The following is a 281,465-nucleotide window of genomic DNA, read 5'->3' on the forward strand; positions in this document are numbered from 1 at the left end:
GTGTGTGCATGTGTGCGTGCATGGGTGGATCTGTGTGCGTACATGTGTGTGTGTGTGCATGTGTGCGTGCATGGGTGGATCTGTGTGCGTACATGTGTGTGTGTGTGCATGTGTGCGTGGTGCTCTGCAGTCTGCTCTTCCTTAAGGTGAAGGCCCACAGCAGCAGGGAGAAGTTTGCCTTCTGTTCTGTCAAAGGTTGTGAGAGGATCAAGATCACAGCTGTCATCCCGGACAAAAGTCCCCCCAGCAACTGCATGAGTCGGGCTTACCCCAGACACTCCAAGCTGCCCGTGGTGGATGTTCCAATGCCCAAGAAGAAGAGTAACAGCATGGTAAGCTGCAGGCATCTGCCCGTCTGCATCTGCCCATCTGCATCTGTCTGTCTGCGTTTGTCTGTCTACGTCTGTCCGTCTGCATCTGCCCGTCTGCGTTTGTCTGTCTACGTCTGTCCGTCTGCATTTGTCCGTCTGCGTTTGTCTGTCTACGTCTGTCCGTCTGCGTTTGTCTGTCTACGTCTGTCCGTCTGCATCTGTCCGTCTGCGTTTGTCTGTCTACGTTTGTCCGTCTGCATCTGCCCGTCTGCGTTTGTCTGTCTACGTCTGTCCGTCTGCATCTGCCCGTCTGCATCTGTCCGTCTGCGTTTGTCTGTCTACGTCTGTCCGTCTGCATCTGCCCGTATGCGTTTGTCTGTCTACGTCTGTCCGTCTGCATCTGCCCGTCTGCATCTGTCCGTCTGCATCTGTCCGTCTGCGTTTGTCTGTCTACGTCTGTCCGTCTGCATCTGCCCGTCTGCGTTTGTCTGTCTATGTCTGTCCGTCTGCATCTGCCCGTCTGCATCTGTCCGTCTGCGTTTGTCTGTCTACGTCTGTCCGTCTGCATCTGCCCGTCTGCGTTTGTCTGTCTACGTCTGTCCGTCTGCGTTTGTCTGTCTACGTCTGTCCGTCTGCATCTGTCCGTCTGCGTTTGTCTGTCTACGTCTGTCTGTCTGCATCTGTCCGTCTGCGTTTGTCTGTCTACATCTGCCCATCTGCATCTGCCCGTCTGCATCTGTCCGTCTGCGTTTGTCTCTCTACGTCTGTTCGTCTGCATCTGCCCGTCTGCGTTTGTCTGTCTACGTCTGTCCGTCTGCATCTGCCCGTCTGCATCTGTCCGTCTGCGTTTGTCTGTCTACGTCTGTCCGTCTGCATCTGCCTGTCTGCGTTTGTCTGTCTACGTCTGTCTGTCTACGTCTGTCCATCTGCGTTTGTCTGTCTACGTCTGTCCGTCTGCATCTGTCCGTCTGCGTTTGTCTGTCTACGTCTGTCCGTCTGCATCTGTCCGTCTGCGTTTGTCTGTCTACGTCTGTCTGTCTGCATCTTCCCGTCTGCGTTTGTCTGTCTACGTCTGTCCATCTACGTCTGTCCGTCTGCATCTGTCCGTCTGCGTTTGTCTGTCTACGTCTGTCTGTCTGCGTGTCTTCATGGTTTGTCTACGTCTGTTTTCTTAACAGCTATCAGAACACTTCCTGGAGGTCCGGCTGGAGTCCTACACCACTCGGTTCTTCCACATAAAAGAGGATTTCTCCTTTACAGAGGTACAAGAACAGGCAAGATTGGAGGAGGGGTTGCAGTACGAGTTTAACCCCCCAAAGGGTAAGCCCCGAACACAGACAATGTTTGGGGAGTTTGGGGTCAAAGAGATGCTCAAACAGCAGGCCAGGCTAAAACTCCTCTGAACCCTTTTACTGGGCGATCTGGATCCTGGTCTGGATCTTCCGGTTTGTAAAGGTCTTTCTTCTTGCTGTCCTTAGAGAAGCGGATCTGGTTCTCTTTCTGTTGATGCTGAGGCAAAAAATCTCAAACATCACACATGTTCACCTGAGCAGCCACAGCAAACAACGCTCCTCTGATTGGCTGCCTTTGTTGTCAGGTAAGCGGCAGGAAGTTCTACCAGCTAGAAGATGGAATCCAGGTGACAGTGATTGATGGGCACAATGGAAGCGTGGTTGGGAGCCGAGGCTTCAGCACCTCCCTCCTACAGGGCGTGCCTGCCCAGCTGGAGAAGTACATAGACGGGCTAAAAGACCGGTAAGCTGCTAAAAACATCTGTCCACAGCAGTGAGTCGGTACCGATCCAGCACTCAAAACAGTACACAGCACAGATTCTCCCATACAGTAGACAGACACTGTACCACCAGAACACTGAGCTTGTACAGGGAAGTGTGGCCTCTTCTTCTTTGGCTTACTGTCCACGAAAAATGAAAGAAGGACTCGATGGCTCTGAATAAAAAGTAGTTTTCTGGAGAGAGTGTTCTGCATTTTCCTCCATGGTCTGTCTTAAGGGCTTAGCGTTGTGGTTTCATGGAACTGCTGTCAGAGCTTTGGATTATCAGTACGTTTATGGATCGCAGCAGGCGCCATGGGGTTCTCAGAATGCAGCTCTGGACCAGACACGGTGCTCTGTACCCAAGCATAGAAGGGTGCTATCACAACAAACACACCAACCAAACTCTGGGGCCAGATTTGGTTGAAGTGGGGTGTTGAGGGGTCCCTAAACCCTCCATCCTCTCTCTTTTTTCAGCTCCATTGTTCTCATGACATCTAAAGGCCACCTGGGAACCAGAGGGGGCTGGACTAAGGTTCTGGAGAGGCTGGGGGTGAACAAAAGCATCAAGTTAAAAGGTAACCCATAGTTGTGCTTGCAGAACCGTAGAAGAACCTGTTGCTGTGTTATTCTTTTAGCCCTTGTGCTATCTTAGATCACCCCCCCCTTCCATTGACGTGTTCCCCCTACCATGACAAAGGTGGTTAAAGGTGGAAAGATTTCACGTAATCCATGGACACCAGTGAAGATCACAAATCATTGAAGAAAAAAGGTTCAGAGCACTGTCTAGTGGGTCTAGATGACCCCACTCCCAACGTTAAAGTGCCTAGGATAGCACAAGGGTAACGGAAGCGCCGTTTTCGCGGCTGCATCCTCTTTGGGACCCGTTGAATGCTGATGGTTTTGTAGCAGGAGGGGTCCGGTAACACGGGGTTTGGGCTTTCTGCAGACAAGCTGGCTTTGGTTGGCTTCAAGGGCTTGTTCCGGCCTGACTGGGTCCGACTGGAGTTGGACAGTGACCGTGCCAAGATCCATCAGGTCGTACCTTTTCCTGTTGTCCCCAAGATGAAGCTTTGAACGAGGTGTTGGGAGCAATGAGGAGCTACACCCCCACCCCCTCCCCAAAAGTCCTTCAGTAAACTGCAGGAATTTGACCTCCTGGTTCTCCAGGTGGTTGGTCCAGAACCTCATGGTCCCGTGCTTCTGGTGGATGACCTCGTTCCCATCGCACCCACCCCCCTCCTGACGGTCCTTGGAGCTCAGAGGGGATACTTGAAGAAAGGTGGTCGTCTGAGGGGGCGTGACATGCCTCTGATGGTTACCCTGACACCGGGGGGCACCAGGGTTCTGAGTTTCATGAAAAGCTTCATGTTTGGAACCACTCAGGCTGTTTGGACGGGTGTGGTGGGGTTCTGAGGGACAGGGATGTTAATGAGGGGCAGAACCGGTACGGTCACCTCTGTACTCCTCTTCATGGTTGAAGGTTCAGGACAGGACATGGACTGAGCTCCAAACAGAAACATCCAGGCTTCAAGGGACCAGCTGGTAAACCTGTACAGTCTGCTGCAGGGACGGTACCAAAAACATGACAGACTGTTTGCATGAATGTCTTAAGTCACTGAAGTGGATCAGTCTGACTTATTTCAGGCAGGTCCGGTTCGCTCCATGCTGGTGTTAGAACAATCCGAGTTCTGGTTCTTCTATGATTCTGTTCCAGGAAACCCTGTGTTCAGAGTTTTAACGCCATTCAATGCCCCGCCCTCCACAGGAGTGGGAGAGGTCACACCTTAACCTGTCAAGTCAGAACATCAGAACCGCTTTATTCTGAGGGTCTGCATTTACGCTCTGTTATTGTGATGTGTATTCTCCAGAAAACACAATAAACTGTTTGTGATCAAAGCTTCTGATTGGTCTGTTTGCTGGCAGGGGTAGGGTTCAGATTGGAATCAAAGCTTCTGATTGGCCCGGTGACTGATCCAATAATGAGAACACAACTGGAGGTACAAAATGATTTATTTAAGTTTCAGACGGTGAAACAAACTGAACGTCCCTCCTTGGAGAACCAAAAGGTCCATAAAGAACCAGAATGAACCGGGTTCTGCAGAACGCCCCCACCAAATCCTAATTCTACATTTTGGCATAGGAACTGAAAGAGTTGTGGCTCTGAGCACTGATGGGTCCAGCAGAAGGAATCACTGGACCCGGCAGGTGGGGGGGAGCATGACACCTCTTCAGAGCTCCTGCTTGGCCCGGTTGGCGTCCTTCTTGTTGCCTTTTTTCACTTGGTTCTGCTTCACCTGTTCAGGCTGCCCCCCCCCAGCAGCCCTCCCTGGAAACACCTGACCCTCCACTGTGACGTCGGCGCACCGATCCTGGCCCACTAGAAAGTCCTTGACCTCCCAGGCCAGGCTGCCGTCCCTCAACATGAAGATCACCCGGTTGGAGCCGACCACAAACCTGGGGAAGAGACAGAGGGTCAGTTTTCACGGAAGCGGGGTCTTCTGGTGCATTACGCCGCGCCATTGGTCCTCCTTCAAGCTGGATCCTTTGTACTGAATGCAGTGGCGCCCCCTGGCTGCTCAAAGAGGAGGGAGACACACACAGCCTTCACACCATGACCCCCCCTCCCTGAAGGCCTCCCCGTGGGGGCAGAGCCGTCACACCACGACCCCCCCTCCCTGAAAGCCTCCCCCTGCGGGCACAGCCTTCATATAGTTTGCCCCCCTCCCTAAAGGCCTCCCCCTGGGGGCACAGCCTTCATACCATGACCCCCCCTCCCTGAAGCCCCCCCCCTGCGGGCACAGCCTTCATACCATGACCCCCCCTCCCTGAAGGCCTCCCCCTGCAGGCACAGCCTTCATATCATTTGCCCCCCTCCCTAAAGGCCTCCCCCTGGGGGCACAGCCTTCATACCATGACCCCCCCTCCCTGAAGGCCCCCCCCTGCGGGCACAGCCTTCACACCACGACCCCCCCTCCCTGAAGGCCTCCCCCTGCGGGCACAGCCTTCACACCATGACCCCCCTCCCTGAAAGCCTCCCCCTGGGGGCACAGCCTTCATACAATGTGCCCCCCTCCCTGAAGGCCTCCCCCTGCGGGCACAGCCTTCACACCACGACCCCCCCTCCCTGAAGGCCTCCCCCTGCGGGCACAGCCTTCACACCACGACCCCCCCTCCCTGAAGGCCTCCCCCTGGGGGCACAGCCTTCACACCACGACCCCCCCTCCCTGAAGGCCTCCCCTGGGGGCACAGCCTTCATACCACGACCCCCCCTCCCTGAAGGCCTCCCCCTGCGGGCACAGCCTTCACACCACGACCCCCCCTCCCTGAAGGCCTCCCCCTGGGGGCACAGCCTTCACACCATGACCCCCCCTCCCTGAAGGCCTCCCCCTGGGGGCACAGCCTTCATACCATGACCCCCCCCTCCCTGAAGGCCTCCCCCTGGGGGCACAGCCTTCACACCATGACCCCCCCTCCCTGAAGGCCTCCCCCTGGGGGCACAGCCTTCACACCATGACCCCCCCCCTCCCTGAAGGCCTCCCCCTGGGGGCACAGCCTTCATACCATGACCCCCCCTCCCTGAAGGCCTCCCCCTGGGGGCACAGCCTTCATACCATGACCCCCCCCTCCCTGAAGGCCTCCCCCTGGGGGCACAGCCTTCACACCATGACCCCCCCTCCCTGAAGGCCTCCCCCTGGGGGCACAGCCTTCACACCATGACCCCCCCCCTCCCTGAAGGCCTCCCCCTGGGGGCACAGCCTTCATACCATGACCCCCCCTCCCTGAAGGCCTCCCCCTGCAGGCACAGCCTTCGTACCATGACCCCCCCTCCCTGAAGGCCTCCCCCTGCGGGCAACGCCTTCACACCATGACCCCCCCTCCCTGAAGGCCTCCCCCTGCGGGCACAGCCTTCACACCATGACCCCCCCTCCCTGAAGGCCTCCCCCTGGGGGCACAGCCTTCATACCATGACCCCCCCTCCCTGAAGGCCTCCCCCTGGGGGCACAGCCTTCGTACCATGACCCCCCCTCCCTGAAGGCCTCCCCCTGCGGGCACAGCCTTCATACCATGACCCCCCCTCCCTGAAGGCCTCCCCCTGGGGGCACAGCCTTCACACCATGACCCCCCCTCCCTGAAGGCCTCCCCCTGCAGGCACAGCCTTCGTACAATGACCCCCCCTCCCTGAAGGCCTCCCCCTGGGGGCACGGCCTTCACACCATGACCCCCCCTCCCTGAAGGCCTCCCCCTGGGGGCACAGCCTTCGTACAATGACCCCCCCTCCCTGAAGGCCTCCCCCTGGGGGCACGGCCTTCACACCATGACCCCCCCTCCCTGAAGGCCTCCCCCTGGGGGCACAGCCTTCACACCATGACCCCCCCCCTCCCTGAAGGCCTCCCCCTGGGGGCACAGCCTTCACACCATGACCCCCCCTCCCTGAAGGCCTACCTCTGAAGGTCAAAGTTGGCGTTGAACAGGCTGCCCTGCCACAGCCCCGTGATCTCCTCCGTCTCCTTCTCCGTGGGGTCTCCGGACACGGTGGCGAACACCATCAGCGTCCGGCCCTTCTTGGACATCTTCAGGAGCTCCTCCGGCTTGGAGGGGTCCACCTTGGAGAAGTCGACTGGGGGGGGCGGCCGTCTGTGCTCCGGCAGGTCGCCCTCTTCGATGTCATCGTCCTCCTGAAAAACAAGCAGGGGGGAGATGCTGAGAAGCCTAGGGAGGTGGGAGCCACACACGCACAGACACAAGCACCCACGCGCACACGCCTTCCTTTAAACACCCGTGTTGCTGTGTTTATCTTCCGGGTTTGGTCACATGACCGCATTGCGAATCGGTGGAAAGCAGCTCCGGTCTCCCTGCATCCATTCACAGAACACCAGCCGCGTTTTCCGGTGAGCGCGCGCCTCCAGCCGTGACCTCACCTCCCACTGCTCCAATAACCGCGCCATGTCCGCGTCATTGTAGTCCCTGATGTCCTTCTTCTTCGGGTTCTCCCCGCCGCGTGCCGACCAAACACTCAGCAAACACGCGCACAGCACAAGCCGCGAATGCCACCGCCAGCCGCCGGCCGCCATGGTTACAGATGGAACGCTGTGATTGGCTGAAAGTTTACCGTCACGAGACCTACAAAGGAAGAACGGGGGAAGATGCCCCGCTGGGGATTTCAAAATAAAGGCAAAGAAACGAAGGTTTCTGCTGATGAGCCGTTCACACCTGTATGGATTTCTTTCACTCCAGGACACCGGTGGGAAAGAGACTCCGCCTCTAAAAGGCCTGGTAAATCAAAGTGTACCTATATCCTATAATATATATATCCTATAATCCAGCACAGATAAAAAACCTGCAGCAACAAGACAGTTTTTACTTTAAAAAAAACTTATTACAAGAAAAACCCAAGTTTAAGTTGTTTTTTACATGTGTTTCTATGTGAGGTTTAAAGGTGAGGGAGTCATCAATCCAGACACCAAGGTACTCATGAACCACCTCTATGACAATTCCATCCAAGGTGGACACCATTGGAATTGTTTCAGGGACCTTCTTTGAGTTTATGAACAACATTAGCTTAGCCGTGTCAGCATTGAGAACTAATTTTAACTACATAAGTGAGTGCTGTTCTGCAACAAAAGCTTTCTGCAGGGTTTCAATCGCCTGAGCTAGATATGATCCATACCAATAAATAACTGTCATCAGCATAATAATGCAGATTAACATCAGAGACATTTTGACCCCAGTCATTGATGTACAACATAAATAGTCGGGGGCCCAGAACTGAGCCCCGTGGCACCCCCCTGTGGACAGTAACAATTTCAGAACAGAGACCTTCATGTTTGATGCATTGGGTCCTGTTATTCAGGTTATTTGAGAACCACGCAACTGCATCTCTGACAATACAAGGCTGAATAATCTGCTTTTTATGGTCAACGGTCTCAAAAGCTTTGGACAAATCAATAAAAATTGAGACACAGTACAGTTATTTTATCAATTATAGCGGTGCACTGGGCTTTTTTCTAAAACCCGACAGAAATTTAGAGAGAATATTCTTAGAGCAAAGGAACTCTTACAACTGTCACAGCCTGAAGGCAATTCTGGATGAAACACAAATATTTGACATTGGCCTGTAGTTAGTTGTTCCCTTTAATTCCTATTGTGACCGGATCAGAACCCGAATCTGGAATGAGTCCGTTGATCACTCAGACTCGGACCAGTGGACGGACACGTCAAACCTTCACCACAACCGGGCTTTTATTTCGAAAAGACGCAGCTTCCGGCTCCTTTCACAGGCTAAGCTAGCAGCGGAAGCTCCGCCCCGGAGGCGTCTCCTGGCAGCGCGGCGATCCATGAACACCGGTCGGGGACCGTCAGGAGTTCTGGGCCCCCGGAGAACCTAGAACGGATTTTCTGACCGCAGCAGCGCGAGGCCGTAGCTGTGTCCCGGTAAAGGGGGCGGGGCTTAGCGCCAGCGACGTTTTACCGCCTCGCTCTCCGTAACGCTGCCGGTGGCTCGGTGGACCACACCCTCCCCGCTTCCTCATACTCCCACCGCGAACGCGCCGCACCGCTGGAATTTGCGGGAGGAGCGGGATTCCCTCCCCGAACCAGGAGGCGGTTCGAACCGCGTGGAGGTTCTGCATGAATGTGAGAAGCCAGCAGAGCCGGGCGGGTTCCGGTTCCGAACCGAGGCGCGGAGCAGGACGATGCCGGAGCAGTAGCTAGCTTGTCCGTCTGGCGCAGGGCAGCGGGTCCGAGCGGACTGAGGCGGATCTCTGACCTCTGACCTCTGTGGGGTTGAAGAAAGGATGGTGCTGCCCCCCTCCCCGGCTGTCGGTCCTTGTCTGGCCTGGAGGGGAGCTTCAGGAGCCGGACTCCCGCTAGCAGCAGACCTCGTGGGCAGCTTGGCGTGACCCCCGTCCCGCAGGAACAGGTGAGCCGAGGCCACAGGTGTGTGGGTGAGGGGGCGGCCTGACTCTGACCCAGCTCTGTCTGGTTGCAGGTTTGTGGATCCTCGGAGGAGCAGCCGTGACCTGTGACCTCTGCCGGAGCTCCTCCCTCTTCCTTCGCTGACCGCGTAGCGCCTCAGACAAACCTCAGGGCTGTGGGCGTGTCCCGCGTGGCTGCAGGGATGCAGCGTGACTCCTCCCAGCGGCTAACTTCACGTGTGACGCACAGCTGATGATGTCAGACTGAAGGTCATCAGGACCCATGCTGCAGCGCAGGACTTTGAGGAACGTCTGAAACTGAAGCCCCGCCCCCCTCCAGACTCGATGGCGAGCGCGGGCACGCCGGCTGGCGAGGGGTCAGGCGGCTCGCCCGGCAGCAGCCTGCAGCACAGGAAGCGCCTGTCGTCCGTCTGCGACGCGTGTAAGGGGAAGATGCAGCTGGTGGCCGACCTCCTCCTCCTGTCCAGCGAGACGCGGCCGGTCATGGCGTCCGACGGCGTGCCGCTGGCCGACACCTTCGACCAATGCCGGGACACGGTCATCGCCAGGACCAAGGAGCTGTCCATCCTGACCCACGACATCCAGAGCCAGCTGAACATGGGCCGCTTCACGGAGGTGGGGGACCGCCTCCTGGAGATGGCCGACCTGGTGGTGTCTCTGACGGAGTGCTCCGCCCACGCCGCCTACCTGGCGGCTGTGGAGAGCGCCGGCTCCCAGCCCTGTCTGCCCGGTTTGGTGGATCGCTACAAGGTGACGCGATGCCAGCACGAGGTGGAGCGCAGCTGCGGCGTGCTGCGGGTCACCGCCCTGCCGGACCTGACGCCGCCGCTGCTGCTGGAGCTGTCCCAGAACATCTCCGCCAACCTGAAGACGCTGACCGACGCCTCCTCGCTGGCCAGCGAGCGCTCTCGGGACCGCTTCGCCAAGGAGCAGTTCAAGCTGAGCGTGAAGAGCATGAGCATGAGCGGGACCGCCTTTCTGGCGTGCGTGCGCGAGGTGAAGAGCCAGCCCAGCGAGCTGAGCCGCAGCCGCTGCGTGCTCTTCAGCGCCGCTCTGGTGCAGGCCGTCGCCGCCCTGGTGGGCTTCGCCACCGAGCCGCAGTTCTTGGGCCGAGCCGCCAGCCTGTCTGCGGAGGGGAAGGCGGTGCAGACGGCGGTGCTGGGCGGAGCCATGAGCGTAGTTTCCGCCTGCGTGTTGCTCACCCAAGGCCTCAGGGACGTGGCCCAGCACCCCGACAGCAGCGCCAGGATGTCCGAGTACCGCGAGCGCCTGCGCAGCTCGGCCTGCGCCGTGTCCACCGGCTGCACGCTGCTCACGCAGGCGCTAAGGGAGCGCTCCTCCCCCAGGACGCTGCCCCCTGTCGGCGTGCACGTTGGGATGTAGGGCCGGATCAGAACCAGGGTTCAGTTTGGGACCCTTCAGTGTGTGTGGTGTGAGCGCGTGTGTGCCTGCAGATCCCACGCCTGGATCCACGTGTATTTATTAAACCGCTGAACGTCTCTGACACGCCCCCGATCCATGGATGCTGGTGCACGGCCTCCCCAAAGGTCTCAGTCGGACCCCGCTCACAGGGGCGGGGCCTACTGTTCATAGGGGCGGGGTCTACTGCTCTAAGGGGCGGGTCCACTGCTCACAGGACTTCATAAAATTGGATCCAATTGACATTAAAGTCTGCTTTAGTTTGTTCTGGTACTCCGTGTGTTCTTTTTTATACGTCACATGTTATTATATTCATACATTCACATGTTAACATGTTTAGACGTGACATTAGACAGATATGCCTTTATCCTCACTGTCCATTGGACAATGACACGGAAGCCATCACCATCTGCAGTGCCAAGACAAAAGCTAATGAAATAGAAAATAAAAAATATATCAATAGCTACAACAAATGTGTGCAAAATATGAAGTGTGCAAACAGAAAACTGGAGTTGTGTGCAGAGTGATCTGTACATGATGTACAAGCATGAACATGTCAGATGGCAGGTAGGAAAGTGTTGGCAGTTTAACACGGGACAAACACGTGAATAAGCAGATATACATTTATAAACATCTACATTGGAATGTGCTGCTGCACATGTTATCTGTGCATTTAGTTATTGCTTTGGGTTTGAGTCTGTTTTGGTTCTGATGCCTCTGTAGCCCTTCCCAGAGGGCAACAGGTCCGATCCGGAGTGGGAGATGTTCCTGATGATGTTCTGGACCTGCTGAGGCAGCGTGTGGCGTGGATGTCAGTTGGGGTGGGAGGGGCGTCCACTGATCTTTTGACCCGTCTCCACGACTCTCTGCAGTCTCTCCTTATGTGCGGCGGTGCGGCTGCAGAACCAAAGTGTTCTGGCGGGCTTTCCATGGGTGACGGTGGAAGGTCAGCAGCAGGTTGGTTCTGATGTGGTTCTTCCTTTGAAGGTGCAGACGCTGCTGCTGTCCAGAGGTCTGCACAGATGAGGATCGGAGGAACCTGGAGGTCTGGACCCTCTCCATGCTCCCCATTGAGATGGATTAGTAACAGATTCTGGCCTGAGGATGGTTGCTTTAAGGTTCTGAAGCAACCGTGCGGTTCTACTCGCTGAACCAGTCTCCACCTCCTCTGGATCTTGGGGGGATGGAGGGTGTTCTGGTTCTGGTGTCTATTGATCTTCAGCTGAAGTGGTTCTCTAGCTTAGATCCACAGATCAACCCGACGCTCAAAAGACCAGCACAAGAACAAAGACTCAGCTGGTTTCAGACCAGGAACCTTCTTGTGGAGGTTCTGAAATGTTGGTTCTTCTGGGTTGGATTAAAGCTCGTTGTTTTCTGTTCTCATAACGATACGGGTCTGCTCAGTCCAGAAGGTTCTTGAATTGCGTTCTTTTCAAAGTCTTTTCCACAGAAGAAGAGAACGGGTCTGGGTCAGGGTGTCGGGTCTTAGCACAGTAACCCGTTAAGCTGAACTGGGTCCAGCGGTTCCCCCTGCTGCGCTCGGGTCGGTTTACAGGCTGCAGCTGTCTCTGTGGCCGAAACCCGAGAGGAGGAACCTGATCTAAGGGAAGCGGCGCTGAAACATTGTTCCTGTTTGCTTTCAAGAATCCGACTGCTGGATTTGTAATCCAAACCAGAACCAGCGCATCATCCTGAGCTCAGAGGAAAGGCTCCTCTAGGATGATCAGGAAGTTCTGGACCAGAACCAGATCTCTCTGGCCTTTCTGCACCTTAGTTTGTAAGGGTCTCCGACAGGTGTCAGTGTAAGGAGGGCATGTGGGCCATTCCAGAACCGATCACAGCAGAGTGGGAGCAGAACCCAATGCGCCCCACCCCCGCTGGGCGAGCTGAAAACAGGAGGAACCCCGCCCACGCGCTGACCTCCGAGGCGCCAGGGGCCCAGATCTTTTTTTGGACTGTGTCTGCATCCTGCGGACGGAGCGGCTTTTCCTGTCCATGGTCCACTTCCTGTCCCACCCTCCCTGCGATCCGTTGTGCCCCCCTAAAAGACAAACATGAGCCCCCCCCGAGGTCCCCTAAAACAGTGGTCCCCAACCTTTTTAACGCCACGGACCGGTCTTTCAAATGTAGGTGGACAAATATTGTAGCAATATTACACTGAAGGAGGAACAGAGTCATGACCAGACGAACTGAGCTTTTATTTTGACAGGCATGTCATTGTACATCACACAGGTATCATCCTCTCCCCTTGGGGCGGCCGTGGTGCAGCCGCGGTAGGGCGGTCGACCCGTGATCGTAATATTGGAGGTTCGATTCCCGCCTTGCACGCCCATGAGTCAATGTGTCCATGGGCAAGACGCAGAACCCCCACCTTGCCTCTGGTGGTCGGCGGGGGCCAGTGCTCGGCAGCGGAGCCACCACCAGTGTGTGAACGTGTGTGTGACTGTAAAGCGCTTTGGGCCTTCGAAGAAGGTAGAAAAGCGCAATATAAGAATACGCCATTTACGCCATTTATCCTTCCCACACTCATGGTGCTAAAAAGAAGTACTGTCTATTAAATGTAGCTTTCTTTTTTTGGAAGTGGAAGGCTCCTCTTCTTTCTCCTGGATGGGCCTTTTTCCACTCGGCAAAGAAACTTTCCAAAGACGTTTGTTTTTTACTCATTTTGCTAGTACCTGGGTTTTATTTTAGCGGTAACCCATCGGGTGACCGAGAAGAGCGCCTTGGCCTGCGTCAAGGGTAACATAGACCGATGGAACAGAGAATCAGGCAATTTTTCAAAATTTTCAAAATTCCAAAATAAAAGATTCCAAAATAAAAGGAAGTAATGGAAGTTATTTATTCTTTCTGTGTGGCCCGGTACCAAATGACCCGGGGGTTGGGGACCGCTGCCCTAAAACATTTGTTCAGCTATAGGCTGTCCAGACGGGAAGCCCCAATTGCACCTAAAGATGGCCCAGATCCATTTTAGTTCAGTGAATCGGACTGTTCAGAACCAAGGGCCATTGGGAACCGGATCAAAAAAGGGGAATGATTGTTCAAATACATGCAGTAGGAAGAAAAACACTTTGAATCGCTCCAAAGACACAACGGTGTTTCTATCCAAAAGAACAGACTGATGGAGTTTGACCAGCCTCCATGACTCCCTTAATGGCATTCACTCACCTGGTTAACCCTTGTGCTATCTTAGATGACCGCCCCCCCCCCCCCCCCCCCCTTCCATTGAGGTGTTCTCCCTACCATGACAAAGGTGGATAAAGGTGGAAAGATTTCATGTAATCCATGGACACCAGTGAAGATCACAAATCATTGAAGAAAAAAGGTTCAGAGCACTGTCTAGTGGGTCTAGATGACCCACCTCCCAATGGTAAAGTGCCTAGGATAGAACAAGGGTTAAAGTCTGAGTTTTGTCTGTGATGTTCATCAGAACTTCAATTGTCAGAGACGGAACGTTAACCGGATCCATGAAATCACTCTGATTTGCTGTGATACAGCAGGAAACAGTCATTTGTTAAAAACCTCAATACTTCATAACGTAACCCTGGTTTGGATGAAGGGGGTCAAAGGTCACCTGTAGGCCTTTAGATCTTCTCCAGAGCTGTGATGTTTTGCGTCTTTCCACTCCCTCCACAGATTCCCTGACTTTTTAAATTCCATCCTCACCAAATAAAGCAGCTGGTCAACTCCAGGTAAGAAATAAGCTCCACCCCTTTTAAGGCGGTTCATCCAAAGGTCGCATTGCAACAGCTTCCATAACCTTTACTTCTCCAGACCACCTGGTCGTTTCTCCAGACCACCTGGTCGTTTCTCCAAACCACCTGGTCGCTTCTCAAGATCACCTGGTCGTTTCTCCAAACCACCTGGTCGCTTCTCCAAACCACCTGGTCGCTTCTCAAGATCACCTGGTCGTTTCTCCAAACCACCTGGTCGCTTCTCAAGATCACCTGGTCGTTTCTCCAAACCACCTGGTCGTTTCTCCAAACCACCTGGTCGTTTCTCCAGACCACCTGGTCGTTTCTCCAAACCACCTGGTCGTTTCTCCAAACCACCTGGTCGCTTCTCCAAACCACCTGGTCGCTTCTCCAGACCACCTGGTCGTTTCTCCAAACCACCTGGTCGCTTCTCCAAACCACCTGGTCGCTTCTCAAGATCACCTGGTCGTTTCTCCAAACCACCTGGTCGCTTCTCAAGATCACCTGGTCGTTTCTCCAAACCACCTGGTCGTTTCTCAAGACCACCTGGTCGTTTCTCCAGACCACCTGGTCGTTTCTCCAAACCACCTGGTCGCTTCTCCAAACCACCTGGTCGCTTCTCCAGACCACCTGGTCGTTTCTCCAGACCACCTGGTCATTTCTCCAGACCACCTGGTCGTTTCTCCAAACCACCTGGTCGCTTCTCCAAACCTCCTGGTCTATTCTCCAAACCACCTGGTCGCTTTTCCAAACCACCTGGTCGTTTCTCCAGACCACCTGGTCGTTTCTCCAAACCACCTGGTCGTTTCTCAAGACCACCTGGTCGTTTCTCCAGACCACCTGGTCGTTTCTCCAAACCACCTGGTCGCCTCTTAAGATCACCTGGTCATTTCTCCAGACCACCTGGTCATTTCTCCAGACCACCTGGTCGTTTCTCCAAACCACCTGGTCGTTTCTCCAGACCACCTGGTCGCTTCTCAAGATCACCTGGTCGTTTTTCCAGACCACCTGGTCATTTCTCCAAACCACCTGGTCGCTTTTCAAGACCACCTGGTCGCTTCTCCAGACCACCTGGTCGCTTCTCCAGACCACCTGGTCATTTCTCCAGACCACCTGGTCATTTCTCCAGACCACCTGGTCGTTTCTCCAGACCACCTGGTCGTTTCTCCAAACCACCTGGTCGTTTCTCCAAACCACCTGGTCGCTTCTCCAAACCACCTGGTCGCTTCTCAAGATCACCTGGTCGTTTTTCCAGACCACCTGGTCATTTCTCCAGACCACCTGGTCGTTTCTCCAGACCACCTGGTCGTTTCTCCAAACCACCTGGTCGCTTCTCCAAACCACCTGGTCGTTTCTCCAAACCACCTGGTCGTTTCTCAAGATCACCTGGGGCCTCATTTATAAAACTTTGCGTAGGATTTGCGTCAGAAATGGCGTACGGATGAAACATAGGACGTGCGTACGCAAAGAAATATTCGGATTTATAAAACCGTGCGCACGCACATCCTACGCATCTTTCCCTTAATAAATCACAACCGATTCTAAATGCAGCGCAGCTTTTTGCGGCTTCATGACACGCCCATATTTGTCCATAAAAAGTCCGTGAAACGCCCACAAATGAATATTCATTGATTGCGGAACCATGGCAAACACCGAGAGGAAATCAAAAAAACGTAACTTCACTCAATGTGAAGTAGAAGTTATCGTTGGCGAGGTGGAAAAGAGGAGAAAAGTGTTGTTTGGAGGGCACAGTGTGGGCATTACTAATGCCAAAAAGGCACGTGAGCGGCAAACGGTGGCGGACGCCGTAAATGCTGTAGCCTCACAACCATTCGAGGTTGTGAGGCTACAGCGCTCCATCGGGGGGGGGACACCGGAGCGCCAGATGCATGCGCCGGGGGGACCGGAGCGCCAGATGCACCGGGTGACACGCGTGGTTCCTCCGAGTGCTCCTCTGTAACGCCGGGCCCAAAAGCCCGCAGAGGTCCAACAGGACGGCTGGAGGAAGTCAGAACCGGCTCATAAGCCACTCGTCCTCATTTGCCAGCACGTCTTCTTGCTGTCTAAAAATGCGTTCACTCCGAATTCTTCCATTTGCCACATCTTCTAAGAGCGTAAGATCAGCCATTGTGCGTCATTACGCATTGTGATGGGGCATTTTATAAACTACAGATGGATGTCGGTAATAATCCACGTGGAAATGGGAAATTGATCTGCGCAAATGTAATTTCTTGTTGCTTTCTGAATGGTTGAGACATACGCCATACATTGTTTTATCAAAAATAAAACAAACTAAAGGCATATGCATGAATACCATAATTCTGTAGCTTATGAAGAAATGTTTTACTATGAAACAACTTTCCCCAGTGGACAATTAGTACGTCCGTCCGCACGCCCACACCTTTGTCTGCTCCTCCAGACGGACACACTGACGAGAATATCAGTTTTGTACATTATTTCGTTCTGTTAACTATATTATTTATGAGGATGAATTGCACAACATGCCAATATTGCAGAACATATTTCACTTTTCTTTTTCCAAATAAGTGTTCATTTGAATTTCTGTTGTAATTTTCGTTTGATTGTTTTGTTTGTTTCACTGCTGATCGATCAAACGGGTGTTCGTGTAGTTTGTTAATTGTAAGACTTGCTTTGTGAAGTCTTCATGTTATTTCTGAGAGGCAGGATTGAAATTTTCACTTTCACGTGTTTCTTCCATCTGCCGACGGTGTCGCCGTTTCTCATTTCACCCGTTTTTGTGCGTACGCCTGGGTCAGAGCTTGCGTGGAGGACCGCACATTTTCCCGTCAAGTTTGCTTTTTATAAATCTCAACTATTGCGTAGAGAGTGGCGTACGCCTTCTTTTGTGCGTACGCAACGTTTATAAATGAGGCCCCTGGTCGTTTCTCCAAACCACCTGGTCGTTTCTCCAAACCACCTGGTCGCTTCTCCAAACCACCTGATTGTTTCTCCAAACCACCTGGTCGCTTCTCAAGATCACCTGGTCGTTTCTCCAGACCACGTGGTCGTTTCTCCAAACCACCTGGTCGCTTCTCCAAACCACCTGATTGTTTCTCCAAACCACCTGGTCGCTTCTCAAGATCACCTGGTCGTTTCTCCAAACCACCTGGTCGTTTCTCCAAACCACCTGGTCATTTCTCCAGACCACCTGGTCGTTTCTCCAAACCACCTGGTCGTTTCTCCAAACCACCTGGTCGCTTCTCCAAACCACCTGGTCGCTTCTCCAGACCACCTGGTCGTTTCTCCAAACCACCTGGTCGCTTCTCCAAACCACCTGGTCGCTTATCCAGACCACCTGGTCGTTTCTCAAGACCACCTGGTCGTTTCTCCAGACCACCTGGTCGTTTCTCCAAACCACCTGGTCGCTTCTCCAGACCACCTGGTCGTTTCTCCAGACCACCTGGTCGTTTCTCCAGACCACCTGGTCGTTTCTCCAAACCACCTGGTCGCTTCTCCAAACCACCTGGTCGCTTCTCCAAACCACCTGGTCGTTTCTCAAGACCACCTGGTCGTTTCTCCAGACCACCTGGTCGTTTCTCCAAACCACCTGGTCGCTTCTCCAAACCACCTGGTCGTTTCTCCAGACCACCTGGTCGTTTCTCCAGACCACCTGGTCATTTCTCCAGACCACCTGGTCGTTTCTCCAAACCACCTGGTCGCTTCTCCAAACCACCTGGTCGTTTCTCCAAACCACCTGGTCGTTTCTCCAAACCACCTGGTCGTTTCTCCAGACCACCTGATTGTTTCTCCAAACCACCTGGTCGCTTTTCAAGACCACCTGGTCGCTTCTCCAGACCACCTGGTCATTTCTCCAGACCACCTGGTCGTTTCTCCAAACCACCTGGTTGCTTCTCCAAACCACCTGGTCGTTTCTCCAAACCACCTGGTCGTTTCTCCAAACCACCTGGTCGCTTCTCAAGATCACCTGGTCGTTTCTCCAAACCACCTGGTCATTTCTCCAGACCACCTGGTCGTTTCTCCAAACCACCTGGTCTTTTCTCCAAACCACCTGGTCGTTTCTCCAAACCACCTGGTCGTTTCTCCAGACCACCTGGTCGTTTCTCCAAACCACCTGGTCGCTTCTCCAAACCACCTGGTCGCCTCTTAAGATCACCTGGTCATTTCTCCAGACCACCTGGTCATTTCTCCAGACCACCTGGTCGTTTCTCCAAACCACCTGGTCGTTTCTCCAAACCACCTGGTCGTTTCTCCAGACCACCTGGTCGTTTCTCCAAACCACCTGGTCGTTTCTCCAAACCACCTGGTCGTTTCTCCAAACCACCTGGTCGTTTCTCCAAACCACTTGGTCGTTTCTTCAGACCACCTGGTCGTTTCTCCAAACCACCTGGTCGCTTCTCCAAACCACCTGGTCGTTTCTCCAAACCACCTGGTCGTTTCTCCAGACCACCTGGTCGTTTCTCCAAACCACCTGGTCGCTTCTCCAGACCACCTGGTCGTTTCTCCAGACCACCTGGTTGCTTCTCCAGACCACCTGATTGTTTCTCCAAACCACCTGGTCGTTTCTCCAAACCACTTGGCTTTCTTCAAATGCTTCTGTGTTTGTCAGCAAAAGATTTACAGCAAACCCTTGTTTTTCGCGGGGGTTACGTTCCAAAAAGAACCCGTGATAGGCAAAATCCGTGAAGTAGAAACCTTTATTTTTTTAAACAATTATTATACAATTAAATACTCTATTATAGATTGAAAAGAAAGAACAAACCATTTTACAGGCTCAAGCATTTGTTTCACAAATAAAAGTACTTTAGAAACGTTTTTTCAACAAATACCTTCTGTACTGTACTGTCAAATAAAAATTTTAATCATCAATGTGAACAGAAGGCTTCAAATTGCAGAGATTAGCCCCGCCCACCGCGACCCGAGTAATTGGATTAAACAGGAGAAATTTTAAAATGATTATGAAAAAAATCAGACAAATAGTGACTCAGGTGTATTTCACTGCTCTTCAGACTGAGCCGCTGCATCCGGATTCCGCTCTGCAGTGTTTCCTTCTTTTGAAGCCCGCGGTGCAGCTGTGTTTGTTCAGGAGAAGAACATAGTGATAGGCAGTTGTTGTTGCTCTTTTTTTTTTATGTTTTACGTGTGTGTACATATTAAACTGCAACGTTATTGAAGCACAGGTAGAGAAGAAGCGGAGTGACTTTTTATCCAATCAGAAAGCAGAACACAATGCATGATGCTAATCCGTGAAGTAGCGAAACCGTGAAAAGTAAACCGCGTTATAGCGAGGGATCGCTGTACTACAAACGCTAAGCGATTCTTTACATGAATGAGTCTCTTCTCTGAGACGACTGTCGTTTCTGATAGTTCTACCCTACAGAACCGTCCCAAACAAAAGCTTTTCCTCTGTTTTCTAAATGCTTTTTGAACATTCCTGACACCTGGCATGCAGTGGCGGTTTTTGTTGTGGGCGAAGTGGGCGGTGGACCAGGGCAGCACTTTGTAGGGGGCGGCATTTTCCGTGCCCATTGCGTTACACATAATGTGCTGCTAAATTCAAAGAGGCAGCTTTGAACTTTTATTTTGACATGCCTGCATCTGCCGACACTTTACCCTCTTATATTAACACATCAGACTGTTAACAATCTCTTCATCCTATTCCCTCTTCACACTTATGATGCCAAAAAAAAAAAGGATGAAATAACTCAGAGTGAAACAACGTAAAACAGGCACATGAAAAGGAATTGGGCAGAACAAACATCCGTGCTCAACCCAATTTCGACAAAAGCAGGCAATGGGGATTATTTCCCACAATTCCTTGCTCCGACACAGCAGACCCCACGCGCACGTGACCACCGCCCTCTGCTGCAAGACGCTTGCGGCCACACCTCTTTGCGGTAGTCTTTGGAACATAAGTCAAAAAACTCGAGAGGGGGGCGCAACTCGCCGGTGGCTGGCTGAATCACACTAACAGGTGATTGGGAGTCTTTTTCGATCTGACAATCAACTCTGGGCCGCAGCTGCGCCTGTCGTCATGGAGACGGAGCCGCGTGTGTCAGAGGGAAGGGGAGGGGTGGTGGGCGCAGACCATCTTTTATGGATTGAGTTTTTTTGGAGGATTTCTGCTGTTGGTGTTGTACAAAATTAGGGAAATGCCAAATATTTTTGGAGTAATCCCACTGATGAGTTCTAAGATTTAGTTTTTAATGTTTTATAAGACCTAAACATATTAATCACAATAAGTTTTATTTTTTAGATCTAATCCCTCTGTTATGTTTCACAAAAACACACACAGGACGTCTCACATTAAGAAATTATTGCTAAAAATGAAGCAGGAGTCCAGCTCTAAAAAATGCTCTAAAAATGATAAAAGAGCAAAAAAAAATGGAATTTAAGATTTGTAATTTCTTATTTTTATTATTTCCAGGCTTTCTTTGTTTTGTTCTGCAGCATGTTCATATTTGTATAATTTTGACAGAATATATTTCTGTGGAGAGCAAAATATTATAAGTTATTTAAGGTTTAACTTGAGCTACTCTGGATTAATGTTCCTGTTTTCATTCATTTTTATGTTCAAAAAGTTCAGTTTAAAAGGTTTAAAAGTTTAGCTTTAGTGTGTTCAGTAAATGTTTATCTTCTTCGGCCCAAAACCTAAAGCGTGTTTTTAACTTAGGCCCCTGTGTGACTGAGTTTGACCTGTAATACGAGTCTAGAACATTCATGCATTTTTTGTGGCTAAATAGAAGATAGGGAACACATTTTGTATGTGTGCGGGGGGGGGGGGGGGGTGCTGGGGGGGGTTACTCGCCCAGGGAGTAAGTTAGTGTAGAACCGCCACTGCTGGCATGTTCCTCAACATTTCTGCTACAGTTATACCGCCATACAAACCTGGAGATAAACATCCGTTCACAAACTACAGAGCATTTTGACTTCTGCTTCAATTTGTAAAAATCCTGGAAAGAAATCTGAGAAATGACGAAGACTTTCTGGGAAATGATCAGCTGCTAGCAGACAGTCAGTGGCTTTAGGAGTGACAGACATTCAGGCCTCCTTCCTCCTGCTGCCGTGAACTGGGCTGTAAATGTCCTGATGTGACATGTAGTGATCACTTTTATATCATCAAAGCATCCAGATTCTGACCACCGGGTCCTAGCTGTCCATGAGCAAGGCATTGAGGCTTGCTGGAAACATCTGTGATCACAACAGGTCTGGCTGCAGTACCACACCTTTGCCAGCAGAGGGAAGTGCAACAAAGTTGTGGAGATGTGGTCTTAAAGACAAGCACCGGTTTGTGCAGGCATGACCCCCCTCCCTGAGGTGGAAAGTTCAGTCCAGGCGCATGCACGTGTGGAGGAGCGTGCATGTGTGCAGAGCCACAGAGACTCCATTCATCATCTGATGCAGACCTGCTGTGGCAAAAGCAGCTGAAGACTGCCGGCTTTGTGAGACTAGAGGGGTGGGGGTTCCTATCCTGAACCGGAGCGGCTGAGGAGGAAGAACTGTCCTCCCCCCAGTCCGACCTCTGGACCTCCTTTTCTGGGCTGGAGCTGCAGAGCTGGAGTCCACGTGGTGAGTCTGCACCGTAACCTCTGGCGGTCCTGCAGCTTCCTCTCTCTGCCTCAGGCTGATCAGCTCCTCAGAAAGTTTCTGCTGCTCTGGACCATCATCTCCATCATCAAAGCGGAAGAACCTCAAACCTTCAGCTGTTCCCCGCCTCTGTGCTCTGAAAGGAACCGTTCTCTGAGATAGGAAGTTCTCTTTGGCGCCGTTGGAACCACAGCCGTCAGTTTCTGTCCTAAAGGACTGAGAGAAGGATAAGCTCCACCTCCTTTCTACTCTGTCACAGCTGGGACCATCAGGACGATTTCTTTTGCTTTGATAAGTGTCACCTGAGGTCAGACTGAGCCAGAAGATCTGCACAGCAGCCTTCCTCACATCATCTTCATCAAACTCTGTACCACCCAAAGGTCCTGGATGAGCTTATCCTGATGAGTCGACGCGTCCCTCACTGTCCTGACGTGGACCGTGTCCTCCAGGCCTGGTAAAATCCTGATCGTCTTCTGATCTGTTTCCAAAGCGTTCCCAGTCCATTATTTTAGCCAAAATCCAAGAACCTGTGTCGTCTTCTAGGACATATTTCTGCAGAGCGGCGGGAGTTCATCAGAAATTCACCTCAGAGTAGTCCCGCCCCCTTTCTATCATCCCTTTGTGTACAATCTCTCCTGCTAGCTTACAGGCCCTCACAACCCAAGCTAGCATTAGCGGTGCAACAAAAATAGCAGCAAAAATGGCAGCAACAGCAATATCAGATCTATCTATCCATTCAGTTCTGATCCAGATTCCAGCTCAGACCAGGAAAACAGACGTTCATGGATCTACTGGTCTGCAGGTGGATGATCAGAAAGGGGCGGAGCATGGAGACTGTGGCCCCGCCCATTGTAGTTCCTACTTGACAACCATATGTTTTTCAAATGGCTTTTTTTTCCATCTGCTCCTGATTCACAACTTGGAATAAAGAAACACTCAGAAATGTAGTTAATGCTTAGTTTCCTTTGTTTGTGTCCAAAATCATGAGAAAAGTGCCACAAGAACATTTAAGAGTGCACAAGAGTGTCTGTCACTGCCAGGTCCAGGTCCAGGTCCAGGTCCAGGTCCAGGTCCAGGCCTGGGTCCAGGTCCAGGCCCGGGTCCAGGTCCAGGTCCAGGTCCAGGTCCAGGTCCATCCTCTACTGTATCTGCCTCCAAACCTGAGCTCAACCCTCCTGCAGGAGTCGTCTGCATTTCTCCATCAGACACCAAAGCTCCTCCCATTTAAGGAACCACATGTTCACTCGGTTTTTCTTTGAACACTTTGGTTCTGAAAGCTGTTGATGAAGGTTCCTGTTGTGACGGACGGGTGAAAGCTGCAGCTGTGAGGCTGACGTAGACCTGCAGGATTCCTCTGAGCCTGCAGACCACTCCTCAGCTATTCCCCCTTCAGCACAGATAACAGGCTTTTCCCTTTCTGCCCCTGCGTCTTCTGCCCTTTCAGAGCTGGTGTGTGAGCGTTCTCCTCCTCCATCGCTCAGCTCTAACTGGATCTTCTTATTGCCCTCCAGAGCAGCCTTCTCCATTAGGCTGAGGGTCTTCTGGGAAAAGCTGCCCGCTGGCTGAGTGCTCCCACTCCCACTCCCAGATCCTCACAGCAGAGGAGGAGGAGGAGTCAGCACCGCAGACCAGAGGACGGAGAGGAAGTGTGAGGACCAGGAGGCGAACAGGAGCTCCGGGAAACTGGCCATGTTCCCCAGGTACGTTCCACACTCAGCATGGAGCGTTGACATCGGACGGGTGACGGAACGTCTGCCTCTGCAGGTCCTTCATCTTCTGTGGCTCCAAAAGCTATGAAGAGGATCCAGAGGACAGATGTGCAGCCAGGCTGAACGACGTGTGCCGGGTGAAGGGGAAGAGGGGTCAGCAAGGCTGGGGGGGCACACAGCTGCCCCCCACGGAAACTCAAGAAGGCAACGAAGCCAAAAGGACGTGTTCCTCTTGTGCAGAATTCCGGAGGGGCATCAGGATCTCCATCGGCATCAAGGTAAACATCCGGATTGATCGATGATGTTCCTGTTCTTCATGGAACGCCCGTCTGGACGGTGACAGGATCAGCTTGGGGGGCAGATGGTGCTCTGCTGGCTTGTTTCATTGTGATAGGACGGTTGCCATGGAAACCATCACACTCCTCCTTCCACACCAGGCATCACAGCTGAGATCGAGGAAGCCATGGTCTGAAACCACGGACTTCATGTCGGCGTCACGACATTCTAATGAGGAACAAACATTCTCAGGTGAAGCTCAGACCACGTCACCATTTTAACCTCCAGGAGAGCCGGATCTGGAGGATGTGTGTCACCAACGGTTCTGCTGAGGAGGTCCATGGGTCATCTGACGCCAGCATGGAGACGAAGGATGAGAACCTCTACCTGGACCCACAGACCAGACGACAGGAGCAAAGGTGAGAAGCACGTCATCCGACCGTGATGCTTTGGTGGGACACCACCTGAACCAGTCACCTGCTTAAAACCCAACGGGACACCATGATGCGTTCCATCAGAACCAGGACCTCTAGGGGCCTGGCTCAGCACCAGTTCAACTACAAGACTTACAGCAAGTCACCTGCACCCAAAACCCTCCAGAGTCCAGTCTGCTGGCCTGCTGGGATCGGGCGGTTTCATGCAATGAACCTGTTTTCAGAGGGGGTCCAGATCCCGGTGTAGGTACCTCGGACTAATCCTGACATCACATGATGTGATTGGCTGTCCGTTGATCCCATGACGTGTCAGATAGTGATTGGTCTGGACAAATTACTATACCTCCATGGAAGAAAATATTATGAAGTCTGTTGGAAACAAACAGAGCTCCGACATTGAGCGAGATTATCTTCTAAACATACTTTTATTATTGTTATGATCATTATTGAATGCATATTCACTTATAGTATTTTTAATCCGTGTGCCCACTGCTTTATTATTGGCAGAACGGACCTGTGCCGACAACATTTTCAGCCACGGCTGAACTTAAACTGGAATAACAAGCGGATTATGGCAACATGTCGTTATAAAAATTACAAAGAATATCGTCAGACACAATTTATGAGGGAAAATAACTTTAGGTTACAAAAGGGAACTTGAAATGAACATTTGTAGAGCCCGAGCAGATCTCCACGCTACATAGTTTGTCCAAGTGGGGCTACTGTAGTGTGACGTACCTTCAGTCGAAAGGACCCTGAACGGAAGTTCCAGGCCGAACGGTTATGGTACCAACACCGGTCCAGAGGACTCTGGTGCGGATTTGCTATGATCCTAATGTGCAGATTCTCCAAAGTTCTGACGTCAGTTTCACAAAGCAAAAAAAGAGAACAGTAATAAATTAAAGCCGCAAGCGGCGTTGTATGGCCCGCAGACGCAACCCGCCTTCCACGCCCAACTCTACGCAACACCGCCGCCCTCTCCGCCCTCATCGCCCAAAAACTAAAAGCTAGTCAAGGCTGGATTTGCTAATTATGCTAACTATGGTAGCTATGCTAGTGTGGCTAAAAGTGCTAGCATTGCGATCAGCATCTTGAACTAACTCAGAAAAAACATAATTTAAAATGCTAATTAAGCTAACTATGCTAATTATGCTAACATAGCTGAAAGTGCTAGCATAGCGATCAGCATCATCAACTGACTCAGAAAAACACATTACCTAAAATGGTATATATGCTAACTATGCTAGCTACGCTAATGTGGCTAAAAGTGCTAGCATAGCGATCAGCATCATCAACTGACTCAGAAAAACACATTACCTAAAATGCTAATTATGGTAACTATGCTAGTTATGCTAACATAGCTAAAAGTGCTAGCATAGCGATCAGCATCATCAACTGACTCAGAAAAACACATTCCTCCATTGGTGAGAGCTATATGTCATAAGTTGATAAAAAACCCACTTTTTCCAAAATGGCGGCTTTTCTGTTGATTTTATCTCCATAGCAACCATTTTATGTTTTGGTCCCCTCGGGAGGACGAACAGATTGACGTCAGTTTCGGACAAATCGGTAAAAGTAAACTTTTTGTTGTCCTTAGCAACAGTGGTTTTATGCTAACCACGCCCACATTCCTTATATGACCATATCCAGTGTTTTTCAATGTATTCAGTTTCAGGCATTAATGCATGCATTAAATCTTCATTGTATTGTATTGAAATGCATGGGAGTTATAACACTGCGCCACTTTGCTAGCTTGCCACGCGCACGCCATTCAAAATCTACAACTTCTAATTCCAACATTTTTTCCACAGTAGCTTGCCATTGATGCCCAAAAAGTTTCGAGACGATCGATGAAAATTCCAACGACAAGTTTACGTTTGAATCTGGTGGTAAAGGTGTTTTTTATAGAAAATTCAAGATGGCCGCCTTTTCCCGAGGTCAAAGGTCGACGAAACTCCAGAGGCTATTGTAGACTTATGCTATGGACATGCGCGTCAAATTTCGTGTTAAATCGCTCGAAAAAAAGTTTATTTTTCCATATTGTGTAAAAACGCGAAAAACTCAAAATGGCAGATTTTGGCACAAAATGGCCGCCAAACCGTAGGTCGTGTCGCCATCACGTAATGATTTCAAAACTTTGTTTGGATATACCCTACAAAGTTATTTGGGTTTCGTTAGCCGATTCTTAAAAATAAAATCCGAAAAAATGTTTTTTTGCCGAGTCAGCACTTTTTTTTGCGACCGTTTTTTGTTTACCACGGCCACATTCCTTTACCGATTTTGTCGTATGTGACATCGTTTTGTTCAGTGTGGGCCAGGGTATCGCATATTTCAGTTTCAGGCTATTTCGATAAAATATGTGCGAGCTAGCTAAAATGGCGACGGTTGCGAATTCGCCACGCGCACGCGTTTCAAATTCTACAACTTCTAATTCCAACATTTTGTCCACAGTAGCTTGCCATTGATGCCCGAGAAGTTTCAAAAAGATTAATAAAAATCCCTAGGACGAGTTTTCGTTTGTATCCGTTACTAAAAGTGCTTTTTTATGAAAATTCAAGATGGCCGCCCCTTGCCAAGGTCAAAGGTCAACAAAACTTCTTTGGTTATTGTAGAATCGTGTTTGTGGCATGTGTATGCAATTTCGTGAAAATTGCTCCTACAAAAGTGTCGTTTTCCAATATTGTGAAAAAACACGAAAATCGCCATTTCTCTGAGTTCGCCACAGAATGGCCGCCAAGCCGTAGGTCGTGTGGCCATCCCATAATGATTTCATAACTTCTTTGGGATATCTCCAACACGCGTGTTTTGGTTTCGTAACTGTATTTCGAAATATTTTTTTTTGGCCCCATAAGCGATTTTCGGCCCATTCATTTTTTTGACGGGAACGCTCGCCGTGATGTCATCATTGTGGGGGGGGTGATGTTCTCTTTGCCGAAAATTCATTTTCAATTTATCCCAGGTGTGTGCCAATTTTGGTGAGTTTTCGGCTATGTGGCGGGGGTCAAATTTGAGCTCAAAGTGGAAGAAAGAAAGTAGAAGAAAAATAGTGAAACAAAGCAGAAACAATATAGAAGTTTTTGCAGTCAGGTGGCCTATGTATTTCAATGCGGCCTGTCTTTTACTATAGGCTGGGCATGTCTTTTTGGCTTTAAACCTGTCTTTTGAGGGCTTTTTTGGGGCTTTTTTGGGTTTTTGTCGTCATTTTTGCGACTACAATTTTAACGTTTGTGCGGTGGTGTTGTGCGTGTGTGTGTGTATTTTTGTTGCGTTACACAATTGTCGTGTCGTTTTGTGCTTTGGGTGACTTTTGACCCCATTTTTTGGCGTTCTGACGCGTTTTTTTGACGTTTTGGACCTTTTTGAGTGTTCGACCCTCGTACCAGTTACAATATGGTCCTTGCAGTCTATGACTGCTGCGGGCCATAATAATTTCAAATCTGAACCTGGAGAAAAATCCTCAACCAGTTTTTTTCAGTTCTGACTCCAGTCTGACACCCCCCATTAGAATAACGTCATGTGTTCTGATCGAGTTCTGCTGTAGCGCTGGGTTGACCCGTTTCACATTCATAAAATGGAGAGTTTCTGATGCTCCGTCTTTGGTCTCTGATACACCAGGCAGAAATCTTATCCGTGGGTCAGAACCCGTCCAGAACCAGTTCCTCTGTCAAGTCATCGTGTTTGTGGGTTTTTTCTTCATCAGAACCTTCAGCTTGATGGGCCAGCAGCAGCTGGTTCTGTTTGGTGGACATCACAGCTCTTCTGGGATGGACAGCAATGAGTCCTCAAGCGCTCAAACTGAGGTAAGACGAACCTTCAGAACCATTGAGGAGGTGAAAAGACAGGCCTGAAAATGAACCCAACCTTGTAGAAGATTGCTACAAACACAGCGGAGGACGACGGTCCAGAATGGTGTAGACCTTTCAGACACACATCATCAATTCAATTCAATTTGATTTTATTTAAATAGCCCAATATTTACAACAACAGTCGTCTCAATGGACTTCATACCAGTAATTGAATAATAAACATGCCATAATTTATGGGCGGCGTGGTGCAGCGGTAGGGCGGTCGACCCATGATCCTAAGATTGCAGGTTCGATTCCCGCCTTGCACGCCCATGAGTCGAAGTGTCCTTGGGCAAGACACTGAACCCCACCTTGCCTCTGGTGGTAGGCAGGCGCCTGTGTTTGGCAGCGGAGCCGCCACCAGTGTGTGAATGTGTGTGACTGGGTGAATGGGTCTGTGACTGTAAAGCGCTTTGTCCTTGTAGGAAGAAAGGCGCTATATAAGTATACGCCATTTACCATTTACCATAAAAAAAAGATGAAGTCATAGAGTTTAATAGGTAATGGCTAAACTAAACCAAACTGACTAATCTAAACTACCTAAATTCAATTCAATTTTATTTGTATGGCCCAAAATCACAACAACAGTCGTCTCGATGGGCTTCGAAGTAAAACATGAAATCAAAAGGATCATGAATGCAAAGAGTTCAATAGGAAAATACTAAAATGAACTAACAAACTGACTAAGCTATACTGGCATCCCTGCCCTTAGACCCCCCTTCGCGGTAAGGAAAAACTCCCAAAAAAACGGATTCTGGAAAAAACGAAGAAACCTCAGGGGTGCCCACATGAAGGAGGGATCCTCCCCCAGGACGGACAGGCGATTTACCAGAAATCTTAGAGAAGAATTAACTTATCTAAATCTACAACTACATATATAAAAGTCCAGCAGACGAGCTTCATCCAGCCGTGGTTGGGGGGACAGTCAAAGGCGCGAGTCGAGCCGGAGACAGGAACCACAGCCAGGTGTAGGAGCAGGAGCAGAGACGAGGTACTCGGTCAGGTACAGAGCAGAGACGAGCCAGAGATGAGCCAGAGGCAGGATCCACAGCCAGGTGTAGGAGTAGGAGCAAAGGCGAGGTAAACGGTCAGGAACTGGAGCACGGATGAACCAACTGGAGTCTACCTAAACTACCTAAACTAAACTAAACCAAACTGACCAATCTAAACTGACTAGACTAAACTAAACTAAACTGACTAAACTAAAATGACTAAAGTAAACTAAACTGACTAAATCAAACTAAACTGACTAACTTCAACTTAACTTAATTAAACGAAATTGACTAAACTACGCTGACTAAACTAAACTGACTAAACTAAAATAAACTGACTAAATTAAACTAAGTTGACTTAACTAAACTGACTAAACTAAACTGACTAAACTAAACTGACTAAACTAACTAAACTTTACTAAATTAAACTTTACTGACTTAAAATAAATTTAACTGACTAAATTAAACTAAACTGACCAAACTAAACTAAACTTACTAAACTGACCAAAGTAAACTGACTAAACTAAACTGACTAAACTAAACTGACTAAAATAAGCTAAACTTACTAAACTAAACTGAACTAAATAAACTGACTAAACTAAACTGACCAAACTAAACTGACTAAACTCCTTCTCTGTAAGGAAAAACGCCTAAAGAAATCAGATTCCTGGAAAAAAAGCAGAAACCTCAGTGGTGTCCACATGAAGGAGGGATCCTCCCCCAGGACAGACAGACCATGTACCAGAACTCATAGAGAGAATTAGTTTATCTAACTCTACAACTACATGTTTAGAGTCCAGCAGATGAGCTTCATCCAGATGGAGTTGGGGGACGGCTGGGGGTCCATGGTCAGGTGTAGGAGCAGGAGCAGAGACGAGGTACACGGTCAGGAACAGGAGCACGGATGAAACAACTGGAATCTGGAATCACTCCCACTCCCACAAACTGAGTCGGCCTCTCTTCCATGAGCTGGGAGTTTATTCCATAAGACAGGGGCTTGGTGGCTAAACGCTCTACCTCCAACCGTACTTTGACTAATTCTAGGAACCACAAGCAGTCCTGCATTTAGTGAGTGAAGTGTTCTGATTGGTTGGTAAGGGACTATGAGGTCCTTAATATAGGACGGGGCCATTCCATGTAAGGCCTTATAGGTTAACAGGAGGATCTTGAACTTGATTCTGGAATCAACTGGGAGCCAATGGAGCGAAACTAACACAGGAGTGATGTGATCTCTTCTGCTGGTTCCAGCTAACAATCTAGCAGCTGCGTTCTGAACAAGCTGGAGACTTCTTAAGGAACTCTTAGGACACGCTGCTAACAAGGAGTTACAGTAATCCAGCCTCCACGTAACAAATGCATGGATGAGTTTTTCAGCATCACTCTTAGAAAGTAGATTTCTGATCTTAGCAATATTCCACAGGTGAAAAAAGGCAGTTCTGCACGCCTGAGATATGTGAGCCTTAAATGATAAATCCTGGTCAAGTAAAACCCCAAGGTTTCTAACTGTGGAATTAGGGGCTATACTTACACCATCCAGGGAGACTATCTGAGCAGACAGAGCATCTCTGAGGTTTTTAGGTCCAAGTATAATGACCTCAGTTTTTTCTGGGTTCAGGAGGAGGTACTTAATTGTCAGATGTTCCACCAGCAGACCCCGAGCGCCGCTCCCCACTCTACTTCAGCCCGTAAGTCCCGCCCCCTGCCCTCGTTCTGGTTGAAAGCAGGTCAAGCGTGACTGGGTGCTGTGTCAAGACCCAGGTGTCTGTCCGTACTGGATCGGGGATCTGGATAGTCTGGTTCTGAAGACCACAGACCCTGGAAGTGCTGCTTTCTCAGGGAAGAGGAAGTCCCTGTCCCAGCAGCTGGACTGCTATCACCCCCAGTCTCAGGTATTTATGCTTCACCCACACCTTTCACCGCCCCCGCCGGGCTCCAGCTGGACCCCAGCAAAACCAGAAAATTTCTGCATCAGTGGTGTCTGGATGGGGGGCATTGAAGACTATGTTCTTGTGCGGTTCCGTCCAGTCTGTTCACCTACCGCGGCGCTGCTGGAGCTCAGCTCTGCTGCTCAGCTCCTGCCGCCACGTGCACGCCTTCGCCATCTGGACCATCGTTCTGATGAAGAGCCAGGAACAGGTAGGAACCAGAACCTCTGCCCCCCCACCAGGGCAGCGGTCAAGCGGAGAGTACACACATCAAACCCCCGCTGTTAGGCGGCAGAAAGTTTACAGAAATATACTTTAGTCCTGATTTTCTCTGTTTTCGCTGCACTTGATCAGTAAAAACAGAGCAAGCGGTGAGCAGCCACGTCCCACAAACAGCATCAACCATTCTGACCCAAAAGAACTGCTCGGATGCTGTCATCAGCTGACTGGGTCCAACACAAGACTAGTACAGGGGGGCAAAAAAGTATTCAGTCAGCCACCAGTTGTTCAAGTTCTCCCTCTACAAAAGATGAGAAGCCTGTAATTTCCATCATAGGTAAACCAGAACTATGAGACTAAATAAGTAAAAATCCAGAACATCCCATTGTCTGATTGTTAAAGAATTTATTTGTAAATTATGTTGGAAAATACATATTTGGTCAAAAACAAAAGTTCAACTCATAAATTTATAACCCTTTTGTTGGTAATGACAGTATTCAAACATTTTCTGTGAATCTTCTCAAGGTTTTAAACTGTTGCTGGTATTTTGGTCCATTCCTCCATGCAGATCTCCTCTAGAGCAGTGATGTTTTGGCCCATTCCTCCATGCAGATCTCCTCTAGAGCAGTGAGGTTTTGGTCCATTCCTCCATGCAGATCTCCTCTAGAGCAGTGATGTTTTGGTCCATTCCTCCATGCAGATCTCCTCTAGAGCAGTGAGGTTTTGGTCCATTCCTCCATGCAGATCTCCTCTAGAGCAGTGATGTTTTGGTCCATTCCTCCAGGCAGATCTCTTCTAGAGCAGTGATGTTTTGGGGCTGTCGCGGGGTAACACAGACTTTCAACTTCCTCCAAAGATGTTGAGGTGAGATCTGGAGGTGCAGCTATGATGAAAAACACAGGCCTCTCTCATCTTTTTAAGTGGAAGAACTTGGCTGACTGAATACTTTTTTGCTCCACTGTATATACACCTGGGCACAAGGCAGAGCCCGGCCGCGGAGTGGTTTATTTGAAGCCACACAGGTGTCAAAGTCCTGCCTGCCACTGAAACTCCTGTTTAGATAAACACACCTGATCCAGGTAATCAGCAGCAGATGAGGTAAGATTTCTGGAAAACCAGCAGATGGCGCCCCACACAACCAAGAAGACCCACAATGTAGCTGATCACCACAACAATAGAGAGAGTGACGATGACGAAGGTCTGATGACAATGAGCTCCACAACACTTAAAGACACTTCAATCCTCAAAGAAACAAAAAAACAAAAGGGGCTGGCAAGCTCCTCCCACCTCCTGGCCCAACCGTGACCACAGTTTGACTCTGACAGGAGAAACAGGAACTCTGTTATCTGACAAAATAAAAGCGTCCCACTGAGCCAAGGTCCTGACAAAAAAGGTCAATCATAAGTAAGTGACTCAGAACCGAAAAGAACCGCTGTCTTTGGTCAGAGGGGCTGCTGAAATGGATTTAGCTGATCCGGGTCTTGTGGAACCAATTGTGTGACTGGGTTAGCATCTGTAATTCAGAGGGAACTGGTCTTAGTCCAGAACCCAGGAGGTCAACGGGACTGGGGGGGCTCTTCAAGACCCTCTGAGGTCATGGTGAGCCACTCGGTCCTGTTCAGGGTTCTGGACTAGGACCAGTTCCCTCTGAACCACTTACAGCAGTTTTTTCTGTGGTTGTTGGATCAACTCCTCAGGGTCTGGGCTTCAGCATTGTGGGGGGCAGGGACAGCCTGCATGGACCGATGGGCATCTATGTGAAGACCATCTTCCCCGCAGGAGCGGCCGCGGCAGACGGACGGCTGCAGCAGGGTGAGCACGCGTCACACCGGTTCCCGTGAAGGTCGACCATCTGAGGGTGTGAAGATGTCCTCCTCCATCAGTCTGAGCTCCGCCCGTCTGTGTGCAGGAGACCAGATCCTGGAGGTGAACGGAGAAGCTCTGCATGGTCTGACTCACAGTCAAGCTCTGCAGAAGTTCAAAGTAAGACTTCCTTCAGGATTTGGTTGTTCCAGCTGAAGATCTCAGCTGCTCTTGGATCCACACTGACAGGAACACTCTGACTTCAGTCCGGGTCAGCGGTTCTGCTCCCCGGGACATTCTCTTTAGAGCCGAAACAAAGAAGTGTCTGACTAACACAGCTGCACTGTGATGGAGGAAAGTCCATCCCAGAACCACGAGCCCGCCTCGCCCCGCCCCGCCCCGCCCCGCCCCGCCCCGTACGGCTGAATGATGCTCTGTGTTTCTGCAGCAGGTCAGGAAGGGGCTCCTGACTCTGGTGGTGAGGACCACCCTGCGCGGAGGGGGCCCGTGCGGACGGGTGCCGCGGTCCCTGAGCTCGGCTGCGGGCGAGGCCGGAGTCGGTTCCAGATGTGCCGTCGACTGCAGCGGGTCTGGAAGTGGGCCGGGTCTGTCAGTGGAGCCCAGAGACCGGGTCATGATGGATGTGGTCCTGCAGAAAGGTCAGAACCCACAAATCTTTGCAGCAGACTCTCCTTCCTTCCATTCAGGTGTGGAACCCTTCATGAAAGCAGAAAAGTGAGACGGCAGCAGACCCTCTCCATGTAGAACCGTCCAGAACTCTGCTCCAGCTGCCTAAAGCAGACGATCAGCCGGGCTGCAGGCTGACCCTGAGGCTGAACCCAACCCTAACCCACAGCAGGAACCGGCGGCCACAGGGGCATTTGGTCCTCAGGAACCAGGTTCTGAATTTCAGCCACAGCTGCACCTCTGATGGAGTTCTGGAGTTTGGACATGGAGTTCCAGTTCAGAAAAAACGGAAGAAAGAGCAGCTGAAGCAGATCAGAGGGAGGTAGATCCGTCTGAAAGATCCGGTCCAGACCTCCTCCTGGTCCTTCTCACAGCCAGTCCATTTTATTTAGATCTGCAGAACGTCTGCAGAACGTCTGCAGAACATCTGCAGTCGTCTGCTTCTGGATGTTCTCACAAAGGGGGAGGAGCTACAGGCTGAGCCTGTTGTTCTTGTCTCAGAGGCCGGAGTCGGTCTGGGGATCGGACTGTGCTGGCTTCCTTCTGACAGCGGATGTGCTGGGATCTACGTCCACACCCTCTCCCCGGGATCCACGGCGCACATGGACGGCCGGCTGCGGTGAGTCCAGGCCCCCTCAGGTCTGAATGCTGATCGTCCTGGGACCTACCCCGTGTTTGGCCTGAACCCACACGGTTCAGACAAAACCGATCTTCAAAACGATCATCATGAAAGTGTTACAAACAGTCTTTTATTTTGAAAAGCTGAGAGGGCAAATTTCGTCAGCCACATCCATGGTTTGTGGACGGTTTGGTTCAGCAGGCCTGAACTTTAAATGAGGTCAAAGGTCACCACTATAGTGTGCTTCACTTCAGTAAGACAAAGATAGGCTTAAAATTCACTTGGAATCAAGTATAGATATTTAATTATTGGTTGTTATTGACGACATTTCATTGTGTTGTTGTTAAAAACCCGTCTTCATCCGGTTCTGTTTGGACTGAAGGTTCTGTGATAAGAAATGTCCTGACGGTTCCACTCGACTTCCAGGTTTGGAGACGAGATCGTGGAGATCAATGACACTCAGGTGCACAGCACCACGCTGAACGATGTTCACTCGCTTCTGAGCACGTGCAGAGCAGGTCCGGTCCACATCCTCATCAGCCGACACCCAAACCCTGAAGTACGGCGCCGACTCAGAACAGAGCAGCTCGTCCCGAGACGATGAGGATAAAGACGATGTTCCGCCGTGCGCCGCAGGTTTCAGAGCAGCAGTTGAGGAACGCCATCGCTCTGGCCACGGAACCCAGCCAGCTGAGGAGGGGGCGGAGCCACTGGAGCATGGACGGTAACAGCCGCTTACGTCATGTGACCTCAGCTGTTCTTCAAACACGACCTGTTAGAAGTCACGTGAGGAGAGAACATCTTCTGCAGGTCAGGAGGCCCAAAAGACAAACTTCTGTTGGTTCCTCTGAGTTCATGAAAGTCCAAAAGAATCAAAGACCCGCCCCCATCACACACACACACACACACACACACACACCCACACACACACACACACACACACACACACACACACACACACACCCACACACACACACACAGAGGAAATGAGGCTGGTTCTGGTGTCTGCTGCCTGTAAGAACCTCACCAGAACCACATCCTCAATGGTTCTTACTCAAGCCCGGGGGGGCATTTATAGAGCAGCTATTTGGGTATTATTTAGGAGATTTATTTTGAAAGGGTGTTTGTCAGGGTGGGAGGAGTTCTGGAAGATTCTGGACTAAGCTGCTGCAACCCAGACCACAAACTTGATTCTAAGGCCAGAACCCGGACACTCAGAACCTCCATGTTCAAACAGGAACCCAAACATGACCCGCTTCACCTTCTGCTCCAGCAGCTTCACATCTGAACTAGTTCAGTCCATAAAGAGCAAACATGAGGAAAATTCTGGTGAGGTTTGGTTGTTTTGTCGTTAGTGGTTCTGTTCTGCTCCGGTTCTGGCAGGAACCTGCAGGGGCTCCAGTTTCCCCCCCAGTCAGAAGAGGTTGGACCGCTGCCCTGAGAAATGTGTTCAGAAGATCATGACGCGCTCCTGGAGTGACAGCTCCAATGGACACCAGTATGTCTGCCCCCCCCACTACCACAAACGCCAGATGAACCACCCCCCCTCCCCCCCCTCCGTGGACACACCTGAGGTGAGTAAAGTCATACAGGTCAGCAGTGGGGTGAGTCTGACCCACCCGTCAGTCAGCTCAAGTTCTGAGCTGGGAAGAGGCTCAATGCCCCGGTACCGGTGTGTGTGTGTGAATGTGCGTATGTGTTTATGCGTGTGTGTGCATGTGTGTGAATGTGCACATTTGTTTGTGTGTGCCTGTGCATGTGTGTGCATGCGCATGTGTCCTGTGTGTGCGCATGTGTCCTGTGTGTGCGTATGTGCGTATATGCATGTGTGTGCATATGTGCTTGTGTGTGCATTTGTGTTTGTGCGTATGTGTTTGTGCGTATGTGTTTGTGCGTGTGTGTGCATGTGTGTGAATGTGCACATTTGTTTGTGTGCTTGTGCATGAGTGTGCATGCGCATGTGTCCTGTGTGTGTGTATGTGCGTATGTGCATGTGTGTGCATATGTGCTTGTGTGTGCATTTGTGTTTGTGCGTATGTGTTTATGCGTGTTTATGCGTGTGTGCGTGCGTATGTGGGTGTGTGTGTGAATGTGCGCATTTGTTTGTGTGTGCATGTGCATATGTGTGCATGTGTGTGTGTGCGTATCTGTCCTGTGTGTGCGTATGTGCTTGTGTGTGCGTGTGTGTGTTTGTGCAGTCCTCCAGCAGGGTGTGGGTGGAGCAGCGTTGGCGTTCCTGGCAGCAGGACTCCGCCCCTGAGGACGGCTACAGCGGGGACTCCAGCAGCTCCAGCATGGGGGTGGCGCCCCCCTCTGGATGGCAGGTGAACCTGCAGCTGTGCTGTTGGGCCGACGCCCTTCCCTGATCCGGACCTTCTGTTCTGTTTGTGGGTCCGGTTTGGTCGTCATTAAAAAAAAGGAGAGAACATTTGGAGTAAACTGATTTAGAGTTAAAGAGTTTGGACCCCCCCCACTCCTTCCTGCCACCTACTGGAGGGGGGGGGGGGCAGTGTTGCTGAGGAGGAAGTGGGCTCCCCTCCTTAAAAGGAAAACTCTTGAGCTTCAGATACTTCCTCTGAGTGTGGGAGGGGGCATGATTCTGCACCTGCCCCCCCAACTGCCCAAACATCCTTCTCTCAGGTTTACAGCATTGAGGTACCTGCTGCCCCCCCCCTACAGATGTAATGCCAGTTTTGTCCATACATGCAGTGCACGTGCTCTCAGAGTGCCATGCACGTGCAGAAGCAGCGTGCACGTCTGAGGCTGACGTGTCACTTCCTGTTTGTACCAGAAGGAAGCAGGAAGAGCAGAAGCGGCGAAGCGCGGCGCAGAGTCGTCCTCTCATCCAGACGGAGAGTTTTCCTTCCAGCTGCAGCTCACAGGTAAACTCACCTGCTTTGAGGCCACGCCCCCTCTCCATCACATTTCTGTGCTGAACTTCCTGTGGGGGTGGCTGAGGGTCCTCCTTCCTTTTTTGAGGGGCGTGAGGTCTTTGGCCCCCCCGGACTCAGACCACGTTCATGCGAGGCAGCATTTTTGCTTGGGGGGGTGGTGTTCAGCAACCACAAAACTGGAGCCAGGGTTCCTGATCCAGTGCCCCCCCCCACATATGAACCTGTTGGAGCCCCCCCCCGGTCACCCGTCAGTGAGATCTGCTGTGTTTGCTCTGCAGGTCCTTCAGACGCCCTCGGCTCTCAGAAGGCGGCTCTTCAGAGACAAGTCTGTGTGGATGTTCCTCTGCAGAACCTCCTTTCAGACCCCCCCCCAGAAGAACCCTTCCACATCATCTCCCCCTCCAGTCCGCCTGGAAGAGAACGCCTCCACAGCAGCTCTACTGCCATGACGGATAAGGACAACATCCTGGAACCGAACAGCACCCCCACAGAAGATGCCGCCCCAAAAGCCACAGAACCAAAGAAGGGCCCCCCAGTGGCCCCCAAACCTACATGGTTTTCCCAGAGTTTGAAGAAGAGGAGGGATGACCAGGAGAAGCCCCCGTCTGAGCTGAAGTCCTCTGCTGTCTTCAGAAGAAGCTTTGGGGGGCGGTCTGCACCCCCTGCAGCCCACAAGTCCATCAAACAGAAGATCCACTCCTTTGAGACCTTTTCCAGTCCTGAGGGTGGAGAGAAGGGGGCCAACAGGAGGCCCGTAGCCCCCTGCAGCGTCCTTCCTGCAGTGGAGAAGGAGGTCCACTGCACCTCACGCGGAGATCAAGATGTTCGATTCCCAGCAGAGAGGCAGCCAGACGCACAGCCGTCTGTGAGGAAGCACAGCCGCACGGCCGTTTCTGCTGAAGCCTCCTCGCTGCAGAAATATCCTGGAGAAACTGAGTCGGCGGGAACGGGCTCTTCTTCCTGTCAGCCATCTAATGAGGCCCCGCCCCCAGACCCGCCCTCAGTCTGTGCTGATGCCTCTGCAGCAGAAACATGCTGGGATCTTCAGGCTGGAGCTTCACTGAAGCTGACAGAGCAAGTCCCTTCTGACCCCCCCACAGAGAGCCGGGCCCTGACCTCAGAAGTTCCTTCTGACCCCCCCACAGAGAGCCGGGCCGTGAACTCAGAAGTTCCTTCTGACCCCCCCACAGAGAGCCGGGCCGTGACCCCCCAGGATGGAGAAACGTTTGGGAGGATCCTGACCTTCAGTACACAGGTTAGAAAAACTGCAGCCTTCATTTGGATTTTGTGGTGGTGGTGGGGGGGGTTGGTGGTGGTGGAGGGGGGTGCTACAACTACAGAGCTGTAGCCAGGGTTCCTGTTCCTGTGCGCCCCCCCCCCCCCCCCACCACCACACATGAAGCTGTTGGAGCCCCTGGTGATGGGGGTGGTGTGCTGTTTGTGCTGGTGTGTGTGTGTGGGGGGGGGCATCCTCCAAAAGTTCCAGGTGTTTTGTTCCTGAGAAGCCGCATTCATGAAGATCCTGATCTGATGTTCCTCCAGGTTTCTCGGGCCCTCATGGACTCTGCTGGTTCGGCCCACAACTGTCTGTCCTTTGCTGAGGTTGTTGGTTCCCCCCCGGGGTCTGAGCTGGACCCCTCCCCTCTGGGCTTTTCTGTCAGGTGAGAATTCATCTTTTGTGTCTGCGTTCCTCCTCAGAGGAACCTGGTCTGACTTGTGTCTGTCTTTAAAAACCAGCCTGGCCTCTTTGAGGGACCGTGCCATGGAACGAGGGTCAAACCCGGAGCCTCGCCGCTCCACCCGCGCCGATGCTGTCCTGTCAATCATTCCTTCAGAGGACATACAGAAGTGGATCAAAGACATTGAGGTTTTGGATGAAGAGGCCGTAAAGGTGAGGCATTCTGGACTCTCAGAGTCTGAGTCAAAGTCTGATGCTGACCTGCTCTTCTCTCTGCAGCATCTCGTGGACATTCATATGGTGATTATGCTGAAAGACGAGGGGGCGGGGCTTGGCTTCAGCATCGCCGGAGGCTGTGACCTGGAGAGCAAAGCCCTCACAGTAAGCTGGACCGTAAAATCAGGGTCAGACCTCCAGCGTTTAGTCTGAAAACATTGTTAGTGATGAAAGAACGGGAGATGCTACAACAGCTAGCAGGCAGCACGTTGTCCTCATAGGTCTTGGTTCTGACCATCAACTGTACCTGAGAACTGGACTGAGTGGTCCCGCCCCCCTGGGGTTCCAAACAGGAAGTGGCTTCTGACATTCTGGCCCGCGTACCTTTTTAAAAAATATATTTTTTCTGTGGGTCAAGTTATTCAAGTTATAAACTGACCAATCAGATGGGTCAAAAAAGTAGGTGGAGCCTGCTGGACCCCAAATGTTCAAAACATTTGACAGATTTTTGTGTAGCCCGCTTTCAAGTGGAAGGTGTGTGGCCGTCCAATAAGCCCCCTCCTGATTGGAGAGAGTGGTTTCCACGGAAACAACGACTCAGATCAACTGAACTATGTTAGATATGCTAATGTGGCTAAAAGTGCTAGCATGGCCATCAGCATAATGAACTGACTCAGAAAGACACATTGGTTAGGACGCTAATGCTGGTCAGAGCTACATGCTAGAAGATGATAGAAAATCCACTTTTTTCAAAATGGCTGCTTTTCTGTTAATGTTTCTCCATAGCAACCAGTTGATGTTTTGGTCGCCTGGGAATTGGATGGATGTCAGTTTTAGACGAATCGGAAAAAGTTAACTTTTGGATTTCAGTAGCTAACCACGCCCACATTCCTTCTGTGTTTGTATCCAATGTTATATTCATTTGTCCATCTGACCAATCACTGCTCACTGGTGAGGTCTGGTTCCAACAAGGCGGCGTCCGTGTCGTGAAAAATGGCGACTTGTTGACTTCATTCGATTGAATTTGGAAGTAAACGTTTTCTATGGGGGGGGGTCACACTCAGTCAGTCCAGGGCCCATGAACAGTTGATGGTTCAAATCCCAGCGAGTTCTTTCTGAGTGGAGTTTGCATGCTCTCCTGGTTTATGTGTGGGTTTCTTCTAAGCGGCTGTGGGTGGGTGCCAGGGGTCATCCAGTGGGTGGAGGCTCTTGGCTCCTCCATGGGGGGCCCTGGCTCCCTGTGCTGAGGGAGGCTGGAGACGTGGAGTCCAGAACCACGTGTGAGTCAGCCTGCTTCCTTCTCCAGGTCCACAGAGTCTTCCCCAGCGGTCTGGCGGCCCAGGAAGGAACTATCCACGTTGGGGATCAGCTTCTGTCCATCAATGGTCAAGCCCTGCAGGACGTCACACACGCCGCCGCCACTGCTGCTCTGCGTCTGGCCCGCAGCCTGAAGCTGGCTGTTGTTGTCATCTGCAAGAAGGCGCCGGAGGTAGGCGGAGCCTCTGAAGGAGAAGACGCTGCTTCTGCAGGTGAGTCCAGGCTCAAAGACACTCAGCACGAGTGGACACTGCCTGACCTGCATGTCTGCTGTGTCGCAGCAGAAGAGCGGGGGGCGCTGGTGAGCATAGAGCTGGAGAAAGGAGCTGGGGGCGTCGACTTCACTTTGGAGGGCGGGAAAGGTTCCATTCATGGAGACAGACCTCTGCTCATCAACAGGATCTGTGAAGGTGGGTGTACCTGTCGTCCTCCAAGTGGAGCATCCAGTTTCCCTCCTGAGCTGTGACAGTTCATCCGTTCGGCTCCTCCCGTCCACCAAACCCTTTGATTTCATGACAGACTTTCTTTTATACGGTGATTCCGTTCAAAAGGGCTTCACGAAGAAGAAGCTCTGAGAAAAAACATAGAAACTATCATTCCAGTCAAGATGGAAACACGCGGCAAATAATTAAAACAGCCAAACGCACATCCAGGTGTTGAAAGGAAGAAACTTTATTCATACGTCACTTTACGACGCCATCAGGGTATCAAAGTGCTGGCATTTGCATAAAATGACAAAAATCAATCAAATCCATAACGTCAGAAAAAAAACAAATTAAAGCCACGAGCAGTGATGTATGGCCCGCAGGCACGACCCGCCCTCGCCGCCCGACTCTACGCGCCACCGCCGCCCTTGCTGCCGGGTCAAGATGCAACCACCGCTCCCACTTTTGACCCTCGCTGAGCAGCCGCTGTATCGGACTCGCCCTTCTGTTTCTGTCAGGCTGCTAGGAACTGACCGATGAAGATCCCAACCACCAGTTTTCATTTGTTTCTGGTACTAAAGGTGCTTTTTTCTTTTTTTTTGGAAAACTCAAGATGGCTGCCTTTTCCCGAGGTCAAAGGTCAACAAAACTCCAGGGGTCATTGTAGACGTCAGCTAGCATGTGTGTAAAATTTTGGCAAAATCGCTCAACAAAAAGTTCATTTTCCCATTTTTGGAAGAACTTGATCATCGCTAAATATCCGATTTTTGCACAAAATTGCCATCCCATAATGATTTTAAAACTTCTTTTGGTTACATTGGTTTTGTTTGTGAATCCTAAACATTTTAGCTAAAATGTCGTTTTCCTATTTTGTCAAAAGACGTGAAAATCGCCCAGTCTCAAACCAAAAATTGTCTGCCAAGCTGTAGGTCATTTGGGCATCCCATAATAATGGTCCATTCAGTTTTTGGGTGTTTCGCTTGTTGTGATGTCATTGTCTTTGGGGGGGGGGGGGGGGGGTCCTCAGTGTTCACAAATTTTGATGACCCTTCACACGTGTGGCGGGGGTCAAATTTTCCAGAAACCATCAGGTCCTTGCAGTCAGTGATGCCGAGTCAAAACACAGAACACGAAGACCGAGTCCTGTAGACTAGAGAGGGAAGTCAGGAGACACCCCCTCCCTGGAAGGCTAAGGGAGGGGCTTGCACTTTCCACCCCTCCCCCCAGAGGCCTGGGAGCGCTGGCTGACAGGTGGTGTATTTCAGGTGGAGCGGCGGAGCAGAGCGGGCTGCGGCGTGGGGATGAGCTGCTGGTGGTGGGGGGCGTGGACCTGCAGGACATGACCCGCTTTGAGGCTTGGAACACCATCAAGGTTCTGCCGCAGGGCCCGCTCACCGTGCTGATCCGGAGAAGGGAGGCCCCGCCCCAGGACAGCTGAGACCTGGAGGGGAACTGCTGGAATGGCGGACACCGTGCCTACTCAGTCCGGTTCTTCCTGTTCCTTCACAGAACCTCCAAGCTGGACCTTCTGCCGCTCTGAGCTTCTTGTCACAGACCTTCATGGACTCAGGAGCAGGAAATTCTGATGGGTCATCCCGCTCCTCCAGGTTCCTGTGCTGATCTTCTCGGCGGTTCCTCACAGCTGACCTGCAGCTCGGATCACGACTCCATCCTGGTTTCAGGCTAGAGGCGGTTCCGCCGCCGCAGAGCCCGTGTCTGAAGGTCCTGCTTTTTTGTAAATATAGGTTCAGACCTTTTGAAGTCCTATCTGAGTCCAGAAGTTCTGCTACGCTAGACTCCAGGAGGAGGAACAGACCCAGACAGGGGCTGTTCCTCCTGAAGGACTTGGTTCTTCAGGTTGTTCTGTCATCTGTGCGTAAAAACAGGTAAAGTTACCTGAAGCTACCTGTGGGTTTAAGCCCCGCCTCACAGGACTGAAGTCTGAAAACCTTGAGGCTATGAGGAACTTCAGATCCTCTACATCAGGGCTGCTCGTTCCTGGAGATCTCCCACCCGACTGTTTTCCAGAGCTCCAAGCCCTGCTAGCTGCTGATTGGCTCAATCAGATGTCTCCAGATTCTGCCTGAATGAACACACCTGGTCCAGGTAATCAGCAGCAAGCAGTGCAGGGAGAGGCAGGTAGTAGATCTCCAGGACCAGGAATAAGCAGCCCTGCTGTAGCCCTTGTTCTATCCTAGGCCCTGTACCATTGGGAGTTGGGTCATCTAGACCCACTAGACAGTGCTCTGAACCTTTTTTCTTCAATGATTTGTGATCTTCACTGGTGTCCATGGATTACATGAAATCTTTCCACCTTTATCCACCTTTGTCATGGTAGGGAGAACACCTCAATGGAAGGGGGGGGGGGGGGGGGGTCATCTGGACCCCATAGGATAGCACAAGGGTTACATGAAGTCCACCAATATCACATCTTCTTTGAGGTTCTTGGTAGAGAACCTCACCCTTAGATCCATGTGAACGGGTTCCAAAGCAGTCCACCAAGTCCCGCCTCCACCAAGTCCCACCGGTCCTGGTTATTTGTTTTACATTTCATCTTTTATTTGGTTTTTCTTTAAAGTTTTACTGGGAAAGTGTTTGAATCCTAAGAGCTAATCTTCCCTTTTTAACATTTTTGTTCACCTAAGAACATCAGAACTTTGCTGCGGTGGACCAATTACCTCCAGTGTTCTGAACTGAATCACACATTGTTCTAGATCAAATCACATTTATTATCATTCTACCTTATATCTGTACCGCTTGGCTTAACATCCTCTGTCCACTTAGACCATGTCCAATAGAAACCGTGTTCATCCAGTCCTCAGCTGTTGGCGGTTTGAGTCCCTGTACTTTTTCTCTTACAATGTTTTTCCAGCCAGACCTTAGATCCAGTTGGAAACCATCAATAAATCCTGCTGTTCCACTTTGCTTTGGTTTCTTCTCCCATGTGCCTCAGAACGGTTCTTCTGAGGAACAGCTGTTTGTTTCTCTGTAGGGTCTGTGGGATTTTGGCTTCTTGGAGCCACTTCCTGTGTGGAACACCAGGGGGGCGGGGCCACCCAGCCCAGTTGTCAGATGCAGTCGATGGTTCTGATGAAGGTCAGCTGATGTGAAATCTCATTCACAGGAATGACGGTTTTTATTTAACCCTTGTGCTATCCTAGGCACTTTACTTTTTTTCAAACTTTACTTTATTTATCCCTCGATGGGGAAATTCTTTCTCCGCATTTGATCCATCCCCTGGGGGGAGCAGAAGCTGCAGGCTGGCTGCGCTTGGGGGGCGACAGCTAGATCGATCCGCCAACCCTTCGGTTGTTGGACCTGCTCTACCGCCTGAACTAAACATTGGGAGTTGGGTCATCTAGACCCACTAGACAGTGCTCTGAACCTTTGTTCTTCAATGATTTGTGATCTTCACTGGTGTCCATGGATTACATGAAATCTTTCCACCTTTATCCACCTTTGTCATGGTAGGGGGAACACGACAATGGAAGGGGGGGGGGGGTCATCTAAGATAGCACAAGGGGTAAAATCTTTATTGAAATGTATGAGCAGAACAGAGATGAAGAAGACGCAGCACACCTGCTGTACAGTTGAGGAATAGGAGGCTTTGGACTAGTGGCTGACTATTCAAACACACAAAACAACACATGCAAACAACCCTTCCATAAACACAACGACACCCAGACAGAACCAACTGGGGGGTATTCCAGAAAGCAGGTTATGCTAGCTCCCACGGTAAGTTTGAGGCTAAGAAAGTTGATAACCTCAGCTTTTGGTTCCAGAAATGGAGGTATGTTTCAGGGTAGGTCAAGTTACCATGGCAACTCATGCTCTGAACATAACCTGGTCTGGAGCAGGTTTAGTTGAAGGTTAGTTTGTTTTCAGAGAGGTGAAGCAGCATGGCGTGTCCATTTGAAGATGATTTAGTGGATGAAGAAGCTCAGATAATACTTTTTCCACCGTGAGAGGGTGATAAGACCACATATGGATGTTGGAAAGATAAACTTTATACTTTGATATAACTTCATTATTTGCTTCAGTTAAGATAAATGATTTGTTTGGTAGGTCATCTTAAGAATAAGTTTATATAGCACCCCTATGTACTGCTGTAATGACAATGACGGAAAATTCTTTAATCAATTTACGCACTCCGTGCATTTTTTTTCCTGTCTTTTTTATTGTTATAAAAAGGAGAATTTCTGCAGATGGAAAAACATTTAATTGAATTGGAGTAATATGACATTTAGTTAGATAAATGGGTAAATTAGAGTTGTATAAACAATTATTGAGTTTTATAGACGTAAGAAATTAGGTTGATTAAATTTAACTCAATTACTTGTTACCAATAGAAGTAATTCATTTAGGTTGGCAAAATTGGATAAGTTATATATATATATATATATATATATATATATATATATATATATATATATATATGCGTCAGTTGAAAATGGATATAAGATCAGAAACTCGTGTGTGTTTACTTTGTTCTTCTACTACAAGCAGAAACTCTTTCTTTTGCTGATGATGCAGCCGTGTTACTTTTTTGATGGACGTATAATCTTCATACGCCGTCATTTAAATCTCAGACTCCGTCTTACTGAAGTATAGCACCCTCTTTCTTTTTTTCTCCACGTGTTTCCATGGTAACTCCAGAAATCGGCGATCCATTGAGAATGTCTTTATGTACCTGCTGTGCACGTGCGTTAACCCAGGGTTACCAAGTGGAGCTTAATTACACTAACTCATTTTTGGAACCAACATACCCAGAGTAAGCAAGTTCAGGCGGATTTCAGCCAGAGTTCAGGGTTAAAGTCAGGCTAGTTTAAACATGCTTCCTGGAATACCCCCCAGGTCTTCCACCCCCCCTCGTCTGCTCTAAGTGCTGTGTTGTTCATATTGGCCGAGGCTCCGCCCCCTCAGGAGTCAGAGCGCCAGAGCCGCTTTGGTCAGGTTGCCGTAGAAGTCCATCATGCTGGACGGGAAGAAGGAGTCCACCACGGAGCGGGGCAGCAGCCCCCCCAGGTCCGTCTGGAAGAAGCTCAGCACCTGGGTTCTGTTGGGTTCCCTGGAAGACAAGAACCCCAGAGTGTGAGCTGCAGGCGGGGCGCCGCCTGAGGGGGAGTGGGGGCGTGGCTTACCCGGCCACAGGGACACAAAAGCAGCCACAGGGGTGGTTGAATCCTCTAACAAAACCGGGCTGTGGGGGGCAGCTGGGGTGGACCACATTGGTGGCTGGTTGAAGACAAAAGGGAGTCATGAAGGTTTACAGGCCCCTCCCACTCACCTCAGCTCCAGATGGGGTCAGAACAACCCCTCCCATAAAAGGACACGCCCCCTCACCGTTTGAAGAGAAGGTTCCATCCTCGTAGCGCCTCACCGCGATCACGTCCACAAAGTCTCGGGGGGCGATGATGCCCATGGCCGCAGAGGGGGTGACGGTCCTGCAGACGGACACGTCCTGGGGGGAGGAGGAAGGGCGGAGTCACACCGTGAAAACCCAAAAAAGTCCAGATTTAAGAAAACCCAGGCGTTATTGACAACTAAAACCAAAAAGCTGCATTGTTTTCTATTGGACGTGTAACCAAAAAGAAGCTCCGCCTCCTGTGGAAGGCGGCTGAAGGTCTTCAGAAACGGGTCTCCCTGATAAACTCCAGGATGTAGTCGGGCCCACAGAACATCTGCTAGCAGACGCTACGAAATCCAGCAGAACCTGAATCATTCTCACACCGTCAGAAACTTTCCACCTGCAGAACCTAAGAACTTTCTACATGCAGAACCTCAGAACTTTCTACATGCAGAACCTCAGAACTTTCCGCCTGCAGAACCTCAGAACTTTCCGCCTGCAGAACCTCAGAACTTTCTACATGCAGAACCTCAGAACTTTCTACATGCAGAACCTCAGAACTTTCTACATGCAGAACCTCAGAACTTTCCGCCTGCAGAACCTCAGAACTTTCTACATGCAGAACCTCAGAACTTTCTACATGCAGAACCTCAGAACTTTCTACATGCAGAACCTCAGAACTTTCAGCCTGCAGAACCTCAGAACTTTCCGCCTGCAGAACCTCAGAACTTTCCGCCTGCAGAACCACAGAACTTTCTACATGCAGAACCTCAGAACTTTCTACATGAAAAACCTCAAAACTTTCCGCCTGCAAAACCTCAGAACTTTCTACATGCAGAACCTCAGAAGTTTCCGCCTGCAGAACCTCAGAACTTTTCGCCTGCAGAACCTCAGAACTTTCTACATGCAGAACCTCAGAAGTTTCCGCCTGCAGAACCTCAGAACTTTCTACATGCAGAACCTCTGAACCTTCCTCCTGCAGAACTTCAGAACTTTCTACATGCAGAACCTCAGAACTTTTCGCCTGCAGAACCTCAGAACTTTCTACATGCAGAACCTCAGAACCTTCCTCCTGCAGAACTTCAGAACTTTCTACATGCAAAACCTCAGAACTTTCTACATGCAGAACCTCAGAACTTTCCGCCTGCAGAACCTCGGAACTTTCCGCCTGCAGAACCTCAGAACTTTCAGCCTGCAGAACCTCAGAACTTTCTACATGCAGAACTTCAGAAGTTTCCGCCTGCAGAACCTCAGAACTTTCTACATGTACAACCTCAGAAGTTTCATTCTGCAGAACCTCAGAACCTTCCTCCTGCAGAACTTCAGAACTTTCTACATGCAGAACCTCAGAACTTTCTACATGCAGAACCTCAGAAGTTTCCACCTGCAGAACCTCAGAACTTTCCACATGCAGAACCTCAGAACTTTCTACATGCAGAACCTCAGAACTTTCCACCTGCAGAACTTCAGAACGTTGTGCATGCAGAACCTCAGAACTTTCTATATGCAGAACCTTAGAACTTTCTACATGCAGAACCTCAGAACTTTCCACCTGCAGAACTTCAGAACGTTCTGTATGCAGAACCTCAGAACTTTCTACATGCAGAACCTCAGAACCTTCCTCCTGCAGAACTTCAGAACTTTCTACATGCAGAACCTCAGAACTTTCTACATGAAGAACCTCTGAACCTTCCTCCTGCAGAACTTCAGAACTTTCTACATGCAGAACCTCAGAACTTTCCGCCTGCAGAGCCTCAGAACCTTCCGCCTGCAGAACCTCAGAACTTTCAGCCTGCAGAACCTCAGCAGTTTCTACATGCAGAACCTCAGAAGTTTCCGGCTGCAGAACCTCAGAACATTCTGCCTGCAGAACCTCAGAACTTTCCACCTGCAGGACCTCAGAACTTTCCGCCTGCAGAGCCTCAGAACTTTCCACCTGCAGAACCTCAGAACTTTCCGCCTGCAGAACCTCAAAACCTTCCTCCTGCAGAACCTCAGAACTTTCTACATGAAAAACCTCAGAACTTTCCGCCTGCAGAACCTCAGAACTTTCCGCCTGCAGAACCTCAAAACCTTCCTCCTGCAGAACCTCAGAACTTTCTACATGCAGAACCTCAGAACTTTCTACATGCAGAACCTCAAAACCTTCCTCCTGCAGAACTTCAGAACTTTCTACATGCAGAACCTCAGAACTTTCCGCCTGCAGAACCTCAGAACTTTCTACATGCAGAACCTCAGAACTTTCCGCCTCCAGAACCTCAGAACTTTCCGCCTTCAGAACTTCAGAACTTTCCACCTGCAGAACCTCAGAACCTTCCACCTGCAGAACTTCAGAACTTTCTGCATGCAGAACCTCAGAACTTTCTACATGCAGAACCTCCGAACTTTCCACATGCAGAACCTCAGAACTTTCCGCCTCCAGAACCTCAGAACTTTCCGCCTGCAGAACTTCAGAACTTTCTGCATGCAGAACCTCAGAACTTTCTACATGCAGAACCTCAGAACTTTCCGCCTTCAGAACTTCAGAACTTTCTACATGCAGAACCTCAGAACCTTCCACCTGCAGAACTTCAGAACTTTCTGCATGCAGAACCTCAGAACTTTCTACATGCAGAACCTCAGAACTTTCCGCCTGCAGAACCTCAGAACTTTCTACATGCAGAACCTCAGAACCTTCCTCCTGCAGAACTTCAGAACTTTCTACATGCAGAACCTCAGAACTTTCTACATGAAGAACCTCTGAACCTTCCTCCTGCAGAACTTCAGAACTTTCTACATGCAGAACCTCAGAACTTTCCGCCTGCAGAGCCTCAGAACCTTCCGCCTGCAGAACCTCAGAACTTTCAGCCTGCAGAACCTCAGCAGTTTCTACATGCAGAACCTCAGAAGTTTCCGGCTGCAGAACCTCAGAACATTCTGCCTGCAGAACCTCAGAACTTTCCACCTGCAGGACCTCAGAACTTTCCGCCTGCAGAGCCTCAGAACTTTCCACCTGCAGAACCTCAGAACTTTCTGCATGCAGAACCTCAGAACTTTCCACCTGCAGGACCTCAGAACTTTCCGCCTGCAGAGCCTCAGAACTTTCCGCCTGCAAAACCTCAAAACCTTCCTCCTGCAGAACCTCAGAACTTTCTACATGAAAAACCTCAGAACTTTCCGCCTGCAGAACCTCAGAACTTTCCGCCTGCAGAACCTCAGAACTTTCTACATGCAGAACCTCAGAACTTTCTACATGCAGAACCTCAAAACCTTCCTCCTGCAGAACTTCAGAACTTTCTACATGCAGAACCTCAGAACTTTCCGCCTGCAGAACCTCAGAACTTTCTACATGCAGAACCTCAGAACTTTCCGCCTCCAGAACCTCAGAACTTTCCGCCTTCAGAACTTCAGAACGTTCCACCTGCAGAACCTCAGAACCTTCCACCTGCAGAACTTCAGAACTTTCTGCATGCAGAACCTCAGAACTTTCTACATGCAGAACCTCCGAACTTTCCACATGCAGAACCTCAGAACTTTCTACATGCAGAACCTCAGAACTTTCCGCCTGCAGAACTTCAGAACTTTCTGCATGCAGAACCTCAGAACTTTCTACATGCAGAACCTCAGAACTTTCCGCCTGCAGAACTTCAGAACTTTCCACCGGCAGAACCTCAAACCTTCCCACCTACAGAACTTCAGGACTTTCTACATGCAGAACCTCAGAACTTTCTACATGCAGAACCTCAGAACTTTCCACCTGCAGAACTTCAGAACGTTCCGCATGCAGAACCTCAGAACTTTCTATATGCAGAACCTTAGAACTTTCTACATGCAGAACGTCAAAACTTTCCACCTGCAGAACCTCAGAACTTTCTACATGCAGAACCTCAGAACTTTCCGCCTGCAGAACTTCAGAACTTTCCACCTGCAGAACCTCAGAACTTCCCACCTGCAGAACTTCAGAACTTTCTGCATGCAGAACCTCAGAACTTTCTACATGCAGAACCTCCGAACTTTCCACATGCAGAACCTCAGAACTTTCTACATGCAGAACCTCAGAACTTTCCGCCTGCAGAACTTCAGAACTTTCTACATGCAGAACCTCAGAACTTTCCACCTGCAGAACTTCAGAACGTTGTGCATGCAGAACCTCAGAACTTTCTATATGCAGAACCTTAGAACTTTCTACATGCAGAACCTCAGAACTTTCTACATGCAGAACCTCAGAACTTTCCGCCTGCAGAACTTCAGAACGTTCTGCATGCAGAACCTCAGAACTTTCTACATGCAGAACCTCAGAACTTTCCGCCTGAAGAACTTCAGAACTTTCTGCATGCAGAACCTCAGAACTTTCTACCTGCAGAACCTCAGAACTTTCCGCCTGAAGAACTTCAGAACTTTCTGCATGCAGAACCTCAGAACTTTCTACCTGCAGAACCTCAGAACTTTCCGCCTGAAGAACTTCAGAACTTTCTGCATGCAGAACCTCAGAACTTTCCACCTGCAGAACCTCAGAACTTTCCACCTGCAGAACTTCAGAACTTTCTGCATGCAGAACCTCAGAACTTTCTACCTGCAGAACTTTAGAACTTTTTACATGCAGAACCTCAGAACTTTCTACATGCAGAACCTCAGAACTTTCCGCCTGCAGAACTTCAGAACGTTCTGCATGCAAAACCTCAGAACTTTCTACATGCAGAACCTCAGAACTTTCCGCCTGCAGAACTTCAGAACGTTCTGCATGCAGAACCTCAGAACTTTCTACATGCAGAACCTCAGAACCTTCCTCCTGCAGAACCTCAGAACTTTCTACATGCAGAACGTCAAAACTTTCCACCTGCAGAACCTCAGAACTTTTTACATGCAGAACCTCCGAACTTTCCACATGCAGAACCTCAGAACTTTCTACATGCAGAACCTCAGAACTTTCCGCCTGCAGAACTTCAGAACGTTCTACATGCAGAACGTCAAAACTTTCCACCTGCAGAACCTCAGAACTTCCCACCTGCAGAACTTCAGAACTTTCTGCATGCAGAACCTCAGAACTTTCTACATGCAGAACCTCCGAACTTTCCACATGCAGAACCTCAGAACTTTCTACATGCAGAACCTCAGAACTTTCCGCCTGCAGAACTTCAGAACATTCTGCATGCAGAACCTCCGAACTTTCTACATGCAGAACCTCAGAACTTTCCGCCTGCAGAACTTCAGAACTTTCTACATGCAGAACCTCAGAACTTTCCACCTGCAGAACTTCAGAACGTTGTGCATGCAGAACCTCAGAACTTTCTACATGCAGAACCTCAGAACTTTCCGCCTGCAGAACTTCAGAACGTTCTGCATGCAGAACCTCAGAACTTTCTATATGCAGAACCTTAGAACTTTCTACATGCAGAACGTCAAAACTTTCCACCTGCAGAACCTCAGAACTTTTTACATGCAGAACCTCCGAACTTTCCACATGCAGAACCTCAGAACTTTCCGCCTGCAGAACTTCAGAACGTTCTGCATGCAGAACCTCAGAACTTTCCACCTGCAGAACCTCAGAACTTTCCACCTGCAGAACTTCAGAACTTTCTGCATGCAGAACCTCAGAACTTTCTACCTGCAGAACCTCAGAACTTTTTACATGCAGAACCTCAGAACTTTCTACATGCAGAACCTCAGAACTTTCCGCCTGCAGAACTTCAGAACGTTCTGCATGCAAAACCTCAGAACTTTCTACATGCAGAACCTCAGAACTTTCCGCCTGCAGAACTTCAGAACGTTCTGCATGCAGAACCTCAGAACTTTCTACATGCAGAACCTCAGAACCTTCCTCCTGCAGAACCTCAGAACTTTCTACATGCAGAACGTCAAAACTTTCCACCTGCAGAACCTCAGAACTTTTTACATGCAGAACCTCCGAACTTTCCACATGCAGAACCTCAGAACTTTCTACATGCAGAACCTCAGAACTTTCCGCCTGCAGAACTTCAGAACGTTCTACATGCAGAACGTCAAAACTTTCCACCTGCAGAACCTCAGAACTTCCCACCTGCAGAACTTCAGAACTTTCTGCATGCAGAACCTCAGAACTTTCCACCTGCAGAACTTCAGAACGTTCTACATGCAGAACCTCCGAACTTTCCACATGCAGAACCTCAGAACTTTCTACATGCAGAACCTCAGAACTTTCCGCCTGCAGAACTTCAGAACATTCTGCATGCAGAACCTCCGAACTTTCTACATGCAGAACCTCAGAACTTTCCGCCTGCAGAACTTCAGAACTTTCTACATGCAGAACCTCAGAACTTTCCACCTGCAGAACTTCAGAACGTTGTGCATGCAGAACCTCAGAACTTTCTACATGCAGAACCTCAGAACTTTCCGCCTGCAGAACTTCAGAACTTTCTACATGCAGAACCTCAGAACTTTCCACCTGCAGAACTTCAGAACGTTGTGCATGCAGAACCTCAGAACTTTCCACCTGCAGAACTTCAGAACGTTCTACATGCAGAACCTCCGAACTTTCCACATGCAGAACCTCAGAACTTTCTACATGCAGAACCTCAGAACTTTCCGCCTGCAGAACTTCAGAACATTCTGCATGCAGAACCTCCGAACTTTCTACATGCAGAACCTCAGAACTTTCCGCCTGCAGAACTTCAGAACTTTCTACATGCAGAACCTCAGAACTTTCCACCTGCAGAACTTCAGAACGTTGTGCATGCAGAACCTCAGAACTTTCTACATGCAGAACCTCAGAACTTTCCGCCTGCAGAACTTCAGAACGTTCTGCATGCAGAACCTCAGAACTTTCTATATGCAGAACCTTAGAACTTTCTACATGCAGAACGTCAAAACTTTCCACCTGCAGAACCTCAGAACTTTTTACATGCAGAACCTCCGAACTTTCCACATGCAGAACCTCAGAACTTTCCGCCTGCAGAACTTCAGAACGTTCTGCATGCAGAACCTCAGAACTTTCCGCCTGCAGAACTTCAGAACTTCTGCATGCAGAACCTCAGAACTTTCTACATGCAGAACCTCAGAACTTTCCACCTGCAGAACTTCAGAACGTTGTGCATGCAGAACCTCAGAACTTTCTATATGTAGAACCTTAGAACTTTCTACATGCAGAACCTCCGAACTTTCCACATGCAGAACCTCAGAACTTTCTACATGCAGAACCTCAGAACTTTCCGCCTGCAGAACTTCAGAACTTTCTGCATGCAGAACCTCAGAACTTTCTACATGCAGAACCTCAGAACTTTCCGCCTGCAGAACTTCAGAACTTTCCACCGGCAGAACCTCAAACCTTCCCACCTACAGAACTTCAGGACTTTCTACATGCAGAACCTCAGAACTTTCTACATGCAGAACCTCAGAACTTTCCACCTGCAGAACTTCAGAACGTTCTGCATGCAGAACCTCAGAACTTTCTATATGCAGAACCTTAGAACTTTCTACATGCAGAACGTCAAAACTTTCCACCTGCAGAACCTCAGAACTTTCTACATGCAGAACCTCAGAACTTTCCGCCTGCAGAACTTCAGAACTTTCCACCTGCAGAACCTCAGAACTTCCCACCTGCAGAACTTCAGAACTTTCTGCATGCATAACCTCAGAACTTTCTACATGCAGAACCTCCGAACTTTCCACATGCAGAACCTCAGAACTTTCTACATGCAGAACCTCAGAACTTTCCGCCTGCAGAACTTCAGAACTTTCTACATGCAGAACCTCAGAACTTTCCACCTGCAGAACTTCAGAACGTTGTGCATGCAGAACCTCAGAACTTTCTATATGCAGAACCTTAGAACTTTCTACATGCAGAACCTCAGAACTTTCTACATGCAGAACCTCAGAACTTTCCGCCTGCAGAACTTCAGAACGTTCTGCATGCAGAACCTCAGAACTTTCTATATGCAGAACTTCAGAACTTTCTGCATGCAGAACCTCAGAACTTTCTACATGCAGAACCTCAGAACTTTCCGCCTGAAGAACTTCAGAACTTTCTGCATGCAGAACCTCAGAACTTTCTACCTGCAGAACCTCAGAACTTTCCGCCTGAAGAACTTCAGAACTTTCTGCATGCAGAACCTCAGAACTTTCTACCTGCAGAACCTCAGAACTTTCCGCCTGAAGAACTTCAGAACTTTCTGCATGCAGAACCTCAGAACTTTCCACCTGCAGAACCTCAGAACTTTCCACCTGCAGAACTTCAGAACTTTCTGCATGCAGAACCTCAGAACTTTCTACCTGCAGAACCTCAGAACTTTTTACATGCAGAACCTCAGAACTTTCTACATGCAGAACCTCAGAACTTTCCGCCTGCAGAACTTCAGAACGTTCTGCATGCAAAACCTCAGAACTTTCTACATGCAGAACCTCAGAACTTTCCGCCTGCAGAACTTCAGAACGTTCTGCATGCAGAACCTCAGAACTTTCTACATGCAGAACCTCAGAACCTTCCTCCTGCAGAACCTCAGAACTTTCTACATGCAGAACGTCAAAACTTTCCACCTGCAGAACCTCAGAACTTTTTACATGCAGAACCTCCGAACTTTCCACATGCAGAACCTCAGAACTTTCTACATGCAGAACCTCAGAACTTTCCGCCTGCAGAACTTCAGAACGTTCTACATGCAGAACGTCAAAACTTTCCACCTGCAGAACCTCAGAACTTCCCACCTGCAGAACTTCAGAACTTTCTGCATGCAGAACCTCAGAACTTTCTACATGCAGAACCTCCGAACTTTCCACATGCAGAACCTCAGAACTTTCTACATGCAGAACCTCAGAACTTTCCGCCTGCAGAACTTCAGAACATTCTGCATGCAGAACCTCCGAACTTTCTACATGCAGAACCTCAGAACTTTCCGCCTGCAGAACTTCAGAACTTTCTACATGCAGAACCTCAGAACTTTCCACCTGCAGAACTTCAGAACGTTGTGCATGCAGAACCTCAGAACTTTCTACATGCAGAACCTCAGAACTTTCCGCCTGCAGAACTTCAGAACGTTCTGCATGCAGAACCTCAGAACTTTCTATATGCAGAACCTTAGAACTTTCTACATGCAGAACGTCAAAACTTTCCACCTGCAGAACCTCAGAACTTTTTACATGCAGAACCTCCGAACTTTCCACATACAGAACCTCAGAACTTTCCGCCTGCAGAACTTCAGAACGTTCTGCATGCAGAACCTCAGAACTTTCCGCCTGCAGAACTTCAGAACTTCTGCATGCAGAACCTCAGAACTTTCTACATGCAGAACCTCAGAACTTTCCACCTGCAGAACTTCAGAACGTTGTGCATGCAGAACCTCAGAACTTTCTATATGCAGAACCTTAGAACTTTCTACATGCAGAACCTCAGAACTTTCCACCTGCAGAACTTCAGAACGTTCTGTATGCAGAACCTCAGAACTTTCTACATGCAGAACCTCAGAACCTTCCTCCTGCAGAACCTCAGAACTTTCTACATGCAGAACGTCAAAACTTTCCACCTGCAGAACCTCAGAACTTTTTACATGCAGAACCTCAGAACTTTCTACATGCAGAACCTCAGAACTTTCCGCCTGCAGAACTTCAGAACGTTCTGCATGCAGAACCTCAGAACTTTCCGCCTGCAGAACTTCAGAACTTCTACATGCAGAACCTCAGAACTTTCTACATGCATAACCTCAGAACTTTCCGCCTGCAGAACTTCAGAACGTTCTGCATGCAGAACCTCAGAACTTTCTACATGCAGAACCTCAGAACTTTCCGCCTGCAGAACTTCAGAACGTTCTGCATGCAGAACCTCAGAACTTTCTATATGCAGAACCTTAGAACTTTCTACATGCAGAACGTCAAAACTTTCCACCTGCAGAACCTCAGAACTTCCCACCTGCAGAACTTCAGGACTTTCTACATGCAGAACCTCAGAACTTTCTACATGCAGAACCTCAGAACTTTCCACCTGCAGAACTTCAGAACGTTCTGCATGCAGAACCTCAGAACTTTCTATATGCAGAACCTTACAACTTTCTACATGCAGAACGTCAAAACTTTCCACCTGCAGAACCTCAGAACTTTCTACATGCAGAACCTCAGAACTTTCCGCCTGCAGAACTTCAGAACTTTCCACCTGCAGAACCTCAGAACTTCCCACCTGCAGAACTTCAGAACTTTCTGCATGCAGAACCTCAGAACTTTCTACATGCAGAACCTCCGAACTTTCCACATGCAGAACCTCAGAACTTTCTACATGCAGAACCTCAGAACTTTCCGCCTGCAGAACTTCAGAACGTTCTGCATGCAGAACCTCAGAACTTTCTACATGCAGAACCTCAGAACTTTCCGCCTGCAGAACTTCAGAACGTTCTGCATGCAGAACCTCAGAACTTTCTATATGCAGAACCTTAGAACTTTCTACATGCAGAACGTCAAAACTTTCCACCTGCAGAACCTCAGAACTTTTTACATGCAGAACCTCCGAACTTTCCACATGCAGAACCTCAGAACTTTCCGCCTGCAGAACTTCAGAACTTCTGCATGCAGAACCTCAGAACTTTCTACATGCAGAACCTCAGAACTTTCCACCTGCAGAACTTCAGAACGTTGTGCATGCAGAACCTCAGAACTTTCTATATGCAGAACCTTAGAACTTTCTACATGCAGAACCTCAGAACTTTCCACCTGCAGAACTTCAGAACGTTCTGTATGCAGAACCTCAGAACTTTCTACATGCAGAACCTCAGAACCTTCCTCCTGCAGAACCTCAGAACTTTCTACATGCAGAACGTCAAAACTTTCCACCTGCAGAACCTCAGAACTTTTTACATGCAGAACCTCAGAACTTTCTACATGCAGAACCTCAGAACTTTCCGCCTGCAGAACTTCAGAACGTTCTGCATGCAGAACCTCAGAACTTTCCGCCTGCAGAACTTCAGAACTTCTACATGCAGAACCTCAGAACTTTCCGCCTGCAGAACTTCAGAACGTTCTGCATGCAGAACCTCAGAACTTTCCACCTGCAGAACTTCAGAACGTTGTGCATGCAGAACCTCAGAACTTTCTATATGCAGAACCTTAGAACTTTCTACATGCAGAACGTCAAAACTTTCCACCTGCAGAACCTCAGAACTCTTTACATGCAGAACCTCAGAACTTTCTACATGCAGAACCTCAGAACTTTCCGCCTGCAGAACTTCAGAACTTTCCACCTGCAGAACCTCAGAACTTCCCACCTGCAGAACTTCAGAACTTTCTGCATGCAGAACCTCAGAACTTTCTACATGCAGAACCTCAGAACTTTCTACATGCAGAACCTCAGAACTTTCCGCCTGCAGAACTTCAAAACGTTCTGCATGCAAAACCTCAGAACTTTCTACATGCAGAACCTCAGAACTTTCCGCCTGCAGAACTTCAGAACGTTCTGCATGCAGAACCTCAGAACTTTCTATATGCAGAACCTTAGAACTTTCTACATGCAGAACGTCAAAACTTTCCACCTGCAGAACCTCAGAACTTTCTACATGCAGAACCTCAGAACTTTCCGCCTGCAGAACTTCAGAACGTTCTGCATGCAAAACCTCAGAACTTTCTACATGCAGAAACTCAGAACTTTCCGCCTGCAGAACTTCAGAACGTTCTGCATGCAGAACCTCAGAACTTTCTATATGCAGAACCTTAGAACTTTCTACATACAGAACGTCAAAACTTTCCACCTGCAGAACCTCAGAACTTTTTACATGCAGAACCTCCGAACTTTCCACATGCAGAACCTCAGAACTTTCCGCCTGCAGAACTTCAGAACGTTCTGCATGCAGAACCTCAGAACTTTCCACCTGCAGAACTTCAGAACTTCTACATGCAGAACCTCAGAACTTTCCGCCTGCAGAACTTCAGAACGTTCTGCATGCAGAACCTCAGAACTTTCCACCTGCAGAACTTCAGAACGTTGTGCATGCAGAACCTCAGAACTTTCTATATGCAGAACCTTAGAACTTTCTACATGCAGAACGTCAAAACTTTCCACCTGCAGAACCTCAGAACTCTTTACATGCAGAACCTCAGAACTTTCTACATGCAGAACCTCAGAACTTTCCGCCTGCAGAACTTCAGAACTTTCCACCTGCAGAACCTCAGAACTTCCCACCTGCAGAACTTCAGAACTTTCTGCATGCAGAACCTCAGAACTTTCTACATGCAGAACCTCCGAACTTTCCACATGCAGAACCTCAGAACTTTCTACATGCAGAACCTCAGAACTTTCCGCCTGCAGAACTTCAGAACGTTCTGCATGCAGAACCTCAGAACTTTCCGCCTGCAGAACTTCAGAACTTCTGCATGCAGAACCTCAGAACTTTCTACATGCAGAACCTCAGAACTTTCCACCTGCAGAACTTCAGAACGTTGTGCATGCAGAACCTCAGAACTTTCTATATGCAGAACCTTAGAACTTTCTACATGCAGAACGTCAAAACTTTCCACCTGCAGAACCTCAGAACTCTTTACATGCAGAACCTCAGAACTTTCTACATGCAGAACCTCAGAACTTTCCGCCTGCAGAACTTCAGAACTTTCCACCTGCAGAACCTCAGAACTTCCCACCTGCAGAACTTCAGAACTTTCTGCATGCAGAACCTCAGAACTTTCTACATGCAGAACCTCCGAACTTTCCACATGCAGAACCTCAGAACTTTCTACATGCAGAACCTCAGAACTTTCCGCCTGCAGAACTTCAGAACGTTCTGCATGCAGAACCTCAGAACTTTCTACATGCAGAACCTCAGAACTTTCCGCCTGCAGAACTTCAGAACGTTCTGCATGCAGAACCTCAGAACCTTCCTCCTGCAGAACCTCAGAACTTTCTACATGCAGAACGTCAAAACTTTCCACCTGCAGAACCTCAGAACTTTTTACATGCAGAACCTCCGAACTTTCCACATGCAGAACCTCAGAACTTTCCGCCTGCAGAACTTCAGAACGTTCTGCATGCAGAACCTCAGAACTTTCCGCCTGCAGAACTTCAGAACTTCTGCATGCAGAACCTCAGAACTTTCTACATGCAGAACCTCAGAACTTTCCACCTGCAGAACTTCAGAACGTTGTGCATGCAGAACCTCAGAACTTTCTATATGCAGAACCTTAGAACTTTCTACATGCAGAACCTCAGAACTTTCCACCTGCAGAACTTCAGAACGTTCTGTATGCAGAACCTCAGAACTTTCTACATGCGGAACCTCAGAACCTTCCTCCTGCAGAACCTCAGAACTTTCTACATGCAGAACGTCAAAACTTTCCACCTGCAGAACCTCAGAACTTTTTACATGCAGAACCTCAGAACTTTCTACATGCAGAACCTCAGAACTTTCCGCCTGCAGAACTTCAGAACGTTCTGCATGCAGAACCTCAGAACTTTCCGCCTGCAGAACTTCAGAACTTCTACATGCAGAACCTCAGAACTTTCCGCCTGCAGAACTTCAGAACGTTCTGCATGCAGAACCTCAGAACTTTCCGCCTGCAGAACTTCAGAACGTTGTGCATGCAGAACCTCAGAACTTTCTATATGCAGAACCTTAGAACTTTCTACATGCAGAACGTCAAAACTTTCCACCTGCAGAACCTCAGAACTTTTTACATGCAGAACCTCAGAACTTTCTACATGCAGAACCTCAGAACTTTCCGCCTGCAGAACTTCAGAACTTTCCACCTGCAGAACCTCAGAACTTCCCACCTGCAGAACTTCAGAACTTTCTGCATGCAGAACCTCAGAACTTTCTACATGCAGAACCTCCGAACTTTCCACATGCAGAACCTCAGAACTTTCTACATGCAGAACTTCAGAACTTTCCGCCTGCAGAACTTCAGAACGTTCTGCATGCAGAACCTCAGAACTTTCTACATGCAGAACCTCAGAACTTTCCGCCTGCAGAACTTCAGAACGTTCTGCATGCAGAACCTCAGAACTTTCTATATGCAGAACCTTAGAACTTTCTACATGCAGAACGTCAAAACTTTCCACCTGCAGAACCTCAGAACTTTTTACATGCAGAACCTCCGAACTTTCCACATGCAGAACCTCAGAACTTTCCGCCTGCAGAACTTCAGAACGTTCTGCATGCAGAACCTCAGAACTTTCCGCCTGCAGAACTTCAGAACTTCTGCATGCAGAACCTCAGAACTTTCTACATGCAGAACCTCAGAACTTTCCACCTGCAGAACTTCAGAACGTTGTGCATGCAGAACCTCAGAACTTTCTATATGCAGAACCTTAGAACTTTCTACATGCAGAACCTCAGAACTTTCCACCTGCAGAACTTCAGAACGTTCTGTATGCAGAACCTCAGAACTTTCTACATGCAGAACCTCAGAACCTTCCTCCTGCAGAACCTCAGAACTTTCTACATGCAGAACGTCAAAACTTTCCACCTGCAGAACCTCAGAACTTTTTACATGCAGAACCTCAGAACTTTCTACATGCAGAACCTCAGAACTTTCCGCCTGCAGAACTTCAGAACGTTCTGCATGCAGAACCTCAGAACTTTCCGCCTGCAGAACTTCAGAACTTCTACATGCAGAACCTCAGAACTTTCCGCCTGCAGAACTTCAGAACTTCTACATGCAGAACCTCAGAACTTTCCACCTGCAGAACTTCAGAACGTTGTGCATGCAGAACCTCAGAACTTTCTATATGCAGAACCTCAGAACTTTCTACATACAGAACCTCAGAACTTTCTATATGCAGAACCTTAGAACTTTCTACATGCAGAACGTCAAAACTTTCCACCTGCAGAACCTCAGAACTTTTTACATGCAGAACCTCAGAACTTTCTACATGCAGAACCTCAGAACTTTCCGCCTGCAGAACTTCAGAACGTTCTGCATGCAGAACCTCAGAACTTTCCGCCTGCAGAACTTCAGAACTTCTACATGCAGAACCTCAGAACTTTACACCTGCAGAACTTCAGAACGTTGTGCATGCAGAACCTCAGAACTTTATATATATGCAGAACCTTAGAACTTTCTACATGCAGAACGTCAAAACTTTCCACCTGCAGAACTTCAGAACGTTCTGTATGCAGAACCTCAGAACTTTCTACATGCGGAACCTCAGAACCTTCCTCCTGCAGAACCTCAGAACTTTCTACATGCAGAACGTCAAAACTTTCCACCTGCAGAACCTCAGAACTTTTTACATGCAGAACCTCAGAACTTTCTACATGCAGAACCTCAGAACTTTCCGCCTGCAGAACTTCAGAACGTTCTGCATGCAGAACCTCAGAACTTTCCGCCTGCAGAACTTCAGAACTTCTACATGCAGAACCTCAGAACTTTCCGCCTGCAGAACTTCAGAACGTTCTGCATGCAGAACCTCAGAACTTTCCACCTGCAGAACTTCAGAACGTTGTGCATGCAGAACCTCAGAACTTTCTATATGCGGAACCTTAGAACTTTCTACATGCAGAACGTCAAAACTTTCCACCTGCAGAACCTCAGAACTTTTTACATGCAGAACCTCAGAACTTTCTACATGCAGAACCTCAGAACTTTCCGCCTGCAGAACTTCAGAACTTTCCACCTGCAGAACCTCAGAACTTCCCACCTGCAGAACTTCAGAACTTTCTGCATGCAGAACCTCAGAACTTTCTACATGCAGAACCTCCGAACTTTCCACATGCAGAACCTCAGAACTTTCTACATGCAGAACTTCAGAACTTTCCGCCTGCAGAACTTCAGAACGTTCTGCATGCAGAACCTCAGAACTTTCTACATGCAGAACCTCAGAACTTTCCGCCTGCAGAACTTCAGAACGTTCTGCATGCAGAACCTCAGAACTTTCTATATGCAGAACTTCAGAACTTCTGCATGCAGAACCTCAGAACTTTCTACATGCAGAACCTCAGAACTTTCCACCTGCAGAACTTCCGAACTTTCCACATGCAGAACCTCAGAACTTTCCGCCTGCAGAACTTCAGAACGTTCTGCATGCAGAACCTCAGAACTTTCCGCCTGCAGAACTTCAGAACTTCTGCATGCAGAACCTCAGAACTTTCTACATGCAGAACCTCAGAACTTTCCACCTGCAGAACTTCAGAACGTTGTGCATGCAGAACCTCAGAACTTTCTATATGCAGAACCTTAGAACTTTCTACATGCAGAACCTCAGAACTTTCCACCTGCAGAACTTCAGAACGTTCTGTATGCAGAACCTCAGAACTTTCTACATGCAGAACCTCAGAACCTTCCTCCTGCAGAACCTCAGAACTTTCTACATGCAGAACGTCAAAACTTTCCACCTGCAGAACCTCAGAACTTTTTACATGCAGAACCTCAGAACTTTCTACATGCAGAACCTCAGAACTTTCCGCCTGCAGAACTTCAGAACGTTCTGCATGCAGAACCTCAGAACTTTCCGCCTGCAGAACTTCAGAACTTCTACATGCAGAACCTCAGAACTTTCCGCCTGCAGAACTTCAGAACTTCTACATGCAGAACCTCAGAACTTTCCACCTGCAGAACTTCAGAACGTTGTGCATGCAGAACCTCAGAACTTTCTATATGCAGAACCTCAGAACTTTCTACATACAGAACCTCAGAACTTTCTATATGCAGAACCTTAGAACTTTCTACATGCAGAACGTCAAAACTTTCCACCTGCAGAACCTCAGAACTTTTTACATGCAGAACCTCAGAACTTTCTACATGCAGAACCTCAGAACTTTCCGCCTGCAGAACTTCAGAACGTTCTGCATGCAGAACCTCAGAACTTTCCGCCTGCAGAACTTCAGAACTTCTACATGCAGAACCTCAGAACTTTACACCTGCAGAACTTCAGAACGTTGTGCATGCAGAACCTCAGAACTTTCTATATGCAGAACCTTAGAACTTTCTACATGCAGAACGTCAAAACTTTCCACCTGCAGAACCTCAGAACTTTTTACATGCAGAACCTCAGAACTTTCTACATGCAGAACCTCAGAACTTTCCGCCTGCAGAACTTCAGAACGTTCTGCATGCAGAACCTCAGAACTTTCTACATGCAGAACCTCAGAACCTTCCTCCTGCAGAACCTCAGAACTTTCTACATGCAGAACGTCAAAACTTTCCACCTGCAGAACCTCAGAACTTTTTACATGCAGAACCTCCGAACTTTCCACATGCAGAACCTCAGAACTTTCTACATGCAGAACCTCAGAACTTTCTATATGCAGAACCTTAGAACTTTCTACATGCAGAACGTCAAAACTTTCCACCTGCAGAACCTCAGAACTTTTTACATGCAGAACCTCAGAACTTTCTACATGCAGAACCTCAGAACTTTCCGCCTGCAGAACTTCAGAAGCATACCCCAGCAGAACTTTCTTACCTGAGACATCTCCTCCAGCAGCTGGAACTTTTTCACATTGGCGTCCCACTTGACTCTAAGGCCGTCCGGCTCTGGTTTCAGACACTCCCACACTCTGTCAGGACTGGCGCTGATAAGCCCCTCCCCCTTGTAGCTGTGGGTGGGTCACACAGCAGGAAACGGTAAGGAAACCCCAAAGGTACCGGTGTGGTTATGTGAGGCATGAGCAGACATGTCTGACCGTCTGTCTAAGTCTGATCCGTCAGATCGCTGAATTAGAACCTTGTGTTGTGAAGTTCAGCAGAACTTTGACCCGCTTCGCCTTCAGCATTGTGGCTGAAGCTCCGCGCTGCGCACCTGCATCGCCTCACTCGCCACAGAGCCCCAAAATCTGTTTTTAATGGTACTGGTACCAACTCCGCCCAGATCTTCAGTACTCATCTCAGGTTAAAGCTCCACAGTTCCCATCTGTCCAAGGCGGTTCTGGTTGTTGGCTGCAGAGCTGAACCCCTGTGCCGCCAGCTGGCGGTCGGGGTTTTTTAGTGGAAACCAAAAGTATTTTTGTGACTTTGATTTGGTGATTTTTCATCAGCATTTCAGAACTGACAGATTTTCACGAGTGTTTGGATCAAAGCAGTTAAGACTGAAGTTCACCTGTTCAGCCTTCAGGGGGCAGTGGAAAGTCACGACCCTAAGGTTTCAGGAAGCCCAGAGGGGTTTTGGGGGAGCAGAGAAGTCCTCCCAGAATGCTTTGGTCTTCTCTGCTGCACCTCCTGAACTCCGGCCTCACTGCGGAGGACGGACGTTCTGCCCCGATCTAAGGATCAGTCTGACTAAAACCGCTCTTCCTCACATCCAAAGGATCCTGGACCAGGGCCACGTCCCCCAGGGATTATTGGAGCATGGACCCTGATGAAGCATCTAATAGTAATAATTGATACTTTATTTATCCCACAATGGGGAAATTCGGCATTTGACCCATCCCCTGGAGGAGCAGTGAGCTGAACCGCGCTCAGGAGGCAGTAGCGTTAAGGGTCTTGCCTAAGGGCCCTCACTGGGTGATGTTAATTGCTCGCCATTTATATGGTAATTGACCCAGTGCCATTGTTTATTCCCTTCTGGGAATCAAACCCTGGATTCCTGCATGGTGGCCTCTCACCTTACCAACCGAGCTACCCAGCCGAACCTCTTCGTCATCGAGAACTATTGTTACATAATCATATGGGTATGGTTTGAAGAACCCCTCTGATCCTGGTTCTGTGCAGACCCTTCAGGTAGAGCCAAGTCTGGTTCTGTTTCTGGGAGTCCAGGTTAGAGCAGCAGACCAGAACCAGAACTTCACCAGAAATAAAAGTTTCTCACAGTTTTCCTGGGAACTCAGATGAAGGACGCCACGACACCACCACCAGGTTCTGTGGGGAGAGAGCAGAGGATGTGACCAGAGACAACCAGAACATTCACAGCAGTCACAAAAAAAGTCCAGAAGAACCAGAACTTCTGATAGCAGTCTTCCTGAAAGACGGCCCAAACCTAAACGAGGATCAGTCATGGAGTACCACAGGGCTCTGTGATTGGATGTTACCATTACAGCATGTCATGATGTCATAAGAACGTGATGAAGAACCGTGAGAACATCTAGGATGAGGAACGTGATGAAGCACCGTGAGAACATCTAGGAACGTGATGAAGAACCGCAGGTCACGTGAAGCCACAGATGTTCTAGAGACGCGTTCTGGTAGTGTGACTCATCCCCGGTAAACCGGACTTTGATCCAGTAGCCCTGATTCGCCCACGCGTCCGCGAAGCCGCACGTGACTTTTTTCTGTGTGGTCCTCATAACGGACAGCGGCATGCCGGCGAGTTCGCGGTACCGGGAGAGGCACTCACCGACTTCTTACAGACCACCCAGCCGGTCTCGTCGCTGCGGTAGCTGCGCATGCGTACCGCCGCCGCCTCCGCCGTCTGCAGCAGATCCATGAGGTCTCGCGCGTTCGCGGGCACCAGCTGACGTCCCGCTGGCACGAGGCCGGAGCAGATGACAGAGAGAACCGCACGCGCTCAACGACAGGAGGATGACTCGCGTGTACTGATACCGGCATCTGGCACAATGACATGAAGAACCCTGCTTGGTGACGTCACCAAGAGCGCTGTGACGTGTACAGGCAGTCAGACCAGAGCTGGAAAGTCACTTCCGCTTCATTTCCAAAATAAAAGCGCTGCTCTTGTAGAGCTCGCTGATATTTTTTTATGCGGAAATGAAAGATTTAGTAAAGAAAACGTTAAAAAAACGAGGCTTTAGACTTCGATGAGATCCATTAAAATGGTCGGTTTGTTATTAATATTATTATTATTATTCATTTATTTATTTTTTATCTATTTTTGGTTCTCCATTAATTTGTTTTCTTTTTAGGAGGGGGATGGGCGCCCTGGGGGGGGGGGGGGGGGGGGGGGTGCAAGTCCCTTAGGGAAGTCAGGACATGAATGATAGGGCTGGACCTCCTGCCCCTCTGGTGGCCCCCATGGCTGCCGCCTGCTACGGCCAAGCATGCCTGTCCTGTGGCCTGGGGGCCCAGACGCCAGGTTCGCCTATGCCTCTTGGCGACAGGGGCCCCCTCTGCGCCTGGCTGGGTGGGTGGGAGGTCCCCTCCTCCCCCCCTCCCGGGCTGCTTGGGTCTCTTCGCCTGGCGCACTCATGGCCTGGGGGTTCCACCCCCCCTCTCCTGGTCTGGCTGGTCGGGCTGGGGAGGACCTGGCTCCCCTTATGAACACACGGTTCACTTCGGCAGCATGCATGTAGCTCCACCCCCACGTGCACACTGCCACACTGCTCCCTGTCTGCTTCATCCCCCCTCCCAACCCACAGTGTATTGATGGACAGATGTCTTCAGAATTTCACCTTTGATGTAATATTTGTCTTTCCAGCAGATCTGGTAGAATTGTTTCACAGCATGATTGTGCTATCTTAGATCACCCCCCCCCCCCTTCCATTGAGGTGTTCTTCCTACCATGACAAAGGTGGATAAAGGTGGAAAGATTTCATGTAATCCATGGACACCAGTGAAGATCACAAATCATTGAAGAAAAAAGGTTCAGAGCACTGTCTAGTGGGTCTAGATGACCCCACTCCCAATGGTAAAGTGTCTAGGATAGCACAAGGGTTAAGGTAGATTTTCAGATTTTTTTTTTTAACTTGTCCTGTCCAACAGCTGGGCAGACAGATGACAGCTGAAGGCCTATTGTGTTGGACATATTTTACTTTAACAAGAGGGGTTATGAATCTTCAGAGATTTTCAGACAAAAAAAAAGAATAAATCAACAACAAGAGAAATAAAAACAAATGCGTGAAGTCATCTGTTCTTTTTCATACTTGCTGTTTGTAAAACCTCAAACTTTTTTGTGTTTGTTGATGAACACACGGGTTAAAAGAAGCGAACGTTGAACCCGCCAAAGGTTCTGGTTTTTATTCAGGTTTCTAACAGAACCCGTTATCCAGACCCGACAGCTCTGACTACCTCCACCTTCACGAGCACACATGCAGGACTGCTACCAGCAACACACACATGCTTTACAAAGACTCACGATGCAAGTATTTCATGTCAAATGTGCTTCAAATCTGCCAGAAGGTCCACTTGAACAAAATGGAAGCTCCTCCTCCAGACTGCAGCCACGCCCATCTTCTCCTCTGCTGAACAGAAATCCAGCCTGAATTTCCAAATGACATGATTCTCCCTCTTTCAGCAGACGAGTCTGCAGAACGCTGAGCGACCTTCCTGGGCTGTGGTGTAGTGTACATCCGTCTTCTTGGCGCCAGCAGGTGGGTGGAGCTGTTGCCTCTGGCTGAAACTCTGGTACGGTCCGTGTTCTGTCTGCTGCGTTCTGCTCTGTCCTCATTATGGATCGCTCCAAACACAGCAGCAGCTGGGACTGCTCTGGTCTGAGAGGAGGTACATGGATGCCAGCTTTGATCTAAATGTGCTTTATGGTAATTGGCGCTTTCTACCCTCTCTTCCACCCTACATTCACAGACCCATTCACACAGTCACACACACACATTTACTCAGTGATGGGGGCTCCGTGCCAAACACTGGCACCAGCCTCCCACCAGAGGCAAGGTGGGGTTCAGTGTCTTGCCCAAGGACACTTCCACACATGGGCGTGCAAGGCGGGAATTGAACCTGCAATATTACGATCATGGGTCAACCGCCCTACCGCTGCACCACGGCCGCCCATAGCTTGGATTTAACATCATTTTAATTTGTTGCTCTTTCACTCTAATAGTTTAATTTATATATATGTGTGGTCACACAAGGGCTTCAGAAATAAATGGACTCTTTTTGACTTATGAAATGCAAAACCTGACAGTTCACTAAATCCAGAACTCAAATACCAAACAACTTGAAGGTGACTAACGTGACCTAAAGACCCCAGTCATGTCATGTGGAACCCATGAACCAAAGAGCGCATGAACAACTACCACCTGAACACTGTTTTGGTTCTACTTCTGCAGTTCCTCATCCCAGTCTGAAGTTCGGGTTCAGGATCAGCATGAACAGAAGACGGTCAGACGTTGGAGCAGACGAAACTGTTGGATGGGCTGCACTTGAAGCTAGTCTCAGATGTGTGCTTGGTGAGTGCAGAACCGGACCTGAGGTGGTGCTGCTTGCTGTGGATGACCTGCAGGTACTGATCGGAGCTGCTGTTCTGCTGGTCGCTGCTGGAGGCCATAGAGCCAGAGTCAGACTCTGTCTCCTGTTGGGCCTTCGGCTTACGCTTGCTGTTGGACTCTAACATCTTATCTCTGGCTGCAGACAGACAGCGTCCTCCTGGGGAGTAGACGTGATGCCGGGTTCGGACCAAAACGGGCTCGGTTCTGATGCTGCTTCGGGATGAAGAGTGGAGTTCAACATCTCTCCAGTCCACTTTTCCATCCTGGACTTCGTTCTCCTGAGCTGCATACCGGACCTGAAGGCCGTCTTTGTGTCCTTCCAGATGTTTCCGGATGTAGAGTTGGTTCTGCTGCTGGAGGTCGGACAGAGAACGCGGCCGGGCAGCTTTTCCCAGGCACGTCCGGCTCCTTTCCCTCTCACCCTCATACTTGTAGTCCTTAGGGAGATGCTGTGATGTGTGGCATCGATGAGGGTGTGGCAGGTGATGGGCGGGGCAGGGCGTGTAGCGTCGAACATTACGCGGGTACAGCTCCAAGATCTCTGCCGGTTTTTCCACCACATAGTGGCGTGGAATGCGCGTTGCCGAGCGCAGCAGCTTCTTCCGGGGCTCGTGCTCGTTGACAAAAACTAGACGGGTGGTGTGAGTCCGGCAGGCGTCGTAACTCTGCGCCGAAACGATCCCTGCGGTCACCATGGGGCGGAGTGCACGCAACTTCCTCCTGAACAAAGCAGAGAAGACATTCTGTCAGAGCCGCCAGACGGACTCCACGCTGCCGCCAGCTGGACTTACAAATGTCGGCGACATCATTCAGAAAACAACACAGTCGGAGTCAAAGTGAAATCTGAACAACAGTTGCTGAAGGATCCATGAACCCATCCAGAAAGCCAGATTTCAGAGTCTTCTGGACTGTTCATGTCGCTCCAGCACTTTGGATTTGGACCTGTGAAGGTCTGAGGGCTGCAGTCTGCATACAGACCCATGGAGGGAGAGGAAGGTGGGTAACCATGAGTGTCGGGACCCCAGCTGTCTTTGGTTCCTAAGACTGAAGCTACAGAATCAAAGTGACGTTTCTGACCTGTGGATCATCTCAGTGACAACAGAAGAACCGGCTCTGAGGAACCGTGGTGACACCTGCAGTGTTTGAAGGTCAGCACAGGTTCAAAGACTCTGAGACTGTGACGAAGATGAAGGTCAGGCAGACCTGACAGACCTCAAAGGGGGTTAGACAGAAGTTCTTTAAGGTTCTAAAAGTCTTGTCTTGGTTCGGACAAGAACATTGATGAGATCAGTAAGGGAAGGATCTCCATCCAACAAAAGTGACTGTTGAAGGTCCAAGCATCATTTTGAAGCTCTTTGAGTCCGATCTGTCACATGGATCAAGACCATCTAACTATAATCAAAGGTTTTCATAGTTTTTGGATCCACAGAGCCCCTTGTGTATGAAGGGCCAAGGTCTGTGGCTTCGGAGCTCGGCCCATACCTGTTTGGCAGGTGAGGAGGCGGGGGCTTGGATGTGACGGCTGCAGCCGGCGTCCGGCGTGGACCTCCCCTGCTCAGGTCCGTCCGGGACGCGGCCTGCGCGATGGTCTGGATGCTGCTGTCGGCAGCAGACTGGAGGTTCACTTCGCTCCCATCCGATCCAGGAGAACCCAAGTGTGCGGACGCTCCCAGGCTGGTCACGTCGCTCAGCTGCTGATCCGATTTCGGTTCCTCTGTGCTTTCTGGAGCTTGCAGTCTTGCTGGATAGATTACAGAGTCCACGTTCAAATAGGAGAAGCTACACGAGCAGAAAGAAGAACACAGCAGATACCTGCAGCCAGCTGGAAGACCTTCTTCTTGTCCTCCATCCGTTCCTGAGAACATGAAAGGACAGTCCTGCTTTAGTTCAGCCATGATGTACTGACATCTCAACACCCTTCTCGGTTCCCAGAGGGCGGAGCAGGGCAGGCCGCAGCTGGTTGGGGACCAGAACTTGGGGAAATGCTACGTGCTGGCGGCGCTTTGAGAGGCCCATCTGCCGCCAGGAAGAGATGAGTTCTGGAAAACCTTTCTGAAAAAGTGATGCATGTTCTCAAAATGATCCTGATTATTCCCAATCAGGTTAAAGCGCCTGATCAGAAAACTGATGACTCAGCATTCCAGCAGCATGTAACCCTTGTGCTATCCTAGGCACTTTAACATTGGGAGTTGGGTCATCTAGACCCACTAGACAGCGCTCTGAACCTTTTTTCTTCAATGATTTGTGATCTTCACTGGTGTCCATGGATTACATGAAATCTTTCCACCTTTATCCACCTTTGTCATGGTAGGGAGAACACGTCAATGGAAGGGTGGGGTCATAGGATAGCACGAGGGTTAAACGCTGACAGGGACTGGAGGAGATGGACCCAAAATGCAGAAGACCGGGTTTAGTGACGAGAACGTTTAGTAAACAAACATGACAGAACCAAAAGGTGCCAATGCAAAGCAGATGACCAGACAAGCAGACCTTTAAATAGACTGAGGGGACATTAAACCAAAAGAGTGTGTTGGTGTATAATGGTGTGTATTGGTATGTATTGGTGTGTAATGGTGTGTATTGGTGTGTATTGGTGTGTAATGGTGTGTATTGGTGTGTATTGGTGTGTAATGGTGTGTATTGGTGTGTATTGGTGTGTAATGGTGTGTATTGGTGTGTAATGGTGTGTATTGGTGTGTAATGGTGTGTAACGGTGTGTAATGGTTTATATTGGTGTGTATCTGTGCGTATTGGCGTTGATTGGTGCACATTGCTGTGGATCTGTGTGTATTGGTGTGTTTTGGTGTGTGTTGGTGCATAATGGTGTGTATTGGTGTGTATTGGTGTGTAATGGTGTGTATTGGTGTGTAATGGTGTGTAATGGTGTGTATTGGTGTGTAATGGTGTTAAAAGGTGTGTATTGGTGTGTATTGGTGTGTGTTGGTGCATAATGGTGTGTATTGGTGTGTATTGGTGTGTAATGGTGTGTATTGGTGTGTAATGGTGTTAAATGGTGTGTATTGGTGTGTATTGGTATGTATTGGTGTGTAATGGTGTGTATTGGTGTGTATTGGTGTGTAATGGTGTGTATTGGTGTGTAATGGTGTGTATTGGTGTGTAATGGTGTGTAACGGTGTGTAATGGTTTATATTGGTGTGTATCTGTGCTTATTGGCGTTGATTGGTGCACATTGCTGTGGATCTGTGTGTATTGGTGTGTTTTGGTGTGTGTTGGTGCATAATGGTGTGTATTGGTGTGTATTGGTGTGTAATGGTGTGTATTGGTGTGTAATGGTGTTAAATGGTGTGTATTGGTGTGTATTGGTGTGCATTGGTGTGTATGGTGTGTATTGGTGTGTCTTCTTCTTTCTCTTTCGGCTTTTCCCATCAGGGGTCGCCACAGCGAATCATCGTTTTCCACCTCACTCTGTCATGGACATCTTCTACCCTAACATTAGCCAACTTCATGTCCTCTGTTAAGACATCCATATATCTCCTCTTTGGCCGTCCTCTTGCCCTCCGGCCAGGCAGCTCCATCTCCAACATCCTTCTACCAATATATCCACTGTCCCTCCTCTGAACATGTCCAAACCATCTCAGTCTGGCTTCTCTGACTTTGTCGCTAACACAGGCAACATGAGCCGTCCCTCTGATGTACTCGTTCCTTATCCTGTCTAACCTGGTCACTCCTAAGGAGAACCTCAACATCTTCATCTCTGCTACCTCCATATCAGCCTTTTGTCTCTGTCTCACTGCTACCGTCTCTAACCCATAGAGCAGAGCTGGTCTCACCACTGTCTTGTACACCTTTCCTTTGAGTCTTGCTGGCACTCTTCTGTCACACAACACTCCTGACACTTTCCTCCAACCGCTCCAACCTGCCTGCACTCGCCTCTTCACCTCTTTTCCACAATCCCCATCACACTGAACTGTTGACCCCAAGTACTTAAACTCCTGCACCTTCTTCACCTCAGTCCCCTGTAACCTAACGCTTCTACCTTGATCCCTCTCGTTCAGACACATGTATTCTGTCTTACTACGACTGACCTTCATACCTCTTCTTTCCAGAGCAAACCTCCACCTCTCTAGCTGTTCCTCCACCTGCTCTCTACTCTCACTGCAAATTACGATGTCATCCGCAAACATCATTGTCCAGGGAGATTCCTGTCTTACCTCGTCTGTCAGCCTGTCCATCAGCATAGCAAACAAAAAAGGACTCAAAGCTGATCCTTGGTGTAGTCCCACCTCCACCTTGAACTCCTCTGTCTGACCTACAGCACATCTCACCACCGTCATACTTCTCTCATACATGTCCTGAACTACTCTGACATACTTCTCTGCCACTCCAGACGACCTCATACAGTACCACAGCTCCTCCCTCGGCACCCTGTCATACGCCTTCTCTAAATCTACGAACACACAATGCAGCTCCTTCTGACCTTCTCTGTACTTTTCCATCAACATTCTCAAAGCAAAAATGGCATCAGTGGTGCTCTTACGGGGCATGAAACCATACTGCTGCTCACAAATCTCCACCTTCTTCCTAAGCCTGGCTTCCACTACTCTTTCCCACAGCTTCATTGTGTGGCTCATCAACTTTATTCCTCTATAGTTGCTGCAGTTCTGCATGTCACCCTTGTTCTTAAAGATCGGAACCAGAACGCTTCTCCTCCATTCCTCAGGCATCTTCTCACTCTCTAAAATCCTATTGAACAACCTTGTTAGAAATTCCACTGCTGTCTCTCCTAAGCACTTCCATACCTCCACAGGTACGTCATCAGGACCAACGGCCTTTCCGCTCTTCATCCTTTTCAGAGCCTTCCTAACCTCATCCTTTCCAATCTCTGCTACTTCCTGCTCCACAACAACCACATCTTCCTCCCTTCTTTCCCTGTCATTTTCCTCGTTCATCAGCTCCTCAAAATACTCCTTCCATCTTTTCTGTACACTCTCTTGGGTTGTTAGCACCTTTCCATCTCTGTCCTTAATCACCCTTATCTGTTGCACGTCCTTCCCATCACTGTCTCTCTGTCTGGCTAGCCTGTACAAGTCCTTCTCTCCTTCCTTTGTGTCTAACCTGTCATATAGCTCATCGTAAGCTTTCTGTTTGGCCTTTGCCACCTCTCTCTTCACTTTACGCTGCGCTTCCTTGTACTCCTGTCTACCTTCCTCAGTCCTTTCTACATCCCACTTCCTTTTAGCCAACCTCTTCCTCTGGACGCAGTCCTGTACTTCCTCATTCCACCACCAAGTGTCTTTACCGTCTTTCCTCTTTCCAGATGACACACCTAGCACCTTCCTACCTGTTTCCCTGATAATCTCTGCTGTAGTTTCCCAGTCATCTGGAAGTTCATCCTGACCACCCAGGACCTGCCTCAACTTCTGCCTAAATTCCTCACAAGTTTCTTCATTCTGTAGCTTCCACCACTTGGTCTTCTTTTCTGTTTTCCCTCTCTTCTTCTTCCTGACCTCCAGAGTCATCTTACACACCACCATGCGGTGCTGTCTGGCTACACTCTCTCCTACCACCACTTTGCAGTCATTAACCTCTTTCAACTTCGCTCACTTCGCTCGCAAAATGCAGGACTGCTTGTGGTTCCTAGAATTAGTAAAAGTACGGTTGGAGGTAGAGCGTTTAGCCACCAAGCCCCTGTCTTATGGAATAAACTCCCAGCTCATGGAAGAGAGGCCGACTCAGTTTCTACATTCAAAGTTAGACTTAAAACATTCCTCTTTGGACAGGCTTATTTTCAGACTAGTTAGTATTCAGAGATTATTTAACTTAATGTTAATTTGTTTAAATTAAACTTAATAACTTTTTCCTTTAAAAGGCTGCTAGAAGTTGAAGCTGGGGTAACTATGGTACACTGGGGTTCTGTCCTCTTTCCTTTTTTACTTCTACCCTTCCTCTCCTCTATTCTTCATCATAATTTATCATTTAGTTCTCCATGCCTCTGTTTGGTGCAGTGCGATTCATGTATTGTCCCTCTTTTCCTCTCCCCTCCTGGGGAGTGGGAGTGCTTCCAGACTCCAGTTGGCTCATCCGTGCTCCAGTTCCTGACCGTTTACCTCGCCTTTGCTCCTGCTCCTACACCTGGCTGTGGATCCTGCCTCTGGCTCATCTCTGGCTCGTCTCTGCTCTGTACCTGACCGAGTACCTCGTCTCTGCTCCTGCTCCTACACCTGGCTGTGGTTCCTGTCTCCGGCTCGACTCGCGCCCTTGACTGTCCCCACAACCACGGCTGGATGAAGCTCGTCTGCTGGACTTTTATATATATATATATATATATATATATATATATATATATATATATATATATATATATATATATATATATATATATATATATATATATATATATGTAGTTGTAGATTTAGATAAGTTAATTCTTCTCTAAGATTTCTGGTAAATCGCCTGTCCGTCCTGGGGGAGGATCCCTCCTTCATGTGGGCACCCCTGAGGTTTCTTCGTTTTTTTCCGGAATCCGTTTTTTTTCTTAGAGTTTTTTCTTACCGCGAAGGGGGGTCTAAGGGCAGGGATGCCAGTATAGCTTAGTCAGTTTGTTAGTTCATTTTAGTATTTTCCTATTGAACTCTTTGTATTCGTGATCCTTTTGAGTTCATGTTTTACTTCGAAGCCCATCGAGACGACTGTTGTTGTGATTTTGGGCTATACAATTAAAATGGAATTGAATTGAATTGAATTGAATTCAAATGACCTCGTCTACATAGGATGTAGTCCACCTGAGTACTCCTACCTCCACTTCTGTATGTCACTCTATGTTCCTCTCTCTTCTGGAAGTAAGTGTTGACTACAGCCATTTCCATCCTCTTCGCAAAGTCCACCACCATCTGTCCCTCCAGATTCCTTTCCTTCACACCAAACCTGCCCATCACCTCCTCATCACCTCTGTTGCCCTCACCAACATGCCCATTAAAGTCTGCTCCAATAACAACTCTCTCTCCTCTGGGAAAACTCTCTATGACCTCATCCAACTCACTCCAGAATCTCTCCTTCACTTCTAACTCACAGCCAACCTGTGGCGCATACCCACTGACTACATTCACCATCACCCCTTCAGTTTCTAACTTTAGGCTCATCATCCTGTCTGAGACTCTTTTCACCTCTAGAACACTGTTTACAAACTCCCCCTTCAGAATCACTCCTACCCCATTTCTCTTCCTATCAACACCATGATAGAACAGTTTGTATCCTCCTCCAATACTACGTGCCTTGCTGCCCTTCCACCTTGTCTCTTGCACACACAGTACATCTACCTTCCTTCTCTCCATCATGTCTGCCAGCTCTCTGCCTTTCCCTGTCATTGTGCCAACGTTAAGAGTCCCTATTCTCAAACCTATGTTCCTGCCTTTTCCCTTCTTTGGCCACGGACCCTTCTGCCTCCCCTCTTTCTTCCACCAACAGTAGTCAAATTTCCACCAACACCCTGTAGGTTGGCAGCATCGGTGGCGGTCGTTGTTAACCCGGGCCTCGACCGATCCGGTATGTCTAAAGTGTTGTGGATGATTCGCATGGTTATTTTGGCAATTTTTACGCCGGATGCCCTTCCTGACGCAACCCTCTCTATTTATCCGGGCTTGGGACCGGCACAGAAGTAACTGGCTTGCAACCCCTGTGGCTAGATTAAAGCTGAAAACTAACAAACAAAGAAATAAAAAAAAAGATCTTTAGTCTCTAATATATCTAATTATAGGTTTGTACAAATAGAGAACCTCAATCATAACAATCAGATTTGTGTGAAATCAGAAGCTCTAAGTTATAATCTGCTGGAAAAAGAGACTCGAACATCGTGAAACAGATTCCAGGCACTCTCTGGAAAACCTTACCGTTTGCAGCTGCAGTCTCAGCTGGTTGTTGGTGAACTTGAGGGACCTGGCGATGGCCTGCAGGTAGTAGATCAGCATGCTGAAACAGGAAGGTTGGAAGGTCACCATGGAGGTCAAAGTGGTGCTGGCAGTGCAGCGGCGTCAGCAGGCGTGTGGTCTTACAACAGCAGCAGCACCGCTGGCAGAACCACCACAGGGCTGCTGACGTAACTCATCACTTTGCTGAACCACAGGGGGAAGTCGCTGGCCACCGTCTCTGAGATGATGTCATAGATCTTCTCCTGACCACTGAAACATGAAAGTCACAGCTGTCACGCCTTTCTTCTCAACTGTTCAGGCTCTTCAGGCAAACTTGGGGTCTTCTGGCTGAAAAGACTTGGAACCAAGAACCGACTGTAACGAGTGCAGAGAGACCTTCCTCCAGAAGAGGAGATGAAACTTTCCAGTGCATCTGAGTCTTCCTCACAGCATCTCAGAAGCCACCATGCTCCTTCCAACGGCTCACCTGAAGGGTCCGCAGTGCTGAGAGGGTTTGTACCTCGCGATGGCAAAGATGGTGGGCAACATGCACAGGAAGAGCATGAAGAGTAGCATCGCCAAATAGAAGTTGTTGGACCTGAAAGAGTGAAGCAAACATAAACATGCTCCTAACTTCTAGCAAAGACGTCCAGAGCTTAAGAGGAAAATGATCTTCATCCTAAAACACCAGCAGCAATGAAGCTTTGCTTCATTTAAGCTTTAAAACCAGAAATAAGGACACCCTATGATTTCATTGCTGGTTTAAATCATTGACTGTAACTGCGACTGGACTGAGTGTCCCCACCCCACGGTGTTCCAAAGAGGAAGTACCTGCTGGCTTCAAGATCCAAAATCCCATAGACGTCAATAGAAAAATAAACAGTTGCTGCAGAACAGCTAAGTAACAGCTAAGAAAAAGCTGCAAAAGAGCTGTGAAACAGCAAAGGAACAGCTAAGGAACAGCTGAGGTAAAGCTCCATAACCTCTAAAGCGCTTTAGTGACCCCCTCCCCCCACACACACACACACACACACCCCATATGGAAGCTTTCATGAATAAATGCATTAAGTCGTCCTCTTTGCTCTTTCAGCGGAAAATCTGATTTTTATTGACTGTTGAGACAAAAACGAATCTGAGCAGCAGTTTAACAGTCATCGCACAAGCATTCTGCTGTGCACGAGTGTGCACGTGCGTCTTTGTGTGTTTGCATTTGTCTGAGCATCTGGCAGCTGGTGATAAGAGATGATGAAGAGCTGCAGAACCGAGATTCTCTGCAGAAAAGTTCTAGTTCCTGCAGCAGCAGGTTCTCCTGCTCTCTTTGTCTTTTCGGGTTCTGCAAATGTTTTAAGCTACAAACAGCATTTTTGGCTGCTCTTGATTCACAACGATTTGAATAAAGAAATACTCAGAAACACTGTTTTAATCATGCTAAAAACATGGAAGGGTGTCTTCAGGCCTTCCTGAAGGTTGCCCCAGAATTCCAATATCCTAATTCTGTTTTCCTTCCAACTCCAGGATTTCAGCGGGATTCAAACAAGACGCTGATGAAGTTCAAAGGCAAAAAAGGAGGAAATGTCATCCAGGCAGAGAAACTGCTGGTAGACAAAAATGTTGTCTGATCCCAAAAAATGAAAAAGCACATCATCTAATTCATTCAAACAGGTTTTTTCTGACATGTCTGAACTGAACTGTGGCTGGAGAACATTTGGTCTCCATGTTCTTTCTACTCTCCATCTTTAGGTTTTACTGTGCACGTGTTTGTGTATCTGTGTGAGTCTGTGTGTGTGTGTGTGGGTATCGAACCTGGACGCTCTGAACACCTGTTGATGGGGGACGTTGCAGGTGAGGACCGCCCAGCTCCGCAGGTACATCAGACCGATGAGCTTGAGGACGTTAAAGGCGGGAAGGCAGGGGGAGAAGAAAGCCCCCATCCTGAGGAGGAAACGGTGCCGCTCAGACTTTAATCATGTTTATGGCTGCTAGCTGACATTTCTGAGATGAGCTGAACACAGATAAGCACTGGAGCAGGGAGGCATGGGGGGTAAGAGGAGGCGGGGGGCTCACCAGATCATTCCCTGGTTGTAGATCAGGTGAAGGACGTTCTCTGCGATCTTGAATTCTCCGTATTCAGGCTGAGAGGAGAAAGACAACGTTAGAGTCCAGCAGGGCGCAAAGAAGGGGGCAGAAACAGTCCAGCTGAATCAGTGACCCCCCCAGTTATTGATCGTTTCTTTATGTGTGTTCAGCTAGAATATTGTCTGGAATTAGCTCCGCCCACCTAATTGTGGGAAAGCATAATTAAGCAGAGGGAAATAAATCAAAGCTTTGTTGGTTCAAACCGTTGACTGCATCATAGACCTGGACTGAGTGAGTGTGAGCCCCCAGCCCCACCCCCCCAAAGCAAATGGTTCAATTTTGGCTCCAACCAAATGAACTCAGTTCAGTCGCCAGTTTTGTGCAATATGGACGTTGGAGCCAGACATCATCAGTGAGTCTGTCAGATGCATCGTTTCTATGGCAACTACTCTCACCAATCAGGAATGAGCTTTTTTGGAAGGCCACACCCCCTAACTCTTGAAAGTGCACTCAGTTTGTCAATCAAATATTTTGAATGTTGGACGTGGGGGCCAGCAGGCTCCGCCTGCTTTTAATGAGGTCTCTGATTGGTCAGTTTAGAACTTGAATAACTTACGAAAAAAGAAAAACATATCTGAAAAAATGAGGATTATTATCTCGTTGTCAAAAAAAGGTATCAGATCCAGAACGGTTCTTCTGACCAATGGACTGTTTGTCTATAGAATCTGAGGGATTTTGGCTTCTTGGAGCCACATTTTCTGTTTGGAGTCCAGTTCTCATTTGCAGAAAATGGATCCACCCACCTGCTAATACAAACTTCCACATCCTGCATCATTCACTAATGGGTGCTTTGACCCCCCCCCCCCCCCCCCCAGTCAAGTTTCAGCTGCAGCTTCAGCAAGGACGCAGCAGAAACCTGAAGTCAGGGTTGACTCACAAACTTGCTCTCCAGGTCCCAGCAGCAGCAGTCGCTCAGGTATCGAACCACCAACCCCCGGATAAAGTCGATAAGTAAGATGCTGGCCACGGTGAAAATCATGTCAATGATGGACAGCTTCAGCATCTCCTGGAAACACAAACACACACACATGAGCGTGCATGTCTGCACACAAACACTGCCGCTGTAGGTACATCCTGAAAAGCCGTTTAGATGGACTGAACTGTGAACCTGTCTGTGGTTGGTTGGATGGGAGCTGGAACAGAGGGACTCACCTGTCCCACGTAGGTCTCCCAGCACTGGTCCTGCTGAGAACGGTTGGTCTTTTCAAAGGCTGCCATCTGGTTGATGAAGGTTCCCGCGTGGTTCCTGCCACTGACGTTCATCATGGTGGCGACTGTTGCCACGGCGCCGGCGTGATGCGGAGACGCCGGGACCTCTGCCTGTGTGGACACGCTGAGCATCTCATTCTGAGACACGGTGGCCAGGAAGGAAGACGAGTCCGACCAATTAGAGAGGCTTGGCGTGAGCTGGAGACAGAGAATAGGACTGGTCACCCATCGGACCTTTGAAGGTCCCTGCTGTGATGGGCTTAGAACTGCTGAAGAGGACCGGTCCACAGTGGTCCAGAACCCGACCGTGTGTGTGTGAGACTCACTGAGGAACTCATGATGTTGACCTTATCCAGCAGTGCAATGATGAGGCTATAAAGGTTTCCCAGGTAAAGAACCAGAACTCTGCAAACACAAACACACATGCATCATCACTGTGTGCAGATGTGTGTGTGTTTGTGTCTTTGTGTGTGATGAGCTACCTGGCAAGCTGGAACCTTAGCGAGGTTCTTGGATGGTACATCTCCAGTTGAGCCACAAGTTCAAAGGCCGACGGCGCGATCATGGTGATGAGAGAAACCACAACGCTGACCTGCAGAGACCGATGTAGGGACGCTCAGAACCCGATGGAACCCGGAGCTGAGGATCTTCTGGGTAATCTGATGCTGACGATGTGTCAGATCTTCGTCTCTAACCTCATTCTTCTCCCACAACGTCAGCTCCGGCTTCTCCTGTTCCAGTTTCTGGGAACGGTCCACCACAAAGTAGATGATGTAGATGCTGCCAGCGAGGGACAGCAGCACCAGGATGTTGGCTAAGATCCGCAGACTGATGAGCACCGCCCTGAACAAACACCGCTCCACTCAGACGGAGGAACATAACGCAGGAGGAGAGCACCACAACACAGATGGTTCTGCCTTTCAGCAAAGGCAGCTAAACATCCAAATCAGCGTGAAAACGTGTGACCTGCTGATGCAGGTTTGAGGTTAGTCGTGTTGACGGCTTGTGATCAGGGACTCTGGGAAAGCATTTCAGTCTTTAATAGCCTCTACAAAAAAGTGCTTTAGAAATAAAATGAATGAAGTGATAAGTGGGTCAAAGATGCTCCTCCATGTTCCGGCTGGAGCCTTTCAGGCTGAAAATTCTCTTTTCTGAACGTTGATGTGGAGAAAAAAGAAGGCAAACTCACAAACTGGTTTCCCTCTTTTTCTGCTGCTCTTCGACAATGGCCTCCTGTGCAGAAAGACAGTGAACTTTGACACAGTTTGTCATGACTCATCCAAATATGGTTGCTTCTGTGGGCATTTCTGACCCGGATGTTGTTGACGATGGCAGCGCCTTTGCTCTCTGCAGCCTCTGGGTTTCCGATCAGGTAGTCCCAGGCACAAAAGACCCTCCAGCAGAAGGTGAAGTTCTCATCGGACGCACTGGCCAAGCTCAGGCGGGAGTTTCTGGCCATTCTGCAGGACACATAATGACCCACATGGTGAGGACCATGGAGCTCAGCCCTGTGCTGATCCACGTCCATTAAACCTCCCACGTGTCAGCAGGGGGCGCTGTGTAGATCAGTGTTTTTCAACCTTTTTTGAGCTAAGACACACTTTATCCTTGACAAAAATCCTGCGGCACACTGGTTGAAAAACACTGGTGTGGACTGGCTGATTATACATACAATTGATCCATTCCTAAACCTGCTAATTCCTGTTCAGGGTCACAGGGAGGCCGGAGCTTTCCACTACTGGGCAACAGCGGAAGTCATTCTGGACACCTCCAGTCCAGAACAACGCCACACCAACATTCACACCAAGGGACAATTCAGAGTCAAGCATTCACCCGTGAAGAAGGTGTTGGATCCTAGGAAGATTGTGGAGAAAAATAAAGGACCCAACTTGAACCGGATGCTTAAGAGTGCAAACCACTGCACCCCCAGGCAGTCCGTCTAAAGATAAGTCTGTTACATTTAGGGATTTGACCCTTTTCATGAAAACCAACACAACTCGTTGAGCTGAAATATGAGTCAGAATGGGAGTACAGTTAGAAAATAATGTTCACTCATGATGATGTTCCATGACAAGAAGAGACGATTTACTTTCGCAGCAGGATGATGAAACTGTAGGCGAATACAGCCATTCCAACCAGGAAGTAAGCCAAAGGCAGCCTATAGCCGGCACTGCCGATCTTCCTCACCCGTCCATAGTAGCCATAGAAGAGCACAGAATACTGCAGGTAACCCTACAGGAATTAGGTCCAGAGTTAGGCAAGGTCACAACATCTGATGCAGAGGTCAGGCTGCAGCGGCGTCCACTGCAGCGGCGTCCACTGCAGCGGCGTCCACTGCAGCAGCGTCCACTGCAGCAGCGTCGACTGCAACAACGTCCACTGCAGCGGCGTCCACTGCAGCGGCGTCCACTGCAGCAGCGTCCACTGCAACAACGTCCACTGCAGCGGCGTCCACTGCAGCAGCGTCCACTGCAACAACGTCCACTGCAGCGGCGTCCACTGCAGCGGCGTCCACTGCAGCAGCGTCCACTGCAACAACGTCCACTGCAGCGGCGTCCACTGCAGCGGCGTCCACTGCAGCGGCGTCCACTGCAGCAGCGTCCACTGCAGCAGCGTCCACTGCAACAACGTCCACTGCAGCGGCGTCCACTGCAGCAGCGTCCACTGCAACAACGTCCACTGCAGCGGCGTCGACTGCAGCGGCGTCCACTGCAGCGGCGTCCACTGCAGCAGCGTCCACTGCAGCGGCGTCCACTGCAGCGGCGTCCACTGCAACAACGTCCACTGCAGCGGCGTCCACTGCAGCAGCGTCGACTGCAGCGGCGTCCACTGCAGCGGCGTCGACTGCAGCGGCGTCCACTGCAGCGGCGTCCACTGCAGCGGCGTCCACTGCAGCGGCGTCCACTGCAGCGGCGTCCACTGCAGCGGCGTCCACTGCAGCGGCGTCCACTGCAGCGGCGTCCACTGCAGCGGCGTCCACTGCAACGACGTCCACTGCAGCGGCGTCCACTGCAGCGGCGTCGACTGCAGCGGCGTCCACTGCAACGACGTCCACTGCAGCGGCGTCCACTGCAGCGGCGTCCACTGCAACGACGTCCACTGCAGCGGCGTCCACTGCAGCGGCGTCCACTGCAGCGGCGTCCACTGCAGCGGCGTCCACTGCAGCGGCGTCCACTGCAACGACGTCCACTGCAGCGGCGCCCACTGCAGCCTTCGAATGTCTGATTGATTGGATGGTAAAACAAAGGAAGAGGCTCACCCCGAGGGACCAGATGGTGTCCAGGTCCTGGGCAGAGGCCATGTGCTCCTTGGGGATAGTTTTACTTCTGGTGGTTCCAAACGGGGCTCCGGCTAGCAACTGGTGCAAAGGTGAAGACCTACAGGTTAATACCCACACTGGAAAACTCATACCAGCTTCATGCACACAAGCAGTGAGACAAATCAGGTGACATTGTTCATGATGCGTGGATTATTTCAGTGATGAACAAACAGAACTGCAGACTTTCAGTAGCAGATGTGCTGATTCTGAATTTCTATGCCGATGTGAAACATAAACAGCCGTAAAATGTGGTGAAGCAGTCCAAGTATTTATGGTAGATTAGAGCAGGAAGGAGATAAAAGGAGGCTAGAGCCAACAAAGGACGGAGAGAGAGATGAAGGTAATGGAGGAATGAGATTAAACCATGTGGGGTGGGGGGCAGTGTAAGTAATGTGTGGGGAAATTGCCTGTGTCTGTAGGTCAGAGACAATAATAAATCTAACTGCATGTCCCTGCAGTCCTGCTTGGCCTGCAGGGACATGCAAAGAAAGGCTAAGGAGTAGTGACATGCTGGGACACAAGGGGGCGCTGAGCCCCAACGTGAAATCAACTATCTAAATAGCATCTGCGGTTTCAACGAAAACGCTGTCAAGATTCACAAACTTAATTTGTTGCATAAGACGGAAGAAAGCTGATGCTGCCACTCTTCCATCAATCATTTATCAACCCTCCATCAGCCATTTTTCCATTATCCCTCCATCATTCAACCTTCATCTTTCCATCTAAACCCCACTGCTTCCTTGTCTATCTGTCATCTGTCCATCCTCCAGTCTCTAACCATCCCTCGTCCCTTCGTCACCTATCGGTCTTTCTTGCATTTTCCTTCCTCCATACATGCCGTCTCTTTGGCTGAATCCAAATTCCCCCCCCCCCCCCCCCCCTTCTCCCGACCTTTATCCCTCCAAGCAGAGCGATGTGGAAAATAGTGTCTTCTAAGCCGGATGTTGCTGATGATGATGTCATCAACAGCTGCCAGTCATCCACGTTAGCGAGTAGCTGCCAGCGCTCTGAAAACGCACCTGACATCGTTTTGATAACTTTAAAAAGTCACGCTAAAACAAAAAGTCATTACTGACATTTAAACGTAAACTTCTGTGCTTCAGAGCACGCCAATGTAAAGAAATGCGTTTCTCCTCCACGCCAGCGCCACGCGGAACACCCTACAGGCGGAGGGATACCCAGCCTAAAGGCGCTACGGCTCCTCCTTAAAAACACTTTCAGACACCACTACAGCTCCAAATGACCCTACGAGTCAGAGGGTAGGGGCAGAATTTGGATTCAACCTTTATCATCCATCCATTCATAGATGCATATAGATCTCATCCCTCTATCCAGAACTGCAGCTGCTAGTCGTATTTCTGGTTAAATCTAAACTGTCTTTTGTTGCCTTGGGATGGAATAATGATGATGTAATTGTGATCCAGTCAAACACATAGCAGCAAAACAGGCCTGCCAAGGCTCCCTGCCTCACAGAAATGCCATGCTAGTGTGTCTACATACAGATTTTTGATCAGTCTTTTTTCTGTTGAAATTGGAAATATTTCAGTTAAGCCTTGTTCTATCCTTGGCACTTTACCATTGGGAGGTGGGTCATCTAGACCCACTAGACAGTGCGGTGAACCTTTTTTCTTCAATGATTTGTGATCTTCACTGGTGTCCATGGATTACATGAAATCTTTCCACCTTTATCCACCTTTGTCATGGTAGGAGAACACCTCAATGGAAGGGGGGGGGGGGGGTAATCTATGATAGCACAAGGGTTAATAATTGTTTTCAGTTTTTGTCCGCTTTGGACTTTTCAATTTGTTTTTGTATTTATTTGTAGTTGTGCCTGGTCGGCCATTTTAGTTTTGAATTCATTCATTTCTTTCATTGTTTTTCCTCCTCTGATTAATACTAAATTAATTAATGCTAATGCTAAATATCATTAAAAGTGCACTTTATGTTTGAAACATTATTGAAACCTATTTGACTTTGAAATTTGACAGTAGGCTTTTACAAATTCTGTTAGGACCTTATTTGATTATTTTTTTTCTTACAATAATGACATACAGTTGACTACTGTACTTGTAAATAATTTGTTGTAAATAGTATATGTTATCTAATCTATAATTTGTTTGACCTTGTTTAGCTCAGGTTTTTTCCCACCCCCACTTCTATCCCTGATTGGAACCACTTTTGATCTGCACCACACAGCTACGGTGCATGGTGAGCTGCCCAGGAACTGTCAATGAGAACTTGATCAACGGACCTATGAAAAAGGAACTTTGACAAAGACGCCACACCCAAAGGAAAAAGGAACTTTGAAAACCAAAGACTGAAAAATATCCTTGTGGATTCCTGGAGACTCCATTCTCCACTGTCTCAACTCATTGTTTAGTTATTTGTTTTCTTTGTGTTTTAATACAGTCAATTGATTACTTTATTCATGTGTTGCGTTTTCTATTCACACACTCTGGGCTCCATGAGTCAAACATGTCTTCTGTAGGTCAGAGCAAGCGTCTTTTCAGGAATGACAGCAGATCTACTGTGTTTAGATCTATGAACCAATGAGGAATTCATTACAAACAAACACATCTGAGAAACGTTCAGTAAAGTCAAAGAAAGCCTGGCAGAGCCAGAAGACCCCCCCCCCCCCCACCCACTGGGCCCCCAGACCTCTGGCAGCACGACAAAGGCTCCCGTCATGATGGTTAGGACGATGTTGATGCCAAACAACCAGCGCAGAAAGATGAAGTAGGACGCCACGCCTGACCCAAAATGACCTGCACAGATAAAGAGACACCTGAGAGAAGGACCAGCCCCCCCCCCCCCGCACTGATGGACGACTGATAAAAGTTCTAGTAGAGTAAAAGCTGCAGACTTACTCTCAATCTTCTTGATCCTCACTTCCCATGGGATGAAGAGGACCACAACGTTGTAAAGAAGACGGGAAATCTTCTTCAGCAGCTGGGGAAGGGGGGGGACACATTTCAGACAGGCTGAGCTTTGAGCATGCCCCCCCCCCCCCCCCCATGGTACACCTCTGCTTCTCAATGACCTTCACCCGCAAAAACAGCCAGAGCGGCGCAGTAATGCTGCACCCTGATGTTCAGTGCTTTGCTCAAAGACACTTTGATTTATGACTGCAGCCAGGAATTGAACCACTAACCCAGACAGTAGATCTGCCGTCCTCAGCGTTTCTGCTTTGACCATCATGAGGAGAAACTGCTGCTCCAAACAGCCAATCACAGAGCTGCTAGAGGCTGGTGGGGCTTTGGTTCACTGAGTCTTTATTGTTCTGCATTTCCACCCAGCACTGCCCCCCCTCTCCCACCCCCCAAATCTGAACCTCAGAGTCCAATCTGAGCGGATGACGATAAAGAGCTTCAATTAGGCAGAAAGGCTGTAAATTCAGCTGCTGCTCTTCATTCCCCTTCATGGAACCGAGCCGTAAATCCTGCTCTGAAACGGCTGCTGCAGGTCAAAACAGAAATGGGCTAAAACAACGGAATCTGAACAACAACTGAATCAACCCAAGAGTCGCTGGAGTCTGAAACGTTGGAATCAACTACAGCAGAGGAACTCCACCAAAAAGAAAACGGAAACCACAAAGAGCGGTTGGACTGCCTGACCCGGTTCCCTGTGAAACCAGGGCAGCAGATCCTGTCAGCATAAATGCAGATGTGGTCCGGTTCCACGTACATCTGCTCCTGCCGTCTGGTATCCTCTGGTTCTGGTCAGCCGGCCCTCGTACTTCAGAACGATCTCTCTGGCCTGCCTTTAAAACACAAACACACAACAGACGCACAAAGCGAACACAATCATTATTGGATTTCTGTTCGCAAAATACAAAATCAACATTTTCTCTCCAGGTTCACAAGGTTTACCGCCTTGGTGTTTCCTGCAGGTCACCTGCCTGCTCTATACAGGTCTGACCATTTTCTACCGACGTTTTCGGGTGACGTTTAACCGGCAGGTTAACGGGTAAACTGCCACCACTCAGCATAAATCGTCTTCTAGCCCGGCATGAAAGTGTGTCAGATGCAGCTGCACAAATAGTCTGAGCAGATCAGTTAGAACAACATCTGGACTGTCGACTAGTTAACCAAACAACCAACTTAGGAAGTTAAAGACGGATCTCCCTGATCAGACTTGGGGTTCAGAGGTCACCGTCAAACCTCCCAGAATTTCCTGTAGTTTCATAACATGACGACATTACACCAACCCGGTTCCATCCACGTTCTCATGGGTTCCTCAGAAGATCAACCAGCAACCACAAGAACCCCCCCCCGGGTAGACTAGTGTGATGAAGCAGCACTCGTGTTCTCATGGAATTTCATTCACATCCTTTATAAGCTGTGGGGTTTTTTGGGGGGGGGGCTATTTTCTTAAACTGCTACTATAGCTCCAGCTTTAAGTAAAATTATCAGTTCAGACATTTTAACCAGCCTAAAGCCCCCCAACCCCCCACCAGCCTCACAACCTGAGAAAGACTCTGGACTCTGAAAAAACTAAGGTAACAAGAAGACCCAGGGTCCTAAAACTGATCGACATGGAAGAGGGCTTGGGGTAGGGTAGGGGGTGGGAGGGGGGCAGTATGGAGGTGGCAGATGTTTGGTTTTCCACTCGCCGGCGCCGCTGATGACGGCAGTAAAAGTGAGCAGTAATAACAAACGGCCCATAAAAGGAAATTACCTGATGCTCACTCTCAGCACCCCCACCCCACCAGCTGCGCCCCCCCCCCCCTCCCGCTCTGCCCCAACCCTTCAAAGACCCGGGGGGGCTGTTTCTGCAGCTTCACACCTCCAACGTTTTTCAGGCTGTGTCCTGAACACAAACCAGATCAACAGAGTCTGAAACAAGTCATCTAACAACTGAAGGACCAGGACCACCGGGTGATGAACCCCCCCACATGAGAGGCTGCTGCACCATGTTTCAGCGGGTCATCTGGACCCCTGTAGAAACGCCAGAGAATCGGAGAGGAGCGAACAGAGAAGAAGAGGATTACTTCAGGACTTTCAGCTTCCGCCTCATGGGCCAGGGTCGGCTCCGGATGTTGGCGATGATCTCCTTCTGGAACTGGATGTTCTGGAACAGTTCCTCTGGATCGTTGCTGTCCACCCGCTCGTCTTTATCTTCATCGTCTGAGGAGCTTCAGGAGGAGACGAATCAGAAATGGAGCTGAATTGGGACAAAAGAAGCTCTGCAGTAACCAGTCAGCTGGGGGGGGGCAGCGGGGTCCTCTGATGGGACCAGAACACCCTAACCCCTACCCCGCCACAGCGGCACTAAAACACAACCGAAGAACGGACGGGGGCACTCACCCCTGCTGGTGGTCCTGGTAGGAGGAGAAGATCCTCCTGGACGACTTCCTCACACTCCGGTGTCTCCGGGCTGCAGATGAGGACCTGCTGCCGTCCACGGGCGGCGTGACCAAACTCATGCTGACGGGACCGCACCACCTGCTGCCGCTGCTGCCGCCGCTGCTGCTGCTGCTGCTGCTGCTGCTGCTGCTGCCGGGCACAGGCACCCTCATCACCCTGAGGGGGGGGGGGGCTTAAAGGGCCAGACACATGTTCCATTACAAAGTCGTGTGCACTCACACCAACACATTTACCCTCACACATACTCACACACAAATACACAAACACGTGCACGCCTAACCAAGCTTTAAAAAAGACAATGAGTCGTAAGTCGTTTCAGTCATTTTCTGATTCTGCTACATTATTTTATTTTTGTTTCTGTTTTGAAGAGCCTTTCAAGCTATTTTAGACTGTGAGGACAATATGGGGTCCTCAATATGAACATAGAGGTCTGCTGGGTGGTCTTCTAAATGTATGCAGCATGACCCCAAAAAGTAGAACCGGTGGAACCCTGTGGTCTGATCTCCAGTATGGATTTCGGTGGAATGACAAGCTTTATTGCTCGTCTCAAACTCAAACTTTAATCACAAAAGCAATAACTCAAACACAATTTTATACCAAGATGTCAGGAACAAAATCTTCTCTTACCCCTTGTGCTATCTTAGATGACCCCCCCCTTCCATTGAGGTGTTCTCCCTACCATGACAAAGGTGGATAAAGGTGGAAAGATTTCATGTAATCCATGGACACCAGTGAAGATCACAAATCATTGAAGATAAAAGGTTCAGAGCACTGTCTAGTGGGTCTAGATGACCCACCTCCCAATGTTAAAGTGCCTAGGATAGCACAAGGGTTAAAGAATTTTGATTGGAGGCTTCCAGTGCGGAGCCGCAAAGATGGTAGTTTAGAGTCTTCTCTCCTCCGAAATTAGGAATTACACTCGACAAAGTGTGCAGTCTTGCAAAAACTCACAATACCAGTTAAATCAGGAAATATCAAATATCTAGGTATCAATTTTTCCCCCAAACTATCAGAACTGGTGCAGCTAAACCACACCCCATTACTGAAAAACATACAGGACGATCTAACACGCTGGACCAACCTGCCTCTGTCCTTTATGGGCAAGGTAGCCACAGTAAAAATGAAAATCTTACCCAAGGTTAATTATCTCTTCTCAATGATTCCCACACAACCGCCATTAAAATGTTTCAAAACATTAGACTCATCCATATCAAGCTTTCTATGGAACAATAAACCTGCAAGAATCAGTCTAAAAACTTTAAAATCTGCAAAAAGCTGTGGAGGATTAGAATTACCTAACTTCCACAAATACTTTCTTGCAAATAGATTACAATACATCTTAAAATGGTTAAAAAAAATCCAGAAACCAACTCATGGTTAGACTTGGAACAGGCGTTATGTGGAAAGATCAACCTGTCAGATCTTCCATTTATCAGCCAAATAGTTAAAAAACAGGATTGTTTCAAAAGTATTAATATAAATGCCACTTTAACAGCCTGGTGGGAATTTCTCAAAATATCAAAATCATCAATTCAACCGTGCAAAATGACACCCATCTGGAACAACCCAGACATCCTCATAAACAAAAAAATTATCCACTTCCCAGCTTGGCAAGCAGGGGGCATAAAACAACTAGAGCACATAATTATTAATAGAAGATTCATAACTCCCCAGGAACTTCAAGACAAACATGGAATATATAACTTCTTGGAATATCAGCAACTTAAATCAATTATTACTAAAAAGTTTAAATACAGAGACAACGATTTAAAGCTACCAGATGTAGTTACCACTCTGATCAATTTCTCAATGAATAAAACTCTCTCCAAAATATACAAACTTTTATGTAATTTAGATAACAATATTTCACTTCCGACAACAAAATGGGATGCGGATTTGAGCATCAGCACAGATGAAAGCTTTTGGTCAGAACTTTGTCTAAACACCTTTAAACTGACAAAAAGTCCAAATCTGCAGCTAATCCATCTCAAAACTCTACACAGAATTTACTACACTGGACAGAGGATGTTCAAGATGGGTCTCAGTAACTCAGACATTTGTCAGCACTGTGACAGTAATCTACCCGACAATTACATGCATGCACTATGGTTCTGCACGCCTGTCCAGGCTCTCTGGCAGCAGGTATGTGCCGATCTATCAGTCTGGCTTAAGGTTTCAATCACAGCTTCACCGTCACTTTGTGTGCTTGGTGACATGAGTGCCATCGATGTAGAAGGAGGATTAGGCTCTATCATTTTCATAACTCTTTGTATTGCTAAAAAAGCTATTTTAATAAATTGGAAAAGCAAGAAAAATATAAATATAAGTCAACACAGAAATCTGCTGTTTGATCATATCAGCTTGGAAAAAATGTCAGCCCAAAGCTCAAGTAACTTTGAAAGAATTCGGTCTCTCTGGTCTCCCATAGCTAACTCCGTGACTTAGGGGGTTGGGGGGCCTGGTCGTCGTTGCTCCTTGCCCTTCTGCCGTGGGCCGGGGTGGGGGTCGGGGCCTCCGGTGCCTGGCGGGGGGTGGTGGGGGCTCTGTTGGTCGGGGGGTCGGGTCCGGCTCCTGGGTGGGGCGGGCTGGGGTGCTGCGTTGTCCTCTGGGCTTGGGTGTGGGGGTGCGTGGTGGGGGGGTGGGGTGGTGGTCTGGCTTGGCTTGGGGGGGTGGTCCCTTTGCCTGTGCTGGGGGGGTTGGCGGGGGGCCCTGCTCGGGGGGGGGCCCAGCGGCGCCGGATGGGCTGCCCATCTACACCTGGGGCTGGGATCGGCCCTTCCCTGGCTCTGGGGCGGGACGGGACAGCCCTCTTGGGGCCCCCGGTCGCTCTGGGTGTCATCCGCTTCGGCTGCGGGGTCTGGGGTGGGGTGGGGATCTTGTCGGCCCTGTCCTGTGGGGGGGCATTCTGGGGGAGGGGGGGGCACTATTGGTACGGGGCAGGGGGGGTTGATGGGTCGGGGTCTCCGCTGAGGCCATCGGCGGTTTCCCCGGCCGGTTGGCCTCCCCGTCGAGGCCTGACCAGAGCTCTTCTAGGGCCGGCGTTTGGGGGTGGGGGCCTGGGCTTGCTCCGGGGGGGGCGACGCTTTCTGGCTCCTCTCTCTCTGTGTGGGGGTGGTGGTGCTGGGCCTGGGGTGTCGGCGCCTCCGGGGGTGGGGCCCCTGGGTGGCCCTTGCCCCTTTGCTGGGGGGGGGGGGGGCTGGGGGACAGCTGTTTGACCACCGGGGGACAGTCTACCAGCTGTCCCCAACTTACCCCTTTCCTCATATAACCTCATATTAGGGTGAGGGGGTGGGGGGTCTAGCCTGCGATGCGCCTTGGGGGGGGGTACTTGGCAGTGGCCCCCCTCCTATGGTTGCCGTATGGAGTGGGCCCCCCCTCTTTCGGTTTTATTTGCACCTTAGACATGTAGGGTCCTTGGTAGGGGGGGTGCTTGGACATCACTGCCAGCAAGCAGCAGATGTCCTCCTGGCACCCTACCCGCCAATTTTAACCGCACCTTAGACATTTAGGGCCCCTTGGTGTGGAGGGTGAGGGGACATCACTGTGAATAATCAGGAGATGTCCCCTTAGTGCCCTACCTGCCAATTTTAACTGCACCCCCTGTCATGGCTAGCGAGGCTGTGGCAGACCCAGATGCTGGAACCCGGAAGGAATACTCGGCAGGCGAAGAGGATGAGTAGTACTGAATTTAATCTGAGGAATGACAGAGTTCCAGGAGATAACGTTTAGAGGATGGTTGGAGGGTCTTGGCGGCGAACACCGTTCTTCCCGGAGGAAGTCCAGAGGGGTGACGAGGAGGGACCAGAGAAACGGTGAGTCTGTGAGTCCAGAGCGTGACTGATGTGGATGTGATCCTATGCAGGCAGAAACAAGACAGAGTTAGGCGAGGTATACGAAGCATGAACAATAATCGTGAACAGAGCCAGAGGATGCACCGTGGAGTACAACGAACTAGCGTCGAGTACAGGTCCTGGTTCTCCTTATGAGTCCAGCCGCTGATGAGGAAGAGGCGGGACAGCTGGTGTCCGCAGGTGGACCTGATGAGGAGGAGGAGCTGGCTGGGGGTACCGTGACAGTTCCCCCTTCCCCGACGACCGCCTCCAGGCGGAACAGGACGGCGATCAGGATGGGCCCGGAAAAAGTCATCCAAGAGGGTGTGGTCCAAGATGAAGGAGCGAGGGACCCACGACCGCTCCTCCGGGCCGTAACCCTCCCAGTCCACAAGGTACTGGAAACCACGGCCCCGGCGCCGAACATCCAGAACCCGGCTGGCGGTATAGGCAGGACCACCGTCGATGAGCCGGGCGGGAGGTGGGGAAGCGGACGGCGGGCAAAGAGGGCTCTGGTGGACTGGTTTGATTTGTGACACATGAAACGAGGGATGAATTTTGAGGGCGGCGGGCAGTTTCAGGCGGACACAGTTGGGATTGATGATGCGTTCTATGACAAATGGACCGATGAACCGAGGAGCCAACTTACGGGACGTGGCCTGGAGCGGGATGTTTTTAGAGGACAGCCAGACTTGCTGTCCAGGCTCGTAAGGGGGGCTCGGGATCCGGTGACGGTCCGCGATCTGGCGGTTACCCTCCTTAGTCCGGAGAAGGGCGGCGCGAGCCTGGCGCCAAACCTCCTGGCAGCGTTGCAGATGGAGTTGGACGGAGGGCACCGCCAGATCGAGCTCCTGGGATGGGAACAAGGGGGGAGAATAACCCAACGAGGCTTCGAACGGCGACATACCCGTAGCAGTGGAAGGATGATTATTATGGGCATATTCCACCCAGATGAGATAGTCCGACCAGTCCTCCTGGTTTTGAGCCGCAAAACAGCGCAGGGCCGCCTCCAACTCCTGATTAGCCCGTTCGGCCTGGCCATTGGATTGAGGGTGGTAACCAGAAGTTAGGCTGATGGTGGCTCCGAGGGCGGAGCAGAAAGCCTTCCACACCTGCGAAGTGAATTGTGGACCTCGGTCAGAAACAATATCGGAGGGAATGCCATGATGACGGAAAACAACATTAACAAGGGTGTTGGCAGTTTCGGTGGCAGAAGGCAGGTGGGGCAGAGGAATGAACTGAACAGCTTAACGGCTTAAGTCTTTCTTCAGGGGAAAGTTTTGAGTGACCAATTTGCATGGGTTCTTCAGCAGAAGTGAAAGGAGCTTCGGCGCCGGCAGGCAATTGTTGAAGGCGAGGGAGAACCTCCGAGGCGGGTCGACGGTTGGCAAAACTCCGCTCATGATGACGTTCTCGGAGTCGTATGTCAGATCGGAGGGCTGCAGTAACAAGTTCCTCGAAACTGTCCGCTTCCGGTTGAGTACATAAATGATCCTTGATGTTCTCATTTAGGGATTGATAGAATATTCCCTTGAGGGCAATGTCCGGCCAGCCCGATTCGACCGCTAAAATACGGAAGTCTATTAGGTGGTCACTCACCGGTCGGTCACGCTGCTTGAGGCCGAGTAACCGCCGGGTAGCTTCTTCCTGCTTGCGTGGCTGGTCGAAAACGAGCCGGAATTCCCCGATGAAACGTTCAAAGGGCAGATGCGTGAGGGGATTAGCGGCTAAATAAGCCTGAGCCCACTGGAGCGCTCTGCTGCGGAGCGAGTTAACTACCAAAGTAATTTTACGTTGATCAGACTGATAGTACCTGGGGGATTGTTGAAACAGTAGCCGACATTGCAGAAGATAACCGCTGCAAGCCTCCACGTCGCCGTAGTACGGTTCAGGCTGGGACCGGATGTTTTCATCTGGAGAGGCGGAAGTGAGGTCGCCGGAAGCGGGAGACGCAGTGGTAACGGAGCTAGAGGCTTGGTTTGCTATAGCTTGTGTGAGATGATCCATCCGGCGAAATAATTCCTGTTGGGTGGCGGACATCTGAGCGAGGGCATCGGCTTGACGAGAGAGTAACATACCTTGCTGGTGTAAGGCTGCACGGAGTCCATCCGGGTCAGCTGGGTCGAGGTTTGGGCTAGTTCGTTCTGTCATGGCTAGCGAGGCTGTGGCAGACCCAGATGCTGGAACCCGGAAGGAATACTCGGCAGGCGAAGAGGATGAGTAGTACTGAATTTAATCTGAGGAATGACAGAGTTCCAGGAGATAACGTTTAGAGGATGGTTGGAGGGTCTTGGCGGCGAACACCGTTCTTCCCGGAGGAAGTCCAGAGGGGTGACGAGGAGGGACCAGAGAAACGGTGAGTCTGTGAGTCCAGAGCGTGACTGATGTGGATGTGATCCTATGCAGGCAGAAACAAGACAGAGTTAGGCGAGGTATACGAAGCATGAACAATAATCGTGAACAGAGCCAGAGGATGCACCGTGGAGTACAACGAACTAGCGTCGAGTACAGGTCCTGGTTCTCCTTATGAGTCCAGCCGCTGATGAGGAAGAGGCGGGACAGCTGGTGTCCGCAGGTGGACCTGATGAGGAGGAGGAGCTGGCTGGGGGTACCGTGACACCCCCCTTAGTACACACACCCCAAATTATCATTATTTGCAGATGATGTATTAATCAATTTTTTTTCTTTTAAACTTGTTCTGTCCAACAGCTGAGCAAACAGATCAGAGCTGAAGGCTTTTTGTGTTGGACAGGTTTTACTATCACAAAAAGAGGTTATATAGCTTCAAGAAACTAGAGTGTAGATTTGTATAAACCCCTTTTTGTCGTATTATTTTGTATTTATTTGTTACATTTAGTGTGTGGGGAGGGAGAGGGGAAGAATGTGAGGGGAGGGTGGAAGAAAGTAAAAGGAAGAAAGGTGAAAAGGTGGGGGATACAAGCACTGATTTGACTAAGTTATTATTTTAAGCTGTAACAATTATACCAGATCTGCTGGAAAGACGAATGTTACATCAAAGGTGAAAATCTGACACTAAGATGAGCGAAAAAAATCTGTCCATCAATACACTGTGGGTCAGGAGGAGGGATGAAGCAGACAGGGAGCAGTGTGCACGTGCACGTGCACGTGGGGGTGGAGATACATGCATGCTGCCGACGTGAACCGTGTGTTCATAAAGGGAGCCAGATCCTACCCAGCCAGACCAGGAGAGGGGAGGAAAGCCCCCCAGGCCAGAAGCCCCCCCAGATGTATTAATCTATTTAACACAACCCCTGAAGTCTTTACCAATATTAATGTCATCCCTAAAAGAATTTGGACAATTATCAGGCTACAGATTAAATGTCCAAAAAAACCAGATCTTAACTCTCAATTTTAATCCACCGAAACAGCTTTTGAATAAATATGACCTGATATGTACTACAAATACAATGAAGTACCTAGGAATTAACCTCACCCAAGATATTACTAAATTATTTGATGCAAATTATGCCCCTCTAAACTTAAAAATAAAATCAGACATTTCCAGATGGACTCATCTACCATTCCTTAACTTATCTTCAAGGATAGACACAATTAAAATGGTTATCCTGCCTCGCTTAATGTGTCTTTTCCAGATGCTACCAATTGAAATAAAAGATCAGCAATTCATTGAATGGGACAAGAGGATTTCACGTTACATTTGGAAGGGTAAGAGACCCAGAATACGATACAAAGTAATGCAACTGTCTAAGGACAAAGGGGGTATGGCACTACCAACCCTCAGGGATTATTATTATGCGGCTCAAATAAGACCACTTGTAGGTCTCTGCGATCCGCAATTTAGGGCAAGGTGGAAGGAAATAGAAGAGGGAGAACACACAGAACCTCCCATCCAAACCAAGATAGCAGATAGTAAACCGACAAATAACTCTGACGAAAACCCATGGCTAAAAATATCACTAAAAATATGGCGGAAAATAGCTAAAAACTGTAGTTTGGAGGGAGCAGAAAAGGTGCTGCGATGGGGAGCATACGACACAGATTTTATACCTAACAGGACAGACTCAAGATTTAAAATATGGAGAACAACAGGAGTCACAGCATACTGCAACCTAATAAAAAAGGGGGCAGTAAAAAGTTTTGAAATGTGTAAAAAAGAATACAGTTTGGAGAACAGGGATTTTTTTAGGTACTTACAGATACGACATAGACTGAATGGGATCTTGGCTGAGGGATCAGGAAAATTAGACAATGACATACTGAAAGTGTTTATAACAGCCTATACTTCTGGGAGCGGACGAAGAATAATATCCAAACTGTACAAGGGTCTACAGGACTCCCGACACACAAACACTCATTATGTTAAGAGTAAATGGGAACGAGAAGGAAGATTGCACATCACTGAGGAAGAATGGGAAAATATCTGTAAATCCCAATGGAGAACCACTCATTCACATAGTTGGAGGGAATTTGGATGGAAAAGCATCATCAGATTCTTCATCACCCCCACACAAAAGATGCATCAAGGTGTTGGTACAAGCTGTTGGAGGTTATGTGGCTCATCTGAAGCCAACCACTACCATATATTCTGGGATTGTCCTGTACTCATATCCTTTTGGCAAGAAATCCATAAATGTTTGGAGACGACATTTCAAGAAACTTTTCCCTTTAATGCCTCAGCTCTATACCTGGGAACAGTAACACAACACATGCAGTCTGCAGCAGACCAATATTTAATGAGAATATTGAGGTGGGAGGGAAGAAGGCCTTGACAAGAAAGTGGTTACAACCTGATGCTCCAACAGTAGATGATTGGTATAAAACAATACATGATATTTATGTTATGGAAAGACTGACTTTTGCAATAAAGATGCAAACAGATAAAGGTTTGAGATGGTGGGCAAAATGGGTCAAATATATTGGACCTCTTAGACCTGACCTACTTTAATTCTAACAAAAAAAAAATACTTCTCTTTTACAAGATAACAGATAATGTGGGTTTATTTTATTGATTCATCCCTTTTGGATAAGAGTGTGATTGACAGCAGCTCTGTTTTTGTTTTGTTCATACAAAAAAGAGTACAAAATGATCAAAAACACGCATTCTGATTTACTGACTGAAAATATATTTGAGGTAAAATGATGTGTAACTTGGAAACAATGTAACAATGATGTAAAAGTTGATATTCCCTGTCAAAAAATATATATATAAAAAAAAAAAAAAGAATTTTGATTGGTCAAACATTTTCATGTAACAACACTGACAAATGTTGTGACCTTCTTCAATCTTTGGTTACAAATAGTTAACCCTGTTTTAAACAAGGGAAATGACACAAAAAACAAACACATTTGTTAGTGAATGTAAACTCATGATATGTCGAGATGAACTCCTTCAAAATGTCATAAATCTAACATTTCCACTGATAAGTTCAATGTTACTTCAGCTAGAAATAGGTTGTACAGACCCTACAAAAGGCAAAGACAAACGTTTTTATAGTGACAGATGAAAATATATACATATATATTGTATTATAAAATATATATATATATTTCTTTATATATATATTTTATATTATATTATATATAAATTATATATACACATGTGTGTGTGTGTGTGTGTGTGTGTGTGTGTGTGTGTGTGTCGTTGGTGTCATTTTCACCATTATCTACTTTGCAATGATTCTGCACAGGAGCTGAGTGCAGGTTCAGGGATGTTTACAGGAAACGGTTACTTTCTGTAAAACATGAAACAGAAAATATCTGCTAAATGTTATCAGAAACCTATACTTCTATTAATGCAAACGCAACGCCTCAACTTACACAAACACACAAGACCCACTAACTATAGGTCTTTACTAAAAGTTGGTTGGTAACAGTTTTAAATTCAAGTCAAATCAATCTTTATTTATAGCTGTTTTTGTACGTAGTAGCACAAAGTATTGAACACCAAGAGTAAACCTATAAAAATGGTAATGTTTCCACGTTTCTGCATTAGATCTAGATGTTGTCTGTAAGCCTTACAACACACAGAAACTTCTCTGTGGTTGTTCTGATCATATTTCTTGTGGTGACCTGCATAACTCTATTACCAGAGATGGATGATCCTTAAGGAGACAACTAAATACAAGTTTGCTATAGAAACATGCCCAAACAAAAGAGAACAGTTCAGTTCTGGAATAAGCAGAAACAGCTGGTAAAGACAAGTTACTAAAGGTTAATGTTTCTCTTAAAAACATCTACGTCCCAGGATCATTGGAAACAGTAATAAAACGGGTTGACATGTGTGTGTGGACAGGCCCCACCCCTTTTGAATCACCTCTTCACCTGACAGTAATGATGATAAACTTCTAGCAACACACACACTTCTTATTCATCCTTCAACTTCCTTAAAGAGAAAAGATATCAATGTATCAGAAACAGAATCGTGTTGTTTTCCTCTTATGGCACCAAGAACAGAGTGGGTTCTGGAGATTGACTTGGTGGAACTTTGGTCAGGTTTTTTTTTTTGGCTCTACATTTCTGCAATAGTCTTTTGAGGACATACCATCTCTTTCCACCAGGGTTCCTACTTCCACAGTTTAGTTGACTGTGGTAACTGCACTGCAAACATCCAGCTGTGCGAGCGTTCTAGTTGTTCATTGTTTTTCATTTCAATTCAGCCTTATTGTTGTTGGGTTTCTAAACACAGTACATGCTAATCAAAATCAAAATCCTTCAGACACAAGTCCACCTGTACGTCTGAAATATAATCTGGGAGAAGAAATTGATTGATGTGCTCAAGTCTGGACATCCATGTGTTTGAGACGTTTTCACTCCACTAAGACCGGCCCCTACATAACTGCAAATAGAATGTTGATAAGTTCTGCATGCGTTAAGGTCCTAGGAACGATTCACACTGTACTATTCAATTTTGCACTGCTGGTACTCCAAAAGGAATGAAAATTTATAGAAATAGATTGCTTAGAACTGTGCACTGGTATGGCCAAGGTTTGGTTAAATGTGAAGTCTGGGAGAACAACTGTTAAAACAAAGGTTGGATCCTTCTTGCGCGCACAAAAAAAATCCGATACTCGATGAATCTCCAAGCCCAGGTAGTCCTTTTGAATTTATGCAGTTCATCTGTTACAGTGGCTCGTGGAAGAAGACCCAGAAGCTGGAAGGACTTGTGAAAATCCAGTATGATCAGTGGAATTAATCAGAGTGCCAGAGCAAACACAAGTGTAATACCTATTTTATTTTTATTTATCTTATTTTATTGCTATTTTATTCTTTTATTGTTATTCTTTGCACTGTCATCCTAGTGACAAACAACATCTCGTCTCACCTGTGTATTATTCTGCAAATAGTATGTGTGGAAAGACAATGAACCAAATCATGAATCTTGAGTCTCTTGTAAAGGAGACATTCCTGTGGTGACAGCAGTGATACCTGCAAGACTTAAACCTAGATGGATGATTGCAGGTGGCTGTGACCATGTCGGCGGGGTGGCAGGCCCTGCCTCCATCCATCTTCTTCCGCTGATCCAGGGCCAGGTCGTGGGGACGGCGGTCTGGGTGGGGATGCCCAGGCTTCCCTCTCCCCGGCCGCTTCTTCAATGATTTGTGATCTTCACTGGTGTCCATGGATTACATAAAATCCTCTCCACCTTTATCCACCTTTGTCATGGTAAGAAGAACACGTCAAAGTAAGGGTGGGGTCATCTGGACCCCACAAGATAACACAAGGGTTACCCTGTGAAGCATGTTTTTGGACGGTGGGAGGAAGCCGGAGTCCCTGAAGAAAACCCATGCATGCACGGGGAGAACATGCAAACTCCACACAGAAAGGTCTCAGATGGGATTTGAACCAGAGCCTAGCCACTACACTACTGTGCAGCCCTTTATTAGTAAATGGTAAATGCGTACACTTCTATAGCACTTTTCTACCTTCCTCGAAGGCCAAAAGCGCTTTACATTCCCAGTCCCATACATACTGATGGCGGCTCAGCTGCCAAACATTGGCGCCAACCTTCCACCAGAGGCAATGTGGGGTACACTGTCTTACTTCGGCACATGGGCAGGAAAGGCTGGAATCAAACCTGCAATTCTCCAATCAGAAGTCCTACCACTGCACCACGGCGGCCCATTTCTCATTTACATTTTTAGTCATCAGATCAAGCAGGAGCCCAACATTTGTCATGATAATATTATATTTGACAACATTCAGAAATAGTATTTAAATAACAAAAAACATTTTAAAAAGGGGGATAAACGCAAAACAAACTGTTAATGTAGAAAAAAGGTTTTCATTTAAAGACAAGTATGTTTCAAACATACTATACTGTATTTCAGTTGAATACATAAAAAAAGAGAAGTTCACAACAACACCATGTCTGAAGACTTTTAATGCTTTTAATATTACACGTGGGTAATCTCATGTCACAATTTAGATGATAGACTAACAGGAGCCTCTTTGGCACTACAATGATAGCAGTGGCTTTGATGTGTTCAAAAGTCTTGTGCCAAGATTCCAAGACGTTTGCTAAAACATCTGTCAGGTCAGCGTCTGAGGACCGTCCACGTATGAAATCTCTGTGGGACAGGATATTCATGTTGCTAAGGAGCTCCTCGGTTTTTGTAGCAAGAGTTGCTGCAGTGGTTCTTCACAGAAACTTCTTAACCTGTGGATTGTGAACAAACAGGACAAGGAAAATAAATTCAAGAGAAAGCAGAATGCCTAAAGAAAAAAAGACTGCTGTGATTAATCTGCGTGGCGACAGCAGACCGACTGCGTGGTGACTGCGTGCCGACGGCAGACAGACTCGTTGATGACGGCAGATGACTGCATGACGATAGCGGACCGACTGCGTGACAACAGAAGACGAACTGCGTGACGACAGCAGACGACTGTGTCACTACAGCAGACAGACTGCATGACGACAGCAGGCAGACTGCGTGACGACAGCAGACGGACTACGCGGTGACTGCGAGGTGACTATTTGGCGACAGTATACCGACTGCGTGAAGACAGCATACCGACTGCGTGGCGACAGTAGACCGACTGCGTGAAGACAGCATACCGACTGCGTGGCGACAGTAGACCGACTGCGTGAAGACAGCATACCGACTGCGTGGCGACAGTAGACCGACTGCGTGAAGACAGCATACCGACTGCGTGGCGACAGTAGACCGACTGCGTGAAGACAGCATACCGACTGCGTGGCGACAGTAGACCGACTGCGTGAAGACAGCATACCGACTGCGTGGCGACAGCAGACAGACTGCGTGACGACAGCAGACCGACTGCGTGGTGACTGCGTGCCGACGGCAGACAGACTGCGTGACGACAGCAGACCGACTGCGTGGTGACTGCGTGCCAAAAGCAGACGACTGTGTCACTACAGCAGACAAACTGCATGACGACAGCAGGCAGACTGCGTGACGACAGCAGATGACTGTGCGACAACAGCAGACTGACTGCGTGGTGACTGCGTGCCGACAGCAGACAGTCTGTGTGATGACGGCAGATGACTGCATGACGACAGCAGACTGCCGTGGTCAGAGTGTCCACCCTGTAACTGGAAGGTCCTGGGTTTAAACTCAGGCCAAGTCATACCAAAGACTTTAAAAATGTATGCCTCCCTGGTTGACACTCAGCATTAAGGGGTTGGATTGGGGGGTCAAGGCACCAAATGGTTCCCGCGTGCAGCTGTGTCTGCAGCTCACCGCTCCCCCAGGACAACGGGTCAAATGCGGAGAAAGTGGAGAACAAATTTCGCACACCTAGGTGTGGGACTTTAATTTTTAACTTTATAGTGTTCATACTGCAGTGTCTCACCTGGTCTCCTGGAAGAAACAGAGTTCGTGCTGATCTCTTCAGGGCAGGGGTCCTGGTAGCACTTTCGGTAAGTCGGAGGTCTCAGCACCACTGGACAGCTATCACCATGATGACCCGTCACTATGTGCATGCACTGGATCACCCGTGATTGTAAGCCCCTCCCACAGGACGAAGAGCACTGAAACAGCCAATATGCGTTGGAGAGAAGGTTTCATAGCCATGAACTTTTAACCCTTTCAGGTCACCACTGTTCAGCTGTTGTCAGATCAGACACGTGTAGAAAGCTTTGGCGGCATCTAATGCTGCTTCTCCACATCACAGGGTTTCTGGATTTGGCTTCAGTTGTCACAAATCAACACCTGCTTTGGTAACGTCTGACTGTAAGACATAATCCCTGCTCTCTGGCGTTGGGGGGCCTCTGTGGCGGTTCTGCCGGCCCTGGTCTGGGCGGCTCACATTGGGTCACCTGCCGGATGGATTTCCTCTATCTGCTATCCTGTGCAGGTCTCTAGGGGGTCCTGGCTCCCACTCCTGCTTCGGCAGGGGTCTTGGTGGGGGCGTGACAAGGCGCTCCCCCTCTTTTTACATTCCATCATCCACCACAGAAGAACATAAACACTCACCTGAGCACAGGTGTCAGCTCACCTTTGCACTAACAGTATTTCAGACTGAATAAATGTGATGGTTTGTGTGCATAAGTGTGTGTGTGTGTGTGAACGTTAGTTGCATTGTGTATGTGTTGACATGTTTTTGTGTGAAGATTTTTGGAGCCAACAGGTATGTTTGTAGCTTTTGAAAGTGTGTGTGGACAGGCCCCGCCCCTTTTAGACTAACATTTACACCTGACAGTAATGATAATAAACCTCCAGCATTTTATTTCTTTGTTGTTTTACCCCCCCTCCCCACCACCACCAATTATTAATCATCCTCCAACCCTGTTTTTTTTCCTCCTTTTTCTTTTGTACCCTTATCCCCCCCATCGCTAACATTCCACTCTCTCCTCTCTCTTCTCTTTTTCCGCCTGGTCCAACAAGAAATGTATCCAAATATAATGAATATAAACAAAGTTTAGCCTGAAATCCAAAAAGGGTCTTTTCAAATATACCCCTGTCAGAAGATTAACAACCCCTGTTGTGACAGTAACATCTATCCAACACAAGAGGCCTTCCACTCAGATCTGTTTGGACCAAACAAGTTAGAAAATAAAACTTTGATGGAAGATAAAAGCATTGTTGTGATGGACACAAGAGTTCAAACAGGCTGTCAGTCAGAGACAAGCTGTGTGGTCTCAGCTGAGATTTGTACCTTTGACCATTCTCCAAACTTCCAATGGTAGCACTCTGAGTGGTTGCTGCAGGGCTCCTCTTCAGTTGGTCTGGACTGTGGCTCACACGGACCCTGGGGGTTTGCGCACAGCACCTTCCTTCTCTGAACACCAGAACCACAGGCTGAGGAACACTGGAAGGAGAAGACAGGTCACCTTCAACTCTGCAAGGCAAACGATGTCTTTCTGCAAAAACAGGTTTCTCTATGACTACTGCTCTGCCCTTCATTCCTTTCCCGGATGTAACATCTTTGCCTCTATTTCAACATGTGAGCAAAAAGGAAACAAGAAAAGGAGTTAAGAAGGTCAGTGCAGCGTGCAGTACTTCCTGTCAATCTGATGATCCATATGATTTAATCTAAAGGAAACAGATTATAGAGGGCAGAGAAAAGTCAAGTTCGGATGCACCTCTGACCACTCTGAAGCTGTCCACATCATTCTGCAGAGGGTCCCCTCACAGTCCTGCAGTGGAGACGGCTTTTCTCCAGAGCAGAATCGGTTCTTGGTGGGGATCAACGAGCCGTTCTGAAGTTCCTGAACACACGAGACTTCTCTCTGCTGAACACCTGGACCACACCTGGCGGAGCACCCTCCCCAATGGCCTGCAGTCCACCTGACGACACATGTGTGAGGCATGGAAACTGCAGGTGTGTGTCTGCAGGTGTGTGTCTCACCTGTAGTGGCAGGGCTGAGAGTTGCAAGGCAGAGTTTTTGGCAGTGGTCTGTTTTCAGGCTGACAGAAGCTGTCGTTGACAATCTCCACGCTTTGTTTTACCATTCTCAAACAGGAAACTACAGTCTTCTTCTCCCCTGCACACAAAGCAGACATGAACTCGGAGACAAAGTTCTTCAGCACAGTTTCTGACTTTCTGTGATCGTCTGTGAGAAGATTCATGACATACCCCCTCCACACTGAACACTGCAGTCCTGCCAGGTGCTGTGGGTCCAAATAAATAGCTGTTCCGGTTCTGTCTGCTCTTCTCTGCTCTGATCATGCGTGGTGTTCAGTGACATGGTGTATTCATAATGCAGTGCAGAGCTATGGTTATGAAACAGGAGCATCTGGAAAACACCAGAGAGGCCATCAAACAGCACCAGACTTCAAACATTAACCGGCTATTGGCTCTACGTTGTTGTAGTTCGCCTCTTGGCATATCCCTTCAGAAGTCGTCACAGCCAATCTTTCACTGATTCACACAGGTGGTTTGGCAGAGACCTTTTTTACGCCAGACTTGCGCCCCCTTGTGGCTACATAGGTAGGCAGTAGCGTGACTTCATCTACACTGGATGAAGCTCATCGCATCCTCTGGGAATCGAACCCTGTTTTTCCGTGTGCCAGTCCTGCACATTGTAAGTCAAAGTCTGCTTTAGCTGCCACCACAGCTGTCAGAAGTCCTGGGGCTAAAACAAAGTTTCTGTCACAAAGCATAATAAGGTAAATAGACTTTATGTCCTTTTATCAAACGGTTTTGGTTTAGGTCAGTCTGTTCGTTAATGTTTTGTTATTTGCTTTTGAAAATTGGAGTGAAAACACTCGATGTCAGTCACACCATATATCTCTGTTGTTATTATCCAGTTATTTTCCTTCTGGAGAACTCTCCCCCCTCTTCATCCAGAATAGTTCAAACCTGGCCTTCCTGAACATGCCAGCACCAGGACAACTGCTGGGACAATACCAAGACCAGAACACAACTCTACATCTGTCCTGGACTATATTAAGACTAGCATGAACAACACTACTGATGACAGGTTTGTCCCAAAAGTAATAGAGCAGATTTTACTTACTTTTTTTAATTTTATTTTTTTAACTTGTCCTGTCCAACAGCTGGGCAGACAGATGAGAGCTGAGGGCCTCTTGTGTTGGACATATTTTACTTTAACAAGAGGGGTTATGAATCTTCTGACAAACCAGAGGTATGTCTGAATAAACCCCTTTTGTAATCGAGGCCAGACTTTATTCATTTTAATTATTTTTGAAATTCTTTTGTGTTGGACCGGACGGAAAAGGAAAGAAGGGAAGAAGAGAGAGGGATGTTAGAAAGAGAGTGGGGGATAGGAGGGTGATCATAGGAGGGGGGAGGGGGGTAAAACCATGAAGCAGCATAAAGCAACAAGCTACTGGATGTTTATCATTATGGTAAGGTACAACGCCCACGCCCGACACCCAGGCCAGGGCCAGCAGGGCCACCACGAGGCCCCCAGAGCCAGAGAGCAGGGAGGCATGGGGGGAAAGAGAGCGCCGCCCCAGCCCAACCAGGAGAGCAGCCCCCCGCAGCGCCAGGAGAGCCCAATACCGGGCCCCACCCGAGAGGGGTGCCCACAGTCCCAGACGAGCACCCCATCACCACCCAGGTGGTCCGGGCATCCCCGGGCACCCCACCCCTAACCCCAGGTACGAGCCAGGACCCCCCAATGGAGACCCGCTCCGCGCTCCAGCCAGCCACCCACCAGGGCAACAGATGGTCCGGAAAGGTGCAAGACAGGGCAGCCGCCCCCGCCCAGGAGGGGGGCACCCCAGAGAGAAGGGGGGCCCACAAGGGTTGTTGTAGACATGGCCCGACCAAGCTTGGCCACAGATGGAAATTGGCGAGGCCCAGCACCCGGTGGCAAGGACCAGAACCCACCCCGCAGGGACACAGACACCCCCGGCCCGGGTGTGATATGATCCCCGGTTTCTGGGCTTGCCAGAAAGCTCAGGGATCCCCCTCCCTGCATGGAGAGAGGACCGCCGGGCCCAGGAAGCCAGCACCCAGGGAACAGGGCCGCCGTTGCCAAGGGCCCAATAGCCCCTACTAGGGATGGGGTAGGGGACAGATGGTCCAAGGTCCCACCTTCCTTGCAGAATGGGTGTGTGTGTTTGTGAGGGTGTGTGTGTGCGTGTGTGTGTGTTTATGTTGAAATGTATATTTTGAGGGGGGAACGGTGTGTGTACTAAGGCGGTGCAGTTAAAATTGGCGGGTAGGGCACTGAGGGGACATATCCTGATTACTCTCACTGGTTTGTCCCATCACCCTCCCAACCAAGGGGCCCTAAAATGTCTAAGGTGCAGTTAAAATTGGTGGGTAGGGTGCTAAGAGGACATCTGCTGCTTGCTGGCAGTGATGTCCAAGCACCCCCCCACCAAGGGCCCTACATGTCTAAGGTGCAAATAAAACCGAGAGAGGGGGGGCCCACTCCATGCGGCAACCATGGGAGGGGGACCACTGCCATGTAGCCCCCCCCAAGGCTCAACCCCCCCCTCCTTGGGGACTTCAATGCCAACATGGGTATAGTGGCACCTGGAGAAAAGTTATTGGTAGGAATGGCCTCCCAGGTCTGTACCTGAGTTGTGTTTTGTTGTTGAACTTCTGTGCTTGTCATAGTTTGTCCATAACGAACACCATGTACGAGCACAAGGGTGTCTCTAAACACATTTGGCATCAGGACACCCTTAGCATGAGACCGATGATCGTCTCTGTAGTCATTTCAGGAAACCTTTGGCCTTGTGTTGAGGAAAGACAGTGTCAGAGCTCTCCACTGATAACTACCTGGTGGTGAGTTGGATTCGCTGGCAGGGAAGGAGGCCACAAAGACTTGGAAGACCCAAATGTACAGTGAGGGTCTGTTGGGAGCGTCTGGCTGAGCCCTCCATCAGGGAAGTCTTTAACTCCCACATCTGGGAGAGCTTGATCCTGCATTACTAACAAATATTTTCTATAGCAATCTCTCCCATTTCTGATGTTGTATAGCTAATTTCTCTTTTGACGTACTTGATGCCAAATTGAACATTTTGCACATCAAATGGTGGCCATCCTGAAAAATAGCCACCATTTGATGTGCAAAATCTGGATCTCTGAAGGAAAGACTTTGTGATATACTAGATCACAAACTGCACCAGAAAGAAAACTCAGGAGAACCTCTCAGACACTGAAGCTGATAGTATTTCAAGAACCACAGCTTCAGTGAAGCAAACAATTGCTTTTCAGTAAAGATTTAGAGCAAGTATCAGTGAGTTCTTACAACTCAATCTGAATAAATAGAGATCTTGATTTTTGTGTCTAAAATTTAAAGTATAACTAATGGTCCTGGAGTCTAAACTTAACTTTGTGCACACAGTCAAGTGATTTATCAGCAGCTGCTGTGAGCTCAAAGATTACTTTACCATCAGATGCAAAGGGGTCTTAGTTGGTCCTTTGATAGACATCTTCTCCCAATGTCCCCTCCTGACATAGCGCACCACAGTCCCAGCCAGCTCAAAGTCTCCGGGAAGTTCAATCTTCCAATTGCTGTTGATGGAGTTCTGTCTTGAGTCCTTCACAGCTGTAAAAAAACAGTATACACATGGTTGGAGACATTGCATATCCAATCACTTCTGCTCATGGTGACTGGTACAGTGTCTGCACCTACAGTCAGCAGTTTTGTTCAGCAATGAGAGCCCATTCATACTGGGACAGTTATGCCGCTCATCAAAACGAGGTGCAGAAGTTGAGCACGTGACATTTGATCAGAAAGTCGGAACCCACTTTGCTTGCTTATGTGTAAAAATGATTGTCAATGACAGTTGTTTCTTTTTGTTTAGTGTCTGAGACAACCTTGGGACGTGTCCATGCTACTTACAGCGGTGGCTTCAAAATAAGTTGAATTTTTCTATCCAAATTTTCCCCGAGAATAAAATGTCTTCCGGTAGTTGAAATATTTATCTATTTCTTAAAACTGCTATAGATCCATTTGGAGTCAGAGGGTCAGTGGATCATGCCCAACTATTGATGATCGAAGGCAGGATACACACTGGACCGTTCAGCAGTCCATCGCAGGACTACACAGACAATCACCAACACATTCACACCTGAGGGACAATTTAGAGTCACCTGTCAACCTATAACACTACACACAGACATGACCCAATGAGCAGGACTTGAACCAAGGTCTTCCTTCTACTAACCACTACAGCACCACGTGGTAGTTGAACCCTTTCCACAGATTTAAAAAATCATGGGTTAGATCACTGCAGAACCCCAAACCTGTTCTTGTAAAAACTTACAGATCACACACTTTTTTTTAATCAAAACTTTGTAAATAGATTTCAGACAAATCTCACATTTTCTGATGCAGAGAAGAACCTGGATAACTTTACTTTCAATGTATCCTAGTGGGGGTTGGAGTGGACTGCAGAAAGAAAGACTAAACAGAAGCTCGGTGAAAAGCCTATCTGACATCCTCTAAGGATCATCACCCAGAAAGCTCTGTGAGGGTTTGTCTTCCACCACTCTGATCCTCCACGCTCCTGCAGGAATAACGACCGCCTCCACATAACCTGACAGGTGGAGAGAAACATGAGAGAACTCAGTCAAACAAACTGTACAGACATGTGGTACTCCAGAACCCTGGATCTTTACCCGTGTCTGCATAGTAGATTTATTTTAACAAATGTAATCCTTTGATCCCTTTTGGGTAAAACAGCATGAGGTGGATCACAATCTTTGAAAACCATGGCAGGGTTTCCTGAGCTGTCATGTCCTCACAGCGTCACAGGGACTCAACCTTTTGACAGCTTTGGTATCAGAACCTGTACATTAGGTTCCACAGGAACATAAGCAATGGTGGAACTCCAGTAAGACCCTCCATTACAAGCCCAAACAACCTGTCTTACCTGAACAAAAGTAGTACCCCCCTCCCTTGTCCCTGACTTTAGTACATGTGTCTACACCCACCGATTCCCTTGGTGTGTTGGAAGTCTCCCCTGATGACCTCACAGGTATGTCCCTTTCCATCACAAACTCCACAGGAGTCTTCCTGGGCTGAGGAGCCGAAAACACCGTCACATCCCATCTTCTGCAAAAGAGAAACGATGAACCAGAATCCCTGTCATGTAGTTCCTCTCCATTCTCTGCCAGAGAAAGTTTTTATAAAAGACATCTGCTGAAGGTTGAATTTGCTGTAAAAGAGAAGAATGCTTTACAGAACGATTGGGGCAAAAGTTATTCCTTCCCTGAATCCCAAGGGGGGGCATTCGGATGCTCTTCCTAGACTACAGCTAGGCCTTAAATACCCCCCTTCCCTTGAGAACTTGGGGATTCCTTTTTACCTCTTTCTACCTGCATGTGGATTAAAGGTTTTCTTTCGGATTGCAGCCGAATGCTTAGAATGGGTCAAGACGCATCTACTGGCTCCCCACAGGGCTGCGTGCTGGGCCCCCTGCTCTACACTGCCCCCACCCACCACAGTAACACCGTTGTGAAGTGTGCAGATGGCACCACAGTGTTGAGATTCATCTATGAAGAGGATGAACATCTCAAAGACAAAGGAGCTGATCATCGACTACTGGAGGAAGAAAACAACCACAAAATTGTAGAGAGGGTTGCACACTTCACATTTCTAGGAGTCCAGATTGGAGAAATCCTGACTTGGAGCAACAACACTTCTGAGCTCCTGAAAAAGGCCCAGCAGAGACTTTACCTTCTCAGGGGGATAAAGAAGAACAAAATCTGACAGAGACTCCTGCTGTTTTTCTTCCGGTGCAGCATAGAATCCATCCTGACCTACTGAATCGACGGGTGGATCACCAGCAGCACAGCAGCTCGGAAGGGAGTCCTCCAAAGGGTCATAGACTCTGCCCAGAAGAGCATCGGCTGTCTTCTCCCCTCTCTACCTGAACTGAACAACTTCCACTGTTTCAAGAGGCACCTACATCCCCAGGGACACCCCACACCCAGGACATATTGAACTGTTATCTTCAGGACGGCGGTACAAGAGCATTCAGAACACAAACAGGCTAAAAACTGTTTCTATCCCAAAACCATTACCTCACTCAACAAACACACAAGAGGGCTGCTGAAAAAGAAAATTTGCTATGAGTGGTCTAGTATGAGGGTAGAGTTCTCTTTTTTGTGTTGTGTTATACTGGCCTTAAATTGATCATACAATTGTTTGTGTTTTTTACTTTCTGACGTGAGACTGTAAGAACACCTTCTGAAAATTCTTTGTGTGTGTAACATGTCACAGGGTTACATGCACTCTTGGGGGGGTTTTCTGGGCATGTTGGCAAAGAGGGCAAGAGGCAAATGAAATGGTACTCATATTGCAGCATTTCCCAACCTGGTAGCCTATTTTTAACCAATTTCTCAGACCTAATATTAACCTAATGTTTGGACCTGGAGCTTGGCAAGCTCTGGTCCAGGTCCAAGTGTCGTACCTTACAAGGTTTACAAGAACTGCTTGAAGAAACTCCACAGGCTGTGGAAGATCTTGAAGGTGCTATGGAAGAGGGGGGAAGTTGCCGAGCAGTAGCGATTTGCAGAATGGGTATGGATACCCAAGGAAGAAGAATCAAAGACCATTGATTCGTTCAGAATGATATCGCTGCTCAGTATTGACGGGAAGATATTCTTCAGCATTGTGACCAGACGAATGACCATCTACCTCTTGTGGAGTTCCTACATCGATACCTCAGTCCAGAAAGGAGTGATTCCAAGGGTGCCGGGGTGCTTGGAGCACACGGGAGTGGTCACACAGCTGATTGAGGAAGCCCCAGGAGAACAACATATGGCTCCATACCCCACAAATGAGTGGAGTTGACACTCCAAGCAGATCGTTCTCCTGGAATTGACCATCCCCTGGATGGACCGGATCGATGAGGCGAATGAGAGGAAGAGGGCAGAGTTTGCTAATTTACCAGAAGAGTGCCGGAACAAGGAGGTTCTAAGGGCAGGGATGCCAGTTTAGCTTAGTCATTTTGCTAGTTCAATTTAGTATTTCCCTATTGAATTCTATGTATTCATGACCCTTATGATTGTATGTTTAACTTTTTCATCTATCGATACGAAGCCCATCGAGACGACTGTTGTTGTGAATTTGGGCTATACCCAGGGGTCTGCAACCTTTTTTACTCAAAGAGCCATTTGGGACCGCCCCTAATGAAAAGAAAGCACCCGGAGCCACAACCCGTTTTGACATCAGTATATACATTATGCATGTATATATTATATCAAGGGCTCTCATTACGTCGATCGCGATCGACCGGTCGATGTTCAAGGACATGAGTGTAGATCGCATGCCAGAAAAGATAAAAAAAAAAAAAAAGTACTTCTTAAAAATCCACCCGCCAATCAATATCCTCACTGAGAAGTACAAGACTTGATTGACATGTAGATTGGCCAATCGGACATCGTCTGAAGCATACATCACTGCAAATTCACATTGTGTTCTTTAAAGGATGATACCGCGGCCGCGTGTGGGAGGAGCTACTGGTTCTGGTCTGATCGCTGCATGGAGCGATGTGTTTATCAATGCATAGTAAACACTGAAAATGTGGAGAGATCAGGTTTATTATTTTGAAGAGTTCTACTTGGTATCCTTGTTTCCATGTTTGGGTTCATAAAATCATCCCAGAGAAAGTCTCTGCTTCAACTCCTGCAGGGAAAGCTGCCTCTCAATCTGACGCCGTGTTTGCATCTCTGACAGAGTTTGAAGCCAAAGCCCCTCCCCCGCCTCTTTAGCTGCTTTTCCTCTCTACCTGTTCACCTGTTCACATCCTCTGCAGCTGAGAGTTGTTTTCCCCGCGCTCCTCAGTGTGTCCTACACAGAGAGCGCAAAATACGGTCATAGCAGGATGATACGGTAGTCGGGGCGCTCCAGCGCCGCACAAGGATGAAAGAGCCGGACGCAGGTTATAGCGGGGATAGAGCGGGTTAAGCAAATGAATGGAAGAAGGCGGCCCGCTGAAGAAATATTCAATATTGTACACATTTTATTATTAGTCTGAACTATCTTTTATTTAGATAAATCTTTTATTTTGCTAAATCAGTCCAGTACAAAAAAAAAACATCAACAAAAGCTGTGTTGGGCGGTTTTTGGCTGGGTCTGGCGGTTTTCAGATGACTTTTGGGCTGGAAAACTGTGACTCTATCTGGCAACACTGGCGCAAACTCTCTGTCATCAGAAAGTTGCTCTCTGCCCCGCGGCACGTCAAGTTCCCGGCAGAAGATTGGAGTGTTTATTGAAGCAGCCCCGCGTGTCTCCTCCTGCTATCAGCTCTGCAGGTCTCGCCCGATAAATACGAGCTCATTACGAAGCTGTTTTTTACGTGGCACGCGCTTCATATGGAGCCAGCAGGGCCTTTGAAATGCCATGAAAAATGAACAAACTAAAATAAAATTTGATTATTATAAAATACTCATTATTTTCCAAAGTCACAGGGAGCCACAACAGAAGGATGAAAGAGCCACATGTGGCTCCGGAGCCCTTGGTTGCCGACCCCTGGGCTATACAAATATAACTGAATTGAATTGAACAACAGTTGCACCGCAAGGTGTAAGCCCATTGAGGCGGGCTGTAGGTTTTTTTGACCAGTTGCTCTGCAGAGCATGCAACATGCTGGGCATCACTGGGGCCAGCAAGCGACGGGTCATCAAGGAAGTCCCTGAGGCAGCATCACGGTGGCTGTGGATGAGGAGGGGTCAACAATGGGTGGGAACTGGACACAATCTGGGACCTGATCAGCCCCAGCTGAGTCACCTGGGAGAGAAAAAAAATGTTTGGTAGCCCCAAAACACTCCACGACCACAGGTAACATCCTTGATGATGTGTCCCGGTTGCATGACAAGATGCTGTTTGTTAAAAGTGTTTTGGCCAAAAGTTTCACACTGAGGAAATTGTGGACAAACTGAGAAGCAGCTTCAGCTTCCTGCAGCCCCGCTGCTCTAAGAAACGAAACAGGAAGTCATTCGTGCAATCTTGCATCAGACTCTATAACTCTGCTGTAACTGTCAGGTTAAAAAACACATTACTGCATCATTTCAGGAGCTCTTCAAGCTTTCAGTTATATTAACTGGGTATTTTTTTTTATGTCCATTTGTCTCCTGCTATGTGTTTACATGTATATTGGAGTTTTTCTTCCCTGTACTGCTACTACACCTGAAATTCCCAACGGGGATTAATAAAGTCGATCTTAATCTTAATAACAAAACACAGCAATTCACTGTTAATCCAGCTGTCCAACAACCACGAATCTCAAAGAGCTAAAATGTGCAAACATCGTATTGAAGTTTAGCCACTCGTCACGGCAAGTTTATCACTTCATAAACTTCTGGGTGTAATTCTGGACTCAGCTAACGAGTCGCAGTCAAAGGCCAAACCAGAAATGGTAGGTAGAGTGAAGACTGCATTTACATGACTTCACCAGATCTCCATCTACTTGGCGTCAGAGATTGCTGGTAATTCTGTTATGATCCTCAGCATCCTTTAAGACAGCAGAGCACTTGACTCCGGATAAAAGCTATTAAAAAAACGGGAATGTGTTTTAACCCAAGTTTGACAGTTATTGAACAGACAAAACGAAGGATTTCTGTTTGGAAATCCTGATTGTTCCAATGTTATGACTTTGGCTGAGACACCATTCAGACAGTGAAAAAAAGTCAAGAACCAGGAATCTGACTATTTTTGACGTTTTTACCTGACACCTCCCGTTAACACACAGGTCCGACTCAAACGGTCCACAAGGAGTCCCATCAATCACCCTGTCGGCCACCAGGACCGGGGGGCCTCTGCCCAAGGAGCTGCAGAACAGCACACAGGGTTTGTCTATTCACACACACAGACACACACACACACACAGACACACACACAAACTCAAAGTCCAATTCGAGAACAATTGCAGGACTGACAGGAAGTAAATTCTTATGACAAACAAAGATTTCTGGTCCACACCCGTTAGTCTTTACAAGTGAACAGAAAAATGAGGTCTTTTCAGATCAAACAATGAACCTCCTACGGTTGACCCACATCTCACCAGCAGAATTTCTGAACAGTCTATTCAGTTTTCTGAAGCTTTGAGTAAGATGTTGTGAAGATCCGCGTCTCTGATGGAAACAGCGCTGGCTTGTTCTCAGAGGAATAAGGAAATTAAAGTTCTGGACGTCAGACATCTCTGTTTTAAAGAATAAAACATCCTCTTTCTTCCTGATTCTTGCTAAAAGGTTTTACACTGTGTCTGTTCTCCTGAACCGTAGGGGTTTTGCAGGTTTTTGGGTTGTCCAAGTCCCTGGAGGTCGCAGAGGAGCAGCTGCATCTTAATGGGGTACAGGTGTGTCTTGCAGTTCCCTTGAGATTCTTATAATCACCTCAAGTGACGTCATAAAAATGGAACATACCATTATCATGCGTGTGGTAAGTGTATCCTGAAGTATTCTTAAGGTTAATGGAAGTTTCACAGACTTATGTACAGGTGATGCCGATCTAGTCGTAAGTAAGTTGTGAGTTGTCACATCCCACCTGAGCCGGGGGTGTCCATGTCCCTGTGATGTGAGTTGTGGTCCTTGTCCCTGGGTGCTGGGCCTCGCCAAATCTCCAACTGTGGGTGAGCCTGGTCAGGCCATGTTTATAACACCTCTTGTGGATACCCTTTTTCTCCTGTGTGCCCTCCTCCTGGGCGGGGGCGGCTGGCCCCTGCCTTGCTCCTTCCTGGACCAACCGTGGGCCGGGTGGGTGGCTGCCTGGAGCACGGAGCGGATCTCCCTTGGGGGGGTCTTTGCTCGTACCTGGGGTTGGAGCGGGGGGATGCCAAGAACTCTTGGGTGGTGATGAGGTGCTCGTCTGGGGTTGTGGGCGCTCCTCTGGGGCTGCTCTCCTGGTTGGGCTGGAGCTGCTCTCTCTTTCCCCTCATGCTCCCCTTCTCTCTGGCTCTGGGGGCCTCGCGGCGGTCCTGCTGGCCCTGGCCTGGGTGGCGGATGTAGTCGCCCAGGGGGTGGTTGTTCTCTATGTGCTGCTGGGCGTTGGGGGGGGGGTCTTGGTGTGGGGATGACTGGGCTCTCTCCCTCCTTCTTTTCACATTCCACCATCCATTTTAGAAGAACATAAACACTCACCTTTGCACTAACAGTTTGATTGATTGAATGAAATATCTCACATTAGTTGATTTGAAGGCATAAGTATGCGTGTGAACACTATCTGTTTTGTGTACATGTTGACATGTGGACATTTTTTGGAGCCAACAGGTGTGTTTTTTAACATTCGAGTGTGTGTGTGGACAGGCCCGCCCTCTCTATAATCACCCTCCTATCCCCCCCCCCCCCCCCCCCCCCCCCTCTAACATCCCTCTCTCTTCTTCCCTTCTTTCCTTTTCTGTTCGGTCCAACACCAAAGATTCTCAAATATGATTAAAATGAATAAAGTTTGGCCTCGATTACAAGAGGGGTTTATTCAGACACACCTTTGGTTTGTCTGAAGATTAATAACCCCTCTTGTTAAAGTAAAATATGTCCAACACAAGAGGCCTTCAGCTCTCATCTGTCTGCCCAGCTGTTGGACAGGACAAGTAAAAAAAAAAAAAATAAGGGCAGCTGGGACGAAGACTTTAGTCACACACAGAAAGAGAAACAACTTCTGCTTCTTTGATGTCAAAAAAACCAGGAGAACTCAGGAACCAGAGCTGGTAGGAAGACACCAAAAAAACTTGCCCCCACCAGGTTGTCCTAGTGGGGTATGAGGGCAGAAACACCAGTGTGTCTCTGTGCACGTGTGCCTCACCATCATTGATCACAGCCATCAGCATGTCACCACTTGTTCCGCTCCTCCGACACTGCAGGTCTCTGAAGCTCAGTGGTCCTTTGGGGCATGGTGGGCCGTCACACACTCCATGCTCCACGCTGGCATGTGGGCAGGGCTGACCGTGTGGACTGGGCCTGTGCACGTGCAACATGCGCATGTGGTTTAGCACAGAGCAGTAAAGAATCAGACAGCAGAGTGGAGAAGGTACAGCTTCCTCTGTAGGCCATGACTTTGTAGGTTTTCTCGTTGAGTTTTTGTTTCTGTTTTCTTCTGTTGACCAATAAAGGTTTGATGTTCAACTTGACACCGTTGACCATTATGACCTCTTGAACATGTTGAAAAACTTGGTTGGGGTATCAGGATCCCCTTTAAACTGGTTCTTCTCTTATCTGACTCGTAGACCATTTTCTGTTGTATTTTCCAAATTTAAGTCCTCTTCTGCATCCCTCACTTCAGGAGTGCCACAAGGCTCAGTTTTGGGACCTTTATTGTTCATTTAATATCTGCTGACATTTGCAGCATATTTCAAGTTTTTAATGATATTTCCTATCATTTTTATGATGATAATATTCAGCTTTACGTCTTTTAAACCCCAAGATGTTTTTAAAATTCAGATTTTACGCTGGTGTCTGGATTCAGTCAAGAGATGGATGAATGATAATTTTCTCCAACTAAATGAAGCCAAAACTGGGGTCCTAGTCTGTGCTCCTGACAGTTGCCTCCCCCAGATAGTCCAGTGGTTCGGTCCACTTGCTTCCTCTATCAAGCCATCTGTCAGGAACCTCGGGGTCACTATAGACCCGTTTTCATCCCTTGACTCTCATGTCGGGTCACTTGTTCGTTCGTTTTTATCATTTTAAAAATATTGCCAAACTGAGTCCAATTGTGTCGTGTTCTGAGATGGAGATTCTCATCCACAATTTTATATCTTCTTGTCTTGATTACTGCAACTCCATCTTCACATATTTAAGCAAAAGATCTCTAGAATGGCTCCAAAGAAGAACCTGGGTGAAATTCAGGTGATTTAGATGTTCCTTCCCCTGCTGACTCTCTGCTGTCTGCCATTTTAATATTTGCGAACCAAAACAAAAATAGAGACTGCTTCAATCCTTTTATTATTTGTTGCTTCACTTAAAAAAATAAAAATTCATTTCCCCATACTGGCCACTACTCTGTGACAACTTCTACCTTATTACAGAGGAAGAGTACAATAAAGCAACTAAAATATTACCTGCTTTGAAAAGAAAAGGCGTGTGCAACTTAACATTAAACATAGAAAATCCAGAAGTCTTACTTTTAGTTTGTTGTAGGTATTTTAGTAATTTTCAGCAGGCCCCAAACAATTCACCGAGCAAAATACACACCCAACACCATATAAACACAGATAATTCCAAGAGTCTCCGTTCACAACCAGAGTCTGATGTAAATGAGTTTGTATCTCAGTCTGTAGGCGATCGACACGAGGAGTGGGACAAGTGGCTGCCAGAATTTCGGTTTGCTATTAACAACACACAGCATGAAAGTACAGGGAAGACTCCAGCTGAACTGGCATTGGGACAGACTCTTAAAGGCCCTTTGGAAAGACTCATACATCAAAATCCAGTACTGGATCCTGGACAGCCTCAGTATTCCCTGTTGGAAAGACAACATCAGTTAGCACAGGAGGTAAGGCAAAGAGTGGGAGTGGCCAGACACAGACAAGCCAGATAATGTGGAGAGGCAGTGGCTCAGGCGGTTGAGTGGGTCGTCCAATGATCGAAGGGTCGGCGGTTCGATCCCCGCTCCCCCCAGCCAATTGTCGTTGTGTCCTTGTGCAAGACACTTCACCTTCCTTGCCTCCAGTGCGGCTCCACTGGTGTGTGCATGTGCATGAATGTCCCGGTGATGGTCAGAGGGGCCGTAGGCGTTAACTGGCAGCCACGCCTCTGTCAGTCTGCCCCAGGGCAGCTGTGGCTACAACCGTAGCTACCATCACCAAGTATGAATGAGGAGTGAATGAATAATGGACATAATGTAAGCGCTTTGGGTGACTTGAAAAGTGCAGATAAATCCAATCCATTATTATTATTATTATAATACTCACAGGAGATATGCTCAGTTTCGTGTGGGAGATCAGGTCTTGGTTAGAGCTCATCCACAGTCTAAAGCCTCAGACAACTTTTCGTCGAAGCTAGCACTGAAATGCTCAGGTCCAGCAATTGTGAGGAAATTCTAGGTCCCGTTAACTATAGGCTGAAATGGCAGAATCATGATAAAATTGATACAGTCCATGTGAGCAATCTTAAACCATATTTTGGGCATGTATCCCCTGTACCTCCGGCTGGTGGTGGTGGTGGGGGGGATCTGTGACACTGCCACAAACAGCATGATGAGCAGTTTTTAAATATTCTGCTATAAATCCCTGCAGGGGCAAAATATATGCTTCAAAAGCTAATTAAAATATTATGGCCATAGCTGTTTAGTGTGGGACTGTTATGATGGACATTTGTGACTGTTTTAAACGGGCATAAGTAAAGGCAGCATGCGCCTTTAGGAAGGCAATGCTGGCTAAGAGTGGGCGGAGCTACTAATGACACGGGCTGCTACGAGGGAAAACACCTGTTGTTTAAAAACTACGTTTCCCCGGCAAACAGACAGCAGTGTCTGAGGACTATACTGGATGTTGAAGAGCTGCTCCATTTCAAGCTCTACACCCTGGATTACATTTTCCCTTTTCCTGGTGAACGGATTAATGCGTGGGTTTTTTCCTCCCCCTTTTTTTTCCTCCCATGGAATCTACACACCAAGGACTTACGGAAAAGCCGGTGAGATCGAGCATGTTTGTTTTGGCTAAACGCAATGCATTGCTGGGACTGAGAGACTGAGATACAAACTCATTTACATCAGACTCTGGTTGTGAACGGAGACTCTTGGAATTATCTGTGTGTATATGGTGTTGGGTGTGTATTTTGCTCGGTGAATTGTTTGGGGCCTGCTGAAAATTACTAAAATACCTACAACAAACTAAAAGTAAGACTTCTGGATTTTCTATGTTTAATGTTAAGTTGCACACGCCTTTTCTTTTTCAATGCAGGTAATATTTTAGTTGCTTTATTGTACTCTTCTTCTGCAATAAGGTAGAAGTTGTTACAACACACACACACACAAACACTTAAGCAAACACACACACACATACATACGGAGGGTTGTCACACTTCCTCTGTCTGAACCGGACTCCCGTCCCGCAGGTCCGGCTGCAAATGCTCCATGGACTCCACAGGCTCCAGTCCCCGTCCTCATGCTGGGGCAGGTAAGTCTTACTGACACACTCTCCAGCTCTACACCACTGACAACCAAACACAAAGAACAACGGCTGCACACTCTTCCAAAGCATGTTAGCAGGGCTGTAACTATTCTTTTTAACGGTTCGACTCGATCCGGTTCTCTGTCCTAAAGTGGATCCAGATCCTCTTCATCCAAACTTCCAGACAGAAATTCCTGCTCCTGAACAGTTTTCCAGATTCTTGGATTTCTTCCAGATCATCAAGTTAATGAAATCTGTGTCCAAACCAACAAGTAAACTAGAATGAATGTCAAATCCATTCACATGTTAGTTTCCTAAAGTTCACCACTGTTGTTTTTCCACATCCAAAGAATCCAAAGGGAACATTCTTAGAACATTCTAGACACTGGATGGTCACATGACTTTATTCAAAGTCTGTCCACACATTGGACTGGAATGATGGACTGATCCGTGTTCATGACATCACATGTGTGTTGTTGCTGTGATTGGTTGTTGCTACCTTGCAGTAAAATAAACCTACTGTACTTGGTGATGGCATTTTGTAAGATCAATTAGTGATTTATTTTATTTTAAAATGATTGTAAATGGTAAGATCAATTGGATTCTGCCTCAGACAGATCAATGTGGTTGTATTGAATGAATAGAAATGGATTTATCAATTAATCATAACACCCCTATATGTTAGCAATCAGGGTGAAACATGTCTGCATTAATAACTCACCTTGTTAGTTCCACACTCTGTTCCTTCAAGAGGAGCATCCAGTTTGGTCTTACAGAATTCATCCCCCGCTGTCAAACACCAAAGACCGGCACACATGAGTTCCTGAAAACCCAGAGGAACATGGGATCAGAAACCTGTTTGTGGATTTTGTGAAGAGCACCTCAGAGTAAAATATAAATGACATGAGACTTGGATGAGGATCTGATGTAGATGTGGTAGAGATTGAAATTGGACCTGATGTTGACTGGATATACTGAAGATGTGGAGTAGGCCAGACGTGGGTTCTATGTCTTTTAGACATTTAGAAGTGCACAGTAGTGTACACAGACATGTACAAAAACATACCAGCAGATCCAACGCAGTCAGATGCTGACTGGACGGGGATTGTATGTGTATCAGAAGTGGAGGATAAAAAGATTACAAGTGAATCAAATGTGGATCCGGTGAAGACTGCATGTTGAGCTTGTGAAGAGCACTTGTGTATCAACAATGCTTTTAGATTAAATGTATGACTTAAATTCATGAGGATGAGATCAAATGTGGATAGGGTGTAGATTGATTGTGGATCTGACAGGATGTGGATCTGGGGTAGACCAGATCTCAGCGCGACCATTTCAAAAAACATTTTTGCTGTGGAACCATCCTGAATAAATGAGTCTTCACAGATAGTTTGAACGTGGTACCTCCATCTCTTTGCAGAATGTTGCATTGAGTCCAAAGAGGATTCGGCATTGCTCATTTACACTGTGGTTCATTCCAGGCAGCTTGGACCCCAGACGGACTTGGGACTGGCTCCTCGGGTCTGTTTGCAGCAAACAGTCACTGGCTTTGGATCTGTTTTGAAAATGTATAATGTCCGTTTTGGCTTCTTTTCATATTTTACAGGTTAATATTGAGGCAGGTTTGTAATAATACATACATTTGTTCCTGCTTGTACTTTAAAATAAGAAAGTTTAAGCTCAACACTTTGAAACCCTCAAACTTTTGCAGCAAAAAAAACCTCAGGGTTGTGATGCAGCCCGCTGTCAGAACTGTGGCAGCCAAGAAAATCCTGGGACGATTCATCTTTACCCAAAGCAGAAAAAAAGATGGAGAGATTTATGGATGTCTGATGTTTTACCTGAGAAAGGCCTCTAAGTCCTTCCGGCTGCAGGAGGACCAGGACATGTCACTGGGTTTCCTGCCCTTCACCCATTCTCCCGACATGATGTGGGACTGACTGGTGCAGTTGGTGTGATCTTCATCATGGCTCATTCCCAGGCTGAGGAAAAGACATGGACAGATCATAACAAGCTAGGACGGCTCCTTGAGTAGCCGACAGATAACATGGTCAGAGTGCTGGATCTTTAGATAAAGTCATCTTTTAACATTATGGTTCATATTTATGATATTGTTGATAATGTTGTTACTAAAGATTTAAATGTGATTCCTGATGTACAGTAACTACGTTACTGACAATTCTTATGATGTCTTTTATAATATTTGTATGGATTTCTTTTTGGTCTGCATGTAAGCCAGACGGAAAAAAGGATATTAGAGATGAGGAATGAAAGTAATACAAAAGAAAAAGAGGTAAAGTGGTTCACGTGGAGAGGTTTATTAAAAGTGCAGATAAAAGTGCAGTCATCCACAAACACTCAGATATTACAAATATACCTGTTAGCTGATGTATTTTTTGATGATGACTGTTTTTTATTATATCTATGTGGTTTCTATAGTTTGTGCTATTGGTGTTTATGTTTCTGCTGGTAATGAAGGTGTAGTTGTTTTTATTGTTAATCTTGTTGTTGGTGTCAGTGGTGATGTAAGTGATGTGGCTATAGTTGTTGTTGGTTTTGGTAATTAAGTCATCATATGGTTGATACTGTGACTGTTTTATGTGTCTTTGGTTTTGTTGATGACAGTGCTGTTGTTGTATTTTATTTAAGGAAATTGTTATTGAATCTAATATTTCTCTAAATACTTTTTTATTGTTTTAATGTAGCCCCAAGGGGGCTAAAGCCAGGGGGTCTCGTTGTGCTGGTGTCGGTACCAAAACTGTTCGGCCTGCATAAGTGTTTGGGGGCCGGACACCATTGATGATGTCACACTACGGTAACCACACAAGGACAAACTACGTAGCGTGGAGATCTGCTCGGGCTCTACATGTTTTCATGTCACATTTCCTTTTGTAACCTCATAAGTCGTGTCTGACATTATTCTTTGTAGTGTTTATAGAGATTTTTCCACGACCCACTTTGTAAAAAGATCTGTGGCTGTTAGAATGAACCTGCTGCTCCACGGTAGCTAGCATGTCTCTGATCAGAGCAGCCCGACTCGTAAATCAAATCAAATCAAATCAAACTTTATTTATAAAATAGCGCTTCTCATGCACTTTGTGCAGCTCGAAGCGCTTTAACACTAAAAACAGTAAACACACAACATTACAATAAAAACCCCAACCCACCCTTCACCCTTCCCACTCCCCTCCATTAAACCACATGACCCATGGCTCCCACGTACAATGAAATATGACTATGTAACTGTAAAAGAATAAATAAATAAATAAATAAATAAATAAATAAATAAATAAACAAACAAACAAACAAACAAACAAGTATGGCTTGGCTCTGCTGTGAGGAAACAGTATCTGGGAATCCTTTCATACCAGGAGCCAGCCTGGCCACCGGAACATCGCCACAGTGCCCACCCAGACCGGGACAACACCGGGGTCCCCCTCACAGCCAAAAGCTGTAAAATTAGACCCCAGCCGCCCCAGCAAGGGCAACAACTGCAGCAACAACCGCTGACCAAACCGGCATCCCTGGAGGAAAAGACCCCCTCAAGAAACACTGGGGCTAAAATCATAAGATGCTAAAATTAAAAACATAAAATTGAAAATAAGATGCGTAAAATTAAAAAAAATACATAAAATAGCCTATACTAAAACTAATAGAATAAATTAGCAGTTAAAATCAACTAAAAGCTAAATTAAAAAGGTGGGTCTTGAGCCTCTTCTTAAAAACCTCTACTGTCTCTGCGGCCCTGAGGCTCTCCGGAAGGCCGTTCCACAGGCGAGGACCATAATGGCAGAACGAAGCCTCACCATAAGTTTTGGTCCTCACCTTGGGAACAACTAAGAGGCCAGCACCGGAGGACCTCAGGGTCCGCGAGGGCTCATATTTTAAAAGAATATCATTTAAATAAGAAGGCCCAAGACCATAAAAACATTTATAAACCATTAAAAGAATCTTAAAATCAATCCTGAAACGCACAGGGAGCCAATGCAGCGATTTTAAAACCGGTGTAATGTGTTCCCGCCCTCTGGTCCTCGTCAGAACTCGTGCCGCTGAGTTCTGTAGAAGTTGTAAGTTTGAAAGAGACTTTTTGGGTAAACCAGAGAGCAGGGCATTACAATAATCTAAACGACTGAAAATAAAAGCATGCATTAGTACCTCTGTGCTGGCAAGAGAGAGGAACGGGCGGACTCTGGCAATGTTTTTGAGATGATAAAATCCTGTCTTAACGACATTTTTAATGTGTGGGATAAAATTTAGCTCAGAGTCAAAAAGTACGCCCAGGTTTCTCACACATTGAGAAGGTTAAAATTATGAAGATGTGGTAAAATCATCTCTCTCTTGTCTTCAGAACCGATGATTAAAACTTCAGTTTTGTCCTGGTTGAGCTGTAAGAAATTTTCTGCCATCCACAACTTTATATCTAAAATGCAGTTTAAAAGAGTGTTAACCGGTTCAAGGTCATCAGGAGACACGGCGATGTAAAGCTGTGTATCATCAGCATAGCTGTGAAAGTCAACGCCGTGTCTCCTGATGACATCCCCAAGAGGCAACATATACAAATTAAAAAGTATTGGCCCTAAAATCGACCCTTGGGGAACCCCACAACTTATTTTGTGGATTCTTGAAGAGCACGTATCCATACTTACATAAAAGTGTCGATCTGTAAGGTAAGAGTAAAACCACTTAAGAATATTTCCAGAGAGGCCCACCAGACTCCTAAGTCTGTCTAATAAAATCTGGTGATCTACTGTATCAAAAGCGGCACTAAGATCCAGCAGCACCAGAACAGAAAGTTTCTGTGAGTCGTAGTTTAATCTTAGATCATTAACTGATATTTTTCTAAAATTTTTTGGGCATTTAAAAACTCATGCAGTTGAGTAGCGACACTTTTTTCTATTATTTTACTTAAAAATGGTAAGTTGGATACGGGTCTATAGTTATCCAGATTTTTTGGATCTAATTGACTCTTCTTCAGAAGGGGCCTCACCACCGCCGTCTTACAGGCAGAGGGGAAGACCCCCGTCTGAAGAGAGCAGTTCACTATGTTTAAAAGCTCTGACTCAAAGAATCCATAAAATGTTTTAAAAAGTGAAGTGGGAATGTCTAAAAGGCAGGTTATAGCGTTTACTTGGGATACAACTCGACCAAGCATCTCCGCATCAACCAGGACAAAACTTCCCAGTGTTTCTTCTGGTAAAGACAATGCTGGTGGTCTGTTAAGATCCGTGTACTGCATAGATGACATGTTTGATCTTATAGCATTGATTTTACCCATGAAGTGGTCTGCAAAGTCCTCACATGCAGCATTAGATGATGGCATGGAGGACTTGTTGAAGTCTTTGTTTATTAAAATATCAATTGTTTTAAAAAGAAATTTGGGGTTGTTTTTATTTTCTGAAATGATTTTTGAAAAATAGGAGGTTCTGGCCCGTTTGACTGAGTTATTGTAGATTTTGAGTTGTTCTTTAAAAATGTCTTTATGAATTATTATTTTGTCTTCCGGTATTTCCTCTCTGCTCTCCTGCAGTTCTGCTTCAGACCCTTAATGTCGTCAGTCTTCCATGGCATTTTAGGAGTGGCTCTTAATGTTTTTGTTTTGAGTGGAGCCACTGCATCTATGGAAGACTGAAGTCTGTTATTAAAATGATCAACAATAAAATCACAGGGTGCAGGTAAAATCTGAGCAGGAGTTTGCTTAAAAACATCAATAAAACTTGCAGCCACTTCAGGAGTTAAATACCGTTTCCTCACAGTTCTCACTGACGCTTCCTGCTGGATTTCACTGGTGACAGTAAAAAACACACAATAATGGTCTGATATGGCCATGTCAACAACAGAGGACACCCCAGTGGACAGACCATAGGTAATGACAAGGTCCAGGGTGTGTCCTCTGTTGTGAGTCGGCTGTGTGACATGCTGCTGAAAATCCATGCTGTTTAGAAGATTTAAAAACTCGCAGGCATAGATATCATTACAATTGTCAACATGCAAATTAAAATCACCAGTAATTAAAATCCTATTGTACCTAATATGAAGAGATGATAAAAGTTCCGAAAATTCTTCGATAAAACAGGAAGGAGGGGTTGGTGGTCTGTATACTGTGACAGTTAAAACAGGAGGGTCTCCAAAGACAAAAGCATGATGCTCGAATGAACAATATTTACCAAGTAAAATATTTTCAGATAAAATTCTTTTGTGAGCAATCGATGCTGTACCTCCACCTTTCTTTCCTTCCCTGATTGAAAATAAAAAGTTAAAATTAGGTGGAGAAGCCTCAGTGAGAATAGCTGGTGCATCAGAGCCAAGCCAGGTTTCAGTTAAAAACAAACAGGTTAAATCATGGTCTAAAATCAGATCATTAATGATAAAAGACTTATTTAAAAGGGATCTGACATTTAAAAGAGCCATCTTCATGGTTGTGGGTACAATCTGATGTGTGCTTGTCGTAGGTTTTGCGACTGATGTGTGAATTGGTCGGAGACAACAAATATGCGAGGCACGTGGATATGAATGCAAATGATTTGAATGTCTATTGGTGATGCGGACTGGTATGTGATGCTGTATGGCAGAGAATGATGAGTCAGAGGTGTGGGTGTCCTGGGTCAACCGTCAGCTGGGAATGGTTTTTAAAGAACGGAGGGTGAGATCAATGCTCATGCTGAGAAGACGGGAACCACTATTGTTGGGGTGTAAACCATCTGATTTAAAGAGGTATGGTCTATTGTAAAAGGTTGTGAAGTTATCAACGTATGGAATGCTTATGGAATGACAGTATGTTTTTAACCAAATGTGAAGCTGACGGACGCGTGAGAACATGATGTCTCCATAACGGGGTGCAGGCAGTGGTCCAGATACGATACAGTTTATGTTTAACTGTTGGATGGTATGAATCAGGTGGATGAAGTCCATTTTCAGAGTCTCTGATTGCTGCAGTTTCATGTTGTTGGTGCCTGCATGTATGATAAAAGTCTCCGCAGAGGGGTATTTCACAGAAAGTTGGTGAGCAGAGTTTTTAATGTAATTGACGACAGCTCCAGAGAGTGAGTGTGTGTGGCACCTTCTGACCCGGACATGCCTGACAACGGAGTCTCCCACGATGAGCACGGGCTGCTGCACAGGTCCGGGTCTTCCAGCGGGTCTCCCCGCGACAGCAGCGGGGTGAAGAGCAGCGGCCTCCGCTCCAGCGGGCTCAGGTGGAGAAATGGGAGCTCCATAGTGATATTTCCGGGCAGACAGAACTCCAGCGTGAAGACCTGGTTTTTCTGTGGAGAGTGGATCCCCTGAAGCTGGTGAGATGCAGGCTGCGGCGCGCGAGCCCCGGGGAAGCTCGCCTGAGCGTCGGGCCACCGCCTCTTTCAGCAGACGGCGGCGTTTCCTTCTCGTGGCGGGGGCCAGCGGAACAGCAGAGGATCCGGGCGGCTGGGCCAGTGCCGCGGCTCCGGGAAGAAGGGCGAGCCGGCCAGGCTCCAGCAAAGCGGGCACCGAAGTAGCAGACGCCGTTGGATCCGTAGAGGTGGTAGCGGGAGTCGTCGCCTGGCTGGGACCAGCAGCAGAGCCGGATGCCACGGTAGGCGTTCTGCCCGATGTCGGTCCCGGTGAGCCCGCTCGGGTCGCTGACGCCGCGGTGAGGTCTTCAGCCAGCGGGGCAAAGCGGTTGGTCAGCGCTAGGTTCCCCGAACTGGCTGTGTCGGGTTCGGGTCCACAGATCCTCCGGCCGCGACGTGTCACCTCAGCCCACGACTGTTTGGGCGTAGAGCAGAGGGCTGGAGCCCTGGGCCCGGCATCAGCCTGGTCCTCATGGAGGTCCTGTCGACTCCTGGCCTCCAGCAGTGCAGAGCTGGTGTTGGTGGTGCTCGGAGCCCCGTCCATCCGTTCCCACCCGTTGTTTTTACGGCCACATATTTGAATTATGTTGCTGTCCGTAGTGGTGGAATGGGCTTCAGCGGGGGTTTCTCCAAACCACGGAAGGGTTTGAGAAAGGGAGCGGTTGGTGTTAATGGAGTGCTGGATGTACTTAGACTGGGATGTCGATACTGAGAGAATTTTCTCTATCAGAATTGATTTCTCTCTGAGTTCCAGTCTAAGCTTTTGAACGGTTTCCCTAAGTTGGCAATGTCCTTGGTTACAGTTGTCTGGAGTGCATGAAACTCCGTCTGGACGAGCGGCAGCCATGTTAGCTTCGTGTTTGCAGGCAGGGAGGGTGTTTTGTTACGGTGTGCGGTCCGGAGGGGGATTCTGACCGCCGTCCGTCTGGCTGTTCTGCATGAGCGAGCTGCTGGACTCAGGAGAACCGGGTCTCCAGGGAGATTTGTGTCTCCAAGCAGAGAAGCGGCTTTGGGGCGGTGTGTGCGCTAGCGGAGGCGGCTTTTGAATGTACAGTCCTGAGAAACCGTCAGGGTGAGGGGGGCTGGAGAGCAGGTAGGACCAAGACGCAGAAGCAGGAGGCACACGGTTCCAAGGCAAAAGGGTTTAATTGCAAACAAAAGGCGCTGCAGAGCAGGATAACTAAACAAAACTAAACTTACTGTGGCGTGGCAAGAAACATGGACATGACAGTCAGGGACGAAGAGACATGAATACATAAGAGACATTAAGACGCTAGTGACGTTAATGGACCAGCACAAGAGGAAGGGAGAGACGAGACTTATATACAGACAGGGCAGACAAGACACAGGTGAACAAGATCAGGACAGATAGGGACAAGGAAGTAAAACTCAGGAACATGACAAAACAGAACACCTTTCAAAATAAAACAGGAAACAGAACCAAACATGACAGAACAAGAAATAAAGCAAAAACCAAGACAAAAGAAACCCAAACCATGACAGAAACCATGCTAACAATCATGTGAATTCGTGTTTCTAGTCGGGTCCAGACAAAATAAAGGCTGATGTCATTCCAGTTTAAGGAAATCCACTACTAAATTTTGTTAGCGCGTATTACCCTAATTTTAACCATTCTTCTGGGTCAGTTCTGCCAATAATAAAGCACTGGGCGCATGGATTTAAAAAACTATTAGTGAACATGAACTTAATAATAATCATAAAAATAATAAAAGCCTGTTTAGAGGATCATCTCGCTCTACATTGGAGCTTTGTTTGTTTACAACAGAACTCATAATTTCTTCTTCTATGGTAGAACTTTAATTTATCCGGATCAATCACTATCTGACACGTCATCGGACCAACGTACAGCCAATCAAATGGTGTGATGTCATCATCAGTCGTAGACCCTGAACAGTTTTTGCAGGCCGAACAGCTTTTGTACCTTCACTGGTCCCAAGCCTGGAAAAATCCAGAGGGTTGTGTTGGGTAAGGCATCCAATGTCAAATCACTGCCAAACCAAAAATGTGAATCAGACCGATGATTTCCATACCGAGCCGGTTGAGTCCGGTATGTTGTTAACGCGGGTTATCAACGATCGCAGGATGGGAAGGAAGGCATGTTTTTAGGATGAGAGAGAAGAGGAAAATCATGAGAGATGGACTGAAAGGAGAGACTTTTAACGTTGGAACTATGACAGGAAAAGGTAGATCGTTAGTTGACATGATGCAGAGGAGGTAGGTAGACATACTGTGTGTCCAGGAGACCAGGTGGAACGGTAGCAAGGCTAGACGTTTAGGAACAGCTTGTTCCACCATGGTGGAAATGGGAAGAGAAACGGAGAAGGTATTATCTTAAAGGAGGAGTTTGCTAGGAGTGTTGTGGAGGTAAAAAGAGTCAGATAGTGTGATGAGTCTGTAGATAGAAATGGTTAATGTTGTTAGTGGGTTTGCCCACAGGTGGGATGTAAGCTGGAGGAGAAATTCTAGTTGGACCTTGATGAAGTGATGAAGAGCATCTCTAGACATGAGAGAGTTGTGATTGGTGCAGATTTAAACAGACAGGAGACAAGTGATGAGGAGGTGATATGCAGGTTTGGTATCCAGGAGAGGAACGTAGAAGGAAAGATGGTGGTTGGTTTAGAAAAGAAAGATGGAAATGGCTCTAGTGAAGATGCTCTTTAAGAAGAGGCAGGAACATAGGATGAAGAGTGGAGGTAGAAGCCCAGATAGACCACATCTTGTGTAGACAGTGTCATCTGAAGGAGATCAATGTACAGCAGTGGTGAGTGTTTCCAGACAGCAGAGGATGGTGCTGTGAGGGGTGACTGGTGATGAAGAAGATGAAGAAAGAACGGACAAAGGCAGAGAAGAGGATAAATTGCTGGAAGCTGAAACAGGAAGAATGTTGCAGGAACAGACTCTGGGTGGTCAGGAACTCCCAGATGAATGGAGAACTACAGATGATGAGATCAGGGAGACAGGGACAAGTGTAATTGGTGGTGGAATGAGGAGTTGCAGGAGTGTATAAGGAGTAAGAGGCTAGCTAAGAAGAAGTGAGACAGTAATAGGACTGAGGAGAGTAGACAGGAGTACAGGGAGATGCAGCGTACAATGAAAGTAGAGGGCTCAAAAGCAGAAGGCCAAATAAGGGTTGCACCTGATTTTGTCTGTGTTTGTTTGTGTTGTCTGCATTGTTGATGTTTGTGTTGTTGCAGCTATTATTGTCTTTGCTGTTTGTTTGTGTTGTTGCAGCTGTTATTGTCTCTGTTATTTGTGTCGTTGCATCTATTATTGTGTTTCTTTGTGTTGTTGCAGCTGTTATTGTCTGTGTTGTTGGTGTTCTCTGTGTTTTTGTCTGTGTTGTCTGCATTGTGTTTTCTGTGTTGTTTGTTTGTGTTGTCTGTGTTGTTTGTTTGTGTTGTCTGTGTTGTTTGTGTTTTCTGTGTTGTGTCGTCTGTGTTGTTTGTCTGCGTTGTCTGCGTTGTTTGTGTTTTCTGTGTTGTGTCGTTTGTGTTGTTTGTTTGTGTTGTCTGCGTTGTTTGTTTGTGTTTTCTGTGTTGTGTCGTCTGTGTTGTTTGTGTTTTCTGTGTTGTTTGTGTTTTCTGTGTTGTTTGTGTTTTCTGTGTTGTGTTGTCTGTGTTAGTTTGTGTTTTCTGTGTTGTTTGTGTTTTCTGTGTTGTGTTGTCTGTGTTGTCTGTGTTAGTTTTGGAGTAAGCTGGACCCAAAAATGCAGACAGGGATTTAGTTAGGAGTTGTGAACTTTTTTGTAAGAGGAAGAGAGGTCTGGCTTTGGTTCTGTGGCGTTGGCTTTGGTGTGAGCTTTGGCATAGGCCTTGGCTTTGATCAGTGAGTCCTTCAAGGAATCAGGCGAAACCAGCAAAGGCTGGAGGGAGTGATGGACTAAAATAGGCTGACTGATTGGATGCTGAACAGGTGTGAGAGACCGGATCCTCAAGCAGGTGTGCAGGGGCGACCTCTACACCTGGGGGCTATTCCAGAAAGCAGGTTATGCTAGTTACCACGGTAAGTTTGAGGCTAAAGAAGTGTACAACCACCGCTTTCGGTTCCAAAAACAGAGGTATGTTTCAGGGTATGCTTTGTTCCCCTTGGGTTTAAGTGAAGGTTTTTGACCAAATGTGTTTAGTTGTTTAGCTGTTTTACAGTGTTTTGCCGTGTTATTTTGTCTTACTATGCTTAAGTCTCTGCACCATGAGTGAGAGGGAGAGGATGATGAGTTTATATAGCACCCCTACATTGTACTGCTGGGTGACAATGACAGAAAATTCCTAGAGGAATTTATTCACTCTGTGCATTTTTTTCCTGTTCTCTTCATTGTTATACAAACGAGTATATCTGCCGGCTCAAACTTAGATATATAAGAGTTCAAGAATTATAATTAATTAAGATGGAAAAAATGTTAATTGAATTTACATTTAGTTAGATAAATATGTAAATTTGAGTTGTATAAACAATTATTGAGTTTTATAGAAATTAGGTTGAATAAATTTAACTCAATTACTTGTTACCAATAGAAGTAATTCATTTAAGTTAGCAAAATTGGATACGTTATATATATATATATATATATATATATATATATATATATATATATATATATATATATATATATATATATATATATATATATATATATATATATATATATATATATATATGCGTCACAAGGAAAATGGAAATAAGATCAGAAACTCGTGCGTTTACTTTGTCTGTTCTTCTACTACAAGCAGAAACTCTTTCTTTTGCTGATGATGCAGTCATATTACTTTTTTGATGGACGTATAATCTTCATACGCCGTCATTAAAATCTCAGACTCCGTCTCACTGAAGTATAGCCTCTCTTTCTTTTTTTCTCCACGCGTTTCCATGGTGACTCCGTAAATCTGTGATCCATTGAGAATGTCTGTATGTACCTGCTGTGCACGTGCATTAACCCAGGGTTACCAAGTGGAGCGTAATTACACTAACTCATTTTTGGAACCAACATACCCAGAGTAAGCAAGTTCAGGCGGATTTCAGCCAGAGTTCAGGCTTAAAGTCAGGGGAGTTTAAACGGGACTTCTGGAATACCCCCCTGACAGTTTGTGTTGTTTGTTTGTGTTGTCTGTGTTGTTGTCTGTATTGTTTGTGTTCTATGTGTTGTTTGTGTTGCTCCATAACATCCCGGCGAACCGGACATGAACTCCGCTCACTTGTGACCCAGCTCGTGAGCGATGGTGAGGGCCAGGTTCAGGCCATTATCTTCAACTAAAGCACATTTTCTTCTGGAGCTGCAGGCCCCCCCCAGATAAGCAATGCCTGTAACAGAAATCTGTTAGTCATTAAAGGTCCTATTCTAGAAATGACCATTCCAGATCCAACGGTTAGATAAGTCCACTTCACATCACAAACCTTCTTGAGATAAAAATGTTAGATTTAAAGGAAATAATAAGCCAAAACAAAAAAATAACATACCACAATAATTTATTGAAGGAAAATAAAAATAACAGTAACAGAGTCTGGGAAGTATTGAATAGTCTTCCAAACAACTGGGCAAAGAAGTATTTATATTCTGATTTTTTTGTTGATGAAAAAGGGGTGAATTATAATACTAGTGAGGCATCAAACTGTTTCAACAATTATTTCTTTGCGTGGGACAAAAGTGTAAAGACTGAAGCCTAAAAATATTCCTGTCACAATAAATCCAAATCCATTTTTTTCTCCGTTATGAATGAAAATGTACGGTTGCCCAGAAGGGTCACAACACAACACATTAACTTACCAAACAACACAATAACTCACAACACAACACAATAACTCACAACGGAAGTAAAGCTGCAATGGAAGTGCTTTTATTCTGAGATTTCCACTGGGCTGAGCGGCTAACCACCTAACAGAAAGTAACGTCACAGAGCTGTGAGCTGTGGAGGGAGCATGATTTTTCTACAAGAGAAGCTAGCAGCAGTGTTGCCAGTTTGGGCGGTTTTGGGTCTAAATCTGCAGTCAAAAATGCATAATTTGGGCGGTTTTAGGGTCGCTTCGGTGGGTTTTTTCTCGCTCACGAATATATAATAGCGGCCTATGTTAGGCCGTGTGGCTGTTGGAGTTCTCTGTACTGAAGCTCCGTGAACGGCAGAGCTTAATGGACCGGGCTCTGTCATCTAACCTGTTGTTGGGGGAGTGCAACGCCCCGCCTCTTAGAAATTGTGTTCTGTAAAACTTCATACCACAGCCCCATGTGGGAGGAGCTACCAGCTAAAGCTATGGTCGCTACATGGACCGGTGTCTGTCTATCAATGCCTGGTAGTGTTGAACCTTTCCTGCGCAATGATTTCTCTTTTTTCCTTTCCGACCGTGGTCGAAAACGCAGGGGAGATTTTCTCCAGGCCCGAAGGTGGATCCTCCTTCGGGGTTCACTTTCCCGTTCGGACCCTCAGCCTCCAGAAAGAGCTAATGAAGACTCTATGACAGTTGTTCATGGGGAGGGAGGGGCTTCTCTTTATGACGGTTTTTCTTCCTCTGAACACACACAATGTCAACGCACACTCCACCGCTGCGCACTCACACCCCTCTCTGTCACTGCACGCCCTCCTCTCCTTTCTTCAGCTCCCTCTCCCTCTTCCTCTCACACGCGTACGCGGTCCCCAACACTTGACACACAAATGTGGAGAGATCGCACTGTCAGGCTTTAAAGAACAGCATTTCTAAGAGGCGGGGCGTTGCACTCCCCCAACAACAGGTTAGGTGACAGAGCGCGGTCCATTAAGCTCTGCCGTTCACGAAGCTTCAGTACAGAGAACTTCTCTTGTAGAAAACTCATGCTCCGTCCACAGCTCACTGTGACGTTACTTTCTGTTAGGCAGTTAGCCGTTCAGCCAGTTGAAATTTCAGAATAAAAGCACTTCCATTGCAGCTTTACTTCCGTTGTGATGTGTTGTGAGTTAATGTGTTGTGTTGTGAGTTAATGTGTTGTGTTTTGACCCTTCTGGGCCACCGTAAAAACCTGATATCGATCAATAACATATTATTTATCAACTGACTGTGATGGCACAAACATGTCATTTATTAAATGGGGATTCGCATTACTAGGAATCATCAATACTGTAGAGGAAACTACAAATGCTCTAGATAAAAATAAATATACTTTACTTAATAAATTGAAAAAATATATAATATATAAATATATATAAATATATAATAAATGATCTTTTAGTGTAAGCTAAACAAAAGTGAAAAGTTTTTGGAAATTTTAAATTCAATTCAGAGTCTAATAAAAATGAGTGAAACTACAACTGAGAAGGTACCAGCTTAAATAACTAGGAATAATTATAGACAGTCAATTGTGTTGGAAACCACTTATCAGACACACACAAACTAAAATATCTGAAAATATTTCAATTATCAACTAATTTAAACATATATTGATATACAATTCTAGATGTATATTATATAGTTCTATCATATTTTACTTAATAATTACAAAGATTCCCTGCATTCTCTAAACTTCAGAAACGTGCCATAACAATTGAAGCTGTTTATCTTGAACATACAAATACATTATTTTTCTAGTCTAAAATCCTTAAATTGTAAGGCCGACAATAATAAACTACCTTCCAATATTCAAAAACAGTTTATTGCACCAGAAGGAGCAGGAATGTAGTGAATTTAAAATTCAGATTGTGAGAACCACAGAAAAGGTTTTTGTGTTTGTGGTAAAATGATGGAACAGGCTGAGCATGGGGCTTAAAATGTCTACTAATATTTACAAATGAAAAAAAATACAAAGAACTTTAATTTCACAAGCTCAAAGACTTGTTGAACATTACTGTGGTTCAGGTTTGGTGTTTTTGTGGACAAATACCGTCAGAATATGAAGAGTTATCTGTTTATGTGTCTACATGGATAACACTGTTATCATTACAATATGTGTGCATGTATACATATTGTGCAAATTCTATAGAAATAATATAGTAGTAACCTTACATAACGATAACTGGATGGGGGGGTTGGATAAGGTTTCTTCTGCCCCCCCCACCATTTCAAGCTAAAACAGAAAAAAGTTATTTATGCAAACGGCAAATCTAAGTTCCCTGTCTAAGATGTAATGTAGTCACTCAGATTGCAAAGTGAAAACTGTTTTGAATTCAATGTCTGCATATTGTTATTTATTTTTATTGTTAGGAAATGAATGATTTTTTTTCCTGTTGTTTCTGCTTGAAATAAATCTAAAGTAAAAACAAACTCCAACAAACTCTTGATCTGCTGCCAACTTATGGCAGAGAACCTGAACCAGAGTTTGTTGTTTCCTCATAACCCTGTGAAGATCCTGTTTAATGACCTTTGAATGGAAACTGGATTCACTTGATCTACTTCAGAAAATGCTGAGACTGAACCCAACCACCTCTGCTCCTGCACAGGAACTTGATGTTAGTTTTTAACACGAATCAGCTCAACAGTAGTTTATGCTGCTCCTCCAAAGAAAACTGGAGACCGACTCCTTTGTTTCTGTCTCAGAACAACAAAAGTGGGACTGAAAACAGACAGGAGGCAGATTCATAAGAAAGATCTGCAACACGCTGGAACCTCCTGCTGACAAAAAGAACAAGCCCAGGTTTGTTGATGTCTACCTGACATGGTGGTCACTCACCAACAGTATCACACGGTTCGTCTTTGTGGACACAGAAATCCGTCCTAGAAGAAAGAAGAAGTTTGGAAGATGAGATGGTGAAAACTCTGCAGGCCTTAAGGAGATAGACCAAATCAAGACTAAAAAGAAATGTGACATATCTAGATGCATGTAGCGTATGCAGTTATGATGTCATAGCAGCCCCCATTCCCCACACCTTCTACATAAATCCATGAAAGGAACTTTCATCTCAACTATCTGGAACTTTTCCTTGTTCCAGGTCTTGCAGTAGCTTGGACGGCGGCTCGTGAACTTCTAACACACCTGGTGACAAAAACAGCAGAGTCCACGGTTGGAGAGTCAGCTGACATTTCAGCACCGAGTCTTCGACGTCCTCCAAACTCTGAATGCTGCCAGTGACAGAAGCTCCGCAAAGACCTTTCTCCATGATGGCTGACCTCCAAAGTGTCCTGAGAAAAGGTGCATCGTAATAATGTGTCCCCCCTTCTGCGCAGCCTCAGTATTGTAAACGGGAAGAACGGTTCTCCCCCCACAGGAGAAATGGATTCTGCTTACCGGACGAGTGTGAAGCAGAACCAGTTTGGTGACTTTAATGTTGAGTGAAACTCCCAGACTGCTGTGCTGGAACAAGGCGTGCACCTGCAGGAGTGGACAGGTGAGGGACAGGTGAGAGGAGACCTGCTTCAGTCTGACAATGTACAAGGATATTTTTGGTCACGTTCTTGCTTACAGTCCTGCTAACACGCCTACATTCACAGCTAACCGTTGGTCATGCTTACTGTCATGGTCATGGTCAGTCACTTCCACGCTCATGTTTAGCGTCACATTTGTGCTCCATTAGTGCTGGTGTTCATCCTAGTGCTTAAATTCACGCTGAGGTCTAGCTGCAGTCACACTCATATTAACATTCCTGCTAATTTTACGTTATGTTAATGCTAGCATGATGCTCACTGTCACACTGCCATCATGCTCGAGGTCACGCCCACTCTCACGTTCACACTAATGTTTATCGTCACTTTAAAAGTCATAATAATATTAAGTTCACAATCAAACAAACATTCAAACTAATGTTCACAGCAGGGTTTACCTGCTATGCTCATGCACACAGGTGCAGTGAAGGTCACATGACATTCAGGCTTACTGTCATATTAATGTTCGCTTCTGGTCATGCTTCTCTTCAGCCCATCTTTATGTGGGGATTCCTGCACACGCTTATGTTTGTTAAAGCTGTGTTCCAAATTAGGATGCAAATTGTATTTAAGCGTCAAAAAGCTCCAATTCTTTGTTTGTCATTGAAACTGGTGGATGATACTGTGTCTCCAGACAGGAGTCTGACATCAGCCTCTGACACCTGGGGTCATTAGTTCACCAGGTGAGTTCAATTAAAGGAAGAAGGACGTTCCACATCATTACGCAGAACAACATTTTCAAGTAATATGGAAAGAAAAGGATGTGTGCTGCTGGAAACCTGGAATAGTTCAAGGCTTTGGACAGGAAAAGATCAGCGTGATGGTCGTACTGTGAAGAGATCTGTGGCTGATCCAGAGACACACGGTTGATGCAGATGAAGGCAGAATGAGGAAGAACTCTGACAGACATCATCAGATTAAGAGAGCAGCTGCTGCAATCCCATCACAAAGCAGAAAGCACAGAGTTGAAGCTGCTGGTTTGTCTGGAGTCCCACCAACATCCAGGTGTAGGATCCTCCAGAGGTCTGCAGATCTACGGAAACCTTCTATTCGGCCCCCAAACAACCCTCACCAGCAGAAACGGCAGTCAGACTCGTGTCTGACTCAGTCTGTTGACGGATGAGCGCCGTGGAACCCTGGATGCTCCACATGGAGTAGTGGGTGGCTGTGACATCAGCACGGAGGTGGTGGAGTCATGGTGTGGGCCAGAATCATGGGGAGAGAGCTGGTGGGCCCCTTTAGGGTCCCTGGAGGTGTGAAAATGACCTCTGAAAAGTAGGAGGAGCTTCTGGCTGACCACTTTCTTCCGTGGTGCTGAAAGAAGAAGCCTGTTTTCTGGAAGCAAATCCTCTTCATGCATGACGATGCAGCATCTGCTGCTGCAGGAATCCCTGCATCACTGGCTGCTATGGGCAGAAAAGGACTGATGCTGGGCCCCCATCCTCCCCCCAGTTCACGTCCATTTCTGACTTCCTGCAGAGAAACTCCAAAAGGTTCAATGGCTGCCAGAATGAGGAAGCTGCTCCATAGGAGCTCCTCTGTTCACATGGAACTGGAGCCATGAAGACGGTTTGGATGGAAAAGCTTTAGATTTCAGGAAAAATGACCTCCGAATGCAGCAAATCCAACAAATGAGCATTTCAGTTCTTTACAGTCTGTCAAATGTTGTGGAACTCTGATGGAATAATGTGGAACAGAGACTTTGAAGCTTTTAGTGTAGAAAGAAATGCTGTTCTCTTTAGGAGCTTTGTTCTAGAACATTCCACTGAAACTCTAATGGTTGGTGACTTGAAACTGATGTCATTGGAGGATTTACACAATCAGAGAAAATGTCACAATCATCTGGAACACGCTGTAGGCTTTTGCTCATGCTAACAGTCATGCTTCCGTTAATGCTGACAATTCTCATGAGAGTGTGTCTTCCATCTTAGATCCAGAAAAACTGGAGGCACCACAGTCCGTCTGAAGCCGATGAAGGTGAGCGGCTCTTCTTACCATATTCATGACCGTCAGCAGAAACCTCCCAGCAGCCTCGGCTCCGTGGTGCTGCACCACGTCCATGTCGGCCACCACCACTGTCTCTACCGTGAAGGGATGCTCTAAAAGCTGGAAGCTCCTCCTCTTTTTTTGTGCGTCGTGACCTGCATTTGATGTCATCCTGGTCCTGTGATCTACCACGCACAGATTCACAACAAAGTATCAAGACAATGGAGCTGAGAATCTGGTACACAAACGTTCCGCGTGGGTTCCTGGTTGGATGCCAAGTCCTGCAAAAGGCCGCCTGCAGCTCCATGAAGCTAGTTTCTGTAAAAATGGCACCACCTACCTTCTACATAGGAGCAGGGGGGGGGATGCGGGGCTCTTACTGCAGAGGCAGCTCCCGCCTCCAGGTGCCTGGACCACAACCGATGTTTTAGTCCCGAAAAGGAGTGCGGTGTTTGGGGTTTCTCTACAGGTTCAATGAACATGCTGTGCCCCCCCACCTGAAGGAGCCCCATCTGAAAAGAGAAGCTGGCACTAAGTCTTTGATTGGGAAAGTCTGCATCGGTAGACAGTGTGATAATTAGGTATTTGGGGTTTATAGAGCAGCAGTGAAGGCAGCACTCAGAGCGCCGCTGTGTGTCGGCGTGCACATCGGCAGAGCTTTGGTGGAGCTGCAGCAGAATCACAATAACAGTTGTGTGGAGCAGAAGTGGGAAAAGGAAAGAGCTGATGTCAATAGTGTAGATTGGGAGATCCGTCACAAAGTGAAGGTGACTTTGCTTGAACCCAACATTATTTGCACAGTTCTTGAAATATTTGCTAATGCACTGGATTTACCAAACCGCCAAATGTGCTGAGAGCAGCCAAAGAGCCGGGATGGTGCAGGATGAAGCCGGTGTAGAAGCGTAGCTGCTGGGCGGAGAAGCTGCTGACTACCATGCTGTGGTTCCTGAGCATTTCCTCCACAACCAGCTTTTCAGACGGACGCTGCAGGTTCCTGCTCAGATCCAGGTACAGGCCGCTTCCAGACACCGGCAGAAAGACTAACAGCCGCTCCTCTGCACCGCGGCGCTGCTGGGGAAGCAACCTGGGGACTACCATCTCCACGTCCGCCTGGACTGTGGACAGAGACACCAATGAAAGACCACTGCACCGTCCCTCTGCGGAAGCTTTTGGAGACAGGGTGACAAGGACAGGAAGAGACTGGTGCAGGATGGGAAAAGCACGGGAACTGACATTGGTGGGATCGCAGCAAAGCTCATAATTCTGGAGGGACCGAGACTCAGACTGATGAAACTGTACAAAAAGTCTACATGTGTGCCGTACTGATGGCATGGTGCGTTGTGTTTATGTAAACAAAAAGCAGCAGAGTTGCAGGGAATCCCTTTGGTTGGTGGAAAGAATTTGGTGAAGTGGCCGTGATAGCGCTGGTTGAATTCCAAACACCAGCTGGCTGGAATTTTACCAACATGTCTGGGTAAGGTGACGGCGCTAGAGCTGGCATTGGCCCTGAAGGTGATGAAGAGGGGCCTCTCCATCCCAACGTCACCAGACCGGTTCTGGATCGTTTTCTCCTCCATTCTGACCCAATATATGCAGGTCTGTCTGGATGTGTCTAAGCATGGCCGGCCCTCCCTATATGCGAATTACGCAGCCGCGTAGGGCCCCCGTCACCACCAGGGCCCTGAAGTGGCGACAAAAATTAAATTAAAAAAGACCCAAATCTGGCAACCCATTTCATAGAACTTCCGTACCAACGTGCGCTCAGAATGTTCTGCAAAAGAAAGTTGCCTGCACTTTAATGATCCCCCCTTTCAGCACACCTGAACCAATCTGGCAACCCAAATAATGACGTTACATCTCTCTTAGCGACGATTGGTCAACATCATTGTGTCTGAGCCTGGCACAGTGTGCATTTACGAGCGCATTTTGTTTCAATAAAGTTGGGGAAAAGAAAAAGAACGAACACATTTTGTCACGCTGATCAAAGCGACAAGACAACTTGATGCCACAGAGAAAATAAAATAAATAAATAAAACTTGATGCCACAGAGACTTTATCCATCAGGAGCTGAAAAAAGATGAAGAACTTCAACATCAATCACAAGCTAAGTTTGGAGGATGTTGGGGCCGTCTTTTTACATTATCCAGTATTTCTGTGCGGCTCCGCAATTTACGTAGAATACTAATCGATCCGCGGTGAAGATTGCACATAAACGACCCCGTTTGTCGTAATTTCCAATGGAAAACTCAAAAATAATTCTGATACCCAATTTTCCAAGAGCATGAGGTCGGACATGACCTTCCAAAACTATGGAGAGTAGAGTAAATAATGACAACGGTATAATGGCAGGTAATAATAATATAATGGTAACAGTGTCTGCATAAACAGCAGCTGAAGAGTATGGAGCCCCAAACTGATCGTAATTAAATTAATAAATATGACCTCATGCAAATATACAATCAAACAATAAATCTCTCATAAATATATAAAAATGTTCATGAAATTGTGAAAAACCTGCACGCAGATTTTAAATGAGCCATTATATTATTAGTATTCTGCTATAGATATTTTATTAGCTTTATCAGTGATTATTGTATACTAATAATTCTTGTTTTTTAGCTGCAGAAGAAACTGCTGTCACCACATCTACTGTTGAAAGGGAAACATTTGACTGTCTTACTTTTCACTGTTTGCTTTTGTTGAAGTTATGTATCTCATGTTCCAGAGGCTCCAAGAGAGGCGTGAATGGAAGAGGAGCCGATTGGATCCAAAATTCCACCAACCTCAAATCCAATTGGTCCAGCTGAATGGCCAACCACACTCTCTGATCCAGAAAGAATGGATTTGGTGCAAAGAGAACATTTTCAGACTGAGACAGACTTTGACTTTCCAAAATCCCCTCATTGAGCTGTTGTGTTCTTTATGTTGGATTGTTTTATTGATATTTGATTTGCTGTTAAGTTGCTGTTTTTAATAAGTTGGAGTTTTGTGAATGTCATTTGTTGAGTGCCTAATGTTACATTAGAAAATATATATCTATATATATACATTTATCATTCATATTTTTTTCTTTGCATTTAAAATTTGTTTGGCATCACAAAATGTGCATCCAACATGCAGTCAATAAACTGTATTCAATTCTTCAGCACCAACAATAATTCACAAATGTATCAATAGAGATCTCATTTCTATAACCACAACAGTTGCGTTTTTATCCAACAATAGAATCCAATCATATTATCCAACAGTAGAATCCAACTATATTATCCAACAGTAGAATCCAACCATATCATCCAACAATAGAATCCAAATATATTATCCAACAATAGAATCCAATCATATTATCCAACAGTAGAATCCAACTATATTATCCAACAGTAGAATCCAACCATATCATCCAACAATAGAATCCAACCATATCATCCAACAATAGAATCCAACTATATCATCCAACAATAGAATCCAATCATATCATCTAACAATAGAATCCAACCATATCATCCAACAATAGAATCCAACCATATCATCCAACAATAGAATCCAACTATATCATCCAACAATAGAATCCAACTATATTATCCAACAATAGAATCCAACTATATTATCCAACAATAGAATCCAACTATATTATCCAACAATAGAATCCAACAATAGAATCCAACTATATTATCCAACAATAGAATCCAACTATATTATCCAACAATAGAATCCAACTATATCATCCAACAATAGAATCCAACAATAGAATCCAACCATATTATCCAACAATAGAATCCAACAATAGAATCCAACTATATTATCCAACAATTGAATCCAACTATATTATCCAACAATAGAATCCAACTATATTATCCAACAGTAGAATCTAATCCAACAATAGAATCCAACCATAGTTTCTTGTCTGTTCCAGTCAACAGTCCTCCTTCACGCAGTCGTTTTCTCATCAGCTTCACAGCGGAAGTCTCTCCTTTACCTGGTCGTCAGGTGAAACACCTGAGGTTGGAGACGTAATCCAGAACGTTCGTTCAAGCCACGTGACTGGCCTAAATGCGCGTGTCTCCGGAACCACGGCGGGTTTCTACTGAGGGAAATGTTCAGTCTGAGGCTGCAGCGGGACCGCGATGACGTCAGAGGGTCATTCTGCAGCGAGGGGCAGTTTAACACCGGCTTCCAAGTGGGACACCAACGGTTCTACAGCGGACCGGTTCCACCCAAACATTTACGCAGACCGAACCAGGGGAAGAACCCGCTCCTGTAGTTTTAAGTCAACCGGAAGAGAGTTCGGTTCGGTTCTTACCGACTCCTTTGCTGGAGAAAAAGTACGAGAGCAGGAGCAGAACCGCGCCGGTGGGCATGCTGAAAACCTCTGGTTCCGGACAGGTCCAGTCCTCGAAAAGCCCCGAACTTCCGGAACCAGTTGATCTTCAAGTGAGAAAACGCTGAGGGTTCGGGGAATGGGCCGGGCTCCGAGCTCGGGAGCCCGCCTCCTGCTCCGAACAGCAGTCCCAGCGGAGCCGACAGAACCGGCCCAGAACAGGCGGATCCGTTTACTGGAAGAACTCACTGAACTCCAGCAGAGAAGTTTGATTCAGGACGGTTCCGTAGGTCTCGCAGGGACTTTGATAAAGGATTTGGACAGAACCAAGGTTCTGAAAAACTTCACTCATAGATTTTCTGACATTTTAATAAAAATATTGACAAACGGACACAGACTTCCAAACACATTCTGCACCACAGTTCTGTGAAGGAACCCGGATCTGCTGGTTCTGTTGGATTCAGAGTCCAACTCCAGGAGCTTCCGGATGACGTTGCCGTGCAGAACCCGTGTGGCGACCCGGTCCAGCATGGCCGTTCTGGTGGTGGAGACCGTGGTCCTCAGAGCTGCTGGCCGGCTCCTCTTCGTTGTCGCTGCGTTCATCTCTGGTCAGCTGTGAAAACCAGATGTTGTCACCAGAGCAGCCGGGTCCATCTGACCCGTCAGGCTTTTGTCCACCAAAACTAGAAGGACTTCATTTCCAGAAGAAAATGCAGGGTTGATGCTATATTGCTGAATGAAAGTGACTTAAAGGATAATAATTGATTACAAAAAAATTAAAGAAATGATCAAAGTTGACCATAAATAAAGTGAAAACAACACCAGCGACGTTGAGCACCACTGCTATGACGCCATTAACCAGGTACAGCACGTAGCTTCTTTCTCTTTCGGCTTCTCCCATCAGAGGTCGCCACAGCGAAACTACCCCCCCTTGAGGACGAGTCGCATGATTAACTTGGCAATGTTTTATGCCGGATGCCCTTCCTGACGCAACCCTCTCAAGTGATCCGGGCTTGGGACCGGCACAGAAGCAGAGAAGGGAACAGGGAGCAGCCCCGACTCGAACCCTGGTTCCACGGACGGAAGGGGCCGCAAACCAGCACGAGCTGAACCGGCCCCCATAACCAGGTACAGCACGTATAATCCATATAATCCTGGAATATCTGGAAAAGTTCAAGGATTGGAAGGACCAAAAGTCAAAGCTGGAAAAAGCTGAACATTTGAATAGTTGAATGATTAAAATAGATGAAAGAATTGTAGAAGGAGTTAAACAGCAAAAAATGGCAATAGATACTATAATAAAGAGAAACATTTATGATGATATGCTTACATATTTATGTTGAAAGCTTTATAGCATTCAACAGACTTTAAATCCTGACCTTCTGATCATCCGCCTCAGAACAAGCAGCAGAAAGTGAGAAGTAAACGTTTAAAAAGGAGAAGACAATCCATCTTCTCAAGACGCAGACATTCTTTTGTACCTCTGAAGGTTGGGGGGGGTGGTCTATCTTTATTTAATGTTTGCAGAAATTGACAGAAATATTTCTTCTTTAGCGGAAAATCCGCTGCCAAAATAATTCATATTTCATTTTAAAAATGGTTCTTTAGTGTGACGTGATCACATACGGATCCAGTTTACCGTGAAAGGCTTAAGAAAAGCAGGAAGAGAGGATGTTTGCAGCAGCCACACCTGTTGAACTCACCGTTCCAAACATGAACTTTCTGATCATGCGTAGAATGAGTGAAGACCAGAAAAGGTGCAGGCAGAGGAGAACAACCAGCATGGCGTTGAAGAAGTAGTAGCCAAAGAAGGCGGGGTAATGGTGAAGGGGGTAAACCCAGGTGCAGTGGATGATCCTGAAACACAGAACAGAGACTTGATCCTCTCTAAACCTGAGGCAACAGCTGTCATCTAACCCAGGATGCATCTGGGGCTGCAGGTCTGCTTTCATGTTTCCAGCAGGTTCTGCCACCAGCAGCAGGACTTTTGTTCATCCAGACCTGTTGGTGGGTAGTTCAAGGCTGACACAGATGTTAGAAATGAAAGAGACTGTTTCTATGCAGATGACATTCTCAGGATCCACTAAGAGCTTTCGTTTCTTTTACTTTCATCGGCTTACCAGAAAGGGAAGATCACAAGGCGGGTCACCATGAAAATGACGGCAAACGCCACAAAAAGAGCTTTGCTGGTTTTCTCCCATCCAGCGTAGTTGAACATTTTGGCTGACTAGAAAACAGACAGTTCCATGAATGAACATTAGAGGAGGAGCAGAATGCATTCGAGTCTGAGTAACCAGAAAGCCTGTTCCTACAGCCAGAAAGGAGGAAAGACTGAGCTGAGGACAAAGAGCGTTCTCTATTATAGAACAAAGTTAAGAACTGTCAAATGACCAATTAGAATCACATTTGGATGTGTGCGTAGTGTGAAGCAGCAGCAGGCATTCAAGCAAGAACCATCTTCTACCAGATTGTAGTCCACCTGCAGCATTTGTAAACCTGAATGTCTCTGTGTTGGAAGGACTAACTATGAGGTGTTCAGTGGTTCAGTCCAACCGTTAAAAAGCTAAAGTTGTAGCTTTAGCAGAAAGGTTTCAGAGGTTAGCACGCTAGGCACCTCTGCTCACCGAACATTTTCTGACCCTTTCAGAACCAACATACGTAAAGAAGTCCAGCTGGACATTTTCAGGCTTAGAGGTTAAAGGGTTAACCTCCAGCAGGACGTCAGAGGCATCATGGACCAGCATGACTAGAGTTCCTACACGGATGAAGTTGGCACACCAGGAGAAGGAGAGGAGGACCAGCGTGGCAACATGGTGGATGATCTGCTCCCTGAAGTCCTGAAAGAGAAGGAAGAGTGACGTCTGTCCTGGGAAAACGTCCTCTTCTCCTTCCAGACAAACCGAACAAGTGAAGAAAGAAGTTTTGAGCTTTAAAGAAGCTGAGATGATGACTCGGGTGGTTTAGGTGGATTCAGTAGTTCCTTTACAGCAGAACATCCAGCTCAGCTGGCAGAAGAAAGTTCCAGTCTTGTGAAGGACCTCCAGGCTTCATGCAGTTCCTGAAAGTCCTCATCCATCCCCAGACCATCTGATCTACCTGCGGCGATGATCAGCAGACCTGTGGATGCTTCCACAAATAATCTGAAGCCAGACCGCGGTCTCTGAGACTCAGAAGAATCTCAAGACTTCCTGAGAACTTGTCAGGTTCTCTTTCTTTCTTCCCAGTCTGCAGTAGAAGATAACTGCTGAGGTTTGAAGCTCCTGTTTTTACAGTTTTCATCAGAGAATTTTTTTTTTACATTGAACTTTGTTAATTTCTGTTCAGTTTAATCAACACTCACAACTGCACTTCAATAAACCACCTTTAGTGGCTTTATTCACAAGGAAACTCCTCACTGTGAAGAACTAGAAGGTCAACAGAGGAACCTCTGATTCTGTGATCAGTGATCGTTGTCAGAAGAAACTACCTTTAGAATCTAACGTGACGTCACATTTGACAAGAAAAGAGGAGCGTGGAACCCGTGGCGAACACCACACACCTTTCTCTTGACATCAGAGGCAATGCTGAAGAACAGGCAGCCGTAGAAGCTCATCTCCAGGATGTAGTACCAGTACTGAGACTCCAGCAAGGACTGAGGACACAGAAGCAAGAGGAAATCAGGTTGCTCCAATCAGTTTAGCCAAGACATAAAACCATAGCATCTCCCAATGATGTCTCTATGTTCCTCTATGTTCTCAACAATCTGCATGCAACCATGTTCTTCAAGAAAACGAGGAATCCAGTCCGTTCTGTGCTGAAGGAGCTGTCGCATTAGGGACTGAAGAGGACCTTCAGCGTCTGGCTTTAACCACAGTCTCTGTGCTCTTTGACCTTTATATGAGCCCACCAGAAACGTCTAAAACCTGCTGAGGTTTCTGAAGCACGTCTGACCATCCAGGTCTTCAGTCAGATTACTGTCAGAAATGTCAGCAAAACGTCTTAATTTCTGGGAAGGCGGCTGAAGAATTAGGAGCATAAGGGTTAGACACGGATTAGCCTCTTCTTCGTCACATTGAGGCTTACTTACCTGCCTCCTCTGGTACAAGAAACTACCCACCAACAAGAAATCTGACGTGGATCATCAGAGCTGACCCCACTGTAGTTCTGGGAGGACTTTAAGATTTTATCTCCAGCATCCTCTTCCAAGAGTTACAGTAAACAGCCACTAAAACAAGCTCCACCCCCTCCAGCTTAATTCAGTTCAGGCAGAGGTCATTCACCTGAAACGTCACAGGAACTAGTTTCAGAAATGGTAGAATGGGGTCATGTGAGCTGGCCTCACCTGGTTGTCTCTCATGGAACGGACACTCACCTGCTGTGGATATCCTGTCCACACCTGTCTGCTGTCATAGAGCCATTCTTTCTGCAGACAGCACAGTGGGATTAGTCTGTCAATCATGACGCCTCACTGATTCTGACTGCAGGACACCGATTCACGCTTTTTAAGTCCAGTCTTGAGTCTCAACATTTCAGTTCAAATCAAATCTCCAGCCTTTAAAATTATCCTTAAAATTATTCTTTTTGTCACTTATTATTATGCTACTTTTAAACAACTTAGGGGAACAAAAAAAATCATCCCTTTTCTGTTTCTTCTTTTCCAAAGCAGAAATGTTGTAGAGTTTTGAATTTTAGGTCTGACAAACCTGCGCTCAGGAGATTACAATATAAAAATAAACTAATTAAGATCGTTTATATTCTCAAATTTCATGTTGAGGTTAAGTCTCAAGTCTTTGCATCTACGTCTTAAGTGTGACTCAAGTCCAAGTCCCCAACGATGCAACAGAAGCTCGAGTTCAGCCAGATCTGTGCTTCGTCTGCAAACTTACATCATGCAGAGCTGCCAGTCCTCCAACAAACGCAAACAGATAGAAGGCAAACCTCCAGCTGCAGAGAGAGGAGGAAGTGTCATTATGAGGGCCTCGTGTAAAGGTTCTAGACTAGATTCTGTCCTCCATTGACCAGAACTGTGCAAAAGCATAGCCGTTTGTTTCACTGTGCGTCAACCCTCATATGTAGCACAATGTATACCCTGACGCCTTTGGTATTACAATGTGCATGTTCACCTGTTGTATCACAGAGTGCGTCACTGTGACGCACACTGTGACGCACACTGTGTGTGCGTCACAGTGTGCGTCACAGTGTGCACGTTTGCATCATAGTGATCTGGAGCATTAATTTGCATGACAACGTGCACGAGCGCCTTTCTTGCATTCCTTCACATAAGAATGCAAAGGCAGCGCTGGTTCTGACCTGGACTCTTTAAACTTTTTTAGGACTCCAGGATGGTCCTGAACCCGGCGTCTTCTGAACCAACGCTCCACCTGCCGCATCGACAGTCCGCTTTTTTTAGACAACCCATGCATGTCAGCCTGAAACACAAGCAACAGAACGGATGGATGGATGCTTTTTTGAATTTTATCCCTGGTAAACACCTCAACCTGCCTTTTAGATCCATTCCCATGTCACTTTTTAAAACATTTGATGGATTCTTTGAGTCAGAGCTTTTAAAAACAGTAACCTGCTCTCTTCTGCCTGTAAGATGACGGTGGTGAGGCCCCTTATGAAAAAGAGTCATTTAGATCCAAATATCTGGATAACTACAGACCTGTGTCCAACTTACCATTTTTAAGTAAAATGATAGAAAAAAAGTGTCTCTGATCAACTACGTGAGTTTTACCCCCCAAAAAAAACGTTAAAAAATTATCAGTCTGGTTTTACAGAGACGGCTCTTTTAAAGATCGTTAATGATCTTAGATTAAATTATGACTCACAGAAACCTTCTGTTCCGGTGCTGCTGGATCTTGGTGCCGCTTTTGATCCAGTAGATCACCAGATGTTATTAGACAGACTGAGGAGTCTAGTGGGCCTCTCTGGAAATGTTCTTAAGTAGTTTTGTTCCCATCTCACAGATCAACACCTTTATGTAAGTATGGATATGTGCTCTTCTAGATTCCATGAAATAAGTAGTGGGGTTCCCTAAGGGTTGATTGTAGGTCCTAAACTCACACTTCACATTTAATCTGATCAAATAAAAAAATTTAGTTCAAGCTCTCTGGTGCTAAGACAGAGTGTTGTGCAGTCTGATGGCTCGTACAGCGCACAGAAGAGCACTTTCAATTACTGTTTGGTAAAACATAGTGAGAAGCTCTGTGGAGATGTTAAAAGATGCCAGCCTTCGCAGGAAGTACTTGGGTTTTCTGGACGTTCAGCTGTAGCTGACTCTGCTTGGACCAACAAACAAAATCCTGCACCAGCTGCCTGTACTCCACCTCCCTGTCTTCTTCAATGACACAAAGACAGTATCATCTGAGAATTTCTGTATGTAGCAAACTTCTGAGTTGTGCTGGAAGTCAGACGTGTACAAAGCAAACAACATCGGAGAAAGAAAGTCAGGGCTGACTAGTCAGGATTTGAACCAGAGACTTCAAACCCTGACTAGGTGAGGTGAGAGAGCTGACCACTACACCACCGCCCAGCCTTTCCTGTGTTTTTAATTCCAGTATGTTGGCTTGCTGTGTTTGGTCACATATGTAGGACTTTACCTGCAGTGGATTTCTGTTGCAGGTGGTGTAATAGAGCTCCAGAGCAGGGTTGGCCTCAGGTCTGAGACAGGCACGCTGTCTGATGCCAGCAAAGGCTGCCAGAGGGGCGGCGACCATCCTGGAATAAAACCGATGTTCAGTTCTTCACATGTTCTCTCAGGAGTGAAGACAGAACAATGATTGAGAAAACTCAGAAAACCAGTGCAGCCAAGAGTTTTAGCGGAACCACAGGTTCAGTATTCTCTGAAGATGTTCAACTTTGATCAGATCTTCTCTTTAGGTCCCTGGACAAACACAACAGCCAAAAAAACAACAACCAGAACCCGCAAGAACCTGGGCAACCAGAGACATCGACTGTTCTGATGGTCTGGATCAGGTGTGTTCAGTCAGACCTTCTGATTGGCTAAACAACTGTCCTTCCTTAACAAAGAGCAGTTCCCCTTCTTCAGGTTCTGTTTCTTCTACAACTGGACTCTGGAAGGTTCTGTGTGCATGCAGGAGGTGTCGCACCTTTCAAACAGGTATCTGATGAGGAGAAGACCACAGGCATAGGGCAGCGTGATGTAGAGATGCGAGGCCTTTGCATAGACCCGACCCTCCTTGTCCTCCAAGTCGGCCCAGGACAGCTCAGCTGGAAGCCAGATTTTGTCCCACCAGAACCACTCGTACAGACTGTCCAACATGATTCTGAAACGCAAGCCAGAGTATCCGCTCACCTGCAGGTTAGCAGAAGTGACCGACCGGTTGAAGTGCAATAATTTTAAGGCTGACTCCAAAGAAAATCCTGTTTATGGTGTTTTTATGATGTTCTTGTATCATTTTTCTGCAGATGGAGGACGCTTTTAAAGAATTTGAGATTAAAACTGTGTTCCTGGGGTTTTCTTTATTTAAATCATTCTGAATCAGGAGCAAATAAAAAAAGGCCGTTTGGAAAAACTTGTAGTTGGTATGTAGGAATTACAGTGGGCGGGCCGAAGCCTCCCAGCTCCGCCCCTTTCTGATCATCCACCTGCAGACCAACAGATCCATGAACATCTTTGTCTTTCTGGTCTGAGCTGGAATCTGGATCAGAACTGGACGGATGGACAGAACTGGTATTTCTGCCATTTTTGTTGCACTGCTAATGATAGTTTGGGCGTGTGAGGGGCTGTAAGCTAGTGGGAGAGGGTGTAAACAAAGGGATGATGGGAAAGACCTACTCCCTGCCGCTCTGCAGAAACTATGTCCTAGAAAACAACACAGGGTTTTGGATTTTGGCTAAAAATAGCATCATCATCTTTAGAAGAATGGGAATGCTTTGACGATTGATCAGAAGATGATCAAAGCAAAACAGCGGCACCCGCTGTAACGGGTGCCGCTGTAACGGGTGAAGCTGTAACGGGGGCCGCTGTAATGGATGAAGCTGTAATGGGTGAAGCTGTAACAGGTGAAGCTGTAACAGGGGCCGCTGTAACGGGTGCCGCTGCGACGGGTGAAGCTGTAACGGGGGCCGCTGAAACGGGTGAAGCCGTAACGGGTGAAGCTGCAACAGGGGCTGCTGTAAGGGGGGCCGCTGTAACGGGTGAAGCTGTAACGGGGGACACTGTAACGGGGGGCGCTGTAACAAGCCGCTGTAACGGGTGCCGCTGTAACGGGTGAAGCTGTAACGGGTGAAGCTGTAACGGGGGCCGCTGTAACGGGTGAAGCTGTAACGGGGGCCGCTGTAACAAGCTGCTGTAACGGGTGAAGCGGTAATGGGGGCCGCTGTAATGGGTGAAGCTGTAATGGGGGCCGCTGTAACGGGGGCCGCTGTAATGGATGAAGCTGTAACGGGTGAAGCTGTAACAGGTGAAACTGTAATGGGGGCCGCTGTAACGGGTGTTGCTGTAACGGGTGAAGCTGCAACGGTAGCCGCTGCAACTGGGGGCGCTGTAACGGGGGCCGCTGTACATGTTAAGCTGTAACGGGTGAAGCTTTAACAGGGGGCCGCTGTAACGGGGGCCGCTGAAACGGGTGAAGCCGTAACGGGTGAAGCTGCAACAGGGGCTGCTGTAAGGGGGGCCGCTGTAACGGGTGAAGCTGTAACGGGTGAAGCTGTAACGGGGGCCGCTGTAACGGGTGAAGCTGTAACGGGGACCGCTGTAACGGGTGAAGCTGTAACGGGTGAAGCTGTAACGGGGGCCGCTGTAACAAGCCGCTGTAACAAGCCGCTGTAACGGGTGAAGCTGTAACAGGTGAAGCTGTAACAGGGGCCGCTGTAACGGATGCCGCTGCGACGGGTGAAGCTGTAACGGGGGCCGCTGTAACGGGGGCCGCTGTAATGGGTGAAGCTGTAAAGGGGGCTGCTGTAACGGGGGCCGCTGTAACAAGCCGCAGTAACGGGTGAAGCTGTAACAGGGGCCGCTGTAACGGGTGCCGCTGCGACGAGATAAGCTGTAACGGGGGCCGCTGTAACGGGGGCCGCTGTAACGGGGACCGCTGTAACGGGTGAAGCTGTAACGGGTGAAGCTGTAACAGGGCCGCTGTAACAAGCCGCTGTAACGGGTGAAGCTGTAACGGGGACCGCTGTAACGGGTGAAGCTGTAACGGGTGAAGCTGTAACAGGGCCGCTGTAACAAGCCGCTGTAACGGGTGAAGCTGTAACAGGGCCGCTGTAACAAGCCGCTGTAACGGGTGAAGCTGTAACGGGGACCGCTGTAACGGGTGAAGCTGTAACGGGTGAAGCTGTAACAGGGCCGCTGTAACAAGCCGCTGTAACGGGTGAAGCTGTAACGGGTGAAGCTGTAACAGGGCCGCTGTAACAAGCCGCTGTAACGGGTGCTGCTGTATCAGGTTCTGCATCAGCGGTTGTTTCTGAGCAGCAGGACTGTTTGCTGTGAAAACACGGCTCTGCTGCTCGACCTGCGGGTGAATTCTGACACACCTTCAGCTGTTTTCACAAGGTTACACTTTCATCGGACTTCACCTGTCGGCGCCGAGCACCTCCTCCACTCAGTCCGACAAACATTCCCGGCAACGAAAAACCAGAACCACGCCCCCAACCGCTGCTCCATTCGAGGGACGGGAAACCCAAACAACACAACCAAGCCTTCATCCAGGCCCGAAAATGAACAGAACCAGGAGAACATCAGAAACCCTGATCCCGAACAGAACCAACAGACCTTAAGAGACTGATCCTCAGCAGAACTCACAGAACCTGCTTCTAATCAGATTCAACAGAACATCTTATTTGTACCTTAATATTGTAATCTCTTGACCTGAACAGAGTCTTTGAGCCTCACCTGCGGGTCGTAGACGGCCAACCTGTAGGAGCTGCTGACTCCTCGCCGGTGTATGAAATGAGGAGGGCTGCCCCCCCGTCACACACCTGCTCTTTGTTTACCTTTCTGCAGTCACGCCCAGCTCAGCCTCCATTACCTGAGACGGGCTTTTTGCCATCCAGGAAGTGCAGGCCGGCCCAACTGAGCAAACAGTTCCTCCATGTTCCTGCGTCCTCCTGGCTGCACTTCTTCAGGAACTTTGAGGAACCGGTTCTTTATGATCCCGGATTCTCAGCTGTCAGGATGGAGGAGAGTTGGGACACAAACTCCATATTCCAGGTGGAGGACAAGATGAATTTCTTCCCCTCCACCTCAGATGATATCAGAGCTGTTCCTGTCCCGTAAACGGATTGTTCTAAAGCTGTTCTGTCCTCTTGTTATGTCAGGTAGGGAGGGCTGTGAGCATGAAGGACCCAAAATACAGAGACGGGAGGCACACGGTTCCAGGGTAAAGGGTTTATTAACCAACAGAAAGCGCTGCACAGCAGGAAACTAAACTAAACTTAGTGTGAGCTAAACATGCAAACAGGGCAGAAGACAGTCAGAGAAGAGACCGTATGGACCGGCAGAAGAGGAAGGCAGAGACAAGACTTAAATACAAAACAGGACGGAAAAGACGCAGGTGAACATGATCAGAAGAGATTGGAACCGGGGAAGTAAAACTCTAAAGCATGACAAAACAGGAAACCTTTCAAAATAAAACAGGAAACAGAACTCAAACATGACATAAACTTAGGAAAAACCATGACACGTTAGGCCAAACGATAGAATAAACATGGGACTGTATATAACCAGCAAATCACATGAAAGGTTTCTGCTTTAATTCCTGTCCTCAACAGAAATGGAAATGTCCAGCAGAACCAGACTTAGACCGGCGACCATCTGCCTGAGAAGACAGGAGGGGACAGACCACGCCCCCTTTTCCAAATCTGATGCAAACCAGAAAGTTCTACATGTATTAGAGCCATCAAAGTGCCTGGAGGCTGTATTTGGGCTGTAGTTGGAAAGATGAACTTTTTTACGTTGATCTAACTTAATCATTTAGTTTGGTGAAAATAAATCATTTTTTAAATTATTCAACTTAGGAATAACACGTAGTTGTCTGACAGTTATTTAACTTTCAACCAACTTCATTCAATTAAGTTGGTGTAACTTTGGTGTGAAGCTGTCTGGGCAGATTGGGGTTTTGTGAGAAATTCCAGCTTTAATATATTTTATATAGTTTTTCACATTTCATGAGAAATGATTCAAAATAAAGGTGCCCAATAGTTCTAAAGATGCTAAAGCTAATGTCATCAAACTTCCTGTACTGAGTAATCATGACCTTTTTGTCCTACTACAGCAAAGATAATGTCAGAAAATTAATTTGTTAGTTTCAGTATCTTTATTGACCATTTTTGAGCAAATATGATCCATATTTAAATTTTTAAAAAGTCTGTAACCCTTGTGCTATCTTAGATGACCCCCCCCCCTTCCATTGAGGTGTTCTCCCTACCATGACAAAGGTGGATAAAGGTGGAAAGATTTCATGTAATCCATGGACACCAGTGAAGATCACAAATCATTGAAGAAAAAAGGTTCAGAGCACTGTCTAGTGGGTCTAGATGACCCTACTCCCATGTTAAAGTGCCTAGGATAGAACAAGTATCAATAAAAAAAGGGAATTTATGACAGAATCTTAGTTGTAGTAGGGTAGGATGTAAAATGGACACATTTGAAGCTGTGATGGAGAGGAGGACTTTAAATGAGCTCATGTCCATCATGGATAATCGGGAGCATCCTCTCCATCCTGTTCTCGTCCTTCTCCAAGAGGCTAAGGCAGCTTCACTGTCTTTCCCACTTCGCTCCATTGGACTCTAGAACTCGTCGTCCATTTGCAATAGATAAACTCATTTAAGGTCTGTCTGTTTTTCTCCAGAGCGGTCATGCAAACCAATTGTTTTTCACTGATGCTTCTTTTTCTGATTGATTGTTCTGTTCTCTGTTGTCACCCATTGTTTGTGTGTTTGTATCTTGAGCCTAACGACGCAGCAACAACCCGATTTCCCAAGCTGGGATCAATAAAGTATCTTTATCTTATCTTATCTAAGGCCTCGTGTGTTGGACAGATTTTACTGTCACAACAGAGGTTTATGGATCTTCAGACAAACAGAGTATATTCGTATAAACCCCTTTTGTATTTGAGGCTAAACTTTATTTATGATAATTATATTTGTATGCATTCCTTGTTGCCCGGCTGATCTAGGCATCCAAGAGCCCCACCGTCGCACAAAGACCATCAGAACTGGACGGATGGACAGAACCATCCTCCCGCGCACTGGGAGGTTAAACACAAGACCAGGTCCATGTGTCATTCTGGGTTCTGGAGCAACCAGCTCCGTCTCCTGACCTCAACATTATTGATCCGCTCTGATCACAAACGGGCCGTTCAAGCAAGAAGAGAATGAAAGGAACTGGAGGTTTTCTGCAGAGAAGAATGTTCTGCTTCGCCATCAGAGAACCTGAAGAACCTCGTCCACAAGAGACGCCAAACTGTCATTGGTGAAAAAGGAGTAAATCCAGGAGACAGACCTGGGGGGAACTTCTGAGCTTTAATTTGGAACATTTCTGTTGTCATCAGGATTGTATTCTTTGACAACACATGGCTTCATCCAACCACTAACTATGAGTGGAAATAAAGTAGAAAAATCACCAAGAAACCATCATTTCTTCCAGGGTTATGAGCACAACAGTAAATATTCAGTTATTAAATGTTATCTGCTATTGATCGTCTTCATTCCTTATTTGAGCGAGTGAACATTATTTCCTTTTGGACCATTGAAGTAAGTTCATGTTTTTATTGTGGTCAGCTACAAGCAGCAGGACTCTGACTTCCTCTGAGACCAAAACAGAAATGCTGGAGAACAGATGATCTAAATTTCCAACATGAAAGGTTCTTCAAGCTTCAGTGAAGTTCTGACTAAAATAGTACATGGAGGAAAAACCTGTTTGGTTCTGTTTTAGTTCTAAAAGAGTTCACCTTTTTTCTGGACTGCTGCACAAGATCTTCCAAATCATGTCCACTGGCGGACTGCGATTCCACTGGAGCTGGTCCATTTGGGTCACAGAGGAACCTGGAACCTTCAGGTGCCGGTCCTGCACACGGTGCCGTCACAAGCAGCTTCTACGTCCGCCAGGAGCTTCAGGAGCGATGAAGGGTTGTAAGGGAAAAGCTTTCTGGAGTGCAGCCGAAAGACCACCCCTCTGAGCTCAGACAGACACCGGACAGTTCTGTGCAGCAGATGCTGGTCCACCGGACCTGCAGGGGCTTGTTGCCCGCATGACTGTGACGAGTGTTCTGATGTCAGCGCAGAACTTTCTTCCTCTTTTCCCTCTGCAGACTCATCTGAGCTGTAATATTCTACAAGGCGGAGGGTAGACGATGGACCGGACCCTGAGGTCGATGGTTCAGGGCCGGTCGGTGCTGCCTGAACAAAGAAGCCAGACCCGGCACGCAGGGCTCCGCCCGTACATCCTCCCACAGGCTGCTGCAGCTCCTCTAGGGCTGCGCAGGCGGCGGCGAGGCCCTTCCAGTCTGTTCTGAGGTGTCTGAGGTAACGCACCAGGTACTCCAGGAAGCAGGTCTCACTGCAGATGAGGAAGTCTAGAAGAAGGCTGTGGTCAAAGGAGAAGCTCTGCAGCAGGAGCACAAAGTGACAGTGAGGGTTACAGCCCAGAGAGCAAGCTGCCTCCAACATCTGGGAAGCATCCAGGTCCAAACACCCCCTGGAAAGGAGAACAGTTCAGATGCAGATCCACCGGAGCACCGCTGTCAGCACCATGAGCACATGAGGAGAGAGTGTGGCAGAGTTTCCCCGCTCACCTGTAGCTGAGGAAAACTGAGAGGAAGGCCCTGGCGGCCTCCATCAGGTCATCGTCCTGCTCTCCAAACAGCACGCTGATGTAGCAGCAGAGGTGCTTCACCTGGATCTGAGGGGGGACCCATCGCCTCAAAAAGCCCCACAGATGCTGTAGATACCTGTGGGGCTTTGAAGCTCCTCCCGTTTCTGTCAGAGAAACACAACCTGCTTCAGTCCTGAAACCTGTGTGGACAGTCCCTGCATTCAGCTGCATCTCCCCAAATGCTCTTCGGGGTCCTCTGAATTCACGGTGGGAGGGGGCTGGGTCACATGACACCTATCTGATGCTCAAATGCAGTTTTTCTTTAGGCTGGCTCTAATGTGGACTCACCTCCAGGTCCATCTGTGTGCACGGAGACCTCCAAGGACCTGAGCAGCACCAGGCTGAGCGCTCTCAGCATCACTTCATCTCCTCTCTCCTCTCTGACCCCCCAGGAAAACCGCCTGCCCCCAAAGAACGTGTCCGACTCCACCTGGATGGAGTCCAGCCAGCCGGCATCCACGGCTGCCAGGACGCTCTGGGCCGCATGACCAAATTCAGAGTCTGGGGGGGTGGACAGCCGTCCTCCTGCGGTCCATTCTTCTCCTGCTTTGTGTAGCAGAGCTCTCTTCAGAAGCAGCAGAGTTCTTCGCTTCACAAACGGCTCCAAGGGGAAGCCGACCACCCCCAGGAGCCCCGGCCACTGAGCCCAGCCAAGGTTCTGCGCCCCAGGGCCCGCTTTGCCCCCACACTGAAGGCTGGATGCCATCAGGACTTCCAGCAGATCCAGCAGGAGGCAGAGTGTGGTTCCTCTGTGGGGCAGATGTGAGGCGGTTCTGTCAGGAAGCAGAGCTGAACACAGAGCAGAAATGCTCCGGTGAAGTTCTGCCAGCAGGTTCTCCAGGACGTCTGAGGACAGAACCAGAACTTCAGAGTCCACTGGAAGGTTTACGGGTTAAATAATGAACACAGCTGCACTTTCTTCTGCATATTTGGTTATTTTCATGCAGAAAAAGCAGCACATGGTTTAGAATAAATGTCTAAGGGTAATAATGAAGTATCCTTATAAAAAGATCATTTATTCAATCGGTTCAATATAAACTATTTGAAATTATGATCTAATTATGGTTTTTTCCTTACATTTGTGCAAAAACATATTTGGAGTTTTAGATACTGTCGGAAACAGGCTGTTCACCTTTCAGCATGTCAGGGGTCGTCACAGCCAATTAGCTTTCACCATAGCTGAACGTCCTACTGCCATCACCCCGTATGTGATCCGGGCTGGGGACCGGCACTGGCAGACCCAGACTTGGGTCCCCAAGTGGCTACATAGTTAGGCGTGAAGGCACTGGATGACGCTCATCGCCCCCCCCGGGAATTGAACCCTGATTCCCCATTACTGTTGGAAACAGGCTGTCAGCTTTTCTTTGAGGAAAAACATCAGACTTTGGTGAATGACTGAAAGAAAATGTCTCCTCAGGAGCCGCCCAGTTCTATGTCAGCATACTCCACAGGACGTCTCGCTCGTTAGCTTAATTAGCCAACTAGCCTGCCCCCCCCCCTTGCATCACCGACTGAATTAGCCGCATTGCTAACATGGGTGAGAATCTGCGAGATGATTGGCTGAGACTTCTTCCAGAGGGAGATCTGCGGTTGGTTTGAAACGTTCTCGTGGAAGCCTTGACCAGCTGTGTGTTTGGTGAACAAACAGAACCTTGGTGCATTGGTCAGAATGAGCCTGGCCCGTTCTGTTGCTCTAATCCAAACAGAACCTCGGGTCCACTCTCGGGTTCTGGGGCAGAACCCTGAGGTGAGCTAAGCAAAGCCATGTTTACCTGATGGAGCTCCTGTGAGAACCTTCTTGCAGACTTCTGTCAGAGACCATAGACAGGAGTCCAGCTCGGGTCCAACAGAACAGCTGAGGAAGGTCTGCTCACAGGTCCGGTACCAGGTGGGTGGCACTCTTTCCTGAGAAGGAACAGGACACGCCTCCTGAAAATGTTCTTCCCACAACAAAAACCACTGTTTGGAGCTATGGTACCTACCCCCCTCCTGATCACCCGGACTACCCAGCATGCCGCAGTCTTTGCAGCCAGGTGTGACAACAGTGGGTCGCTGGACTGGAACTGCTCCACCTGTGGAAGATCTCAGGTGTCAAATTCCCGTAAAAGCAGCAGCTGAGCTGGATCACCAACTTCTAAAGGCTTTGAGGTTTCTATTGTGGAGTTATGAATGCGCCATCGTCTGCATAAGCGAGGTTAGCTTTTAGGAAATACAGGCAAAAAAAGGGGATGGACTCATTTACCCAGGAGGAGGGGTAATTCTGTGTACTTCCTTCTGATTGGTGAGCCTGTCTCGTAGGAGGCAATGAGGGTCTCTGTGTGAGCATGCTCCTGTCAATCAGCTGTGAGGAACCCACGCTCTGCCTCTCTCTGGATCAATGATTTCTAATAGTTATGTATTGGCAGTTCCATAGAATGTTGTGTGAACTGTAAATATGGTTATAAATGAGTTTTCAGTGAAGAACCTGCTGGTGAAAGGATGATGGGAAGTTTTTTAATGTTGAAATCCCTCCCTCCTGCAATAAATGGAGGTTTATGCTTTAACGAAACAGCATTTATCTTAATGAACTCCAGTGTGTGAATGAAACAACGGTTACTCTGGAGACAAACGGACTCCATTACCCGATGTGGCCCCGATAGTAGACGTTCTGTCCCGCAGCTCTCTCAGCTGTCTCCATTTTGGGCCAGACAGCAGGTCTTGCTTCTTGGTCGGATTTGTAAAAATCTTGCTTGTAGAAGATCCAAACTCTTCACAACCTGTGCAACTTTGGAAATCTTCCAGAAGACGTCGCGGTAGTGACTCATGGAGAACTGGATTAGGATCTGGCCGTGCCTCCCAGTTTCTCTCCTCCACAGGCGATGTACTGCATCCACAACGATGTCCAACACCAGAGTGCTGTGGCGCGGTCTTTGCCAGGATATCCAGGACTTCTTTCCACACTTTGGATTTATAGTCCTGTATATCGAAAGTTTACTTTTTTGTCAGATTAGCCAGAATCACAACGTTTTCCCGAAGTTTCCTGTCAAAATCGTCAAATCTCTGCGTCAGTTTTCAAATGGCTGCAGTTCCAGCTGACGGCTCACTTTTGGTAGAAACGACTACCGTGTTCGGTGGAACAGAAGGTTTGGTGGGTGGAATCGGAGTTTTCTTGAGTAGCCGGTGAGATACTGCCATTATGTATTCATGGATCAGAGGATCTGCTGTTTATCTGAACGACCATCTGACCAGAAGGAATGCTGAAATCTCAAAACATGCACGGCTTCTCAGGAAGCGTAAGCAGATTGAGAACACTTGGGTTAAAGGCTGCAGGATTCACGTCAAACCACTCGGTCCAGAGGACCGGGCCAAGGTTCTGGTTGTGAGCACCATGAAGGACTTTGAGAAGTGGTTGATCACGGTCGTCTGAAACAACGTGGAGTAATAAATCAAAGAGCCAAATAATTTCAAGAAATATGACACATGGATTCCTCAATTTCTCTGTATGTCTGACGTAACCTGAATAACAGCAGAGTTCTGACCTGCAGACAACTAGACCTCAACTTTCACCGTCGCTGATATCAGCTGAAGAAGGATATGGACCTGAATCTAATGTCTGCAGACATAACATGGAAGAGAACTAATACAGGGCTCCAGACTGCGACCATTTGCTCGCATTTTGCGACCAAAATTTGAGAGTGTGCGACTGAATTTTACATCCAGTCGCACATGCGCGACCAGTAAATTTGCCTCCCCCACCCTCCGTATTTTTTTATTCATTAAACGTGGAAGCGGCCCGTCAATGATCAATGAAATGAGAGATGAAATCATCAATGAGACTCGAGCCCACACGCACGCACGCAGACACACACACACTCGTGAGACTGGAGCACACGCGAGCGCACACTCGCGTGTCATTGAGTGATGCCTGAGGCGGCCAATGCGTGTGAGAAGAATAGGGAAAGTCACTGCAAGTGGCTAAAATTTGTGGAGGGGCGGGGCCTAGAGATAATCGAGTGCGCGTTAACGTCTGTGGGAAGGAAACGGAGACAAATATCATCACAACTTGATATGTGCGTCTGAGCTATGAACAGCTAGCGAACTATTGATTCGTTCTTTCGACCTGCGGCTAGTGTACCAGTGCCAGAGTGTACAGCAGGGGTCTCAAACTCGCGAAGCAAACCACGGCTCTCATGCACGGCTGTAACGACAGCACATCGCTCCCGCGGGAGATGGTCAGCTGAGGAGCATAAATGTCCCACACCTACATGCGTGACAGCTAACGGGGCTCGAACATAAACACGTGTGAGCGACAACACGATTTAGTCTTAGACGCACTGAAAACACGTGTGGAAAATGCAACGATAGACGTGTTTAAGATGAACCAGCGCCCGGGGGGGGGGCATGAAGGCGAAGCTGCAACAGGAAGTTGGAGTTGTCCTTAACATTCAATTTAATAATTATGCCTCTCCCCCTAAGTACGATCTGTGATATTACATCTTTTATAATTATTTCAATGTTTTGTGATGTATGTAGCCTTTTTTTAATCAGTTGGTATTTTAAATTATTTTAATTGATCAGTGAACTACAAAAACCCATCAGGACGCATGTCCCATAATGCATTGTTTTGTAGTCTGTAGGGCAGCTTTCAGTCAGTTCAGTACTAAATTTCCAGCTGTGTTCGGTCAGGTTGGGGTCTTGCTTCCGCCCCTTTCTGGTGATATTTTGGTTTTGATTGACAGGTGATGTTAGAGCAAAAACAAAAATATGTCTCACACCAGGTGATCTGTGCAGCGTTACGTCCATCTGGGTGATCTCAAATTATTGTGCATCTTGGCTGCACCTATTTGGTTTCGCCAACATGAATTTCCATCCCCTAATGTTTACATACATTTAAGTATTGTTCTTAACTGTGAAATGACCGAAAGGTTATTACGGTAATCACTTGTTACTAAAAACTTTTTTTATTCTAAATTTATGGTATATTGTTTACTATTTTTTTTTGTCATGACAGCGATGCTGCTGTCAGTTTACCTTCTTGTTGCATCTTCAAAAGTGCAGAATAAAATCTGACACTGAATTTGAAAAAGCAGATTGTAATTTTTGCATCTATAATTAAAGTATTTATTTACTTTATTCATTTTATTTAGTGTATTTATACTACAGTGGAAATTAGAAGATCTGGTTTGCATGTTGATTTACGGTATGCGCCCCTAAATTTTCAGGTTGTGCCCCTAAAATTTTCATTCAGGGGCCACAGTGCTCCTAGTGAAAAAAGTTAGTCTGGAGCCCTGTAATAACTGTTTAAACCCAGAAAATCGGCTGTTATCAGTAAAAGAAGAAATACCAACCTTGGACAATCGACAGTTATGGACCCTTTTTACTTTTCCCCTACAGCATTACTTTATTATATAAAAAAATAAAATAAAAATACAAAAAAAATATATAAAAATAGTAAAACAAATGATTAATCACTTATTGAAAATTGTTAAATTGATTGACTTTTGATGATATTACTTCACTTTCTCCAAAAATTGATGAATTGATTCATAAATCTTTCCTAATGTAGCATAACTTTGCACATGTTTTTAACTTTTGATACTTGATGAAATTTTGCTATGAAAATTCCTGAAACAGTGTTGTCTGCTTTACTGATATAGTATTATGTTTTATTCATATGAATGACCTTTATAAGTAACATAATCTGCATATATTTCAGATGACTGATCTGCATTTGCCATGTTGATTTCTAAAATAGTTATTTTTGACGTAGTACTTAAGTAATTCATCTTTGTCATGTGCTTTATCGATACCTTATGATTTTTAATTCTGTCTGATAAAACCTAGGAACCGGATATTGATAAATCATGTAATAAAATGGTTATAGTATAACGGGGTGGGATTATATAAGTTCGCTTCCTTCCACTTCCTTTCAAGCAATATTTATTAATATGTCTAATTATCCTAAGTATGATTAGTTACTGTATGAATGTATAACTGATGATTATATTGTTTTTGTGTATTATTTCTATTTTGATCGCTTGAAATAAACCATTTCAAATCAAATCAAATCAAATGGTCATTTGTCGCCATCTCTGGGTTTTTGGGGGGTGGTAGTTAGCTTCTCCGTGGCGTGAGGCTTTTCCAGTGGCGTTCTTTATTTCCAGGAGCTCTTAAGATTTTTGATTTTACTTCCTTTTTCCAGTGGCAGGACTTGATAGTACAAACAAGTAAAAAAAACAGTTTAACGGTTTGAAAACTAGGCCAAAATGAGTATTTTATCAGATTGGAATGGCTCAAAAAAGGTTGTCTGTGCGGACCGCCATGGTGCCGAGCTCCAGTTACATTTTTGTTACGCTGTTGTTGGTTTCCTGTTTGCCTTTTATTAAATAAAACGTAAAAAAATCTGTTAAAAATGTATACCCATTAAAATAACTTCATGTACAGCGTCAATGTTTGACTAAATCTATTTAGAGACTTCCTTTCTTATTTCATATTTTTATGAATAGAAAAGATGACTTTTTATTGATCAATGTTTACATCCAAAATTCTCTGCATTTTATGTTTCAACGTCCATGAAAGAGAGCCCCGCCACTTCCTGTCGTCCACTGAAGCGCTGGTCCAAACAACTCTGCAGCAGGTGGAACCGAACAGAACCCTCTCCACAGTAGGGGTTTTAGCCACGGGCCGTACGGGCGATTGTCTGGGGCGCAAATTTAAAGGGGGCGGCTGCTCAGAGATTGGAAAAACCAAAAACCAAAAAATCTATTATCTATCATATCAGAGCTTGTAACGGCATGAAGCCTGCAAATTGGCGCCTCTGAAGCTGCACGCTCTTTAACCCTTGTACTATCCTATGAACCCCCCCTTCCATTGAGGTGTTCTCCCTACCATGACAAAGGTGGATAAAGGTGGAAAGATTTCATGTAATCCATGGACACCAGTGAAGATCACAAATCATTGAAGAAAAAAGGTTCAGAGCACTGTCTAGTGCGGGGGGGGGGGGGGGGGGGGGACAAGTTTGACACCAAGAGCCGAATTTTTTCACTGTGAGAGTCAAAGAGCCACATCACACACTGACCTGCCAAGACGTACACACAAACACGCAATTAAAGCCGTATTATTTTCCATAACACTCCTCTCCCTACTACACAACAGCAAGTGTTGTACTTGTGTTTATTTCAAGGAAAGTGTCGACCCTCAATACACACATCAATGCAGCTTAGCCAGAGTTAACACAGTTAACCCTGGAGGTCAGACACCCCCTCCACACACACCCACCCACCCACCCACCCACCCACCCACACACACACACACACACACACACACACACACACACAGGCACCTCTCTCTCATCTCATACACACACACACACACACACCCAAACACACACACACACACACACACACACACACTCTCTCTCTCTTTACCTCACTCTGAATAACTGAATATTTCACCATTCATCATTTAACTGCTTATTCTTTGTATCTCAACATTCCCCTTGACCCTCACTCCAACAAATACACAAACATCTGGACAGAACATCCTCCTGGTGTCTGAGTCATTCAGATTCACAATAAACACATTAAATACATTACATTTCAGATGTGTGCAACTTAAATTAATTTTTACCATCATTAGAACATCTTGCTTTTATATGTTTTTTTTATTTAAAATTGAATGACTGACTCTTTGCATCAAAAGCCTTAGGGGCTGAAGGCGGGGCTAACCCCCCAGGCCAGTCGCAGCCTCTCTGATCGGTTCCTTCACGCGAGTGTCGGTCAGAACGGACCGATGCTTTGATTTCACCTGTTTCACTGTAATAAACAGGGACTCACAGACATATACTGAGGAGACCATCACAGCAGCTTAGAGCAGCTCTTTTCCAGACGGGGATTTCTCTGTTCTCCAAAACGTAACAGAGAGATTTCAGTTCAATCATCTCTGGTTCTCTCGCTGCCTCATCAGTGACATGCAGGGATCTCATCAGTCAGTCTCTGCATTAGAGGATCCATGAGAAAAGTGATCTGCGGTCGTTTCTGTCCAGCAGCAGCGTCACGTTCTGCTTTATTCATTGCAGCTTTCTGCTGTGAGCTCCTCAAAGAAGGAAAGTGGGATGATGGACGTTTGGATGTTTGAAAAGCTTCAACTTGTTCATAAAGGAGACGATTTCTGTCAGATCAAGAAGAGTTTTTCATTTTCTCCAGGATCCGTTTTGTTCTTTTCTGCCATAAACAATGTTACTGCATCCAAAAGCTCAGAATAATAAACATAGTGACGCCATTCTGTTCAGTAAAAAAGTAAGAATCTTCCCGTTCTTCCAGAAACGTCCCGTGTTTATCTCTAAACTCTGAATTTCACCATTTTGACCATGAGGGTAACGGTCTGCAGCACATCTAATCTGTATCTATGTGTTCCGACTTTGGGCGTAACCTGCACAAATGATTGGCGGTCACGTCTGTGTCGGGAGCAGCATCAAACACACACACACTGCCAAATTACTTTCATTATTATATATTATTTATTTTTAATACCCTCTGATGGTTTGAGTGTAGTTTAAGAGGGAAAAAATTATGAAATGAGGCACAGTTTATAGAAAATATGATAAAACGCAAAGAGCCGCACGCTCATTGGCCAAGAGCCGCGTGTTCGCCACCCCTGGTCTAGTGCAGTGTTTTTCAACCTTTTTTGAGCCACGGCACACTTTAACCTTGACAAAAATCCCGCGGCACACCAGCATTCAAAAATATAGATAAATTTAAAAAAAAGAAAAAGTTCAGTCTGTATTGATCTACAGCCGCTCTGCAATCTCACATGCATTTTTGTGATAATTGTTGCAGAAAACGCTGGAAGCTGCAGCTGTTTTTTCTAAAAGATTTATTAAAAAATTCAGTCAAAAGATTCAAAAACTGTTTGATGTATGTTCGTTGTTTTAAGACGTTAAGAGGAGAGACTCATTGTGCACTAAGACAGTCACTTTATTGCATCATGGGAGATGTAGTGCCCGTAATCCGCCGACCGCAGAAAGGCCAGCGTCTTTGAGCTTCATGGTTTTGTTCTCTTGTTCCAGTCTGGTACCAGATTCTGTGGAAAGCTACACCGCTAAAGACGAGCTTTAGCTGGTATTTTTGTTGGAACACAGAGACTTTTTTGCACTAAATCGAAACAAGGAAGTGAAGACTTTAACCACTTCTGATTGGTCAGACTGATGACATGTGATTAAGCCTTCAAGAATGATTGGTGGAGACAATTAAAGGGGCGGGACTTTTCCTTACACAGTTATAGCTGCAGCTAAATCGCGTATCCCGTTATTGTTATCAAAATGTCTTTAATAGAATCAAATAAACACAAAGAAAAAATAATTTTCTGATATTTCATATTCTTAACTTCTCAGTGTTTTATCAGGGCCTGTTTGGATGAACAAAGAGCTGATTTCCTGGAGATGGAAAATGCTTTTAGATCAGTTAATGAGGGCAATTTCTCACAGCACACTTGACCATCTCCCACGGCACACTAGTGTGTGTGCCGTGGCACACTGGTTGAAAAACACTGGTCTAGTGGGTCTAGATGACCCAACTCCCAATGTTAATGTGCCTAGGATGGCACAAGAGTTACAAAGGCGCCTTAAATGTGCGTGAAGGAAACGGGGAGGGGCAGGGGGCTCAGGCAGCGGGGGCACAGCTAATGCAGGAAAACAGCTGCAGATCATAAATAAACTACAGATCATTTGTTTCTGAGAGGATGCAGGTTTATGGAGGATTTCTACTGTTGGTGTTGCACAAAATGAGTTCTATGATTTAGTTTGTAATGTTTTCTGAGACATTTCTAAACAGGATTTCACAATAACAGGTTTTCTCTGATGACGTCACACACCAAGACATGAACTGATTGCTAAAAACGCTGCAGGAGTCCAGCTGTAAAAAATGACAAAAGAGCAAAGAAAACAGAATGACTAGATTTATTTCTAATTATTAATATTTCCAGGCTTTGTTTGGTTCTGCAGCATCTTCATGTTTGTATGATTTTATGGAGAGCAAAATATTAAATGTTAATTAAGGTTTAACTTGATTTATTCTGGATTCATATTCCTGTTTTTATTCATATTTATGTTCAAAAAGTTCAGTTTCAAAGGTGTAAAAGTTTAGCTTTAGCGTGTTCAGTAAATGTTTTTCTTGTTCGGCCCAAAACCTAAAGCGTGTTCTGGATTTAGGCCCCCAGTGGGACTGAGTTTGACCCCCCTGTAGTACCAGTTAATGAAATTCATGCATTTGGGGAAAATGACCAAATCAAAATACGGAACACAAAAGGATGTCATGGAGTTGTGCGTGTGTGGGGGGAGGGGACGCTGGGGGGGGGGGGGGTCGCTCGCCCAGTGTAGAACCCCCCCCCAGAACAGAACCGGTGGACTCACGAGCCGCGGCAGCAGATGCTCCTCCCCGAGAAGCCGCAGAAGCTCCTCCCAGAACCAGACGTGCCCGGCCGCCAGCTTCCCGGATTCCAGCACGCGCACGATCTTCGCCACTAGTGAAATGCTGACGCACGCCAGCTCCCACGCGGCGCACTCACGCGCACAGGACAAAATCACGGGAGCCAATTGGGCGGGACTGTGTTTCGGCACGGACCCCCCGAGGAGACACGCGCTCGTGCTCGCTAGTGCGTGAAACGGCTGAGAGGGGGGCTCCATGCATCAGTATGGCGCGCTCAAAGTCCGCGCAGAGCGCGTTTATTGACAGCAGCCGTTTTCTTCTGGGCTTTAAATGGCGGGAGGCAGCAATGAGCGGGTGCAGTAGCGCCACCTACCGTCCTGGGGCGGGAACTACCTAACCAGTCCTTATTTTCTGCCGCCTCCTAATCATTTTTTAATTGAAAAGAAAAAATGGAGGTTTACAATAATTAAGGCATTAGTGTCACATGTTCATAAAATTACAATTACAATGGCCACATATAAATGTAAACAAGAATAATAAAATTAAGTAAAATACTACACAATAATGCCAAAAAAATACAAACAATTAAATAAAAGAAGGGTATTATATGAGCATTATAATGATCACTAACTTAGGGGTAATCAATATGCTGCACAGTATATATGATACCAAGGAGTGTTATGGCAAGTTTATTATTCATGAAGTTTGCAGATGAATAGAATAAAAGCTGAGTTCTTTAAGAAATGTGAAAAATGTTTGATTTTCAGGAATTTACATTAGTGCATTTAGAATTTACCCAGGATTCAGCCTCCTAATAATTGTCCTAACTTCTGTTCATCATTTGTTATTATTAGAACTTCAAAAGATCTATATAAATATATTTTTTAAATAAGAAAATTCAACAAAGCAGGAATTGTAGCCTAATACAATTGTCTTAATATAATACAATACCAGTGATTGTCATACCGCATGTTATCTTCACTGAAAGTGGACAGTTTTCCTGCATTTTTGTTCATAAACTTCAGTAATTTAAAATATAAACAGATCTCTTTATGAAATGTGTTAAATAATGGTTTGATTTGAATCAATCTGCTCTTGTGAATGAAACATTTCCCAGATATTAATCGAGTATTAAAGGAAATTGAAATTTGAATATGAGTTTCCAGTACAGTAACAGCTGCTGATGATGAGTAGAAAGTTTAATAGGAAGTTTTCTGTAATCAAAATCACATTTTAGAAGGAACTCAATGCCCCCTAGATGAGAGAAAATGTTTAAATGAATATCAAACCAAATATTTCTTCCATTTCTTCCAAAGACTCAAGCCAATTTATTTTAATCATCCAAACGTTTAAAGTCTACGGCTTTAAGTCCACCTTGACTGTAATCGTGAATTATTGTTCCTTTTTTTAAAGTTATGAGTTTTGTTTTTCCAGATGAAGTTGTTCTGGTTTATTGCTTTCCTCACAGATTTAGGAGTTGGGAGAGAATATTCTGGATAAACTTTCCAGTTTAGTGAAACACTAGAAACGTCCCGCTGTGACCACATGTTTGACCTTACACTTGTCTAACATTTTCATCTCCTCCATCTCCTGTCATTGGTCGTGTGACGTTTCCTGACATGATTGTTATGGACAACTGACTGATCGGAATGGTGTATTGGCAACAATGCTGAGGTTCAGTTTAAAACCAGATGCTTTAGAGAAGAAATCCACAGATCTCAGGTGTTTGATGACTGTCCGTCATTAATGTGGGCGTGTCTTCTGCCAGCTGCGACCTCTGATCGGAAGATTGCGGGTTGGGTTTCGTGTATTGAAGTGTCCTTGGGCAAGGCACCAGACCACACGATGCTCCTGGTGGTTAGGTTGTGTAGGGCGGCGGGCCTGTCGAAACCCAGCTCTCAATGCTTATGGCTTTTATTCTGAAGGAGCAACGACCGGAAGTCGTTGCGCGCAGCTTCTTCCGCTCAGACTTCGACATTGATTCCGAGTGTTAGTCTGGGAGATGAGCCTTAAGGGGGGCCGCAGTGGCCGCACGCGAGTTCCCTTGGACCCCTGAGGTGGACCCCGGTTCGGCGTCTCAGCTGGGGGAGGGGGGAGGACGGGCACGCGGAGGTCCGCGGCTCCCTGCCCGTCGATTGGCTGACAGACCGTAAGTCTTTGTTTTACAGTGATTCCTCACGGAGGAGCCGAAATTTACCGAGACTTACCGACACTCGAGCCACTCCGGTAGCTCCAGCGGTCGCATGGCCGCCAGAGAGCTGCTACACAACAACCGACATTGTTTGTTTGTTTAAAAAGCGGGGGGAGGGGGGGTCGTCTGATTTGGGACCGGATTCCCCTCAGTGACCCAGTTTTGTTTACCTTTGTTGATCTTTGTGTGCTCCTCTGAGGAGTTAGCCTTTCTGGTAACCAGGGTAACCGCCTCAGCTGGTCTTCTTACCTTTGAGGTAGGGAGGATGGAGACTCCTCCCCCTCAGCGGCTCCAGAGGCGCCTTCAGGATCTCCTCTGACAGAACATCTGACCTCCTCTCAGATGATAAAATGTTGTTTGGGCCAAAAAACCTCTGGCAGGTTCTGCTGAAACAGACGGTGGCAGAAAAGACAGTTTTAGGGAATTCTGACAGAAGTCGGTGAGGACTTTGGGGAAGGACAGTGTCATGACTTTGTTGGTCCTCAGAGGTAGTTGTTACAAGAAAGATGCGGGGGGAGGCGTCTTCCCCGTAGAGCTTTGTGAACGAGAAGAGGGAAGACCAACCTATCCGTCCACAATGGTGAGTGGAAAACTCTGCACTGGAGGCTGGGAGCCATTTTATAGATTATGGCCCCCTAATGGGGAGTCATCTTCACCAGAGAATGAATGAAGCTCTGTTCCCATGAAGGAACCCCAGTCTGGCTTTAACTTCAGCCTGCAGGCTGCTGATGTGAGGAGTGAAAGAGTGGTCCAGCCAGAGACCAAGGTGTTTGCAAATGCTGACAAAGCAGATCTGAGCCGTCCACGCTGGTGGTCTTGTAGGGACAGCTGACGCTATTCTTCTGGGTGAAAAACATGGAGGTGAGACGCAGATGAAGGTTGTGAGAAGACTTCTGGACAGAGGTGAGGCTGAGGTGGAGGGCGGATACTGCAGAGTGAAATACGGGCCAGATGAGAAAATGATGGTATCATCCGCATAGAGATGCAGCTGAGAAGCCCCGATAGCTTTAGCTACATCATTTATGTATATAAGAACAAGGTCAGGCCCAAGGTGGAACCTTGAGAGACACCCTGTGAGATGATGAGGGAGTCGGACATGAAGCTTTCTGTCTTCACTTGTTGTACACGGTTACTGAGGTAGCTGGGAAACCGTTTGATGCAGCGTCGACACAGACCAATGCTGGAGAGACTCTGCAGGAGGACTGAGTGGTTTAGGATGTCAAACGCCTCGGCCAGATCTATACATGCAGACCTGTTTATTGTCCACTGAGGCAATGAAGACCTGAAGGACTTTCAGGGATGCAGCCAAGTCCAGTCCTGAACCCTGACTGCAGATCTGACAGGATGTGGTTAAAGTCCATGAAGTGGATTAGCTGTTTGAGAACCAACTTCTCTTAGAGTTTAGCCAGGCATGACAGGATGGATAGAGGCCTGTAGCTGTTCCTACAGCACTTAGCTCATCCTGTACCGTGGGTGTCAGCCGCTCCGCTCCTGCGTCATCTCTGGATCCCACGGTGGGGTTTTGTTCCACATTTCCCAGTTCTCAGTGTCTCAGAGGAACACCTGCTGAAGGGTCTGGATTCTGGCAGCAAACAGGAGGAAAGAGGTGGAGCTGCTTCTGGTTGTAGACGTCTGTGGCTGGGGAGCTAAGTCCACATCTTTAAAAGAATTGCCCCGCCTCCTCACGGTCCTAACCCCGGTTGAGTTCTGTTTCAGGTGTTCTGGTGTGAGATGGTGGAATAAATGCTGACTCACTGCGACAGGATGCTGAACCATCACTGCAGAGGGGGCGTGGAACTCCGGGATGAGCTGCAGATCCAGGCCGCAGTGGCTGCAGGGGACGTCTGCACCGTCAGGAGGATGCTGGAGCAGGGCTACTCTCCCAGGATACGGGACGCCAACGGCTGGACGCTGTTGCACTTCTCTGCTGCCAAAGGAAAGGAGAGATGCGTTCGGGTGTTTTTGGAACACGGAGGTCAGAGGCATTTTTCAGCACTAGGGGGCAGTAATGTCCCCACCTTAGCTCAAATATGCTCCAAACCCAGTCCTGGCAGTTTTAAATGAGGCGGTGTGTCACCGCCACAGGAAACTCTGGAGCCTCCTTTGTTAGAGCAGAGGAGGCGACTGCAGGGTTCTTCTCCTGTTTTCTGATGGTTTCGGTCTTTCTAGAGCTCAGATCAGGTTCTTCTGCTGTCAGCCCGCCGTGGGCCTCTTTGACCCTGCCACTTCTTCTCTCCACAGCCGACCCGACCGTGAAGGACTTGATTGGCGGCTTCACAGCTCTTCACTACGCGGCCATGCACGGCCGCGCTCGCATTGCCCGCCTCATGCTGGAGTCCGAGTTTTGTCCCGATATCATCAACGCAAAGAGCAATGACGGCTGGACGCCGCTTCACGTAGCGGCCCATTATGGCCGGGACTCCTTTGTGCGCCTCCTCCTGGAGTTCCGGGCAGAGGTGGACCCACTGAGCGATAAAGGGACCACGCCACTGCAGCTTGCCATCATCCGAGAGCGCTCCAGCTGTGTGCGCATCCTGCTGGACCACAGCGCAAACATCGACATCCAGAACGGCTTCCTGCTGCGCTACGCCGTCATCAAGGGAAACCACATGTACTGTCGCATGTTTTTGCAGAGGGGAGCGGACACTAACCTTGGCCGCCAGGAGGACGGCCAGACCCCGCTGCATTTGTCAGCCCTGAGGGACGACGTCCTGTGCGCTCAGATGCTCTACATGTACGGCGCCAACACCAACACCAGGAACTACGAGGGCCAAACGCCAGCAGCCGTGTCCGCCACCATGTCCGCCATCAGCCGGCCCTGTCTGGACTTCCTGCTGGAGGTGACACGTAAGTGCCCCTATTTCTGCCCCAACTCTGGAGGTCCAAACACCGAGGTTCCCTCTATGAAGCAGGAGCCTGTTCTGCTTTTAGATCAATCTGGATGGATCGTAGGAACAGAAATTGATTTATTGATTAGGTCTAGGAGAGCAACGGAACACAAAAGACGCCTGTACAGCAAAGTACATTATTGGGTATTGCATCTTGGAAAAGGACCAAAGTATATTTAAGGAAAAAAGCAAGACCAGCAGGGGAAGTCAGAATGTACAACTCTTTGACTGTGTCCCTGCTGCCATAAGCCCCTCCCAATGGTTACATACGGAGCAGCGGGTTTCTCCTGCCGCTGTGGCGGGACGCTAAAAGCTGCCGTCATTCAGACGCTGCTGCTCCTCTCTGCAGTGATGTCACAAATCCCCACACGTGCGCTGCTCTCTGAACATTCGCGTAAAACCTTTGGCGGTAGCTCCTCCCACACGCGTCGGGAGTGTCTGGTTTATGAACACACTTTTGAACTCGCCCCGACGTGCAGCGACTTTGACGCATGTTAAGACAACAGGAGGAATTGAATGTGCGAACAGTTGTCTGAAGATTTGCTTTTGGAGTTTTTGACATACGGGTGGCATTTTTCTAATGAAACAGAACAAATGTTATAAAAAAATCATTTAATTTCTGAGTTTTTCTCCTTTTAAATCGCTGTCAAACTGTGTAAAGACTCTGAATTATTGAGCCGTTGTGATGTCACAAAGACCCAAAAACACATGCACACGCCTCCTGATCTGCCCCGTCCATCAGCTCAGGTGCAGCAGCAGAGAAGATGCACATGGGTGCGTTTGCCGCATGAATTTTAAGTGTGTCTAAGACTGGATTCCTTTGTTGACCTCACATATGTAAAGGGAAAGTCCCGTTGGCTGTCACGCTTCTAGGCATGTGAAATGTGTTCTCCGCATGTGACCCCTCCCCTGGAGGAGCGGTGAGCTGCAGGAACAGCCGCACACGTTGGTGCTTTAAAGTAACCCGTAATCCTAAACTTAACCCTTCCTCTGAGTCTGATTTGGAAAATGGAACTGTCACTTTCTTTCTGGCCTTTCATTTTATTTGCTGTTAAGGTAATTCAACAGTCAGCTAGTGTAACCGGATCACTTCTGTGTTGTGTTTAAGGAATCAAAAGATGTTGGGACACAGCAGCACCCTTGGAGACCACCTCCATTTGTTGCAGATCTGTCGATTTCCCAAAAAGAAAATAGAAACCACTGTTAGCGACCCGTAATGGCTCTTACATGATGAGAGGTAGAGGGAGCTCAGCTAATTCTTACACGGAAATAAAGCGTCAACATCTATAACGTTTTTGTATCTTTCATAACAGATTTCAAATAATAACAGTATATTGGACATAACTGACATAAAATGAGGATTCACATTGCTAACGTCACAGGACGCCCACCTCTCCTGCTGGACAACAAAACAGAGAGGGGGGAGGGAAAGCAAGTGGCAAACATGATGGGAAAACCAGCGAAGAACACAGCAGCGTCTGGTTCACACATTTGTTCTGTCGTTGCACAAATTGTTCAAAAAGTGTCCATTTGGAACCAAAAAGATGTCACTTTTCAGCGTTTCTTTATCGCTAAAGAGAAACTTCGGGGACCATCAGTCGGTGTCTGTGCCCCCCCTTGTCGAATTTTTTCCCTCATGAAAGACTAATGTTACCTTTGACCCCTGTAGAGAACTGACCCCTGTAGAGAACTGACTTCTGTAGAAGACTGACCTCTGTAGAGAACTGACCCCTGTGGAGAACAGACCTCTGTGGAGAACTGACTTCTGTAGAAAACTGACCCCTGTAGAGAACTGACCCCTGTAGAGAACTGACCCCTGTAGAGAACTGACCCCTGTAGAGAACTGACCCCTGTAGAGAACTGACCTCTGTAGAGAACTGACCCCTGTAGAGAACTGACCTCTGTAGAGAACTGACCCCTGTAGAGAACTGACCCCTATAGAGAACTGACCCCTGTAGAGAACTGACCTCTGTAGAGAAATGACCTCGGTAGAGAAATGACCCCTGTAGAGAACTGACCTCTGTAGAGAACTGACCTCGGTAGAGAATTGACCCGTATGGTGCTTCACCTGTGCTCCTGTCTTCTTTTTTATGGTTTGTTCTTCAGAAAGAAGCAAAACTAGTTGGAGTTCTGCAGATGTAGCACAAACACCCAAAAAACATCTGACCTCAAGTCCAAACCTTTGCTCTTTTCTCCGTTTCCATTTCAGGACAACCTCGCACTCTTCAGGACTTGTGTCGGATAGAAATCCGTCACTGCATTGGCCTGCAGAGCCTGAAGTCGCTGGAGGATCTTCCCATTGCCAAAGTTATGAAAGACTATTTACAGCACAAGTTTGACATTTAATGCAGCAGCTGTTTCTCACTGACCTGAAGGACACTCCTCCACATCCTTCTGTCTTATTTATTTGCATTCGATGCCCATATCTGTGGGATGTTTGGGGGGGTTGAAAGCAACCAGGCCTTCCTTCTTTCTGCATGTACAGACGCAGGCTTCACATACTGGTTTTAGGTCTCAGCCCCAGGTGACTGTTGGGTTTGGGATCTGTGTGAAGAATGAAACTGGGTCAGATTGACCTTATTTTCTCCATGTTTGTATAATAAGAGACTTTTTTCTGAATAAAAATGATTTTTTAATCTTTCGTGGAGTTTGTGAAAAATGTTCTTGCCCAACATATTTCTATGGAACATCTAAGTGGTTTGTGGAGAGCTTGAGCTCTTCCTCAAATTGATTATTGGTTTGTGACAGCTCAGGGTGTTGGGTGGAGTTTTCCTCCTTTGTGTGATTGACTGTCCTCAGGTTTGAGTTTGTCCTCTAAGACAGTCTGGCAGAATCTCTTCAGACACCTTATGGTTCATGAACAGAAGATAGTTTCACTAAATCTAGAGGACGTAAGCATGACATCATCAGTCAGTCAGGTTGACTGGGAGTAATGGACTGGATTGGGTCCGTCCATCTAAGGTAAGGTCCACCCCTTACAGTAAAATGTTGGAGATTGGCTGTAGGGACTGACTTGTCCATCATAGAATCTTGTTTCCTTTGGCCGTTTCCCTTCAGGGTCTCCCCAGCCAATCAGCTTCCTCCGTCTGTCTCCTGCATCTTCTACCAGCAGCTACCTTCATGTCCTCCTTCATCCAGAATCCTCCTCTCTGGTCTTCTTCTGGACTCAGCATCCTTCAGTCTCTCCTCTGGACATGTCCCAACCATCTCCAGAACCCTCTGTCCTCATTCCTGATCCATCCTGGTCCCTCCCAGAGAGAACCTCATCTTCATCTCTGCTTCCTGTCTTCCTCAGTGTCTCTAAGAAACAACATGGCTGCTCTCTTCTTCAATTCTTTTCCACTTTCTCTGTTCCTCTGGACTGTTGACCCTAGATCCTTCAGATCCTCCTCCTTCTTCATTTCTTCTTCCTGTAACCTCACTCGTCCTCTTGGGTTCCTCTCATCATTGGATCCGATTCAATACAGTGGATCCAGATCCTCTGTCCTAAAGTGGATCCAGATCCTCTTCATCCAAACTTCCAGACAGAAATTCCTGCTCCTGAACAGTTTTCCAGATTCTTGGATTTCTTCCAGATCATCAAGTTAATGAAATCTGTGTCCAAACCAACAAGTAAACTAGAATGAATGTCAAATCCATTCACATGTTAGTTTCCTAAAGTTCACCACTGTTGTTTTTCCACATCCAAAGAATCCAAAGGGAACATTCTTAGAACATTCTAGACACTGGACGGTCACATGACTTTATTCAAAGTCTGTCCACACATTGGACTGGAATGATGGACGGATCCGTGACTGATGGGATTTTCCAATGTTGAAATAATTGATTTCTCTGAAATGAAAACATTTTTTATGGGACAGAAATTGATTAATCCCTACACCTCTACTTTAAATGCTTTCATCTTCTTCTCATCAGGACTGAAAAAGCAAAAGATTAAACTATAACCGGAAACTACAACCTTCAGCCTCCTCGCGGCTCCGCCTCCGGCTTCCCGGTTCACCGGCGGGGTTCCATTAGTGTCCCGTCCATTGTTCCGGTATGAGTTCGGGTCGGCCCGGATCTCTCTGACTGGTGCAACTGGATCAGACCCCCCCCCCCCCCCCCCTCCACTCCACCCCACCCCATCACCAGAGCTCGGGAGACGACAGTTTCAGTTCGGTCCACGTGCCTTACTTTGAAAAATAACCCGGAAGTGAAACGCTCTCTTTTATTTTGGAAAAAGGTCAGCGGACGTTCTGATTTTGAAAGAAGAAGTAAGACAAATCGTCTGAAACAATCTGAACTTTGAAAAAAGCAGGCCGGAAAGCAGGTTCGGGTGAGTGGTGAGGGGGGCACGAGCTCTTAGGGAGAACTGGGACGGACAGTCTTTTGGACTTTAATGATACCGAACCGAGCCTTCTGACTATTTTTTTCTGCTTTATATATTTTTATTTGGAAAGAGTAAAAAACAACAAGCCGAAGAAGTTCTGGGGCCTGTTTCAGAAAGGAGGTTCAACCAACTCTGAGGTTGAACTTGAACTCCGAGTTGGTCAATCGGGAAATTAACAACTCTGAGTTTTCTGTTTCAGAGAAGCTGATCCGAGTTAGATCAATCAACTCTGAGTGGACTGATTCGGAGGTGAGCGTGAGCACCGCGACTATAAGAAGCCATTATCAATGGATCGCAGATATCACGAGTCACCATGGCAACAGTAGAAAAAAAGAGGTCTGCATATTTTTCGCCAGCTGAACTTGACGTGCTGCTGCAGAGTTACAGTGAATATGAGCAGATATTCCAGAAGAAAAGCAACACCGCTGCATCTGCAAAACAGAGACAGTTAGCGTGGAAAACATAGCTGCTCAAGTTAATGCCTAAGTTTGCATTTAAATCATTGTTATAAAATATTGACTGCAATAATTTTTTAAATAGCGTACGGTGTGAAATAAAAAATGGTGATATTTAGGTGTACTTTTGAAGTGTTATTCCTGGTGTAATTGCATGAAATGAGGTTTCTTCGTTTTTTCCGGAATCCGTTTTTTTTGGGAGTTTTTCCTTACCGCGAAGGGGGGTCTAAGGGCAGGGATGCCAGTATAGCTTAGTCAGTTTGTTAGTTCATTTTAGTATTTTTCTATTGAACTCTTTGTATTCGTGATCCTTTTGATTTCATGTTTTACTTCGAAGCCCATCGAGACGACTGTTGTTGTGATTTTGGGCTATACAAATAAAATTGAATTGAATTGAATTGAATTGAATTGAATTGAATTGAAATGCTGCATAGTGTACAGAACCAATCTGGGGGGGGGTGCATTTAACGTCGGTAATGTTTAGAGGACTTTTTTGTTAACCTTCCCCTCTTGCAAACGTTGGTCAGTTTAATATTAATACATGCAATTGTGTTTTTAAAAGTGAACTTTTGTCTACTGTTGAACCTTTCGCTGGGCGAAGACTTCTCCTTTCTTTTCTCTCGTCTTTCCGACCGTGGTCAGAAGCGCAGGGGAGATTTCCTTCAGGGCCGAAGGGAATTCTCCTTCGGGGTTCACTTCCTGTTGGAAACCCTCAACCTCCAGAGCGGATTAAGAATGACTCCAAAACAGTTATTCTGGGAATGACACCTTCTCTTTATTTAACGAAGTGCTCCGTCCTCCGAACACCCCCCCCCCCCCCCCATCTGCACCTGCAATCGCCCCTCCCCTTGTCTCTCGTGGATCGCACCCCGCTCAGCACACACACGCTGCAACACTACCCTTGTATTGATCAAGTGGTATAGGTTTATATGGGATTAAGAAAGTAAGCAGTGCTAGAAAATTGTGTTTCCAAAAATTAATTGTTACATTAATCTAATTCAATGTCCCTGATTTCATTTTCATGTAGTTGCAATCCTGCAGGAATTAAAAGAACATGGCAGCAGCTAAAAGTGAAAAAAAAAATCGAGTCTTCTCAAAATCCTTGTAAATGTAATTCTCTACAAATTAATGCAGCCTCCTCGTCTATTGGGTTCTCCAAAAAAGGACAAGCCATTCTTGTCACTTAGACCGTCTCTGTGTGACAGAGATTTGGGCAATGAAGGTTAAAGCGAAAAATACCGCTTCGTCCTTAAAAAGGGGAGGGGACCGGCATAAACTTTGAGTTTGGAGAATAAAACCTGCTCCCGACCAGGTTAGGTTCACAGCATAAGTAACCATGGATACTGACTCCGAGTAAAAGTTACCTCTCTTTCAGAAACGGGTTTGACTTACTCTGCTTTCTCTGGTTTAACAAACCTCCCATTCTGAAACGGAAAACCCAGGGTTTCCCTGATTTCAGGGTTAACGCACTCAGAGTTTACACTTAACCTCCTTTCTGAAACAGGCCCCTGAACCTTTACCACCTTGATGCAGGTTCTGCAGGAAATGGACCGAGCCTGACCTGAGCAGAACTGAATTCTGGATCTTTCAGTTAGGAACTTAAGGACGTCCTCAGGTAGGTGACCAACAACTGCAGACAGAAAACTAACATTTCAGCTGTTAAAAAGTTAACATGTTTGAGAGGATAAACAGAAACTTCAGGTAAACAAACAAACATAACCAGGCAGGTAAACACCACATGCAAACAAAGAAACTAACCAAACTACACAAATGTAAACAATAATACAACACACAAACAAAAACCACAACTGTAACGGTAAACAACAAAAGCACAACAAGGAACAGCAGTTATGTCAGTTCAGCCTCTAAAGGGGCGGGGCCAAGCATAGGAGTTTTGGTCCACAGAACCAGTTGAACCCAAACCACTGGTTTTCCTGCCAGAAGACTTTGGCAGCAGAAGCCGCTTTTCCGTCTGAGATGACGGAGGTGGATGTGACCGGGAACCTGGGGGGTATTCCAGGAAGCATGTTTAAACTAGCCTGACTTTAAGCCTGAACTCTGGCTGAAATCCACCTGAACTTGTTTACTCTGGGTATGTCGGTTCCAAAAGACCTGGGGGGTATTCCAGAAAGCAGGTTATGCTAGCTCCCACGATAAGTTTGAGGCTAAGGAAGTTGATAACCTCAGCTTTTGGTTCCAGAAATGGAGGTATGTTTCAGGGTAGGTCAAGTTGCCATAGCAACTCATGCTCTGAACATAACCTGGTCCGGAGCAGGTTTAGTTGAAGGTTAGTTTGTTTTCAGAGAGGTGAAGCAGCATGGCGTGTCCATTTGAAGATGATTTAGTGGATGAAAAAGCTCAGATAATACTTTTTCCACCGTGAGAGGGTGATAAGACCACATATGGATGTTGGAAAGAGAAACTTTTTTACTTTGATCTAACTTAATTATTTGCTTCAGTTAAGATAAATCATTTTTTTGTTAGGTCACCTTAAAAATAACACGTAGTTTTCAGACAGTTATTTTCCTTTCATTCAAATTAATTCAATTAAGTAGGTGTAACTTTGATGCTGCTGTTAGATCGGCACCGCAAGGGATTCTGGGATATCATTCCCTTTGCCTGTCTGGACGGATTTGGGTTTAAGTGTGGGTTTTTTACAAAATGTGTTTAGTTGTATAGCTGTTTTACCGTGTTTGGCTGAGCTATTTTGTCCTACTATGCTTACGTCTCTGCACCATGAGTGAGAGTAAAAGATAGGATGATGAGTTTATATAGCACCTCTACCACCCTAACCTGTTATGTCAGTAATGGAATATTCTGTGATGAATTTTTGCACTCGGTGCATTTTTTTCCGTTCTTTTTATTGTTAAAAAATGAGCATATCTGCCGGCTCAAACTTAGACATATGAAAGTTCAAGAAATATAAGTAATTAAGATGGAAAAAAGATTAATGGAGTAATGTGACATTTAGTTAGATAAATACGTAAATTTGAGTTGTATAAACAATTATTGAGTTTGAATAAATTTAACTAAATTATCTTTCAGCCGTGTTACTTTTTTGATGGACTTATAATTTCTATCCGCCGTCATTAAAATCTCAGACTCCGTCTCACTTCCGTCTCAAGTGTCGCGCTTTCTTTTTTTCTCTCCACGCGTTTCCATGGTGACTCCAGAAATCGGCGATCTATTGAGAATGTCTTTATGTACCGTGCGTTAACCCAGGGTTACCAAGTCGAGCGTAATTACGCCAACTCATATCCGGTCTTTTGGAACCGACATACCCAGAGTAAACAAGTTCAGGTGGATTTTAGCCAGAGTTCAGGCTTAAAGTCAGGCTAGTTTAAACATGCTTCCTGGAATACCCCCCAGGAAGCATGTTTATACTAGCCTGACTTTAAGCCTGAACTCTGGCTAAAATCCACCTGAACTTGTTTACTCTGGGTATGTCGGTTCCAAAAGACCTGGGGCCTGTTTCAGAAAGGAGGTTAAGTGTAAACTCTGAGTGCGTTAACCCTGAAATCAGGGAAACCCTGGGTTTTCCGTTTCAGAATGGGAGGTTTGTTAAACCAGAGAAAGCAGAGTAAGTCAAACCCGTTTCTGAAAGAGAGGTAACTTATACTCGGAGTCAGTGTCCATGGTTACTTATGCTGTGAACCTAACCTGGTCGGGAGCAGGTTTTATTCTCTAAACTCAAAGTTTATGCCGGTCCCCTCCCCTTTTTAAGGACGAAGCGGTATTTTTCGCTTTAACCTTCATTGCCCAAATCTCTGTCACACAGAGACGGTCTAAGTGACAAGAATGGCTTGTCCTTTTTTGGAAAACCCAATAGACGAGGAGGCTGCATTAATTTGTAGAGAATTACATTTACAAGGATTTTGAGAAGACTCGATTTTTTTTTTCACTTTTAGCTGCTGCCATGTTCTTTTAATTCCTGCAGGATTGCATCTACATGAAAATGAAATCAGGGACATTGAATTATATTAATGTAACAATTACTTTTTGGAAACACAATTTGCTAGTACTGCTTACTTTCTTTATCCCATATAAACCTATACCACTTGATCAATACAAGGGTAGACAAAAGTTCACTTTTAAAAACACAATTGCATGTATTAATATTAAACTGACCAACGTTTGCAAGAGGGGAAGGTTAACAAAAAAGTCCTCTAAACATTACCAACGTTAAATGCATCCCCCCCCCCAGATTGGTTCTGTACACTATGCAGCATTTCATGCAATTACACCAGGAATGACACTTCAAAAGTACACCTAAATATCGCCATTTTTATTTCACACCTTACGCTATTTAAAAAGTTATTACAGCCAATATTTTATGACAATGATTTAAATGCAAACTTAGGCATTAACTGGAGCAGCTATGTTTCCCACCCTAACTGTCTCTGTTTTGCAGATGCAGCGGTGTTGCTTTTCTTCCGGAATATGTGCTCATATTCACTGTAACTCTGCAGCAGCACGTCAAGTTCAGCTGGAGAAAAATACGCAGACCTCTCGTAATATCTGCGCTCCATTGATAATGGCTTCTTATGGTCGCGGTGCGGACGCTTACCTCCGAATCAGTCCACTCAGAGTTGATTGATCTAACTCCAATCAGCTGCTCTGAAACAGAAAACTCAGAGTTGTTAATCTCTCGATTGACCAACTCAGAGTTCAAGTTTAACCTCAGAGTTGGTTGAACCTCCTTTCTGAAACAGGCCCCAGAAATGAGTTGGCGTCATTACGCTGGAGTTGGTAACCCTGGGTTAATGCTCGTGCACAGCAGGTGCATACAGACATTCTCAATGGATCACAGATTTCTGGAGTCACCATGGAAACACGTGGAGAAAAAAAGAGAGGCTACACTTCAGTGAGACGGAGTCTGAGATTTTAATGACGGCGTATGAAGATTATACGTCCATCAAAAAGTAACACGGCTGCATCATCAGCAAAAGAAAGTTTCTGCTTGGAGAAAAAGAACAAAGTAAACGCACGAGTTTCTGATCTTATTTCCATTTTCATTGTGACTCATATATATATATAACTTATCCAACTTAAATTAATTGATTCAATTGGTAACAAGTAATTGAGTTAAATTTATTCAACTGATTTATTTACGTCTATCCAACTCAATATTTTTTTACAACTCAAATTTACATATTTATCTAACTAAATGTTATTTTACTCCAATTCAATTAAATGTTTTTCCATCTTAATTTATTGTACTTCTTGAACTCTGATATGTCTAATTTTAAGGCTGCAGATTTTTTTCATTTTTATAACATTAAAATGAGTGATACGGTGTGGATTTACAACATGAAGCATAGATTCATTGCAATCATTTTGACTGTAACTTCAGGTATTTTAAAACTCTTCAGCACTAGTGGTGCTAAATATCCTCATCATCCTCTTCCTCCCTCTCACTCATGGTGCAGAAAGAATTAAACAACAGGACAAATAACTACACAAAACACAGTAAAACAGCTAAACAACTAAACACATTTGGTCAAAAAGCTACACTTAAATCCAAATCCATCCAGATAGGCAAAGGGAATGGTATCCCACAATCCCTTGCGGTGCTGATCTAACAGCAGCACCAAAGTTACACCTACTTCATTGAATTAATTTGAATGAAAGTAAAATAAATGTCTGATAACTACGTGTTATTTTTAAGATGACTTAATAAAAAAATCATTTATCTTAACTGAAGCAAATAATGAAGTCATATCAAAGTATAAAGTTTCTCTTTCCAACATCCATATGTGGTCTTATCACCCTCTCATGGTGGAAAAAGTATTATCTGAGCTTCTTCATCCACTAAATCATCTTCCAATGGACACGCCATGCTGCTTCACCTCTCTGAAAACAAACTAACCTTCAACTAAACCTGCTCCAGACCAGGTTATGTTCAGAGCATGAGTTGCTATGGTAACTTGACCTACCCTGAAACATACCTCCATTTCTGGAACCAAAAGCTGAGGTTATCAACTTCCTTAGCCTCAAACTTACCGTGGGAGCTAGCAGAACCTGCTTTCTGGAACACCCCCCTGAAATGTGACGGAAGAATCGGACTTTCAGAGGCTGCTTCTGAACCATGACATCACATTTACCATTTCAAACCGCCGACCCAAACGGGTCAAGAAAAGGTTTTAATGCCAGTGTGGGTTAAAGTCTTAGAGACTGAGTCAAGTAGGACAACCCAAACAAAAGCACACAGGATTAAGCCTGTTCCTTATTTGGAGATGTCCAAGAGTTCAGTGTACCAGCAGCTGCACAGGGAGCCTGGAACCAGAAGAAAACACATTCCAGCTCCAACCCGAGGATAATCCAGTATATCATGATAATCCAGGTTCCTCTTACACTGAAACTTCTCAGAAACAAAGACAGACATCCACTGGAGCAGGAGACGTCCTGAAACGACGAGGAGTCCAATCAGGAGGCAGACAAGTCCAACATCTGTGATCCAAAGGCCAGAAAGGCAGAAAAGGCAGATCAAGGGGACAGGAAAAGGGTCAAAACAGCAGAAGGGATGAAACTGTGACCCGCTGGACCACAGGACCACCAACCAGCAGAGGAACTGTCCCTGGATCTGAGGCTCACAGGTGGATGAATGACCTCATTCAGGTGGAGATTGGAGAATGGAGAGCAGGCCAAGCAAATCGTCACACACTGATTCCTATTTTTTCATTTTCTGTTGGTTTAGACCCCGTCGGCCCTGGACGTGTGTGACCTTTGTGTGACCTTTGACAAGCATTGGATGGATCACAGCAGTGTTTGACGGGTCCTGCAGGCCACTGCGGGTCCCTGAGCACACCAGGACCCCAGTGATGCTGGGAGCAGCTCAGGTCAGTAAGTCTGTGTCCTCGGCGCAGGGGGCTTGTCTTTGTCTGTAACGCTGGTCCTGGTTGACCTCCACAGAAATGTCCTACTGGTCGGTCGGAGTTCTCCAGAATCCGGGAGTGATGGACATGGAGGACAATGATGGTGAGAGATCTTCCTGCATCTTCAGGCTTGTGTCCATCCTGTTAGAACAGAGGCGGGTTGGTGGCGCAGCTATGTTTGGAAAACAGAAGTGAGAGGAAGGTTTGTGCCCCCCAGTGCTTTTAGTTTCCATGAAGCTCCTGTCAGGCAGAACCACGACGGTCATGACTTCTGCTTTCACTCCTGATGCAAACCCAGATGTGTGCAGTTCTTCTTTGGACCACTGGGGGCAAAGTGTCCACTAAAAGTAAAGAAGTGATGAAAATGTAAATTTAAGGGGGGGTCAGAGTCTGCTGATGTAGAAGGACCCTCAAACGTCTTCAGCAGCACAACTGAAGTTTGGAGATGGAACCAGCACCTTGAACTGATGCTTCCATAGGGCTTCCACAGCCGAAGGCTCTGCCCCCCCCCCATTCTAGTTCAGGAGATTCTGGAATCGATAGAACTCCTGCAGACTGAGAACGGTTCTGTTTGGATCTATGAGCTCTTTCAGGTCAGATGGAGCTTTAGGGGAACATGTCAGTAAAATCCCTTCAAAACTGCAGGGGTGAAGAAAAGCTGGAGAATCATCATCTTCTATCAGTCTTCAGTAGGTCAGCATTTAGAGCAGCTGAAGGCAAGACAAGTTTATTTGTGTAGCACAATTCATACACAAAGTAATTCAAGGTGCTTCACAAAACAGAAAAATGCATTAAAATCACAATACATCATAGAAATAATCAACGTAAAATTTACTTGAAAAGAAAAAAATTGAAAATTGATTTAAAAATAAAGGAAGGAAAGGAAAGAAAAGTGCAGATAGGACCTTTCAGTCATATACACGGCTAAACAGAAATGTTTTGAGTCTAGATTTGAACATGAACACAGAAGAAGCCTGTCTTACGACTTCAGGGAGGCTGTTCCAGATTTTAGCTGCAGAATATTGAAACGCTGATTCCCCTTGTTTAGTTCTGACTCTGGGCATCAACAGGAGGCCGGTCCCTGAGGTCCTCAGAGTACGAGATGGTTCATATGGCACTAACATGTCAGAGATGTACTTTGGTGCTCGGCCATGGAGAGACTTGTACACAAGCAGAGCTGCTTTGAAGTCTATTCTTTGAGGTACAAGGAGCCAGTGCAGAGACCTGAGCACAGGACTAATGTGATCATACTTCCTGGTTCTGGTCAGGACTCCAGCAGCAGCATTCTGGATGTACTGAAGCTGTTTTACAGCTCGTTTGGAGAGGCTGGTGAGCAGGCCGTTACAGTAGTCTAACCTACTGGAGACAAATGCATGAATAAGTATCTCCAGGTCTGGTTTTGACACTATGTTTTTGATTTTGGCAATGTTTTTCAGGTGGTAAAATGCCGCTGATGTTACTGACTTGATATGGCTGTTAAAGTTCAGGTCAGAGTCCATGATTAGCCCTAGATTTCTGACTTGATTTGAGGGTTTAAGAGACAGAGAATGAAGGTAGGATCTTCTCTGAAGCTTCTGACAGGAAGGAACCACAGCAAGTTCATCCTGAAGGAAGACATGCAAAGAAGAACAAACTGTTTATTGAGTGGAGGGTAATACCAGCAGTTCTGCTGCACGTTTTCAAACCTGTCACAGTTCCTGTGAACATCTCCAGCTTTCATAGATAAATATGATAAGCAGCAGAATCGCCCTGCTGCCTAAAATGTTACCAAATTGAAAAAGTCTCTGCAGTCTGACTGGATTCAGACTGAAGGCGCAGAACCAGAAGCCTCAGATCTTGTGGTTTTGACGGGGATGTGCTGTTCAGGTTCTGGAAGGTCTTCTGGGTTCCCTCTGCTGGAGCAGTCTGGTTCCAGGTCACTTCCTGCGCCCTCGCTGGAGAACATAGAAGCGGCGTATCGGCGTGGAGACGAGACGGAAGCTGCAGAGCTGATCCAGAAAGCCACCTGTACGGAGTGCAGTGCAGGGGTCCGGCCCGACGGGGTGAGTCTGCTTCTTCAGAGCTTCTTCTCCCCCAGGAAGGACTTCAAAGTCCCCCTTTGATGAAAATCGGGTTTTTAAAGTTTTTGACACGTACGTGTGGCGTTTTTCTTATGAAAGAGAACAGATGTAATAAAAATGATTTCCTTTTTGGCATTTCTGAGTGTTTCTCCTTTTAAATTGCTGTCAATCAAACAGTTGCAAAGACGCCTGGTTGGAATTAAGGAGGGGTTGTGACTAGGGGTGTGAGGATAACCGCATCACTGCACATTTTTATTTTATTTTTATTTTTTGAAAGTTCTACATATGGTGCGTGATGGAACTATAATAAACACATTAAACACATTCATCATTGCTGATAATTTACTTTTTCTAGTCCTGTGTTCAGACTTCAAGGGTTTCTGGGGGAAACCTTTTATTACTGTTCTCCTTCACTCCCTCTACACTGCACACATAATAATAATAATCCATTTTATTTAAAGCGCCTTTCATGAAACCCAAGGACACTGTACAGACAAAGGTTAAAAATAGACATTAAAAGCACAATAAATATAAATATAAATTACAAGAATCGAAAGTGAATCAAGAAGGGAAGGCAGAAATAAACAGATGAGTTTTGAGTTTTGATCTGAATGTTGAAAGAGAGTCTATGTTACGGAGGTCAGGAGGGAATTCCAGAGTTTGGGAGCAGAGCAGCTGAAGGCTCTGGTTTCCATGGTGACGAGTCGGGCCGGAAGGACAGAGAGCTGAACAGAGGAGGAGGACCGAAGAGAACGAGGGGGGGTTTTGATATGGATGAGGTCTGAGAGATTAGGAGGGGCCAGGTTATGGAGGGCCTTAAAGGTGAACAGGAGGAGTTTGAATTGGATTCTGGAGGTTATGGTGCAGCTGGTGGAGAACCGGGGTGATATGACTGAAGGAGGGGGTTCTGGAGATGATTCGGGCAGCTGAGTTCTGGACCAGTTGGAGCTTATTGAGGGTTTTTTGAGGGAGACCAAAGAGGAGAGAATTACAATAATCTAAACGGGAAGTGACCAGACTGTGGACCAGGATAGAAGCAGAGGGGACAGTGAGGGAGGGGCGTAGACGATTAATGTTACGTAGATGGAATTGGGCTGACCGAGTAATGTTATTAATGTGGGACTGAAAAGATAGTGAGCTATCTAGGATGACACCCAGACTCTTCACCTGAGAGGAGGGGGAGACAGAAGATGAATCAATGGAAAGAGTAAGACTTGTGGCTTTGGAGAGGGTGGATTTGGAACCAACTAGAAGTAGCTCGGTTTATCACTATTGAGTTTGAGAAGGTTTAAGGTGAACCAGTTTTTGATTTCAGACAGACAGGAGTGGAGGGAGGAGGGTGGAAGAGAGGAGTCAGGTTTGCTTGATACATAGAGCTGGGTGTCATCCGCAAAACAGTGAAAATTGATGTTAAATTTACGGAAAATATTGCCAAGGGGTAGAAGATAAGTAATGAAAAGAAGAGGACCAAGGACAGAACCTTGGGGGACACCAGAAGAGACAGAGGAGGGCTGAGATTTAAATGATTTGAGATGAATGAATTGGGTTCGGTCTGAGAGGTAGGATTGAAACCAACGGAGGGGGGTGGAGGTGATGCAGGGGGAGGAGAGCCTTTGGAGGAGGATGGAATGAGAAATGGTATCAAAGGCTGCACTCAGGTCAAGGAGGATGAGGATGGTGAGGAGGCCAGAATCAGCTGCAATGAAAAGATCATTGGTGATATTCAGGAGAGCAGTCTCAGTGCTGAAACCAGACTGAAAAGGTTCCAGAAGATTATTGTTTCAGATGATCATAGAGTTGGGAGGCGACTATTTTCTCTAGAATTTTGAAAATGAAGGGAAGGTTGGAAATTGGACGGAGATTATTGAATAAGTTGGGATCTGAACCGGGTTTTTTCAGGATGGGTTTAACAGCTGCCATTTTAAAAAGTGATGGGACAGTACCAGATGAGAGTGACCAGTGAATAATGGCAGCAATAAGTGGAAGGAGAGTGGGGGGGCAGGTTATAACTAAAGATGTTGGGAGGGGATCAAGAGAACAGGTGGTCGGTTTGGATTTAAGGATGAGAGAGGAAATATTATCAGGCAGTTGAAAGGAGGAAAACATATGATTGAGGGGAAAAGAGTCAGGGATGGGAGGGAGGAGAGGAGAGCTAAGATGTTGGTGGATGAGTTTTCGGATTCAAGATTGACATGAGGGAGTAACAGGTTTCAGTAGAAAAGAAATGGGGAGGGAGAGAGTCGGGGGGGGGGGGAATAGTGTTCATCAGAGAGAAGAGAGTTTTGGAGTTGCCTTTGTTTGTGAAGATGAGTTCGGAAAAATAGTTTGTTTTAGTGGTAGAAACCAGGTCCTTATACTGAGTGAGATGTGATTTATAGATTTCTTTGTGAACGGTTAAGCCAGTTCTTTTATAGAGTCGCTCTAGCTGGCGACCTTTGGCTTTCATGTGACGGAGCTCTGGGGTGAACCAGGGAGCAGATTTGGAGGAGACGGGGGGAGTTTTGACAGGGGCGAGATGGTTAAGAGAATCAGAAAGAAGGTTGTTGTAAGAAGCGACGAGTTCATCGGGGGTTGGTGTGTTAGGGGATTGGAATATCACGTATGAGTGAGGAAAGTGCGTTCACATTGATATTTTTGACATTACGAAAAGAGATGAGGCGGGAGGGTTTAGTGACAAATAAAGTGATGGAGATGTTAAATGACACAAGAAAATGATCAGCAGAGCAGTAAGAGGGGGTTAATCCAGAGCAGCAGACTAAATCTAAAATATGTCCTTTAGAGTGGGTAGGAGAACTGACGTGCTGGGTGAAGTTAAGGCTGTCCAAACATGAACTGAAGTATCTAATGAGAGGAAGAAGGCTATTGTCAAAGTGAACATTCAAATCACCCATCATTATGACATTGGGTGAGAGGGATGAGAGGTGGGAGAGAAGAGTTCCAAGTTCATTCAGGAAGTCAGAGTTTGTCTTGGGAGGGCGATAAACCACAGCCAGAACAGTTGGGGTGGGGCCAGGAAGCATGCAGGCAATGCATTCCATGGAGCTGAAGGAGGGAATCTCAACAGGCAGGACTTTCCACTTCTCATGGTGTAATATCACGAGACCTCCCCCGCGACCAGTGCAACGTGGTTTGCAGATGTAAACAAAGCCGGGAGGTGTGGAGTCGTTGAGTTGTGAAAAGTCATTTGGATGCTGCCAGGTTTCCGTTAAACAGAGAAAGTCAAACTTAGGGTCAGAAATTAAGTCCTGCATCAGTTGAGTCTTGCTAGAAAGTGAGCGGATGTTAATGAGACCGAAGTTGACTGTAGCGGTGTTGAGATGAGCGGCGGCACCATCCGTGGCTCTGACCAGGTTAGCCAGAACGCTGTGGTCCACAGTGCGTCCAGAGTTGTGATGATGACGACGAGTGGATGACCAGAAGGAGCGGATGGGTTCAGATGAGTCCTTGTTGAAGTGCCGACGTGAACCACGGTGAATGTACCTCCGCCGCGGTGAAGGCGGAGGATCCGTGCAGGTGTTCAGCGGGGGCGGGGGAGTGGGGATGTGGAGGCGAAGCCGAAGGAGTTCAAATGAAGAATACCGGATAATCCCAGCCACTGGATGATGGGAGAGCCAGAGGAGAATCCAGGTGAGAGCTGACCAGATGAGCAGGTTGGATGACCACATATCTGGTAGTTGTAGGTGGTTGTAGGAGGCCAGACGCTGAAGATTCGACAGGAAACTCCGAGGGAGGAGGAGGCCGTGGTTAGGAGGAGGCAGTCGGACTTGAATTAAGTTTGTTATTTTGTTTGTCAGGGCACGACCTCACAGTCCAAGTGTTACTTAAACTAGATATCTTGCCTCAAAACTCGCATTCCAAAAATCCAGAGAAGTGACACAGGGTGACGAAGGGTTACCGGTGAGCAGCGGCAACAATCATGCCAGCGTCCACACATGCGGTTTCAGCAGCACACACACCCACATCCACATTCTGCAACAGAAGTTTCCGTCTCGCGAGGAAATACAACAAATTTACTGCCTTCTAATTATTCATTTCCATTGTATTCATGTCCATTACAAGCTGTGTGCGTTCTTGAGTGCACGACAAGGCTGCCCTTAGGATGATTTTGTGTAGGGGGGGGTTTATTACTGTTCTCCTTCACTCTGTAACACCAAACATCAACGTGAACTGTTAGATTTCCATGAATATCACTACATTTTTTTGTTTGGGAGCTATTTTGTGCAAAGTTACGTGTCTGTATAAACAAAGGCGGAGCCTCCTGCCCCGCGTTCTTCATGGGTGTCAGGCTTCATGGCTACCAGAAAGGTGACAAAGTGTCTGCAGTCTGTTTCTTACTGGGCAATAGATAATATTCTGGTCCGCTGCAGAAGAATCAACACGCACCCACAACACGTGTGCCCTCCTTCCTCCTACACACACACACACACACACACACCCACACACACCCACACACACACACACACACACACACACACACACACACACCCACACACACACACACACACACACACACACACACACCCACAAACACAGTCATTCAGCAACACCTATGTAGTTACTTCATTACTTAGATAGGTAGTAGTTAGTTGTTACTCTTGTTTGTTAATGAAGAATACTGAATTGTATTCATTTTTGACACAGCCGCCCGGGGATTTTGTGTTTGGCAAAGTGGGGTGGGGGGTGGAGGAATCAGGGGGCGAGCACAAGCCCTTTGATCTGCCCCGTCCTCTGTGCACAAGCCCCCAATCTGCCCCGTCCAGCGTTCACAAGCCCCCAATCTGCCCCGTCTGTACCATCGACTTCACACAGAAAGTGTCCCCTCTGCTGCCCTTGGCGTTGGGTGAGAACGCAGCTAAACTGTGACCCACAATCCTAAAATTAACCCTTTCTTTGAGTCTGTGCGGCCGAGAAGAGGTTCAGCGCTGGCCACACGTGTTTGGAAATGGAAGCGTCACTTTCTTTAACAATCTGCCAGCATCACATGGGTTCTGATCCACTTCTTCTGCTGCAATGGAGCCTAAACTCTGATGTCATGGACTCATTTTACAAAACAGCAGCGTCTGACACACATTGTTGAAAAGTGGTTTTAATTGTCATGGGGGGGACTTTAATGACCAGAAAAGGAAACAAAAACACCAAGAGCCGCAGAAAGTCTGTCCTGGGGGAGAGGAAGGATGCTCCTCATTAATGCATCAGCAGAGTATCTGCAGGAAAATGTTTGCTGAGCTGAAACACTGATGCTTTGTGACAAATGTATGAAACCATTCATCTCAACACCAGCCTGATCTTCATGTAGTTTAGATCAGACTGCTGCCTCAGACCAACCCTCACCTCCAGCAGAACCCTGAACTGGGAGCTGCAGGTGGAACATACAGAGGAAGGCCGATCAAAGTTTGGTCATCATGCTGATGTGGGCCCGTCTTCCTGTGATAGGTGAAGCTCCTGTCTCTGGCTGCTCAGCACGGAGATGCTCAGAGTGTGACTTACCTTGTGAAGGACGCCCGCATCGCAGTTCCTCAGGAGCCATCCAGCTGTAATCCTGTTGTCCTAGCAGCTTCCTGTGGTCACTCCCGTCTGGTGAAGGAGCTGCTGGACTGTATTCCAGGTAGGATGAAGACTTAAGGTGCTGACTTAGCTGTGATCTACTGATGCAGATCTTTCTGGTCAAATTGTAAATGAGCATAAATGTGTCACAGAGACAGAGTCTTTGTGATGGACACATCAGGCGTCGTAAGTGGCTAACAGAGTTTAAGGACATGTGTTACACGTGTGACCTTACTGGACTTTCCTAACATGTTCTAGAAAATAGTCCAGCACATGTGGGTACCTAAGCAATGTCGAAACCTTAAAAGCCTCCAGTGGAAAAGAGCGGCCATTTTCAAGTCCATTGGAGTCGGTATAGCATGTGGCCCTGATGGCAGTAGTGCACGTATCTTGCATGAATGCTCATGTCTGCAACTCTAGTCAAACTCTGCATGATGAACTCTGCAAGAATTTCCCACAGAAATGGAAACAATAAGTCTGCTTCATAAAAAGAACTCCAGAACAGATCCCAGAACTGCCAGCCAGTTCTTCCATTTTTGGTAAAGTCCTGGAGAAAAATGAAATCTGACAAATTATTGAAGCACGCCGCTCCTGTGCTGTCTCTGCACAGCATGGTTTCCTCCCCGGACGCACGTGTAACCAACCTTGTGACTTACCTGTATTCTGCCTGGGGTTCGATATCTAACGGTGTCAGACAGATGCATTTATCTGGACTTTTCTGCAGCCTTTCAGTCTGTTAACCACACACTCCGTTTATACAAACAGCAGTCATGTAAGATGCTTCAGTGATTTGGTTTCTAAATGTCAGACAGAGAGCAGAGAGTTGTAATTAAACTCCCAATGGGTAACGGTAACATCTGGAGTACCCCAGGGTGCTCTGCTGGCACCTTAACTGTTCTCAATGTTTATCAATGACCTTCCAGAGGTTATGACATCACCAGAATGAGTCATGGATGCGGATGATGTCCAGTTGTACCAAACTATCACCGTACCATCAGATTGTACAACTCTTCAAAATGACCACAACCCTCGTTTCCACTGAGCAGTTGAGTTCAGTCCAGTCTGGTTTAGAACCGTCCAGGTTCACTTCAGGTGAGCGTTTCCACTCATTGTTGGACCATCATGGCGCATCCGGGGTGAAGCTATCAACAACAGCAATGGAGGTTCTTGGTCATTGCTGCTGGTTGAACCCGAGGCACAGATTTGACTGCAGCTTTACCTTCAGATTACCAACAGCTTTTAACTTTTTAAAAAATATTTTATTTAGATTTTCAAATAGACAACATGACAGACAAGCAAAATAAACAGTTCAGGTGCTCTTTTGACCATTAATAACAGAATGGAAAAAGCAAACGTATTTACAGGCCGTCCAAATAGGGCATTAAGAAAAGAAAAGAAAAGAAACACAAACTTTCCTTTTGGACACATTGAACAGAAGACAGAAACTTCATTTCCCATCTTTTCTCTTCTCTTTTTTTTCCTTTTGTGTTTTAGAAAAAAAAGCAAAAATGCAGCCTCAATACAGAGCTTACTACTTTTAACTTTCTGAAAGTGCTGTAGAAATGATATCCAGAGTTTATTGTGAGAGTTTATTCCTATTGAACTCTCTGTATTCATGATTTTTGAGTTCATGTTTCACTTCGAAGCCCATCGAGACGACTGTTGTTGTGATTTTGGGCCATACAAATAAAATTGAATTGAATTGAATTGAACATTGACTGAGGCGGTCCTGACATGGTGAATCTGTTTGGATTAGAGGTATCATGTCAGTGAGCCACACTAAAGTAGGGGAAGCTGTAGACCCCCACTCTTTTTGCAGTCATCAACCCAAGTTCCAGTTGCGGCTACATTACAGTCGAATAGTTCTGGTACGTAGGCAGCCAAAAAGCTCTGAATTGGTTGGAATAAAGCAGCCATAGGCTTTTGACTACCAGTCAAATATTCACCAACAGCTTATAACTTTTCAATGTCCCAAAATTAGAGTCCGGCCGTGTTCAAGTAAATCTGACTTTTTTGAGGAACCATAAAGATCGACTCCTCATTCCCGTTAGGCTGCTTTGGCCTCTGTGCACCGCCGCAAACCATGAACTGTTTTATTTCATGTTCCTTTTTCTCGGGTTTAACAGGTAAATTTGGTGCCTCTTGGTGAATTTGAACTTCAGTGAACGCTTTTGTCTCTTCCTGTCATCACCGGGACTTTTGTCTTTTAACATTTATCCAGTGCTTGTAAAAGTCAGTAAAAGTCACCTCTCTGTTTGTTGTATTTTAGTGTGTGAATTCGCCTTGTAATGAGCTTCGGCTTGTTGGCGAACATGTATAAATAAAAAAATAACATGGAGCTGAATCAAATTATGTTTGACCCGTCAGACGTGTCTGTAAACTCCGCCCTGCTTCGCTGCTCGCTGCTCGCCGCCTGTCAGCAGGGTCACATGGATGTGGTTCAGCTGCTGGTCCGTGGATACGGTGTCGATGTTCAGGACTGCAACTCGAACAACGAGGAATTTGCTGTCATCAGCAAGTTGCCGTTGTATGCTGCTGCCCAGGCAGGTAAGGGACCAAAAAAGTAAGTGACCTGCCTGTGTCGCAGAGGCCTCAATGTCCTCCTGGTTATTTGTTTACACATTTTACATTCAAGTGTCCCACGCCGGTGTTCAAGACTTGACCCCTCCCCCAGTGGGGCGGTGGGGTGTAGCCACAGCTGCTTTCAGGAACCACGTGATGGTTTAACACCCTAAATCTTACCCCCTATTTTTACAGTCTTTGGTATGACCCGACTAGGAACCTACCACCTCCCACTCTCAAGGAGACAGTCTACCCACTAGTCCACTGAAGCGGGTGTCTCTGAAGCCAAACACCTTCAGCTTGGAGGACAATGTGTAACCAGTGACCTAGAAGGACAACAGCATAAACACCAAACATCCTCACCTCCCTATGAACTACCACCTTATTGCTGGGGGTGGGGTGGGGGGTTATTCAGGACTCGAGTGATCTAATGTCTGGAGCAAGTTACCCTGTTTGGGCATTCCAGACCCAGCAGGATGAAGCGGACTAGAAATGCCCCTCTAAGTAAAATAAAAGCAGTAGATCTTCCTGCAATAGTAAATCCTCTTCCAGCTGTAGATTTTATATGCAATAGAAAATCCTCCTCCAGCACTAGATCCTCCTCCAGCAGTAAATCCTCTTCCAGCAGTAGACTCTCCTCCAGCAGTAGATCCTCTTCCAGCAGTAGATTCTCCTCCAGAAGTAGATCTTCCTGCAATATTAAATCCTCCTCCAGCAGTAGATTCTCCTTCAGCAGTAAATTCTCCTCCAGCAGTAGATCCTCTTCCAGCAGTAGATTCTCCTCCAGAAGTAGATCTTCCTGCAATATTAAATCCTCCTCCAGCAGTAGATTCTCCTTCAGCAGTAAATTCTCCTCCAGCAGTAGATCCTCTTCCAGCAATAGATTTTCCTCCAGCAGTAGATCCTCTTCCAGCAGTAGATTCTCCTCCAGAAGTAGATCTTTCTGCAATAGTAAATCCTCTTCCAGCAGTAGATTCTCCTTCAGCAGTAGATCCTCCTCCAGCAGTAGATCATCCTTCTGCAGTAGATCCTTGTTCTACTGTAGATCCTCCTTCTGCGGTAGATTCTCCTCCAGCAGTAGTTCCTCCTTCTGCAGTAGATCCATCTTCTACTGTAGATCCCCCTTCTGCAGTAGATCCTCCTTCTACAGTAGATGGTCCTCCAGCAGTAGATCCTACTCCAGCAGTGGATTCTCCTTAAGCAGTAGATCTTTTTCCAGCAGTAGATCCGCCTTTTTGCAGTAGATCCTCCTTTATCTCAGATGTTTTTCAGCAGTAGGTCTTCCTTTTGCTGTAGATCAGGGGTTCTCAAAGTGCGGCCTAGAGGCCAATCGAGGCCCGCAGGAATATTTTTGTGGCCCTCAATAAAAGGGAGCCAGAGCAGGTTCCATCAAGGGAAAATGTGTTGGCGAGGAGAAACGGCGTTTTCAAGCTAAGTGGACAAATGTTGGCTTTGTTTTACCTCATGGATAAGGTCATGTCCCTCATATACAAGCAGGTGAATTCAATGCTCAAAGAATTAAGACTAAATCCTCACTATGTTACAAATCATAGAAACTATCACAGATTTACCGTTGAGGAGCTCAACAATAAGGAGGCTGTGCTGCACAGCAGATGTTCACAGAAATGACTACAGAAGCTGGTAGCTACGCTGTGGTTCTGGAAGTTCTGGAAGCGGTCCGGCGTAGGAAGACCTTTAGTGATGGGGAGTTTGTTAAAGAACATATGCTGAAAGGAGCTGACATTGTTTGTCCAGAGAGAAAGAAAAAGTTAGAAGAAATAAGTCTGTAAAATGACACGATTACTAGACGAGTAGAAGATCTGAACAGCAACCTCTGGAAACATCTGGAGGTTCTGGTTAACTGTACCAATGACACTTAGTTATTAAAGTTATAAAAAAACGTTTTCTGTTTATCCATTTTCCTGTTCATGGAGTTCTTAATTTGACCCTCCGCTACAAAAACTTTAAGAACCCCTGCTGTAGATCTTTCATCCTCCACGGTTGGTCCTTCAGTGTTTTTTGATCATCCTCCTTCAGTTGTGGATCTTTTTGTGATTGGATCATGTTGTAGGGAACACTGAGATGGGTTACTTCCTGATGGAGAACGGAGCGACTTTGTCGTCCTACACACTCATAGATCACTCTGCCTTCAGCAAACACCTCCTCAGGCTCAGGCTGCAGGAATCTAGTGAATCCAGTGGAGATCAGGTGAGTTTCTTAAAGCAATGTTTTCGTGAAATGAAATGTAATACGTTTTCAGATGGAAAAGTAACAAATAAATTAATAAATCACTAAAGTATTTTGAATCCAAAGTTGATTTGAAATGTGATCCGTCTTCTGCTTCACTTTGTGTTGGGTAGATCCAGGACCGGGCTTTTGGATAGTTCAGAGAAAGCCAAATGTATCTGCTGCTGAAGACGTGGTCCTGAACTCCTTTACTGTTGTGTTTGTACATGTGCAGGCTGTCTCTGTGTGTTGGGGGGGTCTGCAGCTGCCTTGGTTGGAGCTAGACTGGTTTCTAGACGTCTCATCTCAGATCGTCCACCTAGACCTGTCCTGCAACCGACTGTCTTATCTGCCCTCGGTGGTTCCGTGGGGTCTGATCCGCCTCGTGACTCTGGATCTGTCTAACAACAACCTGAAGGAGCTTCCTGCTGCTAACAACTCACAGGATGTCATCTGTTGCAGGTGCGTGAGGCCCCTCCCACACGTGGCTCTGTGATTAGGCCCCTCCCACACGTGCCTCTGTGATGAGGCCCCTCACACACGTGCCCCTGTGATGAGGCCCCTCCCACACGTGGCTCTGTGATTAGGCCCCTCCCACATTTGGCCCCCTGATGAGGCCCCTCCCACACGTGGCTCTGTGATTAGGCCCCTCCCACATTTGGCCCCCTGATGAGGCCCCTCCCACACGTGGCTCTGTGATTAGGCCCCTCCCACATTTGCCCCCCTGATGAGGCCCCTCCCACATGTGACTCCCTGATGTGGCCCCCTGATGTGGCTCCTCCCACACGTGGCTCTGTGATTGGGCCCCTCCCACACATAGCTCTGTGATGAGGCCCCTCCCACACGTGGCTCTGTCATGGGGCTCCTCCCACACGTGGCTCATGATTCAAATGAATAAAGTTTGGCCTCAATTACAAAAGGGGTTTATTCAGACATACCTCTGGTTTGTCTGAAGATTAATAACCCCTGTTGTTAAAGTAAAATATGTCCAACACAAGAGGCCCTCAGCTCTCATCTGTCTGCCCAGCTGTTGGACAGGACAAGTTAAAAAAAAAAAAATGAAAGTTGAATATTTTTAATTGGTCTGAAGAGTCATCAGCGTCTGAAAAGTGTAATGTAAAACGTAAGAAACGGGAACTCTGATAGGAAAGTTATCAGATGTAGACAGACCTGCAGGAGACAACAGAGCTCAGTTTTCCAGGGATTGTCAGTGATGAGAACTCGGTCGATCCCGTCTTCTGCTTTAGTCTGCAGCAAATCGACCTGAGCCAGAACCAGCTGGAAAGTTTACCTACCGGACTTCTGCACCTGACGGACCTGAAGAGTCTCTGCGCCGCTAAGAATCATCTAACCGCCTTGTTCCACGTCCCAGCAGGTACGCAAAAAGACGCACACGTGTACAGCAGGTACACACAGAGACCCACACGTTTACAACAGGTACACACAGAGACGCACACGTTTACAACAGGTACACACAGAGACCCACACATGTATAGCAGGTACACACAGAGACGCACACATGTACAACATGTACACACAGAGAAGCACACATGTATAGCAGGTACACACAGAGACACACACAAGTACAGCAGGTACACACAGAGACGCACACATGTACAACATGTACACACAGAGAAGCACACATGTATAGCAGGTACACACAGAGACACACACAAGTACAGCAGGTACACACAGAGACGCACACATGTACAACATGTACACACAGAGAAGCACACATGTATAGCAGGTACACACAGAGACACACACAAGTACAGCAGGTACACACAGAGACGCACACATTTACAAAAGGTACACACAGAGACTCGCACATGTACAGTACGTATACACTGAGACGCACAAAAGTTCACAAGGGTTGATGATGATGATGAAATGGTTTTCTTGGAAGTAAAAACGGAGTCTGCACAGTGAGAAGTCCATCCTGTTCTTCAGTGGGTCAACCGGAGCTACTGATGTGGTTCAGAGAGACTACCTTCTGCAGAGTTTTCCTCTGAACGCCACAGCCCAACCTCAAACATACAGAAAGAGTGCTCTCCTAAAACAACCTCAGCAGGACCTTTTTTAGCACCTTGGAGACATTGGAGTCAGTGGCGCCACCAGGGGGTGGCCAGGGGTGGCCACGGCCACCCCTCTCCGACACCTGGCCACCCCAGTGGCCACCCCAGTAGCCACTATAAGCTGTGGTAGCATCAGTTGTGCGTTTCATCCCAAATGCACAGCCAACAAGCGGGCAAGTCGCTCTGATCACCTAAACCGGCCCTCACCCCCTCCCCTCCCTGCTGCCTTTGAGTGCGCAGACATCTACAGAGGAGCCGCTGGACGCAGAATGAATAAGACGCGTGGTTCACTTCCGCGTTCGAACCCTCAGATCCTCTGGGCCGGTCAGACAAAATAACCAGTCTCAGTCACTAAAGATGAACTTTCTTTATTACTTTTTCCTTAAGTCCAAAACGGGCGACTGACCGCGCGTGTATGCGCTCCACACCCTCACTCGCGCTATCCCCCCTCTCTTCCTGCATCGCGCGAGCACCAGTTTCTGCACGCACACACACGCGTGCGCGCGAGAACGCACGCACGCACACACAATCACACATCCCAAAATGCTACGTTTCTTTTCCTGTTAAATATTTTCCGTGGGTCTTTAACAATCTGTTTACTGTACTTTAGATCTGTATAAATAGATAGATAGATAGATAGATAGATAGATAGATAGATAGATAGATAGATAGATAGATAGATAGATAGATAGATAGATAGATAGATAGATAGATAGATAGATAGATGACTTTATTAATCCCACAATGGGGAAATATCATTTATCTATGGCAGCAACACGACATTCAGAAATAATCTGTATAATATAACATCAATAAAGGACATCACAAATGACATTTATATTAAATAATTAAAAATATCACTAAAATTATTGTGAAAAATTATTATCAAAAATTAGATTCTTATTAAATAAAGAAATAAATATTAAATATTAAATAAATACAGCTGCAAAGGTGTAAAAAACATACGGTCCACAAAACATGTAAACCCGGTGTGCAAATACTTGGTGCAAATACGCCACATCATCAGCGGCGGTGGATGTGTCATTACTTCTTATTAATAAGTAAAAAAAGGATGTCCCTGTCACAAGCCACTCATTTTCATGGCACTATTTAAGCACTGGTTGTTGTGTTACCGCAACATTTTGATGTGTTTTTGTTTCCACAGAGTTACCTATAGTCATTAGTTGATGCTTGTGTCTGTCCATTTTCAGAGAATGAAGAGAAATTCAACATATATTCTTATTTTAAGAATAAAAGTGCAGCAGAAGGAGTGAAAGAGATGGTAGGGGAGCAACAGAGGAGTAATGAGGAGGAGGAGGAAGATGAGACAGAGCAGCATGAATGACAGAAGAGAATAAGGAAGACAAAGATGAGACGGCATCAGAGGAGGGACAGTCAGCATCATTGGTCAGAGAAGCAAGGCAGAACTCAGCATAAGCAGGGGCTCCACCTGTTCCTGGACCAACTGGTGAAGTTAGAATTATGTTACCCTAATAATAAAAATGTTTCATGATTATAAGTCTGAATAGAAATGTCAACAGATATAATTAATAATTAGAAGGATATTTTTATTATTATTTCAGAACAACAGATTTCATTTTTTGTTCATTATAGATATCTCTCAGTCAAGAGCCGAACAGCCCAAGCAGACACACCTAAGCATTAAATATAAACAAAAAAATATATATATAAATCAGTAGTAGTATCTACTAATGGTATCTACTAGTATCTATTAGTTATTATACTAGTAGTATCTACTATAAGTTCATGTTCTACAAAATATCAGTAGGCATTTATCTTTCTGTTGGTTTTCTAAAGGTTGTTTTACTACGTTTGGTAGAATGAATTTTAAAAATATAGCTCATGGTTTTTGTGTGCCACCCCAAGATTTAATGTGGCCCCCCACTGGCCACCCCCATGAAAAAATTCTGGAGGCGCCACTGATTGGAGTCCCGGGTCAGGTTCGCCTTAGTACAGCCGTCCTGTCTGTGGTCCATGGTTACAGATGAAAGGCCTTTTTCCTAGAGTTTATGATCAGCTCCTCGAAAATACAGTTTTGTGGTTTTAAATGTCAAGATCTGTAATTGCTTTTTTCCCGCTCTTCCTGTTGACAGACGTGAACTGGATTGGCCTCCGTCGGCTGGAGGAGCTGGACCTGTCCATTAACTCTCTAAGCAGCCTGCCCGGTACCATCATGCACTGCCTGAAATCCCTGTGCAACCTTAACGTCAGCATCAACAAGCTGGTCTCATTCCCAGAACCCTGGACCTGCCCTTTGGTATGGACCCTCCCTTTGTCATTTACCAGTGCATCTCAAACTTTGTGGTTTCAAAGCACCAGATGATTGCTCTGGTTTTTGGATGCTCCCTTTAGAGGGTGCCTCAGAAACCCATGCACCTCCATCCCACCTTCTCCTCTGCCTCCTAATAATAATAATGATAATACATTTTATTTAGAATACGCATTACATTTTAGGTAAAATCTCAAAGCGCTACAATGAAGGCAGGAATAACAATGGTTCAAAATAAGAACAAAGTAAGACAAAAACAACAACAACAAAAGTACTAAAAAGCATTATTAAAAAGGAAAGTTTTCAAGCCTTTTTTAAATGTGCCACGGCTTTGTGGGGCTCTGAGGGATTGTGGAAGATTGTTCCAGAATCGAGTGTGGTTAGCCTGGTCCTTGGTTGATGAAGACAATGTGTAAAATTTGAGAGGAGGAGTCGTGAAGTGCCTTGCGGGGAAAGGATTTCACTGAGGTAGGCAGGGGCAGTTCCATGGACGGTTTGGTAGGTGAGGAGACAGAGTTTGTAGTGAATTCTGAAACGAATGGGTAACCAGTGAAATGACTGAAGAACAGGAGTGATGTGGTCAAATTTGCGTCTCCTTGTCAGGACCCTAGCAGCGCAATTCTGGATGTGCTGGAGCTTTTCCAGGCTCCTGCCAGGAATCCCAACAAGGAGAGCATTGCAGTAATCAAGTCTGGAGGAGATAAATGCATGGATCAGTTTTTCTGCATCAGACTGGGTGAGTGAGGGGCGGAGCTTTGCAATATATTTGAGATGTAAAAAAGACACTTTGGAGAGGTGGCGTATATGATAATCAAAGGTTAGATTAGAATCAATTTTGACACCAAGATTTATCACAGGTGAAGAGAGCGGAATGTTGTGACCAGAAACCAGAATGCTTTTATGGTTGTAATGATCTGGTGAGGTGTACCGATTAATATGGCTTCAGTCTTGTTGTTGTTGAATTGGAGAGAGTTTTCAGCCATCCATGCCTCTATCTCCTCGAGACATGCCTGGAGGGCAGAAGAAGTTAGGGTGGGAGTGGGATCCATTTTCACATATAACTGTGTGTCGTCGGCGTAACAGTGGAATGAAGTGTTGTGTTTACGGATGATTTGTCCAAGTGGAGATATGTAGATGGTAAAGAGTGAAGGTCCAAGAACAGAGCCTTGAGGAACTCCGCAGGTGACTGTGTGTGTGTGAGATTTAGCAGACCCCAGAGCTACATATTCTGTCCTGTTTGAGTTGTGATTTAAACCAGTTGAATATTTTCCCAGAGAGTCCAACAGTAGTATGAAGACGGTTAAGGAGAATGCCGTGATCCACAGTGTCAAATGCAGCTTATAGGTCCAGAAGGAGGAGTAGAGATGGGGAGCCCTGGTCCGCAGCTATGAGTAGGTCATTCATGACTCGGACCAGGGCTGTCTCTGTACTGTGAGCTGGCCGGAAACCAGACTGAAATTTTTCATATAAGCTGTGCATTGAGAGATGATGGTGGAGCTGAGCAGCGACAACTTTTTCAAGAACCTTGGACAGGAATGGTAGGTTGGAAATGGGTCTGTAGTTTGCCAAGTTATCAGGGTCCAGTGCAGGCTTTTTAAGTGTGGTCTTATAATGGCAGTTTTGAGAGCAAGAGGAACATGACCAGTTTGTAATGATTGGTTAATTATAGTTGTGATAATTGGACTGATACTTGAAATGTTGTCTTTGATCAGGGCTGTTGGGAGGGGGTCAAGTGAGCAGGTTGAGGATTTCATAGTCCTTAAGATGGCTTTGACCTCTTTCTGTGTAGTGGGTGTGAATTCAGAAGGGGTCCTTGGAGGTGTTGGTACAGTCGGGTTTGCAGATGAGGTGGGAATAGTAGTAGTGGGCAGGAAGTTAGATCTTATGGAAGATATTTTTTTGGTGAAAAAAAATCCATGAATCTATCACAGCTGCTGACTCCTCCTCCCTCATGTCCTCTTTCATCCATGAACCTCCTCTTTGGTTTTCCTCTTCTGTCCTGGTGTCTCCATCCTTTCACCATCATCATCTCTGTTCCTCCTCTCAAACGTCTCCATCTGCTTCCCTGCATGGATCTCCAGAACATCCTTTAATGGATTAAATGATCCATCCTGGTTCCAAAGAGAACCTCAGCATCTTCTTCTCTGCCGCCTCCAGCTGCTCCTCTTCCTCCTGTCTCTGCATCAGAGTCTCTAAACCAGGGGTCGGGAACCTTTTTGGCCAAGAGAGCCATAAATGCCACATATTTTGAAATGTAATTTCGAAAGAGCCATACAATAATGTAGTGTCCCTTCCCCACACTGAGGCACGGAGACTTAACCTCTTTTAAATTTCTTTATTCCGATTACTGCAGACCGCAACAAACGCCGTTCAATTAATTCAGCAACTCCTGAATCTCTCCCGCCGAGATGAGAGCGCTTCTCCCAACTTTATATTCCCCTGCTCCCGCTGCAGCCCTCCCATTTCCCTGATTCGGCCCATAGCTGAACCCCATTGGTCCAAACTCCCTAACAACAGGCTGAGCGACAGAACTGAGGGCCAATCAGATCTCTGCTTGACGCGTTCAATGAACTCCAGAACTTTTAACGCGGCCCAACAGCCATCCAACTCAGTCCGCGACAATTTGTTTAAAACTAAATATACAAATGAATGTGTGCATTTGATTTAATTTCAACATTTTTAAAGTACAATAAGTCTGTGGATTCTTTTTAATAACATTGTTATTCTGTTGCTAATAAATGATGAGTATTTCTCGTGGTAGTTTTGCTGATGGTCTAGTCCGGTTGATACGTGGTGAGTTTCTTCTTCATGCAGGCGTTGAGACTTTAAACGTCATCGTAGGTCTGACTGATCTGTAGATGTGAGACAGACTGCTCACATGCAGATACGGAGCCAAACACACACTCACACGCTGCAGTGAGTGACGGGCAGCGGGTTTTAGGTTTTTACAATCCCTGCGCGATTCACCTGCTGCCTGTCCCCACAACACCTCAGGCCCCCCCTCTGCTTTCTCCCTCACACATCCCGTCCTCGCATCTGCGCGCTCTTTCTCAGAGACGGGAGCGCGCAGTTTTAGGCACGTCAATTCACAGGTTTCCAGCTGGTACAAACTCTGTGAAATAATAGATAATAGTAACTGATAGCGCTGGCGCAGATTTCTCTCTCTAAGCACTGCTACTACTGCGCGCCTCTGGCATCGCATCGCGCCCGAGAAGGACTGGTCTAATGAAAAAAAAAGTATAAGTAAAGATTTGTCTGCGAGCCACATGTGACCATCAAAAGAGCCATATATGGCTCGCGAGCCATAGGTTCCCGACCCCTGCTCTAAACAGTCTGCTACACCTTTGGTCTCACCAGATGTTCTGAAATCCGCAAAGTGTTTTTACTTTCTACACATTTTTCTGACCGTGAACCTGTGATTCAGCGACAGAACACTGTAGTAGGTAAAATAACAAATCTCAGCTGGAGTCAATCACTCGTTTTTCTGAGACGTTTCATGTCTTCACCAAGAGCTTTTCTACATTTACAGTAAAACAATAGGAAAAGCTCTATTATAAAGAAAGCCTAAAGGTGTCAGGGTCGGGTGGTGGACACAAACGCAGGACGCCAGCGGATACGTATAACTCCAATTTAATCGACTATTCTCGTGAGAGTACAAACAAACGAAACGATCCTGTGACCATGACTGGGTTGACAAAGAATATATACAGTGACTAAAGTGGAAACAGGTGAAAACAATCAATGAGGTAAAGACAACGCGTGTAACTAGTGACCAGAACCGGAAGTGTCAAAATAAAACAGGAAGTGAATCAAAAACAATAACGGCCGCCCTGGCCCCTCCTGGTACCTAACAGTACCTCCTCCTCAAGGGGCGCCCCTGGGCGCACCACCAGGTTTGTGAGGGTGCCGCCGGTGGAACTCCCGGAGCATGTCCTTGTCCAGAATACGGGACGACGGTTCCCAGGACCGTTCTTCAGGCCCACACCCCTTCCAGTCCACCAAGTACTGGAAGCCCCGTCCTCTCCGTCTGACGTCCATTATGCACCGGAAGGTCCATGCGGGCTGACCGTCGATGATGCGAGGCGCCGGTGGTGGTTTGGGGGACGGATGCAGGGGACTCGTGATGTGTGGCTTAAGCTGAGACACGCGAAAAACTGGATGGATCCGCATGGTTTGTGGTAGGCGTAACTGGACCGCCACAGGGTTAATCACCCTCACCACCTCGAAAGGTCCGATGTACCTGGGGGAGAGCTTCCTCGACTCTGTCCGCAACTTGATATTAGCAGTGGAGAGGAGGAATGACTGACCTGGCGCGTAGGTGGGGGCTGGGCGGCGGTGCCGGTCAGCCAGCCTCTTGTTGAATGCGGAAGAGCGAAGCAGTGCGGCACGCGCCTCCCTCCAGACTCGTCTGCAGCGGCGGTAAAGGTGTTGGATGGACGGTACCGCCACCTCTGTCTCCTGCTCCGGGAACAAAGGAGGTTGATAACCCAGGGAGCACTCAAAAGGAGACATACCAGTAGCAGACGAGGTCATGGAGTTGTGGGCATACTCCACCCAGGGAAGCATGGAGCTCCAGGAGGTCTGGTGACGAGAGCAGATGCATCTGAGGGCCGCCTCAATGTCCTGATTGGTCCTCTCAGCCTGCCCGTTAGACTGAGGATGGAACCCTGAGGAGAGACTGGCAGTGGCACCGAAAGCTGCACAGAAGGACCTCCACACCTGGGAAATGAACTGTGGACCCCGGTCCGAGACCAGGTCCACCGGAATACCATGCAGCCGGAAAACATGATCAGTGATGAGTTTGGCAGTCTCCGCGTTCTAAGGCAGCTTCTGCAAGGCAACAAAGTGGGCTGCCTTCGAAAACCGGTCCACCACTGTCATGATGACCGTCCTGCCAGCTGAGGACGGCAGACCGGTGACGAAGTCCAGGGCAATGTGGGACCAAGGACGGCTCGGGACTGGTAAAGGGTGTAGGAGCCCATCAGGAAGTTGGTTGGTGGTCTTATTCTGGGCACAGACTGTGCAGGCAGAAACGAACTCCCGGGTGTCCCTTGCTAGACTGGGCCACCAGAACCGTTGGCGTAGAAATGAAATGGTCCTGCGGATCCCGGGGTGGCAGGTCAGGCGCGTAGCATGAGCCCACTGGAGAACCTGGCTGGGACAGGTCCTGGGAACAAAAAGTCTATTAGGCGGCCCCCCACCTGGGTCTGGGTCCTGCGCCTGAGCAGCCTTGATGTCCCTCTCCAACCGCCAAGTGAGGGCACCTAGAACGCAGGATGCCGGTATGACCGTTCTCGGTTGTTGATCCTTCACTATAAGTTCCTTCTGCCGAGAGAGGGCGTCAGGTTTTACATTCTTGGAGCCAGGACGGTAAGAAAAAACAAAATCAAAACGGGTGAAAAATAACGACCACCTCGCCTGCCTGGGATTCAACCGTTTAGCGGTCCGGATGTACGAGAGGTTCTTATGGTCGGTCCAGACCACAAACGGCTGAGTCGCCCCCTCCAACCAGTGTCTCCACTCCTCAAGAGCCAACTTAATCGCTAGAAGCTCCTTGTCCCCCACATCATAGTTCACCTCGGCCGGGTTAAGCCGGCAGGAGAAAAAGGCGCACGGATGGAGCTTGTCATCCGTGCCTGACCGCTGTGATAACACAGCCCCTACTCCAATATCAGAAGCGTTAACCTCCACGATGAACTGGTTGGAGGGATCTGGTTGGATCAGGACAGGCGCTGTGGTGGACAGATGCTTCAGCTTGACAAAAGCAGCCTCAGCGGCCTCCGTCCACTGAAAGGCAGAGGAGGTGGATGTCAGGCTCATGAGGGGTGCTGCGACAGAGCTAAAATTACGGATAAAGCGGCGTAGGAAGTTGGCAAACCCCAAAAACCGTTGTAACTGCTGACGGTTAACAGGGGTGGGCCATTCCACAACCGCCTTAACCTTGGCAGGATCGGTTCGTACCTCCCCACCCGCGATGACAAACCCCAAAAACGAAACACAAGGGGAGTGAAACTCACACTTCTCAGCCTTTACATACAGTTTGTTCTCGAGAAGCCGCTGGAGAACCAGACGAACATGCCGCCTATGCTCGCTGGAATCCTTAGAAAATATCAGGATATCATCCAGGTAGACAAAAATAAAGTGATGAACAAAATCCCGAAGCACATCATTAATGAATCCCTGAAACACTGCAGGGGCGTTAGACAGACCGAAAGGCATCACCAGATATTCATAGTGTCCGAGTGGGGTGTTGAACGCAGTCTTCCACTCGTCACCCTCCCTGATACGCACCAAATGGTAGGCGTTCCGCAGGTCCAGCTTGGTGAACACCCTGGCCTCCTGCAGTGACTCAAAAGCGGAGTTCATCAGAGGAAGGGGATACCGGTTCTTCACAGTAATGGCGTTTAACCCCCGATAATCGAAGCAGGGTCGTAACGACCCATCCTTCTTTCCGACAAAAAAGAACCCGGCCCCTACAGGCGACGAGGACGGCCTGATGAGTCCAGACCTGAGGGAATCAGCCACGTACCGCTCCATGGCCTCCCTCTCCGGTTTCGACAGGTTGTAGAGGTGGTTCTTGGGCAGCGTTGCGTCTGGCTGCAGTGTGATGGCACAGTCATAGGGCCTGTGAGGTGGAAGCGATAGAGCCCGATCCTGCGGCTGCCCCACTGGGACAGCGGGATCGGCCTCCGGATGTCGAGCTGAGCGCAAACAGGTCTCATGACAATAATCACTCCAGCGAGTGATGCGACCAGAGGGCCAGTCGATAACGGGGTTATGAGCCAAGAGCCAGGGAAACCCCAAAACTATAGGATTGAGAGATGACTTGAATACGTAAAACCAGGTGAACTTGTGATGATTACCTGAAATTATGAGATGGACTGGCTCAGTAATTTGGTTGACGGTGGAAACAATCTCACCATTAAGAGAGCTAACTAATAACGGACGGGGAAGCGACTCGGTGGCAAAACCCGCCTGTTTGGCCAGCTCGGCATCCATGAGGTTCTGCTCAGCCCCAGAGTCCAATAAGGCCCGAACGGGAACCCCCCCCAACCTTAAACATAATATGACCCTCCAGTATGCACGAGGCAGGACTAGAAATGGTGGGCGCTGGACCTCCACTCGTCAGTGTGCCCACACTTAATGACGAGCGGTGACTTTTTTGGCAGGCCCTGCAGAAATGACCTTGCTGACCGCAGTAAAGGCACTCACCTGCCGTCATCCGGCGTTTACGTTCAGCGGAGGATAGGCGCCCATGTCCCAAAAGCATAGGTTCGTCCGTCAGGGGCTCCGAAGGATCTGTGGGAGCAGCAGACAAAGCATGATGAAAGGAGCGTGAAGAGTCCACGAGGCGTCCCTCGAAACGGGGAACCTCCGCCCAACGTCCTTTTCTGCGATCCTGCAGGCGATTGTGATTGCGAGGGCTATCAGGGGCTCCAAGGACGATGGGATCTCCAATGGCGCGAGATGGTCCTTCATCTCCTCGGAAAGACCCTCCAGGAAAGCGTCCGTCAGCGCAGCGGGGTTCCAATCGCTCTCTGAACCGAGAGTCCGGAACTCTATGGCGTAATCAGCCACCCGCCGAGGCCCCTGTCGCAGCCGCATAAGCGCCCGGGCTGCCTCCCTCCCAGGCTTTGTGTGCTGGAAGACCTGGGTGAACGCCTCCAGGAAGGCAGGAAGAGATGTGCAGGTGGTGGCTCCATGTTGCCACTCTGCTGTGGCCCATGCTCCAGCTCTGTCCGTGAGGTGCGATATCATGAAGGCCACCTTGGACCGCTCCGTAGGGAACGCTGCGGCGTGTAGTTCGAAGTGCAGCTCACACTGCGTGATGAACGCCCTGCAATCCCCAGAGTCACCGGAGAACCTCTCTGGCCGGGCCAGCTGCACCACAGGAGCCGGAGAAGTCTGAAAAGGAGCCACAGGAGCCGGCGTGGAGGAGGAAGGATGAGGCGTGTGAGATGAAGAAGACGGCTGAACCTGCGTGGCCAGGAGGTCCAGGCGTTTGTGGAGTGCGGTTAACTGTTGCTCCTGGCGACCGGCCATCTCCAGCATCCCTCGACGCAGGTAATCAAGCTGTTCTGCTTGGAGCTGGATGATCCGCTCCTGGTTACCGGCATCAGCTCCAGAATGATCAGCGCCCGCTGTGTCCATTGTTGACAGGATCGTAATGTCAGGGTCGGGTGGTGGACACAAACGCAGGACACCAGCGGATACGTATAACTCCAATTTAATCGACTATTCTCGTGAGAGTACAAACAAACGAAACGATCCTGTGACCATGACTGGGTTGACAAAGAATATATACAGTGACTAAAGTGGAAACAGGTGAAAACAATCAATGAGGTAAAGACAACGAGTGTAACTAGTGACCAGAACCGGAAGTGTCAAAATAAAACAGGAAGTGAATCAAAAACAATAACGGCCGCCCTGGCCCCTCCTGGTACCTAACAAAAGGCCCCTCAGAGGTGTCACCTTATAATGCAACAGTTACCATCAGGTAAGCGATGGAGACCAATCATAGCCAGAACAGACGAAGAGTTTTTACCCAACAGCCTCAGCAGCCATGGATGTGAAACAAAAAAGTCAGATGTCACGTTGTTGGACTTTTCCATAACTACTGATTATGAGTGATGTTTGGGAATCGTACTTCTGTAATTATTCTTTTTTTGTGTTCTAAATGCATATGCATGTCTACATAGGTTACGTTCTGTGTTTTCCTGTCAGTCTGACATGATCTGATGTTGTCTTTTCCCTCTACAGAAACACTGCAAAGCGTCCTCCAACCTGATGGAGTCTCTCCCAGGAACCATCTCTACATACTGGAGGGCTGAGCTGCAGGAGGTGGACTTCTCTGACAACCGTCTGAAAGAGCTTCCCCTGTACCTGTTTGAGCTGGAGGTGGGTCCTCCAAGACTTCATTAGTTTCAGGCTGTAGTGACTCCTGATCTGCACAGACATCGTGTGTGAGCAGAGTTCTTCAGTGTTCACGTCCACCAACGCCGTGCGTAGAGCTTGGCTGGATGTGGATTTCATGCCTGTTGGCGGCTAAATCCGCTCTGAGGATTTTTGATGGTGATTCTCCAACTCACAGAAGAAAGTTTACATCAGTTTCTGCAAAGAGCTTCTAACCTCAGGGTGTCAGACTCCAGGCCTTGAGGGTCAGCATTGTGCTGGTCTTTCAGAAACCCAGCCCTACCTGTTCCTGATGACCTGGATCAGGTGTATTTTGCCAGCAAGAACCTAAAATGGTAGGTTAGAACAGACTCTGACCCTCGACCTCTAGAGTTTGGCACCTGTGTGTTTTTTATACACTCAAAAAACGTTCACTTTGAATGAACATAAAAAAATTATGGAAAGGATTTCCACATGATTAGATTGCGTTACTTGAACAAAAATGAATCATGTTGGTCCTACTTAATTTATTTAGGTTGGCTCAACTTAATGTATTTAGGTTGGGTCAACTTAATGTATTTAGGTTCAAACTAATAAATTTAAGTTGATTCAATTTAAATAGAGCAGTTGCACCCAACTTTAAATTGATATTGTTGCTCACTCTAAAAAGAAAAAAGTTGATCCAATTTAATTGAATCACTTCAATTGGTCACCTAAGTAAATTAAGTTTATTTAACTTGAATTTCTATTTATTTCTTTAATTTTATTTATTCATCTGTAATTGATATGTTGTTCCAAAGTTACAACCAATGGGTCTTTTAATTTTCACATCAAAGACATGAATTACCCAGCAAAGTCCCACATCACAAGACAGGAGCTCAATTACCGCGAACTCTGTGTTAAGTATTGGAACATTAACAGTTTGCCACACAAGGGGGTTGGTCTTCATCTTCTACCAAACTTTAACTCATGGTGCAAAAAAAAAATAAACATAACAGTTTAAATCACTAGTTAAAACAGAGTAAAACAGCTTGACAATAAAACCCGTGGACAAAAACTCACACTTAGACCACAATCTGCCCAGATAGACAAAGAAAATGGTATCCCACAATTCCTTGCGATTACTAATGCATCCAATTTAATGGTATCATGTTGGATCAACGTGATTGAAATTAGTAACTTTTAAATGGATTATTTTTATGTACAATCGACATGATTCATTCACGTAAGATTTACAAACATAAAATTTTCTGGTTGAAATGACAAGTTACTTTTTCGTTAACTTAATTGGCTGGTAATTTCCTTTTTTTGAGTGTAGTCATCGTCATACGGAGATGAAGGGTGAGCATTAGGAGTTCCAGAGGCCTAATGTCTTCCTCCTCTCCTCAGGCGCTCACCTCCTTGAGACTTGGTGGAAACCTGATCACAGCACTTCCTGCTGCCAGCAGCTGGAAGTGCACCCAGCTGAAAACTCTTGACTTATCCAGGAACCAGCTTGGCAGGTAGCTCACACGTGCAAACACATGTGCACAATCAAATGTTTAATTTATTTTAGTTTTGAGTGTTTATAAAAAGGTTAGGTTCTGACGGTCTTGCAGGAAAAAAACAGATTCAGGGTTTCCTTTATTGGAATGGTTCTGATCCAGTTCAGTTCAGATCCTTCTACTCCTGACTCATAATGTGAAGAGGTTCTGACTTCATGAGGTCCAGCATCAGGTTCAGGGGGACTTGATGTTCTGAGCTGGTTCTCCCTGAAGGATCCTTAGTTCATCTTTAGAAAAAGAGCGTTCTGGTGATGTTCCTGAGAAGAAAACTGTAGATCGCCCCTGAACTAATGATGCGCCGTTTGACTTCTCTCTTAGATCTGATGCGGGACCCAAAACCAGTAGACTTGCCTTCTTGACTGCCTGGAGCAGGAGAGAGGCTGACCCAGGTAGATGATGCTGTTAAATCGGATTGTCATATGGGAACCAGAACTCGTTCTTGTCCTTTTGAGAGCTTTTAAAAACTCTGGTTTTGTGTTCATAGGGAATCCTGTTGAGTTTCCCAGAATCCTGTGGAATTCCTTGGAAGTTCTGCTTTTGAATGACAACCAGCTAGACTCTGTCCCCCCTTCAGTGTGTGGTCTGCACAGCCTCAATGAGCTCTACTTGTCTGGGTGAGTCACAGGTTCAAACCCGGGCTGTGCGGCCAGCTCAGCATTTAAGCCTCTCAGATCCAGAAGTCCTGCATCTTCACAGAAGCCAAGCATGGTCTAGAATGAGGATTTTTTGTAAAAGTACCACAACAACAAGGTGGACTGATACTGTTTTGAGGTATGCAGAACAACCAGATCTGCACCAACCATGAGAAAACACCACCCAAAGGTCCAGGAAAAGATGTAAACCAGCCACACTATATTATTGCAATCCCTTTCTGGAAAGGTAGAATAGACGAATTATTCATCAACAGATGAACAACAGAACATAAACCTAAAAGGAGGTGGGGCCAAAATAAGCAGAAACCTGAAGACTACTGACTGTTGAGGTCAGCATGTGACTGTAAAAAATAAAAACCTTCTGAGTGTCATAAAACTCCGGTCTCCTCCAGCTATCAGTCATGATGGATTGATAGAAAACCAGGGACAAAGATCTTTACAGGTTGTAATTGACCTAGCAAAGTCTTGGTCTCCATCTAGGCTGCTGTTAACCCTGACCTTGTCCTCCAGGACTCTGGCTGCCCTAATGACCTTTTTCTGCTGATCTCTGAACAGCAATCCTGGCATCCGGGAGCTTCCATTGGAGCTGGGACAGCTCTCCAACCTTTGGCAGCTAGAGATTGACGACCTCAGCATCACCAACGTCCCAAAGGGGGTACAGGTGGAAGGTACAGTTTACAGTCTCTGCTGAAGGTCATGTCTTTCTTGGTGTGGTAAGAAGACCTGCTGTCTTGGTTCTTACATGCACTTTGAATCAGAGCCCTCGGCTGCACAACCTTCATGAAGGGTTTACATGCTTTACAATCTCCTTCGCACAATAACATAGATCTCATGATGTCACGACGACTAAAGACCAAAACATGACTCGTCTTTAGTCGTGTCTTGGTTCTTCAGTCACGGTTCAGTCTTTAGTCATGTTTTGGTCTTCAGTCGCATTTTGGTCATCAGTCACGTTTTGGTCTTCGGTCACGGTTTGGTCTTTAGTCATAGTTTGGTTTTTAGTCATGTTTTGGTCTTTAGTCACGGTTTGGTCTTCAGTCACGTTTTGGTCTTCAGTCAAGGTTCGTTCTTTCGTCAAGTTTTGGTCTTTAGTCAAGTTCTGGTCTTCCGTCACGGTTTGGTCTTTAGTCACGTTTTGGTCTTCAGTCACGTTTTGGTTTTCAGTCACGGTTTGGTCTTCCGTCACGGTTTGGTCTTCAGTCATGGTTTGGTCTTCAGTCATAGTTTTGTCTTTAGTCACGTTTTGGTCTTTAGTCACGTTTTGGTTTTCAGTCACGGTTTGGTCTTCCGTCACGGTTTTGTCTTCAGTCACGGTTTGGTCTTCCGTCACGGTTTGGTCTTCAGTCATGGTTTGGTCTTCAGTCATAATTTTGTCTTTAGTCACGTTTTGGTTTTCAGTCACGGTTTGGTCTTTAGTCATGTTTTGTTCTTTAGTCACGTTTTGGTTTTCAGTCACGGTTTGGTCTTCCGTCACGGTTTGGTCTTCAGTCATGGTTTGGTCTTTAGTCACGTTTTGGTCTTTAGTCACGTTTTGGTCTTTAGTCATGTTTTGTTCTTTAGTCATGTTTTGGTTTTCAGTCACGGTTTGGTCTTCCGTCACGGTTTGGTCTTCAGTCATGGTTTGGTCTTCAGTCATAGTTTTGTCTTTAGTCACGGTTTGGTCTTTAGTCACGTTTTGGTCTTTAGTCATGTTTTGTTCTTTGGTCATGTTTTGGTCTTTAGTCATGTGTTGGTCTTTAGTCATGTTTTGGTCTTTAGTCACGGTTTGGTCTTTAGTCACGTTTTGGTCTTTAGTCATGTTTTGTTCTTTGGTCATGTTTTGGTCTTTAGTCACGGTTTGGTCTTCAGTCAAGGTTCGTTCTTTCGTCAAGTTTTGGTCTTTAGTCAAGTTCTGGTCTTCCGTCACGGTTTGGTCTTTAGTCACGTTTTGGTCTTCAGTCACGTTTTGGTTTTCAGTCACGGTTTGGTCTTCCGTCACGGTTTGGTCTTCAGTCATGGTTTGGTCTTCAGTCATAGTTTTGTCTTTAGTCACGTTTTGGTCTTTAGTCACGTTTTGGTCTTTAGTCATGTTTTGTTCTTTGGTCATGTTTTGGTCTTTAGTCACGGTTTGGTCTTCAGTCAAGGTTCGTTCTTTCGTCAAGTTTTGGTCTTTAGTCAAGTTCTGGTCTTCCGTCACGGTTTGGTCTTTAGTCACGTTTTGGTCTTCAGTCACGTTTTGGTTTTCAGTCACGGTTTGGTCTTCCGTCACGGTTTGGTCTTCAGTCATGGTTTGGTCTTCAGTCATGGTTTGGTCTTCAGTCATAGTTTTGTCTTTAGTCACGGTTTGGTCTTTAGTCACGTTTTGGTCTTTAGTCATGTTTTGTTCTTTGGTCATGTTTTGGTCTTTAGTCATGTGTTGGTCTTTAGTCATGTTTTGGTCTTTAGTCACGGTTTGGTCTTTAGTCACGTTTTGGTCTTTAGTCATGTTTTGTTCTTTGGTCATGTTTTGGTCTTTAGTCACGTTTTGGTCTTCAGTCAAGGTTCGTTCTTTCGTCAAGTTTTGGTCTTTAGTCAAGTTCTGGTCTTCCGTCACGGTTTGGTCTTTAGTCACGTTTTGGTCTTCAGTCACGTTTTGGTTTTCAGTCACGGTTTGGTCTTCCGTCACGGTTTGGTCTTCAGTCATGGTTTGGTCTTCAGTCATAGTTTTGTCTTTAGTCACGTTTTGGTCTTTAGTCACGTTTTGGTTTTCAGTCACGGTTTGGTCTTCCGTCACGGTTTTGTCTTCAGTCACGGTTTGGTCTTCCGTCACGGTTTGGTCTTCAGTCATGGTTTGGTCTTCAGTCATAATTTTGTCTTTAGTCACGTTTTGGTTTTCAGTCACGGTTTGGTCTTTAGTCATGTTTTGTTCTTTAGTCACGTTTTGGTTTTCAGTCACGGTTTGGTCTTCCGTCACGGTTTGGTCTTCAGTCATGGTTTGGTCTTTAGTCACGTTTTGGTCTTTAGTCACGTTTTGGTCTTTAGTCATGTTTTGTTCTTTAGTCATGTTTTGGTTTTCAGTCACGGTTTGGTCTTCCGTCACGGTTTGGTCTTCAGTCATGGTTTGGTCTTCAGTCATAGTTTTGTCTTTAGTCACGGTTTGGTCTTTAGTCACGTTTTGGTCTTTAGTCATGTTTTGTTCTTTGGTCATGTTTTGGTCTTTAGTCATGTGTTGGTCTTTAGTCATGTTTTGGTCTTTAGTCACGGTTTGGTCTTTAGTCACGTTTTGGTCTTTAGTCATGTTTTGTTCTTTGGTCATGTTTTGGTCTTTAGTCACGTTTTGGTCTTTAGTCACGTTTTGGTCTTTAGTCACGTTTTGGTCTTTAGTCAAGGTTTGGTTTTCCGTCACGGTTTGGTCTTCAGTAATGGTTTGGTCTTTAGTCACATTTTGGTCTTTCGTCACGGTTTGGTCTTTAGTCACTATTTGGTTTTCAGTCACGGTTTGGTCTTTAGTCACTATTCGGTTTTCAGTCACGGTTTGGTCTTCCGTCACGGTTTGGTCTTTAGTCACGTTTTGGTATTTAGTCACGTTTTGGTCTTCAGTCATGGTTTGGTCTTTAGTCATAGTTTTGTCTTTAGTCACGTTTTGGTATTTAGTCACGTTTTGGTCTTCAGTCATGGTTTGGTCTTTAGTCATAGTTTTGTCTTTAGTCACGTTTTGGTATTTAGTCACGTTTTGGTCTTCAGTCATGGTTTGGTCTTTAGTCATAGTTTTGTCTTTAGTCACGTTTTGGTATTTAGTCACGTTTTGGTCTTCAGTCATAGTTTTGTCTTTAGTCACGTTTTGGTCTTCAGTCATGGTTTGGTCTTTAGTCAAGGTTTGGTCTTCAGTCACGGTTTGGTCTTTAGTCACATTTTGGTCTTCCGTCACGGTTTGGCCTCTAGTCACGTTTTGGTCTTTAGTCATGTTTTGCTCTTCAGTCATGTTTTGGGTGTTTTGTCACGGTTTGGTCTTCAGTCACGTTTTAGTCTTTATTCATGTTCTGCTTTTCTCTATCACCTGGGGCCTCATTTCTAAACGTTGCATACGCACAAAAGAAGGCGTACGCCACTCTCTACGCAATAGTTGAGATTTATAAAAAGCAAACTTGACGGGAAAATGTGCGGTCCTTCACGCAAGCTCTGACCCAGGCGTACGCACAAAAACGGGTGAAATGAGAAACGGCGACACCGTCCGCAGATGGAAGAAACACGTGAAAGTGAAAATGACAATACTGCCTCTCATTTATAACATGAAGACTTCACAAAGAAAGTCTTACAATTAACAGCTACACCAACACCCGTTTGATCGATCAGCAGTGAAACAAACAAAAAAAATCAAACGAAAATTACAACAGAAATTCAAATGAACACTTATTTGCAGAAAGAAAAGTGAAATATGTTCTGCAATATTGGCATGTTGTGCAATTCATCCTCATTGATAATATAGTTAACAGAACGAAATAATGTACAAAACTGATATTCTCGTTAATGTGTCCGTCTGGCGGAGCAGATAGGTGCCGGTGTGCGGACGGACGGACAGATATATTAATTGTCCACTGGGGAAAGTTGTTTTCAGAGCAAAACATTTCTTCATAAGCTATGGAATTATGGTATTCATGCATATGCCTTTAGTTTGTTTTATTTTTGATAAAACAATGTATGGCGTATGTCTCAACCATTCAGAAAGCAACAAGAAATTACATTTGCGCTGATCAATTTCCCATTTCCACGTGGATTATTACCGACATCTGTAGCTTGTCAGATGTAATTAAATGGAGGGAAATAAAATGCCCCATCACAATGCGTAATGACGCACAATGGCTGATCTAGCGCTCTTAGAAGATGTGGCAAATGGAAGAATTCGGAGTGAACGCATCTTTAGACAGCAAGAAGACTTGCTGGCAAACGAGGACGAGTGGCTGATGAGCCGGTTCTGACTTCCTCCAGCCGTCCTCTTGGAGCTTTTGGGGGGTGTGTCACCCGGTGCATCTGGCGCGTCGGTGTTCCCCCACGCCTCAGTCACCACTCCACTTAAAAGGGATTCCCCAACAATAGCCGCCAGTCTCTCATCAGGAGGGGTCAGCCCCTTTTGCCTCGACTTTGATGTCCGACCATTTCTTCTTTATTTCGGCTACGGTCCGAGGTTGTGAGGCTACAGCATTTTCGGCGTCTGCCACCGTCTGCCACTCACGTGTCTTTTTGGCATTAGTAATGCCCACACCGTACCCTCCAAACAACACTTTTCTCCTCTTTTCCACCTCGCCAACGATAACTTCTACTTCACATTTAGTGAAGTTACGTTTTTTTGATTTCCTCTCGGTGTTTGCCATGGTTTCCCAATCAATGAATATTCATTTGTGGGCGTTTCACAGACTATTTATGGGCAACTATGGGCGTGTCATGAAGCCGCAAAAGCTGCGCTGCATTTAGAATTGGTTGTGATTTATTAAGGGAAAGATGCGTAGGATGTGCGTGCGCACGGTTTTATAAATCCGAATATTTCTGTGCGTACGCACGTCCTATGTTTCATCCGTACGCCACTTCTGACGCAAATCCTACGCAAAATTTTAGAAATGAGGCCCCTGGTTTAGTGATTAGTTTTCCCTACCTGACGTCTGCTAGTTCTTTCCAGTTTATTGAAATTTTTAAAAGTTTTTTAGCCCTTAGCGATCCCACCTCAAAGGAGACAAACAGCCCTCACCTTTTCTCCTAGAAAACATGGGTGGTCCAAGTTGTTTCCCACTTCAGTTGAGACTTTCTAAGAGCCATAAGCTGTCAGTGGGGTCTCACCTCCAATTAAGGTGTTTTTAGATTGGAACAACTGTAGCTTCTGGTTTAAGTTCCTTTGAGAATCATAGTTTTTCGGGTCCAACAGGTCCTGCATCAGTGTTGGCTTTCCTCCGGGCCCAGAACCGGAGAGCAGAACCTTGCCAACAGTTGAAGATGCTTGTGGTTGGACCAGCCAGGCAGGGCAAAACCGCTCTGATTCAGGCTCTACTCAGCGGCAAGGTTTCCCCCTTTACCCATGCAGAACACAGCGTGACGACCTTCACCTGGGAGACTGAAAGGGGTGGTGCTGGAAAAGCCAATGTAAGTAAAACTCAAGTATATGGATGTATATACTGTAAATATAAATTTATGTGTATATGAATACAAGCATTTTTTTAATTTTCCAGTCAGCATCTAACTTCATTAGGTCTGAAAAAACTTTGAATATTTGTGCTGTCTTAATATAAGATAAGACTATTTATCCCATGATGGGGAAATTCTTTTGTCTACAGCAGTAAAGTGACATTCAAACAGTGCAACAATATAACAGAAGAACATCTTTAAATTACATGACAACTAAGTAAAAAAATAAAATTCATATAAAAATACACACCAAGCAACGATGCCAGTTATAAAAATTTTATTTGTATAGCCCAAATTCACAACAACAGTCGTCTCGATGGGCTTCGTATCGGTAATTGAAAAGTTACACATAAAATCAAAAGGAACATGAATACATAGAATTCAATGGGATAATACTAAAACTTTAACTAAACAGACTAAACTAAACTGGCATCCCTGCCCTTAGACCCCCCTTCGCAGTAAGGAAAAACTCCTAAAAAAAAACGGATTCCGGATAAAACTAAAAAACCTCAGGGGTGCCCACATGAAGGAGGGATCCTCCCCCAGGACGGACAGGCGATATCCAGAATTCATAGAAAAGAATTAACTCATCTAACTCTACAACTAAATGTTTAAAGTCCAGCAGACGAGCTTCATCCAGATGGAGTTGGGGGGATAGCCGGGGGCGCGAGTTGAGCCGGAGAAAGGATCCACAGCCAGGTGTAGGAGCAGTTGAAAGTGAGACAATAAGACTGTCCAAAGAGGATTTTTTTCAGTCTAACTTTGAATGTAGAAACTGAGTCGGCCTCTCTTCCATGAGCTGGGAGCTTATTCCATAAAACAGGGGCTTGGTGGCTAAACGCTCTACCTCCAACTGTACTTTTACTAATTCTAGGAACCACAAGCAGTCCTGCATTTAGTGAGTGAAGTGTTCTAGAGGTTCAAGAGGAGGTCATTAATTGTCATCCAGGTCTTGATGTCTCTGATGCAGGCATTAAGTTTCTCTATATTGTCATTCTGGTCAGGTTTATTGGATAAATACAACTGTGTATCATCTGCATAACAGTGAAAATTAATGCTGTTTCCTGATCATGTTTCCTAGGGGTAGCATATAAAGCATAAACAGAATGGGTCCTAAAACTGAGCCCTGTGGGACTCCATAGTTAACTGGAGTGCACTGAGAGGAATGTCCATTTACATTAACAAACTGGTACCTATCTGATAAATAGAATTTAAACTACTGAAGGGCAGATCCTCTGATCCCCATGTCCTGCTCTAGTCTATGGAGTAAAATACTTTGGTCGATAGTGTCAAAGGCAGCACTGAGGTCTAACAGGACCAGAATAGAGAGTAGTTCCTTTTCTGAGGCCAATAACAAGTCAGAGACTCTAACTAGTGCAGTTTCCGTGCTGTGGGGGGGTCTAAACCCCGACTGAAAGTCTTCAAAGAGGCTGTTGTCCTGTAGGTGGCAGTAAAGCTGCTTAACTACAACTCTTTCTAGGATTTTAGAAATAAAGGGCAGGTTTGATATCGGTCTATAGTTGGCCAAGATGCTAGGATCCAAACTGGGCTTTTTCCGAAGAGGTTTAACAACTGCATATTTAATAGACAGTGGCACGTAACCCGTTTCCAGAGAGGTATTTATCATCGTTAATATGGAATCATTAATTAGGGGGAAGGTTTCTTTAAAAAGCTGTAACACTCAGCATTAAATGAGAGTATTTACAAAATTAATTAGGGTTCTACTTTCTGTCTTAAATGTATGTGTTTGTTTCTTTTTCTCAATTTATATCAAACAACTTCAACACGACACACTGATGATTCCCAGTTACGTTGTTACTTTTGAAATATACATATATACAAAAAAAAAACCTTTGTTGATACCACCACCCAATTACACCCAGTCTTTAAATTATTTACACAGAGTTCTTTAAAGTTTGTTTGGCGTCTTTAGTCTCTCAGGACAAAGCAGTCTCAAACATTTGTAGGGCCTGTGACGATCCGGCCCGGTGCAGATGGACAACGGCTTCTTAGCAGATTCGTTAATTGATATTGTAACACTTTCCAATAAAAGGGAAGACCTTTTGAAGGTTGGCAGAAAGATCCAGTATATCCGTCAGCTTGTATCCAGAAAACAATCCGTCTGTTAGTAATACATTCCTGGAGCGGCAGTGTTCGCGTCACACGTAAAGTTTGTCTCTCCTCCCTTCCCCTTTGGCTCCGTCTTCCCCTCTTTTTTGCTGCCAGCTGTATTCAGCCATACACATGAGTGACCGGAAGTCACCGGGAGGAAGTCTCTTGGCGTCCATATTTGTCAACAAAACGTAATCCAAAACCATATACATACAAATCAAACCATTATAATGTGCTCACCTGGAGACTTAACAATGAAATACTGGACCATTAATATTAGTTGCTAATTTGAAAAGCATTTACTGTTTTTATCCCAACAACGATATGACAATCCTATATTTGTGCTACAAAGTCTAGTGTGAATTGGGTCTAACAGACAAGTTGAGGATTTGGAGGACGTAATAATTGATGTTATTGATCCACAGCAGTGAAGCAGTCTAATGTTACAGAGGTTTCTATGGAGGCCTCCATTTCTACCGCTTCAGCCTGTTCTGGGCTGATAGTAGGAATAACTTGATTCAACTTATGTCTAATATTTGAGATTTTACTATCGAAAAATGTAAGAAAATCATCAGAGCTGAGAGAAACAGGAACATGTGGTTCTACTGAGCTCTGACTGCGAGTTAATTTAGCTATAGTGCTAAAAAGAAATCTTGGATTGTTTCCATTCTCTGATATTAAGGTTGAATAGTACTGGCTTCTAGCTCTACGCAGAGCTTTTTTATAATTTAATAGGCTATGTTTCCAGATATTCAGAGACTGCTCTGAACCGGTGCAACGCCATTCTCTTTCCAACTTACGGGTTTCTTGTTTAAGAGAGTTTCAGCGTTAAACCACGGTGCTACTCGGTTTTGTCTGACGAACTTAGGTTTCAAGGGGGCAACAACATTGAGTGTACTCCTGAGGGCTTGTAAGGCATCATTAACAAAGTGGTCATTTATACTAGGACTGATACTATGGGAGCTGGTCTCAGAGTATTTTCTCAGAATATCACTAAGTACTGGCTGAACTGTGTGTTTAAACTCAGACACAGAACGGTCAGTTAAGGTTCTTCTAAGCTGTTTCTTATTCACTGGGGCAGAAGGATGTTCCAGTGTAAGCTGGAAGGTAATCAGAAAGTGATCAGAAATGATGGGGTTAAGAGGAAGGACACTCAGCTGGCTGATCTCTATCCCATGGGTTAGAACAAGGTCCAGGGTGTGCTTATGACAGTGAGTGGGTTCATTCACACTTTGGGTGAAACCAACATCATCTAATAAAGCTGCAAAAGCCTTTCCTAGACAGTCACTGGGGTCATCAACATGAATATTAAAATCCCCTAATATTATAGTTTGATCAGAATCTAAGACAATAGTCGATAGGAAGTCGGAAAACTCAGTTAATAATTCTGAACACGGGCCGGGGGGGGGATAAATAATTATCAATAAAACAGGTTTTCGAGTTTTCCTGTTTGGGTGATTTATAGACAATATGATGTTTTCAAATGAATTATAAGCATTTTTAACTTTAGGGCTGAGAAGTAAGCTAGACTGTGATATTACTGCCAAACCACCTCCTTTCCCTGAAATCCTGGATTTCTGATAGTTAGCATAAGTGTGTGTGTGTGGGGGGGGGGGGGGTTGCTTCATTCAGTCTAACATGGTCATCCTGTTGTAGCCAAGTTTCTGTTAAGGCTAGTAGACTAAGTTTGTTTTCATTAATTAACTCATTGACCTAAAAGGGACTTAGAGGAAATGGATTGAATGTTAATGTTACGTCCCGGGGGGGGGGGGGGGGGGGGGGGGGGGCAACAGCGCAACCATGAAATAAAACAAGAAGCCAAGAATGATGTATATATATAGTTTATAGTAATGAAGGATTCAGGCTGCTACAAACCATTACCTGTGGGGGAGGTCGTGATGTTTGGGTCGTGCCAAATAAACAAGCACAATATAACAAAACCAGGCCTTACTCCGCACCTAAACCTATAAATCAAAAGGAACAACAAAAGACTACCTACCTAGTCTAAATAAAAACATAAAAAACATTACAAGAAATGGCACCAACCCCTTACCTGGTGTGTCTAACAAAGTTCAGCCTGCGTGTGAAAATGTATGGGGCCCCAGACTTGCCTGATCACAACCTCCCACCACGTACTTGAGTAAAACAGCCTAGTCAGAAGCATGCAGCGGGTTGTTTGCCAAAGAGAGTCAGGATCATAGTGAGAGTCAGCCAGTAACAGTTCACCAGACTCTCTGCCGGGCCCAACTCCCAGGTGTGCTTAATAGACTCCGGCTTCCTGGTAGAGGAGCACCACATGACCAGCAGGCGGCCAGTCACAGCTGAGGAAGCAGCAGTCCCAGGTGAACATCATTAGGAAATCAACTGAAGTGACAAACAAGATGAGAGCAAAGCAGAGGGCTGTGCCCGTACCAGTTTAATTAAACACATTTAATGACATCATAATTCTGCTTGTGGGCACTGCTGTCTGTCACTTTAAGGTTTCTGTGTCTCACTCCTTTCACTTGTCTTTCAGGACATAAGCTAAAGCTAGGAACTGCTTGACTTTCCCTGCATGGGTTTTGCACCAGGACTAAGGGAGGCTCAGAGTAGAGTTTTACACTGCCTCTCTGCGCCCGGGTCTCATCTCTGGGTTGTCAGGTTGACAGACTAAGGCTAGCAGAAATGTTTCTAGAAAGAAGAGCGGCACCGTCCCGAGTGGGATGGACGCCGTCTCTCCGCATGAGACCGGGCTTCCCCCAAAACGCGCTCCAATTATCCACAAAACCAACGCCGTTGTCTGGGCACCATCTTGAAAGCCAGCGGTTAAATGATGAAAAGCGGTTGTACTTTTCATCACTGACTAAGTTCGGCAGGGGACCAGAGAAAATTACAGTCTCTGTCTCTGGCTCTGCTAAGAAAGCCAGAAAACGTCAAATGTGCTCTTTGCAGAGTTTAGTACCTGCATTCGTGTAAACTTAACTCTGTGTTGTAGCCTCTACTGATTTAACTGGAAGTTAGTTGGTGCACATTGTAGCACCTCTAAAAGTGTGATGTGATGGTCTTTGTTCGAGTCTTGAAATGTTCAGGCAGATATTTAAAAGTAGGTGGGTGCTTCAGCACTCAGAAGTCCTGCTGGTTCTGACTTGCTTTTATGCTCATGCTTCCAGAAGGACCTGTTGGAGTTCAGCGTGTGGGACCTGGGTGGTGCAGCCAGTACCAGTACAGTTAACCAGTGCTTTTTCACGGACAAGTCTCTGTATGTGGTGGTCTGGAATCTGGCTTTAGGAGAAGAAGCGGTGGCCAACCTGCAGACCTGGCTTTTAAACATAGAGGTGAGCCCCATCTCCTCCTGTCCTATAGGAATGTCTGCAGACCCAAACTGGGGCACTATAATTGCCCAATAAAAGATGAACGTGTAGCTGGAGCAGTTTGCCACCATGTCATGATGTTCTGCTGACACTCCATGTGTTTGTAGGCGAGAGCCCCCAACTCTTCAGTGCTGGTCGTAGGAACTCATCTGGATCTTGTTGAGATAAAGTTTCGCACAGAGAGACTGGCAACGCTCAGAGCTCACGTCCTGGCTTTGTGCCGCTCCCCTTCGGGAGCTCGAGCTGCAGGTTATCCAGACATCTCCTTGAATCACCTACAGTAAGTCTAGACCTGTGGAAATGTTTTGTCCTGAACTCTGCTTCCTGACCCTTCGATCAGCCTGATGGTTTACCCTGAAGAATAGCAAGTGACGCTATGACCCACTGATGCAGGTCTTAGTTCACTAACTTTGAAACTTCTTTAGCAGGACTGATGTTTGACTGTTCTTAGCAGTGGTGACCTTCTGTGTCTGCCTGTGACCACAGATTTGATAAATCTCACTGCCCGCAGTTTCAAATCTAAGCTGTCAGCCACTTTGACTAGAGTCCCTCTGCTAACCCCAGTCATTCTGAGCGATTCATTGATTTATTTGAACATTTTATGCTATTCTGGTTCCCCATGCCTGACAGTACAAACAGCCTATAGATAGGCCCCAGTTTGAGCACTAAAAAAAACGGTTTTTAAAAACAAACAAAAGATAAATCCAAAAAAAGAGGCCTGAAATCAGGCTACCAATTTGAAAAACATGTCCAAGACCTTCAATCTGAGTTTCTAGACCCATAATGTCAGGAGTGAGCAATCCTGATTAGTTTTCTGTTTTCTGAGCCATTTTTTAAAGCCTAGAGATACAAATCCCAGTCCTTCTCACTTGGCAACCAGAACAAAAAACAACACTCTGACTGCTCAGGGTTGGAAGGGTTAGGGTTAGGGTTTCTTGGTCATCAGAGCGGTTGTGTTCTTCTTCTCAGCTTGATATCACCTGAGGGATTAGAAACTGGACCTTCTGTCCTGTGGTTAAGGTCAGCGTCACCCTCCTGCCCAGACTGGGGTGGGGGGCACAGTAAGGACAATCTGGGACACGAGGGCAGAGCGATTTGAAGCAAACAAGCAGCAAAACTCAGAATTTATGTTGATTAGATTTGGTAGATTTTAGTTCGACTATCCTACTACTCAGCTATGCATGTGTCTGTGCACGTGTTTTTGCATGTGTGATTGCACGTACGTGTGTGTGCATGCATGTTTCTATGTGTGTGTTTGTGCATGTGTGTGCACGTGTCTGTGTGTTCTTAGTGAGGTGTCCTGTAAGACGTCGGAAGGTGTCAATGCTCTGAAGATGCTGATCCAGCAGGTGGCGCTCTCCATGAAGGACAGCAGCTCAGTCTATGGGAGGAAGCTGGTGGGCCGGCTGGTAAGTCCGCTCCACAGCGACCCGACTTTCTCTGGGCTCGGCCTGAGTGCCACTGGCTACATCAGAACTCAGACGCTTTTTCATCCCCTGCTTCCAGATTCCAAAGAGCTACCTGATTCTTCAGAAGGCGGTGAGGGAAGAGAAGCAACGGCGGGACGCTGACAGGCAGGTCCAGTACCTGACCGAGGCTCAGCTTGATGCTCTTATGAAACAGAACTCGGACAGTGACATCACAGACTACGAAGACCACCAAACCGGTACTTTCTGATTTGTTGGCAACATCCAGTGAAGCTAGAAGAAATAGCAGTTTCTCCAGAGCTCACCATAAGTCCAGACTGAGCCTGGAGTAGCAAAGAATCCAGCGATAACCGAAAGCAGCCTGTAGCTGAAAGCCCAGTACCAGATCCTACAGGACCTTCAGATGAAAACTCTGGAGAACCGTCTCCAAGAGGGAGCATTCAGGCTGGAGGCCAGAGCTGCCGCAGGCGTAGATTTGGCGTCTCCAGCATCACTGTCGTCTTCTATGCTTTGTTTCTCATACAGCTATTAGCTTTCTGATTGAAACGGGAACCATGCTGCACTTTCCTGACACCAGCCGCGGTCTGTGCACGCTGTACTTCCTGTGTCCGGTGTGGCTATCCGATTGCCTGGTCAAGCTGTTCCACTCTGTGACCAAGAACGGTGTGATTGGAGCCGAAGACCTGAGGGTGAGGAAGTGCTGTCTTTGTCCTAGTCCTGATGCTGATGGGACTCTGACCTGAACACCAATGTGTGCAGGAGCTGCTGGAGGAGATAGGCTTCACCCCACCCACAGAGGAACAGTTCATTCAGTTTCTGGCAAAGTTTGAAATTGCACTTCCGGTCGCCAATAGCTGGTAAGACACTCCTCCTCATCAGGCGGGCGCCTGGTAACCACATGAGCCGGTCTGAGCTCCTCGTCACGTCTGTTCTGGGGCAGCTGCACTGCTTAAGGGCGCCAAACTAGTCCAGTCTCCTCCCACTCACTAACATCCTCCTCCACCTTTCATCTGACTGGTCCTTTGCCCCGCCTCAGTCCCGTGTGGGGTGGACTCCGTCCGTCTCCTCCGCTGCCTGTTTAAAGTGGTCCTCATAACTTTGTCACTGTGATATTTATTGGTTCAGTTCAGGAAAATATTATCCTGTTTTAGCACAAAACATACATTTACTGACAGATATAAGAACTAGGGATGTCCCGATCTGATCACCAGATTAGAAATCAGCCTGATTACGTGGTTTCAGATTTGATCAGGATAATTATTGATCATTTTCATCAGCGCTGTGTATTTCAGTCTTGTAGTTTCAAATAAATGTCCTCGTAGACATCTGCATCTTATAAACCACAGGTGTCAAGGGCCGGTGTCCGGCATGTTTTCCAACCAACCGGCCATTGAAGCTCCCTATTGGCTAAACACACCTGATCCAGGTGTTAAAAAGCAGATGAGGCAGGATTCCTGGAAAACCAGCAGGAGGTCGCCCCTTTAGGCCTGGAGTTTGACACCGCTGTCATAAACGGATCACAACATTTCAGGAGTTTAAGCGGGAGGTAACGGTTAACAAAAACAGCCGGTAAAGTTCACAGACTCGGACTTGAGGGCTCAAAAGCTCTTAATAGACATTTAAACTGACAGCAAGTCTCTCCTGCTTTTTGTCCTCACACAAACAATGACGTACAAAGATATTTAAAAGAAGATGATCGTATTTTGTTACTTTTTAACGAGAACGGTGCCGACAGAGAGGCGCTGCAGGAGCAGGGAGAGGGGGATTAATGTAAAAATGAAATAAATCAATTATCTCTCAAAAACAGCAAAACTGTGAGAGGGCTCCATTGATGTGATCTAGTAATGAAAGATCGTTGTTTATTCATTTTTATTTAAAAATCACAATATTACAACAATAGTCGTCTGAATGGGCTTCAAACCGCTAACTGTATAATAAACATGAAATCCCAGAGTTCAATAGGTAGTGGCTAAACCAAACTGGACATCTCTGCCGTTAGACCTGTCTCGTGCTTTTGCTAGGACTGCAGTGCATTATGGGATGTCTCCGGCCTGTAGTGACAAACATTGCAGTTAACTGACAGTGATGTGGTTTCCTGCAGCTACCTGCTCCCTCATCTCCTGCCTCTAAAGCCAGCTATGGATCTTCAGCACTTCCAGCAGCAGACCGCCAACAGTCTGCAGCGCCTTTTCAAAATGAGCTTCATTCCTGCTGGTTTTTGGGAGCGCTTCATAGCCAGGATGCTCATTAGCCTTACTGACATGGATCTGCAGGTTTGTGAAGGTTCAGATCCTCCTGTTTGCTGGGAGCTTCACCTTCATGCTCTTTGGCTTGTGTTCGTCAGTCAAACAGCACCAGCAGCCAGTATCATAGAAGCTCAGCCATATACAGCTTTGCTGCGGGAAAACAGAGAAGTCGCTGCAGCACCTTTCGAGTGCGGCGCAACCACACCATCTACTGGAAGGAGGGGCTTCTAGTCACCTTTAATGGTGGCTACCTCAGGTGAGGTCTCTGCTGGATCCAGTCTGAGCAGGGGACTGTTGTCAGCATGTTGGTTCTCTGTGGTGACGTGGACCATACTGCTACTTTCATCTTTGCAGTGTTGAGGCGTCATATGTGAACTGGAAGAAAACCAAGAGTGGAGGTATTAAGATCATCTGCCAGTCAGAGGCCAGAGATTTCTCAGCCATGGCTTTCGTCACGGACCATGTGACCTCCCTGATTGAGCAGTGGTTTCCTGGTCAGTGTTGCCTTTACTGTGGGATGTTTGGCTGCGTACAGCTCAGCCACTAGTTCTTCCTCTCTGGTGGCTTGTTCAGCAGCCCGTGGTGTTCAAAACTGGACCTTCAGGTCAATGCTTCCGGGGTCACAGAGCTCTGACCTTTCCTCAATACTCTACCAGCTTTGACAGGCACAGAGAGTGACGGCAGCCTCCTGGTGGAGCAGTACGTCCCATGCTCGTTCTGCGTCTCCCCCTGCCAGGAGAAATGGGAGAAGGGCCAAGCCTTCAGCCCCCCCCAGCTTGAAAAGCAAGGGGGGCATGAACAACACGTTCATTACTTTAATATCGAGGACTGTGTTCTGGCTGCAGTGGAAGAGGACCACATCGTCTGTCCTCGGCACCCGGAAAACCCAGTTCCTCTGCAGGAGCTGGTTCCAGAACTCTTCATGACCGACTTCCCTTCACGGTAAAGTCCAAAGGCCGGTTCAGTCACATGATCCTGTGTACTCTTTCCCTCTTAGTGCTGTCACAATGTTGCACGGAACTTTAATGGTTAAGGATAATTCCACGCACTTCTGAGGTAGGGGTGATGCTGTCGTACGGCGTCCACACAAACTACACTCTAATTGTCTCAGTCCTCATTTCTATCAGTCAGGCTGCCGTGAGGAGCGTGCACGCATTATGTGAACAGCACTAACGGGCTCTTGTACAGTCTGCAGGATTTTGGGGGGGGTGACATAATGATAAAAATGCCTGTGTCTCACCTACTTCCCTTGAGCTGCATTCATACCAAACACAATTCCTGCATCTGGGCGTTCAGCCTCAGTGTTAAATCAGTACAGACGAGGTCAGAGGTCAGAGGTCCTGTGGCGTAATCTGAGCGGCAGGTGACGTGGTGACCCCTCAGCAGTACGATTTGAGCGGCGCGGCATGTCCAGAGTAAAACAAAACTGAACTTGGACGAGGTTGCCACTTAAACCAATCAGGGACTCAGCTTTGGGCACGTGACATGTTCAGTGTCTCCATCAGCAGGTGGAGTCCAAATCCAATGAGGAGATTGATCCGAGTGTTCTTGCCTGAACTTCCTTCCATCCTTAAAGAAATGTCTCTGAGGGTGGGGGGCAGTTCACGTCCAAACAGCCCCTCTGGGAGGCATTTCTGACTTCCTGCAGAGAAACTCCAAAAGGTTCAATGGCTGCCAGAATGAGGAAGCTGCTCCATAGGAGCTCCTCTGTTCACATGGAACTGGAGCCATGAAGACGGTTTGGATGGAAAAGCTTTAGATTTCAGGACAAATGACCTCCGAATGCAGCAAATCCAACAAATGAGCATTTCAGTTCTTTACAGTCTGTCAAATGTTGTGGAACTCTGATGGAATAATGTGGAACAGAGACTTTGAAGCTTTTAGTGTAGAAAGAAATGCTGTTCTCTTTAGGAGCTTTGTTCTAGAACATTCCACTGAAACTCTAATGGTTGGTGACTTGAAACTGATGTCATTGGAGGATTTACACAATCAGAGAAAATGTCACAATCATCTGGAACACGCTGTAAACCGGATCTCTCAACACCTTCTGGGTTTTCCCTGCATTGTTGATAAAACAGACACAGACACCACCCTGTGTAGCAATCAGGCTAAAAGCATCTGACAGTAGCTCCTCCCACACGCGACTGGGGCATTAAGCTTATGAGCACCATTTTTGATAGGCATCCATCAAGGAATTTGCTGCAATTCGAATGAGAGGCGGCCGACACTAATTTGATGTGCGCATGGTGTTCGTTCACTCCAGACGTGAGCTTTACTTCCCCTTACGTACTGTAGACGTTTTCACTACGACCAGCACGTAAAATGTGCAGGAACATTTTCCTTCTACGGGTTTACTGGGCGGTCTTTGACCTTAATATTTCATGCAGGTCACCTGCCCTGTACAGCTTTGACCATTTTCACCTGCAGGACGGTTGGGACTAAGGCTTTACATCATCATCTTTTGTCCACATCCTTATGTGTCATCTAAACCTATCATCGTCGAATGCCTATCAATGACAGTTGAATCCATCATTATATAACTATCAATAAACCTGACCGTTTCCAGGGAAACCTTTAGCACATGTGGTGATTGCACTTGTAGATCCTGAGTCTTCAAACTGAGATCCTTTATGTATAGGCTGAAACAGGGTTTTGTTGTGTGTGGGTGTTAGGCTCTTTCTGGACAAGCTTGAGCTGGACCTCTCTGAGGATCACACCCACATCCTCGGCCAAGGTGGCAGCGGTACCACCATCTATAGAGCCAAGTACCAGGGCCGACCGGTTGCTGTAAAGCGCTTTCACTTCAAGAAGGATCAGCGGCAGACCATGAGTGACACAGGTACTCGGTCCTATTTCCTCTGGAGTGGAACTGAGATATATTCCTCCATGTTTAGAGTGGTTTATATGAGTACAGCAGAGTTTAGAAAGAAATCAAACCATTCAAAGTTTTGCTGTGGGTGGATGTGTAGATAACTGGAGGAAATGACTACAGTTACAAGAAAAGGTAAAAATGGAGGCTCAGCCAGTTCTTAGTTTAAAGGTCCACCACTTTTTTACATGTTGTGTTCAATGTACACATGGAAACTTGAAATATTAGTGTGATCTTAGTTTAAACAGAAAATATTTTTCCATTGTTATGATTTGGATAAACACATTTTCTTTTCCATTCATTCTCCATCTGTATGTTCTTAGAAATGTTTTTTTTTTTACTTTTAACTCATGAAAAGGAAATGACTGGATTGTAACATTGTCATGTTGAGGCCTCAAAATTTGTGTTACTGTCACATTGTGGTTCCATGTTCCTCTTTCCTTTTTGGGGCTGTTGTAGACACCATGCTGAAGCATCTGCAGTCTGCAAACGCCTGTCGGAGCTTCTCCGAGTTTCGGCAGGAGGCCAGCATGCTGCACTCCCTGCAACACCCCTGCATTGTCTCAATGTTGGGAATCAGCATCCACCCGCTGTGCTTTGCCCTACAGCTGGCTCCTTTGGGCAGCCTCAACACCGTCCTGGAGGAGAACCGCCTCGGCAAGAGCAAGAACGCTCTCATTGTTCCACTTTTGTTTGTCTTCTTGTGGGGAAATAACCTGTGTCTGTTTTCCAGGTTGTGGGTTCATGCCTCTTGGCCACATGCTGACCTTTAAGATGGCCTATCAGGTAGCAGCAGGACTGTCCTACCTGCACAGGAAGAGAATCATCTTCTGTGACCTGAAGTCTGACAACATTCTGGTGTGGTCTCTGCAGGTGGGTGTCGGCCTATCTGCTGTTGTGAGGATCACTTATTGCACGCAGTAAACGGGTTCACTTTACACAGGCAGGGATTTGAACCAAACACCATCTAGCCGAAACATTCTACTTCCTGCAGTGTCACAGCTCTGCTTTTCTGGTCTGGTTCTGTTCTGTTGTCATTCTGGTCTGGTTCTGTTTTGTTCCAGTTTCACTCTGATGTCATTTGGGTCTGGTTCTGCTCTGTTCTGATCTAATTCTGACCTGGTTTTGGTTTGTCTTCCCTGGTTCTCTGCAGGAACTGGACCCTGTCAACATCAAACTCTCGGATTACGGCATTTCCCGTCAGTCCTACCATGAAGGGGCTCTGGGGGTTGAAGGGACTCCGGGTTATCAGGCTCCTGAGGTCAAACCCGGGATCGTCTACGATGAGAAGGTGACGACTTCCTCAATCTGAACAAACAAACATTCTGTGCAACAGTTTTGGAACTCTGAGCTGCTTGTTGCCTCTTTTTGTTTGTAACTCCGCCCCTTTATGTGTTTCTTAAATCATCTTTCAACCTCTTTACCCCTTTTTTAACTTTTCATACCCTCCTGCCCCCCATCTCTAATACCCCACTCTCCCTCTGCCTCCCATCCGATTAAAAAGAAAAGCTCACAAATATTACCTAAAAAAGTCCATCCATCTTCCTCCGCTTATCCGGGACCGGGTCGTGGGGTCGTGGGGGCAGCAGACTGAGCAGAGATGCCCAGACTTCCCTCGCCCCAGCCACTTCTTCCAGCTCCTCTGGGGGGACCCCGAGGTGTTCCCATGTTCCCAGTCTCCCATGTGTCCTGGGTCTTTCGCGGGGCCTCCGCCCAGTGGGACATGCCCGGAACACCTCTCCAGGGAGGCGTCCAGGGGGCATCCGGACTAGATGCCCGAGCCACCTCAGCTGGCTCCTTTGGATTTGGAGGAGAAGCGGTTCTACTCCGAGCTCCCCGCGGGTGACCGAGCTTCTCACCCCATCTCTAAGGGAACGCCCAGCCACCCTACGGAGGAAGCTCATTTCAGCCGCTCGTTCTTTCGGTCATGACCCAGAGCTCATGACCATAGGTGAGTATTGGAACGAAGATCGACCGGTAAATGGAGAGCTTTGCTTTTTGGCTCAGCTCTTTCTTCACCACAACGGACCGATACAGCGACCGCATAACTACGGACGCCGCTCAGATCCGCCTGTCAATCTCACGCTCCGATCTTTCCTCACTCGTGAACAAGACCCCAAGGTATTTAAACTCCTCCACCTGGGGCAGGGACACTCCACCCACCGAGAGATGGCAAACTACCTTTTTCCGGTAAAGAACCATGGCCTCAGATTTAGCGGCGCTGACCCTCATCCCAGCCGCTTCACACTCGGCCGCAAACCGCCCCAATCCACGCTGGATGTCCTGACTCAATTTAGCCAACAGGACAACATCATCTGCAAAAAGCAAAGAGGAAATCCTGTGGTCCCCAAACCAGACCCCCTCCGGCCCCTGGCTGCGCCTAGAAATTCTGTCCATAAAAACTATGAACAGAACCGGTGACAAAGGGCAGCCCTCCCGTAGTCTAACGTGGACCGGGAACAGGTCTGACTTACTGCCGGACTATGCGAGCCAAGCTCCTGATCCGGTCATACAGAAACCAGACAGGCCTCAGTAAGGCTTCCCAGACCCCATACTCCCAGAGCACCCTCCACAGGATACCATGGGGGCGCGGTCGAACGCCTTCTCTAAATCCACAAAACACATTTGGACTGGATAAGCTCCCACAATCCCTCCAGCACCCTAAAGAGGGTATTGAGCTTCTCCACTGTTCCACAACCAGGACGGAAACTACACTGTTGTTCCTGAATCTGAGGTTCGACTATGGGACTGACTCTCCTCTCCAGTACCCTGGCACAGACTTTCCCAGACTATCTAAAAAATTGTAGCCTTAAATCCAAAAAGGGTTTATACAAATATGTACCTCCTGTGTCTGAAGCTACATAACCCCCTATTGTAACAGCAACATCTGTTCACCACTAGAGGGCCTCAGCTCTGTTTGAATAGCTGATGGACGGACAAGTCTGGTCTGTTCACCTGCCTGTAATCTAGAACAATATTCAGTAGGATCTGCTTCCCCAGGACCCCAGACTGCTCAACATCAGCATGCTACGAAACTCCACATTACCAAATTGTAGATGGAGGTTTTTATTGTTAATGTGGGCAAAATAGTTTGCACTTTATATTCCTTTATACAGATCATATAGGTAAATTATTCTACACAGTCACTTTGCACAAACTCCTGCATCTTGTTGAGTCTAGCGATAACATTTTGTTGTCAAACTCCTTCTTGTGTTTTGTTTCCTCACTGCTTTGTTTTTTTGTTCAAATACAAGGAAGTTGGTCTAAGTCTATAAAAGTTTATAAGAATATGTTTGATTTGAATAGATTTCATAGAAAGAAGGGACGCTAGTGTTACGCAATATTTCTAGCTGATTGCCAGCTCAAATCTTTGGAGAGTGGAACTCCCAAAAACATAAATTTATCCATGATTTTATCCACAGCCATAAATTAAAAAAGACATTAATCTTACCTGGCAAGACAGAGCCTTTTCATTTGGCTCTGGAGGGAACTTACTCAGATTAAAATGAAAATAAAGTCAACAAAAAGAAAGAAAACCTCAGTAGTTTTTAGCAGTTCCATCAAGAAGCCATCAAGAAGAGTTTCATCTGCTGTGGACTCAGAAAAGGATGTTCTGCATGGCCAACACGCAGCACGGGTCTCCTGAGCTGAGGCAGAGGGGAAGCCCCCATCTGGTCTGAACCCCACTCTCTGGTACACTTCCTGCTGGGTTTGTCATTAATAATATGTAATGGTACAAACTGACCAGCAGGAGGAACCAAAGACCAAAAGTGGGGAAGCAGGAACAAAGAATTTAATAACAAAAAAAAGCCTGAACATGTGGAGAAACAGTCCAAAAATGCACAACGACAAACACGACACAAAAGCAATTACGGAAACAGGAAATAGCAGTGGCTCAGGCGGTTGAGCAGGTCGTCCAATGATCGACGGTTCAATTGGTCGGCGGTTCAATCCCCAATCCCCCCAGTCAACTGTTGTTGTGTGCTTGGGCAAGACACTTCACCCTCCCTGCCTCCAGTGTGGCTGGTGTGTGAATGTGCATGAATGATCCCGGTGATGGTCAGTATCAGTAGGCGCGAACTGGCAGCCATGCCTCTGTCCGTCTGCCCCGGGGCAGCTGTGGTACATCAGTAGTTACCATCACCGAGAATGAATGATTGAATGATGGACACATTGGAAGAACTTTGAGCGTCTGGAAAAGACCAGATCAATTGAATCCATTATTATTATTGTTAGTAAACCAACAGCTCCTCCCACCAAAGTCTCCTACACCATTCCTTACAGCACCAACTCCCTGCAGACTGACCCTATGGAAAAGATATGTGGATCACATTCAATAAGACGATGATAATAACTGTCAAACAGGGACTCACTTATCACTCCAACACTCTGGACACTAAAGGAAACCTTCTGCTAATGTGAGGAACAAACAGAAAACACAATGAACTTGGATGACCTTGAGATCCAACACATACAGGACAGCAGCAAAAACCCTCAGAGACCGCCAATGAGGTCATAACCTCACTGTAAGAACAGACCAGACCACCACAGACAAGGACACAAATGAGATAATTTAACGCTCGCTGGAACCGTAAACCATAAAAAACACAAGAAACAGGCGGAGAACGGCTACAGCCACTATATCCATCTTGGGCACAAGAGATGCAGAAACTGTTGGTCCTACCCAAAAGACAAATGAAAGCAATGTCAAAAATATGTTTGGGAAACAATCAAGAAATAGGAAATGCATTTTTTTAACTTGTCCAGTCGAACAGCTGAGCAAACAGATGAGAGCTGAAGGCCCAGAAATACATTCTGAGTTCCAGAAGAGAGAAAGTAATGCAAACAGTCAGCAGGATGAACGTATGAAGTCATATGAAAAAAGAAAGAGGACTGGCCAGGTGATTCCTCATTTTCAAAACAAAAATCCACTGTTTGAGTCTTTTGCCCTCGCACACCTGTCTGAGGATTGGGTCATCTGCACCTGTTCTGCAATTAATCAGACAACCTTTATCTGTCATCCACGCCCTCTAGCCATTGTCGGTTTGTCTGCTTTTCTATGGAAGAATACACCATCTCTGCTGTAGCCTTGCTGAGCCAAGCTAAGTCAAGCCACATTAAGCCAAGTCAAGTCAACTCCAGTCTCTTCAAGCTAAGCCAAGCTTAGCCACGTCAAGACATTCTTGATTCTTCTCCTCCACGCCATAAACCTCCCCCAGGTAGTACACTCTGGACCAACTGCCCATCTACCAGTTTGCCGCTTCACCAGATCAACCATCCATGAACAATGCCACCCAGTCCTTAATTTCTACGTTTAATAAACTGCACAACTTCAAACCGAATCCCTGTCTGCTTTTAGGTGCAGCTAATTCAATACCTGACACAATGGAGCATGTGTCTGTCACAAACTGCTGTTGTGAGTCTGAATGATACCTTATGTAAACACTAACAGCTAACCAACAAACAGCTCTGTACACATTTGGCGATCAATTCCTGCGTGTGTGGTTTCTACAGACAGTTTTAGTCACAGCCATAGATGTTGACTAACATTTGTCCTTCACTTCAGCTTCCTGCTGACTCCTGGTTCTCCTCTGTCATATTCTGTTCATTTCATGCATTTGACAGGGTTTTCACAGTGTGATGATGATTAGGAGGAGACCTAGTTAGTGGTCTAACATGGTGTGTTTTCTCTTTACTGACAGAGCTCTAACTCCCCTTGTTTTTATAGGGACAAAGCAATAATAATGGGAACAGAAACAAACACGTTTAAACTTTGGATTAAAAGCCATAGAAACAACACCAGAAACTCAGATGAGGGGCCGTTTAGATTTTTTGATGGAGCTAGTTTGGTTCCACATTCTTGAGCAAAACGTCTTTGAGAAGGAAGTAATCCAGTTAGATGAGACCTCTGTTCTCCTAATTGTCTCCAGGTGGACATGTTCTCCTATGGGATGGTGATATATGAACTGCTGTCTGGGAATCGGCCAGCTTTAGGTCACCACCAGCGTCAGATAGCCAAGAAGCTCTCCAAAGGCATCCGGCCGGTTCTGGGGAACCCCGAGCAGGTCCAGTTTCACAGTCTCCAAAGCTTAATGACGGAGTGTTGGGACAACCGGCCAGAGAAGGTGAGTCTGCTACAACAGAACGGTTCCCTGCAGGGAAAGCTGAAAGCAGAGAAGACGTGTTTGTTTTTAAGGACAAGGACAAATATGAATTGTCATGGCCAAATAATCAGCACCTTTGCAGGATGAAGGGGAGCTAAAAAAACGAGGAGCTCATGCAGAAGCCTAAGCAGACCTTCAGCTTGTGTTCAAAAGCAGTTGATTCCGTCCCATTAGACGACTACATCCAGCATTGTTTTGGAAAACATTCTTAATTGAAAAAAATTGCTCAAATTGCAAAGGATTTGATGATCGGGTTTATGGGTTTATTTTAGAACAGAAAAACAGAAAGAAAGGTCAAACTAGACAAAGAAGTCATGCAGAATTCAAAAATGGACTGGACAAAATCATTGACACCTTGTCAGAGTTGGAAGAAATATTTGCTCCTTCAGTTTTTATCAAGACACACCTGTGGCAGGTACCAGGTTTCCACAATATAGTAAAGACACTTCCAACCAGTTACAATAAAGACACGGAGAACTCCACCTTTGAGAAAAGGATGAGGTGTAGGGAGGAGTCGGGGGGTTCCTGGGTGAATAAAACTTGAAGACTTCCTGTTCTGGTACATTTGCTTTACATTTTCTGTCCGTCCTGGGGGAGGATCCCTCCTTCATGTGGACACCCCTGAGCTTTCTTCTTTTTTTCCGGGATCCGTTTATTTAGGAGTTTTTCCTTACAGAGAAGGAGGGCCTAAGGGCAGAGATGCCAGTTTAGTTTAGTCTGTTTAGTTTAGAATTTTCCTATTGAATTCTATGCATTCATGATCCTTGTGATTGTATGTTTACTATACAATTACCGATATGAAGCCCATTGAGACGACTGTTGTGATTTTGGGCTATAGAAATCCAATTGAATTGAACTGTGTCCACTGTGAGCAGTCTCTTGTAGTTGTAGAACATTACCTCCCTGGACACGGAGCAAAAATCCAGCTGACCTGCAGATGGGGTACCACGGCTCCCTGTCCATCACCATCGGAGTGAACAGGAACGCTATGAAAGCACAGGAGGACAACACTTCCTGCACACAAAACCTCGGACTGAGCTCCACTCTGTGCAACCAGGTCCTGGACTTCCTGACAGACAAACCACAGTTTGTGAAGATCCTCTCCCATCACCCCCAGATGGGCTTCCCCCTTTCCCCCCTGTACATTTGAGGGGCGGCAGTGGAAATGGTTTCCAGCTTCAGGTAACTTGGGCGTGCCCACCTCCAACAACCTGACCTGGAGCATCAACACTTCCTGCCTGATGAGGAATGCACATCAGCGCCTCTATTTTCTGAGGAGGCTCAGGTGCTGGGATGGTGCAGAGCGTCCTGTCCTCCTGCATCACGGTGTGGCTCGGCAGCTGCTCTGAGGCAAAGAGGGTAGTTAGAGCTGCACCGAGGCCTGCCGACAACCACCGACATTCACGCAGCCAGATGCAGGAAACCAGGAGGCCAGGAGGAGGTCACAGGCAGGAGGCCACAGAGCATTAAGAGCAGGACCACCAGACTGAGGAACGGAAAGACTGCTGAGCTCTGAATGATAATTGCCCCCCCATTGACAAACTGAAAGCAGTGCTATGTGTATATATTCTCTTTCTGTGCAATAATCATAGGAACTGTGGGATGATCCACAGGAATCGTAAAAGGTTCAAGTTCTGTTTGTGTATCACATTGATGCGTCTTTTATTTCCTGTGAAGGCTGGTCCGGACCAGAATCACAAGCTTTTGTCCTACAGGTGGAGCAATGACAAGAAAAGACCCGTGAAGCCGTTTGTTTGTGTGTCCACATAGAGGCCCGGGGCAGCGCAGTGCATCAGGCGGATGCAGGAGCCGAGTTTTGCTTGCCTACAGTACCTGCTGACATGCGGCAGCCATTCCCAACTCTTCCTGTCGCTACAGCAGGGACCCAGTGCTGTGTTCTGGAGCGGAGACAATGAGGAAAGGTGAGCTCCAGCTCTCTGCCTGATGCTTCTATGCTACAGAGTCTGCGTTCTTCTGGAGAAAGAGGTTCCTGCATTATTTTCCATGGAAAACCAGCACAGAAACCGGTTTATTGTGGGCAAAAAATCTAGTCCCACGGGCCTTTGAGAAAGATGTTTGGGGGAATCTGATTCCACCTGCAGCCCTGATGTTTGCTGTGCAGGAACTACAGCGTGGTGAATGTGGAGAAGGGCCAGGTGGAGGTCAACAGGATGTCCTGTCCAGGCAGCAGAATCAGCTCTCAAATGAGAATCCAGAACAGTCTGTGGATGGCCACTGAGGTACGAGCACAACCACAGCACTAAGGCTCCCGGTCCTGTTGTCTAAGCGGTGTGCTGACCTACAGGAGCAGAAGGTGTTCGTCTACAGCCTGAAGGACATGTGTCCTCTCAGCCAGCCCCAGAAACAGCTGTTCGTTCCGGCCACCATCACCTGCTTCTGCCACGTTCCAGCCGGGGAACAGGTGAGCTCACATCTGCCCCAAGCTTTGATTTTTAGGGGAAATCTGCTTCTTTTATAAATACATTTTTATAACTGACCCTTCTAACCCTGGAGATTATCTCCATCATGTTTATGAAATGGTTCACATTATTCAACCTGAAATTCACGTATGTGGAGCTCGGAGCTCAGTACCAGCAGCAGAACCTGGACCCAGCTGATTGATGCAGACTTCAAACTCTGCTAAAATGAATGTGCTTGTAACTGAAGCAAAGCTCTGTGAGGCTGAAGGTTGAGACTGAAGCTGCAGACGTTTTCTTCTATCTTCTGCTAGAGCCTAGCCAAGGTGTTTGGGGGAATGTCTGATGGCCTGCTGGCAGTCTACAGTCTAGTGGAGGACCTTCCTCTGGAGGGGGAGGCCTACCTGTGCTGCCATACCCTCAACAAGACCACTTTTGGCCTGAAGGACTCCGATCCAAGGCAGATGTGTTACCCCGTAAGGGCCATGGTGTTGGTCAGCAGTGGCTCCCGGGTGAGAGGTCCTGTTAGACTCTGTCTGGTCCTGGTGATACCTTTGATATGACCCTGAAACCTGACTGTCTGGCTCTGGTTCCGGCTCATTTGTGGTTCCAGCTGTGGTTCTCCAATGGTCCTGGTGTTCTGGTCCTTGATACTGTGAGTCTTAAGGCTGTTCAAAGGCTGGAGCCGTACCAAAGTCCATCCTCCATCATTTCCATGACATCAAGCTTTAGTTTGTGGGGGGAGGAAGCGGTTTGGACCCTGGATGATCACACCAACCAGTTGCTCCTCTACCATGCTGCCTCCTACCAGCTGTGCGCCACCTACTGGTGAGTGGAGTCTTCGTGCGTCCAATACACAAAAACTGTCCTGGTTTGTGGGAAGAAGCTTCCAGCAGGACTAGGGTCCACACAAAGCCCAGAAGTTATGGAAGGTTTAGGGTGGTCTTCATAATCTGATGAGTCAGAAGAACTCTGCGGGACCTCAGTGACCAGGTGAGCTGGCAAAGCTGTAAATGTTAAGATGTTTTTGATGTAGCAATGCTTTTTGTTAACCGCTCCTGTGTTTGGAAAGCCCGTTTTTCTGGAACATGAAGCCACATCTGTGATGAGCAGCTGAGCTGAGGAGGAAACAGGTTCATGAAAAACCTGGAAAACTATTGCTACAAACTGATGAAGACTACGTCCATGAACCAGTTCTGTCCTCCTCTGATCTGTTTGTGGGAAATGGCTCAGATGACTGAAGTCCTGTCGCTTTAACCATCAGCAGCTTCTGCAGCAAATGGGCCAACAATCATTCCTAGAACTAATCAACCGTTATTCCAAGAGAAAAGTCCATGAATCCATTTTCCTGTCCAGACCTGACTCTGCTGCTCCTCTGTTTCAGGTGTGGGGACAGCAACCCTCTGCGGGGGGGCTTTGCGGTGCAGCGGCCAGCAGCGGTTGCCTCGGCGCCTTCCACCGGGCAGAGCAGCTCAAACCACAAAGAGCAGGCGGAGCAGAGGAACGGACAAATGAGGCGGATCTTTCAGGAAGAAGCTGGAACTCAAATGATCCAGGACTCGCTGTCAGAATACTGCTCCATCTCCTCCACCTGCACCACGGAGCGGCAGGACTCCGACTGCACCGAGCCTTCGCCCGGAGAGCCGCAGGAGTTGGGCTGCGACCTCAGGGACTCTGTCCAACTGGAGTCCAGTCTTCCCCCTGCAGAAGCCGCCACCCCGCAGCTTCAGGCCTTCACTTTACTGCTGGTGAACAGGACTCTTTGGATCCCAAGGTTTGTGAAAAAGCTCTGATTTCAGAAGGAAGTGGCTCTAAAGTCCTTCATGTTCAGTGTCTTCCTGACTCACGAAGCTTCACACCTCACTTTAGTCATCGTGGTTCCTGTGATCCACTTTAGTCCAAATCATTCTCATTAGGTCGGATGATGGAATTTGGAGGAGAAGCTGTAAAGGTGAACGACAGAATACATGGAAGCATTTTTGATTCAGTTTTGGAGAGAAACCCTCCCTCTGAAGGCAGAACCAGACTTGGTGCTGGAGGTGTTTGCCGGCACAAATCCGTGACTCACGCGGTTCCAGGCGGCACAGAAAGAATACAGACAGATTTCAGTTTGTTCATCCTCTGATGTTTGGAAAAATACTGGATTGTCTTCATCGGTCTGTGACTCTGCTCGTTCACGAGTCTTGGCTCTATCCACGACGTGAAACCGGATCAAAGTTCTCCTAAAGGGTTCTGTTTTTACCACAGACTGAAACAGATGAAGAGAGTTTACCCCCCCCTAAAGAAAACCAGCTGAATCTCACAGAAAGTACTGCGGGTTTACCGCAGCACCAAAGCCGCTCACAGAACGCTGCTGTGGCTCGCCAACGTTTGAGGACGTATCATTCTGAACGGATGGATTCAAGGCCCCATAGCTTCAGATACACTCTGATCTTCATGTTTGTCTGTCCCAGTCTTTGTCCTGTCCTCTCAGACTGCAGACAGTCGCCCCCCACCCCCCTGTTTTGCTGATGGTTTCTTCCACTCAGAGACTTTTCTCCTCCAGTGTCTCCTTTTTGATCAGAACACGGGTCTCCCATGTAATCTGTTGGTCACTAATAGGTTAGTACAAAGTATACAGTCAGTTCTCCCACCTATGAAGAGGAGGGGTCTGCAATGTTCATCACAAGTACGATCTTTTCCAAACGGCATTTTTTCCAACTGTTCCGTATTCACAACCATTTGAATAAAGAAATCCTCAGAAAGCTTCATTTTCTTTCTAAATGTCATCAGAAAATGCTACAAAAATGTTCAAATCACCACCAGTCTTTAAACCCGTGATGATCTGAAGCTGCTGCGTGTTTTACAGGCGTGGGGGGGATGTGCTGATCATTGAGATGCAGCCAGAGACCAATAAACTGAGGGGCTGTGTCATGGCCGTCCTCCGCCCTCCCACTGACTTCGCATTGGGGTGAGATCAACGTCACTTTCTGTCCTCTTTTTTTTATTCCGTCTGTTTAAAAATGATTCAAAATCCCTGGAACTTCCTGTTACAGCAGGAAGGAGAGTTTTCTGTGGATTTCATGTCCCCGCCCTTAAAAAAGAGTCCTTTAAAGGTCTGCAACGGCAAATGGGAGGTTTGAAAACGGCGTTTTTATTCTTCTCATGATGGACAACAGTTTCAGAGTAAAACTGTATTTGATCTCCTCGCTCTTTAACTGGCTCGGGGCTATAAGATTGTGTGCGAGCGTGCCGTGCAAACGGAGCTCTCGGCGACGTGGAGGGGAAGGGGGCGGGGTTGCTCCACGCCAGCACTCCCTCCCAAAAGATTCCTGATGAACTCCTGCTGCTCTGCAGAAACTATGTCCTAGAAAACGACTCAGGTTTCTTGAATGTGGCTAGAAGCCCAATGGGAACAGTAAAAGATGGAGTTCAGGTGGACTTTGAAGAAAACTGCTGGATGTTTCCTGAACACGTTCTGATGGACCTACAGTCTTTAGTTCATCGCTTCAGCAGAACCACAACTCTGGGGTTTCAGCTCACCTGGCTGACAGTGTGAATCCAGGACAACTGTTTATGAAGTACTTGTACAATAACACGTGTGTTCTGTGAAGTACAACAGAAATCAGAACAAAGCAAACATCCACACAGGAACAAAATAAGAAGAATAGTTTAGTGGGGATGAAGGACTTGATGAGGAATGCAGTCCTTGTCTGAAGCTACGCTCTGAAGGAGACCCTAACCCATTCATTAGTGGAGTTTCTAACGGGGGCCCTCCCATGCTTACCCCATCCCCATCTCCCCCTAGCCACCCCAAACAAACCGGTTGCTCTTGTGTGTCTTTCAGGGTTCTGGAGGAAGCAGCACTTGTGGCCAAAAATGCAGTGGTTTGTGGCTTCCAGAAGGAAAACAGGGAGTGGTCTCTGGTTGTGTGGAGGTCCTGGTGCAACCGGGAGCTGGACATCTTTTACCGCACCTCTGAAGAGCTGAGATGCCTGGAGTTTGGCAGGAGGACAAGAAAGTAGACATTTATGCAGCAGAGTGACATGTGTGTGGGTCACTTCCGAACCAGACCTAGATGGTCCAAATCTGGAGTCCTGACCACCTCTGGTTTGGTCTGCCCTCGTCTGACCTCCTGAATGTGGAGATTAAGCAGGTTTTGGCTCAGAACTCATCTTTGTTCTTTAGTTCCAAAGACCTGAAAGGTTTCAATGGAGGTTCTGTCTGTCTGTCTGGATAAAACCTGTTTTTACATGAACAGTTTCCTCCAAATGTAATCTGATTACAATCTGAATAAAGAGCAAAATCTGAAAAACAGTCAAATGGTAAAGGAGTTTTGCAGAATCCAAGCCAACGTCACAATCTAAAAGTTCAAAACAAACTCAACACAAACTACACAGCTGTATATATATATATATATATATATATATATATATATATATATATATATATATATATCTCTGGATCTGGAAGTGGGACTTCCAGATCCAGACTGATAGGATGGTAATGGAGAACCAACCAGACATTGTAGTGGTGGATAAAGAACAGAGGAAAGCCGTTGTGGTGGATGTGGCAGTGCCAAGCGATGGGAACATCAGGAAGAAGGAACATGAGAAACTGGAGAAATACCAGGGACTCAGAGAAGAACTGGAGAAAGCCTGGAAAGTGAAGGTGACAGTGGTGCCTGTGGTAATTGGAGCACTCGGGGCAGTAACCCCCAAGCTGGAGGAGTGGCTACAACAGATACCTGGAAAGACCTCAGACCTCTCAGTCCAGAAAAGCGCAGTGCTAGGAACAGCTAAGATACTGCGCAGAACCCTCAAGCTCCCAGGCCTCTGGTAGAGGACCCGAGCTTGAGTGAGAAACCACCCACGAAAGGGTGATAGGGGCAAGTATTATATATATATATATATATATATATATATATATATATATATATATATATATATATATATAAACAATATAACAGGCTGCTATTGCTAATATTGCTAATATGTGATGGATGTAACACTGGGGAGAAAATGACAGTAAGACAGTCGCACAAACCCAAAGAACACAACAGTTTTATTGACTGAAGTCTGAGGTGTGAACCTCTCTAAACCCAAGAAGAAACATTTTAGCGGGAACCGATTCAAAGATCAACTTCTGAAAGCAGCTTTCTTCTTCGGGATAAATTATAGTAACTCAATAAAACTAACTTGACTTTTTAACAACAACCCCCTCCCAAAAACCTGATTTGCCTTTCTGGGACCATTGACTGTAGATGAGAACGGGACTGAGTCACTCCGCCCCCTGGTGTTCCAAGCAGGAAGTACCTCATTCTATTGGTCAGAAGAACCATTCTGTCTCTTTAAGTTATTCTGGTTATACGTTCGATGCGTATTGGCAATATACAACAGTCAAAGAGAGTCCTTAACAGTGTACAGTAAACCCTCGTTTTTCGCGGGGGTTACGTTTCAAAAAGAACCCGTGATAGGCAAAATCCGTAATGTAACTTTGGCAAGCTGTTTTACATGTGTGTACATATTAAACTGCAGCGTTATTGACGCACAGGTAGAGAAGAAGCGGAGTGACTTTTTAGCCAATCAGAATGCAGAACACAATGCACGATGCAAATCCGTGAAGTAGCGAAACCGTGAAAAGTAAACCGTGTAATAGCGAGGGATCACTGTACTCTGATCGTAAAAAAGCGCCTGGTGTCTCACACTGCCATCTAGTAGAACATAACAGAAGTGCTTTGACTGACATGAACATCTATGTCGTCTCTTTACATTTTAACTGACTTAACTTGATAATACTATGACATGTGAGAAAGCGTGGCTGCAGTGCAGACTGTGATGTAAACAAAGCATCTTAGCCACATTACAGCGTCTCCTTCATCCTGTCATGCTGCCTCATCATCACACTTTACTGTTTCTGGAAAGAATTAAAGTTTTTTTCTTTATTTTTGAAGTACAGTTCAGACTCCTGAACCGTTTAAAAGTACTGGAAAAAATACTGCATTAATATTGAAAATAAACACTTTAGTTTAATTATACTATTAGAATCTTATTGATACAGGCACATTCTTTCCAGTTTTTTTTTTTTAACTTATACTGAAAAATATTTTGTTGTGGAAATCAGACAAAGCTGACTGTTACCTTTCTATATTTTAAGTTACCAAAATAAAAGCCCTATGAATTTTCCTGGGTAAAAGTAACTTATACATGAGATACAGTTGCAGTGCTTAACATTATGTCATTAAATAAACAGAATTTGATTATTTATTACTATTTATTACAATGGAAGACGTATTGAAACCCAGGTAGTAGACTTTTATTTCTTTATTTTTTTATTTGACATCTTATTTGGTTCAGAAAGCCTCCACACTGCGGCCGCCGTGTCCTAAACGCCGCTCTTCCCCTGCCGTAAACTAAACTCATGTTTGTCATGAAGAACAGAGCAGCTCGGGTCACAGATCCGCTCCAGATGAAAAACTGATTTGGTCCTAGAAACTCCTGAGCACAGTTGAAATGGCGTGGTTTTTTACTTGAGAAAAGGAATTTTGAGGCTTGTAAAGAGCTTTTATGGAGATAGAGGAAGAAGGAACTAAAGGATCACAACACGCATTTCTGATGATGAACATTTTCATTGTTGGCTTTTATTTTGGACTTGAACCCTTTAACCCTTGTGCTATCTTAGATGACCCCCCCCATACTTTGACGTGTTCTCCCTACCATGACAAAGGTGGATAAAGGTGGAAAGATTTCATGTAATTCATGGACACCAGTGAAGATCACAAATCATTGAAGAAAAAAGGTTCAGAGCACTGTCTAGTGGGTCTAGATGACCCCACTCCCAATGGTGAAGTGCCTAGGATAACACAAGGGTTACTTATTTTATAGTGATTTGTTTGAAATGTCTGAGAAAATAACAGGGATGTGGATTCTGGCTTCAGGAAACAAATCGAGGTGCACATGCTGAATCGGTGCATTGCTTCAATTTCTTCTTGTTGATCCTGAATGACCTTTTTGGGAGAACTTAGCAGGTTGCTTTATGCAGGACAGCTGTCCACGTGCACAAGCACAGGCTGGGAAGGGAGGAAGTCTGTAGAAGTTAGTCTCCTATCATTCACCTTTTTTTCTCACCCAAAGACTATGATCATTCATGTCTAGTTTGCACACGTCTTGTGGCTCTGCATGTGTTATTGCCCGTTGCCCCACCTGTCCACCCACGTCCAACTTCAGGGAAGGAGACCACAAACGGGCCTCCTTCCCTGCTGTTGGACGTGGGTGGAGAGGTGGGGGCATCCTAAAAGACGGCACGGTCGTGCTGATCAGTGCTGGCAGAGATGAACGCAGGTCTGCAGGAGTAGGTGAAGCCGGAAGCGCCGCAGGTCAGAGGCAGATTGTGAAGAATCCTCTCCCTTTCTTTGATGGGAGGTCATTTTCCATCCTTTCCGGGGGTCTGCAGGGGGCGAGGACAGGAGTACAACATGGCTGGCGTGATGTTGTCCTGTATCAAATCTACAGGTGCCGGTTATGGTCTGGCCTGTGGAGGATCCCCCTGTTCGGCTGCAGCCTCGTGCAGTGGGACAGTGGTAACCCTTCAGTCTAACATTCAGACAGGGTCACCGGGTCCTGGAACCGTTTGGACCGGATCAGAATTTCCAAGAAAATTCTGGGTGACGTCGGCAGAACTGTCCTTTATTAACGTGTTTCTGAACAGAACCAGAACCGCACAGACAGAAATGAACCACCTTTATTTGAACAAGTGAGTTTAATTAAAAAAAGAGCCATTAACCCACCCCACCCCAGAGCCGCTTCAGCCTCAGGAGTTTCCTCCCAAAGTCTGAGCAAGGACTTGGAAAATGAGTGCATGTGTGCACACATGCACAGCAGTATCTCCAGCTCTTTGAACAAATCCAGTTCAAGAGCCGGCCCTGCAGGTCGTCCCGCTAAGCGTCTTGGTCATCTCAATAAATAAAAACAGGAAAACTTTCATGAAATAGAAAAGCAGACAAACAGCGTTCACGCCATCCTGAAGATCTGCTGGGCTATTGTCCAGAGCGCTGTGGCCCCACCTCCTCCTTGTGTGGGCGGGGCCACATGAACACGTCACCTTCTCAGCAGCGTGATGACATCCTCGGACGCAGCTGACGGAGCAGTGGGGTGGCAGACGGCCTCCAGCTGCCTCTACGCTGTCCTGACCGAGTCGTTGCTGACCAGCCTCCTGAAGCCGTGGTCGTTCTTCTCCAGCCAAAGCTCCGCCAGCTGCTGCGTGGAACCGTACGACGAGGCTTTGGAGCCCAGACACATCTTGTACTGCTTGGCTTCCAGGTTGGGGTCGCAGACCACTGGGTGGTGGACATGCACAATACCAGTGTCCGTACTGCGAAACAACCGAATGCCTGACTGAACGAATTTATTGTAAAGGTCTACGTCCTCCAAGCCCCACCCCTGAATGGAGGTATCGAACCCTCCTGCCCGAACCAGGTCTCCTTTGTAGACGCAGACGATGCCAAAGCCGTAGGTCCTCCACAGACCCGTCTTGGAGGTGAAGACGTAGTGGTTGTTGCTCTGGACCTTCCCAGCATACACCACTTTGGGGTCGTACTGACTGAAGATGATGGGGAAATAAGCCTGCTCCCCCAGGGCGGAGTTTGTCCGACATCGCTTCAGAAAGTCTCCTGAAAAGAGCAGATCCACGTCACAGTAAAAGAGCAAGGAGTTGTTGGTAAAGTGGGTGGAGCCCACTTCCAGAGCCAGCGCCCTGGAGAAAGAACCTGCTACGGGCTTGATCTCCATGTCAGCACGCGGGTACTTCAGGTGGTACTCCCTCATCAGCTCCACCTGCTTGACCCGTTCTGTGTTGTTGTCTGTACTAAAAAGCAGAACCAGCAGCTTCACGTTCAGGTTGGGGATGAGACACACACGCTCAAAGTTGGCCATAAAGCGGACAAATATGTCATAGCGCCCCGACAGAGGTACTAAGATGTTGACTTTACTTTCTTTAGGTTCCCTCTGGTCCAGCCCGGAAGCGGCCAGCTTGAAGGGCACCAACATCTTCAGGGAGTTGGACAGGAAGGACAGCGAGTCTGACTCTTTATTGATGTGACTGGCCAGAGTCCCGGCGTCCATCTCCTCCTCCTCCCGGACCTGGATCCGACTGAAGGTTTGCTGCAGGTAGGCGTGTCTCCTGACGGGAACGGTCATGGTTTTTCCTTTGTGCTTCTTGTAGAGCAGCAGCAGGTCCAGGACGTACTCCGCCCCGTACAGCGGGTTGACCCGCCGGTAGCCGTACTGAATCTCTTTGAAATCAATCACCCGGCCCCGGGTCTTGGCGTTGGCGTTGATCATCTCCATCACCTGCATGATGATGTCATCTAGCGCTTGTTTCTGAGAGGAGTCCATCCCTCGGCGGGGGGGCTGGCTGTCAGAGGAGGAGAACAGGTATTTTCCTGTCAGAAATTCCCACTCCAGGACGTCCTCTCGCTGCTGAGGGTGGAAGCGCATGAAGGAGGGCGGCATGCCGAGCTGCATGTCCTCTCGGCCCGGCTCGGCCGCTCCGTACCGCCCCATCTGCACGATCTCTCGGTGGAGCTGCACGGTCCGGTGGCGCAGCTCTGCAATCTTGCGGCTGAGCATGTAGCTGTGCAGGCGGTACTGGTAGGGGGGGTTCTTGTTGGGGTGCAGGGTGATGGCCCGATGGATCTTGCTGCTGTGGAGCTCTCGGATGTAACCCTTCTTGTTGGGTTCGTAGTTTTCATAGAAGAGCTGCTGCATCTGTGGAGACACAGGACAGTTCATTTTGGGGGGGTGTGGTTGCCTTCTACCTTCTTTGATCTGATTTCCAGAAACCTTTTGGATAACCTCTCTGGTTTAGAACGTTAACCCTTCAACAGCAGACCGTGGCTCCAGTGTCGATCCTCTGAACCACCGGAAGTCTTCAACCGTCTTATACAAAGGTTGGAATTCCAACCCAATCTGAGGCGAAACTTCAGACTCTGTTAAAGTTATTGTGTTAACAGTTGAAGAGTTACGGTAGTTTACAGAGCATCTGGAGCCACAGCTCTCCTGTCAAAGGGTTAAACTAGTTTGTGTTAGAAACAGAACCTGCACAGTCGGTGGAACTAAGCAGACAGCAGGTCCCACCACCTCTTCCTTTAGGGTCTCTGGATCAGGACTTCAGCTTCTTCTGATAGAAAACCAACAGCCTGATCTCTGCACGGTCCCCGGAAAACATTCAGGTTTATAAAACCATGTGACCCGTGCAGCCGCTCTACCCCCCTATCCATTATCAATGCCAAAGTGAGCGTGCCAGCAGTCATAAGCAGCATGGTCATCAGGAACCGGAGGAAAACAGCAGGTGTGATGCTGAGTTCAGATCGTTTTAACTGACCGCAGCAGGAGGCCAACAGACAGACTCTGCTCACATACAGCAGAGTAGGCCTGCAGCGTCACCATGGAAACGGGAATGTCTGGAAATGTGCAAACTGATCCACATTTGATGCAAGTGATCAAAGTGAAAAATGTAAACCACATTTTGCTGGATCGTGATTCCGGACAAATAGATCAGGTTTTCTTCAAATGTAGAGTCAAAGGAATCATTTTTATTCAACATCAAGTTTTCATTTCCAAAGAAAATCCTTTTGTCAATATTGATTAGTAAACAGAAAAAAGACCAGCTTAGAAAAATTAATCTAATGAGTGAGAGCCCAAACCCCCAAAAGTTAGTTTTTAACAAATCTTTAGTATGACCCGACCATGGAATTGAACCCACAACCTCCGAGTCTCAGGACAGACACTATCTGTAGACCACTGAGCTGCTTGTCCAGCACAGAGCGGAACATGTTAGACATTTTAGAGGAAAGAACAGAAACCACATGTGAAGAAAACCATTAGGCAACCGTCTGTTTTCCTGTCAACGCGGAGCGAAAGAAGACGTTTCCGTGAAGGCGATGCGCTGATCGATGTCACATGAGCGGCCCTCTGCAGAGCGTCCTGTGACATTCAGAGTCCTCTTGGTGCTTCCACTTGCTGCCAAAGGGGACAGAACCTGTACCAAAATCCAAACCCCAAATGCACAACCTGCAGGACGATGCATGCTGCAGTCCAGGGTCAAGGTCCAAGACCATTCGGGCCCTGCTGTTCTGACAAAACCTTCCTCCTTAAATACTGGAGACTCCCGTTTGCTGACTGCAGCTGGGCCCGCTTCACAGCACAACTACTTTGTTACCACTGTGATTTCTCTTCTAATATTTATGCCTGACAACAATTTTCTCTCTGTTGCTAAACGAAAACACAAAAGATATTTGAAACCTTGAGTAATGCAAATAAGCCATCAACAGATCCATTTACATTGGAGCCCCAGGGGGCCAATCCGGGGTCTAGCGGTGCTGGCCCCAAGCCCGGAAAAATCCAGAGGGTTGTTTTAGGAAAGATATCTTAGAAGGACGGGTGCAGAGAGGGGGGCCGGTGCAGCGAGGGGGGCCGGTGCAGTATAGGGACTAGTACAAAGCGCTGGCTTTTTCAGGTGCTGGTTAAAATGCATAATGTTGTGGTTTGCAGGTTCAGCCCCTTTTTGGTCCTTTAATTTTTGAAGGTTAAAGAGGACAGTTATAAAGACATGACATCTTTGTTGTGTTGGTTGTAGGCGTTTACGTCTCACATCCCCTGAGGCTCCTAAATGTCACATTTGTTTATGTTCTTGCTGAGCAGCTTTTCAATAAACTCCCTCAACCTCAGGATTTTAAAGTGAAGGTTCTTTCATCAGGAACATCTGGAACAGGGATGTTGAGAACATGACTGCTTTTAGAGTAAAGAGAGCAGTTGGCCTAACCATTTCTGACACATCATCAGTTTGTTTGAAAGAAGTTAATGGCAGAAGAAGAGAAAAACTAGGAAAAGAAAAGACCTACCTCATAGGACCAGACACACTGGACCCCAGCAAACCTCCTGACGCATCGGCCCACCTCCACATCTTCATGGGTGGTGTACATCTCCTGCAAACACTCCCGTATGTGGGGCACCATCCTTTTGAGGACCTCTCGACTCATTATAACACCTGGCCCCCCCATGCAGAAGTTCTCCCCTGGTTCCAAGGCCAGCTTCCCCAACTCATCTCTTGCCCCCATTCCAGTCTGACCCAAGAAGATGGCCTCACTGCTGTTGAGGCTTCGCAGGAAGCTCTCCAGCTTCTCGCTCTTGATGTAGACGTCGTCATCCGCCCTCATGAACCACTCGTACTGGTCCAGATAGTGGTCATGCATGTACTTCAGCATCATGAAAGACTTCTTCTGGGGTGGGTAGGAGTCGTCCACGTTCTTTAAAGCCACTATGGGGATAGGAATGGAGGTGTCGGAGCCCTCGCTGGAGAAGAACTCCACCCGCCCAGGAATGGTTTGTGCCCACGTCCTGCAAACACACGGACATCTGAAAACATCTGGCAGGAACTTCAGAACAAACATCTACACAGATGAACATCTACAGTACTCCCCCCTTATTCACAGGGTTAGGGACCAGAGACACCCGTGAATACCGAGTACCCACCCACCCACCCCGGCCCCCGCAGCCCAAGAATGTCTGTCACCGATCCTTCCTCATCAGAAACCTTTTGGAACATTTCTGATGCTTTGAGAAACATTTATTACAGACAATTACTCAACATGAAGAGTTTGTTTATTCAGAGCAATGGGCTGTACTGTAGCGTCCTTGATAACATTAGGAGAGTCTGTGCTTTAAAACCCGGAGTCATCCTCCATCAGAGGTCATCCTCTTCCAGAACAAGCCGCTTTCATCCATCATTCTTTCATCCAGATGATAATCATTCTTTGTCATAATCTTCCTCAGCGTTTCAGGAGATTCTGATTGTGTTTCTGAGTCAGCTGATGCTATTTCTTCATGCAGGGACACAAACTTTGGTTGGTGGTGTGAGGTCAATCCCCCCTCCCCCCCACACGCCCCCTAACCTCTACTTGATGAAGAATAAAGTGACCGAACAACTGGAATTTATTCCATTGAATCTAACAGAGGACTCTCGGTAACACCTGAAGGGCCGTCTGCACCACACCTTAGTCCTGAGCCCTACAGGGCTGTCACCATCTGAACCACAACACTTCCTGTTCTGTCAACTCTTCCGGTTTGGATGGCGGCTCGGCCCGGTTTGGTACATCATGTGCGTGAACTCGGAACACGTACCTGTGCGCGGCCACCGCGCGGGTCCGCAGGTACTTCTGCGCGGTCATGACGCCGACGAACAGGAAACTTCCGGACCCGGACTTGCGGGTCGAAGGGGAGTCGTTCGCCGGGGAGGCCCACAGGACTCCGCCGATCTCCCTCTTTGGAGCCCCGCTCAAGCCGCAGGCGGCCGGGCTGGCTTTCCGCTTGTGGTCCGCTTTCTTCAGCTCGCTCGCGCGCGGAAGAATCAGCCGGGACGCGAGCGTGAAGCCCACTACCAGACCCAGCAGAACCCCGAACCAAGCTCTGCGACTGCGACCCGCCATCCCGAAGTCTGCTCGTCTGGGTCCGATTGCGCGTGCGTGAACAATAATCCGCTTTAAACGTGTCGGTTCCTGCGTGGGACAGCGGGCTCACTTGTCCCCCCCCATTCCTCCTTCAGATGCCTACGTAGCAGCTCCTGGATTATGCGCATGCGCCCTCCACCGCGAACTGCGGACACTCGCGCCTGGCTTGGTGGTTTGATCCAGTGGTGTTGCCGTAGAAACGCTCTGCCAGATGCTGCGTTTAAGTATAATCGGAAACATGGATTTCCCAGATCTCAGAAACTACTGAGCAGAACCCAGAAATAACAACAAGGTTCTTTTCTCCGGGCAGGTTGTGATTAAGTGGAGTGTGCATGTGTGGGTTTTCTCCGGGGACTCCAGCTTCCTCCCACCGGCCAAAAACATGCTGTAAACTGTCCCTAGGTGTGAGTGTGGCCCTGCAACAGACTGGCGACCTGTTCAGGACGTCCCACGCGTGGCTGGGATAGGCTCCAGCAGCGAAAGAGCCCGAAAGAGACAAAACGGTTTAGAGGCTGGATGAAGCTGTTCAGGGGTCTGTTCCATTTTATTGTAACAAGAGAAGCAAAGGGTTCACAGTGAAACACCACGAACATAAACAGAGGAGGGGGGCACCCGAACCCGGACCATCAGACACTCCTGCTGGTCCAGGACCTTTGGCAGAAGTGGCTTCATAAAAAGCCTGGAGACTTTGAGGATCACAGAGTCCGATGATGTCAGTGACCACGCCCACAGCTCCACAGAATGCAGCATCCGGCTCGGTCCGGGCGGTCGGCGTGCACGTCTGGAGGACAGAGGTCCTCCGACTCTAGCCTCATCCTCCTGAAGATGGCCCCCTCCTCCCAGGTCTCCAGGAGCAGGAGCCCCCCCCCTGGCCACCCAGAGGGCTGTAATCTGAAAACCAACAGAAAGATCAGTCATAATCTGCCCCCACACCTCCCCCCACCTGGTGACATGAACACCTGTCCATGAAACTAATGAACTGGAAATACTGATTCCAAATATTAGGGGGGGGGGTGTACATTCATCCTGTTGATTACAAATGATTTTCATTCTCACGTTGATGTCATCTTTAATCTGTAACTATTGTTGTGGTCAGCGTACACGGCACGCGTTGCTGCTGTGACGTCATCAATGTGCGACTTTGTAGTTAGAACAGGACTAACCCAAACAACGCCAGACGAGGGGGAGGCCTGAGGGCATCGGACACTAAACTGGGGAATCAGCAGTATTTCGGTATTTAAAGAGGTTTGTGGTCAATATTTTTGGGATGGCTGAAAAAAATATTCAAACTGTTTTCTGTGTTAAATAGGAGCACAGCTTTCTTCCCTTTTTGTTCCTAATTGTTCCACAATGAAAATAATCCCAGTGTAAAGGTAAAAGTTTGTTGTAATAAAAAAAATTCATAAAGCTACTTTTTCAGTGGAATTTTGATCTTTTACTGCAACACAATGCCACACATTTAAATGAAAATGCTTTTTCACAGCAATTATTAGGTTAATCAATTATTATTAGGTTACAGGCCAAACTTGAATAATCACACAAATTCTTAAATTTTAGATGTTCTAACCCTAAATTATAAATGTCCAAATGGTTCTTCCAGCTAATTCTTTGATGGCAGCAGAAGGAAAGGAAGGAGGATGAGGAGTTCCCTCTTCATCCAGCAGCTTCCTTGTGAGGAAGAGGAGGAGGAAGCGTGGCGAGGAATTCAGCTTCAGGTAAATGGTAAATGGCGTATACTTATATAGCGCCTTTCTTCCTACAAGGACAAAGCGCTTTACAGTCACAGACCCATTCACCCAGTCACACACAGTCACACACTGATGGCGGCTCCGCTGCCAAACACAGGCGCCCGCCTACCACCAGAGGCAAGGTGGGGTTCAGTGTCTTGCCCAAGGACACTTCGACTCATGGGCGTGCAAGGCGGGAATCGAACCTGCAATCTTACGATCATGGGTCGACCGCCCTACCGCTGCACCACGGCCGCCCCCTAGAAGATTATATCAGAGAACTGGACCCACCGGGGCATCTAAATGGGGTAGAAGTGTACTGGACTGGTTCCTATCTATGAGCAGATGGCAGGTTGAACGTCTGCAGATCCACAAAGACCCCTAACCCGATTTGAGGTCAAAGGTCATTGAACCAGCCAAACCCTCAGCAGAAGGATGGAAGCTGGTTACCTGTACGGTACGTACCTGCACTGCGTAGCGACTTCTTATCCTTCTTGGGTTTGGGGACAGATGAAGGGCCGGTCTCTTCACTGGCCTGCAGGTGAGACACTCAGGTGAGATGTTGAAGTGTGTGAAGTGGACCGCCATGTTGGCGTGAAGACGTCCTAGAGTCTCATAAATTGGTCCATGAAGGACAAACTCAGGAGAACCTAACCTGATGGTGGAGCTGCTCCAAAGATGGTTTGTCAGTTTTTGGTTCTTAAACACTGCAGGTCGTGTCTCACAGGTAAAAACCGGACGATAAAGATGCAGGTGGATTTACCTGAGAGCTCCTAGTTTCTCTGCAGCTCCTCCCCGTCTGCATGTTCTCCCACGATTCAATCTTCTGTCTCCTCTTCTGTTCTTCTTGCTGTTTCAGGAGACACACGCAGGTAGGTGAGCTTGCTCCCCCTCACCTTTCCCCTCACTCACCCGCTCCCCCTCACTCACCTGTCTCATCTTCTCTCTGTACTGAGCCGCTCTGGAGTCCAGCTCCTCCTGCATTCTCCTCCTGGCTGCTTCCAAAGCTTCCACTCTCCCTTCTTCACAAAAAGAAGGTTCCGGTTCAGGACAGAATTCGGAAATCTGCTAAAATTTTCCTCCAGACGGTCTGGATCCACACGCCCTCACCCGGTTCTGGAGCAGGTTCCTCTGAGCCCCCCTGGGGTCTCCTCTTCAGGAACTTGACCAGCAGGTAGAGGGCGGAGCATAGCAACAGCAGAACCCAGCCGAATTGGGCCAGAACCTCCTCGACTGCCGGGAGATCAACACGTTCACAACACAAACTTCCGGTGACGTCAACAAACTAACTGCGACCACACTCATGCCAGAAGTTACCGGTGATGGTCCACGAGCTCAAATCCGGGTTCCTCGGGGATCTACGCGGGTTTTTGTCGCTGACGTCAAAGATTTCCGCCCCGTCCATTTCGGAAAAACGGCGGAAAGTCTAGAACCCGTTTCCAAACTACATCAGAACCTGAACTAGGGTAACCCGCCGGTGAGAAGTCGACTTGCAAGTTTCAACAATGACGTGGCGCTTTGCTTCCGCTTTCCTCTTCTTCGGTGATTTGAGCTTCGTCTGGCTAAGCCACGCCCCCTACCGGAACGGAGGAAACTATTCACCAGCCTAGAGTTTTCCAGGATAAAAGAAGGAAAGTGACGTTTCTCCTTCTCTAGCCGTCGCAGTCCTCCACTAACACATCCACACACGGATGGCGCCAAAATTAGAACCAGCAGGAGCGATGAGGGGTTCGGGTTCCCGCCCAAAACCTGAAAATAACACTTGACGTCAGAGAAAAAACAGCCTGACTCCAAGAACAAGCAGCTTGTAACAAATTTGTTCTGTATTCAGAACGAGTAAGCTCTGGCTGCAGCCTGCAGAATGGCTCAACGTAGTGGAATGCTGGAACGCTGAGGAATGTGAACACGCTGTGGAATGTTAACCCCGCCCACGTTGAGCCCGTGCATTTGATTCACATTCGTCAGTGCAGTTGTGATTGCAGGAAAGGGGAAGAATCAGTGGAGCACATTTTGTGTTATTGTGAATTGTATGAGGAAGAAAGAGAACAGAGGGGAGGAAAATTTGAATTGTGCAATGTCTTTTTTAATCACTCAAAAAAATGATTCAAGCCCCTCTTTCATGTAACACAATAAAATTCTGTTTGTTTTATTTAAAAATATTTATTTTAAAAGAATGTATCTACATTTAATTGACCCAACACAAAATGTATTAATAATTTCCCCTATAACTCCAGTAATCCAAAATAATTGAGTTCAAGTAAGGGGCATGCTGTTGAATGCTGTTTCCCTGTTTCTCTTTATTTATTCTTTTTGCCGTCTTACGGCTACAATTTTTCACCTATTTTAACCATTCAACTATTAAAATGTTCAACTCCTTCGTCTAACTTTTGGTCCTTCAAATCCTTTGACTTTTCAAAAGTGAAAACTTTCGTTCGTTTTATCCACGTAAAAAACGTACTGTGGCATGAAATCGTTTCAACTCGGCTTCTCCCAATAAGACGAAACACGACGAGCCTCATTTATGTAAATAATGAATCTATTTCTTTATACCGGCGGCTTGATGATGTCACAAAAGTGTTAGCCCAGTGGATTAGTTAGCGGTGTGAACATACAGCGGTTCTTAGTTTGAGGCTGGCGTCAGACTGCTGTTGCATGTTTTTTTCCTTTGCCTTTCTTGATAAAATTAAGTTCGATTAACTCAATTATATTTCGTTACATGGAAGAATTTTCTTTGAGGTGGGGTTACTCATATTTATTGGATGGAAATCCTGCCCACAATTAAATTGAGTTCATCCAATGAGTTATTTTGTTGAGTCCGTGAGGCCAGACAAAATTTATTAACTCCCTAATACATGCACATGGAAACTTGTAAAAGGCATGAGAAGACAGCAATCACTGTATAATTTCTCTAATTCAATTAAATATTTTTTTTATTTAGCGCCAATTCGAATTACAGACGTCTCAATGGGCTTCATACCGGTAATTGTAAGGTAAACATTCAATGAAAAAGGGATCATGAATACAAAGAATGCATTAGGATAATACTAAACTTTAACAAAACAGACTAAACTAAACTGATATTCCTGCCCCTAGACCCCATCTTCACGGTAAGGAAAAACTCCTTAAAAACTGGTAGGTGGCAATTTTGCACATGGAAACTTGTGAAACCAAAGAAGAAGACGGGCTCAGCATGGGCGGGGTTAACATTCCACAGCATGTTCACATTGCTCAGCGTTTCAGCATTCCACTATGTTGTGCAGTTCTGCAGGCTGCAGCCAGGGGTAGTTGTTCAGAACCTTCATACAGCGGGGAAAATAAGTATTGAACACGTCAACATTTCTCTCAAAAAACACATTTCTAATCGAGCTATTGATATGAAATTTTCACCAGATGTCGGCATCAACCCAAGTAATGCACACATAGAAAGAAATCCAAACATTTATGTCCAAAAATGAAGTTATGTGTAATAAAGTGAAATGGTACAGGGAATAAGTATTGAACACATGAAGAAAAGGAGGGGTAAAAAGGTCTGGCAAGCCAAGAAAGGAGCTGGAGTTTGTCAGTATTCAGAAGGTTAACCTGCCCCCTATTAGTGCAAAGTAACATCAGCTGGTATAGTCCTGATTGATGCCTTTTAAAAAGGTTTCTCACCAGCAAGGTGTTAGACAAGAAGCATTGCATGATGGGTAAAAGCAAAGAGCTGTCCAAAGACCTGCGCAACCTTATTGGTGCAAAACACACTGAAGGCATTGGTTACAGGCGCATTTCTAAACTTCTGAAAGTTCCAGTGAGTACCATTGGGGCCATCATCCGGAAGTGGAAAGAACACGGCATTACCATAAACCTGCCACGGTCAGACAGAGGAGTCAGAACAATCATCAGAAGGGTTCTCCAACAGCCCAGGACCACTCGTGGAGAGCTTCAGAAAGACCTGGAATCAGCAGGTACCGTTGTTTCAAAGAAAACAATAAGTAATGCACTCAACCGCCATGGCCTCCATGCACGCACACCACGCAAGACTCCATTTCTGAAGAAGAAGCATGTTGAAGCTGGTTTGGAGTTTGCAACACAACATTTGGATAAACCCATGACATTCTGGGAGAAGATACTCTGGTCAGATGAGACCAAAATTGAACTCTTCGGATGTCATAAGACACAACATGTTTGGAGGAAAATGGCACCGCACATCCCCCCCAAAACACCATGCCCACAGTCAAGTTTGGAGGTGGGAGCATCATGGCGTGGGGCTGTTTTTCAGCATGTGGTACTGGTAGACTTCATATCATTGAAGGAATAATGACTGGAGAAAAGTATGGAGACATTCTTGATCAGAATCTGCTGTCATCTGCCAGGCTGCTGAAGATGAAAAGAGGGTGGATCTTTCAGCAAGACAACCATCCCAAGCACACAGCCAAGGTAACACTCAACTGGTTGAAGAAAAAGAAAAGAAAGCTGCTAGAATGGCCCAGTCAATCACCAGACTTGAATCCAATTGAAAATCTTTGGAAAGAACTGAAGATCCGGGTTCACAGAAGAGACCCCCGGAACCTTGAAGATTTGAAGGCAGTTTGTGTGGATGAATGGGCCATAATCACACCTGAGCAATGTATTCCACTGGTTTCTCCATACAGGAGGCGTCTTGAGGCTGGAATCACCAACAAAGGTTTTTGCACTAAGTATTAAATACATTTCAGTAACAGTGTTCAATACTTATTCCCTGTACCATTTCACTTTATCACACATAACTTCATTAATGGACATAAATGTTTGGATTTCTTTCTATGTGTGCATTACTTGGGTTGATGCCGACATCTGGTGAAAATTTCATGTCAATAGCTCGATTAGAAATATGTTTTTTGAGAGAAATGTTGACGTGTTCAATGCTTATTTTCCCCGCTTGTGAAGAATAGTTAGAAACTGCCTTTAATTTTTATTACACTAATAGTTTAAACTTAATTCGCTGAGCATGTATTGTCATCTCAAAATTATATTACATTTGAAGACAGCACAGCCAAGCTATTGTTCTTACAGTTTATTCTCATCCTCCCTTTTTTCTGTGCATGTGTTTTCTGCTGAGCAGGCCTCAGACTTATCTTCACTTTAGCCTTGGAGCTTCTCTCCAGCAGTAACCTGTGGGCGTGATTTTCACACGAGGTCCATCGGACGATCTTCTGAATATGCAAATGCAGGGATTTTATACCAGGCCCATCCCTGAGCTCGTTGGTTCGGACTTTGAATGCACCATGTTCATCTGTCTGTCCCCTTCGTGTTGGTACGAAGTAAAACCTCCAGAAAAGCTAAGTTTTGTCTCTGAGTCATTATTCATTATTTCTGTGTGCAAGAAACTGACGGGGTTACGAACTAATACAATACAGTCCTTTCTAGACAATCCAGTTTCTTCACACCGCTGTACTTTATATTTGCATAAATGCTGCATTTTTGTGTTTTTGTATTATGCAATTGTTATACATATACATGTACTTAAACACATACATATACATAAATTGCATATACATAAATACAATTACATATACATAAAATGCAGGACTGCTTGTGGTTCCTAGAATTGGTAAAAGTACGGTTGGAGGTAGAGCGTTTAGCCACCAAGCCCCTGTCTTATGGAATAAACTCCCAGCTCATATAAGAGAGGCCGACTCAGTTTCTACATTCAAAGCTAGACTGAAAACATTCCTCTGTGGACAGGCTTATTGTCAGACTGGCTAGTATTCAGAGATTATTTAACTTAATGTTAGTTTGTTTAAATTAAACTTAATAATAACTATTTCTTTTAAAAGGCTGCTAGAAGTTGAAGCTGGGGTAACTATGGTGCACTGGGGTTCTGTCTTCTTTCCTTTTTTACTTCTACCCTTCCTCTCCTCTATTCTTGATCATAATTTATCATTTAGTTCTCCATGCCTCTGTTTGGTGCAGTGCGATTCATGTATTGTCCCTCTTTTCCTCTCCCCTCCTGGGGAGTGGGAATGCATCCAGACTCCAGTTGGCTCATCCGTGCTCCAGTTCCTGACCGAGTACCTCGTCTCTGCTCCTGCTCCTACACCTGGCTGTGGTTCCTGTCTCCGGCTCGACTCGCGCCTTTGACTGTCCCGATAACCACGGCTGGATGAAGCTCGTCTGCTGGACTTTTATATATGTAGTTGTAGATTTAGATAAGTTAATTCTTCTCTAAGATTTTTGGTAAATCGCCTGTCCGTCCTGGGGGAGGATCCCTCCTTCATGTGGGCACCCCTGAGGTTTCTTCGTTTTTTCCGGAATCCGTTTTTTTTAGGAGTTTTTCCTTACAGAGAAGGGGGGTCTAAGGGGGGTCTAAGGGCAGGGATGCCAGTATAGCTTAGTCAGTTTGTTAGTTCATTTTAGTATTTTTCTATTGAACTCTTTGTATTCGTGATCCTTTTGATTTCATGTTTTACTTCGAAGCCCATCGAGACGACTGTTGTTGTGATTTTGGGCTTTACAAATAAAATTGAATTGAATTGAATTGAATTGAATTGAATACATATGCGCACACACATGCATGTAAGCCCTCTGGTTGTGACTTCCAGATCCAGACTGATAGGATGGTAATGGAGAACCAACCAGACATTGTAGTGGTGGATAAAGAACAGAGGAAAGCCGTTGTGGTGGATGTGGCAGTGCCAAGCGATGGGAACATCAGGAAGAAGGAACATGAGAAACTGGAAAAATACCAGGGACTCAGAGAAGAACTGGAGAAAGCCTGGAAAGTGAAGGTGACAGTGGTGCCTGTGGTAATTGGAGCACTCGGGGCAGTAACCCCCAAGCTGGAGGAGTGGCTACAACAGATACCTGGAAAGACCTCAGACCTCTCAGTCCAGAAAAGCGCAGTGCTACCTACTTTTTCCAGTCTTCTTTGTGTCCTTTTTAACATTTCATTTTGATTTCTGAAAATTACTTTGGTTTTCTTAAATGTTTCATTTTGTTATTTTGTTCTTTTTCTTTCTATTTTTTGGTAAAGTTATAGTTTAAGGAATATTGTTTTGATTTCTAAAACATGATGTTTTTTCATTATTTGTTTTGCTTTTTTAATTGCTGTGATCTTTCTGATGGTTGTTGAGTGATTTGAACTTCAGAAGGTGGAAGTGAACAAGAAATAAAAAATAAATCAAATACTCTAGAAATTTGGGGCACTGCTTATAAAATATACTTGACGCCAATCTTAACATTACAAAAAAAGTCATTAAGAATCGTTACAGGAAGTAAATAAAAAGACGCATCAGGAAGACTATTCAGTCATTTGAAAATGCTAACATTTACTGACTTAGTTTTTGTCGTTTTATTTCAAACAAAAAGGTGATTACAACATTCTCTAATTTATGTACAAAGCACACATGACATAGTTACCAATCACTTTACAGGTTAAATTCAATAGCAGAAAAGTCATATTAACTTAAAAGGACATGAAATAGTTAGAAAAACCAAGATTGAGAACAAAGGCATTGGAGAGATCTGTTTCAGTATAGGGACCTAACTAAAAGGAGCCCTGAGGTGTTTGTTTTATCCCCGGCTGATGGGTGCTGGTGCGTTCACCGTCTCCTGGATCACTGACTACCTGCCAGACAGGCCACAGTTTGTCCGACTGGGCGGCGTCCTGTCTGACGTGGTGCTGAGTGGTGTGGGGGCCCCACAGGGCACTGTGCTCTCCCCATTTCTGTTCACCTTATACACCCCAGATTTTCAGCACAACTCAGAGTCATGTCACCTACAGAAATTCTCTGACTCTGTGGTTGTGGGGTGTATAAGCGGTGGACGGGAGGAGGAGTACAGGGGTCTGGTGGACGGATTTGTGAAGTGGGCTGGAGGGAATCACCTGCTGCTCAATGTGGACAAGACCAGGGAGATGGTGATCGACTTCCGGAGGAAAAGGACAGTCTTACAACCCCTCTGCATCCTGGGCAAGGATGTGGAAGCGGTCGAGGAGTATAAATATCTGGGTGTGACTATTGACAGCAGACTGAGCTGGAGGAGCCACAGCACCGCTGTGTACAAGAAGGCCTGCAGCAGACTCTACTTCCTAAGGAAGCTGAGGTCCTTTAATGTGTGCAGCAAGATGCTGGGGATCTTCTACCAGTCTGTGGGGGCCAGCACCTTGTTCTCCTCCGTGGTCTGCTGGGGAAGCAGCACTGTGGTCAGTGACACCAACAGACTGAACAGCTGATCAGGAAGGCGGGTTCTGTCATTGGCTGCAAACAGGAAACTTTTGAAGCAGTGATGGAGAGGAGGTCACTAAACAAGATCTTATCCATCATTGACAACCCAGAGCATCCTCTCCACCCTGTTCTGGATAAACAGAGGAGCTCCTTCTCTAGAAGGCTCAGACAGCTCCGCTCCAAAACTGCCCGGTACCAGAAATCCTTCCTGCCCAATACTATAACCCTGTTCAATAACTCACAATGCAGAAGATAACCTTTGCACATTTTTTGTCTCTTTTTCTTTATTTTGCACATTTCTTTTGCACATCTCTTTACCTGCACTGTTTTGTAAATAGCTCTTTAAATTATACCACATTTTCCTTGTTCTTGTTTTTTTTTTAATTTATATTATTCTAAGTCTTTTTTCCTGTCAGTTGTTATGGTAACGAACAAATTTCCCACTTGTGGGATCAATAAAGTAGTTCTGATTCTGATTCTAATTTAACAGGAGTTGGGCTAAAAACACAAAGGCTTGGCGCTTCGTCCTCCGTCCAACAGGGGGCGCACACGCCGTCTTGGGGGACCGGATCCGAGCGAAGAAGCAGATCTTTGTGTGGCGGCAGCGTGCGACGCAGCTCCGACGTAGAGCTGTGCATTAAAGTCTAACTGAGGAAGTTTCTTCTGTCGAAATGGTCAAGCTTTCTGCTGAGCTCATCGAGCAAGCGGCCCAGTATACCAACCCGGTTCGGGACAGGGAGCTGGATCTTCGGGGTAAGTTGAACCGAATCGGTCCGTGTTCGTGTTGTTAGCTGGGCTTAACTTACTGCCGCAAAAGTTCGTCTTTTGATGATGGTAAATTTCCTCTAACGCGGTTTTTAGGACAGACTTCGTCTTAAGCCCGCCTTTTCTGCTGCCAGTCACCTGGATCAGGTGTGTTAGGAGCGTCAACACAGCTGGTTGGAAAACATGTTGGACACGGGCCCTCGAGACGAGAGTCGAGGCCTGCAAGTTCTAGTGGGACTGTCTAGTTTCCTGGATTTAAAGCGATTCGGACACCATGCTCATTCCTTTTTATTCATTAACGGCAAATATGACGTCACTGACTTCACGAAGTCAACTCTTCTTTTCCTCCCAGCGTTTCCCTTCAGAGTCTCCCAGCCAATCAGCTTCCTCCGTCTGTCTCCTGCATCTTCTACCAGCAGCTACCTTCATGTCCTCCTTCATCCAGAATCCTCCTCTCTGGTCTTCCTCTGGACTCAGCATCCTTCAGTCTCTCCTCTGGACATGTCCCAACCATCTCCAGAACCCTCTGTCCTCATTCCTGATCCATCCTGGTCCCTCCCAGAGAGAACCTCATCTTCATCTCTGCTTCCTGTCTTCCTCAGTGTCTCTAAGAAACAACATGGCTGCTCTCCCCACACTTTTCTACACCCATTCCAACCTGCCTGCACTCTTCTTTTCCACTCTCTCTGTTTCTCTGGACTGCTGAGCCTCGACCCTTCAGATCCTCCTTCATCTCTTCTTCCTGTAACCTCACTCTTCCTCTTGGGTTCCTCTCATTCACTCATTCATTCACTCACTCGTCACCTGCCCCTAACCTTTATTCCTCTTCTCACCTATTTCACAAAGTTAAAACCGAATCAATAGAAGCATTTCACAAAGACTTATAAAAATAAGTGTGAAACAACTGAAAATATGTCTTATTGTAGGTTCTTCATAGTAGCCTCCTTTTGCTTTGATTACTGCTTTGCACACTCTTGGCATGTCCCAGACATGATCCGTTTAGTTTGTATGTTTATCCCCACATCACCATCTGTTCTTCCTCCTGACTTCATCCACAAATGTTACAGAGAAGTGTGAAATATCGTCCAGGATGAACTGTTTGTTTATTTATTTGGTTTGTGAGCCAATCCAGACAACATCGGACACAAAGCAGCAAAATCTGACGGTGAACTGCTGGATGCTCACACTGGGGGCGTTGTCAACTTCTCTATAGTTTTTCTGATTTTTGCTATAATTTATTCTGAATTTTCTTTAATATTTTTAGGACTACAACAGTTGTAGTCCTAAAGCAAGGCATGGGTGGGGAACCCATGGCTCGCAAGCCATATCTGGCTCTTCTGATGGTCACATCTCGCAGACAAATCCTTAATTATACTTTTTTTTTTCATTAGACCAGTCCTTCTCGGGCGCGATGCGATGCCAGGGGGGCGCCCAGTAGTAGCGGTGCTTGGAGAGAAAAAATCTGCGCCACCATCTGTTTACTATTATCTGTTATATCACAGAGTTTGTAGCAACCTGACACCTGCGAATTGCCGTCCCTGCGGGCTCTGGCAGCAAGGTGAATCGCGCACTGGTTGTCAAAACTTAGAACACGCTGTCCGTCACATACCACACATTGCAGCATGTGAGTATTGCTGTACTGACAATGTTTGGCTCTACGTCTGAATGTGAGCAGTCTGTCTCACGTCTAAAGAACGTTCAGACCTACGATCACGTTTAACAGATGAAAGTCTCAACGCCTGCAGGAAGCTGAAACTCACCACGTATCAACCAGACTAGACCATCAGCAGAACCACCACGCAGCACCAGAATCACATTAATGCTAAGAACTACTCATCATTTTATTAGCAACAGCATAACAATGTTATTGAAAAGAATCCACACATTTATTGTTCTTTAAAAGTGTTGAATTTGCATAAAATGTACACATTCACTTGTATTTTTAGTTTTAAACATATTGTAGTGCAGCGGTTCTCAACCATTTACACTATCTGAACTGCATCAGATTAATATGAAACGTATATAGATTATATTGTATTTCTATACAAATGTCTAAATATGTCAATTGTGTAAATTCAAAACTTGATTGAGTCGATTCTGGAAATTATTGGAGATCCCCAGCCTTAATTACTGGTTTTGTTCTGGTTCACAGGCTACAAAATCCCAGTTCTGGAGAACCTCGGAGCCACTCTGGACCAGTTTGACACCATTGACTTTTCAGATAATGAAGTAAGGAAACTGGACGGCTTTCCTTTGCTGAAGCGGCTGAAAACTCTTTTGATGAACAACAACAGAATCTGGTGAGTTTTTTCCCCAACCTGCTTTTTAGATATTTTTGTCTTTTCACCCGGTCAGTGTTCCTCCTGCTTAACATCTTAAATGTACAAATCCCCTAATACCACTTTAACAAGGCCTCACATTCAAAGTTGTAGGTATACCCTATATTGTGGTTCACCTTTCATGATCTCACTGTTTTCCTGAATCTTTTTTTCCAGCACTACTTCGTCTCCTTTTTTTTGTTTCGTTTTAAAGTCCCACTCCAATCCTCTTGATATATTTTCAGAGAATTCCCAGTGGTTTTTTTCATTACGATTATGATGTGTTTTAGCCAAAATCAAGAAACCTGTCGCTTAATAGGACATAGTTTCTGCAGAGCGGCAGGAGTTCCTTACAAATTTACCTCTAAGTTGTGGTGTGGACTGCTGTTGTGCAGTAAGCCCACCCTCATTTCCCATCACTTGTTTGCTTACACTCTCTCCCGCTAGCTTACAGCCCCTCATAACTCCAACCTAACATTAGCAGTTTAACCAAAGTGACGATCAATATCAGAGCTGTCCAGCCGTACAGTTACGAACAGGAAATTGAGGCTATAATTCCCACAGACTCACCAAAATTGGACCATGGTAGATGGAAAAACGTTGTCTGGTCTGATGAGTCTCCATTTCTGGTGCCACATTCGGATGGTGGGGTCAGAATCTGGCATGGACAACATCAAAGCATGGATACATCCTGCCTTCAGAGTGGTGGTGTTTTTGGCACATTTTGAGCCTCTTAGAATCAATAGAGCACGGTTCCAACGCCACAGCCTACCCGAGTATTGTTGCTGATCATGTCCATCCCTTTGGGGTTAGAGTTAGAGATGCAGCCAGATGCCCATGCCTGAAGCACTGGAAACTGCCATAAAAAAGGCTTCTGGCCTTGAGCAGCCGCCTAAAGAGGTACACAAGAGATAATGAAGCCAGACGGATAAACAGCGTGTTTGCAACTCAACCTGTGAACGTGTACGTTCAGTGGCAGCGTCAGAACAGGGGAGCAGACCCACCAAGGCTGGAAACTGAACAGTACTGGAAAAGTTTATGGGAGAAAGAGGCAGCACATAACAGCGATGCCCAGTAGCTGGTCTCTCTGAGAAAAGAACATAGCAACCTCCCTGAATTAAATTAAATAAAAACATTCTAAGAAAACAAGAACAAACGTACTAGAGGGGCGCAGATTGACAGAAATTGCCCCTCATTCTAAATCTGTCTCCAGTTTTAATTTTGATATGACTTATACCAAAAACAGCCTGAAGATGCGATCATGTTTCGGATTCTTGCCATTATCTCATTGACTAACTTTGGAAGTCTTGGTAATTTCACCTCGCCTTGAATTTAGGATCAGGAGTCCAAAGAAAGGAAACATTTCCTCAAGCATTAAATGAATCTATTTTAGTTTCTTAACTGAATAATTTTCTCTAAGGATGTTGTATAGAGAACCATGAGCCTTTATCTGTGGGTTTATTGATTGCAATGGGAGAGGAGGTGGAGCCAGACGTCCTGTGTGCAGCCCTGTCTCATGTTCTGGTGATGGATGTTGTTAACTTTCTGATGTGTTGGTGCAGTCGTTTAGGAGACAACCTGGAGCAGTGTCTGCCTGGTCTGAGGGAGCTGGTTCTGACCAACAACAACATCCAGGAGTTGGTGAGTGCCCCCAGCCCCACGCCGCTCTGGGAACGCGCTACAACTAAGTTTCAGGGGTTGAAAATGACCAACCTCCCAGTCAGCTTCTGTGTAGTCAGTCTGCCCCCTCTCTATTGTCCACTGCAGGGCGACCTGGACCCTCTGGCCTCAGTGAAGACCCTAACTCTGCTCAGGTACGTGCAGAGCTCACCTGCTATTTGTGCCCTTCTTCTGGCCTGCCTGACCCTCCGTCATTTTACAGCCTGTTAAGGAACCCAGTCACAAACAAGAAGCATTACCGGCTCTACGTCATCAGCAAACTGCCACACATCCGTGTTCTGGACTTTCAGAAGGTCAAGCTAAAGGTAGGATGTGAATGACCTTAAAAATAGGTAATCAACGATAATAAATATTTGAGTTTTGCTTCAGGAACGACAGGAGGCCGAGAAGTTATTCAAAGGAAAACGGGGCGCCCAGTTGGCCAAAGACATCGCCAAGCGAACTAAAACGTAAGATCCATCTGTTGGTATGTACGTCTGTTTACAGCTTATCCGATGTTTTCAAACGTGCTGGAGGTGCAAGGACCGTTAGTTTGTCCATCAGGCTGGAACATGGCTGAATGCCTATAGTCTGAGGAGCGCCGTTCAGTCCAGCAGTTGTTCAGTCCGGCATGCTGATTCCCGACAAACTGGTTCCCGACTAGAGATCCATTGAGATAGTCTTTGCTGCGCAGATGCTGATGACCAATATTTGCAGCTGATATTCATTCACATGTTAAGACTTTTTTATTCACGTGTTACAAGACGCTTTTGTTTACACGTTAAATGACGTTTACGTTAACATATTAAAATGTTTGTGTTAACGCATTAAAAGACACAGACGGTTGTTTTTGCAGTCCAGCTGATAGGTGGTTTATCTTCTGTGTTCTTTACTGCCCCTGCAAATTGCGAAACTTTTCCTTTGCTCCGCCTAGTGGTGAAATTGCACGTTTTAGTTATTTCTTTCAAAACAAAAAACTAGCCACAGAAATGGGCTAGAAATATGCTTTTTTGATGAACATCCTTATAGAATTTTTCCTCTTCACAACTGTCTGGACTAAACATCAGGGGGGACCGTGTGCCGACACCGCTGGGTTAGACTCCAATGCTCAGGATCACAAAACTAATCATCTATAAACTGAAGTTTAACATTCTACAGATGGAAATGACGTGAAACGAATACAGTAACCCCCCTGTATTCGCGGGGGTTACATTCCTCACCCCCCGCGAATAACGAAAATCTGCAAATAATTGACGCTGTTTTAAAACTCCCAGAGCCTCAGAACCTTTTTCTGCCGTTTGGGTTCATTTCCAGAAGCTGGAGATGATGCAGGGCGTTTGGATTTCATCTTAAACACGTAAACAATACTTTACAGTAAAGTACAGACTAAATTGTTTTTCAAAATTCGCGGAATGAGCGCTGTTCTGCGCCTCACGCTTGTGACGTGACGTCATCTGCGGCCACCTGCGAATGGGCGGGGCGCGAATATTAAACCGCGAATGGGCGGGGGATTACTGTACTGGATTTTCTCCCAGGTGTGATGCTCCAGTCTTGGAAGCTGGCATAGCTCTGCCTGGTTTCTTTCTTATTGGGTGTCTTTGCGTTCAGGTTCATTCCTGGAGTTGCCCAGCAGCAGGAGAAGAAGAGGTCTGGACCGTCTCAGGCAGAGGTGGAAGCCATCAAGGTAATTCTGTCATGCAGGCAGTAGACCAGCTTTTCAGCCCTGCTCCTCCAAATCCTCCAGGACCTCCCCTGTCGCCGGTGTTTTCACATTCTGATTGTTTCAGCACGCCATCAGCAACGCCTCGTCGCTGGCTGAGGTGGAGAGGCTGAGGGGCATGCTCCTGGCGGGGCAGATTCCGGGCCGAGAGGACAGACAAGGTCAGAGCTAATGCGGGCGCACATGTACCCGTGTATGTGTAACCATCAACATGTGAACCTCATCCACTGGTGAGGATGTGGTTGACTTTGGTTTGGAGCGTCTGACCTGCTACAGCAGAGACAATGTTTGATCAAACCCTAGAAAAGTGCAGATGTTTGTCATGATTAAAGACAATGTGCTGGGACCGGTCCGATTCAGTTTTCATCTACAGTCACTGTACTTTGACTTTAAATTAAGGTGATTCTGGAAACCATCACCAAACCCAAGAAATTAGGAGTTTCCTGTAGCTTTATCTTGCTTTCTATTTGAACGGAGTTCCTTGAGCTTCCCCTCAAACTCATATGCTCCTTTCTATACTGCTCAAAAAATAAAAGGAACTCCTAAACAGCTCAGTGGTACTTCTGTGTAACCAACTGTCCAATCAGGAAGCAACACTGACGATCAATTTCACACGTTTTTGTTCAAGTGGAATAGACAACAGTAAGAAATAATAGGGTATCACCAAGACGACTCAAATAAAGGAGTGGTTCTGCAACAGGTGACAAAAGACTACCAGTTGCAGGCTGGTTTGGCAGTGGGTTGGTTTGGTGGTTTGGTTTGGGGTCATGTCTTTGGAGGGCCGCACAGCTCTCCATGTGCTCACCAGAGGTAGCCTGACTGCCGTTGGGTATCCAGATGAGATCTTCAGACCCCTTGAGAGACCAGATGCTGGTGTGATTGGCCCTGGGTTCTTCCTAATGCAGACAATGCTGGACCTCATGTGGCTGGATGGTGTCAGGAGTTGCTGCTAGATGAGGTCCTGATGTAATGGACCGGCCCGGCCCGGTCCCCAGACCTGAATGCAACTGATAAGATCTGGGACGTCCTCTCGGTCTTTCCAACGCCTGGTTGCACCACAGGAGTCGGTGGATGCTTTGGTCCAAGTGTGTGGGGGCATTACCCAGGCATTGCAGGGACGCCATTTGACATAGAGGCCACGCCCACTACCGAGCCTCATTCTGACTCAAATATCATTACATCCAAGTCAGATCAGCCTGTTGTGAGTTTTTCACTTTGAGTATGATTCCACATCCAGACCTCCATAGGCAAAAAAAAAAAAATTAATTTTATTTCATTTACTGTAAGAATTTCTGTGTGGTTTTGTTGTCACCACATGCAACTATATAAAGAGGAAAGCATTTAAGGAAAATCTTAAATTCAATTTGGTGTACGATGGAGTGTTGTATTTTTTTGAGCATTGTATTTTCAATTTTCGTTTACATCCGTCAGACGTGGATTTAATTTTGGACTTATTCAATAACAGGTCTGCCCGAGGTGGAGGAAGAAGAGGATGAAGAGGAAACCACTGAAGCTGGGGAGACGCACATGGAAGAAGGTTATGAAGGGAATGACCAGGAAGAGAAGGACATGGAAGAAGATCCACACGAAAACGGCTCCTAAAATTTGTTATATTCTTTTGTAGAACAAATCATTCTTTTTTTCTTTTTTTTTTATGTTAGTTTTAATAAACATTTCATGTATTTCTGAGAGTTGAGCTCGTTTCATTTTTAATTCTGTTTACTTTCAATGGTTCTGCTGTTCATCCATTAAATTCTGGGAGATCAATGAAACCAATAAGATTTATCCAACCAAAGCAGGATTTCAGTTTGTCTGAAAAGTAGGTGAAAAGGCTGCAGACTGTTTCATTGGTCCAGCAGCTTCTCATGTGGAACATCTGGAATCTTTAGCTGATCTAAATTAATTAAATTAATTTTTAATTATCTAATATAAATGTCATTTGTGATGTCCTTTATTGATTTTATATTATATAGATTATTTCTGAATGTCGTGTTGCTGCCACAGAAATGAAATTTCCCCATTGTGGGATTAATAAAGTCATCTATCTTAAAGATCATCTGCAAAAACTAAATGTATCCAATGATTGCTAGCATTTTCTACAAGATTAATTAAAAATACCACTCATTCTAAAAAGATTTAGACTCGGTTGGCTTAGTTTAGCAGGTACGTTTATGCAAAGCAACTAACAAATGAGGAACAAGACGAGCAGAAAACTAGACCATGATGGCTGTCCTTTCTGTGCTTTAGAAGTTGGAAAATAACTGTTTTCAGCCTTTTTCTTGTTGGTTGCATATTGGACTGCTGTACTTCAGAGAACAGCAGGTCATGCCAAGTGGAACGATCACATTGGAAAAGTTTGTGTTATGATCTTTTGCTGTGTTGTACAGGAACCACCAGATGTTGCTCATAGAGCAGAGCATGCCTGCAGGGGTACGGACTTGGTGATGTGTTCAGGTACAGAGGAGATAAAGAGTTCAAGACTCCAACCAAAAGTCAAGCCTTTAAATCTGATGCTGGCAGGTATCAGAAACCAGTGCAAATAAAAAAGGAGTGATGCAAGTTCTTATTGGCTGGTTAAAGACCGCATGCAGCTGCATTTTGGATCAAATGCAGAGACTGGTAACCCTGTAAAAAAAAACATCATGGTAATCAAGCTGAGAAATCACTGCTGCTGCACAATAAAGTTGAGTGGCATAAACTGTAAGATAAGGTGATCTTCCTGTTGCAGGATGATGCTGCACAGCTGCAGGCAATCCCCCTTACTGGTTCTTTTTCACCATCAATGGGTTGTTGAAAACAAATATTAGGTTAGTGATTGAATAGCAAAAGAGTCTGATCACTGAAACCATAAGCACATAAAATAGGTGAGTTTGTCCAGAAGCCAGGTCTTTCTTTAACACAGACTCAACGGGGAAGCGATCTGAGGTAAAGTTCATGCTAATGTAGCAGGACAGACAATGCTGCACAGCTGCAGGCAATCCCCCTAACTACCTGGGAGCAGGATAAAAATGGGTTGTCCCAGCACTTGTATGTGTGGTGCTAAAACCCCGTCCATTTCCTGGTGGCTAACCCTCTGCTTTTTTTTTTTTTTTTTTTAGTATTTTTATTGACTTTTAAGCATAGTTTTTAACAAACAAACATTGCTCAGCACAACATTGGTCCACAATCGTGTACATTTCTGCAGAAGTGTTTTCCAAATTAAAGTTCCTTTTTATACCAAGGCAAATAAAAATAGATAAGACAAGTAGCAATAAAAAAAATAAATAAAAAAAGTAAAATAAAGTCAGTCCACAATCACGTTGTTTAGTATTGAAGCAATAGTGAGACTGGTAAAGCAAAGATAGGGGGTCCACGTTTTTATGAAATCACTTTTAGTTGAGTGGAGCAGACAGGTCATCGTCCCTATAACCCAGCTGCAAAGAAACCGGATTCAGGACCAGGGCTGTCCCTAATATTTTTTCCATGCCCTCCAAAATGTCTCTCCAGTATGATAGGATTTTAGGGCAGAACCAGATACAGTGAGAATAAGTTCCCAGTGAGGATTTACTTTTTAAACACATAGGTGACATTTGAGGGTTCATCTGATGTCTTCTGTTTGGAGAGATTTGCAATCTGTGAATAATTTTATATTGTAAGAGCCTGGCATTATTACAAACAGATATTCGTTTTGTCTGGTTCCAAATAGCATTCCATGTATCATCATCAATAATCACACCCAGATCGGTCTGCCATTTCTCTACTGCTTCTAGTACAGTCAATGAATTGGTCTGATTTAGAAGATTATAAAAGTAAGTAAAAAGGTGATTTTAACAAAGACCTACTCTAGTTTTGAGGCAAGCGTCTTTAAACTAGACCCTGCTCTCTCAATGTTTTGTGCTGTTATATACAGGCCGCCAAAATACAACAAGGACTTCATTGATTTCGTTGTGTTCTTGGCTGGAATAATGCCAAAATATGACAGAATTTTGATATTTGGGGATTTTAATATTCATGTCTGTGTGACCAAGGCACCGTCAGTGCAGAGTGGAACCACCAAAACAACAATGGTTGAGACAATAAAAGCTTATAAAAATTTAATTTAATGAACAAGTTTAAAATCTAAAATTGTAGTTTTACTCTGATTAACTGGACACATAAAATACAAAAAAAAAGAGATGCAGAGATAAAAACCGGAAGGCCGAGCCGACCGCCCGCGCAGGAGGGGAGGGAAAGAGAGAGGCCGTGGACTTAGCCAGTAAGGGGCAGCGCACCTCACTCCAATCCGTGCTGAAAACAACTAAAACAAACCCACACAAGATAAGAAAAAAACATGCCAAAGAAACTTCCACTACACACTAAATGGGGAATAAACAAATACAGTGAGGGAACTGGAGTGAGGAAGACGCTGCCACCAGGGGCCCCCCCTCACCGACACCACACGCACCGGCGCCCGACTCAGACCTACAAAACAATAAGATAAAACAGAGTTAACCACACAATACATACATCACTCTAAAAAGCACATTAAAATGTATAAAAAGGGTGGGTACAGAACACGCAGTGGCTCATGACATCTGCAACACGTCCAGCCGCTTACAGCATCTAGTTAAAAAGAGTAGGATATGAGTAAAATGTGATCTACGTCCCCCCAACAAGAGGAGCTTCAGCCATACATACCACCACGCAAAGAGGCAGCCACTGTCTGTCCATTCACTCCCTGTTTCTTATATAGGGACAGACACAGCTGTACCAAATCCCCAATCAGCAGGCCTACACCTGTCACAGGCAGACCTGCCGGTTACATTCTTCCCCCGTTTTTTTTTGTTGGCGTCCCGACAACTCACTGCCACGAGCGAAACAACCCTTCAAGCATACTGCTGGACACCTGAACCCGAGACCCTGCAGCCCCCCCTAACCTAGTCCCAACACCCACTGGTAGATGATGGGGGTTTGTATGCTGTCCAGCCGTTTGGCGAGTAGTCCTTCGTAATACAGGAGGGTCGACTGTGTTCGGACAGGCAGCAGGAGCAGCCTCCATTGTAGGTACGGCCGGGACCCCAGTTCGTTTTTGTCCTGATGAAGGTCTTGAAATCCAGAAGCCATTCTCTTCAACGTCAGGGCTCCTTGCTCTAGAACTGGGTCTATCTGGCAAAACGGGTGGTTCCAAAGGTATAGGCTTAATCATGCAACGATTTACTTGCCGTACCTTTTCAGGCTGATCCTGTGGGGCAACTGTATAGACGGCCCCTCCAGGCTCAGGATGTCTTGTGACCACAAACACTTCAGGAGCCCACTTGTCCTGGATCTTGTTGCGCCCTCTGTGTGAGAAGTCCCTCAGGTACACCCTCTGTCCAGCTGGCAACACCTCCTCTGTAACATTTTTGTCTGCCCTTTCCTTCCTCCCCGCAGCAGCTAGGCGCATTCGTTCTCTGGCACCTACTATAGCCACTTGTAGCCTTCTCTTGTGTTCACTGACCCAATGACGGGCCTCGCCGGCAACAGGCTCCTCAATGCGACCCAGAAGAAAGTCAACAGGCAACTGAGGTTCACGACCAAACATGAGAAGGAATGGAGAGTGTCCTGTCGACTGGTGTGGAGTGGTGTTATAACTAAACAACACTTGGGGCAAATACTCGGGCCAGCGGTGCTTTTGGTCAACTGGGATGGTTCGCAGCAGATCATGAAGCGTGCGATTAAACCGCTCACATTGGCCATTTCGTTGAGGATGGTAGGGTGTTGTGCGGGACTTCTCAACGCCATACAACTCACAAAGCTGGTATATGATGTTATTTTCAAAGCAGCGGCCCTGATCCGAGTGAAGCCGTGTAGGGACCCCAAACTTGTAAAACCACTCCTTGATGAGGATGTCTGCCACAGTAGAAGCCCTCTGGTCTCGGGTTGGCACAACCTGTGTAAACTTGGAAAAGACATCGGTCATAACTAGTACTTGCTCTCTCCCATCCCTCGCTGGCTCCAACATGGAAAAGTCAATAGCCAGAATTTCATTCGGCCTAGAAGCCAAGAGATGACCCAAAGGTGCTCGTACCTGGGGTCGGGTGATTTTGGCCAGACAACACCGTTCACACTTCAGGCACCAATCCCGAATAATGGCACCCATACGTGGCCAGTAACACCTTTGCTGGATCAACTCCAGAGTACGTTCAATGCCTTGATGGCCATGGTGGGTATGCAATTGCTGAAACACCTCTTCCTGTAGGCTCTCTGGCAGTACTAGCTGGAGGACTGGCTCACCCCCGTCTGGTCGCTTGTAGGTATGATGCAACAGTCCATCTTTAATGCTAAGCCGACCCCACTGGCGAAGCAGTCTCTGTGCCCCGACCTCCAGTGCTTGCTTCTCCAGCCGGCCAGGCATTCGCTGCTGCCCAACCAGGTGCATAATCGGTGCAATGGTTGCATCTGCCTGCTGCAAAACCACCAGATCATCTGTAGTCCGTTGCGGTACCGTGGAAACACTGGACTGAGTGGCTGAAATGGGAGCACATTCCACCTCTTGAAGTCCTTCTGGTAACACAGACCCTGGACAAACTGGCGTCATGATGGTACAGGCCTTGGTTTGAGGTTGTCGAGAAAGAGCATCTGCATTTTGATTGGTGCGGCCAGAGCGGTATCTCACTGAATAATCAAACACAGCCAGCTCTGCTACCCAACGCTGCTCTGTAGCTCCCAGCTTTGCTGTCTGCAAATGACTAAGGGGATTATTGTCAGTCCACACTACACACTTATGGCCCACCAAATAGTCCCGGAACTTCTGCGTCATGGCCCACTTCATTGCCAGGAACTCAAGTTTCATAGAGCTGTAGTTCTTCTCTGCTTGGTGAAGACTACGACTGGCGTAGGCTATGGGCCTGATTTTGCCCTCCTGCTCTTGAGACAGCACTGCGCCCAGACCCTCGTGACTTGCATCCACTTCTAAAATGAAAGGCAGATCAAAGTTAGCATATGCCAAAACAGGTGAGGAGATTAGTTTTTCTTTCAGTCTTTGGAAAGCACCCTCACACTGGTGGGTCCATGCTTCATTCAAGGACTCCCTCCGCTGACGACGCCTCTTCCCGGACAACTCAGCAATAGCCCGATGAAGAGGGGTAGCCAACTGGGCAAAGCCTTCCACAAAGCGCCTATAATAGCTTGCAAATCCCAAGAATGTTCTTAATTCAGATACAGTCTGGGGAGGGGCCCATTCGGCGACAGCCGCAATCTTCTTTGGATCAGTTGCCACACCAGCTGCAGACACAACATGACCCAGGTAGTCCACCTGCTGTTTAAGGAAAAGACACTTTTACAGCTTAATTTTCAGGGACTCCTTTTCAAAACGGCTGAGGACCAGCTCCAATCTAGTCAGGTGCTCATCAACAGTGGAGGAAAAGACAATCACATCGTCCAAGTACAGTAACAGAGTGTGACAGTTCTGGTCCCCAAACATCCTTTCCATAAGCCGCTGGAAAGTACTGGGGGCATTACATAAGCCAAAAGGCATCCTCTGAAACTCAAACAGGCCGAAGGGTGTACAGAAAGCAGTCTTCATCTTATCCTTCTCCGTTACTGCCACCTGATGGTAGCCACTGGCCAAGTCAAGTGTTGAAAACCATCTGGCACCTGATAGGGCGTCCAGTGATTCCTCGATCCTTGGTAAAGGGAAAGCATCCTTCCTTGTCTTGCTGTTCAAAAGTCTGTAGTCGACACACAACCTCAAAGTCCCATCCTTCTTCCGAACCAGGACTATTGGGGAGGCGAAGGGGCTACAGCTCTCCCGTATGACCTGACTGTCCAGCAGTTTGCGTACATGAGCCCTAACCTCATCATAATCAGACGGTGGGATTCGCCTATGTCGCTGCCTCACAGGGGTCTCATCAAGCAGAGGTATGTCATGGGTTATCAAATTGCTACAACCTAGGTCAAACTCTGAGGTGGCAAAAGCACCCTCGTGGCATAACAACAATGCTCTCACCTTCTGCTGATCCAAGTCCGATAATGCCGATAGGTCAACCGACTGGACCTGTTTTTGGACAGTGTTCATCTCCACAGTTGTATGAGACGCAACCATAGCAGTCGATCTACTGCTTTGTTTTACAAATGAAACGCCATCTGGGAAACTGACCACATCTGCCTGGCTGAGTAGGCCAATCGGCTGGTGGGGTCGGAGGGTTATGTCCAGCTTCCCTACATTCACAATAGGGATATAAACTGTGCCCTCCTGACCAACGACCATGGCTGGAGATAACAAAAGGTTCTCAGGAAGGGTGTAGCCATCTTCCAAGGGCTCAATTAGTGCAGCACCTGTTAACTGTGTGAACTGGGAGCAACATGTGGCTGCAACCCATTTAACAGTGCCTCCTGGTATGATAACCGAGCGCTTGCCTCTAACCCGGGCCATCCCTTTCTTCAACACCTGAGCTTTAGACGTCATCTGATGGTGGCACTGTAATGCCTGTTGCCAGTCCTGGGGCGTCTGCTGTACTTCAGGGAGAGCAAAGAGATCAGGCCCATGTTGATTAAACAGCTGCTGGTAACACTCTTTAATAACATTCATCCCCAACACACCCACAACATCTGAAGACCTATTAGGTCGTGCAAGGTCTTTAACAACCAAGACACCCCGCTGTGCCATAAGCTGACCAAAAACAACAACGTCTAGTTCAACATAGCCGAGGTATGGGATTTCCAACCCATTTGCAGCCGTTAACGCGAGCCAATTGCAAGGTCTAATAACCTGCTGCAAAGATTGATTAAAGAAGCTTTCAGATATGGTGGTTACCATCGAGCCTGTGTCAAGGAGAAGGTTAGCGACCACCCCTCCTAATTTAACAGCTACTGTAGGGCATTGTGCCACAAGGTTGGATGTGCCTGAGGTCACGAATGGACCCAGACCCTGGGAGCCAGCACTCTCTCCACCTGATGTTTGGCCCCTCACATCAGATGGTGGACGTTTCCCGCCTCCTGAGCTGCCACAGAAAGTGAGGCTCCTGGCTGGGTTGGGACACGTTCATTCTCACACTCACGAGCATAGTGACCGGGTTTTTGACAACGCCGACACACCACACTGGACCGCGTACGGCTAGTTGGGGGTTGAGAGGCCGCCTGTAGAGCCAGAAAACCCTGTGTCAGTTTATCCAGCTGCTCTTGCTGTTTTTCTAACAGCTTCCGCAAGGCTGACACCTCTGTGTTTGTAGGGGCGGGGGCTCTAGCATTCAAATATTGCACTGAAGAAAAAGAAGGGACTGAATAAACTCGCCCCCGTGGCTCCCCACAGCGCCCCTCCTGTTCCCAACGAATAGCCTCTGCTCTGATTTCCAACAATGAGCTTCTTGGGTCCTGTCTCACCAACCGTTTCAGTTCCCGGCGTAGGTTGGGATCTAACACATTCTCCACGAACTGGTCTCGAAGCAACCTAGAGGAATCCAACGTCCGCCCCTGTGAACACCGTTCAACCTTCTCCATAATGCAGCACAAAGCATGGGAAAACTCCTGCAGTGATTCACCCTCCTGCTGCTGCCTGGAAAAAAATATTTGTTGCAATGAAATGTATGACTTTGAACACCCATACATATCCTGTAGTATTTCCAATATTTTCTCTGGGTCCTCCCTGTCAGCTCGTGGCCTATATCTAATTTCATCCCTGGCTTCACCTTCCAGATGATCATAAATAAAATAGGCCTGGTCGACAGGATGCAACCGTCTGGTTCGTAATGTTGCCCTCATCTCCTCCACCCAATCCTCGACCAGAACCCCAGTCCTTCCCTGGAAATGTGGGCATTTTCGCTCCCTCGGGATATATACCAGCCTTTCCAAAGGCTCGTTACCACCACCACAAGCGCTACCAGAAGCCCCTTCATCTTGTGAGCGGCCAACCCGAGCACACAGATTATCCAAGGGTCGTGGTGCTTCCTCATCAGCCATTTGTGGAGGATGGGGGTCTCCCAACCAGTGGATGTTGAACCCAGGCAGTGGTGACCACAGGAATGGGGGGGTCCGAAGGAGCACACTGCGTGTTCTACCCAAAAAAAAAGAAATCAGCCCAATTTGGTTACCACAACTGCACCAACGGAAATCAGATCCTGCCGACAACGCCAGAAATGTGACCAAGGCACCGTCAGTGCAGAGTGGAACCACCAAAACAACAATGGTTGAGACAATAAAAGCTTATAAAAATTTAATTTAATGAACAAGTTTAAAATCTAAAATTGTAGTTTTACTCTGATTAACTGGACACATAAAATACAAAAAAAAGAGATGCAGAGATAAAAACCGGAAGGCCGAGCCGACCGCCCGCGCAGGAGGGGAGGGAAAGAGAGAGGCCGTGGACTTAGCCAGTAAGGGGCAGCGCACCTCACTCCAATCCGTGCTGAAAACAACTAAAACAAACCCACACAAGATAAGAAAAAAACATGCCAAAGAAACTTCCACTACACACTAAATGGGGAATAAACAAATACAGTGAGGGAACTGGAGTGAGGAAGACGCTGCCACCAGGGGCCCCCCCTCACCGACACCACACGCACCGGCGCCCGACTCAGACCTACAAAACAATAAGATAAAACAGAGTTAACCACACAATACATACATCACTCTAAAAGCACATTAAAATGTATAAAAAGGGTGGGTACAGAACACACAGTGGCTCATGACATCTGCAACACGTCCAGCCGCTTACAGCATCTAGTTAAAAAGAGTAGGATATGAGTAAAATGTGATCTACGTCCCCCCAACAAGAGGAGCTTCAGCCATACATACCACCACGCAAAGAGGCAGCCACTGTCTGTCCACTCACTCCCTGTTTCTTATATAGGGACAGACACAGCTGTACCAAATCCCCAATCAGCAGGCCTACACCTGTCACAGGCAGACCTGCCGGTTACATCTGCTGTCCTGATAAAGCACTGGCCAGAGACTTTTTGAATCTTATCAACTCTTTTAATCTTGTTCAACTTGTGTCTGCCCCTACGCAAGAACATGGTCACACACTTGACTTAATTTTAACCCATGGCTTAACAACTTTTGACCTTGAAATCTGTGATGCTGTGTTTTCTGACCACATGCCTGTTTTGTTTAATGTGCAGCTGCCATGTCACACAGTTAAACCTCCAGCCCCTGTTTTATGCAGTCGCACTATTAGCTCCCATACGGCCGCTCAATTCTCTGCAGCTTTTAACTCTACCATCATTTTACCAGAACATCAGAGCTGCAATTCAGATGTTGAGAACATGTCATCCTGCTTGTATTCAACCTGTCAAACTGTTTTAGACAGTGTAGCTCCGCTAAAAACAAGGCTCTGCAGGTTGAGGTCTGAGCCCTGGTTAGATGAGACCACTCGTGCCGTCAGGAGAGCCGAGCGGAAGTGGAAGAAAGACCGGCTGCAAGTTTCCTTCCAGTTGTTGAGAGGCAGCTTGCGATCTTATCAAAAGGCCATGAAGGCTGCTAAAACTAAACATTTTTCAGACATTATTGCAAGCAACCAGCACAATCCCCGGGTTTTGTTTAAAACCATTAACTCTGTTTTAAATGTTCCACAACCGGTCTCTCTTGAGAACTCAACTAAGGTTTGTGAGATGTTTGTGACCTTTTTTATTGATAAAATCAAGAACATTAGGACCCTAATTGGCCCCCCTTCTTTCAGTCACTCCATCTCCACCTCATGTTCTACTGTTCTCCACCGGTTTGAGCCTGTCAGTCTGTCTTACTTGGAAAAATTAATTAGTCAGATGAAGCCATCAGGATCTCCCAATGATCCAGTTCCACCTCGTCTTTTTAAAGAAGTGTTTCCCACTCTGGCTCCTCATGTTCTCAGTTTAATTAACGGCAGTTTAATTCACGGGAGTGTGCCCTCGTGCTTCAAACATGCAGTAGTAACACCACTTATTAAAAATCCTGGCCTGGACTCCTCCATTTTGTCAAACTTTAGACTAACTTCTAAGCTCCCCTTCCTTTCGAAGGTTTTGGAGAAAATTCTGTACTGCCAGTTAACAACGTTTTTAAAGGAGAACAGCATTCTTGAGGTGTTTCAGTCAGGATTTAAACCCCGTCACAGTACCGAGTCTGCGCTATTGAGGGTTTCAAATGACATTTTTCTAGCATCGGATGCCGGTCACCATGTTGTTTTGGTTCTGCTCGATCTTGCAGCTGCATTCGACACAGTTGACCACCAAATCCTTTTGTCTCGCCTGGAAAGCTGGGTGGGTCTTCGAGGTAGTGCTTTAGAATGGCTCAGATCGTACTTAAATGAGAGGAGCTTCTGTGTCCGTCTTGGACGTGCAGAATCCCGTAGAGCAACTTTCACATGTGGCGTACCTCAGGGCTCTGTTCTGGGGCCTCTTCTTTTTTCATTGTACCTGCTTCCACTTGGGTCTATTCTCCGCAAACACAGGATTTCATTCCACCTCTATGCTGACGACAGTCAGATTTACATACTGTTAAAACAGGAAGAAGCATATTCTGCTCACCAGTTATTAGAATGTCTTGATAACATTAAGACATGGATGTCATGTAACTTCTTGCACTTAAACCAGGAAAAAACAGAGGTTCTGCTATTTGGTCCAAGTGACGTCTCTAAGGCACATGTCGACTTAGGCGTTTTAAATGATCACCTGAAACAGACAGCAACAAGTCTAGGTGTGAAACTGGATAGCAATTTAACTTTTAATGCTCATATCAACTCAGTGGTGAAATCCAGTATTTTTTCACCTGAGACAACTGGCCAAGGTTAAACCTCTCCTCTCTCGCCATGACTTTGAGATTTTAATCCATGCTTTTATTTCAACACGTTTGGACTACTGTAATGCTCTCTATGTTGGGCTTTCCCAGAAATTACTTGCTCGTTTGCAGTTAGTCCAAAATGCAGCTGCCCGTCTTCTAACTGGTACACGGAAACAAGAACATATCACTCCCATTTTAGCATCTCTTCATTGGCTCCCAGTTCGCTTACGCATTGATTTTAAAATTCTCCTATTTGTTTTTAAAAGTCTCCATGGACTTGTGGTCCCGAGGGAGTTTATTTTTCTATTGGCAGATGCACACAAAAGAAGGCAGGAGACGGAGGTAACAAAATTAAAATGATTTTATTACAAAACGTTAAAACCAATTAAAAATGGACCCGTTAAAAGACATGCACATCAAATTCAGTATGCTGAGGACCAGAAGACTTAAGGGAGGTGGAGGCTCCCAGAGAACAAAGATAAAATTTCACCCCACTCACGTGATGCAGACCACACACACACTGTGAACCCTTCACCCAAGGACACGTCACTCCAAACTGGGGGGATAGCCTCCACCTAGAACTCAGGGCTGGCACCTGAGTCCTCAGCACTGAGGGAGGGGGGGTAAACAAAGGTGGATTACACAATAAAATGCACAATTAAAACACAGTTCTAAAAGAATTGTATAAAAATGCTAAAAACGAAATAAAAAAGACACTCTCGTGAGAGTGAGTCCGCCCCTAGGGTGCTGCTCAATGGACGGAGCGCGGCCGAGCTTTTATTCTTGTTGGTGGTGGAGGAGGATTCAGGCGTGATGCCCCGTTTAGTCCTCCATCGCTCAGGCTCAGAGGCAGCTGAGGAGCACCTGGGCCCGGCAGAACCCTGGTCAGGAGTCCGCAGGGATTCTGATCACGAGCGGTGACAGTCCCTTAGAATAATTCTAAAATTCAATATATAAACAGCAGCAGCTGTTCAGCAGGTGGGAGCGTCAGAAAGTCCCGGCGCTGCAAGAACAACAAACATTACCAAAATAAAACAAACAGCTTAAGGCAAGCGCAGGACTTGACCCTCGCCGGCTTACCAGACAGACTGTTCGTCACCTGGGAGGCGCACTCAATTGCAGAGGCTGTATTTTTCTCAATATCCGTGCCTGCAGGTCTCATCCGGAGCTGAAAGAGCGTGTCAGTAAGAGGCAGCGAACAAACTCCTGTCATTAGCCACCGCTACTTTACCTGTGAGGCTAACCGGAGGTGTGCAAACAGGAAGTGGGCGGTTCCAATGGCCAAATGCTGCCCCTGGCCGAGTGAAGGCTTCTTTGCCTTTTATAGCGCCCCATGAGGCCACTGCTAGTAATCATCTGCCCTACAGCACCTGAGCCAATTAATCCTGCCACAATCCTCCCCCACAAAATGCATCGTCGACCCGACGATGATTCACCAAAGTAAACTACAGCCATGGTCTAAACGCAACAGCAGATGATATGCTTACTGAGGAGTAGCTTTGCTCCTCCCCTACGGCCCGAGGAAGCCGGTGGGGGTTGGAGTGTTGTTCAGCAGTGGGCCGTGACGTCCGGCGCACTGGTACGCTACTCCTATCCCGGTCAGCTTGTAAAGTGACTCCGGAAGCAGAGGGTACAGCAGCTGCCGCGGAATCAGCCTCAGAGAAGACTGGTGCCACCTGTCCAAGATGCAGTTCAGGTTGGTTG

At 46.8% G+C, this 281,465-nt stretch overlaps 14 protein-coding genes and 1 long non-coding RNA gene across 60 annotated transcripts in view; 7 read left to right on the plus strand and 8 right to left on the minus strand.

The window, feature by feature from the left end:
- Positions 1 to 3,981, plus strand: part of cemip (cell migration inducing hyaluronidase 1) — an 83,769-nt gene extending 79,788 nt beyond the window's left edge. For 5 of the 6 annotated variants that reach the window (XM_078944825.1, XM_078944824.1, XM_078944826.1 and 2 more), the window contains 5 exons: positions 131 to 332; positions 1,490 to 1,573; positions 1,909 to 2,066; positions 2,560 to 2,660; positions 3,032 to 3,981. In XM_078944825.1, the coding sequence (XP_078800951.1) occupies positions 131 to 332; positions 1,490 to 1,573; positions 1,909 to 2,066; positions 2,560 to 2,660; positions 3,032 to 3,159 (673 nt within the window). In that variant the 3' untranslated portion in view covers positions 3,160 to 3,981. Of the gene's footprint in view, positions 1 to 130; positions 333 to 1,489; positions 1,632 to 1,908; positions 2,067 to 2,559; positions 2,661 to 3,031 lie in introns of all 6 variants that reach the window. The other variant, XR_013654982.1, reaches the window with a different exon arrangement.
- A 96-nt stretch (positions 3,982 to 4,077) lies between these two features.
- Positions 4,078 to 8,835, minus strand: mesd (mesoderm development LRP chaperone). Of its 3 annotated transcripts, XM_078944831.1 has the most exons (4): positions 7,297 to 8,835; positions 7,005 to 7,206; positions 6,529 to 6,761; positions 4,078 to 4,539 (listed from the first exon to the last, which is right to left on the minus strand). In XM_078944831.1, the coding sequence occupies exons 2-4, from the start codon at positions 7,155 to 7,157 to the stop codon at positions 4,314 to 4,316; spliced, it is 612 nt and encodes a 203-aa protein (XP_078800957.1). In that variant the 5' UTR covers positions 7,158 to 7,206; positions 7,297 to 8,835; the 3' UTR covers positions 4,078 to 4,313. The 3 variants fall into 3 exon arrangements, with proteins under 3 accessions (XP_078800957.1, XP_078800956.1, XP_078800958.1); XM_078944830.1 differs by having other exon boundaries at positions 7,005 to 8,402; XM_078944832.1 differs by lacking the exon at positions 7,297 to 8,835 and having other exon boundaries at positions 6,839 to 7,037.
- Positions 8,836 to 8,854: 19 nt separating this feature from the next.
- On the plus strand, positions 8,855 to 10,712 carry tlnrd1 (talin rod domain containing 1). The gene is made up of 2 exons (XM_078944829.1): positions 8,855 to 9,004; positions 9,074 to 10,712. The coding sequence occupies exon 2, from the start codon at positions 9,345 to 9,347 to the stop codon at positions 10,401 to 10,403; it is 1,059 nt and encodes a 352-aa protein (XP_078800955.1). The 5' UTR covers positions 8,855 to 9,004; positions 9,074 to 9,344; the 3' UTR covers positions 10,404 to 10,712.
- A 10,866-nt stretch (positions 10,713 to 21,578) lies between these two features.
- il16 (interleukin 16) lies at positions 21,579 to 43,656 on the plus strand. Of its 8 annotated transcripts, none has more exons than XM_078944837.1 (24): positions 21,579 to 22,151; positions 23,209 to 23,397; positions 23,462 to 23,684; positions 23,971 to 24,101; positions 27,817 to 27,916; positions 30,569 to 30,638; positions 30,706 to 30,842; positions 30,979 to 31,089; positions 32,795 to 32,909; positions 33,007 to 33,080; positions 33,349 to 33,559; positions 34,089 to 34,206; positions 34,633 to 34,765; positions 34,843 to 34,930; positions 35,590 to 35,780; positions 36,405 to 36,530; positions 36,998 to 37,088; positions 37,379 to 38,355; positions 38,643 to 38,761; positions 38,838 to 38,991; positions 39,058 to 39,159; positions 40,301 to 40,523; positions 40,593 to 40,721; positions 42,002 to 43,656. In XM_078944837.1, the coding sequence occupies exons 2-24, from the start codon at positions 23,387 to 23,389 to the stop codon at positions 42,172 to 42,174; spliced, it is 3,807 nt and encodes a 1,268-aa protein (XP_078800963.1). In that variant the 5' UTR covers positions 21,579 to 22,151; positions 23,209 to 23,386; the 3' UTR covers positions 42,175 to 43,656. The 8 variants fall into 8 exon arrangements, with proteins under 8 accessions (XP_078800963.1, XP_078800965.1, XP_078800959.1 ...); XM_078944839.1 differs by having other exon boundaries at positions 40,596 to 40,721; XM_078944833.1 differs by having other exon boundaries at positions 40,301 to 40,721; positions 42,002 to 42,320.
- Positions 43,657 to 45,527: 1,871 nt separating this feature from the next.
- On the minus strand, positions 45,528 to 65,531 carry stard5 (StAR related lipid transfer domain containing 5). Its single transcript, XM_078944843.1, has 6 exons — positions 65,270 to 65,531; positions 64,745 to 64,794; positions 63,404 to 63,536; positions 46,080 to 46,197; positions 45,878 to 45,971; positions 45,528 to 45,804 (listed from the first exon to the last, which is right to left on the minus strand). Exons 1-6 carry the CDS (start codon positions 65,357 to 65,359, stop codon positions 45,663 to 45,665), a joined length of 627 nt encoding a protein of 208 aa, XP_078800969.1. The 5' UTR covers positions 65,360 to 65,531; the 3' UTR covers positions 45,528 to 45,662.
- Positions 65,532 to 66,724: 1,193 nt separating this feature from the next.
- On the minus strand, positions 66,725 to 88,181 carry tmc3 (transmembrane channel like 3). Its single transcript, XM_078944842.1, has 22 exons — positions 87,884 to 88,181; positions 87,568 to 87,711; positions 86,262 to 86,337; positions 85,445 to 85,526; positions 85,236 to 85,342; positions 82,518 to 82,616; positions 81,348 to 81,490; positions 80,571 to 80,718; positions 80,448 to 80,491; positions 79,954 to 80,101; positions 79,741 to 79,850; positions 79,585 to 79,663; positions 79,202 to 79,456; positions 78,927 to 79,055; positions 77,978 to 78,045; positions 77,717 to 77,845; positions 76,401 to 76,511; positions 76,058 to 76,183; positions 75,896 to 75,974; positions 69,861 to 69,903; positions 69,531 to 69,789; positions 66,725 to 68,768 (listed from the first exon to the last, which is right to left on the minus strand). The coding sequence occupies exons 1-22, from the start codon at positions 88,093 to 88,095 to the stop codon at positions 67,943 to 67,945; spliced, it is 3,417 nt and encodes a 1,138-aa protein (XP_078800968.1). The 5' UTR covers positions 88,096 to 88,181; the 3' UTR covers positions 66,725 to 67,942.
- An 11,936-nt stretch (positions 88,182 to 100,117) lies between these two features.
- LOC144991083 (ceramide synthase 2-like) lies at positions 100,118 to 151,847 on the minus strand. Of its 14 annotated transcripts, none has more exons than XR_013654987.1 (29): positions 151,498 to 151,847; positions 148,748 to 148,924; positions 148,238 to 148,355; positions 146,946 to 147,064; positions 146,522 to 146,579; positions 146,008 to 146,058; positions 145,195 to 145,287; positions 144,365 to 144,493; positions 143,777 to 143,883; positions 143,360 to 143,513; positions 135,222 to 135,305; positions 134,970 to 135,115; positions 134,667 to 134,710; positions 131,233 to 131,338; positions 120,539 to 120,679; positions 120,102 to 120,252; positions 119,419 to 119,520; positions 118,590 to 118,739; positions 115,394 to 115,548; positions 113,322 to 113,449; positions 108,583 to 108,703; positions 108,105 to 108,185; positions 107,034 to 107,191; positions 103,795 to 103,954; positions 103,567 to 103,702; positions 103,301 to 103,505; positions 102,874 to 103,026; positions 101,569 to 101,746; positions 100,118 to 100,411 (listed from the first exon to the last, which is right to left on the minus strand). XR_013654987.1 is itself a non-coding variant. In XM_078944858.1 (29 exons), exons 2-29 carry the CDS (start codon positions 148,918 to 148,920, stop codon positions 100,407 to 100,409), a joined length of 3,351 nt encoding a protein of 1,116 aa, XP_078800984.1. In that variant the 5' UTR covers positions 148,921 to 148,924; positions 151,498 to 151,847; the 3' UTR covers positions 100,118 to 100,406. The 14 variants fall into 14 exon arrangements, 10 of the variants coding, with proteins under 10 accessions (XP_078800984.1, XP_078800982.1, XP_078800983.1 ...); XM_078944858.1 differs by having other exon boundaries at positions 118,594 to 118,739; positions 144,416 to 144,493; XM_078944856.1 differs by having other exon boundaries at positions 118,594 to 118,739.
- On the plus strand, positions 124,194 to 140,394 carry LOC144991091 (uncharacterized). Of its 7 annotated transcripts, XR_013654992.1 has the most exons (4): positions 124,194 to 126,264; positions 134,926 to 135,332; positions 135,990 to 136,038; positions 137,287 to 139,392. XR_013654992.1 is itself a non-coding variant. In XM_078944874.1 (3 exons), the coding sequence occupies exons 1-3, from the start codon at positions 125,992 to 125,994 to the stop codon at positions 140,084 to 140,086; spliced, it is 339 nt and encodes a 112-aa protein (XP_078801000.1). In that variant the 5' UTR covers positions 124,194 to 125,991; the 3' UTR covers positions 140,087 to 140,394. The 7 variants fall into 7 exon arrangements, 1 of the variants encoding a protein (XP_078801000.1); XR_013654990.1 differs by having other exon boundaries at positions 134,926 to 136,038; XR_013654991.1 differs by lacking the exon at positions 135,990 to 136,038.
- Positions 151,848 to 154,108: 2,261 nt separating the features above from the next.
- lins1 (lines homolog 1) lies at positions 154,109 to 166,366 on the minus strand. Of its 2 annotated transcripts, none has more exons than XM_078944868.1 (6): positions 165,866 to 166,366; positions 157,461 to 157,550; positions 157,251 to 157,383; positions 155,767 to 156,324; positions 155,399 to 155,582; positions 154,109 to 155,301 (listed from the first exon to the last, which is right to left on the minus strand). In XM_078944868.1, the coding sequence occupies exons 1-6, from the start codon at positions 166,136 to 166,138 to the stop codon at positions 154,659 to 154,661; spliced, it is 1,881 nt and encodes a 626-aa protein (XP_078800994.1). In that variant the 5' UTR covers positions 166,139 to 166,366; the 3' UTR covers positions 154,109 to 154,658. The 2 variants fall into 2 exon arrangements, with proteins under 2 accessions (XP_078800994.1, XP_078800995.1); XM_078944869.1 differs by lacking the exon at positions 165,866 to 166,366 and adding an exon at positions 158,100 to 158,140.
- A 981-nt stretch (positions 166,367 to 167,347) lies between these two features.
- On the plus strand, positions 167,348 to 173,596 carry asb7 (ankyrin repeat and SOCS box containing 7). 2 transcript variants are annotated; one of them, XM_078944871.1, is made up of 4 exons: positions 167,348 to 168,030; positions 169,789 to 170,047; positions 170,314 to 170,919; positions 173,170 to 173,596. In XM_078944871.1, the coding sequence occupies exons 2-4, from the start codon at positions 169,816 to 169,818 to the stop codon at positions 173,304 to 173,306; spliced, it is 975 nt and encodes a 324-aa protein (XP_078800997.1). In that variant the 5' UTR covers positions 167,348 to 168,030; positions 169,789 to 169,815; the 3' UTR covers positions 173,307 to 173,596. The 2 variants fall into 2 exon arrangements, with proteins under 2 accessions (XP_078800997.1, XP_078800996.1); XM_078944870.1 differs by having other exon boundaries at positions 167,491 to 168,030; positions 169,836 to 170,047.
- A 1,524-nt stretch (positions 173,597 to 175,120) lies between these two features.
- lrrk1 (leucine-rich repeat kinase 1) lies at positions 175,121 to 241,515 on the plus strand. Of its 11 annotated transcripts, XM_078944848.1 has the most exons (42): positions 175,137 to 175,275; positions 175,529 to 175,578; positions 177,318 to 177,399; positions 182,154 to 182,380; positions 182,482 to 182,623; positions 182,697 to 182,762; positions 184,526 to 184,701; positions 190,153 to 190,324; positions 192,631 to 192,810; positions 194,897 to 195,033; positions 195,287 to 195,513; positions 196,299 to 196,426; positions 199,241 to 199,404; positions 208,177 to 208,314; positions 209,698 to 209,810; positions 210,171 to 210,241; positions 210,337 to 210,466; positions 211,061 to 211,173; positions 216,378 to 216,592; positions 221,896 to 222,060; positions 222,204 to 222,376; positions 223,388 to 223,505; positions 223,603 to 223,762; positions 224,049 to 224,212; positions 224,283 to 224,380; positions 225,625 to 225,796; positions 225,868 to 226,025; positions 226,124 to 226,263; positions 226,426 to 226,711; positions 228,442 to 228,608; positions 229,098 to 229,295; positions 229,372 to 229,511; positions 229,792 to 229,929; positions 234,569 to 234,763; positions 236,573 to 236,724; positions 236,925 to 237,042; positions 237,108 to 237,224; positions 237,534 to 237,731; positions 237,833 to 238,047; positions 238,604 to 238,993; positions 240,068 to 240,169; positions 241,046 to 241,515. In XM_078944848.1, exons 6-42 carry the CDS (start codon positions 182,699 to 182,701, stop codon positions 241,221 to 241,223), a joined length of 5,970 nt encoding a protein of 1,989 aa, XP_078800974.1. In that variant the 5' UTR covers positions 175,137 to 175,275; positions 175,529 to 175,578; positions 177,318 to 177,399; positions 182,154 to 182,380; positions 182,482 to 182,623; positions 182,697 to 182,698; the 3' UTR covers positions 241,224 to 241,515. The 11 variants fall into 11 exon arrangements, with proteins under 11 accessions (XP_078800976.1, XP_078800971.1, XP_078800972.1 ...); XM_078944845.1 differs by having other exon boundaries at positions 175,130 to 175,578; XM_078944846.1 differs by lacking the exon at positions 175,529 to 175,578 and having other exon boundaries at positions 175,130 to 175,484.
- Positions 241,516 to 244,920: 3,405 nt separating this feature from the next.
- Positions 244,921 to 251,015, minus strand: chsy1 (chondroitin sulfate synthase 1). The gene is made up of 3 exons (XM_078944867.1): positions 250,377 to 251,015; positions 249,098 to 249,593; positions 244,921 to 246,962 (listed from the first exon to the last, which is right to left on the minus strand). Exons 1-3 carry the CDS (start codon positions 250,679 to 250,681, stop codon positions 245,373 to 245,375), a joined length of 2,391 nt encoding a protein of 796 aa, XP_078800993.1. The 5' UTR covers positions 250,682 to 251,015; the 3' UTR covers positions 244,921 to 245,372.
- Positions 251,016 to 251,219: 204 nt separating this feature from the next.
- On the minus strand, positions 251,220 to 254,348 carry selenos (selenoprotein S). The gene is made up of 6 exons (XM_078944873.1): positions 253,747 to 254,348; positions 253,540 to 253,662; positions 253,360 to 253,451; positions 253,193 to 253,279; positions 252,895 to 252,964; positions 251,220 to 251,593 (listed from the first exon to the last, which is right to left on the minus strand). The coding sequence occupies exons 1-6, from the start codon at positions 253,832 to 253,834 to the stop codon at positions 251,514 to 251,516; spliced, it is 540 nt and encodes a 179-aa protein (XP_078800999.1). The 5' UTR covers positions 253,835 to 254,348; the 3' UTR covers positions 251,220 to 251,513.
- A 6,807-nt stretch (positions 254,349 to 261,155) lies between these two features.
- On the plus strand, positions 261,156 to 268,765 carry snrpa1 (small nuclear ribonucleoprotein polypeptide A'). Its single transcript, XM_078944872.1, has 9 exons — positions 261,156 to 261,365; positions 263,530 to 263,677; positions 265,258 to 265,336; positions 265,463 to 265,509; positions 265,578 to 265,680; positions 265,745 to 265,824; positions 266,963 to 267,038; positions 267,142 to 267,235; positions 268,540 to 268,765. Exons 1-9 carry the CDS (start codon positions 261,284 to 261,286, stop codon positions 268,674 to 268,676), a joined length of 846 nt encoding a protein of 281 aa, XP_078800998.1. The 5' UTR covers positions 261,156 to 261,283; the 3' UTR covers positions 268,677 to 268,765.
- Positions 264,228 to 264,792, minus strand: LOC144991092 (uncharacterized). The gene is made up of 3 exons (XR_013654996.1): positions 264,700 to 264,792; positions 264,468 to 264,587; positions 264,228 to 264,353 (listed from the first exon to the last, which is right to left on the minus strand). It is a non-coding gene; the product is annotated as an uncharacterized LOC144991092 (long non-coding RNA).
- Positions 268,766 to 281,465: the final 12,700 nt, after the last annotated feature.

This window comes from Oryzias latipes, chromosome 3, assembly GCF_053564925.1.
Source record: "Oryzias latipes strain Hd-rR chromosome 3, Olatipes_Hd-rR_3.1".
NCBI lineage: Eukaryota > Metazoa > Chordata > Actinopteri > Beloniformes > Adrianichthyidae > Oryzias > Oryzias latipes.

Excerpts from the sequence above, each read along its gene's own strand:
- il16 (XM_078944833.1), top strand. Across the intron at positions 34,207-34,632 it reads CACATGGACGGCCGGCTGCG|GTTTGGAGACGAGATCGTGG; the intron begins GTGAGTCCAGGC and ends CTCGACTTCCAG. Across the intron at positions 37,089-37,378 it reads CTTCCAGCTGCAGCTCACAG|GTCCTTCAGACGCCCTCGGC; the intron begins GTAAACTCACCT and ends TTTGCTCTGCAG.
- tlnrd1 (XM_078944829.1), top strand. The coding sequence starts at position 9,345 with ATGGCGAGCGCGGGCACGCCGGCTGGCGAGGGGTCAGGCGGCTCGCCC.
- lrrk1 (XM_078944850.1), top strand. The coding sequence starts at position 182,699 with ATGTCCTACTGGTCGGTCGGAGTTCTCCAGAATCCGGGAGTGATGGAC. Across the intron at positions 195,034-195,286 it reads GTGAATCCAGTGGAGATCAG|GCTGTCTCTGTGTGTTGGGG; the intron begins GTGAGTTTCTTA and ends GTACATGTGCAG. Across the intron at positions 237,732-237,832 it reads TGGTCAGCAGTGGCTCCCGG|CTGTGGTTCTCCAATGGTCC; the intron begins GTGAGAGGTCCT and ends TTGTGGTTCCAG.
- tmc3 (XM_078944842.1), bottom strand. The coding sequence starts at position 88,095 with ATGAGGGTGCCTGTGCCCGGCAGCAGCAGCAGCAGCAGCAGCAGCAGC. Across the intron at positions 85,527-86,261 it reads ACCAGACGGCAGGAGCAGAT|CTGCTGAAGAAGATTTCCCG; the intron begins GTACGTGGAACC and ends CCCCTTCCCCAG. Across the intron at positions 79,056-79,201 it reads GGGAGACCTACGTGGGACAG|GAGATGCTGAAGCTGTCCAT; the intron begins GTGAGTCCCTCT and ends TTGTGTTTCCAG.
- LOC144991083 (XM_078944856.1), bottom strand. The coding sequence starts at position 148,920 with ATGTTGGACAGTCTGTACGAGTGGTTCTGGTGGGACAAAATCTGGCTT. Across the intron at positions 145,288-146,007 it reads GGACAGGATATCCACAGCAG|TCCTTGCTGGAGTCTCAGTA; the intron begins GTGAGTGTCCGT and ends CTGTGTCCTCAG. Across the intron at positions 118,740-119,418 it reads CAGAGTGTGGAACTAACAAG|TGGTGTAGAGCTGGAGAGTG; the intron begins GTGAGTTATTAA and ends TTTGGTTGTCAG.
- stard5 (XM_078944843.1), bottom strand. The coding sequence starts at position 65,359 with ATGGATCTGCTGCAGACGGCGGAGGCGGCGGCGGTACGCATGCGCAGC. Across the intron at positions 64,795-65,269 it reads GGGTGGTCTGTAAGAAGTCG|AACCTGGTGGTGGTGTCGTG; the intron begins GTGAGTGCCTCT and ends CTCTCCCCACAG. Across the intron at positions 46,198-63,403 it reads TGCTGGAGGAGATGTCTCAG|GACGTGTCCGTCTGCAGGAC; the intron begins GTAAGAAAGTTC and ends TCCTCCCCCCAG.
- snrpa1 (XM_078944872.1), top strand. The coding sequence starts at position 261,284 with ATGGTCAAGCTTTCTGCTGAGCTCATCGAGCAAGCGGCCCAGTATACC. Across the intron at positions 265,681-265,744 it reads TTCAGAAGGTCAAGCTAAAG|GAACGACAGGAGGCCGAGAA; the intron begins GTAGGATGTGAA and ends GTTTTGCTTCAG. Across the intron at positions 267,039-267,141 it reads CAGAGGTGGAAGCCATCAAG|CACGCCATCAGCAACGCCTC; the intron begins GTAATTCTGTCA and ends TGATTGTTTCAG.
- selenos (XM_078944873.1), bottom strand. The coding sequence starts at position 253,834 with ATGGACGGGGCGGAAATCTTTGACGTCAGCGACAAAAACCCGCGTAGA. Across the intron at positions 253,280-253,359 it reads ACAGAGAGAAGATGAGACAG|CAAGAAGAACAGAAGAGGAG; the intron begins GTGAGTGAGGGG and ends CTCCTGAAACAG. Across the intron at positions 251,594-252,894 it reads GAAGTCGCTACGCAGTGCAG|ATTACAGCCCTCTGGGTGGC; the intron begins GTACGTACCGTA and ends GTTGGTTTTCAG.
- mesd (XM_078944831.1), bottom strand. The coding sequence starts at position 7,157 with ATGGCGGCCGGCGGCTGGCGGTGGCATTCGCGGCTTGTGCTGTGCGCG. Across the intron at positions 6,762-7,004 it reads GGTTATTGGAGCAGTGGGAG|GAGGACGATGACATCGAAGA; the intron begins GTGAGGTCACGG and ends CTTGTTTTTCAG. Across the intron at positions 4,540-6,528 it reads GCCAACTTTGACCTTCAGAG|GTTTGTGGTCGGCTCCAACC; the intron begins GTAGGCCTTCAG and ends TCTCTTCCCCAG.
- lins1 (XM_078944868.1), bottom strand. The coding sequence starts at position 166,138 with ATGGAGCCCCCCTCTCAGCCGTTTCACGCACTAGCGAGCACGAGCGCG. Across the intron at positions 157,551-165,865 it reads AGCATCTGCTGCCGCGGCTC|GTGGAGCAGTTCCAGTCCAG; the intron begins GTGAGTCCACCG and ends GATCTTCCACAG. Across the intron at positions 155,302-155,398 it reads TCAGTTTTCCTCAGCTACAG|GGGGTGTTTGGACCTGGATG; the intron begins GTGAGCGGGGAA and ends TCTCCTTTCCAG.
- asb7 (XM_078944871.1), top strand. The coding sequence starts at position 169,816 with ATGCTGACTCACTGCGACAGGATGCTGAACCATCACTGCAGAGGGGGC. Across the intron at positions 170,048-170,313 it reads GGTGTTTTTGGAACACGGAG|CCGACCCGACCGTGAAGGAC; the intron begins GTCAGAGGCATT and ends TTCTCTCCACAG. Across the intron at positions 170,920-173,169 it reads CTTCCTGCTGGAGGTGACAC|GACAACCTCGCACTCTTCAG; the intron begins GTAAGTGCCCCT and ends TTTCCATTTCAG.
- LOC144991091 (XM_078944874.1), top strand. The coding sequence starts at position 125,992 with ATGCAGGCTGCGGCGCGCGAGCCCCGGGGAAGCTCGCCTGAGCGTCGG. Across the intron at positions 126,265-137,286 it reads CAGCAGAGCCGGATGCCACG|ATCCAGAAAAACTGGAGGCA; the intron begins GTAGGCGTTCTG and ends CTTCCATCTTAG. Across the intron at positions 137,333-140,066 it reads TCCGTCTGAAGCCGATGAAG|AGGCTCCAAGAGAGGCGTGA; the intron begins GTGAGCGGCTCT and ends CTCATGTTCCAG.
- chsy1 (XM_078944867.1), bottom strand. The coding sequence starts at position 250,681 with ATGGCGGGTCGCAGTCGCAGAGCTTGGTTCGGGGTTCTGCTGGGTCTG. Across the intron at positions 249,594-250,376 it reads CGCGCGGTGGCCGCGCACAG|GACGTGGGCACAAACCATTC; the intron begins GTACGTGTTCCG and ends GTGTGTTTGCAG. Across the intron at positions 246,963-249,097 it reads AGTGTGTCTGGTCCTATGAG|ATGCAGCAGCTCTTCTATGA; the intron begins GTAGGTCTTTTC and ends GTGTCTCCACAG.